This window comes from Perissodus microlepis, chromosome 9, assembly GCF_051167445.1.
Source record: "Perissodus microlepis isolate ML-2025 ecotype Zambia chromosome 9, ASM5116744v1, whole genome shotgun sequence".
Lineage (NCBI taxonomy): Eukaryota > Metazoa > Chordata > Actinopteri > Cichliformes > Cichlidae > Perissodus > Perissodus microlepis.
In genome coordinates this window covers 29,054,919-29,337,688 of record NC_140469.1, presented here as the reverse complement: position 1 = coordinate 29,337,688, position 282,770 = coordinate 29,054,919, and the positions used below count along the sequence as shown (strand labels likewise).

Here is a 282,770-nt window from a genome sequence, read left to right as displayed (position 1 = left end):
AGGTTCTGGGTTTGATTCCAGGATCTTTTTGTGTTTGCATGCTCTCTCTAAGTACTCTGGCTGCCTCCCACAGTCCATAGACATGCACGTGAGGTCAACTGGAGATTATAAATTGACTGTAGGAGGGAATGTGAGCGTGAATGGTTGGATGGAAGGTTGTTGAAGCAGTGGAGACTTTTAAAAACTCAAACAATGGCTTCTTGAAATGAAAAGAAGATGTTAAACAACTTAATCGAGTAGCACACAAGTTGGTCTTTTTGTTTTTGATGTCACAGTTAAGAAGCTACAGAGTAGTGACATCATCAGGGTTGTGGGCCGGACTGACTTAGACACAAACTAAATAGAAACAACACACACTCTTTATTGTATATATGCAGCTTTTCCCACATAAAATGTACTTTGCAGGCCGCACAGGTACATTTTAGGGTTTACTATTGGACGATCCCAAATCTCTTATTCTGAAAATTCAGCCACTGCAAACCAGTTTGCCGTTTAAACATCACTGTTTGACAGACTGACTGCAGCTGAGGATTGAAGTCTTTGTTCTGCAGCAGACGTGCTTCAGTCAAACCAGACGCTGCAGCAGGTGGAGAACCATGCAGCTCATCGAGACTGCAGGACAGAGACATGTACAGAATAACTGGTTTTGTAGGTTTTTCAGTTCTACTTTTAGAACATCGGTGTCTGCAGGCTAAATTGTGCCCATCTGCGGTTTCGATTGAACCCCCCCCCTCGCCTTTGTTTCGACCATCAGTAACTTTGCGTAGGTGAGTGAAATGGTTTCAGTGTTCGAACAATAACTGCAAGAGGCAAAGAAAGATTAGAAACTCTCTGAATTTACTTTCGAAATTCGAGTGCAGTGGTTACAAATAGTTTTATTTCCTGGTTTTGTTTTTCTTATTATTTTTACCTGCACTCCCGACTCTGATAAGATGTTTGACATGACTGTGATAAACCTTTTTACTAAACATGTTGCTCAAATTTGCAAATCAGAATCAAAATCTTTATTGTCATTGTCACGAAATTAAAAATGTTCCCCGACCATTGCATCATCCCTAACAATATCAAAATATAAATAAAACAATAAAATTCAATAATAAAATAAATAGAATACTTAAAGTGCTAATAAGAGGTATCAACAAACATTCACATACATTCCCACATACATGCATCAGTCAGCGCATAGAAGAGTGGCGTGATTGGCATTTCTTTTTTGTAGCAGTATTCAGACGTGTTATTGCAGTTGGATAAAATCTGTGTTTGAGTCTATTAGTCCTTACACTAATTGCTCTGTACTGTCTGCCTGAGGGCAACAGTTCAAACAGGATGTGAAGTATCTTTTATGATGTTTTGGGCCTTTTTAAGGCAGCAGGTCTTGTGTAGATCTTCCAGTGTGGGGAGAGGCCAGCCGGTGATCTTTTGGGCAGTGTTAATGATCCTTTGGAGTGCTTTCCTCTGAGCCACTGTGCAGCTAGCGTACCAGATGCATATGCAATAGGTTAGAACACTCTCAATGGTGGCTCTGTAGAAGGACACCAGCAGTCTCTGTGTTTATTCCTCCTGAGAAATCTCAGGAAGTCTCTGTTGGGCCTTTTTCAGCAGCTCGGAGGTGTTCGCACTCCAGGAAAGGTTCTCCTCTGTGTTGACTCCCAGGAAGCTTGTCACCTTTTCTACACAGAATTATCCAAACATGGCATCGATCGGTGGGACACTGAGCTGCTGCAACTACGTGCGCAGCCATCTTGCAAAACCTGTTTGCAGTTCTGAAAGGGCAAGTACAGAGCAAATCTGTAAGATTTTTCTTTCATGACTGAAATCTCGTGGTGCCAGTAAAATTGTGAATGTAACCCTTGCTTAGATTCGAAACAGTTTAATTAAACTCTCTATGCATACTGCATGCATTTAAACAGTAAAGCAGGCTCCTGTTTCCACCACTAATTGCATGATTTTAGCTCTGACATTACTGTAGCTCTCTGCTTCTGCCTCTCCCGAGTCCCCTGCTGCTTCTGGGCCTCGGCTCTCTGTTGATGGTAAATTACATGTCTTTATGTCGAGTACAGGGCAGGATGGGCTGGGTGTACTGTGGTCAGAGTCTGTGGAGCTATTATTACCCATCACTGGGTGGGTGTCTCTGACTTTACCCATAATCATCCCTCACTAATCAGTGGGTCACCTCGCTGGCAGGGTAATTTGCAACACAACAGGCTCAACCGTCTGCACGAGCTGCAAAATTTGTCTTTAAAACTTCAAATCTGCAGACACAACATAAAACCCACACTGAGAGGTTAAACTCCGCCTGCTTGGTCTTTTTATTCTTTTCTTTTTTTACAGTAGATCATCACACAAACACTTCTACCCTTTCTTACAGAGAGTCATGAAAATGAAAGTGAAAGAAAGGAATTGTTTAGGGTCACATAGAAAGAGATCTGAGGGCTGCTTTTGGAGAAACGAAGCTCACATCCTGACTGTGGAGGGCTTCTAGTTTACTCCTTTGATCAGTTCATCTCTTCAAAAACATAAACACTGTGTCTTTGAGACTTTATGATTCCCTCAGGATCGCTTTGCTGTTTGTATAGTAAGAGGATGTAATGATGTTTAGGCTGAAGAAGAGGAACATTTCACACAACCAAAGCCTGTCTGAGTGGTCACATGGACAGACGTGACCTGGATAATTATGGCGAACAACTTCCTGTTTCATAGGGGGAGTGTTTGAGATCAGAACGAATGAAGATCCTATTAACTTTTCTTCTGTAAACTCTTGTCATTGTTTTGTGTTTTTTCTTGTAAAAACGCACGACAGCACCGTGGACACCCAGAAGCAAGTCTTAATCATGATGTTGGCAATTTAGGTCCTGTTAAATCCTCCCAATTCTTTTGATCTTTGGGCTGAAGGAAGGACAATACTCGGTGCATAAATGCTCAATCAACAATCTTTTATTCCATACAATTCAACACTTTATGAGCATAAACCATGGGGAGACATGCATGAAGAGGGTCACAGCAAATCTCAAACTGGTGGAGGGTTACTCTAACTCTTATAGCCTCTAGTGGCCCCCACCTAGTCGTAAAAACATAAACATTCACATTCTTTCTAACTCCTGGCGAGCCTGACTTATGGCCTTGGCTCCCTATTTTGTCTGCCTTCAACAACGGTGGGGTTGTAGTCTCCCGTGGAGTGTGCTCTCTGTCTCCTCTACTATCAGAAAAAGCAAGGTCCTGACTCTCTGAAAACAGTATTTCTTATAACTCAGCAGTATAATGCATCATAAACAATATCATTCATTCACACTGAATCAGCAGTTTAATGTAATAGTTATCACCTTCTTCTAATTCAGGAGAATACTACAAACTAAAACTACATAATGATTTCACAATCTTTAATTAGGGGTATAACATGGCATAAGATCATATTATAATCTCACAGTCCATTCACTCGATTCTGAGAGGAGATGCGCCAACATGGGGGGTCATAAGTCATGTGTGCTGCAAGCACCGGTCACAGACCTGGATAAATGGGAACGCTGCGTGAGGAAGGGCATCTGTGCTAAATGAGACATGCAGATCCACCCACTGTGGGTGTGACAGCAGGCTTAAGCACTTTTACCTTTAGCTCCATTCACTCCCATTCATTTGGGACTATCTCACAAGCGCCCCCTGCTGTGCTCTTGTCTGAATGGCAGCTAGTTTCTGTACAAAGTTAACAGGAAGTGCACGCTCAATCATCCGGTTAAGTAAATCCCAAAAAGTTGATTCTGTTCATCTGGACGTAGCAATCAGTGGGAGAAACGTTTCAGTGGGCTGTTTTCAGTCATTGTGCAAAGGTAATGTTTATAAGGTTGGAAGCCGGCAGTCAGCTGAGACTGAAGAAGTCACTCGGACGAGTGACAAAATGTTCCTCCCATAAAAACGCTACGTCCAGATGTACAGAATCAACTTTTTGGAATTAACAGGAAGTGGACTTGTTCTCCTGGACGGCATCTGGATCCATTCAGGAGCAAGTTTTTTAAAAAACTGAAAAGTTTGTTAAAGTTTTTCTTTGAGAGGAAGAAAAACGTCTTGACTTCTTTTCATCTCCACAATAACTTCTTAACCCCAGAGTTTCAGTCAGGAGCATCAATTGTTTGGTTTAGTGCAGCAGGTATAAATATATGCAAATAAGCCTTTCACCTTTTTTAAATCACCTTAAATGATTTTATTTTCCTTTCACCACAAATCAAATCCTCCTTCCTCTGCCCTTTCTTTCCTCATTCCATCAGCTCATGCTCCTTTCCTTTATCTCATTTGTTTAGTGTTCTTACGATCATTGGTTTTTTTCCTCTCTCCACTCTTCTAGAAACTGATCCAAGTAAAGACACCACCTCCTTTCCTCTCTCCTCCCTCCCTCCCTCCCCCTCTCTCAGCAGTCCCTCCTCCTTTCAGTTGTCCTCACACTGCATTTGATCTCCTACCTTCCTCACAGCGAGTCTCCTTGGCTTGATCGTTGTCTCTGCGTCACTGTGGTTGTGGGAAGGATGCTGTCCTGCAAGCTCCTGGCTCTGCTGGGGCTCCTTGTGCTCTGCAAAGGTAAGAAAAGTCCAGTTTTCCGACAGAGCAAAAGCTTAAACCTGATTTATGCTCAGCTTTATCTTCAAGATAAAGTTAAAAATAATTGTGTCTGTTTCTCTAAATAAACAGAAACAGACATTCTGAGTGTTTGTGGAGTGAGAAAGAGTTTATTGAAGTGTGAGGAACAGAAGTGAACACCGACTCTGCTCCAGTGAGGAGTTTCTGTCTGGTGGTGTGTGTGTGTGTGTGTGTGTGTGTGTGTGTGTGTGTGTGTGCGTGTGTGTGTGTGTGTGCGTGTGCGCGCCAGCTGTAATCACCTGTTGTGTTCCGGGTGGGGTGGGTGCTGATTGGATGAGTGCTTTTTTATAGCAGTCTGATCCAATTGAGGGCAGTGTTGCGCTCAGGTGTGGAGAGCTGCTCACACAGGGAGTCAAACCCCCAACTCATAACACACACACTGATCTGGACTGTATATAAAAGATGGACACAGTCAGCGGAGCTAGCTGTAATAAATCTATATGAATGAACTGTTTTCTGTTTGGCTTTATTAGCCTCTCACATGATTGTGGAGTCTTTACAATGTTCTTTCAGTTGATTGAGGTTTGCGGACATTCATCTATGCACAGCTCTCTTTAGGACCTCTTTAGCACTTTTATTCTGTCCTCTTTCAGCCACTCTGTTGTAGATGTGCTGCTGTGCTGGCGATCATTGCTCTGTTGCATGACCCAGTTTCAGCCAAGCTTTGACTGTCAGACAGATGGCTGGTATGAGGCGCTTGTGATGATTGGTTTTCTCCAAATGTGGTGCTGTGCATTATGGTCAAACATCTCCAGTTTTGCAAACCTAAGCTGCACTGTCACGTTCTTTTTAGAGAGAAGAGCCTTTCTCCTGGCAACTCCTTCAAAAATTTCTATACTTGATCAGTCTGTTCTAATTGTGCTGTCATGAAGTCTAACATTTAGCACGCTAACTGAGTCTGAGATGACTTCGTGCAGGCTTTTTGCAGCACAAACACTGTGCAGAGGTCCAGTTTAGTGACTCAAGTCAGCAAAGGTGAGGCTTAGCAAACAGTTAACAGGTAAAGCTTCCGGCGTAAAGACACCTGTCAATCCAGGTGCCCCTAATTCCAGTATCCAGATGGGTGTATTATAAGATTCACCCCATGTGCAGGTGATGGAAGGAACTGAAACCTGGTTTTCTACAAGGCTGTGAACATGATTATTGCTGTTGTAAATTGGGGAACTGTTGCCAAAAACTGCAATGCTTCTAATGTCCACCAGAGGCTGGCTCCAAAACACGAGTCAAGCCCCACAAACTCCCACGTTAAAAATATCCTGTTTGGGCAGATTGTAGAGACCTCTGGGATTGCAAAAACTGTAAAGGTGCAGCCCAGATTGACTCACAAGTATTCACTTATTTCTCCTAATTTAATTAAAAACGCTCTCCTGGGTTTCTTAAGCCTGTCTGTATAGCTGACAACATGCAGGCTACAGACACTTTAAACAAGCTAACGAGACTCCCTGCTATCTGAGATTAATCAGCACAGAGCTAAAGAGGCTAAACTAACACCCAGCGGAAAAACAGACCTGATCCGAGTGTTTACAGGCGCACTGAACTGTAAACTAATCTAATGACCTTTGACCTGGTCATGAGAACATTCTCTCACAGCCGGGTGCTTAAAAAAAAAAAAAAGTGGCTAACAACAGCCACATTTACACTCTGTTGTTTTATTTTTTATGGTAGTTGTCATTTCTGCTGCTATCTTTTTGACTCTTGTTTAGTTTCTTTGTGTCACATTGAGCTGCCTGCATGGGTCAATAAATGCTTCTTATATTTGTAGGTGATAAATATCAGTCATTGCATCAGTCCAGTGACAGAAAATATGTCAAGAAATTAGCAATACACAAGCTAGGGCAAGCAAGACAACACTTGCCATCAGGTGTGGGTTTAAAGTGGACATTATGCTCCTTTTTAGCTTTACTAGAATAGAATAGAATAGAATAGAATAGAATAGAATACATTTTATTGTCAATATGCACATGTACGATGAGATTTAGAGCATCTCCTACCCAGCGCAGACGTGGGAAAAGAGAGGGGCGGTAAGGTGCACAGTTCTGCGGCACTATATACATATGAACAGTCCCAATTCAAAAAAGATAAAATATACAAATATATCTACAATAGTACTGCAAAATTCAGAGATCAAAATAATCCTTATTTATCTCATACTGGACCTGAGTGTAGCCCCTCAATTCATCCTGTGTCTGTCTGAAACAAGGAATGTATTCCGTCCCTCACTGTGATTGGAAGCCCCTTTTAATCAGAAGGTTCAAGCATCAGATGGGTGGGGCTTCTGTGCCTAAGGCTGTCCCCTCTGTGTGAAGCAGTACATTTAGACTGGGGATTATTTGTATAAATTAAATAAGGAAAAACATAACAGGCCATCTTTAAACTCAACAAAAGAAGTACTACAGAGACTGTCTACACTTTGTTAGTGCCTTTTTTGAATTAATAAATCCTATATTTTGTCACTGGCTGCATAAATCAGCTCATTTATATAACTACAAAGCTGACTAGCTAGCTTCAGCATGTAGCTAATGTTAATTTAAGACATAGACCACAACACAACATTAATCATTGGTTTTAGCAAGCAGTTTGAGATGTTTTTTATTTTATGGTTTATTTGTAGAGGGACGAGTGTGTGAAATGAAACAACACTGCTGATGACAGTACAGGGAGTGCAGAATTATTAGGCAAGTTGTATTTTTGAGGAATAATTTTATTATTGAACAACAACCATGTTCTCAATGAACCCAAAAAACTCATTAATATCAAAGCTGAATGTTTTTGGAAGTAGTTTTTAGTTTGTTTTCAGTTTTAGCTATTTTAGGGGGATATCTGTGTGTGCAGGTGACTATTACTGTGCATAATTATTAGGCAACTCAACAAAAAACAAATATATACCCATTTCAATTATTTATTTTTACCAGTAAAACCAATATAACATCTCCACATTCACAAATATACATTTCTGACATTCAAAAACAAAACAAAAACAAATCAGCGACCAATATAGCCACCTTTCTTTGCAAGGACACTCAAAAGCCTGCCATCCATGGATTCTGTCAGTGTTTTGATCTGTTCACCATCAACATTGCGTGCAGCAGCAACCACAGCCTCCCAGACACTGTTCAGAGAGGTGTACTGTTTTCCCTCCTTGTAAATCTCACATTTGATGATGGACCACAGGTTCTCAATGGGGTTCAGATCAGGTGAACAAGGAGGCCATGTCATTAGTTTTCCTTCTTTTATACCCTTTCTTGCCAGCCACGCTGTGGAGTACTTGGACGCGTGTGATGGAGCATTGTCCTGCATGAAAATCATGTTTTTCTTGAAGGATGCAGACTTCTTCCTGTACCACTGCTTGAAGAAGGTGTCTTCCAGAAACTGGCAGTAGGACTGGGAGTTGAGCTTGACTCCATCCTCAACCCGAAAAGGCCCAACAAGCTCATCTTTGACGATACCAGCCCAAACCAGTACTCCGCCTCCACCTTGCTGGCGTCTGAGTCGGACTGGAGCTCTCTGCCCTTTACCAATCCAGCCACGGGCCCATCCATCTGGCCCATCAAGACTCACTCTCATTTCATCAGTCCATAAAACCTTAGAAAAATCAGTCTTGAGATATTTCTTGGCCCAGTCTTAACGTTTCAGCTTGTGTGTCTTGTTCAGTGGTGGTCGTCTTTCAGCCTTTCTTACCTTGGCCATGTCTCTGAGTATTGCACACCTTGTGCTCTTGGGCACTCCAGTGATGTTGCAGCTCTGAAATATGGCCAAACTGGTGGCAAGTGGCATGTTGGCAGCTGCACGCTTGACTTTTCTCAGTTCATGGGCAGTTATTTTGCGCCTTGGTTTTTCCACACGCTTCTTGCGACCCTGTTGACTATTTTGAATGAAACACTTGATTGTTCGATGATCACGCTTCAGAAGCTTTGCAATTTTGAGACTGCTGCATCCCTCTGCAAGATATCTCACTATTTTTGACTTTTCTGAGCCTGTCAAGTCCTTCTTTTGACCCATTTTGCCAAAGGAAAGGACGTTGCCTAATAATTATGCACACCTGATATAGGGTGTTGATGTCATTAGACCACACCCCTTCTCATTACAGAGATGCACATCACCTAATATGCTTAATTGGTAGTAGGCTTTCGAGCCTATACAGCTTGGAGTAAGACAACATGCATGAAGAGGATGATGTGGACAAAATACTCATTTGCCTAATAATTCTGCACTCCCTGTATTTTGGCTTAAGCTAGTTAGCTTAAGCTAACTAACTAAATCTTACTTTTAATTAATTAATTAACTCTAACTAGCAAACCTGTCGGTAGATAGGCTATTATCTGAATTCAAAACCAATTATTACATAATAACATAAAATGAGTCATTAATAGTCTTTATTTTTCATTTAACACAATCCAAAGTAATGTGAAAAAGCTAAAAAATGAAATGCCTTTCAAACCGCTGCAGTTTCACAGTTTTTGAACCTGTTGCTGTCCGTCTGTGGATTGTGCCTCTAATGTCAGCCTGAATCCATGATTCAGTTTATGAATCATCCAGGATGACGACACTGGCTGTCTGCTTGAAGCTGTTATTTAGCTAAAAATATTAGCCTTTAATATTGTCATCATAAATAAAGAAGTGGTATTCCTGTAGAGCTGCGGTCTACAGCAGTCAGACTGATTGTTGGGGCTCATTAGTATCATTGACTCTTTACCTTGAAATTTTTTAGTGCCTTAGCTTTAAAATGATATAAAAATCTACTAAACTGAAATGGATGAAACAAATATTCCCACTGTAGCCTGTAGAAACTTTGGACCCGTTTTTCATTTTAATTCTACATAAAACCTGAATTCATCTGTAAAAGTTGAGTTTGCAATACGAATTCCTGATCTTCCATGTTGTGACTCCAGGCCAGGAGGAAAGTAAAGCAGGCGAATCTTGTGATAACTTCACCGACCTCGACCTGACCCACTGCTTCGTGGGAACCACCCTGTACGTGCGACTCCTGCTCTACACTCGCTCCAACCTCGACTGTGGCCGCGAACTGAACCACCACCACCTGTCCTCCCAGCCGCTCTTCAGCCTCTCCCGTCCCACCGCCTTTGTCATCCATGGCTACCGGCCCACCGGCGCGCCCCCTATCTGGATCAACCACATAGTCCACCTGCTAGCAGAGCAGGAAGACATGAACATCATCGTGGTGGACTGGAACAAAGGGGCAGCCAACCTCAACTACTTCACTGCTGTGAGTTACACCAGAGAGGCCGCTCTCAACCTGACGGGCTTCATCATGACGATGGAGGTGAGACAGACCTTCAGCCCAGACCTTTATTTTCCCTTCCTGTAATCATCCTGCAGTCTATTGTTGAATCAATAGACCAATAGAAGCAGCATCACTCATAGGTTTGAGATTTGAACGTCCACTTTAGCTTCACGGTTCTCACCATCTAGGATTATTAGAGCCAGTAGTGGCCATGGTTCAAGTTGTTTCTAGTAGTCTCAGTTGGCAAAGTGTACCAATGCAATGCAACGACACAAAACAGAATAGATAAAACTTCAAACTTTGGACAGATTGTTCATTCAACTAATGTGTTATTTATCAGAAACATACATTAAAATGCTCTAAATGGCACCAAATCCATTTCTCTACCCAAGAAGTCCGGCTCAAAGCCTAGAATTACCAGTTCAGCCAGTCTACAGATGTTTTTAAATGACAAGTATTAAATATTTCCCAGGTTACAGGTCCTTCAAGTACTTAAGAATGGATCTAAATTTTGGTGCTTTTGGTATTTCCGCCACTTTGCGGGCACATTAAATTTTAGTAAAGAGAAAGAGATTAGAAGACATGTCTGTGAAAATCAGCAGTTCTGTCATGCCCTTTATTATCCTGTATATTTAAAAAGTCTTTATGACAGAGTTATACCTCACCTGTAACGCTGAGCTTTTGTGCCCACAGGCTGAAGGAGCCTCTCTGAGCTCAGTTCACCTGATCGGCGTCAGTCTGGGAGCTCACCTGGCTGGTTTTGTGGGAGCAAACCTGAAGGGGAAGATTGGCCGTATCACAGGTAAAATAAAGTACTCAGAGCGGTGCAGTATGTGAGTAAATGTACTTCATTATCATGTATTTATGTCAGGTGTTCTTAACCTTTCAGTTTAATGAAAGCAGCGCTGTGGAGTGAGCAGATGGAAAACTACAAAAGCACTCACATGCTTCCTTGCTTCTTTCCTTCCTCCCTTATTTCCTTCCTCTTCTCCAGGTCTGGACCCTGCTGGACCGATGTTCACCAGGGCCACGCCGGAGGAGAGGCTGGACCCTTCGGACGCCATGTTTGTGGACGTCCTTCACACTGACATGAACTGTAAGCATCTAACGTAGAATTAATAATAATTTAAATAGTGATTTAATATCATTTTAATATTGACCCTTATTACTTTGATCATTTACACACAAAGAAAGCAACTGGAAAATAAATAGCTTTTGGTTGTCATGGTGTGAGGAACAAAAAACAAAATCTGTTAATTTACAAACACTAGTGTTGCCTGTGAGGTCACAGCAGCTCTTATAGGATCTTCTATTAATCAGTCCCAGATCCCTAAAAACGTTTTTACGTTATTAGCTGGTAAATCATTCAAATCTCTTTCCTTCTTTTTCAATAAATCCTTTTATTTATAGATGAATACATATATTTACTGATCATAAACTCATTCAGACTTATATATTTAATTATATTTTACTTATTTGTATTAATATGCTTTTACATAAACTAAAAGCATGAATATTATTATGAATTATTATTGTTATTTGGAAATATTCCACAGTTTTATTAATAAAAAAAGGGTTGGCATTAGAAGTAGAGATAATTCTGTTTATAAACATTGTTTTTTTCTTAAATTATTAGTAGCAAGTTATATAAATATAGTTATATAACTGAATGAAAATGTTAACATAATTTTAATTAATTCTAGTTATTATTTAACACATCTTACCTTTTTATTAAAAATATAAATATTATTATAAATGTTTTTAATTATGAACATTCAAAATTTTCAGCCATACAAAAATATATAATAAAAAAGTTGATATTAGAAAAAGTTTAATTAACTTTTTAAAATTTAAATCATTATATAGTTATAAAGGTATAACTATTAATAAATTAAAATGATTAATACTGTTATTTTATCACTAAAAAGGTTATCATGGTTTTTAAATGTATAAATAAACTAAACTTAAAATTTAAAACAGAATAAAGTAAAATAAAAAGCTTAACTGAACCCTTTTATCTAAACTCTGGAGTCAGATTTAGAGAACATCTCCCCTCTCACTACAGTTTCAACCATGAATATATAAATATGTATATTTAGAGTTTGTGCGAGTCGATGAGAAAGACGAAAGAAGCAAACACCTGTGAGATGAACCTAGAAAGTATTTATTAAAAAGCAATAAACCTTTGTGACCTCATGTAAGAGTACCGGTGTTACACGCTGTGCTCTCTGTGCGCAGCCTTTGGACTGAGAGGAGCTCATGGCCATATTGACTTCTACGCCAACGGAGGCGCCGACCAGCCGGGGTGTCCCAAAACCATCTTTTCAGGTGAGCCCACACACAAACTAGGGAGACACACACACACATTAAATAACACACATGTGCTGAGCGCAGTGTGATCTCTGTCCTCCAGGTAAATCTTACTTTGTGTGTGACCATCAGCGCTCCGTCTTCCTGTTCCTGTGCGCTCTGAACCGAACCTGCACCCTCACCGGTTACCCCTGCTCGTCCTACAGCGACTTCCTGGACGCCCGCTGTCTGCAGTGCGAGACCTTTAAACCGGCCTCCTGCCCCGTACTCGGTGGGTGCTGACACTGAATGACCTTGAGAGGGAAACGATTAAGAAAATAATCAAACTCCTGCTACATAATGTTTACAAAAGCTGTTCTTCCCCTGCAGATAAATACTCTGCAATTAATCCCGTTAATCCAGAACTTGTCTTAAGTGAGCAAGTTTTCCATCGTCTCAATCAGGAAAGTTCATCTGAGTTTAAATTTGCTCTACGGGCGATTCTGCACGCATTTCAAGGAATCTAAATTTAAGTGATGCTTCAGAGAAAACAGAATTAGATCTCGGCTGCAGACTAATAGACTGTATATAAAAGATGGAGCCACCATTGTGACGACACCTATTGGTTCTGAAGCTTTAAACAGCGCAGATTTAAAGAAGCCTGTTCACAGAAATTAGCTGCAGGTCTGCTGGGGTGCATCAGGGGGCGCTGATGAGCTAGTCGTCAGTGATAACCTGCTACTTAGCGACCAGTAACTCACAGAAAGTGTTCATATTTGTTTCATTAAAATGCTGGACATCTATCAGGCACCTGATCTTAACACCTGTACGGTTTCACCTGCAGGTTATGACGTCAGCCCGTGGAGGGAGGCTCTGCAGCAGCTCGGACAGACCAAAGTCTTCTTCAGCACCACCGGCGCGCTGCCCTACAAGAGTAAGTATGACACACGAACCTCAGAAAAATTCACGTCTCAGGTGAAGCAGACTTTGAAAAGAATGGAATTTCGCTGTAGGATGCGTTCAACGCCCCTAATACTGAGAGCGACGTCCTCCTATAGTGAGTCGCAGCTGCAGCACAGACTTACCCTGGTGGTTATTTTGAAGCTGCTAACTAAATGAAAAGAAAGGCATAACCTCAAGCCAGGGACGTCCTAAAATGTGATTAATTTGTCCCAAAAACAAGGTTTAAAATGGTCTTGCCACACAGTTTTTGTTTCTTTTGCACGGGTCAGAGTAGACTCTTTTGGGCCTTTAAATTTCACATAAATAAATGCACTTCCTGTCTGTTTGCCACACAAGCAGAACTTGATCAACCAAACTTAGGCCCTGAAGGTTCGTATCTACATCAGGTATTATTACGTTATTGTGTTCCCTAGCAACCACCAATCAGCAGGCTAAACTGGCTCAGTCATAGTGTTAATGCACCTGTAACCTTAGGAAAGCATTGTATCATTTTAATATATTTAATAATATATTGACAAAACTTTCATTACGCATGATGTATCATGTTGCCTAGCAACCACCTATAGCCAGACTAAAAGCACAGCACTGTAGCATGTGCTGGTTCAGTAAATGTCCCAAATGGTTTGATTTCAGCAGTAAAAACAGGACTTGACATTAAATTATAATGTAATTATTTTATTAAGAGTTTAAATTTGCATCAACAAGAATGATTATTATGATTTTGTACTCTGACTATCAGAACTTGAAAGAACAATTTCAAAAAGCCAAAATAAATCACTCTATATCATAATATTTACGTGAGCACAGAGTTAAGGATTAGAGGTTAGGACTTGGACATCAGAGAGTTAAAGAAGGATTTGGACTCTGTGGATGCTGATCCCACTGTGGGACCCCACCTACAATATGTGCTTGGACTTTTTTAAGAAAAAATATTTTAGGACCTTTTAACAGAAAGGAGTGATGATTGAGTGTTTTGTTGGATTTTAACGCTGTGTGTGTCCCGTGTGTGTCAGAGCTGATGTACAGAGTGGACATGGTGACATGGAACCAGTACCTGCGCTGGGGGGTCGTCTACATCCGGCTGCACAGCGGCAGGAACGTCACAGAGGCCCGAATAGACCAGTGAGTCTTTCTGCTGTTTCACACAGACTGGATTTATGAAAAGCAGGAAAAATGGTTGATTTTAAATTTTAATTCTGAGTCAATGAAAACTTTAATGACATATATATATATATATATATATATATATATATATATATCTGCGCACAGTAAGCTGCTCCGGTTTGAGCAGTACACCTCCACGCGGCTGCTGGCCCAGTTCGATGAGGATCTGCAGCACATCCAGAAGATCTCCCTACGAATCAACACCGGCAACGTCATCGGCCCTCGCTACAAAATCCGGCTGCTGCGAATCCGCTTCACGCCACTGGAGCTTCCTGAGAGGTCGGTGGATCTAGTTTTAGTGTTTCTGAATAGGAACCAGTCTTAGACGATAAACTGTCTCAAAATCTATGTGGAGGTGTCTCTCTCTCTCAGTCTGACCTGTGACATCCTAAAAGGAAACAAAACTAAACTGTTGTTCTCCAAAGCCTACGCCTCTAAGGAGATGTACGCCTCTAAGGAGACGTAGGCTTTAAGAAGACGTAGCCTCTAAGGAGACGTACGGCTCTAAGGAGACGTACAGCTTTAGGTGCTTTTTTTATTAGTCTTAATGATAATTTAATTATAACCTACATGCTTCACTTCATTTATCCAGTGTGCTGCTTTTTGCCCACTTTATTCCAACCTTTTCTCAGTGAATTAAAGTTGCAGACACTATCACACTGTTGGGGGATTTTCTACAACCTGGCAACTAAAAAAGTTATTCCAAGTATAAATTATGTGACTATTAAAGCACTAATGTGCAGGAATTATAAATAAATACCTGTATCTGTGTTTATGTAACCATAACTGTGAGCTTATTTGGTCGTATTTAACAGGCTGAATTTACGCATTTCTTACATTAAAAAAATAAGTCACCATTGAAAGGGTTGAAATTAGAGATGGCACGATACCACTTTTTTATGTCCGATACCGATACCGATATCATAAATTTGGATATCTGCCGATACCGATATGAATCCAATATAGTGTGTTTTTTAATCAATAAAACTGTTTTTTTTTAATATCTTGCTGCTTTTTGTATAAGTTCATACTCAAGTTAAAAAAAAACAAACACTAAAGCTATTCTGTTATACCTGTATGCAAAAAATGCACTGCACCCAAAATATTTCATAGTTCAACAATACTGATCAATCTAATAAACTTAAACCTGCTCCATCCTCCCTATTCTGGTATTTTAAAGAGTACTTAGCAGAAATATTAAGCAACCTAACTAATAGGGTTCTAAAACTCCCAGCAAAAAAAAAAAAAAAAAAAAAAATAGGGAACAACCCCCCCACCCTCCACCTCATGATGCTTAATTGACATAATCAACTATAATTTGATGCAGTGTGAAAAAAAAAATACACAGAAATCAGTTATTTTTCAAGAATTAAATGGATTCAACATCTTTCTTCAACAAAATTGCAGACTGCACAGATGGTACCTTCCCAATGGAAAAAGTACTATAGCTTACTAGGGTATATTAGACTTAATAGTTACTATATACAGTAATGGACTTCTATACATTTTACATCAGATTAAAACTTTGGGTGTAAGATTTGGATAATTATTTATTAAAAGCTAGACATTTTAAATGAGAATAAGAAAGAAAAGTATGTCTTTGTGCCCCCTTTTCCCTGTTCATGCCCTATCGGCCCCCCTGGCTAAACTTTGCTAGATCCGCCCCTGCACAGTTACCAGCCGTCAGCTGCGTAGAAAAGGATCCTGTTGTAGAAAGTAATATTAAATAAATTCTAACAACAGCTTATCAAGCTTAAACGTGCTGCCGTTGTTTATCCGCTGGTTTCCTCTTTCTGGCGCGAAGTGAGCAATAAACAAACAAGAGAGACTTGCGACAGAAAAGCCGATCAGCTGATCATTGATCAGTTTCACTATTGAAGTAGCAGCAGGAGAGAGAGAGAGAGAGAGAAGAGGCAGCCGCTCCATATATCGGTTGTTAAGCTTAACGCGGGAATGCTTTACAAACATTCAGAGATGAACTTACACACTTGCTTTACTTCTCTCTGGGATTGCTAGCAAGGCTACAAATACACACAGCTGCTCTATCACGTGACCCGTACTGCTGCATGTGCTACAGTTATGGGCCGAGTTACGCCATGTCGCAAGTTTTGCTAGGTGCTTTTTTGATATTTAATGGATCGGATTAAATTTTTTTATTTTTCTCCGATATCCGATCCAGTAATTTACGTCAGTATCGGACCGATACCGATACGTAATATCGGATCGGTCAATCTCTAGTTGAAATAAAACATAATATTTGCACATTTTAAAAATTTGTTTTGTTAGACAATTTCCAGTTTGCTCTTTCACAAACGAACAAATCTTTTAACATCACTGGGCTCTGCTAGAGTAGCTTTGCATGAGTCACAGTTCAAAATAATCCTCCTTTATATTAGACTCTCTCTTAGTCACTCCCCATTTTAAGCCAACTTTCTTCTGATTGGCTCCCCCTCATAAACATATGTTAGACTTTGTCATAGTCATTGTGTCAACCTTTTATTTGAATATTTGTAATATATATATATATATGTATATATATATATGTGTGTGTGTATATATATATATATATATATATATTATATATAAATATATATATATATATATATATATATATATATATATATATATATATATATATATAATAGCATAACGTATTTAACTTTTTAAAATTTACATCTTGAAACTGTGAAATAACCATATTAGTGACATCCCCTCTTTATGACACAAGCGCATAAAAAAAAAAACTGGGATTACCTGTAAATACACCGACATTATTTGACACTTTGGCCATGTTTGATATTGCACTGGAACAGGAGACGAAGGAAAAGCAGAATAAGTCCACTTCAAAGGCTACAGTTTGTATTAACAGATACATTTTTTTCTCCTTCAGGCCTTTGATGTGTCGCTTCGACATCATCATGGAGGAGAACATAGAGGTGGCATTTCGGCCTCTGCCCTGCGGCTCCCGCCTCTGACTTTAACACAGCCTAATTCCCTCTTTGGAAACCCATCGGACTCACCTGTAATCCTATTAGAGGACCCTCGGGCGTCCTCTGGGTGCTACAGGCTCTCCCATCCCACCAGGCGGACCTGCAGGGGCCCCCACAGGAGAGCTGCCAGCCTCCTCGCCGTGCTGTGGATTACTCCTGGTTTTAACAACCAGGAGGATGAAAGCTAATTAAAGTTATGTTAAGCTACAAGAAAACTGAGATTTTTAACAAGATTCTGGAAGAAGCTGAGCTTAATCGGTCTGCGTTCACGTTGGGTTTATCTAGGCACAAACGCGAAACCAACAACTGCGCGACAAACAAGGCAAGAAGGCACTCTCCGTGTTTGTGGCTCGCGAGGGAAGTCAGCCAAAGTTGAGGAAAAGATTCCTTCACCTGAACTCAACCAACTTCAACTGATTCCTTCGCTAGAGCCCTTTTTATTGTCAGCAAGCAATCATTCATGAATATGCAATTACAAATACACAGGACATTCTTAAACAGGCATATCTGAACAACATCAGTGTCTGTATTCTGTGTGTGTGGGTGCGTATAGGTGCATGTGTGTGTGTGTGTTTCCAGCCATACTATACATAGACATACGACCTTACAATGAACTTAAACTGTGTGTATGAGGTAGGCAGAAAAGCAGAAGTAAGCGTCTTGCTAAACTATAAAAACAGGAACTTGCAATAGGTCATATCTTAAATACACACGTAAAGGTGTGAAGTCTTGCACATCAAGAAACAGAACAGTCTGGTATCAACAGCTATAATGGAATTACAACGTCGAGGCTGCTTCCTCTCATCTCATGGTACACAAGTGCACACAGAGTCTTATCAGACCTAATAAGGATATGACTTTGATCAGCATGCAAACGATTATATATTTCTAAGCACAAATGACAACATAAAAAACATCTCACTCTTACAGTTCACCTGCTGTGAAACTCACACTGTCCACAAGGAAATGCAGAATGTATCTGTGTGTTTGAAGACGACACATTTGCAGAAAGAAAAAAATTTAGATTACTTCTTCATATTTTTCTAAATGTTGCGAGTTTGTCACTGACATCGAGTGGCAGGGACAGAATTTACAAAGGAGCTTTTAAACAGTATAATGCCATAAAATCTGGATTCATGGAAAGAAGCTTTCCTGCGGCACTCTCAGGTGGCGTGATTACCTGTAATATGTTTTCATCGTTGCTTCTAAGCTTTCTGATATCCTGAGTTCATGATCACGTGGTTCTCTGCCTAAAACTGCCCAAAGAACATCTCCCCCTTAAAGCATGAACCATGAAATAATTTCCACACATAATTATGTCATTTGCCACAATTCAAAATCATTTTTGTAATTTATTGACTAAAAATTAATTGTGTATTTATTTATTTAGGTTTTCAGGGGGGGATCCCACTGATGATGTAGAAAACTCCCAAAACTGTGAGTGAGTGCTGAGGCGTTAAACCCACTGAAGAGCGTTCACTGAGCCATGTGGACTGGTGAAATCTTGCACTAAACGCTGCTCTCTGGTGACCTGTTTTGCTTCTCCTTCTTCCTCGTTGCCTTTCTACCAGCAGCTCTCGAGCGTTTCTGTCTGAGCTCCTCACAGACCCCCTCCTGCTGCACACGTAAAGCGAGTGCTGTAAAAAGATCCGTTTGGAGACGGATTATCTCTTCGCTGCTGCCTGAACTGTGACGCTGCCATGACCTTTGCTCACAGCGAAGCTAAGCCGCACAGTTTGTTGTGGCGCCGGAGCTCAGGGTCATGTGATATGCGACTGTAGACGTGTATATACAGTTAAAGTAGTTGGTAACGTAGAAGAGCATTGAGCAGGTTTTACTTTAACCTCAGTAAATGTTTCAGCGCTAAAACCTCAGCTCTACTTTTTTATGTATTCTCACATTGTTTGAAATAAATAACTTGTTATACATCAAAGACCAGATGTATTTGCATTGACTGTCTTTTTGAACCTGTAAATGAAATTAAGTCTGCGTAACCACGGCAACTTCCACACCACACTGGTCCCAAGTTAAAGCTAATTATCACTGATAATGAAACTCAGACTTCATATTACGTTCGTCCAAATTCTCGAGCCAACGCTCATTTCTTTACATTTCAGCAGGAAAATAGATGATTTATTGAAACGTAAATCTATTTGGAAATATAGTCCATGTACATATGTACATATACCAATTATAACAAGCCTGAAACTCAGTGTTTGGTATGACCACAGCCTGAACGCTCTCAGGTATTTCTTTAAGTAGTGTTCAGGAACAGTTCTCCGGGCTAATGAAGAACATTCAAAGCTCTTCTTTGGATGTTTCTGTTTTTGTTCTTGTGATAATGTTGAGGTCTGGACACTGGGGAGGCTGATCCATGACTGACAGTGCTCTGTGTTTGGGGTCACGCTTAAAAATGAAGACTTTACCAATCAGATGCTTTCCAGATGGTCTCGCAGGATGGATCAAAATCTGACAGGCACTTTTCTGCATCGATTATGACGTGATCACCAACGCTGCTGGCTGAAACTGAGCCACAAATATGAACCTCACAGTGTTTCACAGATGGCTGCAGCTCCTGACCTCCAAACATACTGCCGGTGACTTAAATTTTTAAATTTGGACTCATCACTCAGAGCTTTGCTGGATTTTTCCTACATTTAAAGGACATGAGTGTAGACATCTGCTGTACAGCTTTGTTCCGTTTTTGCTCTTTTGCCTCCGCTTGTTCAGTTTCTTTATTTATTTTGTTTGAGTTTGAAACTAGCAGCTGTTTGTTAATCAATCTTTGGCTTAAAAAAATACATTTAAGGAAAGAAATCCAAACAAACGAAGTTTTTGTGACAGGCTGCTAGAAGCAAAGATATCATTTAAAATTGGTTCTTTGCTGTCTGTTACATGTCGACACAACACTGACATATTTTTCAGGATTTCTGTGTTTGCCGATTTTACTAAACCTCATTTTTCATGGATGCCAGAACACGTGTGAAGAGAAAAAACTGATTTATTTGGACCATTTTCTTCTAACCCTCGGTGGGTCTTTGACTGGGAGCTGAGGAGCGTTTGTCCCTAAGTGTGGTTAATGATGTCACACTGGCTGAGCACACAGGTTCACTTTAAGCACAGTTTAACTCGTTTTTCCTTCTCAACAAGTTTGAACGCTTTCAAAAACTCCCAACGACTCAAATGTGTTTTTCTGCGTACGGGTTCCCTCAGAAATCAAATGTAACTTTTAAAATCAAGCGACAGACACGATTTAAAAACAAACGTTTTATTTGTTCAGCACCGCTCAGCGAGCAGCGTGAACTGTGTACACAGAACAAGGACAAAGAACAAAACCTGTCACCAAAACACAGAAATGTTCATTACAAACAGACTTTCAGGGACGGGTAAAAACGAGCCTGTTCGTGAGGAAACTCTCAGACTTTCACCAACAACACGAAGACATTTTGAAATGGTTTAAAATCAAATTATGAGGGAGAAGAAGCAAAATAACAGGTGCAAACACAGACCAGCGCTGCACGAATCAGCATTTCACATTTTTCTACTTCATCTCTCAGTCTGCTGCGTCCGTCGCAAAAACACCGCCACAGCAGAGGCCTCTTCACATCCGACATGTTACCATGGACGCAGGTCGGCCCGAGAACGGCTGGTTTTATAAATGCCAACGGAAACCACTCGAGGAGCCCGGTCACCAGTTTGGACCTGTGGAGGTGGGGACAAAGAGATGAGGTCAGACAAAAAAAGGAAAGAAACTCCAGGCTAACAGGGGGGTGAAGAATAAACAAAAAAAACAAGGATTTAACTGGTCGAACTGGAAAGAGACGAGGCGAGAAGACTGGATTGGACGAGATCCAGGAAGCTGATCTGTGTGGGCGGGTGAGGAAACCACCTTTGATTAAAATGTGTCAGCAGGGTAAAGTTCAGAGGGAATATCCCACTAACCGAGCGCCTTAGACAGGCAGGGAGAAGGGGAGGAGCTTAAGGTCCGTTACACAACGGGGACAAACCAAATAAAGCCGACTAAATGTGTCACAGCCAGCCTCAGATAGCAGCGAGCCGCGGCTGTGACGTCTGCCTTTCAGCAGCTTTGCAACCAGCTCCAGGTGGAGGCAGTCAGAATAAAGACAGAGGTGGGGTTAAAGAGGGAGGAGCTTCTGCTGGTGACAGCAACACGAGCACACATGCTGTACGGAAGGAAAAAGGTGATCTTTTTAAAAGAAAACTTTTTTCTCTTATATGTTTTTAACATGAGAGCTGGTGAGTGGTTTTGGTTAAAAACAACAATATTTATTCACCACAGAAATGACCATCAGTGTCAGACGACCTTAAGCCCTGAGAATATGAGCAGTGAGGAGGATCAGTCACTTGTCACTTTTCATTTCTTTTAGCCATCTTGTTAAATTTACCTGCAGAGCTGTTGCGGAAGTTCTGTTTCTGAAAGCCGAAGCGACTGTTCCCGTGTTGGGCGCCTGCGTTCAGCCTGTTCAGAGCTCCTCTCCTCGGTCCCTGTGGAGCAGAAAAAGACCCAAGTCACTGGCTGTGACCCAGTTCAGGGACGGCGTCCTTCAAGGGACGATTACATGAAACTTTTATAGCTTGTGAATTTTCTTTTTAGTCATATAAGACAAACACAGTGGCGCCAATATATTAAAAGAACAATTTTGTGTCTTGTATATACAATACCTCCATATAGACACTGTAAAAATTGTCTTTGAGATGGAGATTTGAAATTATATGAAACAGAAATATGCGCCCTGAATCTTTACTGAAGCTCTGTATTTGAAACAGGGACACATTTCACTGCTCTAAGGTTTTAGTTATCCCTTTAAGACCTAACACAGAACCAAGTCCGCCAGAGCTTATATTATATTTTTACATGCTGTGGAGCCATTTGTGGGAGCATTTCAAGTTGCTATACATCAATACAACCATTATACCCCAAATTATAATAATATGTCTGCATTAAGTGCATTGTAATTACATAAATTGCAAAAAAGTGCAATAAACTACAAAAAAAATTTAAGTCATTTTTGTTTTTTAACATATATTTCTAGTTAGAGAAATTTAAGAGGCTTATCCCTCAAAACTGTAAATACAAAAAAGTTGCACAAAATAGTTTCCCACCACAGGAAATTTATGGTTTTATTTTTGAAATACACCAATTTTTATATACTGCAGGAAAAACGAAAATAAATATTATGATGCAAATTTGCAAAAAAACAGCATATGCATCAAAATAAACTATTTCCAGCAGTGCAATATGAGTTCTAAGCATCCCAGAAACGACACAGAAAAAACCCTGAAGGTAAAAAAAACTACATTTCCACGAAAATGACGTCACTTCCGGTTTCAGGCAGGTAATGGCAGACATGCGATAGTTTGCGCTGATGTCTGTTCCGACGTAGGAAGTGTTATGAACAGCTGATCGGATCGGCAAAGCGTGTTTCTGGAATATTATGTTTTTGTTGCTGCAAGCGCTTTTTATGCAGTTTTTGCAAAGCTATATGTGGAAGGAAACCCTGACCTAGGACAAGCTGATGGCATAAGATGTAAGTACAACTCCTCCGGTTTCATATGCAAAAACCATTATTGCGCTAGCTTACGTGGTTGCAGTGCTACCGGGATTTAAAAATAGTTGCGCAAAACGGAGCGTGCCCGCTCCGACCGGCTTTAAAGGGTTAAACATATCAGCTAATCATGTTTTTACAGACCTGTGGTCTCCCAGCTTAAGATACTTAACATGGCAAAAAAAAAATAAAAAAAAAATCAGTAAATGTAAAAAAAATAAATAAAATACAAAACTAAATTCATTTCATCCCTTCCTTTGCTTTTTAAAGCCCTTCTGGTGGAAAGTATAAGGATCTCTAAGCAACTTGAGCAGCACATCGTAAGCTAGACCGTCCCATTTAACAGCCTCAGACTTCAAGCGTTCAAAGGATGAAGTCCCTGGATTGGGACACGCCCACTTTGACCTTTTCAGGAAGTCATCACCAAACGTGTCACATGACTAAGCCAGGTGAGACTCGCTGTAACCCGGCTCTTAATGCTCACCGTGCTTCCATCTCGTCTCCTGTGGTCCATATGAGGCATCTTGTCACTGTATCCCATTACTGACTCACTGACAAAAAAACCAAAAACAACACATTTTAAAACTATTTAATCAGTTAGTGACAAGAATAAAATAAACTTTACTTCAGTTTTTTAAAACTGTGAAGGATATTGTGCTTGACTGTACTCAAGTGTCCTAAAGACATTGAAGCCTGGATGGCCCTCAACCTTTAACATTACGATAAAAACACTGAGCTGATGGAGTTTGGCGTTCACCACCACCACAAATACGTTCCTTGGCCTGGGACATCAGGCCGACTAACACAAACCTTTTTAAATCTCTTTCTCCACATCTTCTCTTTGGCTTTTGACGTGTTGATTTTATTGTATTCTATTTATTTTTGGTCTTTTTCGTTGCTGTTTTTATGTGTTTACTCCTCTGTACAGCATGTTGGCCCACGGTGGTTGTTTTAAAGTGCAGCTGGTACAGTATGACAGTTATATTAACACAACAGTGAGTCAAATGTCAATGTGCAGAAAACATCTGGAGGCAAACAAACATCTTTTTAATACATGCGTCGACTCTTATTTCAGACACCAGGTGCAGCCTGCTAAAGGTGGAGCTATCCATTATCATCCCACTGAGCCACTGATGAAAAAGAATAAAAGCCCTACTGCAGGTCAGGTCACATGACATGACCACAGGTAAAACACCTTGAATACCAAAAATCAGCTTAATAAATAAAGCCTGGCTCACTGGGAGCTCACTTCCTGTTTGACTTCTTCACATGTTTTCTTTGTCTCATGCTGTTTGTGACAAACTGAGGTCATTTTATTTTGAAGAGTTCTTTGAGTGACTCAAAGACATTCAACTCCAAGCTAAACAAATCCATTTTACTCTTTGTTAAAACGGGACCATTTTTATGCTCTTACAGGCTACAACAGCAACGTTGTAATATAATTATGCCAATAAAAATTTAAAACCAAGTTCAGAGTGTAAACAACAGAAACTCAGTGCAGTGGGCTGCAGCGTGAAATCAGAGCTACTGGTGGAGCTTGGACCATGTTTTTACAACATTATCTTATGAGTTATTGATTCGTGGAGCTCAGATCCAAAGAAATGTTTACTGACTTCACTCACATTTGTTTATTTTTGTTTTTTGCCATAATTTGGGGGTGCAGGGATGTTTCCCCATAAGCAGACTGTACTTTGACCTGCTGCACAGATGTTTAATCAACCTAAAAAGTACATGCGCATGCCATCCATCATGTGACTAGAGGACAAAAACCAACAACTAACATCATGATGTCCATTCAGCTCTCCAGTAATGATCTCACTCCTTGCTACGCTCGTGACCAGAGTCCTCTTTGTGCTCTGGAGGGTCCACGTAACAAGGACTACCTCCTTGCACCTAATCTAAGAAAGATTGCCCTTCTGATGATTGCACATGAATATATTCTGCCAAAAACAGCATCTACAGAAACATTGTCAAGTGATTGATAAGAAGACTTAGGTTAAAACCCACCTGCATGCACCCAGGGGGCGCTGTGACATAGTGCTCCCAGCTATTGTAACTTTAACCCCTTCCAGTTTCTCCTGTCGCCTCCTTTCCAGGTCGTGCCTCAGGTCACCCGGACCTCGCACCGGCTGCAGCCTCACGCCCTGAGGTCAATTTACCAAAGGATTAATGAATCAGTCATAACCAGAGCTCCCAATAGTCTCTAGTATCGAGTGCATTTCTTTATTTCTCTTTTCTTTTTTTACCTGTGTTGGTCTCGAGAAGAACAGAGGCTTGTCGTCACTGAGCAGCGAGTTCATATCCAAACTGAAACCTCTGCAGACAAGAAGGAGAAAGCCAAGAGAAAAGATTTTAGAGTCATTTTTAAGGCGTCTGTAAAAAAAAAAAGAAGATATTTCTTATAATTTATGTAATACTTTCACCATCACTTTACTTCGGCAGGTAAAACAAACTTCATGCCTGTCCACCTACTGGTTTGACTCGAATCCCTCGTCTGACGTCAGCTCCTCCATCTCTTCTTCAGAAAAACTGCCTTCTTGTGGAGCTGAGAAGCGCTGATTCAGGGTGATCCCATCCCCTCTGAAATACTGCTCTGTAAATGCAGACCACACACTTAAAACACACCAATTGTACGACTATTTGTACTTCTTAGCTCACTTTTCTTCTATATGATTACACGCACATCAATGCTGCTCGATGCCTTTTATTTATATTTTATTCTTTTTTTTTAATCCTTTTTTTTGTAATTTTACTCTGTCCAAAAGAACAACAGAATCCCGTTACTCTTATTTTGAAAGTTTAGTTGCTGCTAACCAGCAAGTCCTGCTAATGTCTAAGAAGACAAAGTAAGCTCCCAGTAGAGCTGCATTTCATCCCAGAGTCAGACTGGTTCGGCTCCGGAGATCTGACGTGAGCTGGGCGGTTTACTTTAACCAGACCCTGCACCACATGGAGAACTGTTTCATGTACTGGTAGCCTAACCTGGCTGATGCTGCAGAGCAATGCAAAGACCACCTGTGGGTGCCTAAGACTGTGTAGCCTCCAACTAGTTTTAGGAGGAAGACAAGGAGTGCAATAACCTCACCTACCAAAATCTATTGCCACAAACACTGTGCCGCACATCCTTGGACCTAGTTTTTGTTGTTTTGTCAGAAAATATCAGCAGGCCCCGTGTGCAACATGCAGTACTAACCTTTGACAAGGTGTACGAGTGTGATAATCTCCTGGGCAAACGTCCCAGTGTGCATGGCGGTCTCCTGATATGTGCCGGAGTGCTCCAGCATGGGCAGGAAGTCCAGACGCTGGCGACCAACATTGACCAGATCTAAAGAGAGCTGCCTGTCTGAGGAATAACACAGCGGGCTGCAGGACGAGGAAGAAAAGAGGGAGATTGATACCAACACAATGAATAAACACATGATAAATGATCCTTGTGGCCAGGAAATCTGCGTTTGTTTAGCATGGCTTAATTCACTGAAAATTAGCTTTAATGCCATTTTAATATTTAGTTTCTACAATATGTTTACATCCTTATTTAATGCAAGATGGATCTTAAATGTACACTCCTTTCTGTACCAATCACACTTAAGTAAAAAAGTCGTTACCTTACCCAGTAAACTTACCTTTAACGAGTCCCACAAATCACAATGCTTACAGTAACTAGAGCCTTTTATTTGGTTGAATAAAAAGGAAGGTTTTCACCCTTAAGCGCACAGAGAATCACACCAATTTTATTCATTTTAATGGATATTTAAAAAGGCTTAAAGGAGAAGCCAGAGAAGCCCAATATACGCTTTTATTTTTTTATTTATTTTTATATAACTGGCAGGTGAGTTAAAGCTTGGGGCGAAAGTTCACACTTCTTTTCTCGTACGAAACCTTCGACTCTTAGTTCATATATCTGATCCGCTTGTCTGCTGGATTCTCCAGTCCTGTCACGGTTCAAGAGGAACGACACAGAAATGTCCGATTGTTCACAATCTTTAAATTCGTATCCTCCTCCTGACGATTACTTCTTTTAGAAGCTTCCTTTTCAAAGCACTGTCGAAGGACGATGCTGATTAACCTCTTGGTAACAGATGTGATTGAAGGTTTCCAGTTATCCAGATTAGTGATCTTTCTGTATATGGAGTCCATTTTTCCTTTCAACAATAGTGATTACTGATGTCTTCTTCTGAAACCATTGACAAGGCCAATAATTCTCTGCTGTCACCACTGAAGATTATGTTCCTGGATTTATTTTCTCTTCTTAAACTAAGGACAATTTCACTTCAGTTTTCGTCAGAATAAATCATCCTTTTATGTTTGCTGCTTTGAAATGCTCCAGCTCCTAATTTATTCAGGTTTATAGCTTCGTCGCCATCTTTTCAAAGCGTTAATGAAGGTGCATTTTCCCCAGTTATCTTCTGTGATGATGATGATGGTGAATCCTTTATTTTAGCTGGTTGATGATATTCACGTCATTAGTCTCCTCCTCAAAAAGCCTGTAACTAATGTTTAGGCCGTGAAGTTGAACTCTTTTCATGATCCATCAGACTCCAGTGGCTCGCTGCACAAAACAGGGACTTGCTTGTGCCTGCCTTTACTTGGACGATTCCTTGCATCTGGATCCTCGGCACGCTTTCCAATAAGATTGTGCGTATACCAACATGAAATGGCCAAAACTCACTCGCAGCATGCACTTTCTGAGCAGGACTCCATTCACTGTCTCTCCTTCTTCCCATAACTGATTGGTGCACACAGGTTTCTCATTGATTTCTAAATGTCATCTCTGGTATGTGGCCCAACAGTGGCTGCCAAGTCTTCTCGTCTTCCTGCAAAATGTCTCATTTTATGGCTTCCCAACATTTTCTCCATGGCAGAGCCTTCAGATCATCATCTTCTTCTTTTGCTTGCTGTAGTGAACTTCCTGTCTGGCATTCAGACAACAAGGTGTGTGGTTTATCACAGCGCATATCAGAGTTTCCATGTTTACTTTTAGTAGTACCATCAGTTACTGCCAGCTTTGCTCAACTTCCCTTTCAAAACAAGAGAAAGAACAGATATTTCCTCTTCCAGTAGCAACAGCATTAGTCCAGATGTCACTGACTGTGTCCTGAAATGCACATACGAGGAAAATCCTAAATTCACTGAGGATCATTTTTCATTTCCAAGCAGCTCCAAAAGAAAGAAGAAGCAAAAACTCTCTTTATGTTATCATCACACCGAAGACACCATATTACCAAGTGATGACGGAGTGAGAGGTGGTGTTTGGAGGGTGCACATCACTCTTTTTTTGATTTTAGAAAACATGGTTCAATGTAGGTTTCAGTAGCAAACTCTTCTTTAGACTTTATAGTCTGACACGGTCTGAGATCCTCCTGAAAAACATGTTTGATTGCCAGCGCCCACAGGAGTTGCATCTGCTGATCGAATCCTGTCAGTACTATGTCTTGTATCCCACATTCAGCTTTCAAAGTCCATCAATCAGTAAAAACCAACAATGTTGTAGATTTAAGGTAAATATGCCTCTTAAAGCAGTTTCAAATCAAACATCATCCAGAGTTGGGGGTAGAAATTGCACCTTTCCATCCTCAAAAGGGATAAATTAGGATTCAGTCATCTTCATTACCAAATAACAGGTCCTTTGGATTCATCTACACAATTTAACTCAACGCATTAAAAAAATAAATCAAGTGCAAAATTGACTCCTTTATTTGTGCGACTGGAACTTGAATTCAATGAAACAAGTTTGTTGCAAATTTTCTTCCAGGTGAATTCTGAAAAGCACAAATGAAGACTCCGCATCAGCACCATGCTTCCTAAAATAAAGGCCATATTCGGTTCGGGACTAACATCATCATGGAGTTGGAAGTTCCTTTTGTTTTCCTTGAGGTGTCCTGCAGTCCACAAGTATTCATGAGAGTGACTTCCACTTTAAATGAACATGGACTCCTTGGAGAAACTTCTATGAAGCATCCCAGCCGTATGAGGTAACGGCACATATGATTGGGTAGACCCTTTAATTCCCCATAAGGGAACACATTTCCAGTACTGGTTTTGAATCTGCCAGTATTCAGATCAATTTCATCCAAAATCAATTTTAATATCAGATGACATGAAATTATTTGTGCTTTTTTCAGCGCCAGTCTTCAAACTCCATGTAGCAGCTTCATAGGTTTTTTTTCTTCTTCACAAGATCATGAAAAGAAAGTGTGAACTTTCACCCCTCACCCTTGATAAGATTAAAAAAATACTCTACCTGTTCTGGTTTATGGGCCGACTCATGTCCACCTTGATGGTTAGCGTTTCCTCTGTTAAAACCGTCATATTATTGGCTTTCTGATTGCTCCATCCCTGCTGCCTCAAATGGGGCATTTTAGGGTCCAAATCCCTCCCTGGGGGCCGTTCCAGACTTCTAGGCCTTTCCTGGTCCCACTGTTGAAGTTTGTCTTTTTCTGCCCAGTTGGGCTCATCTTCAGTGTCATCGTCATAATCTTCCCTAACGGGGTGGAACCCTTGTCTCTGCTCTTCGCGAGGAAGATCTTGGTATCCCTGGGAGGCCTGCTGTAAGCGTGGGTGATTTCTTGGTTGTCCTGGCCGTCCGCTTTGATTTGGGTTGTACCTCCTTCTTGCTGGCTGAGTGGCACCTCTCCCCCTGTGATTCATGGGGCCACCTTGAACACCATATCTTGCTGCATTTGACCTGTCCTGAAGCACAGGGCTTCTCCTAGTTTCATAATAGTTTGATTCCCCCGAATTACCTTGATAACGGTGTTCTCGTGGATCTTCCTGATCATCCAACCTGGTTCCCGTCTTCCTAAAAAGCTCCTCGGAGGAGCCCCCTGGACGGGGCTTCCTCTGTCGATCAAACTCAGGCTTGAGATCCCTGTGGTCATCAAACCTTTCCCATCGTGGCAGCTTTCTATTGTCTCGGATGCCATGATCGTGTTCAATGACAAGTGGCCCCGAGTACCGACCGTCTCCGTGGGGGAGGTTTCCCCGAGTGTCTTCACCAAACTCATGTCTGGTTCCTTCCATTGAGTAACCCTTTTCCCCAAAGTCCTTCTCATTCCTGGACCTGTGGTGGCATAAGAGGAGGCGGTTCAACATCTTCACTTTTAAATTCAGACTGGAAATAATCAAACCTAAATGAATCATTAATGTATTATCACTGATAACACAAATAATGAAAAGAGGTCAAAATAAGACAAAAAGAACTTTACATTTCTCAGAAAGAAGGTAAGAAACTATAAGCCATGCAATATTTAACACTAGAGTAGTGCATTAGTGAAATTAAGGCATGAAGATGAACAGTGAGGAAATTTGCGCTACAGAAAATTAGAAGATAGGAATCTTCTACGTTCTTCATTTCCCGATAGTGCTGCAAAGCATTTTGCTTAAAATTTACCCAGGATGATTGACGTCATCCATTTCTCTTCGTTGTCTTTTAAAAGGGAGGCCCCTCTCATGATGTGGGTTCTCCCTTTGTCTGCTTCTATTAGGACCTTGAGTGAATCTCCTTCCTCTTTCCCCATCTCCTCCAACTCTTTGGTCGTCAGACCTCAAACTGGAACTGAGGTCTGTGAACCTCCACCGATCCCTGACCTGCTCCTCTCTCTTCCAGCCCATCCCCGAATCCCTCTGGTCTGAATTAGACCTCGGTGTCGGTGGCAACCTTTCCCTCGTGAACCTCGGAGGCGACCGACTCCTGTTTTCAAAATTCTGGAATTCCTCTCTAAACCCTTCTCTTCTCCTATCTCCATCAAATCCTCCATCTCTCACTGGGGGAAACCTCCATTCTTCATAGCGTACATCATGGCGGGGTGATAACCTCCTGTGGTGAAACTCCTCCCGGTCTTTGTAAGGCTGACGTTCAAATCGATGGTCATCTGTGAATGGAGGGGCTCTCCTCTGCCCTTCTGGATACATGTCTTCACTGAAGTTCTCCCTGATTTCTTCAGAACCTTTCCGAAAGCGTTCCCTTCTGTCCATAGAAATCCCATCCAGATCTCCACTTGGTCTGTGTGGATCAAAGCCAGGTTCCTCCAATGGCAACCTCCTGAAAAAGTGAACATGGAAAAAAAAATATATATATCATTTTAGAAACAGATAGCACCGGAATTAATACATCAGCATCTAGAAAATAATTTTAAATCAATTTTTGTGAAGCATAACTTCACTTGGAAGTACAATCTAGAACACTAGCAAGATAGTGTAAGAAAATAAGCAAATAAGTACAGTGGAACCCTGGCTTACGAATGCCCGCGTAACGAAATAGATGAAATAGAAATTTTTTTTTTTTTTAATTAAATCCCATGTCATGTACATGTACACGTACGTGTGTATGCATACATATGCTTTCTTCAACCTCCGCCACCTCCTCCTCCACCAAGAACTTCATCTTCAGCCAGCATCGCCTCACTCAAAAGGCAATGGAAAAAGGTGCTTCGACTTACGAAAATTTTGACTTACGAAAGACCCTCTGGAACAAATTAATTTCGTAAGTCGGGGTTCCACTGTATATTCAAAACAATAAGGACTGCAATTACCAGTTTTAAAAAATCTGATTAATTTCTAAAAATAATGATGTAATGAAAAACAACAATATACCAGTAAAAATGACAAGAACAGTAACTTAAAATCAATAAAATTAGTAGAAATTGAACACTTGTGAGTTTAGCTGTGTTGGAGTACACCCAATAACAGATGATAGCGTGTCAGAACTATTTAAATTATAAAATATAAAACTGTCTGAGAAATATTAAGGTTTCACACCATACAGGACATTAAAATCAACTTTTCAAATTTTAAAACCAATTTTAAGGCTAATTGGAAGCCAAAATAATGACCTCAGTGCAGCTGTGACATGGTCAGATTTTTTTTCTTCTAAGAACTCTGCCAGATAAAGTTGGTTACGGTGCTTTGCAATGTTCCCGTGAACAGAGCATTGCAGTAGTCCCGATTCGAAATATTGAGGCAAGGAACAAAACCAACACTGGCCCAGAAGAGTTCAGTCAAACGATGATTTATTGAGCACATGCCTGGGAAGATGTACACTGCAACACATCAGCATAGATCTTCCTCTAAGAATACACTTGAGAATACTTTTATAATGTCAGGGTTAACGCACCTTCATGCGTCAAATGAACATCAAATGCAACAATTTTAGATATCTTAAATATCTAAAAACAGACAAAGACGTTCCTCTTTCTATCACACCTTCCATACATGGCAATTAGTTTCAGGCCCAGATGGTCTCTGTGGGCTTGTCCTTTTCTTGACCTGTCTTCTGTCACTTGTTACCAGTCAAGCTCAAATGCAGTTAGAAGCTAAATGAATTCCTGGCCTTCGGCCTGGCCTATGTTTAAATCATATATGTCTGTAAGCGTGAATGCTGTTTTAACCTTCTGTTGCTCCAAGTCACTTACACAATAGATTGTGAAGACATCGCGCTCACAAAGCTTGAAACCTTAAATAGACTGAGCATCAATTCTTCACGAGCACAACATAAAATGTGTATACAATGATTATAGCTGCACCTGTACTAAAAAGGTTAATATGATGCCAGTAGCTTTAATAAACAGTTTAATGCAATGTTAATGATAAAGGATATATTGTAGCAGTCAAATAATTTCTGTATCTCCACACAGTCAAGTGGGAAAAAAAGTACAGGTCAGATTTTCATCGACCTTATGCAACAGAAAGCTCCAAACCTTTTCAATACTTTTAGATGATAGAAAACAGAACAACAGCACAGTTAGAGCCGACTTTGAAAAATAAGGTCAGCAACTGAAATTTCCACTCTCAGCTTCAGCACCAGTGATCGCATCAGTTTGTCTTGTGCGTACACAAGGGTGGAGACAGGTAAACATAACTGTGCCTCTTGACAAGTTAAACAGCAGTGGTCCTAAAAATGACCCCGTGGGAACACCAGACGATATAAAATATTCCCCAAGTAACCAAACACTACAGTCACACGCTAGAATGGATGTATAATAAAAGTACAGTTAGTGCAGCGTATTTACCTGTAATGTGGTGATCGAGACCGTGGTATTGACATTTTGTCAACCTTAAAGGAAAGAACAGCATTTTATTACAACATCAAGAGTGCCGGGAAAACACCCAATTTTACAGTCAACTCTGCAGCAGGTGCTCAAGAGGACAAAACTCAGCCTTTCAACAATCGTTTCTGCAAGAAAGCTTGAACCGGGCTTAAACTTCACTGCAGGCATAATTTAAAAAAGTTCAAAGAAACGTGGTTATTAAAATAATGGACACATACGCTTACAACAACCTAATAAGGTTCAGCAAAAACATCGCACTGGTGTAGAACAACTGGACAGAGGTGGGCCGACCCCTGACACTTTCCACCATAGTATGTATACTCTGTTTCTAATATACAGATATGAGCCAAACTATTTTAAAATCGTGTAACTCAGGAAACACTAGCTCAGCAAAATAGATTTGACAAAGTTATTAAAAGTCTAACTGCTACCACAGCTATATAAAAATAAGATCTTTTAACGTTACTCTGCATAAGCTAAACAAGCTTAAGTTAACATTAGTAGGGCTCCCATCTTAAATATTATAATCATGCATTAACTACTCCCATCAAAAATAAAGTTAACCAGTATCCACTGCATTAATCGATTACTCATACAAACCATCTGTAATGTAGGTTTTCAGACTGGATAAATGCCTGCAGGTCTCACATGACACCAACCTGAATATTTTCTACAAACTAAGACATTTAATTAACTCACTGATCACCAGGAACATCAGGGTCAGCGGTGCTTTAAGGGGCAATACCGATAAATCGAACACCGCCCCTTCTTCTTTAATGTTACACAAACCACAGCTCTGTTTCCGTATGAGGAGCTTTTTGCTTTAAAGAGCATCAAAAACAGCATCTTGCATTCATCACACATGTTTCCTAAACTAAACAAGGATAACGCTGGTTAGCAGCTAATGCTACGCAGTTCTCTTACCTTTGACCGCGACGCGCGACAGGCCAACCAACGGCTAACAACGCTAGCTAAAACAAGGATAAACGCACCAAAATACGACCAAATAACAGATTACAAACCGAGATTACAATCCTATCTGACGCTAAATTTAACCAAACGCCAGCTGCGTGCTACTCTTTCCGTTAAACACTGTAAATAAAGAGACTGTGTGGACTTTTGCTCCCAAAGATCCGCCAAAAAAACCTGAGCTCAACACTTCCGCCACGGGCCTTTCAAAATAAGACGGTTTAAAGCCTCTTAAAAATATGTGCTAAATATCAGCCACACCGTTACAGTTTCAACTTTAATGAAAACCATTTTACCATATTTACGATAGAGATACTTTATTTATTTATTTATTGTAGCTGGAATATTTTATTATTGTAATTAAAAATCAAATTAAAGTGAAGAAATAATCAATAATAGTTTAAATAAGTCGTTTCTTGTAGTTTAGGAAAATAAAACAAAATATCAACAGACTAAAACAAATAATAATAGCTTTGTTGAAATTAATATTTTGTTATGTTATGTAATTTTATTTTCTAATTTTGTATTAAAAGTTATACTTATTTTACTTTATTGCATTTATTTTTGATAAACATGGACACAACTATGTTTATCACTGTTTACAACAGTCTGCAAATGTATGTGAAGGGAGAAGACTGGCTGCTGGACTTTTATGAGGGGAATGTTTTCCATTCCCTCTTTAGTCTGTGTTTTAGTTGTGGCAGATTCTCAAACACAAACGTACTCAGAGAGCGCAAATCTCCGAAGGGCAAGGGCTATACTAAACTTTGATGTTCTATGATGTTTTTAATATAATACAGTGACATTATGGCATCATTGTGATGCCCTGGGGTGTTTTTGTATAGTTTTGTACAGCTCTCTTTATGCCCTTTTCATATGATATTGATTTTTTTTTTCAAGGTTAACTTTGATTCAGGTTTTTACAATGAAGGTCAAGGTCAAAAGCTTCGCCAACCTGGGTACTCATGTCCACCAAAGCCTACTATATTGTTGTGAACTGATCAGACAATAGAAAACTGTGGGTAATATAAGGTTGTTACTGATTTTCATATTTGCCGTGACCTTGACCCGATTTTCATCCAAACTAAATCCCTTCGAGCTGTTTTTGGTACCTACCTTCACACAAACTTTAGATTGCTAACAACAGACAAATGAAACAGATTATATATCAAAACGATGAGGTCAGGCAGGAATCTCTGCAGAATATGATGTTTGCAGATGACGTTGTAAGAGTAGGGAGCAGGCGGAAGTCAGCCTGGAAAGTCAGTCGAATAAAGTCAGCCAACCATCCAAAGCAGCTAACAGTGCACAAGATGGGTGAAGAAGAGAGTGCGGGCAAGGTGGAGTGGCTGGAGACGAGCTTCAGGGGTGATTTGTGACAGAATCATAGCAGCAAGAGTGAATGGAAAGGTTTAGGATGGTGGTGAGACCTGCTGTGATGTTTGGCTTGGAGACAAAGTGGGGGAGGCCAACCTGGAGATGTTATGATTTTTCAGAGGGACAGCTCAGGCCGGAGACAAAGTCAGAGAGATGAGGCTGAGAAGGTTTGAACATGTGCAGAGGATGGAGAGTGAAGATAGTGGATAGCTGGAACTGACAGGCAGGAGGAAAAGAGGATGACCACAGAGAGGATTCATGGATGTATTGATGGGTTGTGTGACCCCAAAAGGAGCAGCTAAAAGATGAAGATTGTGTGCCAATAAAATCAGAATCAGAATCAGAATACTTTATTAATCCCGAAGGAAATTAGGGTTACAGCAGGCAGCACGCTAATGGCACATGCGCACTTACAAAGGAACCTTCTGACCAACTTTACACAAACATCACATTGGGGAGACATGTCAGAAAGGTAGGCTGATAGGAAAAAAACAACAAAAATACATAACATGAGGTAAGAGAGGGAGAAAAAAAACTCCACTCAGACTGAGCTCCTAGTGGGAGAACAGTTTGATAACAGAAAAAACACCTCAGCACAAAAAGCACATGACTATCAATACACCATAGAAACACAAGACAAGCAACAGGGGCGGGTAAAGGGTAGGAGAGAGCCGCTGTAGACAGCGCATCCGGTCCTGCAGCGTGTCTGCGCTGGTCCAGTCGACTGCCATCTTCCCCGGTAGGGCACAAGCGTCGAAGGCATTTGGAAAAGGAGGGGGGATCAGTGTGTGCATATCAGTGTGTGTGTGTGTGTGTCCAGAGTTCAGCTGAGACAGTGTCCTTTGCCCTGCCAGGCTAAGTAAACAGTCTTCCAGCCAACCCAGGTGGCCTTGCATGGAATGGGGGGAACAGTCTAAACACAGTCGTTATCAGGGTGTTTTGTTCAGCTCCAGCCTTGAGGCCGCAGCTGGCGTTAATGAAAATCATTAACCTTTCCCTTTAGTTAAAAGCTTTGCAGATTTGATAGTTTTTGTGGTTCTGATGCTGCTATAATCCAGAAGTCAGTGGTTTAAAAATCTCCATCAAAATCATTTTCATGCTGAAGGCTGAAAACCCCAACAGGAAGTTTGAATCTGTTTTAACCTCCTACGATCTGGTGTCCACATATGTGGACATGACATTTTGGGTTGCCAAACCAAAATACTAAATTTTGCTCTACAAGGACCTGATATCCACTTACAAGGACACTGCCACTGTTCTATCGAAACTTAAAGCGAATGTCCTCGTATGTGGATCTCATTTTTCTCAGAAACAAAAATCAGGTAAAAAAGAAAAAAATTCTTTTACATTCATCAGGTCCCAATCAGCCCAAACAGCAAAAATGCATGCTGTGAAAGAGCTCGGGTCTTAGGAGGTTAAATAATGCAGAAGCTGATTCTGGGGTCAGGAACAAAATCAAAAAAAGATAATCCATCCAGTTTTTGCAGGTGATTTTTAATTTCAGTGCAGCATCAAGTCAACACACAGTGAGATATAATGATAAAGAAAAGCGTCTGCGTTAAGCCCTACACTAGATCGTTTTCATATGAAGGTCAAAGACTAAACATCTCAAACATGTCCCTTACTTCCTTAATGATTCAGTTTTCCATTCACTAGTTTATTTATCCGGCTCACTGACACGAATGGCTTGATGAAGTTTATTGTTCGTTTTCAGCAGTTTTCCATGCACCACATTTACAATGATATATTCCACCAAGCTGCAGTGTCACAGAGTTTAAGTAAGATTAGAATAAACATTATATCCTTTATGTCTACTTCATACACGAGGGGACCCGGGGGACCCTCTGACGACGCGTTTCAGCACAATCTGGAGGAGCGGTGAGCAAACGTGGAGGGAGGGAAGCTGATGATAAAAATCAATGCGCTGGAGGTCGTTGGGGTGACGGGGAAATGCTTTTCTCCCCTCTGTGTGGTGCTTTGGAGAAGCAGAAGAGGCCTCGGTTCCCACAACAAGAAACCAAACCACCACCTCTGTAGTGTGTCTGCACAGGCTTACACTGCAATGCATGCCAAAATAATAAATGATCTTATTTATCCAGTAAAAAAAACAAAAGAAATGTACAACTGTTCATGACACCAAGGATGTGTCTTCTGCAACATTTGTGGAAATTTAGGTGGTTTGTTTTTGTATGAAGACGATCTATGTTGTAATAAATGGTACTGAAGATTATACCAGTATCTTCTCTTATAAGGACCTAAAAACCTAAACCATAAATACATACATACATACATTAAATCAACAATAAAAAAAAGATAAAATTAACAATAAAGATTTAAGGAACTTGGAAAGAAAGCAATTACCTTGACTTAAAGGCTAAAGCTTTTCTGTAGCTCAAATTCCTTAAAATGTCCATAAATATGAGTTTGGTTATTGAGTTTGTTACCTGTTGATATGAACACTAACATTTCTGGACAGTGGTTAACCTTTACTTTCAGGTAATCTCCTGTTGTGTGTGAGCTAAAGGGCAAAAACGCCTCCTCAGGGAGTGTTTGTGGTTCTCGTCCTCCTTGTGGAAACGGGCCTTTAAAATCAGCTGAAAGTGGACGTGCCTGAGGGTGACGGGGAGGATGCTGACTGCACAGAGGTTTAAGGCCTCAGAGGTGATGAGCTGCGAGGTGGTGAAAGCTGTTCTGAATCGGTGAGGTATATTTGACTCGGGGAAGTGGGCTGGAGATTTAAGCGTCTTCAGAGCGGTGTAACAAACATACAGCTACTGTAAGTGCACACTATAAACTGCAGCTTGCGTGGTTACAGTCAGTGCCAGACAAATACACAACACGCTGTCTCAATATCCCCCCACCCGCACATTAAATTACAAGACATGTAGCATTTTCCCCCCAGAAGGGCCGCATTTTTTCCTCGTGTTTGATTGTTGCTAGTCCTCAAATCGGTCCATCGGTCCAGTGATGAGCGGCAGAGAAACAACAGCTAAAGGCTACGGGTCGACAGCGGGTTCATCGTTTCAGTTTCTGATGGTTTCTCCTGCGTCAGGATGGAAGGAAATCTACAGCAGAGCAGGTCAGAGGTGGGATAAACACACGGGAACCCACAACCACGGCCATAAAACAGCTCGGCAAGCTGAGGATGCTACACACAGATTCACACAACAGCATCAGTCTCACGGCTCTCCTCCAGATCATCTGCTACAGAGCCGCTTCCTGTCCCCACCGTGACCGCCTCAAACATCTATTTACAACGGTTTCAAGAGCAGAGATGACAGATTAAAGCGGGCAAGTTATGTTTGGCGGCAGTGCAGCTGGGAAATACTGGATTCAGGCGTGGAGGGGAAGTAGCTCCAAGTTTTACAGCACAAAGTTTGAATTTGTTTGGGTTTTAGACGAATAAACTGTGACCTAAACTTCACTCTGTAACATAATATTCACATATATATAAATATATCACATTACCTGCATGATTAGGTCAAACTGTGTTGTGTTTCTCAGAGCTGTAATTGCCCACCTGCACTGCCCTAAAATGTGGCCGGAAGCTTAACAGTGATGCGTGTGTGTGGTTTGGTAATACAGATGAGAAATCAGGTGTTCAGCAGTCGTTTCCTGTGGAGATGATGACTGTTGTTCTGGTCTCTTGGTCTGTTTCTCCTGGCTCCTGTTTTTAGCTGCCGGCCTCCTGAAAAAGGTCCTAAAAGAGAGATAAGAGACATTTAAGAACTTCAGTATGGCAAATAACACATGCAAACAAATACTTTATGTATATATATTTATATTTATATTTATATTGTTTTTTCCTGTCCGTAAGTAAAGTTTTGGGTTCAACATAACCAAAAGCCGGATTCTTTTAGTTCAACAAGCACATATTAAACCCAACACTTTAAAACAAATCCATGTTATTTTCATACAGAAGAAAGCAGGCGTGCTTAGAGGGCCGAAAGCACGGCAGGACAATGGTGTGTTTCACTGTATTTAAAAGCATGAGATTCAGGTCCTGCAGTGTCTTCTTAGCTCAAAAGTTTGATTACATAACAGAAGCGTAATCACTCATATCATGGTTTCTTGTGCTTTTCGTACAGTCCTTTTTCCTGTACTGTTATCACAATTGCATAAAAAGTGTGTAAGAGACCTTTATTAAAACGTCTAATCAACACATTTAAATGTCAGTCTCATCCACCACCTGTTCATCTTACAACAGAGACAAAACTGTTTAATTAAGAACAAAAACTGAAGCTGTTTGTCTGCAGATAAACTGCTGGTTTAATCTGTCATATTTTTACATTTGTCAGATTTCTTGTAAACTTTGCTGCAGGCTGACAGCAGCCATCCTCTCTGTCTGTTTAGCAGAGACACCTGCAGCATGCAGGGAGGAGCCTGAAGGCTCAAAGTCAACTAGAACCACTTTACAGCACTAAATAATTATTTTGTATTTGTATAAAAAACATGTTATGTTTATGTTATGAATGGATGACTTCTAAATATAACAGCACTTGTGTACACGGTCCAGATGTTTACAGGCCTCTGTATTAGCCTTCATATCTTCTGATTGGCTGCTCCTCATAAGCAGGTGGCTTCTTAACCTGGGATGACTATATTAGAAATAATCCTCTCTATGGCATCATATCGTCTAAAACTGAGTATTTGCCTTTTTATTGGATGGAGTAGAGCAGTGAAGACAGACAGAACAGTGGGGACAGAGAGAAGTGAAAGGGCCATATGTCGGGGGGTCTCTGTTACCTGGCTACTGGATGTCCAGCTTGCTCGGGCCGACGCTGTGGATGAGCTGGGACGACTCGGAGGCGGCGCTGTACCCGTGAATCAGCAGGTTCTTGTTGAGGTCTCCGACCCCGCTTCCAGCCTGCATTTTGGTGTAAGGCTGTACCTCTGCAGCCTGCTGCTGCCCTCGCCCCGGGGCATCATCGTCCATCAGGTGCCCCAGCGGGCAGCCGTCTGTTCCCTCGGTGACCGGCGAGAACTCGTGCGCGCTCGCTTGCTCATCCCTGGACACTGGACTGATGGAGACAGATGGAGAGCTTAAAGGAACAACGATGACAGAGACACAACATTTAGTTTATTAGAGCGTCTCGACAGGCAGCGTCAGTATTTAATGAGCAGTATTTGATCTCACAAACATCAGGCTCGGCTGTGGACATGAAGAATGAAGCCTTTAACCAGACGTGAGATGAGAAGACGATGAATGGATTACAGAGTAAATGAAAAAGTGATCAGCAGGGCTAAACTGTTCTGGATAAATGTAGAGGCCTGGGGGAAGCCTACAAATAGGAAATAAAATAGGACCTAAGACTGAACCTTGCTGTACATCAGAGGTAATGTGAGCTATAGATGGTTTATGATTGCTTAGGTTGTAATGAAAAGGGATTAATAAAACTCCAGTGGCTCGCTCTCAACCACAGAGTGCTGAATGAGAGCTGACCTGACACTAAATTGAGTGAACGCTGGCTTCTGTCAGGCAAAGAAAAGAATTTTAGTTAATATAACTTAAAGTAAGGAAATATGACATACTGCCAAACTGGCTCACTTTGAACTAAAGCATTATGATGTCTTCTGCTCCCACGTTTTAAATCCCAGCACTTGAGTCCTGTTTTTTCCTCTGGTTCGTGGTTTTGAGTTGTAAGCGTTCTCAGTTGTTGGGGTGTCAGAAACCTTTGAGATGCAGACAGCTGACTAAATGAGATGAGGAGGAAGGAACAGGTCACGTTTGGGGAGACCTACCTCACATCCATGGACTGGACCCCATCTGACAGCTCGTCCACACTGCTCTTCTCCAGGGGTCCCAGCATGATGACGGGGGCTTCAGCGGGAGTTGCGGCGTCCTCCTCCAGGGCGACAGCAGCTTCACCTCGCACCTCGATTGCTGCCAACATACACAGGAAGTCTTTACTCAAGGTTATAAAAGAGGTGCTAAAGGTTTGATCCCGGCTTTGGATATCACAGTTCAGCGTTCCTGAAAATGAATCCTGAGAAATGCTTTATAGTTGCAGTAAATTTCGCACCCTTTTTCAGATGTTCGACCTCTATCAGTGGTGACAAGCATCCGGATGAAACAGTAGAGACTCCAAACCTCCACCAAGGCTGAAAGTTTCCCAAATACATAGTTTACACTTCTTAAAAGGAGAAAACTGTCCTAATTTACAGACTTTCAAAGGATCTCTTTATTTCCACATTTTCAAAAATTCAAGACCAAACTTCAGACACAAATATTCATCAGACGTTAACATATAAACTCTTCAAACAATGACACAAGTAACCGGATTAAAAGTCTGACTGGAATAAAAATGCTTCATGTAAACACACCAGTTGGAAGATTCTGATCCGATCACGTTACTGTGGATAAAAATCTCTTTCCGATCGAGTTACACTGATCATTAATTAATGTCCACTTAAACACTTCTTTTGATTTTCGGGGTGAAACTATCCAAACTGCACGTCTGTTACGTCAAACGATGACGTCAGTGAGAAGGTAGGTCCATTGGAAAACGAAATACGACAAAGTCAGAAATGTGAGAAATCACAGCAAGGTGAGGATAAAAGCAGAAATCCAGAGATCCAAATCACAACTCCTACTTTTCCAGAAAACTCGACAATTCTGTGCATGTCAAAAATGATTTACTCTGTTCAGACGCTGGATGCACGTAAATGCACGTCATGATCACATTACCTTATTCAGGGTGATTATCTTGCTTCATAATTATTTGTGGGAAGCGGCTTTAACCACTAAGAGTAGGAGGTTTAACCACCTCAAGCCAACAGCGTTCCTGAAACTATGATCAACAAAGGCTTCATTAATTAAACTTCACTGCAAACCTCACAGCCCGCCGGCCCTCAAACACCCCGAGCTGAGCCGAGGCTTCCTGGATATTTGTGATTTTATTACAGGTTTTGTTTTAGGCATGAGCCACAGAGCTCTGCGTCCTCCCTCCCCAGTGACTGCAGATAGAAATGAGCCAGCAGCTAAATCTAGTACAAGACACTGTAGTTTCTTATGACTTCGATATTTCTGTGCATGGTTAAAAATATCAAACAAACAAACAAAATCATTCCTGTTAAAAAAGCAGTTTTACACACTCAGTCAACTGTTACTGCAAAGCATTTTTACACACATAATGATGCTTTGGTGTTCAGCTTCCTCTACTTAAATATTTCCTGATACATTAATAGTTTCTCCTTCAGTTCAGAACCACCGGTTATGTTTAAAGTATTTAAAAGATGTTCATAAAACCAGGTGGAACTCCCTGCCGGCGAGGCCAGTGAAAGGAGTGTAAAAATGTTCCTTATAAATGTTTTATATCAAAATCTTTCTGCTTCAGTGTAAAGCTGCAGTGATTACAGAGTGATTCACTTCAGCTGTGCAAATGAAGGCGTCGGCACGCAAGTTCGTTCAGGTCAGAGAGTTCAGCGAGCGCTGCAGTTTTTCCCCCCAGCGTTGGCTATTTATCCCACCTCCGCCCATCAGGAGGTGCTGTTCCCCCACCTGTGTAACACTGCTGAGTCACACTGCAGCTGCCAGTTATCACATCCAATTTCACAGAGAGGCCTGATCGTGGTGGAGAAATTAGATTTTTAAAAACGCTTCCCATCCAAAGGACGACAGGTAAAAGGACTCTGGCGTGGAAAATTAAGTCATTAGTTTTGTAGTGTGTGTGTCTGTGTGTGTCTGTGTGTGTGTTACATCAATTTACCTGGAGCAGCAGATGGAGGCTCCACTTCACTCTTCCTTGTTCTTTTCATAATCTCCTCAATTCTCTGCAGAAGCAGACACACGGCTGGTGTTAACAGAGAGAAATAAAAGACGATCACATCAAACTTTTCGAGTTTATGTTGTGTCATGATAATCCATCTGCTCGTAAAAGTGTCTGAAAACGGTGCAAAAAGGGAACAAATAGAAATCCAAGAATAAACAAAGAGCCTGAGCTCCGTTCAACACATCCTGGATAATTTTCCTTATGTGGCTTCATTTCATCTGACATCTGTAAGCAGTCACATGAAGGTCGTTTCAGAGTCTGACAGTTTACAGTAAATTCATAGGCGACAGTTTTTGTTGTTTCTCTGCGACAAAGTGAAGAACAAGCAAACATAAAAACAGAATTAAACAAAGCCTTAGACTCTGATTTAAGATCCACAAAATGTTGCTGTGTTTCAGGAACGTGTATTAATGCCTACAGAAGAATGAAGTTGTTTCAAAATCGCAGCCAACAGGAAAAAAAGGAATGACGTTGCCTCATGAGATAAAGATTTTATCTGATTTTATCATTTCTCTTCCAGGAATGATGATCCATTGTGCTGAGAACTGATTGGGGAGGGCTGGTTCTCTGGTATACGTTACCGTGGTGATGTACCCCAGTGAAACTGAACAATATTCAGAAACTTCAAATGACTCAGGGCGAAATAACTGCTGGTGAGGTGAAGTGAGCAGAACTGCGATAACGTTCAGGTGAGTGACTGAAGAGACCAGAGAGAGTGTGAGTGTACCAATGTCTGCAAGCAACCAGCAGCTTCAAAGTTATGTGTGACGAGTGAATCTCTTGCCATTGTATACGCAGCTTTAAAAGTGAATCATCGTCACATCCTTGAAAACCCCAAACCTTAAACCTTCAGTTGCCCCGCTAAGCCTCAAATCCTGCCTGGTAGCACAGGGAAAGAGGGGGCAGCACATCAGGGGAACAGCAACCAAATTTAAACATATCATAAGAATAAAAAACTGTCTGAAGCCAACTACGTCATATCTGAGTCTCCTGAAACTGTCTGGATCCCACGTGAGAAAACATCTTAAAAGGTGAATTTTCTGAGATCTAGTCTGTGATTAGTCTGTGGAGATGTTCGGTACCTTCTTCCTCTGCTGTCTCTCCTGCTCCTCCTGGATGTGCAGCAGCTCTCTCGCCTGCCTCTTCCTCTCAGCCTCCCTCTGAGCTCGCAGGAAGGCCTCCTCCCTCTGAAAAACACACAGCCAATCACATTCTCGCTATTCTTCAGTTTACAGTGTGTAAACATGAGTTACCTGAAAACATACAAGAGTCGAACCGGAGACCCGCCCCCTTTGCTTCTCTAACACTGTCATGGCCGGTCTTACCTACAAGCTGTCGATCTGCACTGATATCATCATTAATCACTCTTTATAATTACTGTAATAATAAATCAGGGTTTAACCACTGCACCTGCAACCGAACAGGTAAGAGGTAGAAAATAAAGATATGGTAGTACAGCTTGTGTGTCCGCTCTTTGCATAATTCACCAGCTTCTTCTTTTAATACAGTTTTAATAGTTTTCATTCAGCTGGCATTCATAAATCAGAGATTGGGGCTTTTATCGCCAAAGCTTTACTTGATTAAGTTTTTTTCTCAGTAGTTGGAGTTTGAAAGTTGAAATTTGGAGATAATAAACTCCAATTTTGACTTATTGATATAATAAAAAAGCTCTTTCAGTGGCAGAAACAGACTTCTGTACTTTACCATCTGGAAAAGGGACTATAAACAAACATAACAGAAAAAAGCATTTTATAATGAAATTATTATGGCATTAAATAAACTGCAGTAATAATAAAAAAAAATGGTTTTATTCACATTTTTTAAATTTACTTTATTTGTTTAATTATTTACTTTTTATTTTTGCACTTCTTTCATTTTTATTTATTTATTTAATCTTTTAATTTTTTTGTCTTATTTAATCCGGTTTCTAGTTGTATTTATTTATTTTTAATAGTTTTTATGTTATTTCCGTATTTCTTCTGACATTTTTTTCTGCTTCTGTGTCCGTATGGCATGAAGCTTTCACCTACATGTTAACATTCATTTATAATATTAAATCAATACACATGACACCCATAACTAAAAGAAAGCTAAACACACTCAGAGACATAAATCCTTCTTTTACAGTAAACTGAGTCCTAACGTAAATGTATTCAGACCAGGGTAAGGATAGCAACGTGGGACACTTTAATGTAAGTACATCAATAAAAACACAAATGCATGGGCCAAAATGATCTGTGAACATTGTTAACAATTATTCATTTGAGCTGAAACTATGCAAACACTGAGCAGCATCACCTTCGTAACAATAAAACACATCATAGGTCATTTCATTCACACGGACCTCTCTGTCCAGCTGATCCTGCATGTCCTTCCATCTCTGCTCCTTCTGCCGTCTCTCCTCCTCCTCCCGTCTCACCTTCTCCTCCTCCCGCCTCACCCTCTCCTCCTCGGCCTGTCGTGCCGCCCTCTCCTGCCGCTCTCTGGCCTCCTGCTGCCTCCTTTGCTCCTCCTCGGCCCTCAGCCTGCAGAAAACCACAAAGTCTGAACTTCACAGGGCGCCACAGACGAGACAAAGATAATCATCTCTGACAATTTCTATTTTTAATGCATTGTTAATATTGCTAATTCAGTATACACAGCAAACAGTCAAAGTAATCAAATCAATGACTTTTTTTACTCAGTCTTAGCTCTGAATAACTCCAGCTACAAAAGTGCAGTATAAGTACATAACTAGTCCCTATAAACAGGACAAAAAACACCATAAATCTCCTGTTTATAAATTGAGGCTTTTGGATATTCTCCAATTTGTTCCATCTACAACAATCCCTGTAAACTTTGCATTTAACAAACTATTTTGTGTTTTGGGGATTTAAAAAAATAATTTTCCTCATCAGAACTGGAGCAAAATGCTGTATTTTGGACAGTATTGACTGCTATGATGGAACTATGAGTGAAACTCGATCTAATGTCCATTAAATGTTCAGCGATTGTAAGAAAAATTAAGAATCATAATGTCTAACGTTTCACATGTTCACATGTTCAGATAGAAAAAGAACAAACCAGAAACATCTGGGTCCAGTGAACAGCTGTGTACGAGGAGCACTCACCTCTCCTCCTCCTGCCGCTGTCTCTCCTCCTGCTCCTTCTGTATTCGGGCCAGACGGCGTCTCTCTGCCAGCAGTCTGGATGCCTCCTCGGCGTCTGTGGTCCCACCCACGCTCCTTCCTGTGGGCGTGCCCGGAGACTCTGTTGGGGAGGATGGAGAGACACAAAAAACCATAACAAAAAACTGTTTAAAAGATTTCAAAAAGCCTTTAAACAACATTACAGCTTCATAAATGTTCAGCTAAGGGGACCATCTCACCAGAGCACTGCAGGTAAGACCTGCTGATACATGTACAGATACAGAAAGGAAAGCCAGGAGCATCTTCAGTTGTGTTTTCACTCGATGTGCACTCTGCAGATTCTGTGGCGAGGTTCTGTTTGACATGTTGAATTAAACCTTCTTGTTTTGCTCTTTTCTTCAACATTTAGAGTTTATCATTCGCCTGAATTATGCTGAACATGACCAAAGGAGATTTCTCCTTCACCGGGAGGATATTTTGACCACTATCACCGTCCCCTGAATTCAATCGGCATCAATAAAAAACTGATAGCTTAGTTAAGGCGGCATGTGTAAAGTTACTGCTGCACGTATGTCTTCACCTGCATTGAGTTCTCTGCTGGTGGATTTGGGGATCTTCTTCTCCGATGTCTCAGATTTGGTAGATTTTCTCTCCAGGGTGCTGTGACCTTTGACCTCGTCGGTGCCGGGGGTGGTGGCTCTCTGCCGGAGAGGGGAGGGCGGGTACTGACCAGGGGAGCAGGGAGACTGGGCGCGACTCCTGCTGGACCTCACCCTGAAGCAACCAACAGAGTCACATCAAGTCACCTGTGCTTCAGGTGAAGTGTGCGTGTTCATGTTCAGACATCAGAGGACAGAAAACTGGCATGTGACTATATTTGGGACAAAATGCCCATCCCGTGGTTAGATTTAGGCTGAGCGTATGTAAACACACAGAGCGTGTGTGTGTGTGTGTGTGTGTGTGTACCGTTTCGGTGTGGCAGGGCCCTTGCTGTTGGCCCTGAAGGAAGAACTGCGGCTTGGTGTGTTTGCTGACTCCCCCTAAAAGTCAGATTTAACAAATATTACTGGCTGTATAAACACATGATAATCAGAACATCAGGACTTCGTGAAGCTCTTGTTATAGCCGTGTAACTGGAGACCCATCAGTGAGGATGAGTCAGGATGAAGCTTCATCATGCTGGATGCAGCTTACTCACATCAGTAACGACTACAACATCAATTTGTGAACGACGTGAGCAGTCGTTTTCCTGCCTCATTAAAACTGAGTCCTTCCTTCCTGTCCGAAGCATCAGTGCAGAACGACGGAGGATCCTCTTACATGCTCGTTAGCTGGAATAAAACTTTATGAATCTCAAACAGTTACTAAACAGTTCTGACTGCATAGATGTTTGTTAACATCCAAATGAATTCATTACTGAAAGCTTTACTGGCTTTTTGACCGGTGTGGCCCAGTTTAGTAACTTGCACATCTTTAATCCTGCAGCTACATCCTGAAACTAGTCAGTACCGAGCAGGAACCCCGTCTGAGGCTGAAATAATGAGGTGGAATGAAAAACTATCAGTTCATCTAATGTTTTCTTGAGGCTGGCTCTGACAGAGAGTCCCCACACACTCAGAATTCACAAATTTACAGCAGAAATAAAGACATTTAGAGTTTGGTATGACTGCATGGGGGGATTTTTCTGTACCTCATGTTAAGGTTTAAAGTTTGGGGCTTGGCCCCACTGTCTGACACGCATGGCAACACAAGTGCAGAAGCTCCCAGCTGTATACTAATCTTCATCTTAGCTCCATGTGTATGCACTTCCTTTTTTAGCAGTTTTACCCTGAGAGGCTTAAGACATCACCAGTGTCAACTCTAATTATAACTCTAATCCTAAAGATAAAAAGAACAGCTTTAAATATGTAGTACTTTACAAACAGAGTTCACACACTGCTGCAGAAAAAAGTGTGACAACAACAAATTCAAACAGAGGTGCAGACATTAGGCTAAATGACAAAACAGAACAAAACTAAAGAGAAGTTCAGATGCACAAAAACACAAAACCCCACCTGTAAACATATTAAATTCTTTTATAACACAAGGAAAAATAAGAAGAATCCAAGATAGTGTTTTAAATAAAATAGTGTTTTATTGGTCTGTTATTTAGCACAAGATTTCTGTGTCCCTGCATCGCGCCATAATCATTCCACCCTATTGTTCACATATGACTTCTGGCTCTAAGAAAAACACAACATGGTCAAAATGTTAACACGACCAGAGTCCAAACACCACGTTTCATACAGGTAATACCTGTTACCTGGCTACAGTGCTGACACTCAGACTGCAGGACGAATACACAGTCCTGAAGTTATTAACCTCTTACAAAGAAACCAGAGACTTACAAAAACAACGGCAAGTGATTCACCCAGCAAACACATCACACAGAATCCACAGCTCTGAGAGAGTGAAGGTTCATGAGTCCAGATCTACATATTCATCAGATTACCACACAGCACAACAGTTGCTATTGTGCCCTTTTAGCTCCAAAGACCTCGCTTACAAAGAGGTATGTGGTGTTATATGTTAGTGTGTGTGTGTGTGTGTGTGTGTGTGTGTGTGTGTGTGTGTGTGTGTGTGTGTGTGTGTGTGTGTGTGTGTGTGTGTGTGTGTGTGTGTGTGTCTGACCGTGGGTGTTTTGGCTCTGGATGTTTCTTCGGGGAACCCAGCGATGCTTCTGCGGTTGGAGGAACTCCTGGTTAGTTTGTGGTTGTTGGATGAAGCTGTTCGATGGGACACAAAAGACACTGACGGGTCAAAGACGGACACACAGAAATAACACGTGAAATACGTTTACAACATACAGACAGAGACACAGATGGAGGGAAATGAGACGCTCGGTTAGGAAGACACGTTGTGCAAACAAATGAGAAACAGTTTCTGCTTTTTCTGCTGACTCTAACCCAGAGAGGCTCACTGCGCTTCCAGATAGAAAAAAACAGCATTAACTTTTTGTCCCTTAAAAACACAAGTAAAATATTTTTAATGTGTCAAAGCAGGCGGATTAGTTATGACCACTAACTCAAACTCAAACTAACCATGGAGAAAAGTTTAGTCAAGTAAAATCAGTGTTCATGCAGGATTTGGTTGTAAATGTCATTTTGTGTGTTTTTCTGCCCTTAAAGTAAGAATTTAATAAATTAAAAAGGAAAAATAAATAAATAAAATTTAAAATTATGCAAGTAACACGACAGATTTCACAAAATTAATGTTCACCAATGCTTTAAAATCCCAATATCGTGACAACAGCAAGGCTAAAGCAGAGGTCCACACATAAAACAAGCTGCTAAAGTCAAATAATTTAAAAACATGCGTGCAGGTAAATAAAAAGGCAAATATTTGTATTTTTTATTTATTTTTATTTATTTATTACTTAGTTTTTAATGAAGGCTTCACATATTTTTTAGAAAATGTGTATTTTCATGATTAAAAAGCTGGTCTTTTTAACACATGATGATTGATGTAAATGAATGTTTTTCTTCATGACTTTCAGACAATGTCGGGAAAATGCAGCTGGGATATTGTCTCGAGGTGGAAATCATGCACCTGAGATGTGTTCATATTTAGGCGAGGGGTGATGGAGGACGCCTACAGTTACCTGCAGGATCCTAACATGCATGGATAAAGGAGCTGGAGGGTTAAAGAGTACATAATGTCTTTTCCAACGTCAAACTCAAGGTGCTGCAGAGTCGCTGAGATTTGTTTCTGAGGCGACTTTCATTTCGTCATCGTTTTCCCAGATCTCACAGGATTTATGCACCCAGCTGCATGTTGCATGGTTAGAAAGGGTCTAAACCTTCTCCTCCACCCCAATAAAACACAGACTCCAGCCGTGTGGAGGTGAGCCAGGAACAAGGGCTTGTATCTGCCTACTTAACTCTTTCATCATTTGCCAATCAACAACCTAAATGTCTCAGGAAGTTAATTCTGCTCACGTGGACGTAGTGTTTTCAGAAACATTTGATCACTCACCACAGATTGAAGACTGAACAGAACCAACTTTAAGGGTTTTCTTTACTTGGATGATTGAGCATGAATCAAGTTGGCTATTTGCTAACATCCAAATATTTGAGACAATATGGTGCTAGAAATAATTCTGACAGGATCGGTCCCACAAAGCGACTGCTGCCACCCCCTGTGTGAAAACCAGCTGTGCAGGCTGATCAACTCAACACTGGCACCTGTGAAAAAACCTGAACAAGCTCAGAAAGACGAGATGGAGGTAACGACTAAGAAAGCAAAGACTGATCTACAAAGAAGATGATTCAGGTGAGGGAGCAGATGCTTGTACAGGATGTGTCCTGCAGCTGAGGAGGAGCACAGGGAGACAAACAGCAGAGGAATAACTGCACTTTGCCTTTTCTTTGAAGCCTTATGCATCAAACTTGATGTTCTACCCAAGTTTATTAGATCCATGCTGCAGAGTGCTGTTACCTATAAAGCAGGAGTACTGTCTGTTTGGTCTACAGAGCTGAAAGAACTCTTATCTGCGTGACTTCTTCACACTTTTACTTTTACATGTATTTGTTTTAATCTGAAACACTGGAAACAAAGAGTTAAGCCTGAATCCTGCTCTCCAGTTTGGTACTCGGGACCTGAAGGTGATTTTTAGTTTAAGGTTCATAAATCAGATGTTGAAGTCTCACCTCTGTCCGGTGAGTGAAGAGCAGCTGAAGAGTTGGAGAGCTGTTTGTTGATTGGCTGATCAGTTGGTGGAGACAGGAAGTCAACCGCTGAAGTAACACAAAAACAAAAAAGCGAATCATTTAAACGCACACACACACCACAGCGACTTAAACAGCTGCTGCTCGGTGTAAAACTGTCCAGTGAACGTCCGATCCCAGCACAAACACCCCTCACACGACAAACACAAATCTGCCGGCTCACGCAGAAAATAATCCCACTGATCGATGAGCCGTGCAGGGCGCTGAATGAATTAACCTTGGTGATGTAAGACAGAAACGAAACAGCAGCAGAGACGCACACACACACACAAGGAAGTGCTTTATCATGAAATGGAGGATGATGATAGCGAAGCAGCGACTGCAGAGCCATAAAGCTGTGAGGTGAACGTTTCAGAGACGAGAAACGCGACCGGACAAAACCAGGACTTAAAAACTCAGTTTGGGATCAAAGACTTGATCTGCTTTCTGGGATTTTCTGGGATTTTCTGGGATAGCGATTACATTTTAGGAGTAAAGGATTATTTTCTTTCCAAATAATCCAAGTTTGCATGATTTTTTTATTCACTTTTATCTTTAGGAGAGTGTGTTGTTAACCTGTTTAACATAAAACATGTTGATTTTAGCGAGCTACTATAAGTAAGTAACAAAAATAATAAAATATTTACTATCAGTAAGTTCATTCATAATCTTCAAAAAACGATTTAAAAAAAAACGTTACCTCACAGTCACTCAGACTTCATGTCACAGTTTTTGTTTTATTTTTTCATATTCCTAAAATATTTGTTATGTTTAGTCTTTGTTGCCTCATTAGTTTAACCAATTTTACTGTTTTACTGTTTCTTCTAGTTAATTATACCCTAAAATATCTTGTAATTGTTTTAACTAAATGCTACAAATGTTTCAATTAATGTAATTAACTTAAATACTTTTACTTTGATCTGATGAAGTCACAGAGAAAATATTTATTGATAAACAGAAAGCAATGAGCCACAGTTATCGTTTATATTTGTGTGTTTTTCCAGCTTAGTGTTGTTAGGATTTAAAATGATTAAATGAAGCTGTTTTTTAGGATTTTTATGTACTCATTGCATGTGCTCATAAACGAGTCGGCGCTCTGTGTTTTTGAGGGTCGAAACGTCATTCAGCGTTATGACTGAATTGAAATATTGAATTGACGTAGAAGCGCAGAGGGTCTTTACTGCATGCTTACACATCACAGCAGATAACAGTCAGGAGGATATTTTCTGGGCCAAAGTCCAAACAGAATGTCCCGAATGTAGATAATAAATAGAATCAGTATCAGTAATAATCAAGGCAGGGAGGTGTTTCTGTCTCTGTCCTTCCAGGAAAGGAGCAGATAAGAGGGACTTGAACGAAGAGGAGACTCGAAGGGACACAACAAGACGGCCTGTTGGTTCTGAAAGAAGATAGTCATAATAATAATGTGTTATTGTTGGGGTATAAAACTGTGGCCCGATTCAAAGTCATCCTTTCTGTGATGCAAACCGATGGTTTACATCGAGGTCTGTAACTTGTAATATCAACTGCCGAATCTTTTTAAATGACAAATATTTCTTTGATTGAAACTGTCCACGACAGTGTCCTGACTACACTCTGATTCATTTACTTCGTTTCTCCTGCATTTATTCTACAGGAAATTACTACCAAACAACACAGGAAAGGTCTTTTTTTGTTTTTAGGGGTTTTGTTTTTGCCTTTCGTGTTTTGTGCAAAAGTGCACCAGCAGGTCAGGCCGAGTGCAAAACACCATGGAGGTTACTTCAGTTGGTGATATGGGACAGTAATGATCGCATGGTGTCTGTGTGTGAGAGCGTGTGAGGTCTAATAAGTTTCACAGATAGCTGCAGGGTGAAGTCTGCTATGATTTATGGTGTGTGTGTGTGTGTGTGTGTGTGTGTGTGTGTGTGTGTGTGTGTGTAGTAACAGGGTGTTTCATAGACAAAATTCCCTGCTGAGAAAAATACGTATGCATCGCTAAACAAGGCCTTGGGCCAGGAAGACAGGAAGAGGAGCAGCCCTTTGTTGTGGGGGTGGGAGAGCATGTGTGTTGCATACGCAGTTATGTGTGGTGGGGCTTTCAAACCAGATGCTCTAAGAGGAAATATGACGGCACTGTTGATGAAGATGGGTGGAGAACACCGGCAGCTGACACAAATAACACACACTGAGTGGGTCGGAGGTCACGCATTTGATTGGTTTTAACTCTTTCCGATCAGCGCTGTCACCACTGTGTGAAGGTCAAAGCTCTTGTAAACGTTAAAAAACATTTAGAGCTCTACAGAGATTTTTTTCTGAGTAAAGATTTCACACATGAAGTTTTTGGGAACATTTTTAGCTTTAAAATGTCTGTAAAAACCTTTGAATAGTTAAAGCACAATGTTATCCTTTGATGAGCAGATTCAGCAGTGGAGGCTGTTGTATGGCCAGATAATAAATGATAATGTAGTTACCTGTACATGTAGTAAATATAACCATACATTACACACCTAAACTCTATGCACGTTGAGCTTTAATAAAAAGGTTCTTTTGTTATCATTTTTTATTTAAATTGAATATATTGACTTGTTTCTTTCAGCCTTTCTTTATGCTTCTGCATAGATTCTCCTTTTCTGTGCCACATGTGGACTGAAATATGACTCCCTTTGGAGTGACTGTCTATGGAGTCAGTCCCAACAGACTCCCATGTTAACATTTACAACTTTTACTCAGAAAATAAATGTGTTTACAGCCTGCATAAAAAACTGTGCCTCTGGATAGTTTCCTACTTCATAACAGCAACAGATATTTTTACAATTTACTTATTTGAATTTTTTTAAGGACAAAGTTAGGCTTGTGCTGCTTTGACTGAAAGTTGGATGGCGAGGAAGGCGAATGCAGCTGGAGCTGTCTGCCAGGCTTCACCTCAGTTAACTGGAGTAACTCATGTGGACCAATAGTATTGATTACTGTGCAGTTAATTGTACTAACACATTGTCTGTGCTCCAGTTTTGGTGTGCCAACATACTGCACATGCTGCTACATTTACGGCAGAGGAAACCTGTGCAAACTTTTTTACTGCAACTTTGTTTACAAATATTCAGATTTATATTCCAATTTATCGCTGGTGGAGCGCGTTTTATTAGGTCCTCTAAGAACAGTCGTGACAAAAATCAGTGCAAACATTTTTAAAAGGGTTGAAATATAATACACACGACTATCACACACTTCAGGATGACGCTACAGCCACAAAGACGGCTACGAACATGCAAACAGAGGATCGACTGCAGGTGGCGGTGGGTGGGTGGGTGTGGCACACATAGTCATGTGGTCTGTACCGTTACGGGACTGGCTGGCACTGGAAGCAGCAGGAAGCTCATTGGGCTGAGCGGAGCCAATGGCATGGCAGGGTGGGGTCTTAGGGTTACCTGGGCAGCAGGTGAAGCAGAGCGGAGAAAGCAAAGCATTACATACTCACACACACACACACCTGTTTCAGGGACACATGACAGGCATACAAACAGAAAACAACAACCAAGCTCGGTGCACGCACACACGCTGGGTTAAAGTGAAAGAGGCATCAAAATCTGTTCAAAAACATTTTAAAGGCAAACAAGCCAACAAGAGGGAGAGTGAAACACAACAAAGCTGTGAACCGAATACGTGCAAAAAAAAGTGTCACTGCCCTCTCAGGGAAGATCTAAGATCCTGTTTTCATCATGTGGAGGTTCAAGCAACATCTGCTGTAAGAGAACTGTTTAAACTACCATGTTCAGCATGTAGGCAGATCTACAGGTTCTGAACAATGACGCTGGACATTTTTGTAGTTTTGATTCTTTACACCACTACAGAGGATTTGAAATCAAACAGTGAACATGTGTTATTAGAGTATTGGATTCACACACAGTCTCCCATTTTCAGTAACTTAACTGACTGACAACCAGCTGTCAGAGGGAACATGGCCGGCTGAGGCCTGGTTCCTCATTATTTTATGACAAATTCAGCAGATAAAAGAACTGGAGTGTGCCGGTAGCTGTTCACTGAAACTGTCACTGTGACATCCAAAGACATGTCAGTGCAAGCGAAGGAGGCCGTCATTAGGCTGACAGGCCAAAATAAACTCTCTCCGATCAGGCACAACATTATGACTTGTATAATATTGTGTCCAGCTGTTTGCTACAGAAACAGCAAACAGATACAATGTGTTGTGTGTTCTGACACATTTCTATCAGGAATGACCTTTTTTGGAATTTCAGCTCTAACAGCTCATCTGTTGGATCGGAGCAGAGCCGGCCTTTGTTCTTCATGTGACCCTGTCGCTGGTTCATCACTGTTCCCTTCTTGGACCACTTGATGCACTAATGATTTTTTTTGCTCAAATGCTTTTGCTTTTTCCTGCTTCTAACACATAAACTTTGAGGACAAACGTAATTTGTTATACGATGTGTTAGCAGTGCTACGATGAACAGATAATCTTCATTATGGCACTAACAGGTGTCATGATGAAGAAACAATCAGAAATGTGATTTCTTTCATATGACCGTGGTCATGACTATTAAGACTGATCGGTGTATAAAAGAAAAAAAAACCTTTCGTAGTGGCCAAATCAATAATCTGGTTCATTCTCAAAAACAAGGAAGACACTGGTGAGCTCAGGAACATCAAAAGGCCTGAAAGACCACAGAAGACAACTAAAGTGGACGATCACAGAATTCATGTAAAAGAGAGTTCATAAAAAGATGCAAACCATTTGAAAACAAGAAGAAAACATCTAAAAGAGTTCTGAAAGAAAATCTTTGGGCAGATGAAACCAAGATTAACCAGGACCAGGACGACTGGAAGAGGCAAGCAGCTCATGGTCTGAAGCATAACACATCACCTGTCAAACATGGTGCAGGCAATGTTTTGACATGTGTATGTATGGCTGCCAGTGGAAGTGGGTCACTAGTATTTATTGATGATGTGACTGCTGATAGAAGCAGCGGGACGAGTTGTGAAGCGTACAGGGTTATACTCTCCTCAGATTCAGGCAAATGCTGCAAAACTGATCAGAGCTTCACAAGGCCCCGTGGGATTAAAGATGAACGCCTGCATTTCAATCACATGTTGGCTGTGGGATTTAAACTCCACTGTGGTGGTGTACAGACGCAACATTAAAAAGGAAAGTGCCATTGTCCAAAAACGAATACACAGATATACTGCTGGGTCCCTTTGAATGCTCCTGTATTAACATCACCCGGTGCCAGTTCGGATCAATAACCGTAATCTCGGTGCTTATTTTTAAATTATTCCCCCAAGTCTTGGCAACAAGAGGAGAAAAAAATCCTTTGAAAATGGACACACATAAAAGAAATCCTAATATTTTTTTCACAGGGTTCTGTATCTGCTGTGATCCCGGTTGGGTAAAAATCTGCAGCAGCTGCTATCACGGCCTGAACACCTTGTTCGAATAAAGTAGCAGCTCATTTTGGAGCTCAGAACCAGAGGAAAATACGCAGCACACAAACACACACACAAAAACACACACTTTGCGTCTTTGGGTGAGTGTCTGTCCTTTAATCGAGCTGTAAGATGAGCTGGTGCCGTTTCTGCTGCAGTGAGCGTTCTGCCGGGCCCCACAGATCCCAGAGCAGCGCCTCTTCCCCAGTCAGCCGGGCCGGAGCCAGAGGAGCTGCCTGGTGGACCCGATCCCGGCTCAGCTGGTGGGTACTGTGAATAATTGATGGCGTTATGAATGCACCACAGCATAGAGCCAGGCTCGGGCCGACAAGAAGACAGAAAACATCTCAGAAAAGAGTGACGGTGAAGAAAAGAGATAAAATACGAGTGATGGAAGTTGGCTCAGTGAACAGCCCTGTGTCGCACTTTGTTTATGTGTGTGGCCTTGTTGCGTTCAAGGTCTTCTGAGAATTAGTCCTGCATCCCAGCTCGGAAATAAAACACACAAACATAAAAATAAACCGGCACCTGTAGCACGTTTAAACAGCAGTTTACAGGCACAGCTTGACCCCGTCTGATCAGGCTGAAGCTTTATGAACTCACTCTGAGTCTCTCTAAAGCCTGAAGGGGTTTGGAGACAAAGCGTTCCTGCATTGCAGCCTCCCCACCCTTTTCCTCCACTGCCCCGCTGTGTTTTCTCCTTCTCCTTCTCTATATCCTCACTTCACCTGCTCTTTGTCCTCTGCTTTTACGTCTCCACCCTTTATTCCCACAGCTACCCCCCCTTCTCCTCCTGACCTCCAGACCTCCTCCTCCTGAAACATCTCTCCACTTCTCCATCACTACCAACCCCCCCGAGTTCTAGAAATCAAACCCACCCTCCAATGACATCATCATCATTTCTGTTGGTACTCACCCTCCACTCCATCAGGCGGTCCTCCCCATGTCCACCGTTTAGGCCTGTTATCCAGGTGCTCCCGGGCTTCTCCTCCACCTCCACCTCCTCCTCCTCGTCTTTCAGGGCCCCCGGCTCTTCGGCGTACCATGGCCTCCAGCCTCTCCTGCTCGTTACGTTCAGAAACAGGGAAGAAGAGAGATTCTCTTACCGAGCCATCGCTACGGCGACGGATGCCGGGCGATGCACTCGGAGATGGCTGCGCCATGGTTACCGCATGCAGCAGCAGCGGCAGCGGCAGCGGCCTCGCCCCTCTTCGCGCTCGTCTGTTCACTGTCTGCTGGTGGTCACCAGCCCTCGCTCGCCCGTCTGCCACTCAGTGATACAGCAGCTCTGTTCGCTCTCTCTCCTCCGTCTGCCGCTCCCTCTCTCCCTCTCCCCCACCTCGCAGTTCAATTCACTCCTCCCTCTCTCTCTCCCTCTCTCTCTATGTCGATCACCCACTCCCTCTCTAATGACTGAGTCTGTTTCTGAAGCACTTTAGTCAGACGGGAGGAGGCAAAATGCAGCCCGTCACCACCCCCACCACATACATACACATGCATGAACACACACGTTTACACAGGGGACCATGCCTGCACACACACACACACACAGATGGTGGGTGGATCGGAGATTGATACTGGTTGCATTTCTTTCATCCTTTTGCCTTCCTCTACCTTTTCCTCTGGACTGCATGCATGCTGCAGTGTGACAAAAAACATTCCTAGAAAATAAAAATACACACTCGGCACTGGGGAGTGACTGGCAGACACAGATTAGTAAACCATGACTGGGTACAATTATTAATCTTACATCATGTTCACAGTTTGAGGAAAACAATAAAAATCTTTCATGGATTTGGGCCTATATGAACTCACAGAGACATTTCTGTTAAAGAAATGTTATGGCGAGACAGCTGTTATTCATTCCTAATGATTTACATTCTTAATGTCTACATGCTGGAGTCACGGTGAGGTCCTTGTTCTATTATCTGTGGGAAGGATTTTGCATCAGATCACAGAGTGAGAGCCCATTCAGCACAATTTTAACTTATCACACATTGACACACCAAAATAAAATACTATAAATTGCTACATGCAACCTAATTCTGTTTTGCAACACTGTCCTTGAGCAAGAGAGAAACCTAAGCTACTGGGAAAACAGACAAAGACCCTGGATGCAAACCTCCTGCCCTCTGCTGTGAGCCACTGTGCTGCTGTTACTATAGAGGACCTCGCTCCTTTGTTCCAGAGCATCATTATTACTTAGTGAATGTCTGATTGCCCTATTGTGCTTACAGCTGTAGATGCACTGTATGCACATGCAGAGTATTTCACATGCAAAATACATACAAATACGAATGTGAAAATATTTCTCCCTAAAACAACACCTTGTGGCCTCAAGTGACGCCTCAAAAATCCAACCATTCAGGTGGATGTTCAGCCAAGAAAAGACTTCATAAAATTTGGATTCTTGCATTATAAAAACGCGCCAACAGCAGATTATTTAAATAAACCACACAGTTAAAATAAAAACACCCCGTCAGCATCTGCAACGCCCAGATCTGAGACGCACGGGACAAATCCAAACTACTCTGCGCTGCATGCAAACGTGACATGTTGACATTTCCAAAGTTCACCTCACTCGACAACAGCTCGAGGCTGGTTCTTATTTTATCGGCGCTTCTCACTCTTTGTTAGCCGGCATCCCAGCCACAAAAAAAGACAAAGTTTGTTGGCTCTGTCGTTTGAAAAAGAGATATATTGACAATTATTTTGAGATGTTCAATATAAGAGCGTTGAAGGTCAGTTCAGAGGTCGAGCAAAGTGCAGCGTTTATTTAAGCTGATAGGTTCACTAGAAAAGTCAAACAGCACAAGGGCTTTATATACAGACAAGCAGATGCAGTTAATACGCACAGGTAAAATATGTCTGTGAAGGTTCTCAGTCATCCAGGTCACCGTAGTCAAAGGAGCTTGCAAAGAAAAGCGTCTGGACTTCTTTAAGTTGCTTGAAGACGTTTCACCTCTCATCTGAGAAGCTTCTTCAGTTCTGAAGTTCAGAAGAAGCTTCTCGGATGAGAGGTGAAACGTCTTCAAGCAACTTAAAGAAGTCCAGACGCTTTTCTTTGCAAGTTCCTTTGACGCACAGGTAAAGATAATCAGGGCGAACGGACAATAATGAAGGAGGAAATAATACCAATGGAAGACATCCAAGAAAGTCAACCTTCAAAGTAAAACAGGAAATAAACAAAAGACCACTAACACTAGAGACACAAAACTACAGCCACAAAAAGAAATAACATAATAGTTGACTGGCGCAAAAACTCAATAAACAAAAACCAGAACAACTAAAGCTCTGCATTACAAACAGCCCTACAAACCTCAATAACACAACACCAGAAAATAAGTCAGAAAATCAGAGATCCCACATCGAAGCACACGTGAGACTTCAGAATTCAAATATATATAAAACACATTTATATAAATCTAAATGTTTTAAGGGGCAAAATAAGGAGTCAATTACCTGAAAAGTAAAATCCAGGGAATAAATTCATGGAACCAAAATTAAAGTCCTCACTGGTGTATTAAAAACACTTAATTAGGGTTCATTTTTAGATTCATGACTTTGTCGGGTTTCCTAATGTCATTAAGTGACGGACACTTATTTCTATTTTGACATTCATATTTGATGAATATAAACATGTAGGATGTCAAATAAAGGTGCCAGGCACCTTAAAGAAATCAGACACATTTGTGAATCTAAAATGAGCTGTTATTATATTCAGATATATTAAAGCAGTAAATTGAAGCCTTTTAAGATTAAAGAATATTTCAGGTTCAGGTAGATTTGTAAAGGCCCCTTTGTTTTATTTTGATCTTTGCTGTTTTTCATATTTAAACTGTTTATTTGTTAAAAAAATAAATGTTAAATGTTTGCAAATTTGTTGGGTTGTCCGATTGTCCTTCTTTAGAAAACAGACTTTTATTTGAAACTATTTATATTTATGTAAAAATGTAAGACCAGAATTAAAGCATTTTCCATTTAGTGATGTTCTCATTGCCTTACGGGGTAAATATTATCATCCCTGCATTTATTTTTATGTGTATTTATTATTTGTTTATTCATATTATACCTGTTTGTACACTGAGCTGTTTCTGTGTTTGTTGCAGAGGGTAAAAAGTGAGCCGTCTGCTTTTTATGTGGCTCAGCTTTCTGGTCATACTGGATTTCCAATCATCGACCATTAAGGTGGCCCATGCAGAGTAACTGCCCAGCACAGAGCTGAAACACTGCTTCAATGTACTGTCTGTATATGGAGTGGGTGAAAATGCCCCACCTCAGCACTATGGGGGTGGGGTGAAGGTGTATGCACAGTCACGCACAAAACTGCAGGAGGAGGGAGAGGCTGCGGGGGAGGGGGAGTCAGGATTTAAAGGGAGACAGCAGAATGTGATGAAGGTGAGGGAGGGAGTGAAGATGTGGGAAGAGAGTGGGGCAGGAAGATCAAAGATAGAGAGGAGGGCTGGGATGGATGAGCAGCCTGCAGGTCCCCTCATAACTGACTCCTGATGAGTACTTTTACTAGAGTGCAATTTGCTTTATTTATCAGCGGCAGAGCAGTGTGTTGATTGAGATGATTTACAAGGCAAACGTGCCAGAGTTAGTCATAATGGACTCGTTTACCTCTGCAGTGCTGAATGTGAAATGAGCCTGTCTGATGAGATGAAAGGATTCAACACAAACCGTTCATGAGACAAATAAAACAAAGAGTCGAGTGCTGCAGGTGAGCTGTCAACAAGACATGGTCAGTAATTAATAACACTACTCAAATTAATAGTGCTTACATATTTAGACAAAAATGAACCAGGTTCAGTTTTTATCTCCAAAATAACCTCAGACTAATATTAAATCCATTCTGCATATTTTATTCTTGGGCTTTATTAGAGTAGCTTTGCATGATTCTCAGTTCAAAATAATCTGTTTTTATGTTATACTGAGCCTTTGTGCAGCCCCTCAGTTTATCCTCTGTCTGAAACAATCCAATTTAGCTGCTTCCACTATGAAAACGCTACGTCCACATGAACAGAATCAGCTTTTTGGGATGATTGGCTGCCTCTCATAAACAGAAGGTTTGACCATATTAGGGGTACCAGCTCACTATCACCTCACAGCGACACTTGTACAAACACTGACCTCCGTATTTCAAACCCTGGTCATGATGGTTATGTTTAAGTGTAACAAAACCTTCCTCTGCTTTGGTTTCTGGGAGGTGCTGCTTCACACCACACAGAGTGAAGCAGGTCCCGGCGACATACTCAAACGGGGAGGCATGATCAAATGATGGAGGTCAGCCGTGACAACACACCCACTGTAGCATCCCTCCCCACCACACACATCTAACATGGTGGAAAACTCCCGAGCAGCGTGCACATGACATCACATGAGAAACCTCAATGTACACACACACATTAAATTTGATTTGTACAAGGCCAATTAATAAATCTGAGGCGTTATAAAGAGTTAACTGCAGAGACAAACACTAAACTAATAAGTCTGCAAAAAAAAAAGATTTAAAATCCTTTTTAAAGGATTCTATTATCTCTAGTTTTAAAACCACTAAACTCCAATGCAGAGCTGGAAAAACTGAAATTCATCAACAGACGATAAAAAAAACAACTATTCCGATGACTACTCATTAAAACGTTATTGCTTCTAAAAGGTGAGAGACTTTAAAACTTCTTTTTGGAATAGGAAACATTTTAAAATCCAGGTGATTCTGACTGGTATTTTCTCCTCGTTTAATTCCTGGTTTATAGATTCACCTAAAAAGCACAAGAGCCCCAGTTCGATCCTGGGAGGAGACAAATCCCTGTGGGGTTTGTGTCAGGAAGGGCGTGAAACCTCAGCCAAATTGAACATACGAGGCTACCCGCTGTTGTGACTCCTTGTGAATAAAGGAGCCATTGAAAGCAGTTTTTATTTTTGTTTCATAGACAAAACTATTTATTGACTGGTTCAGAAAGGCCCGCAGTAGCCTCTAACACGAGCCTCGTGGAACCAAAGCTCAGTAGCACACTGCACCACAGAACATGGAGGAACTTATCTGCTTTAAAAACTGACAAATGATTAGTTAGCTAATGAATTTATGGAACTGCAAAGGATTACTGTTATATTTTTATAATGGATTCATTGTTTTTCATCTATCAGTGCTAAACGATGATCAAAAATCTTCTTGAATGTGGTTTAGGGGTCCTGGTGGTCTCTACTTCCTGGTACAATAAATATAAATTTAAAAAATGCATCCCGCGCTGTGACTACAAGCTATTTCGTTTTAAGTACTTTGCTTTATTTTAGTTTGGATCCTGTATTAACTCTCTCCTGTCATGTGAACCGCTTCGATCCTGCAGCTTTGCTCTCCGGTTCAAAGGTGAAATATGTGCTTGTCACAGCATCGACTGTCTGTTCCAGTAAACGACACACGATACGCTGGAGGTGATGTCATCATCCCGTGAGCCCAGCTGATCATTATATCATTAAGTTATGCATATGAGGCGGAAGACACGAGGTGGAGGAGGAGGTGGAGGCTGTTAGCAGTCAAAGAGAGCCTCCACATCAATAGAGATAATAATCCCCCTCCTCCTCCTCCTCTTCTCTCCTCTCTCTGTGCACCACCTGTTAACCCTATGTGTGCTGGTTAGCTTTCCAACAACCGCCAGAAATGTATGCTCTCGATCAAACTGACAGATACGAAACAGACGATCATTTATTCAGCAGTGTAATAACATGAGTCAGTGGTTTTAGGCAGAGTGATGCCCACTCATGACTCACGCAGAGTGAGATGAGGTGTTTCACTGCTTCTGAAGAAGAAGAAGTAAAAACAGAAAGAGCTCGTCTCAGCAGCTCAGCAGGATCCCACACCACAGCTACATCATCATATCTGCTGCACATCCGTCTGTGAATCTGAGTCATTTCACAGGATTATGATTTAAAGAAATAGTCCAGCAAAGGAGACAATTACTGCCTTTGTCTCCAGTGTAGTAGGAATGGTCATATATGAGATCGCAGAAATGCTGAATGACTTATGGATTATTTTTTAATATATACTTTTCCCTTGTTGTTACCAGCGCCTGCTAAGCTGTAATGTGCTACTTCTGATAGAAGGTGGCAGTAATGTGCCTCTGAGCTGTTTGCCAGCTTTTATTAAGCAGCACAAAGAAAAATTGCTTCGACAGAGAACTTCTAACAAAGAAGAGCTCTCCTCTTCCACACAGAGTCCAGAATGAGTGGGGCTCTGTGGAGCTGTAGAAACAACGTAAACTTTGCAGCGTAAACATTTTTCTTTTGGAAAATTTAATCCGGTTTTTAATAAAAGTTGCTCAATAAATAGTTCCAATTGTTGATTTTAATGAAACAACACTCTGTAAGTGCTCCACATGTCACTGCTTGATTTCAGGCTAACAGTCAGCCTCACTGTAAGAGAGCTGTTTTTTTCAGCGTGATGCGGTATATGTGACACATTTAACTCTATTCACTGTATTTATTCTTACAAACGCCCCCAGCTGAAGTGCAGACAATTTCTGTACAGTAGGATTAACAGGAACTGGAATTCCTCCCTTGTAGCGACACTGGTCCCACTACCTACCAGGTCTCAGGCCAGTAAAGTGTGTGGCATGATGAGATCAGATGCTTCTGTACAAACAAGAAACATGCAAAGCCAAAGTTGACTACAGCCCTCAAAAAGTCTTGTGTGGAACATCTTAAAAAAAGTGAGTGAGAATGACGTCCAGTGTGTTTAGAGAGGTTTGAGGAAAGACACAATCTAACAAGCCCAGTTAATTGATGAAAATCTAACTATAATTTTATTTGAAATATTCATTCTTCTTCATTCACATCACTTCTTCACTTCCTGCCACCATCGACTCGCTTCAGTTTGCTTACCGGACTAATCGTTCCACAGACGATGCCATATCTCACCTGCTCCACACATCCCTGAGTCACCTGGACACTGGCAGAGGGAATTATGTTAGGATGCTGTTCGTGGACTACAGTTCAGCATTCAACACAATAATTCCCTCTAAGCTTTTCACCAAGTTGACGGATCTAGGACTCAGCTCATCACTGTGTCAGTGGATCCTCAACTTCCTCACAGACAGACCCCAATCAGTGAGGGTGGGAAAACAAGTCTCCCCCTCCATCTCACTCAGCACTGGAGCGCCTCAGGGCTGTGTTTTAAGCCCCCTGCTGTACTCGCTGTACACTTATGACTCTGTAGCCACATCAGACACCACCTCCATTGTCAAGTTTGCTGATGACACTGTTGTTGAGGGCCTGATCTCCGACAACATCGAGACGGCCTACCTGGAGGAGATTAGGAACCTGGAGACCTGGTGCCAGGAGAATAACCTCCTCCTAAACATCAGCAAGACTAAGGAGCTGATCGTGGACTTCACTACAAAGCAGGCGAGGAATTACAAACCCCTCATCATCAGTGGCACGCCAGTGGAGAGAGTGGACAGTTTCCGATACCTGGGTGTCCACATCACTCAGGACCTGTCATGGTCCTGTCACATCAACACCCTGGTTAAGAAAGCCCGTCAGCGTCTCTTCTTCCTCAGAAGACTTAGACACTTCCATCTGCCACTGAAGGTGCTCAAGAACTTCTACTCCTGCACCATCGAGAGCGTCCTGACGGCAAACATCTGCACCTGGTTTGGGAACAGCACCAAGCAGGACAGACGAGATCTGCAAAGAGTGGTGCGCTCGGCTGAACGCATCATTCAATCAGAGCTCCCTGACCTGCTGTCCATCTACACCAAGCAGTGCAAGACCAAAGCTAGGAAGATCATGATGGACCTCTCCCATCCCAACAATGGACTCTTCTCACTGTTGAGGTCTGGGAAGCGCTTCCGCTCCCTTAAGGCCAAAACAGAGAGAATGAGGAGGAGCTTCTTCCCCCAGGCTATTCGGGCCCTGAACCAGGTGTAGGACTGGACTCTCCCACACATCACATCACCACACGCACTCTGGTTTTTCTTTATGCACACTTCCTATAATTTATAATCTTTATAATCTCTTTCTGCTATTTGCACATTTTTTACTGTAAATTTCTAAGTTAATTTGTACATTTTTGTAGTAACCTGTAAATTGTAAATACTGTAAAACTTTTTTCTGTCATTTAATGGTCGGGCATTGCACAGCTACAAGCATTTCACCCCCATGTCATACTGTGTATGGTTGTGTGTGTGTGACAAATAAAATTTGAATTTGAATTTCTTGTATTATAGGAGTGTTTTCCCCACATGTGCTAAAAATGTGGTAGAATAAGCTGTGGGACAGGGAAGCGCCCACAGCCAACTGAGGATACAAAAACAGCGCCAGTATTGTGACAATATGATGTAGTGTGATAATTACAGAGGACAGTGAAAATGTGAACTGGACTTAGAAAGAAATTAACTAAACAATCTTCAGTCCATTACTGATCTCTGCTACAGGCGAATCAGTTTGAAACATGAGTTGATGTTGGCGTAAGTTTAATTCAATGAAGACGCCTCTGAGGGCTCAGCGTACGAGGTCAGAAGACGGCCTCCAGAGAAAGATGTAAAAAAATCAGCTGTGCTGCAGACTGGAGATGCCCAAGAAGATAATCATGAAACGCAGAGTGGCCGGACTAAAATCACAGAAGAGAGCTCTTCATACAAGAAGTAAGAATTTTAATTTTGACTTTCAGGTCACGCAGTGGCCGCTAAATATTGGAACTTCAATCACAGTTCAGCTGAACCTGAATATTAATGCATCGCTCCTCTACACATAACACCACAGATGACTGCTTTCTGTTATATCTTATTATATCTCATATCCTGGTTTGTTTTTTGGTTGCTGATTTTTTCTGCCAATAACATGAGGAGAGGATTTCAATATCCCAAACCTGGAGATGGTGCCCTGCTCAGGAAAACAATAATGTCCAGTAACTTTAAGTCTGCAGACAACCAGCCAGCTAAACTTTTCATGTTTCAGCTGAATGCACACAACTGGTCTGCTGGCAGAAAGTCTTTAGAGCTTCTGCATTAATTACTCAGTACTTTCCTAAGCTCTGGTTCAGCCTGACAGCACAGCTGGAAACACACTGACTCGATTATGGATCGACACGGTTAATAATTCAGTGTTGGAGAGCAGCGAGCTCACAGACAGAAAAGGAAAAAGAGTGATCAGTGGTGGGAAACAGAGAAAGCCTGTCTTTCCAATAACTGTCCTGTGATCAGGTTTCTGAAGAGGGGAGATGAAGGAGGAGACAGTCTGAGGGGAGCACAGCTCAGATTTTATTTCATTGAGAAGCATAAAGTCTGTGTGACCTGGGCTGGATGATAATCCAGTTTTATTGTGCTGACCTTCTTGATGATTGATTACATTATTGTCTCGATGCTGTCTAAATTAATTATTTCATACTAATGACCTTTTAAAAACTTACAAAAGAGTATTTTTCTAGCTTAATGCTGCCAATATCAGATACACGCTGTGTGGCTAAGGTACAGCTAACTGGCTAACTACCCTCATGATAATAGCTATTACTATAGAAATTAAATGTTAGTTATATATGTTTGTTTGTTCTAGATTTATTGATGGATAAAATTATCTGACACTACAAAGAATTTAGCATCATATTGAAGTAATTAGGCAAGCTAGCTAGCTAGCATTCCTACTGAGGTATGAGGGCTTTTCTTGCTAGTTCATACTTCGCAAGTTCATTTGAGAGTCTGAACCTCCAAGGTGGGAGGACACAGTTAGTATTTCCCCTCAAATACAATTTTAACCCTTAATTTCATTTACTGGCCTGTGCATATGATATGCATAATAACAGAGTTCTTTAGAAAACAGATTATTAAAAATATATATTTTAAGCATAAATAAAACACTGAAATAAACCAAAGATCACCCCATAGAGAAGACCTAAGTGAATCATACCCTGCATTTAATGTCTACCGAGTAGGGAAAAGGGTGTGCCTGGAGTCAGGCAGTCGGAGCTCATGTTACCTGCCGAGAGCACCCGGCTCCCACAGATCATTTTTAAAACTGCTGCTAGCTGGCGAGGCAAGAGGCTGGTTGTTAAACTAGGGATGGACATCTCCTTTTGTACTAATAGGCAATATCTTGATAAAACACATATTTGAGGTTAACCACAACTACATTCTCGACTAAAAACATCTTAAAGGTTCATTTTGTGTCACAGAAACATTAATATATTCAAAATGTAAGAGTTTGGCCCTACTTTTGATTTCCGTTCCAAATGCATTCAGGTGGTGACACACAAGTCACCACCTGAAGCATCCTTGATGGGTGGAGCAGAAACACAGTGGACATTTAACTGGAACTGTACTTGTATGTTACACAAGTCAGAGAGAACACAAGTATGCATGTTGAGAAACAGCCATGAAATGTTAGCAAGCAAGTTACAGCAGTTTTTAGCTAACCTGGTTGTTAGTTGGCAACCAGGTACCAGACCAGCCCCAAGGGGTTTGAATGAATTAGCTGTGCGTTTCCCCTTTAGCTCACTAGTACTGCTTGCAGTTTAGCTGTGTTAGCAGGTTTTTTTAAAGACTGCACAAAGTCAGATTTTTCTCCAAACCACACTATTCGCCCATGAATTGACTCGCCTCTTGTGTTAACTGTATTTTTCCTTGACAGTCTGCAATGCAAACAAATTACCTGAAACCCAAAGCAGCAGAGAGCTAGCGAAGCTCATCTTTCTTTCCCAATAACCCTGTCATTAGCTAAACCCTATCTGAAGCCACATATGCTTCAGAGCCTTGGTGGGTCTCTACTCTTCTCATGTTATCTGAAAGCATGGTTATGGTCCGTTCCATTTGAAGTTCAAAGACAGAAATTTTTGAATTCCTAGTCAGAATTTTAAAGTCAGATTTCCAAGTCAGAGCAGGTCACCAGCCCCCACCTAACAATGAAGACAGTGGTAGAAAACTTTATTTGTAAGTGGCTTAAAAAGCCAAATGCAGAGAACAGACCAGACCCTGTGCAGGAACGTGCAGAAGCTTTGATTTTAAGCACAAAAACCAAGCCTCACACTGTTTAGCTAGTGAATTCTACCTTTCTAAAGAGCAAAGCAAATCCAGTTTTTTCGACTTTACCACTGGAACCCGCTTATCTTGGGATGACATCGTTCTAACATCGGGCTTCCCAGTTACATGGAACAACGCATTAGTGTGTTGTGACCTCTGACCTTTTCCGCCTCTTGCTGTTTTCGTCTCTTCTCCACGGCCGCCACCTTGCGCTGCTGCTCCTTCCTCCTCTGCTCCTCCATCTTCCTCCCTCTCTCCTCTGCGCAGCGTTCCAGTTGCTGTTGAACGCGACGCTCTTTATCCTGCAGCACCTCCGACAGCTCTGCGCACACACCGGGGTATTTGTTATTTGCTTATTTAGAAACTCAGCTTCTACTGTTTCCTCCACAACATTTTAAGGGAAATAATGCACTTCTTGATCCACTATACAGCACACTGCGTATCACAGGAAACCCTCCAACAATCTGTGCGCGTTTGCCAGTGACAGATGAAGCAGACAGACCACACTCAGCTACACCAGCTGGACAATCGCTCATACCTCGAATTTTCTCTCCGTCGTTGCTTTGCTCTTTTGCTAAATGCAGCTGGGAGCCTGTAAAAGGAAAAATTAAGTGATTAGTTTGGCCGCCTGCAGGTTCTACATATGTTTGATATCTTTCATGTTTTATCATGCTGCTTTAGCTCCACCCCTACATGTAATCACATTCACTTTGTTTGGAATTTTAACCACACAAAAACACAATCTGAAAAACAGTTAAGACAAACACGGGAATGACTCAAAAATAATACTAACGTTTATTAAAGATTCAGATTCAGGCATTCAGTTTGCAACTATCTATGTTTCAGTGTCTAACCGGACGCTGACTCTGGATGGCATTTCCTTAGACTTCCAATAAGATTATGAAGAATCATCAGTCATTTTTTAACCAGGATATGTCCTTCAGCAAACACATACTAAATAAATAAGTGTACAGAAGCTTGTTGTCAAAATTTCAGGTTGCTATCTTAAAATTTTCACTCAGTAACTCTTATCTTCAGGTTATTTTCCCAAGTTGAGTTATCTTCTCAGATGTTTTCGTTAGTAAGCAGAAATCCTGAAATAATAACCCAACGTTTTGACTTCTGAGGGGCAAAAGAACCTTTTTGTTTTATTCCAGGGGCAGAAACAAGCTTCCACGAATATGACTGTGTCATTAACTTTTGTTTAATCTCTCTTGCAGGTTTTTGTTTTGCAAAGTCATTCACTTCCTATGCTTGATTTTATCAGAACAGAGTTCTTCCTTCCTGCAGTCACCAAGTGCTGCTCATAGGGGATGCTGTGATTGTGCAGTTTGTTTTCAGCTCACTAAATAAAGCCCCTGGAGATGACTGTTGTTTTGAAGTGGCGCTCTATAAATAGAACTGTCACCTTCTTCTTTATTAAAATACTGGGAGTATGTAAAAGGCTATGATGAGATTACACATTTACCTGGAGGGCTCCTGTGATTGGATGGTGATCGAGAAGGAGATGCGTGCCTGTTGGCGAGCAGTGTTGGCGCAGGAGGAGGGACCAGCGCTGTGTTTCGGGAGAGAAGAGTCAGACATGATTCACACTTGGCCGAGAAGCAAAATAAAGCTAAAAATGTAAAACCAGAGCGGCAAACGTGACCACTCTGTTTGTCAATACGGAAGAGCAGGGATTAGGAAAGCTATCAGTCACAGGGCATCCAGATGCAATACATTTTCTGTCAGTCACTGCTTCGCCTCTGGGGGTCAGATGTCAGAGCAAGACCCCTGAGTGTAACCTCCGGCCTTCTTCCTGCTCCTTTTTTTCCCTCTTAATCTGTCAAACTGACAGACTGAAAGCAGCCAAAGGGCAACTATCCACCGCGCTCTGTGCATTCAATGGTTTTTTAAAAAAACAAACAGTGGTCTTAACATACAGGCATTAGATATGCAAATACATGCAAACATGAGCCAAAAGTCCCCTCTCCCACACTCTGTCTCCAGTGTACATTACATCACATGCAGAAATCTGCTGTTTTTTTAAGAGGATGATCGAGGACTGTGGATGGTTAAAGAGCTGACAGCCCATAAAGAGGGATGGGTGGAATCAATATAAGGTAGGATAGCAAACATAATCAGTTAGAATATTTATGATGGCCTATCATAAAATATACTTCCGAAGACGTCATTTGATGTGTATCACTCACGTAGACCTCTATATATGAAATGCAACAACATATTTGTACAACGCAACATACAAAACCATGCCTAAACATAAGAAACATTACACATCGAAAATTTATTTCCAGATGCACATATCTAAAGTAATTCTTCAGTATATGCGGATGTAACGCATGACTCTTTAAAGGTCTTTAAATGAAAATGCAGCGTGAATCAGTCCTATCCAGGTTAATGGTTGTGGGTTAATGTTTGTCCATGGGCGTTTCTGAGCGTAGGAAGATTACCCAGCCAATACTACACATTTAATATAAGATTCATAAATAGGAGCGTATATTTTTCTCACCTGTCATGTCAGCTGGACCTGGAGCCACCTGGGTCATCGAGTGTTTTCCAGTAGAGGGACGTGACAAGAGCCAGAAAGACGTTAAAGCCGCGGTACCCCACACAGGAGAGCGCCGGTCCGACACAGTGACTCAGGAGGAGTCTAGGAGGATGCTAGGAGTATGGAGGCACAGGGAGGGGAGGGGAGCAAGAGTGGATTTCTATTCGATGCTATAAAACGTAATCTTCATGTCAGTCCTCGTATATACTTCTCTCAGATAAACAAGAACCGATACCGCCAATGTAGCCATATTTAAAGCTTCAAATACAAGGGTAGCTTCAACGAAAGGTCGGGACTACTTCATAAAATAAAAATAAAAATACTGGAATGAAAGAAAAAGATTAAACATTGCTCTTTGTGATACTATAAAAGTATCTAACGTGTAGTAAAAAAATAATATTACATTTTTCCAGCTTTTTGGTTTAAAACAGAAACACGAACCTGTGACCGCTTTACATTTGGCTAATTTACATATTAATGCGCCCACTCGCACTGTTATGCGTCGCTTAGCAACCAGGTAGCGGCACTGTCGCTTGCCCAGAACTATAAAAGCACCTTGGCGGAAGAATAAATCACTGAAAAAAGCAGCTTTACAACATGTTTATGTCACTTACTTTCATTTTTGTAACTTTTCAGATTAAATCCGTTTGTCGTCACAAAAGGACACTCTCTTCCTCACGTGGCAGTAAAACTAGCTGAAATTGGCTCGTGACAGGCCGCACGTGCCGGTCCCAGCGATGCAGTTACGTCATACATAATGGCAAACCGTGAGGATGGCTGCTGTAAATGTGGGTCAGTGCTGCTGTTTTCAGATCAAAAACACACACACGCTTACTGTGTCGCCTCAGATGGCAGCGCTATAAATAACAACAATGAGGTTTTTAAATAAATCACAAAGAAAAAGTAAACGTGTGGACCACAGCCTCTCAGGCACAGATGTTTTTGTGTGATAATTGCAGAAATTCAACGAACTAAACCAGCCGATGTCTTAAAAACGGTCAAAATCCGCTTCGGTGTGCATTCAAATTATATCATATTACATAAACCCAATAATGTGGTAAAAATGGACATTTATGAAAAACCTGCAGGACACAAGACACAAACACACACAGTATAAATACAGTATAAACAGATACCAAGGGTTCTGATGTGATTAGGTATTGTTTATGCAAGCGCTATAAGCTGGAACTATAACTACTGGTGTTATAACTCACTTATAAGACAAATATTTGCTCAGCTTTTAGGTTGAAAGGCGAAAAAAAATCTTAGGTTTGTAATGACCTCTTAAAGATACATTTACAACTACAGATGTGCTGCAATAGCTCAGAAACATTTTATATACAATGTTGCAGTTCTCTGTCATAAATAAGTTTAACATTTCTGCTTACGTCCATATCTTGATAAACTCTGGATACATATTTTAATTAGACAGACAGCATATCTTACTTTGTTAGGTATGACAGAAAAGCCTGCATTACTGAGCTTCTTTCCTTGGTCTTTGTTCTCCCCAACATAAACATTTAAGAGTAGAAATAATATGAAATAAGAACTTAAATAAGGGACAGAAGGACTGGTCAACTTTAAATAAAACCATTTGGAGACAAAGAGCAGGCACACTGTGAGCCTGAGGCTGAAGGATTCACCACAGCAGGTCGTCACTTCCTGCACAGCCTCTCCACACTGTAAGGACAAAAATACCAGTTTTTGTTCCCTGCAGCCCTGAATGTTCTCAGCTTAAAATGCCCAAGAGCACAAAGTCAGTTTATCTGTCCTGCTGCCACCATCAGACCGGCACAGGAAGTGCGTTAGGCGCCCAAAAACCACGATGCCAGGTCAGTGGAGTTAAGATCTTTATTGGAAACCCAGCCTTCAAACATCATAGTACATTTTAATTTTTTATTAATTCAGTTACAACAGCAACAGGCCCCACGTCAGCTAGAGCAGTGGTTCCCAAACTGAGGTGCTGGGCCTCCTCGGGGACTGCGAGGAGGGGAAATAGATATATGCTGCAGATATAAATCACTGATTTTTCTACAGGTTCTATGCGATGATAAATGGCTGTGCTGTGAGGTTTTACTGGTTTAACTGGTGGGGATGTCTGCAAGGGGAACGTTTGGGAACCGCTGGTCTAGCGACCGGAATTGCGAGCAGCAAAGAGTTCAAAAAGAGGACAAAGAAACAACAACAGAAAGACAAATGAGGGAAGTAAACAGAGAAATACATCTGAGTCTTCTTTTGATTTTAGGGGAGCAGGATTGCCTTCATTCAGCCTGGGTTTAAACTAAAAATATGAGCTTATGTGAGCAGGCAGGGCGTAAAGGAAAGGGAGCAAAAAGCCACCGTGGAGGTCAACGCATTCTTTCTGCCATCAACAAACAACGATAAACGATCAAGGAGGAAAAACACAAACTAGTTAATGTTTTTATTGGTGAATCCAGAGATTCTGTACTCGTTTGTAAATTCCACAGTGTGAAATGAATATAAATACATTTTTAAAAGATGACATGCACTAGGTGTGAGATATTTTGCAGTCATGAGACAATGAGTGTGTTTTCTGTGCAGCTGTGTGTAAAATTAAGGAGGGAAAAAAATCAAAACTGAGATGGCAGATTTGCCTTTTTCTGTTGCAGCTGGAAGCAAAAGGTAAAAATCTAGAAATGCTCCAGATGTTCACCTTACACGTATGATGCAGTCGATCAGCTCAGATTCTCCACAAAGGTGGGAAAAGCAAACTGTCGGCGTCATCATCATCTTCATAATCATCATCCTCAGTGGTCTCCGTCTGATAACTGAGACAGTCTCTAAAGCAGCGTCTTGTCTAATAAATCAAAGTACTGATGGTGATCTCCCCCCGTGTGAAATGCACTTAAAGTTCTCCAAACAACAAAGATGTCTACTGATGATAAACAAGCTGGATTAAACATACTGTATATTAATAAACTGTATTGGACTGGCATAGGCTGATCTTAATAAAAATAATTATTTTCGGTGCGCTGTGTTCGGCTCGAAAGATCCCAATCGGAGCATCTCTAACGAAATCCCACCTTCTCCCTCCAGTGGCAGGATTTTAGATCTGCAAAGAGGAAGAGGAAACATTTGAGTTTGTTCTGCACAATCTGATCCCAGCGTGCACGCAGTTGTTTAGTTATCCACCATATTTAGACCAAACAAACTACTTCTACAGTTTATATCATGTTGGGGGTTAAAGTGCAACCAAAGATGGTGAGGATCATCAAATATCTATAAAATCTCTCAAATGCATTAATCTAAAACGCATTTGAAAGAAGCCAATATAAGGCTGTTAGAAGGTGCAAGACTCCAAAGTCACTTAAAAACAAGTTTACGCCCAGGCTCGCTCAGCTAAACTGTCTCGTCAGAACCATCCTCACATCTCTTTTTTTCCCTGTTTTTGTTTTAAATCAGAAATGAACTTAAATACGACCAATTATGATTTATAAGCTTTTTGTCTATAAAATGCAATAAAATGTGACCACCACAACTTTTTTGATGACACAAGCTCCAAGACCAAACTTGTTTAAGAGCAAGCAAAGCAGGAAACCTCTAAGTTAATGCAGCAGCTTTGTTGTTGTTTTAAGAGCAGAGGTGCAGCTAAAGCTTTATTCTCAAATTCTCTCCTCACTGATAACTGCTTCACCTGTGATGTGCTTCTGACACCTCGACATCCACTTTTCTCCTTTAAAAACATCCCGACTTTCAGTTAACTCTCACAGGAGACGCAGGTTTTATCATGTCGGGATCAGAAATGACTTTCATTGTGAACCAGTTTACCAAATACTGATATTTGCTGATCATTTTTGGCTCCACTGTGTCTCAGAAAATAAGGTCACTGGTGGAGATTTAGAACTAAAAAAAGAAAGTAAAATTATGCTGCTAGTTCTTTATATTTAATTCAAGGTGTTGTACTGGCTTCAAGACTACATTTGGGATTATAATCCACTCCTGTGAAGAATTAAATTCAGGTACTTACAATATATAAAAAAATATTGTTCAATTACGCCAACTTACATCATCAATGTCCTCATCATCATCTGCAATGTCATCGAACTGAATCTCATCGTCGTCTCCCGGTCCAAATGTGTCTGTCTCGTTGATTTTGGCTGCAGATGAAACAGAAAATGCATCAGAAAAATCTCACGAGTACTCACGCCGACCCCAGAGTGAATCTAATCACGCCACAGGGTCGGACTGTGCAGTTATAGATGCTCTGAATGCTCTCCATCACCATCAGGGAGCAGTTTGGAAATGAGACTGTCACCACTTCTCCACCTTGCACGTGATTTATTAGTGGAGAAACCTTGAACTGTTATTTTGAAAGTTCATGCATGGCTAACCGGGTAGCCCTAACTCTTCCTCTACTGTTTTCCTGCAGTTGGTCGGGTCATCACCACGGTGCTGCTACTTTGCTCAGTCCCAAAATTCAGTATGTTTGTAATGTGCAATGAGGCCCTCTGCTGATCAAAACCTGCAACTATTTTCCACCTTGGATTTGCAAGAAAACAGAATACTACTTCACCTACAGGTCTGACACAATGTTTGTGGAAGTTCATGGAAGTAAAACAGACACCAGACAAACAGCTGCAGTAACATTAACACAGCAAGTTTTTAAAAAACTGCCTCATTAATGCGACACGTGCAGCGTAACTCACCGTGCTCTGGCAGCTCTCCGTACGCTTTCAAACTGCGAGCCTCGTCTGCGTTGTACTTAAGGATGACGTCAGCTTTGTTGTCCTGGAACAGAAGTTGGGGTTGAAGTTTGTGTTACTGATCGCAGTAACTTGAGAATTTTTAACTAAGCCCCCCTACAGAGCCCCGTAAGTAGGACTCTCCATGTAAACACAACTGTGAGCAGTTTTCTGTTATTTCTGGCCATCATAAACATCAACATCTCTACTGATAAAACACAAATAAGTTAAGGAAAAGTAATTCAGGCTGTTAAAGCTTCACGGTGCCCTCTCAGTGACTGACAACACAGTATTAGTGGTCTGATCTGAAGCCTGTGTGAGCGACCAACACACCTGATAATCCCTCAGCCCGACCAGGATGATGTCCGACGTGTTAATCCAGACCTGGAGGAAAACAAAACAAAGCAGGGATGAGTCGCACAGGGTCACGCTGCACTTTGTGACCCGTGCACACGCTGACGGCGGCTGCCTGAGAAAATGCTGACGCGGCGTCACACCACAGAGTTTCCTCTGTGTGTGATGGTGGGAGAAGGCGACAGAAGGTGCTCGGGTCATTCCTACCTTTTTCCGGAGTTTTCCTCTGATGTGGCAAAGCCGCTTGGTTCCATCGAAGCACATCGCCTCCAGACGTCCGTTCCCCAACATTTTAATCACCTGAGCGTATTCTGAGACACACAAGAGAGCAAAGGAAGCTTAAATCAACCCGTGATATACTCGCCTGTAATAAAGGGCTCGTACACTGTTCAGAATAGAAGGAATAAAGCATTATGAATCTATTTTAGCTGCCTTGGTGCAAATGAAAGTGACAGATTCACTGGATGAGACAACAACAAGACAACCCCCACAAAGGGAATAGCAGGTGGTGCCCACAGACTGCTCGCTCTTCCTCTCTTCTGACTGATTTTTCTCTAGTTTTGCTTTTTGTTAGTGTACTGATGGTTGCCCGTGCAGTCCAGATCTTTCAGGATCTCCATGCCTGCGGTCACAGGAAAGTTTGCCGAGTCTCCCAGCAGAGTGCCAAGATTTGGAGTGGACACCAGCAGGAGGAGAGCTAGACAAAGCTGCAGATAACAGCAGCCGAGCAGCAGGAACAGTATGTGCTGCTTTGCAGGTCACTCGTGTGCATGTTTCTGAACAAACTGTTCACACTGAGCACATGTGACAGATGTGACAGTCTGAAGCCTGAAACACATTCCAGAATGACTGCTTTGTCTGCGATCCTATCCTGGTGCTTTGGGTTCTTCCTGGTACAGAACAGTTCTTGAATGATGAAGGCAGAACTGACCCACACCTTCCCCACAGCTGAATCAGAACCTCTGAAGTGTTCTGTACCCATGCTTCCAAATAGCACCAGACTGTCCAGGAGGTCCCTGATTCTCTGATCCAGGTCTGGTAGGATCAGTGACACATGCACCGAGGCTGTTAGGAGTGGATCCAGCCATAAATATTTGTGAATGGCATAATGACACAAGATAGATCATCCAGTGATTGCAATGTTTAACTTTAAATTTTAATTTGTTTTTAAACCTGCTCCTCAGAAGGTTGTTACATCTGGATTTGAGCAGTGCATTTTTGAGCAGCTCCAGCTGTATCCTGACACTTCTAAGCTGAAGATCCTGCTCTGCATTTGGCAGCATTGAACACTGCGGTCTGACTGCAGGCTTGTTTGTTGAGCCAGTAAACCCCTCAGTCATCCAGCGCTCTAAACATCACTGCTCTTAAATCCTTTCCTTCTGCTAAAAGGGAGTTTTTCCTTCCCACTGTCACCAAATGTTTGTTTATAGTAGGTCATGTAAAAGTTGGGGTTTCTTTCTAATGCTGTGGGGTCTTTACCTTAAAGCGCCTTGAGGCAACTGTTGGTGTGAATTGGTGCTATACAAACAAAATTAAATTGATATGAATTAAATGACACCTGCCAGCTGGGGAGCTGGTGTGTTTTGACTGTCTACTCATCAACTACAGCTGATATTTTAAATCCTCACAGCTTAACGACACATTTTTTAAGCAAATATTTGATTTACCATCAAATAATTGTCACATATGCAAGCACAGGACTGTGAAAACTTCAAGCATTTTTTTGTTTGGATAAAACTGATTAGATTAGATTGAAAGATTACATTTCAATCTTAGAGATCTAAGTAGTTCTAACATGAACGATGAGCTATGACACTCTTACAGTTCTTAAAACTGTGCCCAACTTACAACAATCGGGATTTTTTTTTCCTCCTTAAATTTATTTTTGTCTTTTTGTATTCATCCTGTTACTTTCTAAACGTTTAGATGATATTCAGGTTTCCCAAAGCATTTAGGTATTTTTTTATATCATGTCTTCATTTTGATTTCAAGTTATTGAGATCATTTTTTATTTGCAGGTGCTAAAAAAAGGAAAAAGAGAGAGAGACATAATATAGTGAAACATAGCCCTGTGTAACTGTTTTACAGCTGATACAGTAAACTAACACTAGAACAAACTTTTATTATTACTATTTAAATAACTCTTTTCTTCTTCATACACTGACCACTATACTTTTAGTATTTGACGTGTTTGTTTTAGGGAGGCACTTTTTATTCTGTTTTATTGAATTTACCGAGCTCACTCTACAGACCCAACTTATCCAATAATATGCAGCTTTTTAAACAGCATTTTGTTCCATTCATTTAAAAGGTTTAATTATTTTTTTTACCTTTATTACATTTTATTTTGTAATTTACTCATCACTCTCCTTTGTGTAACTCAATTTTATTTTCCCATAAGAAGAAATACTGTATTTTAACTGAGACATACTTTAAAACCTTAATAGTTCACTCTTCATCCCACTCACATCAAACACACTAAATTACTGTTTGTTAAGGACATGCAGTGATACTTAATCCTAGACCTTATGAATAAGTTTATACTTCGTCCTACTCCTTTTTGAACATGTAAATTCAGTGCTATAATGTTGTCAGTGTTTTGTTTACCTGACAATTTTCTGTAAGGCACTCCTTTCTGTGAACAGCATTATATTGTGCAAGCAATACTTGCATACTTGCTTAGCTCGGAGGTGAAGGCAACTCTTCTAACCCACAAACAGAATAAACTGAACCCACACTTACCCTGTCCATCCTCCTTGAACACCAGCTCCCTCTTCTCAGACTCATTTTCGTTCTTTCCACGTCGCCGATTTTTACCTCCTTTACCTGTAAACAGAAACAAGCAGAAATACATTAGTGGTTTGTGTCAATTTCACTGTTTTGTTTTTTTAAACGTACATATAAATAATTTTGGCGCCATAAGCAATCAACCAACAACACCAATACTAAGATTTCATGAGATTGGCTTGAGTGGAGTTAAATTTAATCAAGCTTAAGGCAGCTTTTTGTTTAGCAACAGAACAAAAATGACTAGAAACACCAGAAACTTCTGCTAAACAAGACAACACTGACACCTTGTTTTAAGTACATGTGAATGGTTCAATTTCAGTTATCCAAACTGGCTTTTTATCGTGGTACACAGCAGAGATGGCATTAATTTCAACGCCTGTGTGAGCTTCTCTCTGAAAGGGGAACCGGACAGAAACAGGAGCTAACCTTTATGTTAAGGGTCGTAACATCGTCCAAACGCTACAATACCATCTGGAGAATAGTTTAGAACCCAGTATAAAGACACTCTGGTGTTTTAAAAGGCTGAATATTGGTGAAAATTGGAGGCGGATATTACGGGCCAGCCCGGGTGGGGTAGGTGGGGTAACTAGGTAGAAGCTAGCTGGTTAGCTGTAATAGTTAGCAGCGGACTACACCAGTAATCAGGTTAGCTCAATCGTTAACGGAGAAGGAGAACTTTATTAGATTTCTCCTAAATTCACAGTTACCCCGCATAGAACCAAACAGAGCGGGTAAACATCACGTATACCACGCTAACGGTCGTGTAAACGAGGTTCCGCGGGGCTAACTAGCAGCAGCCGGTCGGTGTCACGTTTTCGCTGCGTGTGTCCGCGGCGGGCTCCGACACAATCAACTGAAACACGTCGCTAACGAACGGCTTCCCGCTAACCTTACCTTTATTTTTGGGCATATTCTTTCACGCCTCGGTCACGGTAGTTCCGCTCGGTAGAAATGACCAGCTGTTAAACAATAACTGTTCACGAGAAGTGAGCGAATGCAGAGAAAGCACAGATCTGACGAGATGCTAGCTACTCAGCGTCGAATCACTCATCAGAAGTGCGCATGCGCAGACCAGGACATTCAAAACCTCAGTACTTTATTGGAACAGGGCATTGTTACAGAGACAAAGCTCTTCTTTCAGTAAAGAAGCAACAGTGACGAAATTAACCTCTAATAAATGTAAAAGTACCGTAGTAGTAGTAATTCTTATTGCTTATGTTCAATTTTTACATTATTATCATACAGTTAAAAAAACATTTTTATTGTGGCTGTTTTATTTTCTTCAGCTATTAATGTATTGATTTATATTCACATTCTTACGTTTTATTTTATTTTATAAAAACATTATTTCAATATTTTCTTACATGTACCTTAACCTGTGGAGCTTCTTCACGAATTAGATTATGATTTTTTTAAATGATATTTTATTCAATTTTATTGTATTTTATTTCCAATCTTCTTTTAGTTTTTTATTGATTTTTTTATGTTGAGGGCTATTCTGTTGTTTCCTTTACTCATTTTTATTCCATTTTAATGTAATTTTTAAATTTACCCCGAGCTCCTTACTAAATTACAAATGTCTATTTTTTTATATTTATTATTATTATTATTATTATTATTATGACATTTTAACTTATTAAGCTCATTTTATGTGACTTTATTTATTAGTTTACACGTAACTGAGTCCCTTCTGGGGTATCTTGTATCTTATCGTACAGTATCGTCTGTTGTACAGTATTTTACTGAACTGTTTTTCGCTGACTGCTGGTACTTTTAAAGTACACCCAGGGCTCCAGGGGGCGCTCTGTCATGTGTTTTCAGCTCGTTAGTTTGTCCTGAAAGAAAACACACGTCTTTTTGTGTGTTTTCTTTTTGTGGCTCAGCTAGCTTTCTGCAGGAAATCTGACCATCTGCATCGATTAAAGGTGAACGATTAGCTGTATCTGAACATTTGTGCATGCAGTTCAACTCTTTTCCTTTAATGTTAAAGAGCCAACTAGTTCATAGTGGAGAAATCTGAACCTCAGAGCTGCCCCTATTTACTGATTAGCTGTTCGTTGCTAAGCTAATGGTTGTGATGGCTGACTTCGGCAGCAGGGTCGTGCTGAATGTTGACTCTATTCTTGCTGTTATTTAAAAGAATAAACAGAAAAGACTTTAGCAGAAAAATAGGTCGTGGCGGATTATTTATTAGAGAAAAAATGTTTCGTTAAAATGTGAAGTGTCGCTGCTCACGTCTCACTTCTACTTAAAACAGAACATTTTGAATGGAAGTCTTGTTATAACAGGAATGATCAAAATAAACATTTAAACGTGCACTTATAAAAAAGGAATACAAAATTATAATGAAAAATTATAATATTAGCTAATATAATCTACATGTATGTGAAAATTAAAATATTATAATAGAAAAAATGGTCTTAATGGCAATTGCATGAATTATGGGCAAGAGCTGTGCAGTTACATAAATAAACAGTAAAATGCTTACAGTTATACCGGAAGTATTTTACTGTAATCACAAATGATTATTTGACATAATAAACACAATTACAGATTTTGTAAATAATACAAGTAGTTATTGTACTATATATAATAATATAATAATTGTATTATGAACAATAATTTTCTTGTTTATTGTCTATTTATATGTTAATGCATACCTGCATCAATGAATGAGTAGCATACAAGCATGTACAGATAAAAACTACGAACAAATACCTGGACATGTAATATTAATATTCATTAATCATTAGTTAATAATATGTTTCCTGCTGAGTCTGAGTGGAACTGCTTTTACTCAAATTCAGCTCCATCACCGTGCAGACCTACATCTTTCAGCTGCTCCATCCCACCCTATCCCTGGGATCTTCCTTTGTGTCACCAACTGCCTGCATGTCCTCCTCCACTACATCCATGATTCTTCTCAGAGGTCTTCCTCTTTTCCTCCTCCCTTGCAGCTCCATCTTCAACATCCTTTCTCCTCCTTTGCACATGTCCAAACCACCTCAGGCTCGTGTCTCTAACTTCTTCTCCTTCTGATCTTTTTATTTCTAAGTCTTTCCATCCTGGTCACTCCAAACAAAAATAAAACTTGGATAATATTTAGTATTTATGAATAAATGTTAAGTGTTTAACATTGGACTTTGGTGGGCTGCCCAGAGGGATGAAGAAAGTTTACCTATAAACCCCGAGTCAGAGATGAGGGGTGTCACAAGGGCAGTTATCGACTTTCTCTGCTAAACCAGACTTTGTCCTTGAGGCTCTGAGTGCGCTCTCATAAAAAGGGGCCTTTCACACATTATAGGAGTATTCTTCCACACAAAATGATGTTATGAGTCCAGCATGTTCCAAGCTAGCACACCACTCAGGTGTGTTTTGAGATTTATTTTTATTGTTTTATCAATTTCAGACAGCATCTCAGTCAGTTCACTATCACATATTCCCATATGCTCTTATTTTGAAAGTTGATTCACTATTGACAAACTTGCATCGGCCCTTCCTGTCTCCCGTTTTTCCAACAATAGGCTGATCAGAGTGCTTTTGCTGTGACTGCCAGACTCTGATCCTGTGGTCAGACTGACTTTGACTTCACCGTCTTGGGTGATGTTAGTCCTTGTTCTGCTCTTTGAGATGGAGCTGCTCTCTAACCAGGATGTGATGCAGGTGGAGGATTGTTTCATGAGCTGCCACGCCGAGCAGAACGAGGACGCCAGTCACAAACCAATATTTACTGTCAGGAAATACTGTGTATATGGTATTGATTTATTGATATATCTAAGAAAGACTTTTTATGCCTTCATTCTGTAGTATTTTATCTGTTTGCTGCGGGAAGTTATAATGTAATACATTTTTCTCCTTTCAGACGGCTTCCAAGCAGTCGACCGTTCAAAGCGGAGGTGCAGGAAAAGCATCATCATCCTCGGTCATGGCCGGAAACAAAAACTGGGATGGCGCCGGCGGGATGGACCAGATAACAGTCGTGAGAATAGACGACACTCACATCGCTGAAGAGGAGTCGCACGTCGACGGGAAGGTGTTCTACGAGGTGGAGTGCTCGCTGCCTGCGGAGGACGAGGTCGTGGGAGAGGATGACGATGACGGCGTCTACGTCATCGAGTATTCAAACCCTGAAGAGGAGGGGGAGAGTTACCAGTTCACGATGTCCGTAGATCGGTCGCTCCCAGCAAAAGAGCCGATTGTTAAAACTCCGGTGGTCAGCGAGAACCCCGGAGCTCTTCTGCCGTCCAGACCGGCGAGGTTGCGACCTCAGGTGAGCCAGAAGAGGAGGTTGGTAACCGAGGAAGAGGAGATCAAAAGCGAAGAGTTCACGGTGAGCAATAAGAGCGTGCTGGCGCTGGGAGAGGATTACAGCGACGTGATGGAGATGAACTCGGGCTCAGGTAAGAAACTGGTGTGCACGATGTGCCCGCCGCCCGGCAAGTTTTTCAAGAGGGCGTCTGGGCTGGCGGTGCATTTAAAGCAGATGCACCACATGGAGGGGAAGAAGACGTTCTTCTGCACCTCCTGCCAGCAGTCGCTCCGCACTCAGATCGAGCTGGACGCGCACACGAGGCGCCACGCCAACCAGGACGCCGTGTTCGTCTGCCGCCTCTGCGCAGCCGAGGAGGAAGCCGGCACGGAGGAGAAGAAGGGGTTCAAAGGGTCCAGGTGGGGCCTGAAGAAGCACCTGGAGAAGGAGCATCCAGGTGTTATCCCGCGCTGTGACATCTGCAACAAAGGCTTCAAGACGCTCGTGTCGTACCTCGCCGACCAGTTCCGGCACGTCGGGGTGTCGCCATACTACTGCGCCAAGTGTCAGATCTACGAAATGACTGAGCGCGGTCTGAGCGTGCACATCAGAAACCACAACAAGAAGAAGATGACTGAGCAGAAGGCTAATGAAAGCCGCCTGCAGACTTTTGAAGTCTCCGCCGGTGCTGATAACTCGGCGACAGACGACTCCGACTTCTGACGCTCCAGACTCACCGTTTAGCTTCGTGTTCGAGTGAAGCGGCTCACAGACGTCAGGGTCAAATCCCACATTTTATGCATCTGAACTGAACTTTGGGCAAAAAAACGTTTCCCCTAACAGTTAGAAAACCTTTTTTGTGTGTGTGTGCAGTTAATGACCAAACATGTTACTGTTTAAGTAGAAGTGTCTAAGAATTATTTGAATTCCCGTCCTTTATTTTCAATTAGGGATAATCGTAGTTGATGAAACGGGACAAAAAACTTGTCTCAAAGAAAAACGTCCAGAAAACGGTCAGAATCAGCACAGGCGTCCATATAACTACTGTGTGTGTATTTAAAAGACATTTCAGTAACCATCTTTTTTAAATGTTGCTGATATCTGTGGCGCACACACACAGTCAGATTAGTCTTCTTACCTTGCAGGTTAACCCGTAATGGTCACAGCTGTGATTCCATCAGACGTGACTTCCAGGGTCGCCTCAAGTCTGTTTTTAAAAGAAAGTTAAGCAGCACAGAGCAGGCGATTAGGTCAGGAAGTCAGAGACAGCAACAGCATAAAGAATTTGATACATTTTCAAAAAAAAGATCCTTTGAAGACTAAACTCTTGTTTCTGAAACACTCCCGCTGTGAAAGGTGGATCAAAACTTCACCAAAGAGAAGCAGCCGCTGTGTTTCAGGGTTAAGTTTACGTGCCCGCGCTCGTTTTCTCAAACAAGGTGCTTCCCTGCACGAATAGCAGGACTGTACTTATGATGGCCCCCTACAACCAGCAGGTAACTACTACTGTACATCAATAAAATGAATATATCTAAACTGGGATGCCTCCAGGGGTCTCCTAGGTGACGTGTTTCAGACTGGGTAAAAGTCAGCTAGAAAAAAGGGCAAACGGTCCAAGTTTGAGACATCAGAGCAGGTTACAGCCAATCTGGTGCAGTTTTCTAAAAATTGCACTCTTGGACTAAAACTGAATTTTCCAAACATAAATGCAGTCGCTCGAAGGAGGCGTTATTACAGAAACTTTCCAGGTGTAACTCCCATTTCATGAAGTGTTACAGAAAAATATAACCGACACAAACAGACCCAAGCTTTCAGTCACATCACATGATCTTTTTTTACAGGTGCTAAAATAAAAGGATCAAACACTCTGGACCAGCAAACAAAGGAAACACCCCAAACACTAAGACATTTAAGCTGTTTGTGGAGTGGAAATGCCAAAAGTTTGAACCTTTCACTTCACTTGGTGTGCGTTATTTTTATATATTACTGGTCAGCTGACCTCAAGAAGTTACGACAGAAGACAGATTCAAAGCTGTTCATTTGCCTTTTTCGTTGAGTATGTGTTATACCTTTTGTGAAGGAGCTTTCCAAGGTGGTAAAAGCTACAAATATTTAAAAAGACCCAAAAAACTTTAAAATACACATAACTTTGTGTAACAGGAATACAGATAATTATCATTACACGGTCCCTCTATACTCAATGTAGGACTCTTTTAGTGGACTCTGGCCACACATTGGAAACCAATGAAATGTTACAGTCTTAACTGCGTTTGTGAAGTTTGTACTGAAATATGCATCAACGCTAAATCAAGCATAAAACTCTTTTCGAGGCTAAAATGTGGCTTTTAAAGAGCCGGCCGTGTGTAATTAAAGTGCCACAGAGCTCACTCGTTTCAGGAGCCGAAACCTTTCAAATGTTGTTTTAAACTCATCCTGTCATAACTGTACTTTTTATGTTACAGGAGGTGAAAATCATTCGAATATGAACTGAGTTTGCTGCATAAACACTGAAAGGAGATGCAACGAGCTGTGTTATGAAGCGTTTTAGTTTTTCTTCTTTTTAATTGAAATGCAGTGTTTGCAATCGCAGGTTTGCTGTGTTAATTTTTTGCTTTTTTGTTCTTTGCTGTGGTGATTTCATTTTTTTCCTGCAACATTGCATTAAAGGGAAATGCCACTGATTCTTAGCGCTGCTGTTTTCTGTTCACATTTTTACTCTGGAAAGTGAGTGTGGATGAGTTTTTATACTGAAGGGGGTTTACAAGGTGCTTCATGTGTCAGTTTTTTTATTTTGCAAGTTTTTAAAAACATTTCTTTAATAAAAAAAATTAATTGAGAGCAACAAGCAGACAAAAAGCCAACAAACAACAAATCTCATCTCAGTTGAGATAAGCTAAATATTGCATCTTTCACAATAAAACGCTCCTGAGGTTCACGTTCTGTGAAGTCTGACTCTTTCACAAAGTTCAAAACTTTTTCCTGTATTTTCTGTCTCAAATTATTTTTTATTCAAATGACAGGTGTAGTGTAAACATACATTTATGCTTTGCACTTAAATGCTGTAAAAACTACAAAGATAAATATAAAGTAGACATTTGGCTGCATTCCCATAAATAAGGTTGTTTCCCATTTTAAAAACAGCTTTATTTTTTAACAGCCTGTTTACGGAGGCCTCGTGTGACGCCTGGAGCTTTTTTTATGCAGGAGTCTTCCCGCTCGACTGGCTCACTCCTCCATCACCTCAGCAAACAGGACTAGCTGCCTCTGCTACTGGTCAAGCACTCTTCTGATGCAAGCTGTGTTTCTAACTTTAGTTTGTAGCACCATGTTGATGAAAGACGACAGGAGACAAGCTGTTGGCATCCCCACAGCAGGTGAAGCCAAAGCGGGCAGCTTTTGAAATACTTTTTCTCCTTTCGGTTAGATGTTAATCGGGTAGAGCTCATAATATTTTCCTCCATCCAGCAGCTGCTCGTGACTTTTTGTGCACATTTTTACAGCAATAATAATGCATGTTATCAAAAATGGCTTTAAATCTAATGAAAACATATTTATCTTGCAGCCAAACCCAACTACAGCAACCAGATGTTCTTTCTTTACTGATGATGTGGTTTTTTAAACATCCATGCACATTTTTCTGCTGTTGTTATGTGTAGTCCCATTGGGAGCACTATTAATCTGAATTTGATCGTCTAGAAAAATGTATTTGTGGATGAGGGTTATTGAGTCTGGGCTGTCTCATGTATTTTAACATTTTTGTATTGAAGGCACAAACGAGCATCAAGAAACAAGGACACAAAACAGGTTGTCAGAGGTAATACAATAAAACACAGTCAGTAGGTGACTATGTGGTAACGGTTATTTTAACATCAGTGAAAGACAAAACAACAACAATATCAACAAAAAAGATGCATGTTTACTCCCTTTTTTCCATCTGTAAGTCAAATTTTCAGGTTATTATCTAAATTGAAATTACAGTTCAGGTTGGGCTCAGACTCGAAACACTGAGAAAATTATAAACTGACAACAAAAACACTTTGAACTCGAACCGTAAACTGAAATTATGACTTACTGATGTGGAAAACGAGTTTCTTCAGTGGCAGGAACAAGCTTCCACACAACCCAGCTTTTGGCATTTATAACAGGTGGGCCCTGTTAAATACTGCAGCACTGTGAGCACATTTCTGCTACTACGCTTACTGTTTTCTTTCTTATTATGTTTACATTTGACTCTTATTGCAAAAATAAATTTACTCTGGTGGGAGAGTGCAGATAACTTTGTACTTTAACTGTAAAAAAACACTGAAAGTGAAAGTACAGATGCAGTGGCCTGTGGCCGTTCGTTGTGTCTCTCTCTGCTTTCTGTCTGTCTTCACTATTCAATAAAGGCAAAAATGGCAAATAATTTAAAAGTACAGATACTGGTGTTTCTGATAAAGTGATACTGGTGTTTGTAAACATTGTGTATTGTAGTGCTCTGTAGAGTTTACAGCACCACAGGACAGTCCACCTTAACGGAGCTGAGACAGGTGACCTGGTTATGTCAGTTTTGAACCACGCTACATACAAGATGTGTGACGGGCTGATTTGGTATTTTAAGTTTATTTTAGTTTGTTATCCCAGCCAAGTCACCTGACATAAGATAAGATAAGATAACCTTTATTAGTCCCACGCGCGGGAAATTTGTTTAAGGTTAAAGGTTCTGTCAGATCAGATTTTTGTTTTTAAAAGGCCGCAGACCATGAAATAAGTAAACATTTATCAGCCATCATTATCATTGAGCTAAATGCAAACAACAGCAACAAACACGTTCTATAAAATCACATCTCTAATCATCGCATCATCTGTCTACTGTCACCCAGTCGTCCTGAGACCTGCAGCTGTTACTGGGCGGGATTTGAATGATGCCACCAATCAGGAAGAGAGTGAGTCACTAAGGCACCGGAGTTACTGGGCGGGATTTGTGCAGCTAATAGTTTATTGACAAATATAGTCATATATGTTGGTGGGATATAGGCCATGATAAACAGTGTTCAGGGACCCCGCCCCTCCCTGAGCCTGGTTCTGCTGGAGGTTTCTTTCTGTTAAAAGTAAGTGTTTCTTCCCACTGTTACCAAAGCGCTTGCTCATAGGGGGTCATATGATTGTTGGGGTTTTCTCTGTTCTCTTTGTATTATTGTAGGGTCTTTACCTTACAATATAAAACACCATGAGGCAACTGTTGTTGCGATTTGGTGTTATATAAATAAAATTGATTTGAATATTCTTTTGAAGAAATGTACAAACGGTGGATTTGATCCCAGACTGGATTTCCAAAGAGTGTTAACGGAGGAGCTTTAGAAAGGATCCCAGTGTATCGCAGCCTGTGTAGAAGGTTTGGTTTCTGAAAACGGTGCAGTCCACTCTGCAGCGCTGACAATCATCTACACTTCCTCTCACTCTTCTGTCAGTCGCTGCTGGATGAATGTCTACGTCCCAACAATATGGCCACAATCAGAGCGTCTCTGCACACGAGGACATACGTTCACTTACGCATCGGTGACTCCCACCTGAAAAGAGAAACAATTGAGGTGATAAGTTAGTGTTTACAGAGACTCACGCAGTCAGCTGTCAGTCACTGATGCAGCACATGAGCAGCATAGCAGCTTCCTCAGCTCTCATGTTTCCTTAAGCATGCTGAGTTCAAAGACTTGCATGCTTGTATTACAGAGGGGTTGCTACCTTACAACATAAAATGCCTTGAGGCGACTGATGTTATGATTTGATGCGACATAAATAAATTTGAATTCAATGGATTCAAGTCTTTTTTCTCAGCAGATTTCACTCAAGACAAATTTAATGTTGAATATTTAGAAAAGTGCCCTGAAGGCTATAGAATCTATAAAGGGGAGATCATGAGGAGGGGACTTCTATGACAGGCTGATTGGTGAGGCTGAAGCAGATTAATAACAACCTCCTACTGACCTGAACGTCTCCAGTCTGTAGTCTGGATTCTTCTGAAGATAAATCAGTGCTGTCACGTCATAACCCTTCAAGTAGTTGTTGCTCATGTCCAGCTCTCTCAAATGGGAGGGGTTCAACTTCAACGCTAAGACCAGAGGATGGCAGCTGTCCCTCGTCAATCTGCATTCCCACAGTCTGAATAAAAAATAAAACAGGTTTAGAAAAACAAACTCCCGCTTCACAAAGTTAGGTGTTTGATAATAATGTGTTCAGAGAAGAAGAAAATTTAACATAGAGAAGTTTAGAAAACTGCAACGCAAAAACAAAATAAAGGCAAATAGATGCAGTGATTCAAACTGAGGAAGTGGAAAAGAAAAATGTTGACTGACTTTAGAATCTCCAGCCTACAGTCTGGACTGCCCAGAAAATCACACAGGTAGTGCACACCATCATCCTTCAGCTTGTTGTTTCCAGACAGGTCCAGCTCCCTCAGATGGGAGGGGTTGGACTTGAGAGCTGAGACCAGAAAACTACAACTGTGGGATGACAATCTGCAGATCCTCAACCTAAATGAAAAATAAAGAGCACCTAAATAACATATTTTACAATCAAATCGTATTTTAGGTTTTAAGTGTGTTAACATTTCCTAATCCTGCAAACCACCATCAACTGAAAAGCAGGAAACCAGAATAGAATAAAACTCTGACCTCAGAGCCTCCAGTCGACAATCTGGACTCTCCAGAAAATTACAAAGCAGCTCCACTCCTGAATCCTGCAGCTTATTGTCATTCAGGTCGAGCTCTCTCAGATGGGAGGGGTTGGACATGAGCGCACAGACCAGAGAATCACAGTTGGTCTCTGACAACCTGCATGAACTCAAACTGGACACAGAACAAAACAGTTTAAGCTCCTAGTTGAGAACATTTAGTGTTCACAATCTCAAACCTTTTATTAAACAGGCCTGAGAGTCAAACTATGTTATTGATGAGCTTGGATTTGGCTCGATCTTCAGCAGGAAAAGACGGGTTCAGACTCTTTGTAGATTCAAATATTCTATAGTCATTAGTGTTAGTCATAAACATATTGAGATATTAGATATTAAATTATATGTTTGTGAAAATCTGATCACTGAACACTTGGGGGAAGAATTATTATTATTTTTTGAATTTAAAGTATGAACTGACTTCAGACTCTCTAGTTTACAGTTGTGACTTTTGAGTCCACCAGTCAGCAGGTTCATTCCTGGGTCTTTCAGGTAGTTTTCACTCAGGTCCAGATGTACCAGGTGGGAGGGTCTGGACTTCAGGGCTGAGGCCACGACTTCACAGTGAGTATCTGAGAGCTCACAGCCAGGGAGTCTGTCACACACATTAATACACATACAACAAAATGTGTTACAATACATTTATAGACCCCATACAGTCCGCAGTCTGCTACACATCAGATTCCCCAAAGATATCGAGAGGCCATCTTTTTCAGGAAAATGTTATTGTCCACTGCGTTTAATGTGACTTTGGGCTTCTTCAAATTCATGGGCTGCATCCTCCTGAGGCCGCATTTGTTGGCCGATTGCATCACAGCGATGTGACGAAGGCTGTCTGAAGTCGTAGACTCCGACAAATGAGGCCGACAAATCCGTCCTCCTTTTCCCCAGATTTGAAGGATGGGTTGGGTGTATCCTTTGTGGTCCACCATATCCCAGAATTCATAGTGCGGCCCAGCCAATTCCAATTTCCAACAATGGCGGCAGCTACTAAGTTTTATTATTAGTCTTTCTGGGTCACAAAATAAACTTTTAAGATATTTTCAGGTGAGAATGTAGCTGTGTAAACTTCAAATATCTGCTCAGTTTTTTAAGATATCACATATTTGTAAAAGTGCTCCGACGTTTTCTGAGACGTCTGTTACCCACCAGCTCGATAGCTAGCCGGGGTTCAAGGCTCACTAGAGCTGGCGAGAACAGCAAACTCGTTTTCAAACCCAGCGCGGTCTTTCGCTACTCAGGTTAAACATAAGTCACTTAGATAGTTTAAAAATGTTATTGTTTGGCTTTTTTCAGTGTTTTATTTGTTCGTGAGTTAATTGGTCTGGCTGAGATTAAAGTTCGCTCACTTCTGGCCTACCCGGCCTTCGAAGGACCCAGTCCACGTAGACTGCGAAGGCCGGGTCCTCAGGAGGATGCAGCCCATGAATTTGGACACGGCTTTTGACCACTTTTTATGGAGTTGAACTTACTGAACATACTGCCGTTAGTTTCACATCGGTACCAAATGATACACTGGTAGAGTCAAATACTACGTTTGACTCCAAAAGAAATTTCCACCTGGACTTACCGAGCCTTTCTGCAGTTCCTCACAGCTGGGATCAATCTCAGTCGTCCCTCCAGTGATGTCTTGTACCTCTTCAAGTCAAGCTCCTCCAGAACGTCCTCTGACATCTGCAGCATGTAGGCCAGAGCTGAGCAGTGGATCTCAGAGAGCTCCTTCTCTGATCTGTTCTCTGACCTCAGGAACTCTTGGATCTCCTGAGATACCGAGAGGTCGTTCATCTCTATCAGGCAGTGGAAGATGTTGATGCTTCTGTCGGGGGCGATTTTTGTTTTCTTCTCCTTGAGGCTGTTAACGGTTCTCTGGATGATTTCTGGAGTGATCTCTGCCTTGCCCAGCAGACTTCCTAAGATTTTCTGGTTGGATTCCAGAGTGAGGCCATGAAGGAAGCGAACAAACAGATCCAAGTGGCCATTTTTACTTTTGAGGGACTTGTCCATGACTCTGCTGAGAAAGACATCCAGAGATGTGTCACTGTTTGTGTTGTCCCACTTTGTCCCCGGGAATTGCTTCAACACCTCTATGTCCTTGTTGGTGTAACAGTGAAACATGTAGACGGCAGCCAGAAACTCCTGAATGCTCAGATGAACAAAACAGTAGACTGGTTTCTCGAAGATCACACACTCTCTTTTGAAGATTTCTGTACAAACCCCTGAATACACCAAGGCCTCATCGGGATCCAGACCACACTCCTCCAGATCTTCTTGGTAGAACATGATGCGTCCTTTCTCCAAATGTTCGTATGCCAGCCTTCCCAGCTTCAGAAGAACCTCCCGATCAGCCTCTGCTACCTCCTGTGCCATCTCTTGTGCCTCATGATATTTGTGCTTCTTTCTCTTCATCTGAACTAGAAGGAAGTGTGAGTACATATCCGTCAGGGTCTTGGGCAGCTCTTCCCTCTGCTCTGTAGTCAACATGTCTTCAAGGACTGTAGCGGTGATCCAGCAGAAGACTGGGATTCTACACATGATGTGGAGGCTCCTAGATGACTTGATGTGGGAGATGACTCTACTGGACCGTTCTTCATCACTCAGTCTCTTCCTGAAGTACTCCTCCTTCTGCTCATCCGTGAATCCACGTACTTCTGTGACCCTGTCGACACATCTAGAAGGGATCAGATTGGCTGCTGCAGGTCTGGAAGTTATCCAGATGAGAGCCGAGCGAAGCAGATTCCCCTCGATGAGGTTTGTCAGCAGCTCACAGACTGATGACTTCCGTGTGACGTCTGATATAACCTTTGTTATGGTGAAATCCAGTGAAAGTCTGCTTTCATCCAGGCCATCAAAGATGAGCAAAAGTTTACAGAGATCCAGGTTCTCCGCTGTGACCTTCTCTAATGTTGGATGGAAAACGTGGAGCAGCTCCAGAAGACTGTACTGCTTATCGCTGATCAGGTTCAGCTCTCTGAATGAGAGCAGAACCACCACATTAATGTCTTGGTTTTCCAAGCCCTCTGCCCAGTCCAGAGTGAACTTCTGAACCGAGAAGGTCTTCCCAACTCCAGCGATGCCATTTGTCAGAACGACTCGGATATCTGTTTGTTGGTCAGGTAAGGCTTTAAAGATCTCGTGGCACTTGATTGGAGTGTCCTCGAGGGTGATCTTGGAAGGTGTCTCAAGCTGCCTCACCTCATGCTGCGTGTTCACATCTTCAGGCCGCCCCTCCGTTATGTAGAGCTCAGTGTAGATCCTGTTGAGGAGGGTTCCTTCGGTTTCATGAGTTCCTTCAGTCACACGTTCACATTTCCTCTTCAGTATGAGCTTATGATCATCTAAAACCTTCTGCAAACCACCATCAACTGAAAAGAAGGAAAACACAATATAAGAAAACTCTTAAATGTCTGAACAAGAAGATAAACTCCAGTTTTCAGAAATGAATCTACCAGCAAATAGATGTTCAGTCTTACTTGGTATCAAGCTGCTCTGACAGGCTGCCTGGACTCCAGCTGTGGTTCCTGAGTGGTGCCAGGAGGGCAGCTTTGATGAAGCAGACCAGTCCCTGCATGAAGTGAAGCACTGTCTGCAGAAGTGTCATAAATATCAAAGTTTAATGACATGCTGGCTTACAGAAAAATATCATTATTGAATCATATTTAAATACAACACCTCTGTTGTATTTCTGCTTCAACAGAATCACACATGTAAATGAGGTAATGATTAGTAAAGTCATCCATGTGCCCTAATGCTAATACCCTCACCGACAGCTTTATGTTATTGGTTTTGATTTGGCAGGATTATTGAAAGAAAATCAAAAACTATTGTACAGTCTGACCAATCACTGACGCTATGGTCCCTGCTACAGAGCAGAGGAACCCTCTGGCTTTTTATCAGTGCACCGGAGCACAGCTACAATAGTGCATCTGTGCATGGGTAACTTCCACATCTGTTAAAGCACCATTAATGCTGGATAGTAGCTTTTAGGACAATATATGCTGCAGCTGAGACAACAAGTTTTTAAAAAGGCCAAACTACAGTTTGTATACCGACAGGACGACTAAGCTTTAGCAAAAGACTAGTAGACCAAACTAAAAAGTCAGAATGTATCAGGAGAAAAGTTACATTCAGGACTTTATGTCTTGGAGACATAAGTGAATTGCATCCTGCTTCGTGTATACAATTACAATGAAAATAATGTTTTCACAGGACCTTTGAAAATCTATGTACACCCTTACTGCTTCCATAGGGATTAGGAGGGTACGTATCATCCAGGGGCTTCCAAACAAATGCACTTCATTGAATAATCAAATGTGAATCTCTATAAAAGTAAAAGCTTAGACAGTTTGCTAATACGATTGGACAATGGACAAATAAATGTCAACAGCTCTGTGTTGTAATTAACATTAACAACTATTTAGACAAGAAGCGGTCTCTTACTCTGTGTGTGAGGGTCCGGGTTGATTCCTTAAGTCTGGAGGGGCATCTCTGGATATGTCACTCTTCATAGACAGCCAGTCAGATACTGAAGATGCCACTCTGTGTCTGTGCTGCCCACCTCTGGAAACACAAAGATAATAAACTGGAACCTTCCTGATTTTTATATTAGATGCACACAGAACTGCAAGAACTCCTTCATTCATGAGTTTATGTTGATGCTCGTTAAACAAGTTCATCACTGAAGCTTTGCTGTGTTCATAGGAATGCATTCTTAGTTTTCTTCCTGCTTCAACATGAGTAACCTTCACCTCTGTTTACAGCACAAACTGAGTCTTACTCTGTGTGTGAGGGTCCAGGTTGATTCCTTAAGTCTGGAGGGGCTTCTATGGAAATGTCACTCATCATGGACAACCAGTCGGATCCTGGAGACGCCGCTCTCTGTCTGTGCACAAATGTAGAATAATCTTATTGTGTCAGAATCAGATTAAAAGGACTAAAGCAGCGGTCCCCAACCCCCGGGCCACGGACCGGTACCAGTCCGTGAGTCATTTGGTACCGGGCTGCGAGAGTTGAGGCTCGGGTGTGAAATTTATGGTTTTCAGTGTTTTTATCGTCATTTTTTTATCGTTTTTATGGGTAACTTGGTTTCCCTGGGTCTTTTCCCGTGTCTTATGAAAAAATCTTCGGTTTTTTTGGTACCAGTACTGGTTTCATTTTGTTGCATTTATCCGTGACACCTTAAAGGCCGGTCCGTGAAAATATTGTCGACATAAACATGCCTCACTGCACAGGTCTCAGAGAGATCATTTTTAAGACAGGTAGGATCTCAGGCACGATAAAAAAATTTCTGTAACTCCAATAAAATGTTCTAGCCTATGCAATAAAATACAGGGATCCATAGTGTCAAAGGCAGCACGTAGATCATTAAAGTAATAAAAGTAAAGTGCGATCATTGTCTGCATTCACCAACAGATCGTTTACCACTTTGATTAAGGCCGTTTCTGTGGAGTGATTTGGTCTAAAAACAGACTGAAATGGCTCAAACAGATTGTTTGTTGACAGATGCTCAGCAGGCTGCTTAAAAACAACTTTTTCAAAGACCTTAGGCAAAAAAAGGTGTGAGGTGGGTCTATAGCTCGCACAGACAGCTCTAAAACTGTGTAAAATATAAATCAGCTCAATCCCCTTTACACTACAGTACAAAGACAACATCCTCAAACTGGTAAATAACTCCTCATTTTGAATTTTATCTCAGTTTGGGCGCTGACCAGATGTGTCTGCAGCCACGTGAACAGAAAAACAGGAGAAAGAAGGTTTTTATTTCAAGTGAGCATCTGATTAAACGTATGTGTAGTTTCTCAGTCATCCAGGTCATGGTAGTTTAGGAGCTTGAAGAGAAGGCAACAGGACTTCTTTAAGTTTTTTTATGGAGATGTTTCACTTCTGATCCAAGAGGCTTCTTCAGTTCTGCAGCATATGCAGTTTTTTAAGGGTTTATAAGGTGTAAAGTATCAGGTCTACTACAGATCCCAGAAAACTTCCAGTGTATGTGAGGAAAACTCCTCATTTACATGAACAAATGTAATCTATCAGACAGATATAACTCAAATATAATATATATATATATATCTAATATAATCAATAAAAAGTTTCCTGGAATAGAGAGATATATGTGAACTAATAGTTCTGCTTTAAAAAACATTTTTTGCTCTGAAAGCTGACCATCAGGTCTGTTCTCAGAAGAAGTGGTCTCTTACTCTGTGTGTGAGGGTCCGGGTTGATTCCTTAAGTCTGGAGGGGCATCTCTGGATATGTCACTCTTCATAGACAGCCAGTCAGATACTGAAGATGCCACTCTGTGTCTGTGCTGCCCACCTCTGGAAACACAAAGATAATAAACTGGAACCTTCCTGATTTTTATATTAGATGCACACAGAACTGCAAGAACTCCTTCATTCATGAGTTTATGTTGATGCTCGTTAAACAAGTTCATCGCTGAAGCTTTGCTGTGTTCATAGGAATGCATTCTTAGTTTTCTTCCTGCTTCAACATGAGTAACCTTCACCTCTGTTTACAGCACAAACTGAGTCTTACTCTGTGTGTGAGGGTCCAGGTTGATTCCTTAAGTCTGGAGGGGCTTCTATGGAAATGTCACTCATCATGGACAACCAGTCGGATCCTGGAGACGCCGTTCTCTGTCTGTGCACAAATGTAGAATAATCTTATTGTGTCAGAATCAGATTAAAAGGACTAAAGCAGCGGTCCCCAACCCCCGGGCCACGGACCGGTACCAGTCCGTGAGTCATTTGGTACCGGGCTGCGAGAGTTGAGGCTCGGGTGTGAAATTTATGGTTTTCAGTGTTTTTATCGTCATTTTTTATCGTTTTTATGGGTAACTTGGTTTCCCTGGGTCTTTTCCCGTGTCTTATGAAAAAATCTTCGGTTTTTTTGGTACCAGTACTGGTTTCATTTTGTTGCATTTATCCGTGACACCTTAAAGGCCGGTCCGTGAAAATATTGTCGACATAAACATGCCTCACTGCACAGGTCTCAGAGAGATCATTTTTAAGACAGGTAGGATCTCAGGCACGATAAAAAAATTTCTGTAACTCCAATAAAATGTTCTAGCCTATGCAATAAAATACAGGGATCCATAGTGTCAAAGGCAGCACGTAGATCATTAAAGTAATAAAAGTAAAGTGCGATCATTGTCTGCATTCACCAACAGATCGTTTACCACTTTGATTAAGGCCGTTTCTGTGGAGTGATTTGGTCTAAAAACAGACTGAAATGGCTCAAACAGATTGTTTGTTGACAGATGCTCAGCAGGCTGCTTAAAAACAACTTTTTCAAAGACCTTAGGCAAAAAAAGGTGTGAGGTGGGTCTATAGCTCGCACAGACAGCTCTAAAACTGTGTAAAATATAAATCAGCTCAATCCCCTTTACACTACAGTACAAAGACAACATCCTCAAACTGGTAAATAACTCCTCATTTTGAATTTTATCTCAGTTTGGGCGCTGACCAGATGTGTCTGCAGCCACGTGAACAGAAAAACAGGAGAAAGAAGGTTTTTATTTCAAGTGAGCATCTGATTAAACGTATGTGTAGTTTCTCAGTCATCCAGGTCATGGTAGTTTAGGAGCTTGAAGAGAAGGCAACAGGACTTCTTTAAGTTTTTTTATGGAGATGTTTCACTTCTGATCCAAGAGGCTTCTTCAGTTCTGCAGCATATGCAGTTTTTTAAGGGTTTATAAGGTGTAAAGTATCAGGTCTACTACAGATCCCAGAAAACCTCCAGTGTATGTGAGGAAAACTCCTCATTTACATGAACAAATGTAATCTATCAGACAGATATAACTCAAATATAATATATATATATATATCTAATATAATCAATAAAAAGTTTCCTGGAATAGAGAGATATATGTGAACTAATAGTTCTGCTTTAAAAAACATTTTTTGCTCTGAAAGCTGACCATCAGGTCTGTTCTCAGAAGAAGTGGTCTCTTACTCTGTGTGTGAGGGTCCGGGTTGATTCCTTAAGTCTGGAGGGGCATCTCTGGATATGTCACTCTTCATGGAGAAATAATCGGATCCTGGAGACGCCGCTCTCTGTCTGTGCACAAATGTAGAATAAATCACAAATTGCTCTTATTGTGTCAGAATCAGATTAACTGGATTAAAGTTCAGGATTTCTTTAATGCAACTCGAATGTTGATTTAATAATTCATAACTAATCAATAATAGAGCCTTACATCTGAACTAATAGTTCTGCTTAAGAAAGCGTTGTTCTTCAATCTGAAAGTTAACCATCAGGTCTGTTCTCAGAAGAAGTGGTCTCTTACTTTGTGTGTGAGGGTCCGGGTTTATTACTGAAGTTTAGAGGGTCTTTCCTGGAGGAGTCACTCTTCATAGACAAACAGTCGGATCCTGGAGACTCTGCTCTGTGTCTGTGCTGCCCACCTCTGGAAACACAAAGATAATAAACTGGAACCTTCCTGTTTTTTATTAGATGCACATAGAACTGCAAGAACTCCTTTATTCATGAGTTTATGTTGATGCTCGTTAAACAAGTTTCTCTTTTTAGTCTATTAAACGTCATCACTGAAGCTTTGCTGTGTTCATAGGAATGCATTCTTAGTTTTCTTCCTGCTTCAACATGAGTAACCTTCACCTCTGTTTACAGCACAAACCGAGTCTTACTCTGTGTGTGAGGGTCCAGGTTGATTCCTTAAGTCTGGAGGGGCTTCTATGGAAATGTCACTCATCATGGACAACCAGTCGGATCCTGGAGACGCCGCTCTCTGTCTGTGCACAAATGTAGAATAATCTTATTGTGTCAGAATCAGATTAAAAGGACTAAAGCAGCGGTCCCCAACCCCCGGGCCACGGACCGGTACCAGTCCGTGAGTCATTTGGTACCGGGCTGCGAGAGTTGAGGCTCGGGTGTGAAATTTATGGTTTTCAGTGTTTTTATCGTCATTTTTTATCGTTTTTATGGGTAACTTGGTTTCCCTGGGTCTTTTCCCGTGTCTTATGAAAAAATCTTCGGTTTTTTTGGTACCAGTACTGGTTTCATTTTGTTGCATTTATCCGTGACACCTTAAAGGCCGGTCCGTGAAAATATTGTCGACATAAACATGCCTCACTGCACAGGTCTCAGAGAGATCATTTTTAAGACAGGTAGGATCTCAGGCACGATAAAAAAATTTCTGTAACTCCAATAAAATGTTCTAGCCTATGCAATAAAATACAGGGATCCATAGTGTCAAAGGCAGCACGTAGATCATTAAAGTAATAAAAGTAAAGTGCGATCATTGTCTGCATTCACCAACAGATCGTTTACCACTTTGATTAAGGCCGTTTCTGTGGAGTGATTTGGTCTAAAAACAGACTGAAATGGCTCAAACAGATTGTTTGTTGACAGATGCTCAGCAGGCTGCTTAAAAACAACTTTTTCAAAGACCTTAGGCAAAAAAAGGTGTGAGGTGGGTCTATAGCTCGCACAGACAGCTCTAAAACTGTGTAAAATATAAATCAGCTCAATCCCCTTTACACTACAGTACAAAGACAACATCCTCAAACTGGTAAATAACTCCTCATTTTGAATTTTATCTCAGTTTGGGCGCTGACCAGATGTGTCTGCAGCCACGTGAACAGAAAAACAGGAGAAAGAAGGTTTTTATTTCAAGTGAGCATCTGATTAAACGTATGTGTAGTTTCTCAGTCATCCAGGTCATGGTAGTTTAGGAGCTTGAAGAGAAGGCAACAGGACTTCTTTAAGTTTTTTTATGGAGATGTTTCACTTCTGATCCAAGAGGCTTCTTCAGTTCTGCAGCATATGCAGTTTTTTAAGGGTTTATAAGGTGTAAAGTATCAGGTCTACTACAGATCCCAGAAAACTTCCAGTGTATGTGAGGAAAACTCCTCATTTACATGAACAAATGTAATCTATCAGACAGATATAACTCAAATATAATATATATATATATATCTAATATAATCAATAAAAAGTTTCCTGGAATAGAGAGATATATGTGAACTAATAGTTCTGCTTTAAAAAACATTTTTTGCTCTGAAAGCTGACCATCAGGTCTGTTCTCAGAAGAAGTGGTCTCTTACTCTGTGTGTGAGGGTCCGGGTTGATTCCTTAAGTCTGGAGGGGCATCTCTGGATATGTCACTCTTCATAGACAGCCAGTCAGATACTGAAGATGCCACTCTGTGTCTGTGCTGCCCACCTCTGGAAACACAAAGATAATAAACTGGAACCTTCCTGATTTTTATATTAGATGCACACAGAACTGCAAGAACTCCTTCATTCATGAGTTTATGTTGATGCTCGTTAAACAAGTTCATCACTGAAGCTTTGCTGTGTTCATAGGAATGCATTCTTAGTTTTCTTCCTGCTTCAACATGAGTAACCTTCACCTCTGTTTACAGCACAAACTGAGTCTTACTCTGTGTGTGAGGGTCCAGGTTGATTCCTTAAGTCTGGAGGGGCTTCTATGGAAATGTCACTCATCATGGACAACCAGTCGGATCCTGGAGACGCCGTTCTCTGTCTGTGCACAAATGTAGAATAATCTTATTGTGTCAGAATCAGATTAAAAGGACTAAAGCAGCGGTCCCCAACCCCCGGGCCACGGACCGGTACCAGTCCGTGAGTCATTTGGTACCGGGCTGCGAGAGTTGAGGCTCGGGTGTGAAATTTATGGTTTTCAGTGTTTTTATCGTCATTTTTTATCGTTTTTATGGGTAACTTGGTTTCCCTGGGTCTTTTCCCGTGTCTTATGAAAAAATCTTCGGTTTTTTTGGTACCAGTACTGGTTTCATTTTGTTGCATTTATCCGTGACACCTTAAAGGCCGGTCCGTGAAAATATTGTCGACATAAACATGCCTCACTGCACAGGTCTCAGAGAGATCATTTTTAAGACAGGTAGGATCTCAGGCACGATAAAAAAATTTCTGTAACTCCAATAAAATGTTCTAGCCTATGCAATAAAATACAGGGATCCATAGTGTCAAAGGCAGCACGTAGATCATTAAAGTAATAAAAGTAAAGTGCGATCATTGTCTGCATTCACCAACAGATCGTTTACCACTTTGATTAAGGCCGTTTCTGTGGAGTGATTTGGTCTAAAAACAGACTGAAATGGCTCAAACAGATTGTTTGTTGACAGATGCTCAGCAGGCTGCTTAAAAACAACATTTTCAAAGACCTTAGGCAAAAAAAGGTGTGAGGTGGGTCTATAGCTCGCACAGACAGCTCTAAAACTGTGTAAAATATAAATCAGCTCAATCCCCTTTACACTACAGTACAAAGACAACATCCTCAAACTGGTAAATAACTCCTCATTTTGAATTTTATCTCAGTTTGGGCGCTGACCAGATGTGTCTGCAGCCATGTGAACAGAAAAACAGGAGAAAGAAGGTTTTTATTTCAAGTGAGCATCTGATTAAACGTATGTGTAGTTTCTCAGTCATCCAGGTCATGGTAGTTTAGGAGCTTGAAGAGAAGGCAACAGGACTTCTTTAAGTTTTTTTATGGAGATGTTTCACTTCTGATCCAAGAGGCTTCTTCAGTTCTGCAGCATATGCAGTTTTTTAAGGGTTTATAAGGTGTAAAGTATCAGGTCTACTACAGATCCCAGAAAACCTCCAGTGTATGTGAGGAAAACTCCTCATTTACATGAACAAATGTAATCTATCAGACAGATATAACTCAAATATAATATATATATATATATCTAATATAATCAATAAAAAGTTTCCTGGAATAGAGAGATATATGTGAACTAATAGTTCTGCTTTAAAAAACATTTTTTGCTCTGAAAGCTGACCATCAGGTCTGTTCTCAGAAGAAGTGGTCTCTTACTCTGTGTGTGAGGGTCCGGGTTGATTCCTTAAGTCTGGAGGGGCATCTCTGGATATGTCACTCTTCATGGAGAAATAATCGGATCCTGGAGACGCCGCTCTCTGTCTGTGCACAAATGTAGAATAAATCACAAATTGCTCTTATTGTGTCAGAATCAGATTAACTGGATTAAAGTTCAGGATTTCTTTAATGCAACTCGAATGTTGATTTAATAATTCATAACTAATCAATAATAGAGCCTTACATCTGAACTAATAGTTCTGCTTAAGAAAGCGTTGTTCTTCAATCTGAAAGTTAACCATCAGGTCTGTTCTCAGAAGAAGTGGTCTCTTACTTTGTGTGTGAGGGTCCGGGTTTATTACTGAAGTTTAGAGGGTCTTTCCTAGAGGAGTCACTCTTCATAGACAAACAGTCGGATCCTGGAGACTCTGCTCTGTGTCTGTGCTGCCTACCTCTGGAAACACAAAGATAATAAACTGGAACCTTCCTGTTTTTTATTAGATGCACATAGAACTGCAAGAACTCCTTTATTCATGAGTTTATGTTGATGCTCGTTAAACAAGTTTCTCTTTTTAGTCTATTAAACGTCATCACTGAAGCTTTGCTGTGTTCATAGGAATGCATTCTTAGTTTTCAACATGAGTAACCTTCACCTCTGTTTACAGCACAAACCGAGTCTTACTCTGTGTGTGAGGGTCCAGGTTGATTCCTTAAGTCTGGAGGGGCTTCTATGGAAATGTCACTCCTCATGGACAAACAGTCGGATCCTGGAGACGCCGTTCTCTGTCTGTGCACAAATGTAGAATAAATCAAAAATTGTAAAATGTAAATTTAAAAAAGTGGAATGACTTACAAATCTCTCTCATTTTCTTTTTAAATTCATAGTAGAACACAGTAGAAGGATAAACATGGCCCTGTGGCAACTTAGAGACATGTTGCTGCTGTCAAGAATTAAAAAAAATTAGTTAAGAATTAGCTCATTTTTTTTAAAGATTGTAGCTTTCTTCAGTTTAAACATCTGATGTGTTTTATATAATTTGTTGTGAACAGTCGGTGATCTATGGAGGGCCTCGAGTGTCAGTCAAAGAATTTCATTTTAATCTGTTCAAACTGACCTAAAGTGATTTCCACGTCTCCTCATCACGCTACTTGGACCTGAGTTAATGTTTAAATGGATCAAGTTTAAGGCTGAGCTGCAGTGTAAAGTTCAAAGGACTCTAACATGCAGATGTTACATTAACGACAGCGCAGAGCAGCGGTGCAGCATTTCTCTCTTGGCTGATATTCAGCATCCGTGCTGGTTTCTGCTCTTATATGATATATATAATCAGCCGCTCCTCTGGTAATGTCTCTGACCGGAGCGGGCAGTCAGTCGATCCACTCTGGGGGAAATGATGGCAAACACCACCTTTCGTGTGAGCCTGAATTAAAGGGGTGCAACCAGAATTTCTTTCATACTGGTGGCCATATGGGGGCAACCAAAATATTAGGGTGGCACACTTAACACAGAATTTGCAGTTTTAATATGCTGTTGTCAAATTTAGGTTAATTGAAAAATATGGAAAAAAAGAGAGGCAGAAAATAATTTTGTGCAAAGTTAATTTCCTGCTGTTGAAGTCGATGCCAATGCCCCTTCCGGGTGCAGCAGCATGAGCATTGGGCAAAAACCGGGTCTTACTTTAGATCCCAGGCTCCGGGGTGATCGCTGACAGCCCAAGGATGATGTTTGGGGTGGTTTCTCTTCAGAGGCCGGCAGCTTCGGTCCTCTTCTTCCGCCAAATCACTCATGTTCCCTCAGTCTGAGAGTGAAAGAAGGACACGTGTCAGTTTCGGGAGTGAAACAGCTTTTTGAATCCTCCGCCTGATGAAAAGCTCCGTCTTTGTTTCCCTGCTTCACCCACGGAGACACTCTGACAGCAGAATAATGATCATTATGCTGAGATCACCCTGCTTCGCTCCTTCTGCTCCTCTGTCGGCTCCAAAATGGAGTCCAGCACTTTCACTTTCACTTCTCCCCCCCCCCCCGTGGAGCTGCTCCTCCTCTCTCCAGTTTCTGGAAATGACTACATCTGCCAATTTAATACCTCAAACATGAATATTTAATAACAATCCTCCAAAATCGGACTAATAACATGAAATATGAGGAGGGACTCTCAGCTTAGCAGTGGTTTAGGGAAACTCAGAGCACAGTGTGAGCAGGGAGGGGGATTGATTTAAACATGGTGTAGTTATTAATGCAATCTGAGGTGATGGAGATGTTGATCTGGTATCGTTTTGGTTCTGTGGGCAGGTGCCGAGTCTGTAGCAGCTCTGACATCTGCAGGCGGATGCTGCTTTAACTACGGACCCGTTGATCTACCACCATCAGCACCATCGTCATCACACACTACAGAAACCTCACACTGGACTTCAGGCACCTTGGCTTCTCCTTTCCTCTTCCAGGCTCCAGATAAGGGGTGTCAAACATAAGGCCCAGGGGCCAGAATCAGCCTGGTAAAGACCCCGGTAGAGCCCAGTGGACAGCTTTGGAAAATGTGAAGGATGGTGTAAAGTTTTGGAGTTTCAAATGTAGTGTATAAGCTTATTTTAACACTTCCCCCATGGCCATGCTTACTACGCATAGTAATTTAGTAGCAGATAAACAATTAAATGACATAAAAGTTCCATTTGTTCACTTTCTACTAAAGAAATTTCAGTTTAAAATAAGTTAAAACAAATAATAATAAACCCTTGTTAACAAATACTTCCTGTTTTATAACTACAGTACTATACTTAGAGTCCGAGCACCACATTTTTATTCTATTTAAACATATATTTCTTACAGTTTAATCCCAAAGAGTCGTGCTGACAGATTTGTTCACCATGCAGAGAAACTGATGCGTACCGCTGAGACTGGACGTCTTATGTTAAGATAAAGACTCACAGAAAGAAGAGTTTCACTGGTCGGCCCCACAGTGTTAGAAGTTTGACATCCCTGCTCTGGGAGCTTCATCCTACTAATGATACGCAAAATTCACTTTCATCTGAAGACAGGACTTTGGACCTCCGAGCAACAGTTGAGTTCTTGGCTCATGAGCGGTTTGACATCAGGACTGCGACAGCTGTGCATGGTGGCGATGTCGTCCTCAGTCCACTCCATCTGAAGCTCTCCAAAGTCTTTGAGCTGTAAGGTGGGCAGAACGATCCGGACATCCACGGTATCGACACCACACACACTGGAATCGGCATCAGAGCCATACTTTGCTTCTGTCCTCTAAGTCCAGCATGTAGCCCCCTGAATTGTGTTAAATAAAGTAAAAAACATTCCTCAAACGTGCACTATTATTATCCTGCAGCACATTGAACCAACAGGAGCTGACACAGCTGCTTCAAAGGCACATTTACATTCCAGGTCTGCAATAAACTAACAGGCGCTTTTTGCTGTGCTAAAGTAAAAATCACACTGATTTAATGGTCATTAAAATGTGTTCCCAGGCATTAGCTGCCAGCTGTGTGTGGATGCAGACCTGCCTGCTTGGTTTGGTGGAGATGCCACTTCCTGCTCTCTGCAGTATCATTTTTAGGTTATTATGCTTTCACATTTAAATTCAAGTGTCCAGAGTCTCTGGTGTCAGTTGTAACAATGTGAAAGTGAGAACATTTTTTTTAGAAAGAAATGAGGTAACAGCTTCAGGGAGATCAAAGCACGACACTCTTTGACTGATTATTGTTTTTATTGTTTTTAATAGAAAGTCCAGCTCTCGCCGCAGGTACAAAAACTGAGAGCTGGCGTAGCAGCAGGGCTGACTGCGTCTCCGACAGGATCAAATCAGAGAAGGAGAGGAAGAGGAGCGAGGATGAAGAGAGAAGAAAGAAAGCTATACCTCTGGTCATAAAGGGGGAAAACAAAATCAGCGTTTCATGTTTCATCATCCCAGAGCTGTACATGGATAGACGAGGAAGAGATCAACACTTACATATATATATATATTCAATAATTATATATAAAACATAAAGAAAATCTGCATTTTATCCCTTTTTCTCACAGACACCCAGACGACCACAGAGAGGAAGCAGTTTCTAATCATTGACCCGCAGAAGCAAGAAGCTCAGTGGCTGTGGAAGATCATCTCCACCAGGAAAAGATGAACAAAAACTGGCCACGATTTCAAAAAATGTTCCCGACGGAGTAAAAAATGTTAAAAATATCAGAAATTAATTCAGAGATAAAAGTCTTAAAATGTCATAACAGAGATGAAAAGTTCATTTCAAAGATTTGTGTTTGAGTTTAAAATAAGCTTTTTAATGAAAAATGACTTTTTAATGTAAGATGAATACAAATGTGTATTTTAAAAACAACTTCTCTTATAATTTGATTTGTTTTTTGGGAATGTGTCATTTTAGCTCAAAGCTGTTTAAATCTCAACTAGAAAAATGGAATTTGGCTTTAAATTGAACTTTTTATTGACTTTTTCCACTTTTGTTTTTCAAAATCTGACTTTACCTTTTAATATTTCACATTTTAATCTCACATTTAATCTCTAAAATGTTATGTTGAAACTTTGTCTCACTATTATTTTTTATAAAATCTGGACTCCTTACATCATAATTTCATCTTTAACACGTGACTCGTTTAAAAGCTTTTTAATGTCACATTCCAGCATTTTGATCTAAAAACATAATTAGGGACAGTTTACTTCTAAATTTCCAGTTTCTATTTTAAAACTGGACTTTTTCTCATAATTTAGAATTTTTTAATTGGAACCTCAATCTGAACATAAATGATTTACACCATTAAGCGACTTAAACATGATTTTGTTTTTCTTCTGCTGGTGGAAAACGAGCTCGCACAGTCTGAGTCCGGCGCTTTTTGCTTTAGGTGACGATCGCTTGTTTGCAGCAGAGGCGCACGCAGAGAGGGCGGAGCGTAACGGCCCTGAATGCCGAACACTGCGGACACGAGGAAGCTTCGGAGGAATTTAACAGGCCGTAACAACGTCTGGCAGCGACGTCGGTGCTCGTATCGATCCAGGATGTAAAATCAGCGAGCTGTGATGATGATGAAGGACTTGAAGTCCAATATTGACACAATTAATCAGATATTTGTTCTTGGAAGTGTTTCATTAGGGCCTAACCCCAAAGACCTTCAGTTTAACGAGATATTAAATGTTGAAAAGATGGACATGTTTGTATTTTAGTGGCTAGAACTGATTCTTTTCACAAAGATCGTCCACAAGTTTCAGTGAACTGACCCTTTCACTGATTTCTCCACCACTGGACCTCCGACTGCACGCCCAACGTGGTTTGCCGGTAGTTTCGACTCCTGCTGGAATGTTTTTAAAAGTGTTTTTTTTTTTCTCAGATTTTTAAAGGGTTCGCTGACACAAAACAGGAAACGCACCAGACGCCAGCTCACCTGGCAGAAACAGCGCCACAGCAGTCGAGACAGAAGAGTTTGACTTAAAAAAACACGTCGAAAAGTAAATGTAAGACTTTAAATCATAAAATAAACATCAGCAAAGATGAAAACAAGGATTCAGGTTTTGGAGTTGTTTCCATATCAGGTCTGATAAACACCTCTCTGTGCCTCGCTCGCCTTCTTCCACTCACACTTGTGTGCTTTGTTTTTAATATTTGTATGTACACCCCCTCCTCCTGGACGTATAAAAATGCATTATCTTGATTCATAGAAACCTGAGTTGCTCGACATGTTCTGTATTTACAGTTCTGCTGCACGTAAGGAGGAGATCAGCCGGCTCATACAGACGTCGCGTGACCATCGGTGGAGGCGAGAAACGCCTTTTTCCCCTGTCAGCCTCATTTACAGGCAACACATCATTTTAGTTTGTGTTTGTGAAGGAAGAAGGAGAAAACTCAGAGTTAAAGCTGCTTCTGTGGCCTCTTCTTCTGCTTTAAATTTACTGGCACATCCTAAAACTGCACAAGAGAAGCCAGAGAGGAGCTTTAAATCAGAGGTGCTCGGCCCTGCTCCACAAACACCTAATTTTACTGATGTTTCAGGGTTTTATCAGCAGCTCATTTGTTAGTAAGCTCTCTGATCACGCTCAAAGTTCAGATAAAGTTAATTATTTGGATATTTTACATTTTTATTTAAGCTTTAGTGCTAAAATTTGAAATCCCAGCTGCTGATAGGCTCAAGCTTTGCCTCCAGTCTCCTGAGGAGGAGGAGTGAGCACTGCCCTTCACCACATTAAGATCTTTAAAAACCAGATTAAAGAGTAAAATAACAGGACAATAGTGTTAAATATCAGACCAGAGTGTCCAGGAGACGTTATACTGATGACAAACTACTCTGGGAGGAGTGTTTCAGAAGCACAGCCCTTCTGTGACCACCAGGGGGCAGCAAAAGCTCAACATGTGCAGCTTAAAATTGATGCTGGACAAAAAAAAATACTGTTACAAAGACAGAGTGGGCTCTTTCTGCTGCAAGTGTTGTTTCCACACTTGCATCACTCTTCCGTGATTTCCTGGATCTCTGTTTGTTCAAAGAATAAATCCGATCATGTTTTTCTTGCTGTCAACAAATCCCAACAAACAGTGATTCTAGTATCTTATCATGGGATTTATTGGCAGTAAGAAAAAATATCAGGAGGTGTCGTTACGTTTGCTGACTGGATGATTGAACGAGCCCACCGTCAAACACTCTGCTTTGTTGTTGCACATTAAAGATAAAATACTGGATAGCAGGTTTCTCTTTGTCCAACAAAAACAACACAGGCTGCAGACGGTAAATAAAATCGATTTCATTCACTTTTCTTAAAGAAATGGCAAATTTATGAGAAAAGCGTTTGTGCCACTGTGTGTGACGTGATTACAGAGCATGGATATGCATTATGTTTTCGTCTGGGGCCACACGGAGCCAATAAAAGTGAAAATTTAATGAAATTTTTGTTTTTCAAAATGTGGAATTTTTTCAGATTAACTGGCGAGGTGTTTTCTTTTTTTCTGGTAAATTTGCCATTTTTTTCTTACTAATCTTCACATTTTCTTCCCTCATAAAATTATTTATTTATTTTTCTAATGAATTTGCAAAACTCTTTTTCAGGTAAAACTGGAATTCTTCCCATCAACATTTGCTGTTTCATTTCTCTTAATTTTGTCATTTTCTACTCATAAATTTAGGACTTTAAGCTAAAAAGACTTTTGCTCTGTAATTTTTGACCTTCAGTGACCCCAACACGCTGCTTTAGCTTTTTGGATTTTAAAATCATTTTGAGGCTGAGGCTGCTCCGCCCGTCGGGCTGAATGTTTATCGTGATTCCCACCATCTGTCCTTTTCTGCAGACGCCGTCGTCTCTCAGGCTACTTGAGGTTTAAATGCAGGATCTACAGCTACGCAGAACCATGACCACAGTATGATAACAAAGACTCTAGCTCTTTAAATGCATACCTTACATTACTTTGTTCCTATGATTTCCTCCGTCTGGAGTAAATAAATACAGTACTTTTATCATCCTGACGCGCACTCGCCCTCTGGGTCTGCGAGCTAGCGCTGATTGTCCAAAGCAAAAAGAGAAGAGAAACGTAGGGCTCGCCCTTTAAGGTTTTTTTGACAGCTGAGTCCGGCTGCTGAACAGTGATGCTAAAGCTGAGACTCTACGGTAAGACAGCAGAAGAGATCCAATCAGAAGAGCCCGCAGAGGTGAAGGAGAGATCGAGGAGGGAGGGGGGCGGCCTCTGTGCTCCTATTTGGCGTTAGCGGTTCCCAGGTCCATCAGTAGTCTGTCCCGCCGGACCGAAGTGAGGGAGAGGGAAGGTCCGGCGGAGGTCAGATCGAGGTCAGAGTTGACGGGAGGAGGAAGAAAAGAAGGAGGCGGAGGAGAAAGAGGAGGTCACAGAGCGGTGGAAGTGATCTTCTTCAACCCCCGCCGCTGGGCCAGAGTGGAGCAGCCCACAGGCTCTAGGACCGGGGGGACATTCCTGTTAAGGGCAGAGTAGGTGGCCGCCATCGCACCCTGTAGGAGGAGCCAGAATACAAATCGATTAATCAATCAACCACTGACGGATGATGGAGATGGATGGATGGATGGATGGATGGATGGATGGATGGATGGATGGAAGGATGGATGGAAGGATGGATGGATGGATGGATGGATGGATGGATGGATGGATGGAAGGATGGATGGAAGGATGGATGGATGGATGGATGGATGGATGGAAGGATGGATGGAAGGATGGATGGATGGATGGAAGGATGGATGGAAGGATGGATGGATGGATGGAAGGATGGATGGATGGATGGATGGATGGATGGAAGGATGGATGGAAGGATGGTTACCTTGACGAGGAGTGGTGTGTCCTGTCTGTTGAGGGTGTATTTGGGTAGCTGGTCTCTGTGCGTCACCCATGGGTGTCTGAGGACCTGCCCCGCTGTCAGCCGCTGGTGGGGGTCGACGTGCAGCATCTTAGACACCAGGTCCTAAAGGGTCAGAGGTTACAAATGAACTCTGGGTCACCATGGCGATCACAGAGAGACAGTGAGCGGCTCACTTCAATCGGAGCTACTTTTCTGTGTGTTTGTTAGGAAACAGTCCCCACCTTAGCTTCAGTTGAGACAGAGTTCCAGTATCCTCCGCTGAGAGAGAACTTCCCGCTGCCGATCCGAGCCAAAATTTCCTCCGGGGTGTCCTCTGGACCGTTAGCAAATGGAGTGAAACTGGAAGGACAGAGCAAAGGGGATGATATGCAGAAAGTGTAAGACCTGCAAACATCTAGAACAGGCACCAAAACTATGAATTTCACACAGACAGTGTAAACACATCAATTATTTCAATGTGAGATCATCACTCGTTGCCTTGATGACATTTGTTTCATAAGGAATTTCATTTTGCCTTCTCAGTGAGTCCTTTCAGATTGACTCGAGAGCTTTCATGAACACCGCGTCTCATCAGGAAATACCACCAGCTCACCATCAACCAGCTGTGGTTAGCAAACCGCCTGATAACCATGAACCATCATTGTTGGCGTTTCTTTTACTTTTTGTAACAAAGAAACATCTTTGACAAACTGATGTCAGGTAAAGAAAAAGTATGAAGTTTCGATGTTAAATTCAGTTTCTTAGAAGCGAAGAGTAAAGTCTCTGTTACCCTGTTAGCATCGTGTAGAGCAGGACTCCGAGACTCCAGATGTCACAGGCTGCGTCATAACCCTGCTTCTTCAACACCTGCCAGGAACAGAAAACACCAGCTTCAAGCAAAAGTAACTTCTTGCCTTCTCCTTTCTCTGCAACAAAAAGAGCGTCAACACCCTCCAAATGATCAAGATTACAGCTCTCACACATATATTTATATTCCCTACACTTGGCAGCTGTATAATCAGGGCTGTCTGAACATGCTTTGTCTTTGAAGGACTGTTTGGTTCAGGCTTAGTTACACAGCGATGACGCACAGGTGCAAACAGGTGCAAACAGGTGCAAACAGGTGCAAACAGGTGCAAACAGGTGCAGACAGCAAAAGAATCACTGTTAAGTGTTTATATGGAGAGTCGTGTAAAAAAAAAAGGAAGAAGCCGTCAAAAGAATCTATTTGATCTCATTAAAAAGCAATTTTATGGAGCAGGAAGCTAGCTAATAAATATTTTATACATTGTGGATCTTGCATGTTGTCATGTGACGTCCAGACTTCCTGAACCACAAAACAACCTGAGTATTTTGGATTCAGTGCATCTTCTTCTGCTCGTTTAATCTGACGACCTTCTTGATGCTAAATTATGAAGCATTTGAGTTTTTGTTAAAGGGCGCCTCCGTGATGACATGGTGAATTTCGCTGTTTCGCTACAGCAGAAGACGTTTAACCAAACCTGTGACGAGAGTCCAGGTGCCTACATGCCAATACTGACTGAGAGCATTTGCATTGTCCATCAGTATTTTGATGACTGAATGTCAGTATTTCAGCTTTAATCGCAAAACTCTGATACTGTAACAGCTCTAAGAGAAACAATAGACTGGCTGGTGTTGTGCACCTGTGATTATTCCACAGGTAAACAGCATCAGGGTTAGTTTGCATGTACCAGCAGATAAGTTGATAAATATTTAGAGATCTTTCAGTTGAACAGCGTCAGCAGAAACAGTCGATAGTCTTTGAACACTTGTTCAGTTTTTAAAGGACAACAGCTGACTGTGAGGAAGACGCAGGAGTGTCAAAACATTAGTCTGTTCACACAACTGAAGGCTGTGAATTAATCAGCGTGCTCCGGTCCCTTCTGTCCTCGGAAAGTTTGCTGTCCTCGAGCTGAGGGGCACCTGACGGAGCTGCACTTTGATGGGAGACTTTTGACTTTTCTTTTGTTCAACGTTTGTTTTAAATGTGTTAAATAACCACAGAAGCATCAGACAAAATATGGGAAGGAATTCTGAACCTCACGAAAGTGAAAGTTTAAGTAAAAAGACGCTAAAATGGCAAATCTGTGGTGTAATGTCCTACAGACCACGCACGATGATGACAGGAAATAAAGCAAAATGGTGAAAAAATAAAGGAAGGAGGAACCCCGACGTACCTCGGGGGCGACGAAGTTGGCGGTGTAACACGGCGTCATGAGCAGGCCGTTCTCCGCTCTCAGCTGCTTGGCGAAGCCAAAGTCGCAGATCCTGATGGACTCGGCGTTCCCGCTCTCGTCCACATACAGGATGTTACTGGGCTTCAGGTCTCTGTGCACCACCTGTAAACCCAGCAGGGCGACAGAGTCACGGAGGTCGACTACAGCAGGTTTTTTCTCTCTTCACCTCAAACGCATGTCTGCTGGATCGGAGCTGTTATACAAATTTGACTAAACCTACTGAAGACATGGACAGAAAGAGCTTTGCTACCACATCAAAGGATTAGTAACCATTTATTATTTTACTGCCATTCTTTATTTGTACTTTTTGATTGTTGCATGATGTAAAAATGGGCTTATTTCATATTTAAATCAGTTTCTTCTGTCAGTATTCGTTTGTTGTGGAGTGGACACTGCACGCTCGCATGTTAGCAGCTTGTCACAGCCTGCTTTATCCTCCTTTTTAGCTCTAACGGGGCTTTAATTTACTGGATTAACATCATTTTGTATTAAATGAGAGTTAAAGTGACCAAGTCTCAACTCATAAAGAACATTTTTAATTTGACACAGCGGAGAGGCTCTAATCTATCACAGCTGAACACCAGCACATCTCCACAGAAAGACGAGCTCGAACATTTTGTGTCCATCTCTTTGTTTTACCGCTGCTCTTAAAGGCCTCTGGAGAAACGCACCCCTTGCACATGCAGGTACTCCACGGTCTTGGTGATGGTGTAGAGAACAGCGCTGGCTTCCCGCTCAGAGAAAAACTTCTGACGGAGGATTTTGTCCAGCAGCTCGCCTCCCTTCATCAGCTCCGTCACCAGGAACACCGACCGGCCGTCGTCATACACCTACGACACGAAAATAAACCGACTCACACGTAAATCAGCAGCGATTTAGTCACAGAAATCGCCTGTGAATTTATTTATTCAGCTCTTAAAATTAAAAGCAAAAACAAATATGCGGAACTAGACGTTTATAAGTGCCTCCAACACCTGCTGCAGAATCACCGGCATGCAGGTGATTCACTGCGGTCTCTAAGCTCGTTTCAAGTGGAAAACCATCAATTTAGATGAAACCATCATTAGTTACTGGATCAAATGCAAGCGGGGGCATTTTCACCCAGCAGCAGCATCATCAGGACGATATTTTTAACTCTAATTAGCAGTGAGTCACAGAAAAAATGAAATCATTAGCATCACAGCATGCAAATTATTATTTTTGTTTGTCCGACAGCAACTTGGAAAAGCTCGCCGGATATTCAGGTCGAGCCCAGAGGTGGGAAAGTGACCCTGGATGAGTCACGCGGCAGCTTCACTCCATGGTAACAAAGACTGAGGGTGATTTTCACAATAAGAGTTTAACGTTAAACTCTTGTACTTAACCTGTGCAAATTTAACCAAAATATTCACCACCAGGGGGCAGCTTGTCGTAACAGGTTACAGGTGACTCACTGCTCCACCTTCTGGTACAAACTGGCATTGCATGAAATTACAGCCCAGCCTAGATTCATTACAGGTGTTTCTTCACATCTGCTGTTTGCGTAAAGAAATCCTGCACGGCTTCAAACTATTCTTGAACACAGGAGGACACACTGAGCACCTTTAAATCATCGTTGGTGTCACGATAACAACAACACTGATGCTTTGTGTTCCTATAACTGATGTGATGCTTAATATCAAATGTTGGTGTAGACGTGGTTCTTTAAGTATGAAACAATATATTTATAAATATGTCAGGATACCTTTGGGCTTGATGGGGGAGCTGCACTTGTTAAATAACGTTAAATAAGAAAATAACCATGAGACTGAAGAGCCTGGTTAAGTTTAGCAGCAGATTTAGAGCAATTAAAAACTCTGGGAGTGACTCACGTCTTTGAGGGTGATGATGTTGGGGTGCTGCCCGTATCTCAGCAGGATCTCCACCTCCTCCGTCGGGTCTCTCTTGGACTTGTTGATAATCTGCCACAGAGACAGTGCTTTGAATATAAAGTGTTTTTATTGAAAGTTTTTTAAAGTTTAAGATCTTTTAAATCCCACACGCTGACACAAACTTTCAGCAGGATTGTGGAGTCCTGTGAAAAACTGAGGACGCCTGCACTGAGGAAAGGAAATAAGAGAGGAAGCAGCAGGCAGGTGCTCGATCATCAGCAATATAAAAGCAGGAACTTTGGCAGTTGTCAGGCTGGCTTTTCTACACCAGTCAGATCAACATCAAATTGGATCATGCAACAGTACGATGATCCCAGGCACAGCAGCAGGGTGTCCAGACAGCTGTGCATACACGAATGTCTGCAAAGCTCAATGAACTGAAGCAGTGCTGCAGAGAAGAGTGGGCTACGTTCCTCCACAGCCATGTTTTCTGTCATACAGAAAAATGTGCTTCAAGTTATTGCTGCTAAAGGTTTTACAAGCCACTGAATTATGGAGTGTACTTAGTTTTTTACAGGACTGGATGACAACAGTTTCTACTTAGATAATGCATCACTTATCATGGCATTAAATCAGAAAAACAGTGTCAATTATGTTAATTTATTCACATTTTTGACAAATATGCACATTATCACCAACAGCAACAGTATTTGAATATCCTGAAATGTCTCCAAACCAGCAGCACAACAAAATCTGAAGCCAACTTTTAGTTTGGAGCTGAGATCTGTTACGTCCTCGTAATTTACTGTCGTTTTTCAAACGAGCAGCGTTTGTATAATTACCGTATATTTTAAGCTGTTTCAAACTAATTTACGCCTTAAATGTCAAAAATACCGACACAGTAAACTGTGAGCGTCAGAGACGGCAAACGGAACGAAACTAAAATAGCTAAAAGCTCAACCACGTTCACATGGTCATAGAAATATGAAGAATCGATAAATATCTGCACATCTGTGATAGAAATCATCTTTCAGAACTTTTCGGTACATCATCAGCTTCTTTCCAGAAACCTTCCAAACCTGCCGATACTCTGCGTGTATTAAAAACACAAAAGCAGATGTTGAGCTGCTGTGCGCGTTCACCTTCACTGCGTACTCCATGCCGGTTCCTTTGTGTACGCAGCGCTTGCAGATGGAGTAGGAGCCGACTCCGATGTCCTCTTTGATCTCGTAGGCGTCTGCGAACTGGGACGTGCTTCTGTGAAGTTGCTGCACATGAAAAAAATGGAAACAGATGTGAGTCCTCATAACTAACGACTCAGGCCTGATTTAGACTTCTGCCCCACGTCGGCGGCGGCACTCGTGCTCGTGCTGTGCGTTAAGCGTTAATTACAAACAGTTTCACCCCCAGGAACCTGCTCACATTAGTGAGTCCTTACACTGATGCTATGATAATTCTTCCTTATATTAGATGATTATTGTTATTTTGAGGTGAAAAACAGACTAATTACAAGAGATGTGAGAGTGCAGAGATGTGGCGTCCGGATGCGTTTCTCAGGAGATTTTGGAAAATGTTCTTGTTTCATTTAAAGCACTTAAAAAACGACTCATCCATGACTTAATCTACTGCCGGTGATAAAGGTACGAGGTACTTCTATAGAAAGAAAACTACATAATCTGCTTTCTGCCAGAAAGGAAGGAGGTGCAGGAGTGAAACCCCGGGAAAGCAAATGTGTGAATGAAATTTTCCAGGGTGGAGTGTGAAGACAGCCCCCCGCGTGCTGTGCTCTTCGCCTCCGTCCACTGAGGGTTAGCCCAGTTAACTGGATTATTTCTGCCTCTGAGGCGTTTGCCTGTACCTGTACAATAGCATTGGGTAGTGGCTGCGTCTCCTCCTCCGTTATGGCCACAAAGCTGAACCCTCTGAACAGCTGATGGGCGTTGGCGCTCGGCGGGACCCCCGGCGAGTCTGGTTCACACAGAGAAACAGCTGTTAATACGGCAATGCAGTTCAGCTCTGCACAGTGTGAAGGGCAGGAGGGGGAGGTAGAGTGACAGCCTGTACCTCTGGGTGTTTTAGCTGTGAACTCTGGATCAAAATAGAAAGTGTCGTCAGGTCGCCCCGCTGCTGGCTTGAAAGGAGGGTGGATTTCTCTGCGGTACAGCTTCTGCAGCGAGAGGAAATATGAGGAACATCAGAAGGACAAGGAAACACGCTGAAAGACAGAATCATAACCAAAGACGACTCTGTCATCATTAAAGCAGATAAAGCTTTTTCAATAAAGGAGAAACTGACATTCCAGTCGATGGTGCTGAAGAAATGATGCCTCTTGATCTCCTCCACTCCGTCCGGCCCAGCTCCTAAAACAAACACCGCACCAACAGTGAGCCCGATGCTGCCGTAATCACATTTTCACAGGCTGCATGAGACCCGCTGAGACTTTGTTTGGAGCTAATCTCCACAGAAAAACACAAACACCATAAAGGGCTGAATGTTACGCTGTGTGAATTACACAGCTGTAACAGATGCAGGTGTTACATGCAGTAAATATGAACCTGTGGCTTCCGGGGGCCCTGGGGTTGTGTTTGGTGCCACCAGCGGTGAAGGCAGCTCGAAACATTAAACATTCCCACCTGCCGAGCATGTGACACGTGTAGCACGGCATGTCGAGAGCCTCAAAAGTCACGGCTCAATCGCTGGATTGTAATTATTCATTAAGCATTAGTAAGCATCTTAATCAGCCAATCACATGGCAACAACTAAACAGTGCATTTATGCATGCAGACACGGTCGAGACACCTGCTGAAGCTCAAACTGGGCTCAGAACAGGGCTGTGATGTAACTGACAAAAAGCTGGAGGTGCTCAGATTTTATTTATGAGTGACGAGGATGGACGGGATTAGAAATGAGGCTGAGAAAACTGCAGGGGGGATTGGCTGTTCCAAATCTGAAATATCATTTCTGCTCAGATGAGACCCCTGACTGTATGGGTGCGGGATTTATCTGAAACTCAGTGGCTAAACATCGAGAAGACAATGTGCGAAAGATCATTGGAATCCCTGCTTTTTTCTAACATTTCAATTAAAAATTTGCATATGGGGGAATGGACAAGGGTCACACTAAAGATTTGGCGTAGAATCAAACAATCATGTGGTCTTCCAAAAGAAATTTCAATGTTATCAAGCCTCTCCTCCCTGCAGGGTTTTTCTCCTATTGTGGAAGACCCTGGCTTCAGAGCATGGTCAAATAGCGGGCTTTATAAACTTTGTCATGTTGTGAGGAATGGGCACCTGAGCTCATTTGAACAGTTGAGAGGTCAGTTTCGGCTTCCTTCTTCTGACTTTTTTAGGTTTCTGCAGCCAAGAAGCTTTTTGACAAAACATAAAGAATGGAGGCAAGTTTTGGAGCCCTCACCCATTGAGGAAATATTTCTAAAAATATTTCAAAGTAATTCCTCCCCAAAATTAATCAGTAATTTTTATAACGCATTTATGAGTTTCAATACAAATGCAACTTTGGATATTAAGGCAAGGTGGGAAGCTGAGACTGGCACTCAAATTTCAGAGGACACCTGGGAAGAGGTGTTCGGCGAAGCCCATCTTGTGACTAATTCTGGGCTGTGGAGAGAATTTAAATGGAAGGTGGTCATGAGATATTTTAGAACCCCAGAGATAATGGCCAAAATGAAGCCTACAAATCCTGACACCTGTTGGCGAAATTGTGGTACTTATTTAGGAACCCACTCACATATATTCTGGTCGTGCCCAAAACTCTGCTCATTTTGGAATGACATATTTAAAGTTCTCAACACAGTTTTCCAACAACCATTAACAAAAGACCAACAGCTAGCCATTTTAGGAGTCTTACCAAATGGTTTTGCGGGAAACAATAAAAAGTATCTCTTAAGAATCTTGCTTACAGCAGCACTAAAGTGTATCACTATTAAATGGCTGAATCTTGACCCACCTTCATATAATATGTGGCTTGATAAAGTGAGAGAAATTTACCAGATGGAGGAAATAACATCTGCTCTGCGGATTCAGAGAGAGTTGTTTACTGAGCGTTGGCGACCCATACATGCTTTACTGTTTCAATAATTTAGCATAGGTCTGTTTCGTTTTGTTCATTTATGGCTAGATTTGTCACGTTATTTAATATTACATACAGTTTTTGTTTTGTTTTCTTTTTGTTTTTGTTGTTGTCTGTTTGTTTGCTTGCTTGGGTTTTGTTTTGCTTTCCAGTTTTGTTTTGTGCTTCCTAATTGCAGTTCTTATTTTGATCTACATTTCTGCATTGCGGTTTCTGCAACTGTCCTACTTGTGAACATTGACAAGTACAAGTTGCAATGTTGTAAATTATAATAAAAATTGAGTTTAAAAAAAAAAATAAATAAATAAATGAGGCTGAGGTGGTTTGGATGTGTGACGAGGAGGGGCAGCGAATATACTGGACAGAGACGGAGGGCAGGCAAAGAGGGTGACACAGGGTGCCAGGTCAGGGTCACATGGGGTGATTAAACATGTAGACTTGTAACTGAAAATCTGTTGGAAGTATCTCCAGGATTACAGAGAGGTCAAAACTGAGAACTCCCATTTTTGTCATTATTTAATCTCACTGGGTGCTTTAATAAATAAACTTTAGAAGAATATTATTTAACACCCTCTCAACGTGCCTCGTGTGTGCAGGTTTTACCTAATCTGTTGCCGGGGTTTCGCTTGAAAAGGTTCCTGAGGAGACTCTGAGCTTCGGAGCTGAGAAACTGCGGCATTCCCAGCTTGGCCCTGCGATGGACACAGAGAAAGGCAGCAGGGAGGATGAAACGGAGAGAGAAACATATCGAATGCTCTGTATTGTGTACCCAGCATCTGAAAGACTAGACAGAAACATGTCGATGTCACGCAGGAAGCACACTCAGCACTCTGCAGAGTCTGCTCAGCAGTTTTCCCCCCGGGCGGATACCGAGAGTCAAAAGAGAGCGAGAGAGGAAGAAGGAGGGGTTAATATTTCCTTTAATTCTCACCGACTGCAACATGATTATTTTCTCTCTTTTATGAAGAGCTATCAGCACATTCTGAGATGATCTCAGTCCATCCAGTCCTCATCCTCCTCTTCCTCCTGAGTGCTGCACTCTGTCTCCTCTAATAAAAATCCTCCCCTGGGCTGACTCGCCTTGTACTTTCTCTCTCTCTGTCTCTCCGTCTCTTCTCGGATGTACAGGGAGCTCAAATAAAAGCTGCAGGGTGGGGATCGGATAGGAGTGTAAGGTGTCTTACTTGAGGATCATGGTCATCGTCTCTTTCCGGTCTTTTCCTTGAAACGGCAGCGTTCCCGTCAGCATCTCAAACTGTGAGAAAGAACAGGACACCATCGCGCTCAGAGGTTTATTAATTAATGAGTTTTTAGGACAGATCTGATATAACAATGTGCAATATGATCAGAAAACAGGAAGCTTAAGATACTTTTATACTTAATAGTCCTCAAGTTCTGTTGACATTTTACTGATAAAACATCCAGCATACGGCTCTAAATAAATAATAACCACTGAAAATCAGTTTGATTATGTGCGCCTGTGTCTATTCGTTAATCTAAAAGTCATGCCCTCCTCTTTGTCTCATGGTCTGTTCCTGTGAACGCAGCACATGTTTTCTCACCTCTTTGGCCTCAGGATCAGCAAAAAACTCACTTTCTGCATCCAGTACATATACAGTTAGGTCCATGTTGTATTTGGACACTAACACAAGTTTTTTTACCTGTTTATTGAAACTTACAGTTTTATTGCGGACATGAGTATAATGTTTAGACTCAACTTTCATTTGAGAGTATCCACATTCAAACTGGATGAAGGTTTAGGAGTTTCAACTCCTTAACATGTGCCACCCTGTTTTTAAAGGGGCCAAAAGTAATTGGACACTTCACTCAAAGGCTATTTCATGGGCAGGTGTGGGCAATTCCTTCGTCATGTCATTTCAATTAAACAGATAAAAGGCCTGGAGTTGATTTGAGGTGTGGTGCTTGCATTTGGAAGATTTTGCTATGAACAGACAACATGTGGCCAAGTCATCCTTAAGCTGCGAAGGCAGAAAAAACTCATCCGAGAAATTGCTACAATATCAAAATCTACAGAGAAAGAAAGCACTGGTGAACTCGACAACGCAAAAAGAGCTGGTGGTGGGCAGTGGTGGATGATCGCAGAATTGTTTCCATGGTGAAGAGAAACCCCTTCAGCAGCCAACCAAGTGAACGACACTCTCTACAGGTGCAAGCCACTCACAACCTCAAGAACAGAAAAGCCAGATTGTACCTTCTACTAGCATACCACATCATCTGCACTGTGAAGGCTCTGACTTGCATGGCCGCCAGTGTCACTGCGACACTGGTGTTCATTGATGATGTGACACAGGACAGAAGAGGCATACTGTCTGCTCACATCCAGGAAACCCAGCATCTGGTGATGTCCATGAGTCCAACACTTCAGGCTGTCATTACCAGCAAAGGGTTTTCAACCAAGTATTAGAAATGAACATTTTGTTTTCAGTTCTTTAACTAGTCCATTTACTTTTGAGCGCTGAAATGGAATTGCATTATAAATTCTTTAATATATTATAAATAAAATCTTTTTCTTCAACCCGCTGAATTAAAGCTGGAAGTCTGAACTTTAACTGATTCGTTTAATTTAAAATTCATTGTGGTAAAGTACAGAACCAAAGTTAGAAAAAAATCGTCTCTTTACAAATATCTGGAAATATCAACGTATCTACCCGACCGAGCTTTATAATGGCATATAATAAATAAATGACAACTACAGATGTAAAGAAGAGAAACATCCTTCAGCCATCTTATGAGTGTTGTGGTGTACAGTTTGTCCACCAGGGGGCACTCTGCAGCTTCCCTGCCACAAACTACAACCATCTGACCTCCCGGGATCAAACTTGCTCGTTGGCTTGTTAAAGCTGTGAACTATTGTCCGATATATCACTATAGTAAATCTTAAATATCTTATCGGTTCTAAAGTTGCTGTGTTTTATACTTAAGCTGCGTGTGGTAACCGAAAGAAAAGAAGCAGCAGAAACAAGCTTCCTCTGTGGGGTGTCTGGGCTAGAGACTGGCTGAGGAGCTCAGACATCCAGACGGAGGGAGGGAGGACGTCGCTACTCCTTCATGTCAAAAGGACCCAGCTGAGGTGGTTTGTACATCTGATAAGGATGCCTTCTGGACGCCTTCCTTTTGAGGTTTTTCAAGCTTCCTAACTAAAAGGAGGCCCCAAAGCAGACCCAGACATGCCAGAGAGAACAAATCTCTCAGCTGGCTTCGGAAAGCCTCAGTGTCCCTCTGAGAAGAGCTGGGGAAGGAGGCCAGGGAGCAGGAGCTTCACTGCTGTAACTGATAAGTGGCAGAAAACAGATGGGTGGATGTTTACCTCCTCATACATATCGAGGCGTTTGAGCTGTACTAACGCAGCAAATTTAAATGTAATTTGTGACTTTTTGTGCAACAATGTTTACGTGGGAACCATGGAGGACAAAGCTTAGTTAAAAATGTTATCAGCTTGCAAACAGCTCCAAATAATTTGAGCTGCCAGGAGAAAACCTCATTACAGCTCACCTGAGACCGCAGGACTGCTGATATGACACAATGAGTGCGATAAGATTTATTGCAATCGGATTATTTGGGACTCTCACCATGAGAACGCCGTACGACCACCAGTCGGCGCTGTGCGTGTGTCCTCGCCTGTTCACCACCTCTGGAGCCATGTACTCCACCGTGCCGCAGAAGGAGTAGGCCTTGTTCTCGTGGTCTATCGACTCCTTGCTGAGGCCGAAGTCTGAGCACACAAACGCACACACATGTAAAAAGATGAGTGCCAGCTTTGCATGATAAAAACAGAGAAAGCAGCAGTAAGTATCTGAACACAGCAGCAGGGGTACATGTGAGGAAACAAAAAAAGGTGTAAGGTTACGCACCGGTCAGCTTGATGTGTCCCTCCTCATCGAGCAGGATGCTGAAACAACAGAAGACTGTTTCAAATGCTGCATTAGTGTGATTGTGCACTTACAGCCTTCATGTCATGAGTGAGCTTTCACAGGCAAGATTCTGGAGACCAGACTTAAAGATTTGTGGGGCAGACAGCAGCTCCCCATAATGGCACGTCATTAAATTATAGCATGGAGGCTTGTTTGAAAGCAGGGACGTCAAACTCACTTTACATCGTGGGCACACACACAGCCTGCTCTGGACTTAAGTGGGTCGGACCAGTGAAACGCCCCTTCATGTCCGTGTAAAGAAGTTTAATTACACAACTTCCAACATTATGCCTCAGTTTTTCTACCTGAGAAACCTGCCAGCACGACACTTTGGGCTGAAATTGTAAGAAAGAACGTGTACCCTGCAGAGAAGGTAACTCTGATTTAACAGTTTTTCTTCTTTGTTTCAGAGTTACAGCCATGTAAAGAGGCAAGCCTGCCAAACTATGGTACATAAAGGGTTAATGACTCTGGTATGACTGGCCATGGGGGTGGCGGTCGTTATCAGCAGGAAAAGCTGTAAAACTTATGAAACTACAGTTCAAAGTCCAACATTTATGCCCCACGTTCACATTTTCTAAAGCCGTCCACTGGGCCGCACTGGAGTCTTTGTTGGGCCGATTCTGGTCCCCGGGCCTTATGTTTGACACCCCTGGTTAAAGGACTATTCCTGCTAACTTTGCACTTTCCCTGACCTCTGCTGTGATGGTTCACCTTCATCGCCTCTCTGTTAGACTTCTGTAGCTCTGACGGTCCAGCTCCACTCTCTCTGACTCACAGGTTCAAAGCTCAGCTGCCCGACAAAGTAAACACAAGACGTCGCTGCAGTCTGAGCTCAACTGCACTGCCATTTAAAAGTTTTACTACTTGTGTTTAAAGCCCTGTGTCAGGATCTCCAGCTCTCTGCGATCAGCTCACAGCCCCTAACCTGAAGACCAAAGGTGAGCAGGCGTTTCTGTTATTGCCTCCAAATAACAGAACAGCTGACAGCCTTAAAATCGATTCTGTTGCATTTCTCTGCCTCCACAGACGGGGCCAACTCCAGTTGTTTTAAATGTGCTGTTTAAATAAAACAGAGTTGACTTGAACGTAAACACAGACATTAGTGGCCTGGAAAAGCCATTTTGCTAACTGCATTAGGGATCTCCACGAGGGAAACCTGGCAGCTGACCTAATCGTCCTGCCGGGATGCACGCTGCTTTGTTTACATGCACGAGGCTCTGTGTGTGTGTGTGTGTGTGTGCATACTTCTCAGGTTTGAGGTCTCTGTAAATGATGCCGAGCCCGTGGAGGTGATCGAGGGCCAGAGCGAGCTCCGCCAGGTAGAACTTCACGTCTTCCTCTGTGAACATTACCTGAAACACAGGTGTGTTTATTTAATCACTGCAGGTCCAGATTTGACCATGTAGCCTTAAACAGCAGTAGTCATGCTGTAAGTGCAGGACAAATGAAAAGCCTGAGTCTTTTCTTCTTTAGCTTGCTTTTTTAAATTTCTTATTCGGACTTTTTAGGGTTTAGTTTATTCTATCATATGTGTATCTATCGGCTCCAGCACACATTCAACCCCGATTTGAATAGTTGGTTAAGAAAATGGATGGATGGGCTTATTTTTCAGCAGCTGACAGCTCAGCTCATACGGGTGCAGGACCACCATGCACCCGGCGGTATTTATGAGAGAGACGGCAGCAGGCTTGATTTCACCCACATGGAGCATCACTGATTTAAATAGTAATTAGAAATGCTGGGCACTTTCTATACCCGCTGTTTGTGTTGGTTTAAACTCTGAACTGCTGTTACCTCCTTAGAGAGACGAGTGAAGAGGTCGCCTCCTCGGAGAAAATCCAGGATCAGGTAGAGCTTCCCCTCCGTCTGAAATGCTGGAGGGCGAAAGCAAACCGAGTTAGTATTTAATTGGAGCTCAAAGACGAGCTCCGATTGGCCGGTGACTCCTCTTCACAGAGCTCTGCTATTGGCTGACTCACCGTAGTGCAGTTTGACGATGAAGGGATGGTTGACCTCCACCAGGATGTCTCTCTCCATCTTCGTCCTGACCCGGTCACGCACTGGAAACGCACACAGAGCAGAAAACACAGAATCAGCAGATTAATCACGGCCTCCGTTTCTGTTTTGGCTGCAAAGGAGTAACTGGGTCACGGAGGAGAGTGAAGGAAAATATGCAGCAAGAAAGAGAAAAATAAGAAAGGGAAAGAGAAATGAGTAAGAAAGAAGAGGATGCTAAACAAAGGAGCATGCTGTGCTTTATTGGAGCAGCAGATGGCGTCTGACTTGAGTCAAAGCTCATTTAAAGAATTTATTTCGGTTCTCTCTCTCTCAGCACATTAGCTTCCTAAATTAATTTTTAAATGGAGCTAAATGAACTTAGAAATGAATACAATGATAAAAAGTGCTGAGCGTTAACGTTTCTGGTAATGTGTTTAAGTGACTTTTCAAGGCACAACTTCTACTTTGAAGGCAAGAGTTGTCTGCAGCTCTCTGAAGGAGTTTTTCCTTCCCACTGTCACCAGGTGCTTGATTGTTGGAGTTTTCTCTGCACTGTTATATTGTGTTTCTCTTATAATACAAAGCACCTCGTGGAGACTGTTGTTGTGATTTGATGCTATATAAATAAACTTTAGCTGAATCTTCCATACAAAGTACAGACTGTGCCGATCTGCCAGCAACCAAAGCAAACTTTGCAACCAATCCCGTGTTTCAGCAACTGGTCGTCACCAATCGGTCTCCAGGCGTAACCAGCCAGCTACAAGAACTGTTTTGATATCTAAGCATATTTGTTCCCTTCATTACATCTGTGCGGGAGTGAATTTACTCATTGCTCTAAAATGCAGTGAATGCAACCTGCCGGGCGACCTGCTCATTTGTGTGTTTTTATTTTGATGGAGCCGCACTTCCCCGGAGGCGGGAGCGCCGACTGGAAGTAGCTCCGTTCTGAGTTTTCTCCACACCGGCGATTAATCAACACACCAGCTGCCGTGAATTATTACTGTCTGACGCCGATGTATTTAACGCTGTGACCAGGCTTCAGTCAGCGCTGGATCATTAGACTCGTTAGTACAGTTTAGATGGTGTGTTGTTTCTAATTTCGGAAAGCTTCTCACTCCTTTTTGTCTTTCGCACCAGGAAGTGGAGAGGAAAACACGGGAGCTGAATCACGAGCGGGGAATGAATGCACGGAGTGTCGCCTGCCTTCACATCGCCAAACTGCACTTTCGGGAGCCGGGAGAATTCACCACGGGGAGCCGCGGCCAAAGGACTCCACGCTGAACTGTTATTATTTTGCACTGTAAATAAATTCACTGTCTCTTTGCAAGTGGAGATCTGCGTTCAAGTCCGCTCCATCCACACTCCATGACACTTTTATTGCCTTTTGGAGCATTTTGAGACAAAAAGGTGGGCGTGGCCATCTTTTATATACAAACACAGTCTGTGGTTGGGTTGCTGGTTTTAGTGTTTAATGGCTCTGCTCTTCAGTTTTCTACCTTTCAGTGTGGCTTTCTTCAACACCTTCATGGCGTACAGCTGACCAGCGTCCGGTCCTGTGATCTTCCTCACCAGAAACACCTACACACACACACACACACACACAGAAATAATAATAAATCATCGTTACTGATTAAATGTAAGTGCTGGATGTCATTATGCACACTGTGAGTGTCGTTTGTTTCTGTGTGAGGATGAGAGTTTGTTTGGGTTGCTCCCATTATCCAGGTCACACTCATGAAGATTAACATAAACACACACACACACTCGGAGCACAAGCAGGAGGCTAATTGCTCTTTCATAAAGACGATGATACTGAGTGCGAGAGTGAAGGGCCCTCAGCCTGCCATCACCATAGCAACTCACTCTCAAACACTGGCACGAGGGAAACGTTACAGGAGAATTGAGTGGAAGTAAAACTGACACTTTACCCCCCCGCCCCCGCCCACACACACATTGATAGGTCCATGAAAACACACACATACGCACCTTTCCAAACGAGCCCTGTCCCAGGACTTTGCGCAGCTCGAACTGCCGAGGGTCGGCCTTTTCCGACCCTTCCTTCACGTGGTGAGTGATGCTGATCTCCTTAATCGGGACGTCATCCTGAAACACACACACGGATTGAAGTTCGGTATAATTACTAAGGTCTGAAGAGGTCAGAGGTCAGTAATTCTTGGCTGTAATTCAAACAGCTCTAAAAATACTCAATTTCTACCAAATAGCAGCCAAAAAGCTGCAAAATGAAAACTGCAGTTCCTCTAGTGGCCACTTGAGGCTCCAAACCTGAGTCAGTCTCCATAGGCTCCCATGTTGAAATGTCCTAATTTAGAGCAGAAATAAACATGTTTACAGTCGGATAGATTAACTGTTTTGGTCTCGATGAGTTTATTTATAACTCAACTATCTGGACACTGGCGTTGGAGCTGAGGCTATTTTGACTGCCGGGCATCCCAGCAGAGGCAGCTTTAGGGGACGCTTGTCTGCTCTGCATCACCTCCAGCTAATCGAGGTCAATAAGCCGGGCCTTTCAACTGTTTGGTGCCTTTTGGAGCATTTTTAAAGCATCATCTGACATATGATATGGATTACTGTGCTTTACAGGCCATCCGAGATGTTTATCTTCCAGTTTTGGTAAGTGAAGTTCAGCTATTTTAATAGCTTGTTCCGTAGCACGCTTCAGGTTATTGATGGATGTGCAGACCGACGTCCATAAACTTTTCTGGCAGCGGAAAAAGTCCTGAAGTAAACATCCATTAATACACGGAGGTGACTTTGCATTTATCCTCTACTCAAAATTCAGCCATTACAGGAGGCAGGAGATCAATTTCTGCACCCACTTTAGCTTTAATAGACCATGATGCATTGCAGCCGCTGAGATACAGCACAGAGTGCAGCCTGAGTAAGTTTGTTTTTGTGTGAAAATCATGAAGAAGGCTTATTCTGGTTTTAATTTTCACAATAAAAGCCTCAGACGTGTAAACAGTGTGACTGAATATAACAGCTTTTAATATTAAATAAATGCAAATCTTTTGCTCATATATTTGTACTAAACAGAAAAACAAAAACGCAGAATCCTCACTGCATTCACAGGAATTAGGAGGGTGAGTAGGAGCCAGGTGCTGCTAATCAAATGCATTGAATAACTGATCACCATCACTGTGAGCAGCTCTATGAAAGCAGGAGTTTGCAGGTGTGAAGCATTCAGATATATTTTGAGAAGCCACAGTTGCTGCCCATCTGGCTGCTAAGGGAAGCCTGCTAACAATCTGAAGTCCGTCACTCTACAGTGAGAAGAGCAAAACATTCAAAACACGCTGCAATCTGGGAGCGGACGTCCCAGCAAATTCACCCCAAGGACGAGATCATGCAATACTCGTCAGACTCTACAGATCTCAGTTAAGTGTTAAAGTTCATCCCAGCAGAAAGGCTCCCGTCTCTGCAAAGAACATGGCAGCACAGCTGAGGTTTGCAAAGCTGCATCTGAAGAAATCAAAAGACTTGTGGAACAAAGTGGTTTGGACAGACGAGAACAAACACATCATACCAGCTGTCAGCACAGCGGTGGAGGGCTGATGGTTTGGGCTTGTTCTGCAGACACTGAGTTGACCGTGAACTCCACTGAACTCTATTCTGGAGTCAAATGTGAGGCCACGTGTCTCACAGCTAAAGCTTGAGGAGAATGAGGACAGCAGCAAATCTACGGCAGCAGGGCCCAGTCAAAGTCCAGACCTCAACCCGACTGAAACGCTGCGGTGGGACTTTAAGACAGCTGTGAATAAACAAGTGTTCACAAACTTCACTGAACTGTGGGCCAAAATTCCTCCACAACAATGTGTGAGGTTGACAAAGTCACACAGAAAATGATTACTTCAAGTTGTTGCCACTAAAGGCGGTTCAACTGTGGGGTGTGCTCAGTTTTCACACACCACTCTTTTTAATTAAACATTTAAATAACTTTACAAGCTGTTAACGACCAGATGATGTTTTTGTATTATGTCCTGATACATGAAACCTGAGATTTGAAAGAGGATGCACTTCCTCTTTCTCATGACTGCATATGCGAACCACTTGTGGTAATGTGCTCGATCGCCTCCATAACAGCCTCTTTCAAACCCCGTCTGAGCCAATTTTCTACACTTTACTTACTTCTGATCAAACACTGATATCCTGAGAGCCCGCCGCCTGTCCCTGGTTCATTCAAACACATCCAGGAAACACCCCTGTGCAGCAGCACCGATCAGGCACTGACAGACCTCATGTCTCTGCTACACTGACACGTATCAGTGAAACAAGTTCTGACTTGTTTTTTCTGAGTTTTATTTTGAAAGGATTTCTGGGAAAAGAAGGGTCGGGGGATTAAAAAACACAACAGCTCCCATCAGAGTTCCCTTTCGTCCCGGCTCCTTCACATCTCCCTGAATCACAGAACAGGTTGAGCAGGCTTCCTGAGTGTTCGTCATCCTCGCAGCAGGACATCACAACACACACGCAGACACACAGTTGTCGTGGAGCCACCCCCGATACCTGCTTCCCGCTGTAGCTGGCTGACTAACGTTGCCTCACTGCATGTCTGTTTGTGCTCAGCGCCATCATCCATCCTTCAGCCTTCGTCTCCTCCTGAAGAGCCCGCCCTTCCTCGGGATACTCATCCAGTAAACCGGACAACAGGTAAACAATCCCACCCCGCATTTCCAACCTCTTTCCACTTTCCCATCATCCTCCCTGCTCTGCTCTGTGCTTCATCCTCTTTATTTCCACCCACCTCCTCCTGCTCCTCATACCTGCAGCTCCCAGGTGGGTGACCTGCTCGCTGCGGGGTGTCCCAGTGCATTATGGATCCTGTAGTCCCGGCTGCGGATCAGGCTCTGTGGTGCTAACATTGCTCCCGAGCATCGACTGGAGCTTCTGCTCGTCCCTGACACTTCCTCCTCTGCCTCTCCCTCTCTGCGCCTACCTCTCTCTCCCTCTGAGAAATCCTCGCCTCGCTCCCTCCCTACTTTCCTCCCTCGTTCCCTCTGATTCTCTCGCCTTTTCTATCTTTATTTGAACCATTCTCACCTCTCCTCCCCGGATCGCACCTCTCCTTCTCTCCTCTCTGCCTCTTTCTCATTGGAAAGTCACACGCTGGAGTCGGGAGGGACGTGTAATAGATGTGGAAAAAGTAATCAGATACTCTACTTGAGTAAAAGTACCATATAAGATGTATTACACTGAGGACTTTAGAGATCTCTTCAGTGCCTGAAATGTCTCCAAGACAAGTAATGAAACGTAACAAGTACTAAAGCTGTGAGCCTCAGCTTGGATATTTTTCTATGAATAAAATGTATTTAAAATGCTTCTTTCAAACATATCAAAGGTTCAATAATCAAAGAGGACATGGGCCTGGACAGCAGCACATAAAGCTATGGAGTGACTCCTTAAATGATCCATAAAAACACAAGTTACTGCCTCATGTAAAGCCCGACTCTTTGCCAGGCTTAATCTTTCAGTTTTCTCCCTGGACAGCGCTCGTACAGGCAGCAACCTTCACGCTCGCCATCACCCGTGAGTCACTTAAACACCGCTTTTCATGGCTAATCCTCGTTAGTCAGAGGCTCTCGCCGTCTGTTTTTCAACACGTGGTTGTGTAAACAGTGAATCTTTTTGAGGACGACCAGCACGCCTTCCAGCGCTGCTATTTAAACTCTTCCTGCACACAGAAACTCTTCTTTAGCTCTTATTTAACAGGAAGCTGTGGTTCACTGTGCACTCGCCTTTATTTACACTGACATTATTTTATTTGCATAACTTTATGGCTCAAACTTGGTATGAGGCATAAAATCACAGCTGATTAGCACAGTTACATTTTATGGTCAAATACACACATTTGGATACAATCACCACCCAAAGTGTTTTTTCTTGACCCTAAACAAGCAGCTGTGAGAGAAACAGGATGTGAATTACTCCAACCTGCCTGCTGATCCACTCATTACCTTTCAGCATCCCAACTTTCCTTTACTTCTATCACTGCTTCAAAGCTGGACTCACTCCCTGCCTGACTGTGGCTTTAGCTCAGCTCACGTCTTCTTTCTTACTTTCATATTTCCAGTTTAATCACAATTAAACTTCCAGTTTCCTAAAAGTATAAGTAAGTATCTTTTTTTATCATAACCATGTCTGTCATATGTGAGCATCGTTACTTTCAACTTCAAAATATCCTTTGAAATAACTTCTTTTTAATATTTTTATCAACGCAACAAAGGTTGTTAGTTTTACTAAAATGTTGTTACATTAGCTGCCTCTATATCAGACTGTAAAAAACTGTTTTCCTTAAAGTGGGCTTTTATTTACTCACACATAAAATATATTTTGGTTTATGAAATATAACTATATTAACTATATTTTAACTATACAAGGACCAGTCGTGCTTATATAAGGGTGATTATTCTGAAACAGGAAAAAAAAGAGAAAACCTGAGTTTAACAGCTAGTTCAGAGTCAAATATTATTCAGCTCTTCGCGCTAACATCACAGCGCTCTATGTAAATGAGACCAAACATCCAGACTGAGGCTGAGAGCTGCAAACAGCTGATAAATGCATAAAAACAATTTGGACACTGCTGACTGATGAAAATAGACGGAGAAAAACTGACGGGTTTCGCATTGTTGACGTTTTGAATATACGTGTGTGTGTGTGTCTGTGTGTGTGTGTGTGAGTCAGAACGCAGATGGAGGATCAGAGCTGCAGCGACAGGATGCTCATGTAGCACCTCTTAATCACAGGATTAAAACTGCAAACCCTGCACCTGTGCACCAAGCACACACACACACACAAATATAAATAACACACAGGTATACGCACACCTGCATGCCCCCACACATGTCAAATGCTTCTTTTACCTGTTATTATCCTTATATTTACTTCTTATATATAAAAACACACTGATGGTGTTTCCAACTTCCCTCTGCTGTTACGGTTCATTTCTGCGCGCACACACGCACACACGCACACACACACACACACAGACACACACACACGCACACACACACACACACACACAGACACACACACACGCACGCACACACACACACACAAGCAGCTAAACAACCCAACTTTCTTCTGATTGGCCCTTCACAATCCAGGTGCATGAACGACAGGTGGGTGGGGCTTCTGACCACCACAGACATTAAACTGGCACAAAAACATGCATTAAAGATTTTTTGTAACTATCCTCTGCAGAATTTAGCTAAAACTTCCACCACCAGGGGGCAGTGTTTTACCTGTCGCTGTTCTTTTTGTGGTTTTTCCAGCTTCCCGACAATGCTTTACCTTTTTTCCAGACCATCATTCAAAATAAGAATGTTTAAAACTTTAACACTAAATAAAGGTTATGGTGACTCGCTGCAACCTCTTATGGAACAAACTGGTATTACACTAAAGTACGACTTCGCCTACTTCAGTTTCAGTTTCAGACAGGAATACTACCTCGTTTTCTGTTTTGTTTTTTAACACTCACAGGATTACAGAGCTGGGCAATATTTGGATTTTATCCTCAATAATCACTTTTGGTTTCCCAGGTTATGAATGCATTTACTCTTCTGCATTTTGCTGTTACAGTGTAATAAATTAAGTGCATTTCCTTTTCCCTAAAAGTTCAAACTCATATGGTGTTTAGGTCAAGCCAAGATTACGGTGGCCCCGAGAGGTCAAATGCACTGCAGCCTAAATAAACACGAGCAAATGCACACAAAACACACCAGACGTGATTAGGGAAGACAATAACATGACCCAACAGCTGTGGAAGCAACAGAAACCAAACTATTCAAAGGATTGTTTTTAGAAAAGAAGCAGAGGATTTGTTGGTACGGTGAGGGAGAAACAAAATAATGTAATTTGTGTTTTAATTGCACGATTCATGTGTTTTGTGAGCTTCTGTAACGTTTTCCTTTTTACTGGTGATTTCTTAGGTTGCAGTGTTTGACCTCTCAGGGCCACCGTACAAGAGGACTAAAAGAAACTCTTCAGTCTACAAAGTTCATCTAGAGGAGGAAACACTCAAAGTTGTCACAAAGTCCACCATCTATTGCCTGTCAGCTTAGCTTTTCTGTTGCTTACTTCATCGGCGCTGCACCGGCTCTCCAAGGGACTCAAGTCTGCTGCACCCAGCCCATCAGACTTCCTGTGGTGCAGGCATTAGCAGGGATTAGAGGATGGACTTTTATTGTAAAAAACACAAACAAGTGCCTCCCTCCCTACCATATGAACTTGTGTCCTTTTTTATTTATAAGCTAATTTTTCTTTTAAATTCTATTTAAAGTTAAAGAAACACAAAGAATTCATCCCTGAGCATCAGTGTGGAGCTCTACCGTAACATCCTGAGCCATCCAAGGTAGAAGATTTAGAGGAAACGAGCTAAACTGGGCCATCTTGTATCAGCACAGACACGAGAGGGAACAGTTTGGCTCTCTGTCCTCCACCCTGGAGCACATCGTCGGGGCCGAGTGGGATTTCCAGTGGCTAGAAGTTAAATCAGGAAAGGTTTTTGATTTTTTACAGCGTAACACTTTGTGTTAGAATATGTGAGTCTATATCAAGATTGCTTTAAATTGTTTACCAGCATTTTCAAAGTGCATTAAAGTGAAAACTGTTATTTGTCAAGACAATTTGTAGAAAAACTCAAATGTCAGAGAGGAGATCCTGACTTTCTGCCCTGATGAAATGCCACTCGGTCTAGCTCGGTGAATTGCAGCTGTTTTCTAGGCCACAGGAGACCTTATAAAACCATTTTACATGCATGTGTTAATTGGCAGTTTGGCATTTTAACTTTAAAGTCAACACTCACAAGCACAACAAACCAAGTAAAACACTCTGCTGTTAACGTCAACAAATCAGAGTCTGTTGTCTCCTCTTGCCACTTTGTCCTTTCTTTATATTCATTAGGAAGCTTTTGAGTTAACGTCAGGTGTCCTTCCTGACCTCTGACCTCCTTCTGTGCTTGTTTCGGGCAATGAGCTCTACAGAAAACACCACGTGACAAACCTGAACCTGACAACCACAGCACGGTCTAAAGAAACGTTTTCTAAAATCTTAAAAAAATCATTTCAGGATTTAAAAGTTCCCTCATCCAGTCGTCCAGAAATATCCGCCGTGATGCGTTTACTGACACGCTTGAGTACCAAACCAAACAAACAGAAGCTCCTGTAAACAGGTTTGAGAAGCACAGCTGGCCACGACGCAGCGGAGCAGCTTCACATCATCTGTCTGCCGTCTGATCTAATTAAGAGGCCAGATTGAGTCGGTGTGATGCTGTTACACACTTCTGCAGCAGCAGACCTCGCCGGCGGACACATTACAGCCGCCAGATTAGATTAACATAAACTGAGCGCATGTTTCCAACCTCTGCTCCAACCGGGAAATCAACTCGAGCCGTACGTGCGACTGGCTTCAGGGAGACTTCCTCGTGCATTATGAATTAAAGTGTGCCACGCTTGCTGATGCTGCAGATCACGGGGTCAGACATGACTGAGACGGGGACGCAGGTGACGTGTTTTTTGTAGCAAACAGAGCCTGCAATATTTTGTTATATTGTTATATTTTGTGCAGCTTTAGGAAAACTAAGAAAATGTCTTGGCCAGATTTTCACTCTCCTCAATTTTCCCTTCACTGTAAAATTAAGCAATCTGTGTTTGTCCGTCAGTCTGCTCTTCACCTCTTGGCCACACCTCTTAATCTTTGAATTGAGCTGTTTTCAGTCCCGGTGCCGCCCGTGTATAAAGTCAAACACCTCAGCGCGCAGTCTGAGTTTGTGAACATTTGAATGAGCTGTTCTTACAAACTCACTGAATTCAACTGTAACAGGATGCCACTGTTGCAACAAGTTTGTGAAATCTCTTCCTTCCTAAATATTGCACGATTAACCGTAAGATGTTGTTATTGCAAAGGCGAAGCACTTATAATTCTGACAGAAATTCTGAGAGAAAAAGTGACACTGACTTTTACCCGTAGCCGTCACCAGCGCTCTGCTGAGTCAGTGACTGCAGAGTCCAAACCTCCTCTGACATTAACATCGGCACAAAAACTGTGCGCCAGGAGCTTCGTGGTATGGGTTTGCATGACTCATGCAGGTGTACTGTAGTGCTGTATACTGTACATGGAGAGTTTATTGCTGGATAGTCAAGTAAGCAAAGTTTCAAGTTTGAGGTCATTTAGATCAGCGGTTTATGTTGACAATATTTTCACAGACTGGCCTTTAAGGTGTCGCGGATAAATACAACAAAATAAAACCAGTACGGTACCAAAAAAAAAAAGATTGATTCATAACACACAGGAAAAGACCCAGGGAAACCGAACTAATGATAGAAACAATTAAAAAAATAATAAAAACCGATAAAAACCCTGAAAACCATAAATTTCACACCCGAGCCTCAACTCTCGCGGCTCAGCACCAAACGACTCACGGACCAGTACCGGTCGTGGCTCAGGGGTTGGGCACCGCTGATTTACATGAGTCCCTCTCATATTACAATCATTCATTTATTACTCATAAGGAAAACTGTGGTATGAACTGCACTGTGTCTCCTGAAGGTACTTACAGTTAGTTTTTATGTCTTTATTATTAAGAATTTGTTACTATGTATTATATCTTACTTCACTTGGTAACAACCTTGATGCTTGACTAGCTTTGGACCAGGAAATCTGCTGATCCTGGCGCCTCTTTTATATTGTGTATATGTAGTTTCATGGGATGCTTGATGCTTCAGTTTACAACCTAGCTTTCTCTTCTTCTATATGAAATATACTTTCTGTCTTCTGCACTGACTCCTTCACTTATTTATTTACTGAGGATTTTACCAAAGCCAAAAACTGCAGTTCCTCTACTGTCCACTTGAGGCAGTCTCCAAAAATTGATGCTAAATGTCCAACTTTACGGTAGAGACATCCTGCTAAAAACAAACCCAGCTTTGGCCTCTACGGCTAATTTCATCCTTTCAGAACTGTGCTGGGTTAAACTCTTCCAAACATGTTTTTTACTTCAATATTTGATATAATACACGTTGCTGTGCAGTCAGTTGTAGCACCAGCTTGTTGAAGAAGAACTGTTCCACGCTGTTGTCCAAAAAACATGACAAAAACAACCCCGGGACATTTTATGTACAGTCTTTGATGTTGCTCATAATTCATTAAGACTGAAACACATCAGTAAGCTAAAGTTTCACTCTCAAAACTGAGTCGTTGTTCTTTTTGATTACATAACCTGGACACAAACATAGCTCCATACCAACGTTCAGTCACGCGTGAAACAGAAATACATTCAATTGACATACTGTCTAAAAATAGCATCATAGTCGACCTTTGCAGGGGCAGACACTGTTGAACAGAGTTACGCTGATTTATAGAAATGTATTCATTAGATCGACGACACTCTGACATGTTGTTGTGGAACAAAGACCTTTGAAGCTGATGGTAGGACACGTCAGATTTTGAGAGGACGTAACCCGACTCCCCTGAAGCCTTAACAGCCCCCAACACAGACACACACACATACAGATACACAATGAATTAATTATTCTTGCCTAACTGTAAGTATATGTATAACAAATACACTTCAGTCTCGATTTTAAGGTCATCAAATTAACATTTTCTTCAGAATGAACAGTAAATCTGAACTGTGTGCCATCTGGTTTCAGAAATATCACCACACCACCAGCTGATTTCACAAACACGCACACCCACGCCGAGCTGAGACTCAGTCCTTTTGGTACCTGAGCTCAGAAAAGCAGGAAAACTCAAAATAAACCTCAGTTTCCACCAATTTAGAGCCAAATATCCTCTGAAATCAAAGCTGTCAGCGCTGTGAAGACCCCTTCAAATGCATTGGAATTGCTGCAGTATTTACTTCCTTGTCTTATTTATCACCTGCTGATGAGCACATTTTTACTGCCAGGAGGATGTAAGACGACTATTTTATGCCCCGCATGCAGAGTAACTCACAGCCAGACTGGACAGCTTCGGTCCACAGCAGTCTAAAACCGTCCCTCCAGGTTTCTCCCAGCGGACACCGTTCTGGTTCGGTCTCAGGAGTTGTCGGAGCGACTTTAGCCGACTCCTCAGTGCTCTGATGAGGCCGACGAGAGCGCTCACGCATGCCGGCTTGGCCTCGGCGGTGGCGGCGGCGCACTGTGTCATCACAAGCTGAACTGAACCGAGGAGCCGGGAGCTGCAGCAGCGATAACTTTGGACTCAGGCGGACAAACTAGTGTGTGTCTGTGAGTCAGTGTGAGGGGATACCCGGAGGAAGAGGAGGAAAAGGAGGGGAGGAGGAGAGATCCAAATCCAGAAGGGAACTGGGATCCCCCCTCCCGCCCCACTTCTCTCCAGTCCTCAACCAACACGCAGCTGTAACCTTCCACCCAGTGTTTCCACCAGGTGTCCTGGAGATCCCCACTCCCTCACATAACTCTCCGACCCACCACTAAATACCACAAGGAAGAAAACTCCCACATCTATTTTCACACTCAGGCGTTCAGGGAAACATCCCACATGCAGCTTTCACTTAAAAATATCAATGAGTGCGATCTTTAAAGTGTCAGCTGAACATGCTGGAGTGTAAATATTTCATTTAAGACACAGATTCATTCATCTACATGTTTATTCCAGGAAGGTTGTTGCAAATACACAAGAAGAAGAAATCTATCAGAAAGAAATAATGTTCAGGGCTTTTCCCGCAAAGATACTTCTGATAAATAGACACACACCCAAAGGCCCATTCAGAGGCTGGAAACAGCCCGAAGCTGTTAATGTGCATACTGGTGATGTTATTGAAGTGAAACAATTCAGTCTAATTATTACCAAACTATAACAGAAGTGCTTTTTAACAGCTATTTATAGACTGTTTTAATAAGGTTGGGTTTGTGAATAAAGTGACATGAGCAAAACACTGAAGTTCAAAATTCTAATCAGGGGCACGTTTAAGCCTGACAACACTGTGGAATCTTTTCTGTACAATTTCCAGGTTAAACAACATCATTCCTTGAAAAGTTGTGCAACAGTGTGCAACTGCCTTTTAGGTATGTTTCTTCCCAAAGGAGAGGCGTGGCAGAACTGATTCCCTGTCAGCAGCTTTGTACGCTGAATATTTTTAATGCCTCTATTTGTGTTTAGCATACCTGTGGCTCCTTTATCTATGACACATAAAAAAGTTCAGATGTCATTAATTATGGCTCCTTTCTGTCACGAAGTATCTGCCTCGAGGCCTCTACAGCTGCAGATCTTCCTGCTCCAGCTCTCTTAGCCATAGTTTGCTGCACAACATCACAATCTAATGATTACAAGGGGAACATTTTTAGATAATTAAATGTTAAATAATGCTAAAAAGCATACGTATACAGAATTTAACTACACTTTCCTTAAAAAAACAAAAACAAAACAAAACTGTGTAAATGCAGGAATAAAGGCCTGGAGTCAAAAATGAGAAGAATCAGTGACTTGAAGCTGCGACAGTATGTTCGAGTTACATAACCTGGTGTTTAACACGTCAGCGCATGTTACCAGAAAACTGTTTTGATCCAGATGTGTGCTGAGAAATGTGACGAGATGTTACAGCGATGAAGACCTTAACAGCTGTGAATATGTGGTGGAAAGACACCTCTATGAGACAAAGGATACTTCAGCAATTTTTAATACAGCATCGAGTCGGTTTAAGTTCTGGGATATTGAAATTAATCTCATGTGTACTAGAAGGACAACAGTGAAACAACCCCCAAAAGCAACACCTGGTTTATTCTGTAGGGCTGTTTTTTTCTGGCTAGGGTCAGTGTCACTACTGGTAGCATGAGGTGATACCATACAGAGGTAACAAATCCCCATCACACATCCCACACTGAAGGTTTGGTGTGTCTCCCAGGACAGTCTCACTGCTGTGAGGGGTGAGCCTGGCGTCGTCTAATGGGCCTTGTGTTCACTCCATGGCACCACTGGGCCTGAGCACATGTGACACGTGTGAAAGGGTCTGGAGAACTAATGGAGATCGTTATACTTCTACAGGCCAGGCATCGGCACTTTGGAGCCTCCTTGGATCCTCTGTCACACTGGTCTGGTGCAGTGGGTCCTGGGTTCCTCCTGGTGCACAATAACGCTCCAGGAGGATGAAATTACAGCAAAGTGGACAAACCTAAATGTTTTCACTTTGAATTCAACCCTCTGTAGGCTGATCGCTTTCATTTCCATCAAACAATGTGGCATCCTTTCATTCCTAACACATTACCCAGTTCATATCAGCAGAAACTGATTTCATTCCAGTTGAGATCTGTGTATGACTGTATTAGGCTGTAAACCTACAGTATCTAGCGTCTTTATTATGCTGATACAATAGCTCGTATTCAGCCAGCGCCAATATGCACATTTTCCTCATTTTCACAACTCTGTTCATTTGTGCACAGATTCAATCGGCACACCAGTGCTGAAGGTAAACAATAAAGACGCAGTGATGCAGGCTTCATGGCGATTCAAGTCAGAATTATAATAATCAAGATAAAATCAGGTGCAAATGCACAAAGTGCTCGTCGGTGGTCAGAATGCGACTTACAGGATCGAACAGCTGATACAGATAGCACACCGATACAAGCACGTCCTTTTCTATGCATTTGCCCCTTTGACCTAACAGTCACACACACAAGCTGATGGACGCACTGAGGTCAACTCGGGGTATCTTGCCCTAGACTAGAAGAACTGAGACCCCCGACCTTCAGATTAGTAGTCGACTCACTCTGGCTCCTGAGCCACAGTCACCCCTGCTTTGAAAGGAGGGCGACGTGTGAAAAATATAGAAAGTATTCACATTTTAGGAGTTTTCTAAAGTTCTGTGTGTCACAAATATTACTGCTCAAACATATTTTAAAAATATCTTGTATTTAGATGCGTGGTCCGCCTCTTGCTCATGCAACAACCACACTGTGACACAGACGTGCATGCATAAAGTCAGGAGCTGACGCAGAGGCGACAGTGACGCAAATCAAACATCCACAAAACCCACAGCCAACCCGGTTCAGCTCCAGCACAGACACAATGTGGACACTTCCCACCAAACATCCTCCACCTGTCGCAAACACCCCGCCCCCACTCGCGCAGACACAATGTGCACAATGCGAGCGTCACCCACTGAAAGGACGGATGACATTTCTTCGATTACCTCCACCTGTTGTCACCTCTCAGGCCCGTGCGCTCGTTTCCGCACAGACAGAAACCAGCGAGGCAAAAATCAAAGCAGACTGGGCTGAAAGAGTACCTGCATCAATACTAACACTCTGTCAACAGGATGCATGAACTAATAAACTTGTAGCAGCAGCAGGAAGTTCGGATACACCAACCAAACACTATGTGCCCAGCACCAACAGCAGACATGAGCAGATGGAGCTAAATAGTCAGATACTTCTGTCCAAGGATGACTAAACAAAAACCAGTGCAATCACTTTAGTGCGTCACTATAGTAGATTTGTCTTTTATATTGTAAATCTGTGTTACAAAAGCTTTAACATAGTGGTGGAGCAAATGATGAGCACTCCTTTAAGCTGCAGGTAACTCTGAAAAGAAAAAGGAGAAAAATTGATGAAAACATCACTTTTCATAAGGTTTAAACTGCACACACAGCGAGTTTCATGTTGGCATTTCAGGGGGGAAATACAGACTGTGAGAAAAACAAACTGCTCATCGGTGATGGGACATTTCAGCTCATTCGACTGCTCACTGCCCCGAGTGGGGCAGCAGCTCGCTGGCTCCGGGCCAACTCTGCGTTAGCCATAAAACAACAGGAAGAACACAAAATCTGATAAATCGCGTTTTATGATGCTGAAATGATCAGAGAGGAAATAACAACTGTCTACATGTGCACTTTTCCCCTGGTCTCCACTTGTTTTAGGCTATAAGTTGTTGTGATGGATCCAACACACTGATTTGAGCTTTAAACTTGGGGAAAAATGTTCAGAAAGATCAGAAAATAAATAAATCGAGTTAAAAACTCACAGGCTGGGGAGAGAGGGGTGAATGATTGAGCCTGAACTTCTGAAGGTAAATAGCATCATGTCAGAAGTCTTTTAAGCCATTTTTAATCACAAAAATAAAAGTTTTCACCAGTGGTAGGCCAAATATATACATAAGCTCGTCTAACAATTGTAGCCTGTGTCAAAATAATGACTCACAAACACAAAACTCCCCGATGATCAGACCCAAGCGGCGGGAAGGAAGGAAAGCGGGGATGCAACGCACATTTGAAAGTTTCAGCTCTGTTTGTTTAAGAAATAACTGATTGAGGCTTTTGGACAATTTCACATGACTGCCGCCCAACACGAACGATCAGCCAGACACATTTTTGTCACAGACGTGAAACTGGTTCAGTTTTCCCACGACACCGATACTCAAAGCTGATGACATTTAAAGAAATTGTGCTGAACAAAACCAGATTTTTGCTTTCGACGGCGGCACTTTGAGCAGCTTTGGTTGCAGTTTCTCAGCTCTGAAAATTTCACCTGCTTATTTACTTACTTAACAAGTTGTGAAAATAATAAAAATTGCAAATTTTTGATCAGCCTGTGCAGTTCAAGGGCCTGAAACTTCATTCATAATAGTATGAAGGTTGCACTGCTTCATCCGATAAATGAAAGCTACTGCAGAGGAAATGAGCCATTCTGATGGGGTCGGGGAAACGTTTCCCAGCTTTAGCTGATTTAATGGGAAAAACTTCATATATGTCAACAATGTTTTACCTTAACTTCTATTAGCAGGTCCCCGTTTCTCAGTTTCAGAAGCACGCGGGTTATTTTAGGCGCCTTTTGTCAACTTTTTATTTACATGCACTGCAGAGTTTGGCCTGGAAAAGGAGCTGGAAATCTTGGCTGTGTCTGAGTTTACTTTAACGGCGGACAGCGAGTGTCAGACAGCGAGAGGAAATGAGAGGAAACATATCCAGCGTCACATGCATATCCCTTATTAACTGCACTAATAAAAATAGATGCAAGTGGGACTCGAGTAATAATGCCAACCAGGCTGTTGTTATGTATTCCTTCTGTGTGTGTGTGTGTGTGTGTGTGTGTGTGTGTGTGTGTGTGTGTGTGAGTGTGAGAGAAGCTGCTTTAAATTCCTGTTGAACTAAAGCTTTTTCCACTGTTGCTCTCAGCGTGAGTAGCAGTGGGTAAAAGCATCAGCTAAACGCCTCAAATGTCAAAGTAGACGTATGTGTGTGTGTGTGTGTGTGTGTGTGTGTGTGTGTATGTGTGTGTGTGTAAAGCCTCTCTCCATGGCAGCAGCTATCATGGATTGAGCGAGCGGGATTCCATTCCAGACAATCTGTGCCCTCTAAGCCCGTTACGCAATCAAATTAACAGGCCGGATGGCCACCACGCGCACACACAAGCACACAAAGAGACACACACGTTTGGGATTTGTCAGGTTAGAGGCATCAAGTGCATTTCCGTCGGCCTTGCATCGAGTGACACACACGGACACACACACGCGAACACAGAGGCTCAGATCTGAGAGGCACCTGTCAAAGAGATCAAAGCGCGGGTTCAGCGGAAAAGCAGAAAAGTTTAATGCAATCAAACGCTGCCTTTTAAAGCTCTGTCTCTGCGCGAGAGCTGAATATGAGACTTTATGAGCTTTGCAGTAAGTTTGGACGGCTGCACGAGGACAGCGACAGCCACCCGCAGGAGATCTGAAAGAAAAGAGCTCCACCTACAGAAACAGAAAACCCAGAGCAGGACGCCACGGTGTGGGACTCAGAGGCACAGCAGGACGATGCTTTCTATTAAAGTTTGAATCTGTGCGTTTAATCATGAAGCCAGTTTATTAAGAGAGTTCAAGGACCAAAACCTTAAAATGACTCTAACCTGTTGGGAGTGACCAACTGCAGATGATCTGCTGTCCTGTAATGACTTGGACCATCGATGTTTTTCTGTTTAAAGGGGGCCTGTTATTCTCGGATTGCATTAGAGTAGCTTTGCATGAATTAGAGCTCAAAATAATCCTTGTTTATCTTATACTTTGCAGAACTTCAGTCCATCCTATCCAACCTGTTCATGTCTGAAGTAAATCTTTCTTCTGATTGGCTGTCCCTAGAAAAAAGAAGCTTTGACTGTCCTTACCATATAAGGACAGACACTCCCACTGAGGAGCCACAAGGGGAAAACCCATCTGAAGCACACACACGCTGACCTCATTATGAGCACTGATCACTGGAACAATAAAGTTCAAACCGAGCGTGTCAGAGGTCAGAGGAGATTGGGCGAGCTGCTTCGAGCTGACAGGAAGGTCTGACAGTAACTGAAATATCCACCCATTACAACCAAAGCATGCAGAAGAGCATCTCTGAACAGAACACACATCCAACCTTGAAAAAGATGAGCTACAGCAGCAGAAGACCACATCAGGCCACTCCTGTCACCTAAGAACAGGAAACTGAGGTATCGGTGGTTCAGGCTGCTGCTGCTGGTGTAATGCGTCGGGATATTTTCTTGGCAGTAATGTTTAAACACCACAGCCCACCTGAGCACGTTACAAAGCTGAAATCACCTCAAACTGCTTTTGTGAACGTGACAGAATTCAGAAGAGCTCAGAATTCAACCCTTACTGTAAACTTGTAACGCTATGACGATGGTGTGCTGTACACAATATGAGCTTTACAGTATAATACTGTTATTTTAGTGTAATCTCCATAAACAACTCAGAATTTAACATTTAGAAATGAACGATTAGAGCTTATAAACTTAAATTCTCTTGAATTTTTGCCTTTGCTAAAGAAAGAAATACTGTATTCCACTGTATCCAATGTACTTTTCATTTCACCAAGAATTTATCTTATTTTATGGTGGTAGTGCGGGTGGAAAGGGACAAATCTGAAAGCAGAAAGCAACAAGAGAAAAAACAGAAACATAAATGCTTAATCTGCGAGACGGCGGATCAAAAAAAAGAAAAAAAGAAAAAGACACGAGTAAGAAATGAGAGAGGGAGGGTAAAAGATGGAGGAGAGAGGCGGATATGATCTGCAGCAGAGGCCGAACTCTATAGTAGAGCGAGAGCATTAAGAATAGATGAGGAGGAGCTGAGGGAGGACATCATCATTAATTCAAGAGCTGGCAAGACAAGATCCTCAATCACGGCACATCAGACGCGCTCGGGCTCAGATTTTCATTCTGTTGGTAACTGATCTACCGAGAAGCACGCGGAGAGAGAGGCGGCTGGGAGGATGTGATTCTGGAGGCTGAGATGATGTAGAGCACAGAAACTCTCCTCACGGGCTCATCAGTCACAATATCCTTTGTAAAGTGAAAGGTAATGAAAGAGAAAAGTCCACCACGCGTCCCGAGGTGCTGTTTTCACACGTGCACCACAGCCTTTCTAGACATTACTCATCAAAGACTCGGTGGGCTGTAATGTGCTGGTACAGGTGCCTGAAGTCACAGAAAACAGGTCGTCACACACATGCAAACAACAAGACTCAAATGGACAAACAGCTTTCCACTGTTAATAGCGTTTAATGGCTTCTGGCGTTATAATGAGTTACATTTAAAAAAGTCCGTCCGGTCAGACACTGGGTGTCTCTGTTTTGTTTTGGCTGTGGTAAGCTTTGTCCTGCAGGAGCTGATTGGAGGGTGATTATCTGGATCAGCGGAGCTCGTGCTCAGCTGTAAAAGCTCTGACCCTCCTGCAGCCTCTCTCTGAGTCTCCGACCGGCCCTGCGACTTCCTCCTGTCCTCCACGCACGCCGTCAGCCGAGCAAACAGCCGATAAATGCGCATTCTTTTAACTTAATTATGTTTTTGTAAATACATTGCTGTTTTCTACGCTGCCAGCGCACGTCGTCTTCAGTCATTGTCACAAGTTTTCCGTGTTTTTTTCCTCCTGTCATCTCCTCTTAAAAACACGAGAATGAAACAAACTAAAACTAAACTTAAAAAAACAAACAAAAAATATAAAAATTTAGAAGAAAGACAAGTTTTCAACTCTGGTATGACTGACTGTCTGACACATATTGATCCATTTTCCTATAAATTCTGACCGCTCGCTAAACAAAAATCAATCAGACGAAACCCTAATTGACGAAGCTCGTCAAAACGGGGCGAGAGACACTGAGTGACAGTGGGATGGACACAGAGAGAGAGATGTGGACAAAGGAAGGGGGACAGCTCGCAGACAGAAAACTTTGTCGCCATGCCAACCATGTTACCATGGTGATATGTCCATACGACACACACACACCTCGCTGTGATCTGTTGGACAGCAGACCCACTGTCTGTGCACTTGTCCGTCCTCCTTTCATTCGGTCGCTCTCCCCTCTCATTAGAGGAAATCAAAGCGCTTCATCTGATGCCAACAAACACACACACACACACACACACACACACACACACACACACACACACACACACACACTCACAAACACACACTGCAGTACAGCAAAAACTGGTGAATTACTTTTTTCCTTCCATGTGAGAGACTCATCGCTCACATAAATCCTGCAGTCAGAGATAAATACTCATCAATAATCAATCAAAGCAGCCGGCAAGTGTTACGACTCAGTTTCAGCTGTTCAGCTCACATCCATCCACGTCTGGTCGCTAATTACACACCACTAAATCGCTCATTGTTGGTGCGGCCGGCCTCACAGTCCAGCATTGTTCAGGCTCTGAGGCTGACATATTCAGCCAACAGAGGAAAACCTAAAGAGCATCACAAAAGCTTAGCATTGTGTTACTGACCCGCTGGGGTTTGCATTCACCCGTTCACACTGCTTTTATTTTATGCGCTTTAAGCTGCAGCCTCGAGGAGCCGGGATCAAACGGCGGATCTCCACCTCCTGAGCCACATCTGCCGAGAGCAGATCGCTCATGTCTGAATAACTTTACTCGAACTTTAAGTCAAAATATGCAGAGTTAAGATGAGTCATGAAAGGAAACGGCAGAAATAGCTGACGCTTCCTTACAGTGAGAATATTTTTTTCTGCTGCCAAAGCAAAGCTGCACGTTTGCTCACAACCCCCCACTAAACCTGACACACACACACACACTCACACACACACAATGACTTCAAAAACAATGAAAACACACCGAGACTACGAGGACACCAAAGACACTGTGAATCACGAGAAATGTAACAAACGCAGACAGCCAGCTAACGACAATCTGTACCAACAGTCTGTATGTCTGCATGGTGTGTGTGTGTGTGTGTGTGTGTGTGTGTGTGTGTGTGTGTGTGTGTGTGTGTGTGTGTGTACCTGGTACTGCCTGCTTCTAACGTTAAATAAAAGTGTCTTCATCCCGCTTGTCTCCTGTCACCACGCTGCCGCTCAAACTCACTAACTGGACAAACTTGCTACAGCGCACAGCACTGATGGACACACACACACACACACTCCCTCTCTCTCACACACACACAGACAGAGGAAGGCCCTCCAGCTGTTCGTCCTGGTGATTAAAGCATGTCCTGTCATTGTTTCCCTGGTAACATCTGCACAGGAAGGCACACATCTGTCCTTGGAGCACCCCGCCCCAACAAACTTTACATCACGCCCTCAGAGTCTGCGTCTGTCTGCAGCGTCATGTGATGAATACTGTTTATATTACAGTGTGATTTCCCACAGGTCACTGAACGCATCGTCTGAATACATCTAAAATGATGAAGCTGGAAACCTCTGCAGAGTCCAAAATATTAGAAAGGAAAGGAGGGAAGGAAACAGAGGAAAGGAGGGCAAATGACAGGAGAGGCCAGGAGGACAAGAACAGGAATAAAAGAGGAAGTGAGGAAAGGAAACAGACCAGAGCCAAGGATATAAGAAAAGGAAATAGAAGAGATTAAGAAAAGACAAAGAAAAAATGAAATAAAAGACAAGACAGGAGAGAAATTAAAAAGGAAAGAGGAGAGGAAATGAGAAATGATGAGGTGAAATTAACGAGGAGATAAAAAAGGAAAGTACCTATAAAGGTGAAGAGGACAAAGGAACGATAAAGAGATGATGAAACAAGAAAAACTGACTGGAAAGGAGCAGTAAGAAAAGGAAGTAAGGAAAGGACATGACAGAAGAGAGGACACGAGGAAAGGAAATAAGAGAGAAAGGACAAGCAGGAGAGGAGTTTGTTTAAAATAAAACATAACAAGGAAAGGAAAGAAAAGCAGACGGCATTTGTGATTCTGAGAGCAGGAAGTGTGTGACATGAAATTCCACAGGAAGAGGAGGATGATGATGAAGGCTCAGAGGGGGAGGAAGAGGAGGAGGCGGGTAGCTTTGAGTCTCTGTGTCAAATTCCAGCTAGGGTCAGTCAGACATCTGAGAGCATCTTCCTCTCGTCCACCTCCTCCTCTCCTCCTCAGTAATATTAATAAAACAATAAATGAGCAAAAACAACCTCCTCTTCCTCGCTCATCATCCAAAATCCCCCTCAGATATTTCCGCATGAGCCACAGAGACCTTTTTTACGTGGTTACATGATCACAGATGGGAGGTTTTTTAGCTTTTGTCTTAAAAAATATTTGTTTTTTACTTATTTTAGTCGATATTTTGCTTAAACATTGTCACTAATAATAGTTTTGTTTTACATCCAAAGCACGAACGAAATATAATAAATATACAACATTATGAGCTGTTTCCACGAGTCAGAATCCCAACACTGCTCGCTGTACAACGTTATAACCTGAGGTTTTCTGGGTGAAATTACCTCTCACAGATAAAGCGTTTAATCAGGAACCTGCAGACTGAACAATAACTGCTGGCTGCAGGCCCTTTCATCACTGCGTGTGCTGCGTCGCCACTCATCACCGACAACAACAACAACAACAGGAAGCTGATTTTAAATTAAAGAAAGCAATCAGCACGCAGACTTATCGGCCCGTCATCGCGGCAATCTGCAGTCCTATTTTTGTGTCCACTGAATTTCTAAAGGAAGAAAATGAAAAACAATCAAGCAAAACGAAAACTGTTTCCTGAAGGAAACGATGCTCGGGGCGGATTCTACTTTACAATAACTGTGAAATTAAATTTACACGTTTCTAATGTGTTTAATTTGCTACTTTGAAGAACCCGTCCATAAAAACAACCAGCAATCAGACACAGGTGTGGCAGTGTTCAGGGGGGAGGAGCTAAAACAGCACCACCACTCAGTGTGAGACAAAGGAGGATTATTTTGAACTGCAGCTCGTGCTAAGCTTCTGTAATAGTCCAGGAATAAAAACATCACTTTGGATGTTTTTAAGTCAGGATGGACATTTTTTCCTGAAAGACTAATAAATGAATCAAAACAATAACTGATAGTTTAACAGGTAATTATCGGCCCTACAGGGTTGTTTTCCTCACTTATAAAATAAATAGCAAGGTCAAAGCATGTAGAGTCATTGATACACTGCTAGGTTGACAGAGAGTGAAGGTCAAAGGTCACAAGGCCAGGTTTTGTGTGTGTGTGTGGTTTGTTTGTGTGTGATAAATCTGTTCCTGGAGAGAGCGAGTAACCACTGCGCTCAGGAAAAGCGGCGCCGCGTTACACAGATTACATCACCACCCTGTGACCTCACAATGGCTAGACCCACAATGCCTCGTTCACAAAACAGACACACACACACACACACACACAAGAGTGACCCTGCCTATTACCACAAAGGAATTCACAGAGTGATCCCGACAGAAACTAAACAGAGAGAAAAAGCTTTATAACTCTTCCTATCAATCAATATCTCCTCTCTTTCGCGCTTTCTGTATCCATCAATATCCACTTTAGCCAGCGTGGGAGGGGCAGAGGTTTCCATTTTAGGTGTTCAGACCCGCAACACACACACACACACTTCCTGCCTCCCTCCCAAATACATGCACACTCACAGTGATGACCACAGATGAGAACAAATAGCCTCTAAGTGCTGAACCCAAACACATAAATAGATTTCAGAGAAGAAGAACAAACAGCCCCAAATCTGAGGACAACTTTCCAGTCTAGACAATACACACACACACACACACACACACACACACACACACACACACACACACACACACACACAGTGTCTGTTGTTTTTTGTTGCAAGTCTGAAGGTTGTGACCGTCTAAATTGTAATTGGATGAGCTGTTTCCAAAGAATGTTGTCTCATACACACAACACATGGACACACAAACACACACACACACACACCTGAGCGCACTCAGTAAAATGCCTTGTGTTTGTGTGTGTGTGTGTGGGCGTTTAAAAGACGCCAGAGAAAGTCAGTCCAGATGGCCAGAGAAGATTAAACACCATCTGCCATGAGCGCTTCGTACACAGTCAACACACACACACACACACACACACACACACACACACACACACACACACACACACACGCACGCACACACACACGCACACACCACTGAGGGTGATTTATAGAATCTGAAACATGACTTCTCTAATAAGGAGCTTCATCACATTTTTTACACTTGTGGTAAAGACCTCGTTCTCAGGGAATAATGAATAATTCACTCCTCCTCCGGCGATCCGTCAGGAGAAACAGGTCGGAAAGAGGAAATAAAGCTCCACATGTTATGTCGGGATTCGTTAGCTGCAGCGCCTGAGCATTCAGCGGCAACTTCAGACCGCATTAACCTTGACGTAACAATGCAGAGACTGTACACAAAAGATGGCAGATCTGGCACGTCTGCCATTGTGTTGTTTTGAAGCGGTCCTTTTTGGCTACCATGATGACCGAGCTGATTTATTTCTAAGTGTCTCTGATGATGAAGTAGTGACACGAACGACGCCACAGAAGCCTTCTTGATTTCATAATGAACCTCTTTCACAGCAGCTGTACACGCTTATTTTAACCATTTTTACATGTAAAACCGCCGCTCAGAAAGACCATCAGACTTCCTGTCAGTGGCTACAATGATGCTTCACAGTCCACAGCTCGTCATGTCGGTTACCTGCGTAACCAATGTTGCCTCATTTCTGGACAGTAACAGGGAAGGTGACCTAAAAAAAACGTGTGTTTTGACATTAATTTATGCAAACCTCTTCTATAAAACTATGACTATGAGCAGGCAGTTTACTAGAAGCCTACCTGATTTCTTGCTTTTGATGTGATTCATGCCAACCAGAAAACCAGCACTTCCTCCAGATGTTCATCTCATCCTCGCCCACTGAGCTGAAGTCGAAAAGACGACTCAGACATGCTCAAACACCCTCGTCTGCAGCTCAGGCAGATTCTTAATGACTTTTAAGGCTTCAAACTAGAACCAGACACATACAGCTCATACCATAATATCCTCTCTATTCGCTTAGATTTCATCTTTCTTTTCCCAAAACATTACAACTGAGAAATAGACACTTGTCTTCCGTTCGAAACAGTGTCGTCACAGCAGCTGTGACTCCTGTTTACGAAGCTGTCTGCAGCACATGTAGCAGAGCAGCCACACAGCAAGATACACTGCTGCACATTTAAATAATGACCTCATCATCTAGCCTTCACAGATTTACCATTCATGCAAGTGCATATAAAAGCCTGTGCTTTCCTACAGTGTTGTGGCATTATAACGACCTCAAATATAGGGATCAATAGTGTAGTGGTTTAGACATTAACCTAATACAATTACACCTCCATCCAGCTCCATCCTGTCTACTCTCCTGTACAGTGCAGAAAGTTGGAAAGGCTGGTTATCGAGAGAGCAGACGGAGTAACCAACGAGTCGGACAGACACCCCTCTGAGATTCCAGACAGCTTTGCACTCTTGGCCACCGGCCACTGGCTTTGAAACCCCTTAAGACACCATAATCCATCAATATGCACCGTGCACTACAACTCGACGGTGTAAGAGAAATGGGAAAGCAAGGTGAGTGCAAGAGCTGATGGAGGGAAACATTCAAGACAGGCAGGAGGTGGGGAGCAAAGCTCAGGTACTCGTTTATTACAAATCAATTAAATAACATACAAGTAGGGCTGGGCGATATGGCTTAAAATCCATATCGCGGTATAATTTGAAGCATGTGCGGTAACGATATATATCACGATATATTCTTTTCTTCTGTATAACGTATTTTACACACTATAAGGCACACTTAAAATCCTTTAATTTTCTCAAAATTCATCCAGGCATCCATGAAAACAGAATTTATTAAATTCAACAGAGTTAGAAGTTAGCAGGAAGTTAGCTCGCTAGTTTCCACCTAAACATGACATAGCATGTTCTGACTGAGAGATCAATAAAAAAAATTAAAACATACCGCTTTGCTATCACTTCCAACATAAATGAAGACAGGAAACTAAACAGCAGTGACGTTTGTAGGGTTACTGTAGTTAAGCTAGCTGGTATATAATGATGTGCTACGTGATCGCTAGCAAAACAGCTACGTTAGCATAACATTAGCACAGTGAAGCTGAAGGATGAATGCTAACTTTTTTTCCACTCGAGAAAAGTTAATGTGAGGGTTTCTGGTGGTCAGGGACAAATGCAATCGCATGGCAGGATGCTATAAACAGACCAAACTTCAGTCAGGAGAACAACTGAGATAATCCATCTGCAATACAAGGTTAGTTATTAATATACTGCAACAACATGGGAACAGAACAGCTGCGAGAGAATTCAGCATTAATGAATCAATGGTAGGGAAGTGGAGGGAGCGCAGTAATTTGCAGATGATATTGTTTGCAGCCGCTGCAATGCTTTCGACCAAAACAGGCGCAGTTGATGACACCATCAACATGCACTATTGCGGTAGAGCGGTATAGTCAAAATCTCTACAGTTGGCCAAATTTATATCGTTTCTACCGTATACCGTTTCTACCGCCCACCCCTACATACAAGAATCGCCTTTTTCGATCAAATTCTCCAAAGTGTGTTTGATAATCACGATACTGGCCAAATTAATTGTAGCTCAGCTCCGAAAATGACTTCTGGTCATGCAGTAACCTAAACAGCCAAAAACAAGGAGCAAAATCGTGATGAATGTTGAGCAGCACGTACACCTGACTGACCTGTAAAACCTGTAAAACCTGTAAAAACATCACTGCTCCCCAATGAACAGAATCATGATCAAGCAATCATTCATTTAATCAGCAACAAGGTGTTTCTACCGGTAATTGTTCGCAGATACCGGACATATTTTATTTTGCCACCCATACAAACACCAGGACAAACATCCACAGACGTCACTCTACACATCCACAGGGGGCGCTGTTTAAGGCCATTCAGCCTTCCCATAGATCCTACAAATCTGCAAGCTACTTTGAAACCCACCTCTGGACTTTTCTCATTAACCCTCTGAAACTAATCACACATTAGCTTTCACTGGCTGTTCTCTCCGGGACACACGTGCTCACTAAACACTACCAATCGCTCGGTTAATCAATAACAGGACGCTGTTCTGGGAAACTGATGGGCTGATTTTCCCTGAACATATTAATCCTGTTATAATAGCCTGAGTCATAAAAGCTTTCAAACTGTTTTCAGCAGCTTCATGAGAGTATCCTTTTGCTATCACTTCCTGTTCTTTGTGCTCATCTTCATCCCTGTTTTGGGAATTTTATGTCACAGTTTGGTCACTTAATCCTTTTTGTGGTCATTATTTCTATCATATTAGGCACTCATTTAGACTTAGGATATTTTGTTTTACATTTTTCCATAATCTCACAACACTTTGCTGTCAATTTACGTCTTATGTTACTCATTTTGCATCTTTCTAATTATCAGCTCCTCTTTTCTTTATGGCTGGTTTTCATCTCCTTATTTTAGCATTTCTTTGGAGTTTGCTTTGTGTCACTTTTACGTTAAATCGCACCTCTCTGCAGATGTTTTGTTTTTAAAAGTGGGCCACAGGAAGGAGAAGGTGCTATCATAAGTTTGGCATTGCCTCAATCGATTCTCAGAGGATGACGGAACAGATCTCAGCTCTGCAAGGCTGCACACCTGCGCATTTATGAAATATTTAAGAAGTCCCATTTAAAGCATTTAGAGCGACGCAGTCAGCCAGAGAAATCAGCTGGGAGAGCAAAACCGAGCGAGGCACAAAACCCGCGGCGCAGCAGGTCACACAAACTAAGAAGCTGGTGCACGTGTGTGTTCAACATGGTGCTCCCACAGCGAACAAGTGACCTCATCCTGATGAGACATGATACTGTGTCTGACACACACACACACACACACACACACACACACACACACACACACACACACACAGCTGAACAGCAGCGGCAGATGGCAGCAGATGTTAGTTGGTCCCTCAGAGAGCAATGATGTTCCTTCTGCTGTCTGGAAACTCTTTTCTGCCTCACTGGGGGCCTTAGCGAGTGTGTGTGTGTGTGTGTGTGTGTGTGTGTACGGATTCTTACTATCTTGGTGGGGACCAAAATCTGACATTTGCTATACTGGTGGGGACCAACAGCCCTCGTGGGGACCAAAGTCCAGGTCCCCATGGGGTTGAAGGCATTTTTCACACTCAAAATGTTACAGTTAGGTTTAGGGTTAGGCATTCATTTTTCATCATCATCATCATCATCGTTTATTTATATAGCACTTTAAAAACACACAAGGCTGACCAAAGTGCTGAACAATAGAAACATAATAGATACCATAAGAATAATAAATACGATAAAGTAATAAACATAGCGAAAACAATAAAATATAAGTAAATACAAGTCAGTCAACCACTGAGTCAAAAGCCAGTGAATAAAAATGTGTTTTCTGGATTTAAAAACCAGCACTGATGTCGATTGTCTAATAATGTACCATTTTTGATGGTTAGAGTAAGCAGCTAAGGAAAGCATTATGTCAATGGGATGTCCCCACAAAGACAGCAAACCAGGCGTGTGTGTGTGCTACTGACTCAACAATGAACGATGATGTCAGTGTGTCAACTGAATGTGTGTTTCTTGCAGTCACACCTGAGCTCATGATAATGTGTGTATGTGTTATCGACTCAATGGATGTAACAGCGCTGTGATGGAGGTGTTTCAGGATCTGAGCGAGTGTGTCTGTGAATGAGAGCTGAGGTGTGTGTGTGTGTGTGTGTGTGTGTGAGTGTGTGTGTTTTCAGTGATTCCTTTTAGTCTGTTTTTTATTGGCTCTTACTGGCTCATAGGGGTAGTTGGGCGGTTGTCTGCACATGCGAGTGCACATATAAGCCAATCCAATGAGTCTCTGTCACTTTAGATAACAAACCACAGCAGTTCCTCTCATTTCCTGCCAAACGATAAACAAAAATATCTGCTATATTTGAGGAAATGAAATCCTACTTTGCAAAGCTGCTGGTGAATTTCCTTTTGGCTCGTGGTCAAACATCACTGACTGCTGTTGGCACTACAGGTCGACCCATTAATGGACATAGGAAGTACAACTTAAAGAGTTTTTAAAAAAGCAGCAGTGATTCTGCATGTGAGGTTTTTACGTCTCTGAAATGTTTGAAATTAAATTCAGTGTTCCCTATCCACTCTTCACGATAGCCTCGAGCCTTTTCAGGAGTTCAGGATGGAAATTATAAAGCAAGCTTTTGAAGTTAGCTGACTCACGAAGATTCACCAAGTCTCAGCAAAGATCTGCACCAAAGCGTCTGCTGACATGTTGTGATGAAATCTGACCACAGTGACACAGACTAAACCCAAACACACTTCCTGTGTGTTTAACTTCAACTATTTTGCTGTTGTTGGATTATTTTGTGCCTCGCAGGCGTTTAATCATTTATGAACAGATATCTTTCTAATAATTTTGCCTCTCTTATAGTTGCTTAATATCGTTTGTGTCACATGTTAGTTATCTCTGAGCTCTGTTCATGTTGACTTGCCTCCATGGTTGCTTCCCATCGTTTTGTTTCACATTTTGATTGTTTGTGTCCCTCTGTGGTCCTTTGACTGTTTCTCGTGATCACTGAGATCTCTTTCTAATCACTTTGCTCCTCTTTATAGTTGCTCAATATTGTTTTGTGACTGTTTTGGGCCATTGTTTTGTCATTTTGGTATTTTTATGATCACTGAGCTCTCTTTTTATTCATTTTGCATGTCTTCATGTCTGCTTTCCAAAGCTTTGAGTCTGGTGTGTATCATATTTTTAACATTTGGGAGAGCAAACCGATCATTCTCATCATTCTTTCTCATTTGTATTCATTTTGCATGTCTTCATTATTGCTGTCCATGATTTTGGGACTGTTTTGGCCTCTCTGTAGTATACCTCCATGGTTATTGAGCTCCCTTCCTGATCATTTCCTTCTTTTTGTCCTTTTCTGTCACATTTTGGCCATTCTAGGTCAGGCTTTGGTCATTTTGGTCTTTATATGATCACTGAGGTTGCTTTTTCATCATTCTGAATTCCTTTTTTTGGCTGTTTTCTATCGTTTTATATTCGTTTTGTATAATTTTCTCACATTTTGCATCTTGTATTTTCTGCATTTTTGCTTCTTTTGGTTCCCTCTGCCATAATTTTTGTCCCATATCAAAGTTTTAGTTTCAGTTTTTAGTTGTTTTATTAGTAAGTTCTCTTTTTAAACTTTAGGTTTCAGGTTTTTTTTATTTACTACAATCAGCCTGGCTCGTGTAGTGTCTCAGTAACACGCACACCCTGTTTCATCCTCCATTTGGACGACCGGTGAATAAAATTTACAGAACGTCATGTTTTATTCAGTAAGACCTGATACCAGTGACTGAGGCCATTAACTGACCAAAGTGCTTATTGAGGTGATAAACCAAGTGAGAAGTGTGGTCATTTCTCCCAGACTTACTCACAGCCTGGTCTGAAGCTCTGTGGTCTGACCGTTGCAGAACTTGTTTGCTTTACCGTCCCTTGTGTCAGTGAAGGTCCTCACAAGTGTAGCGGTGTGTGAATTTGTGTCATTCGCACACTCTAAGACTTTGAGCAACGTGACACAGAGAGAAAGCTGCCTCATTACCCCGATTTAACCTGACACACACTCTCACACACTCGCTTCACACTGAGTGGAACAGTCTAAGTCACTCATTAACAGCTATGTAATATATTCACACTCACACACACACAGACCTGCAGACACACACTCACACAATGTGACGCTGGTGATGTTTTCACATCCAGCTTCTTGCTGCAGAGCTCGTGTGTGTCTTTGTGTGAGTGCTGCCGACTCTGTGCAGTGAGGTAATGAGTGCTCAGCTCCTACCAGAGAGTCGATCCATAAGCCATCTCCTCTGCATTTAAAAAATCAATACGTGCAGCTGCCCTCCCTGCTGCTGCTCAAACACACTCGCAGACAGGTCCGTGAGCTCTGTGCAGGACCACACGGCTCCTGAAACGTCTGAGGAGCCAGTTCTGCTTTTGTAGCTTATGAGAACCAGCCCACATTTCATAAAACAACCACAACATCTAATCCTTTAAATTGTGTTTCTGCACCTGTGCTTATTTTTGTTTACAGGGCACCGCTCTTTTTTCCCCATCACACCAGTCCCAAGTGAAGTGAAGGCTCACCAACATTTAAAGGTACAAAAAGCCATTCAGAGGCTCGAGGACTCACACAAGACAGCAGTCACTGAAAAACAGGACACAGAAACTTTCTTTGGGATGGTTCTTCATTATTTTGCACTAATTCAGCGATGTTGTGATTCTCTTTGAGGTCTGTTTGTGATCTTTTGTGTCTGCTGACAAATGCTTTGCATCATTTTCTGCTACTTTGCATGTATTTTGCAAATGTTTTACACCTATTAGGGGTGATTTTCCTTCTTCCTGTGAGTATTTTATGCATTTTTCTGGTGATTTTCCATCAATTTCCACTCTTGAGGTAATTTTTGTGTCTTTTTGATGACTTTGTTTCACTTTTTTATTATTTGGGGGCTGCTTTTTCCTCGTTTTGTACCAATTTCAGGTTGTTTCTTTTGCTTGTTTTGCACATTTCACTTTCCAACATTGCACTCATTTCCAATAATTTTACATGTTTTCAATCATTTTACACCCATCAGTGTTCTAATTGTCTCAATGTTGCAGTAATTCTGCATTTCTATTGGTTTTGTGTCTCTTCTAGACTCAGTTGTACTTCATTGTGGTCGTTTCGTATCTTAGAACTGAGCTCAGATCGCTCAGGTCCACTAGGCCTGTTTAGTAATCCGTGCATGACCACATGCATTTCAAAATACCCTGTATTTACAGTGATTTTCTCCAAAACAGGGTCAAATGAAAGTCAGCATGTGTGAGTAGAGGATAAAAGTGGGCCACAGGAAGAAGAAGGTGGAATCGCCTGAAGAGAAAATATCCTCTAATCCCAAAACAACTCCTGAAATGTGAAGAGCATCACAAATAAATGATGATAACGATCAGTGCCAAGGATGTGAGGGAGGATTTTTTCTTCCTGCTTTGAGATGACTCATGATTTTAATAGTGAGCTACATTCTGCTTCACTTTCATACCAGCAATTATCCTGCAGGAGTAGGCGTCAGTTTTCTCAAACAGAGGCTAAATCAAAAACTCTGCTTTGTGTGAATGTAACTGAAACTTTTGCACACGAGGTCGCACACAAATCGATGTAAAAGTGACCAGAAGAGCTGTTTAAGCGTCGATACGAGGAGGTCAAACTCATGGCTGCACGCGTGAGTGCCTTCAGAGCATTTTGAGTGCAGAGAGCTCGGCGTGTTTACAGTGAAGCCGACGAAATGCCAGGAAAGACTAACAGAAAGCTCCAAACACAGTCTGCAGCCTCTCTGATGTGAGCAGAAAACACAGGACAGGAGGTGGACTCACCGTGCAGACAGACATCGAATCGTCCTCGCCCACCGAGTCCTCGGGATCATGATGTGCATCCTGTAATCAAACACACACAAAGGTCAGGCGTTAACACACACACACGCACAGAGGCTCAGCAGTGACATGCTAATTAGCAGCTGCTCTCTGTGTGATCCTGGCAGGCGACGTCACCTCTTCACGCTCAGACATGCTCACCTGAAAAACTGGTAACAGCTCGAGTTCCTCTGAGACAGCGAGTACTGAGGCACACTTATCTGTACAGAAACATTCAAGGTCCAGTTTGATGGGCTGCAGACCCCGGGGACTTCAGGTGGACGTAAACAGGAAGCTGACATTCGTTGATTGTTTTCATTGATTTTCCAGTGCTGTCAATTTTCTCTATTTTTTTTTTCTTGCAATTTTATTTGAATTTATTTTGTAGTTTTGCTCATTTTTTATTTCATTTTTATATTAAATTTATTTCTTTATTTCTAATTATTTAGCATTTTATTTATTAAATACAGATATTCTATTTCTGCATTTCTTTTAGAATAAACTTTTTTTTACCGATTCTTTTTTAAGTTTTTTTAAAAAAAAAGTTAAGTAATTATCATTTTACTTTATAAATGTTATTTTTTGTCATTTTTTAATGTTAATTTGGATTTTTCGTGCTATTTTTAATTGTTATTCCAGTTTTATTTATTTATCTATATATTTTCTGCCTTTCCTTTTATTTTTTGTTTTATTTTCAAATTTTATACTTTTTTTTATTATTTATCACCACATTCATTTTCCTTTATTTTCTTATTTAGACATTTGCAGTTAATTTTAACTGTAAACATTTTTATTTTTGCATTTTAATATTTTAGTTATTTTTTTCTAACTAAAAAACTGCGTATATATTTTATAAACATATGCAAAATATCCACCTCACCACTGAAACCTGTGACAGATGAACCATAATGACAAGCTTATCAGAGCTGTAACGTTCTGCTGGGAAACCTGATCCCTGACATTTACGTGGATGTTACGAAACACTATCCATCACAGCACAATGGGCATCACCACAACCCAAAAACTGTCACGGGCTCCTCGAAGAACGGCAAAGAGCCCAAGGCGCTGACCCAACCTCCAAACTCCCAAAATCCCAATCCAATCAAACCTGATCCACAAGGTCCTGACCCGGAAACACAAAGGACCCAAAGGATCCTGGTCTGCGCCCCCGAGGTCAGAGGTGCTTTGGCAGCACGAAGCACAGAGACGCCCAATATGAGGCAGGTGGCTTTAATGTATAAAATCTGGGCCTATTCTGATCATTTCTGGGATCATATTTCTGTTCTCAGATACTACAAGAGTAGCGTTGCATGATTCACTTTTTGAAAGATTTACCACTGCAAGAGTACAAATACGACAGAAGACGAAGAAAGCAGAACGCGTCCCCTTTAAATCAGATATAAGGTAAATCAGGTGCATAAAGACATTAATAATTCTTTTACATCAAGGACTTTTGCTGCCTACGTTCAATTCTTTCCATTCAGAGGTGAAGCAAGCCGCTCACTGAGTAGGCGTCTTTTATTCTGAAAAGCTCTCATCATCATCACCTCCCTCCCGCTCATTCGCTGTGATGTTGGGATCAAACTAGAGTTCAGGTTAAAATGAGATACGGGAACAAAAAAGAAGAAAAAGAAGGGCCCAGACGGTCTGAACGTAAGATTTATCAGCAGGGCCGACAGACTCGGACGGCTTCCGTACCTCATCTGCTCGGCCGAAAGGGAAAACAAAAACAACAGATCTGAATTAGCATTACGTAACGCAGATTAACAGCCTGTCTGCTTCCCTGCTCGAACAACAGCTGTGATTCAGACACTGATAGCACTGATACTACTGCGTGACCAAAAAAGCATAATAACAATAAAAGCGATTACGATTATTTACTCTGCCGGTGAGAGCAACTCGGCGAGCAATTACTGGCCTGTAATCTGCACAACCGGATAAAAGGTGAAGAGGAGGGTGGTGGGGAGGGCGAGGAGAGAGCAAAGGCAGCGGACAGAGAGAGAGCGATGGATTACGAAGAGAAAGAGGAAACAGGATTAAGAGAAAACAAGGTGGCTGCAGAGGAAGCAGTGGAATGGCTCAGTCTTGTAGACCATGAATAAAAAGTGTGCAGCGTTTGTTTTTGTGGGGACGATTTTGGTCAATTTTCACCATTAAAAACACACAGAATCAACCTTTACACTGTAAACGCAGTAAAGGTCCTCACTCTTTTAAATGACATCATGGTTGCTGCGAAGATGCTGACCAGTCGGGTTTGGTATCAGTCTGTGACTGAACGGGTCAAGATGGCAATTATGTGCAACCTGCTTGTTAACTGGGATAAACTGTTGAAAACTACAAATCCCTACATCATTACTTGGAAGTCTTCACCAATCTGCGATCAGTCCAAGTCAGATCACGATTTATTGGTTCCCTCTGACGGGGCATCCTGTGCAATCACCTTGTTATTGAAAGTGGTGTCCCAGAGGTTGAGGATGCTGCCCTGTCGTCACTGCAGCTACTTGCAAACAGTCAGCGAATGCAAAAAAGGTCAATGCAATTTTTCTGTGTCGCCAGGAGTTTGCTGTGCTATTTTAACTCTGTGTGACTAAAGTGTGACTCTAGTAGCTTAGAGCTGTCAAGCCAACAATGATTATCTGGCTCTGATAAAATAACAGCGCAGACAACCGTCCTCGTAACCTGATCCTTATCCTTATAAGTATATTTAACCTTTCCTTTTTACAGTTTTTTTTCTGACTGTCATGTGACTTTTCTTTCCTAAATGCACTGCATACTCAGAGTTGTGTAATCTACCCCTCTTAAGTTGATGCTAATTTATTTTAAGGCTACAATTTTGCATTTTTTTAAGTTAAGACAACTTACATAATTTTATAGTTCAGCAATTCCTGCATGAAGTGTAAACCTACGAATGTGATGACTCTCAGGCAGGTTTTGGATTGATGACAATCATATTTTCTTCAAAGATTCCCAACCTTCATTTGCAAAGGACTTCAGAAACGAAATGGCACAATGAATCTATAAATACGAACTGTTCCTGCGTGGTTAGATTTGACTGAGTTATGACTCAGAAAAAAACATGAGTCACAAATTGTGGAAAGTGGGTGCAAAGTTTTTGTCTTGTTTTTTAATCTTCATTTATCCAGGAAGTGAAACTCTTGAGATTAAGTACTGATTTTGCAAGAGTGTCCTGGGTCGGGATGGGAAGCATGTCTTTCCATGGAAATTCAATGCAAGCATGGTGGGAACATGTAAACTCGAGACACAAACAGAAGAGTCCTGCCAATGTTTCAGTCCTTGCCTTGAGAAAGCAGCGCTAACCACCCAGCCCGCTGCACAACTCAGTGCTAACATTACAGAAAAGAATCGATGCGTCGACAGGTTGCTGCAGTTTTTACAACCGCAAAGATCTCATCCATCCAAACAGTCCTTTACTGGTCTCTTACGACTGCTTAACACTTCAAATTACATAATAAGAAAGCCTAAGAAGGTACAAAATAATGTTGGGAAAGTGTTACTTTAAAAGTGTTCTTTGACAATATAATAAAATAATACTCTCTAACTTCGGTGCATTGTCATATCTACATATTTAAATTGTGTTAAAGTATCCATGCAAATTGCACAAAACTCTCCATGTGGTTATTTTGGAGCTATACAGCAAAGCTGTCACATTATTAGAAGTTTGTAACTTACCAAATTATCACATGCAACACTGGTATTATGTAAGATCTGTGCAAATAATACGCCTGCCTGATTTATGACAGAACCATTAAAACTTTACAGGGAGTTTGTGCTCGCCGTTGTCGCCCTCGCAAAGTGCAGCAAGGGCCAAAACTCATATTGGCTTGTCGTCCATTTCTTACATTTTGTATTTTGGTGAACACAGCGAAGCCAACACAGCCGAGTTGGAGAAGCAGCCATTATTTCTCAGTGGACGAGCTCAAAGATTCCCAGATTACTGAGACAGAGATGCTGCAACAGCTCGGAAAGATGAGACATTCGGGAGAAAACTCCACGATTGCTTCAATTCATGCTTTGACTTCTCTAATCGTTCTCTAGAAGTGTCTTTTTTTAGGAAAAGATTTGAGTGAGTCCAGCACGCCTCAAGAGCACGTCAAAGCTGGCGTAACAGAGGCTTTTGGAGCATTTTTAAATCAACGTGGAAACTTATACAGGGATTTTCCTACATATAAAAACATGTTGGAATCTCCCAAAGAGGCCGTGGACTTCCCCCGAAAGGAAAATCAGCAGTTATGTAATAATATGTTTTTTATCAGGTTTTTTATTTGGCAACTTATAATCAAATGGCTAATCACACTTAAATGTGTTATCACACCTACGAAAGTCCATTCAGAGCCAGGAAAAACCCTGATTAGTCTGTGGAAAGCAACTGCTTGCTGGTGTCATGTCTAAAATAAAAATGTAAAGTAGCTGCTTGTCACGTGACTTCTCAAAGAAAGGTATTTTACTACAATTTAAGCCTGTAAAATATTTAAAAAAAAATCCAAAACAAAACTATATCAATTACCTCGACCCCTACGATCAAGAAGAAAAAACTATTAAGTCACAGCTACCCAGAGTCCTGTCCATTTTGGACAACCTAAAGTGATGCCTGATGACACCAGCAGCATAAATATAGCTGCATCTAAATAAAAACTCCCATCATCATCTAAAGTATTTTGGAAAGGCTCGACACTGTGACGACTGCTGTTCACGAGTAAAACAAAAACATTCTGAGTCTTGTTCTGACTCCAACCAGACCTGTTACATCAGGAGCATCAACAACCAGAACACGTTCTCAGAAGGAAAGGCGTATTTTACTGCAATTAAAGTTTGATTTGTACATGTTGTCTCGACCTCTTCCTGTAAAAGCACGATGAAAGCTGTTAAATGTTCTGCTCCACGGGGTCTCATTCCCCCCCAACTATGTGGTGAAGCAGGAAATCCAGATAGTGGGAGTTCCTGACGGTATCAGAAGTTCTTTTGGGATGATTTCCTGAGGGAAAGTGATAAAGATGAGCTTTGACCCCTCACATCTAGGAAATTTCCTGGAAGCTACAGTTAATAAAGAGCGGCATGTTGCAGTCGAAGGATCACTACAAGAGCTCAGTTCCTGTTTTTAGGAAGGAAAAGGAAGTCGAAATTAAAAGCATTCAAAGGCTTTTAGACTCCACTGTCTCCTTTTATTAATCTATAGATCGATTAGGTATCAGGATGATGACATCTGAGCACAGAACTCTGCAGCCACACCTGGTATTAATAATCGTTAAAGTTAGAGTCGAGCTGCTGGCAACGCGGGGCATCCTAGGTCGAGGGAAGTGATGCTGCTGAGGTGGAGCTCGTCTGTGGTTTTCTGTTAAGGGAGAGGTTTGGTTTTTTGTGAGACTATATTCAAACAACACCCAGAAACCATGTGGACTTTGAACTCTTCAAACCGGCCTTCTTATCTCAGCTAGTGCGTAAGAGGCGGGAGGACGAATGATTTATAACCATTAGTCAAATCAGACTTTCCTGTGAAATCGCCTGTGTTACTGCTAAGCAACAACAGAGTCCGAACCAGAACTTTTAGGCCAAAAAGAATGACCATCACTTTGAACCGAGACAGCTCGTTTATCAGCCTTCATATGTGGCGTGGCTGTCTAAAAAGCTTTCTAATGTGACCAACATTTCAGTCTTTAAATGTTAACGTTGCCTTATAGAACTTTTAATCACTGATGCATTTAAGAAAGCTGAATGAAATTTTTTTTTGAAGTCTCAAACTTGCACCAGGTTTCTGGTTTAACTACCTGCAGTAATTTAAAAAGGCTGAGTCTACAGAAACTAATCAGATACTTTGAGCATTTAGAAACGTTTCAAACACGAGAAATATGCTTAAAATATTTCAAAGATTTGATTTAGCGGTATTGACTGGGTTAACGCTTTGTCAGCGTTCAGATGCTACGCAAATAATCTGTGGCGCTTTCTGCAAAAAACAACTTGCAGTCATTGTAAACCTGTTAGAAATGACTGTGCTTCAAGCTTCAAACAGGACGTTGCTGGATCAAACATAACTGCTTATAATTTGATTTTACTCAAACCGGCCTACTCCACCTCACAATCGCTCAGCTTTATAAATAAAGGTTATGGCATGGAGTTAAACATTCCCATTCCCTGGGGAGTTTCCTGGCCATGGATGGAAAACATTAATGTCCCTTCTTAGGTTATCAGTCTGCCTTGGGACACAGTGATCCATCATGTGGACATTTTATTGTGGTCAATCCTCAAAAAGCAGAAGTCCACAAACCTTTATCAGCTTGGCGCTCTGGTGACACAGGAATGGATCCCATCAATCAGAAGTGGCCCAGCAGAAATAAAAACACTGACGGCTGCCTAAGCCTCCTAGGAGACGCACCTATGGGATAAATGTGAAAATCCTAGGAGACTTCCTTCTTAAATTATTGCATTCACAAGCGGTTACAGAGCTCCAGTGGCGCAATCGGTCAGCGCGCGGTACTTATAGGACAGTAACCTGCAGAGTGATGCCGAGGTTGTGAGTTCGAGCCTCACCTGGAGCAAAAACTTATAACAGGCAACAGAGTTTTATTCATGCAATTTGTATTTTATCTATTTGTACATATTAACAGGCTTCTGCGTGTGGACAGCAGAGAAAGAATTTTAATGTACAGAGAAATGCCTTTTCCTTGCACACATGACAATAATCTTGAATTTTAAGCACACTTGACCTCTGACCTTGACATCAAGTTCACCAGGATTCAAATTCTTAGATTTTTAGCAGACGTATAAATTTGAAAATCCTACATCATCTCGTTCTCAACTTATTGTTATCCTCACCATCCACCCACATGCCCCATGACAATGGCAAACTCCCATCATTCTTTTAAGGCTGAAGGGGAAAAACTGAAAAAACAAAATGCACGAAACACTAAATCTGCACGAATGCCAAAACTTCTGGTCATGGCTGTGATGCAAAAACATTTTAAAAGCTTATTTTATTGCTGCTGTATCAAAAAACGCAGTGTTATTGTGATGGAAATGCAAAGCTGTAGTACTAAATAACCATAAATAGCCCACTACAGGGTAGTTTCCCTTTAACACTGCAGCTGTCTCTGTTGGCAGTGCAAGTTTCCAACCCTGGACCACTGTGGCATACTGTGCCCTTGTCCCCTCATAGAGGTGGGAACAGTAAAAATGCAGTGTGGCCACTAATCGTGCCCGAGCATGAAACTGCAGCGCTTCCTCAACAACAGCTGCCGCCCTTAAAATTACTGCTGAGGAATTGAGAAATCTATGAGGGGCATGAGAGGACAGCATGTTGTCGCTTCCAAAAACGGACCCAAACAACAAAAGTCTTAAAACTGTGAACTTGGTCCTGCTCTGAAAGAGTGATCTTCAAACATGTGAGGAGAGAAGAGCTGCGATTAAGTGAAACCTACTCGAGGGACGGTGCAAGGCAACTGTACAAGGGTGTAAATGTACCCGAAGGTGGGATTTTATCTGCCTGGAATCGACTCCACCCCAAAGAAAAGCCCGGTGGGTGTTTCTGGAGAAAAGCATGTTCTCCAGAAACACCCACCGTGCTTTTCCCCATCCTCCGTCATCTTTGTGAAACTCTCACACTCCACCCATACTGAACCCTTACACCTCAAAGCTCTGCAAACTGAAAAGATTGTCGTGGAATTTCCTCCACCGTCACCTGACCTCCATCCCGCTGAACCTTTACGGAGGCACTTCAAGGCAGAGAAAGCCAAACATTCCTGGCGTGCCAGCCTGCTCTTTGGAGCGTTGTCAAAACTTGTGGAGTCGGCACAGCTCGACTTCTGCTCTCAGTAAAGCAAAAAGCAGGGAAAGAGAAGTTTATTCAAATGGTTAAACTGATGTTATCACTTGTTACTTGCGGTCCGATGAAGTCTACCGTAACTCTCCGATAACGACAAAACCAAATCTAGGCAAATCTTTCTCATGGCGGATGCACTGCTTTGTGATCTCGCCTTCTAACAACACCCAGGCCTGTGAGGCAGGTGGATGAGGACCAATCAGGGAGGTATATTTGGATGATCAGGGACTCCGCTCATTTGTACCACAACCCAAACTCACCATAACGACATGGATTGACTTCAACTCTGAAAACGATGTGTCAGTTATTACCAGATGTCACTGTTAGCAGGTTTCATTACAAGTTTTATTTTTGTTACAGCTTTGCTGCTGTGTTTTCTTTTTATTTATTCATGTGTATTTGTGCTAGACTGCAGATACTTATTACAAATAGTTTGGAATACAGAATGTGTAAAACTGAGACAATCAGGCATTAAACGAACACAAAAATGTCATTTTCTATTAAAACAAACATCTTCTCGATTTATTTTTGTACCTGTTTGTTACCTTATGGTTAAATTAGAGGTTAGTTTCCCTGCAAAACATCAAAATGCCCTCTGTGCTGCCAGAATGAAATTAATTCCACCTCAAATCTTGCACTTAACAGATGGAAGAAGTGAGTGTTTCTAATACTGGTATTTATCTGCTGTAACTGAATCTTCAGGAGATGATCGAATTAAAGTGAAACTGGATATCTGTGCCGATGTCGAGTCCCATCACAGGGAGCAGCAGAGCCTGCAGACATCCAAGAATAACCAGGATTTTGTTTCTGGAGAGACACTGGCTTTGTCACATAATCGATCTGAACGTCTGGCATAAAAGAACAAAATGTTAAGATGTATCCCAGAGTCTGAGGAGAGGCTTTAAATGCTGGTAGCATTTAAGACAAAGAAACGTGCACATTTACTGGAAAAATAACTTAGGTAAGTATTTGTTTATTTAAAAAAGTGCAGATTAAACAGGACATATCAAAGCAAGCCTCACTTGGAGATGATGAGCTTGACTACCTCTAACGAACGTGTTCTGCTTGCTGAAACATCCTGGTATGTCAGGCTTGGGTGGGGACATAAAGTAAACATGACGGTTTGTCGGGATGCTTCATATGCTCACGAAATGCTCACGGAGCACCTCGGTGTTGAGGCTTTATAAGATACTCTGAAGGAATCTGGGAGAGTTTATTTTTTAGATGCCAAAGAACTGCTAAATACAAACGTCCATTCTTTGGACTTCGTGGGGGGGCTTTCAGGAGAATCCTGAATGGTCGAGGCTCTTTAGAGCTGTGGGAGGTTTTTCTTGCTCTAGAGTCAACCACGACAATACGTTTGACCACAGTCTGCATTGACGACACCAACCTGTCTGCTCGGTGCTCGTGGTGCGGTAGTGAAACTTGAAAAAGCGTGACACGAGCTAAAAATGGAGAATATTTGCTTTTTAAGGTTAAAGCTGCACATTTTAAAACATGTCGGTGAACGCTCACTTTTCTGGTTGGTGTTGGTGGCTGGTGTCTAGGTCAGTGTGACTGAGGCCTAAGCTAGAGTTATGCTACGTAATTCAAATGACCAAAGCTAATAAAAGGCAATCTGAAAGAAAACATCCGATCATATAAAAAATAAATAAAGTTTTTCACAGGTCTCTCTACAGTCCCGTGAAAATGTAAGCACACTCTTGCTTCTTCTATAGGATTTAAGGGGTTTGGCATCAAACCAGGTGCATTTAATTAAATAACAGCTACATCTCAGACTCGACGGGCCTCAGTTAAAGGTTAAACGTTCAAGTTCACGACAGCAGAATTAGAAAAACACTGAACAACTATGCTAAAGCTCTATCTGAAGAAACCACAAGAATCTTTAGCAGATGAGACTAAAACACAACATACCAGCACAAACACCTCATACCAACTCCTCAGCACGGCGGTGGAGGTGTGAACATTTTGGCTTGTTCTGCAGCCACAGGCCCTGGGCACCTCACAGTCATCATCATCTGTCTGACAGATAAAGCTCAGCTGAAACAGAAGCTACTCAGCTTGGGTTCCAATGGAGCTGAAAACCTAACGTCAACGAACTGCATCCCACTGATTGGCCAGGGAGTGACATCATTGGATGAGTCACAAGAATCACACCTTCTGTTTTTGAAACCCGGCAACGAGAGAAACACTCCCAAACCAACACTTTGGTCCGACGACGAGGTGCAGATGTTTACCATCGAGCAGCTGGTACACCATCGCCTTGACGTCCTCCATTGTTGTGTTGTGTTTGTGTTGCATACTTCTGGGCTGCGTTGCTGTAACTACCTCATCCACACTGGGGTTGTACTTAATCGGAATAGAAAACAATGGAAACCGGGTACAGCAGAGTTGACTCGAGTTGTGCCCACCAGGGTAGGTGGAAGTGGAAAAGGGGCATAAGTGAGCTGTGCATAGAAAATATCAGCAAATTTAAATAAACTGAAGCAACGCTGTAAAGACGAGAGGGCCAAAGTACCTCCCCAACAACATGAGCGACAGCTAAATCACCTTTACTCCTTATTGCTGATAAAGTTGGTTCTGAAAGATACTGAATCATCTTGAGTTTATCTGCATGTGAGCTGGACATCAGGTGAAGACCGCTGATCAGAAACAACCTGCCAACGAGGCATTTAGTGACACCAGCACTGATTATCGGCGAGTTAGGGTGGCAGACAGTCACTACAGCCGTGACAGAGCGTTATTTTTGGTGAAGGTCGCGGCAGGTTAGTGTGTGAAAGCTCTTGGAGTCGTTTTTATTTGCCTGATTTATTTGTTGTTGCTTAACAAATAAAAACTACGGATTCAAACCGGCTGCTCTAAAGAAAGCTTTTGTCTCCTGAACCTGAGATACAAGTCTGAAACAAAACCAGCTTCTGTGTGAGAGTGTGTACGAGTGTGTGAGAGTGTGTGAGAGTGTGTACGAGTGTGTGAGAGTGTGTACGAGTGTGTGAGAGTGTGTGAGAGTGTGTGAGAGTGTGTGAGAGTGTGTACGAGTGTGTGAGAGTGTGTACGAGTGTGTACGAGTGTGTGAGAGTGTGTGAGAGTGTGTGAGAGTGTGTGAGAGTGTGGTTTTTTCCAGTTCTTCCTTCCTACAAGTTTCTGAATCTTGATAAAGAGCAGAGGGCGGTGTCACTGTGGCTGCATGATTCAGGAAGAGCTTACGTGTGTGTGTGTGTGTGTCCCCACTTCCTGTATGAGGTGTCACAAGGGCTGCATGGAGAAATGTGTGTGTGTGTCACTCTGTAGGCAGATCGTGAGTAATAAACCCTCACACACAGAAATTACTGAGTCACTGCAGTCAGCGCCTCTTTTTCTGTCTCGCCACCTAACAAGCTCTCACCTGCCCCTGGTATTCCCCCCTCGGCATCTTTACACACCACTGTCAGACCGACAGGATCGTTCTGCTGCCGCTTTGCTCAATAACGCCCGACCTTTGACCCCGGTGTTACACCTCTCAGCCTTTTGGCATGCGGAGAAGCGCCTGTAAGAGCTTTTTCTAGGCCACCACGACAACAAAAGACGCAGATAAAAGCGTGAGAGGTGAAGCTGAGTGGATGCTTCACTTGGATCGGTGCCCTGAAGACAAACATCTTTCAGCGCGCGCACACAAAGAGCGGAGCACGTCTGCAGTCGTCGCCGAAATGCAGAAACTAGCATGCGTGCACTTGTGTGTGTGCGGCTGCAGTGATGAAACAGCACTCACACAGTTTCTTACAACACGCAGAAATGCTTCAGAAGAGCTGCACAGAAACAGAAGCTATTCATTTAACATCCCTCAGGGATCATTTTCATTATTGATTAATTGTAATTACGCTAATAAATTAAGGAATCCATATGTGTCTGATTTACTTCACATTGACTGTTTCTGGAGAACATGTAAAAACGCACAACGTTAAACAACAGTTAGTGTCCATTATTAACGACGGGGTCAGCCATCAGCATCGTCAATGACAACAGCAGGGCTCTGCAGAGATGGTCGCCTCCTGTCAGCGTGGGTCTAACAGACGCCCCAGTCACACAGGCCTAGAGACTGATGGTGATGTGACCTGTACAGTTATTGTGTCCTTAAGAAAGTTTGCATAACATTAAAATGATTGTACTACCATTAAAACCCATCTTTTAACTATGTTTATTGTATAGTTTGTTTCTTTTATGGCGAATCAATTACACTCAAAGTGTTTATGTAGCGAGGTGGAGAGACACTTCTTATGAGAAGCTCAGGAAAACAACAATTCCAGAAATAATCATGATGTCATGTGTGTACGAAAAACACAGTAGGACTATTTTCTTCTTAAATGTCAGGCTGTCTGTCCCAGAAAATCACAACACTCCGACTTGTCTGCAAACACTCACCAACTACCTGCTGAGCCGCGTGAAACCATGAAAAGTGCAACACAGAGACCAACGTTGTGCCTTTTGAAATGAGTCATTGAAATGTGGTAAGCCACAACTTTTACTTTCAACATTAACGTTCTCTGTTTCCTGTTCACTGCTGCCTGAGTGCTTGCAGACAAGTCTGCGTCATCCATGCAAACAACAGGTAACTGCATCGATCTGCAAGCAGCGAAATAAATACAAGAAGGTTTTTGGTGCAGGTTCCTCTTATGACATGTTGCTGTTAGCTGTTTAGATATTAGCTGTTTGCCAGGATCAACTTTTATAACTGCCAATAAATAAGAAATTAAAACTAAAGAAGAGATGGAAGAAACACCCTTCAACCATGAGTGTTGATGTTTCACAGTCAGTGCACAAGGGGGAACTCTGAAGCTTCCCTGTCTGCAACATGTTATTGCAACTTATTATTATTATCGCATCAACTTTAAAAGCTGGTTGGGCTCTACAGTGCATTAGTGACCAATCAACTCACAAGGAGGTTGCAGCACAGTCTTTGCAACCTATTCCACCTAAAGACAGACAGAAACTTCTGGCAACCAGTTGGAGAAAAAGAGGGGTCTCCAACTCTGAGTCTGAGGTGTAAAATTAAAGAATGAACTTACATTTAGTAAATTTTCAGCTCGTTTAAACAGCTTATCAAGTAGTTTTAGTTGACTGTTAGTTTTTCAGCTTGAACTTCTTTAATTTAATTATAATTTCAGGGTTTTTTTTATTTAGCTGAGCTCACATTTACATGGACACTCTTTTTACTGCAGAAGTACCCCTGGGGTAATTGCAGGCCTACTCCTGGTAGAGAATCAATAGGGCCTTTATGTTATTTGTATTAGAGGAAAACTTGATACCTATACTGAATGATATTGGATTTTTATGTAGGTTTTAAATCTGATTTAGAGTCACTGTAATGTTCCTGCTGACACCATTGAACCAATACGGTGACAAAAGCTCTTTTATGGCATTTGTGGGACCAAATAGTGATTTTACCCTCTCATGCTTGTGCCTAAAAACACCTTCAATCTCACACTAACACAGCTATGACACTCCTGTAGCAACATTATTGGGTTTTTTCAATCTCGTCTAACTACTCCTGCAGAGTTTTTTATGAAATCTGTGTGGTTTATAATCACACATCGCTTCATGTGTTTCGGTGCTTTTAAGGATCCTTAACTGCACCCCGCGGTTTACTGAGAGATTCATATAAATGAATGAAATATTTGGAGCAGTACTTCTATATTGTACCATATTACACAGTTTTTCTTGGGTTTTTAATCTATTTTGCGGTCAAAGTAAAGTCCTTATAGGAGGTTAAGATTTGGTTGCCGCTGGTTTAGCACTCAAACATGACATTAACTACTGCACCTCTACAGCTGCATATTCTGACACTGGACTAATAGTTAAGGCAATGAGCAGGAGCTGTAACAGCTTTAGTATTTGAAATAAAGCCTTGCATGTCCACAGACTGATCTTAGGAGACTTGGCATGGTTGTTAAAATAGAGGGGGAGTTGTTGGAGCTCTGTGCTGCTTTAAATCTCATTTAAAATAGAGTTTGTGTAATAATACAATCTGATTTGCCTTCATATTTGTGTACTTTCTGACGTTTTAAACCTCTCAATGAAACACCAGCTTTATAGTTCTTCTGTGCCCACTGTACACTGTGCTGGTGTAATATTTCTGCACAGAATATTACTTCGTGTTTGTGTCTTCAGACTTACATGAACTGATTTCCTTTTAGAGTTTTATGGTATTTAAAATCCAATTTAGGGTCCTAATAGTGTCCTTGTAGTCACTCAGCAGTACTAATACAGTCTAATTTCATATGCTTGTCTCTTACCACACTTTCAGTCTCTTTTAACTGACACTGACGTGCGTCCATGACAGGTTTCTTTTAGTTTATTGTTTTAGTCATTCCAAAATATTCTAGCACATGCTCAGGGTTTCCTGTTGCACAAATGTGACATGTCTGGAGGGTGTGCACCACGTTCAGGTGTTTAGAGTAAACACATCTTAATCTACGTCGTGTTTTAATGCAGCTAACTTCATCTTTTTGGAGCTTTATAATGTTTTCAACCAAATTTTAGGGACAAATTGACGCCCCTATAGTCACTGGTGCTGTCAACCATAATGCAATGTAATTTTTCACATTTTTGTCCTTTATGACATTTAAAACACCAGAAACAGCTTATAGCGATGTTGTGGTACTTTATAGTATTTCCGTGCCCTGTAGTACCACTGTAATACTCGTGCATAAAGTATTAGTACATATTTGCGCCTTCGGGTCATCGCTTGATACTTTATGTTGTTTTATTCCAGCTAATTTAGTCCTGCTGAAGTTTTCTAGGGTAAAAATTATGTCTGTGTTATAGTTTAGCTGCTAAGAAGAATGACTTTAACTTAAAAAATCTAATTACCCTGAAAGGTGCCTTAATATTTTTGCAATTTATGATATTTTAAACCACTTGATTTAACACTGGATCATACCCAGGGCATTCCTGCAAAAAATTTTGTGCTTATTTGGGAGCTTATACAACACTTTGGTGGACTTCTGCGCCCCCTGAACTGGTGTAAAATCTCTGCAATAAAAATGACTTTATGTTTGTGTCTTCAGAGGGAAATAAACAGATGTTCCCAGAGTTTACGGTCCAATTTAGGGTCATAAAAATAATTATCCCTGCAGTCACTTCGCAGCTGCTGTAAATATAAATGCAATGTAATTTCGTGTTTTCGTCCTTGATGACATTGTCAGCTTACTGTTTGAGCACTTCATCGTGACTCTGTCGTTGCCAGCACATGTTCAGCGCTTCTTGAAGCACAGATTTCCCTGCAGAGTGGTCTCACGGTAGTTTGTGCTGTGTTTGGGAGCAGCTGCCTCTGCCTGACAGAGACTTAAAGGCGCTTTTCTTTGTGCTGTGTTTTTTGTTTTTACCCCCTAAAAGCTGCTGCTGTGACTGCAGCCCCCAGTCAGCTGTCAGTCAGTGTGACAGCAGGACAAACCAAAGTGTGCTCACCTCTCCAGCCGTCCTCCCCAGCGGCATCTTCTGCCAGGGGTCCGCCAGCTGAGCCAGAGGCATCTTCTTCTGCCCCTACTTTTCTTTCTTCTTCTGTTATTCCTCTTTTCTGCTGCTCGTACCTCCCTCGCTCCGGACGCTTTCTCTCCTGTTTCTCCTCGCTCTTATTCTTTAAAGAAAATGTTTGAAGGTAGTAGTCCACTTTCAGCGTCGGCAGGAACCGAACCGACCGACCAACCGACCGAACGGAGCCGAGCGAACAAGGGCTAATTCCGGATCTGCCGCGGCGCTGAGACCGCCCCTTCCTCCGGAGAGACGAAGAGGAGGAGGAGGGGGAGGAGGACGCCCTTTTTCGGAAACTGATTGACTTATCTCCGTTTCTCTCTACCTCCACCTCTCCCTCTCTCACTTCCGTTCTTTCCCAATATGGCGGCCGGTGTCGGCTTACCTGTCCGTCAGAGCGCTGCGTCACAACTACGTCACGACGACAGGCGGCATTCTCACTTAGGTAATAAAAGAGTGAACGAGCACGTATCTGAACTTATGAATAAACAGTCTGCGATTCATCACTCAGGCGGTGTTGTTTTGTTAATGATTATTTTTACCGATAAAGCCTAACAGTGTGGCGCCAAAGTGCCTCACACAATCACACAAAGTATGTAAAACGACCTTAAACGACCTGTAAATTAAGCCACGTGAACCCAAAACACGAAGCAGTAGCATAAAATACAAAATATTACCCCCCAAAATATGCAAAATTACTTTAAATTGTCGAACAAGGAGCTACATGACCACAAAACATAAAAAGTAGCACAAAATACAAAAAGTATCCCAAAGATATTCGAAATGACCACAAACTATCCAAAATAAGCCACGTAACCCCATAAAAACCCATCAAAGTACACAAAATACAAATAAAAAAACCTGCAAAATGATGACAATCCAACAATAATATGGCAAATTGCACCAAAAGATGTAAAATAAAGCAGCCAAATGTAAACAAAATAACCACAAACCTACTCTAAATGACAACAAAAGTCAAATATGCAAAATCAGTAAACACATACAAAGTGATACACCAGCAGCCGCAAAATGACTACAAAATGTCCAAAACAGTCACAAATGACCCAGACATGAAACAAATTACCATAAAAATATACAACATCTGCACAAAACCACCCTCAGAAATACTGAGACCACAAAAACCTGCTAAATGTCCACAAACAGCCCACAGCCCTATAGTTATTCCAACTATACTGTAGTGAACCACAAAATAAATAAACCACTAAAAAAAGCTCCAGGACAACATAAATGTGTGAAAACCTATGAAATGCCAAGTTACCAGAAAAAATTACAAATGAACACTGACCAAAACTATGCAGTGACCATAAACCACTCGAAATATACATATAATATAATATATTCTCACAAAAACGAGAAACACGAGCACAGAAAGGAAAATGACTTCTGAAGTACACAAAACGAGATCAAAAACTACACAATAACCAAAAACAAACAACACAAAGAACCTCATGAACGTACTCCTGGATGCACCGCATCGTTTCCTTAAAGCTGTGCGTCGCTACAAAATCCAGTTTTGAATACTTTTGTCATTTTTTCTGTTTTCTTCTGTGACAACTTTTCAGTGGTTTAAATTTACAGCATTTAATGTTTGTCGGAGTCGAGCATGAATTTCGTTCATAAAGCTTTAATAAAGCGACAATAGAAGGAATAAAAAAGTCCAGACATGTTCATTTTTATATTATGAAGCTGACAATAAACCAGCATAAAGCCGGGGGACAATTTTACTCTAATTAAAATGAAAATAAATAAATAAATAAATCTTTAGTTTTGAGCAGGTTTTCAGCCCGATAGTGACATCTAGTGGTTGAGGATGGAACAACTGAACACAGCTCATGGATTTCCTTTAGTTTCATCAACTATTGAGTCATATTTGAAGCATTACTTTGTAACCACATTTGACAGCTGAGCAATAAAATATGATTCAAACACAAACACGTTTCCACTTTGCTTTAAAGTCGTTTTATTTCACAACATTCAGTTTCCACCATTCAGACAGGTAAATAAGAAAGCTTTATATCTGTACAGGCTCAGATACAGTAAACTTTAAAGAACACAGAGGAAAGATCTTATAACAGACTCCTTTAAATTCATAAAGTGCCCAGAAAGTCTCAAATGTAGTGCATCCAGTTGCCAGCTTCAGTTTCCCCACACAAGTCCAGATGTTTGTCTCGTCAGTAGTCGAGTCAAGCAGCTCGATTATTATTATTTATTCATCTTTCAAAAGGGGCAGAAAAGGTCATTTTACTGTTTGGTTGGAAAAACCAACCATATCTATGAAAAACAAAACAAAAACCTATTCCTAAAAGATCCTGCAGACCTCAGTGTGCAGATAGTGAGAGGCCCTAAAGCATTGAGAGACTAAAGTCTTGCTTTCATCTTCAGCTTATAAACACATTTTTAGAGCCATTTTATGGTTACATACATTAATATTGTGTCCTTATCCTGGACACTGAACCTGCTTCAGATGAGGACTGCTCTGGAATGAAGCTCAGGCTGCGACTCCTCATTAAAAACAGTTACTACCAGAAAAATCCATCACATTTGCATTTCCCAAGTTTAAAGTCACACTTCTGAGGGAATATCTACACAAGTTTGGAACATTTAAAAGTCTCCTAAGGGTTTAAAATGCAGGATAAACATAGAGAAGGTTTCTAACGGACACGTTTCCATGTCAGATGTTGGGATTTGTGCGTTTACAGTGCAGCATGTACAGCATTATCCTGTCCAACACCTCTGGCTCCACCACGAATAATATCTCAGTTATACAGTAAACTATAAATAACACTGACAGGTTTCAAGGAAAAACTTCAAAGTCCCGTGAAGGTGCTGAGACCTAAAGTCAAGGGGGAAGGTGCTGAATGTGTGAGCGATAAAGGTTGAGTGTGTGGTCTGAGTCTAGCTGACAGACTTGAGCTTGGACCAGGGGTTTGTCCCGCGCACCTCCAGCAGCGGGTTGTTGGAGAAGATGTGGTTGCATAACTCCTCCAGCGGCGGCTCCGGGTCCGAGGTGGCGAACTGAGTCGCCTCCTCCACCTGCTTACGGATCTCGATGTCGATTTCCTGACGGGAGAGAAATCAGGTGCTGTAATCCCTGCAGCTGCCAACATTTAAAACGGTTTGAAGCTGTGAATGTATCACTGCTGTCTGGACGCTCTCACCTTGAACTCCTCTACAGACGCCATGTTGTGGCTGAGCATGCGCTCCTTCAGCATGGAGATGGGGTCGCTCTTACTGCGGACCTCCTGAATCTCCTCGCGGGTACGGTAGCTGCAGGAGGTCAAACCAAATTACTCAGAAAAATCACAACTCTCCCAGGGTCCGGTAAATCCAGACTTAGAAAGGTAACTCACCTGACACCTGGGTCACTCATGCTGTGTCCATGGTAACGGTAGGTCTGCAGCTCCATTATGATGGGACCCTGAAACACAAAGTGCTGCTTCACATCGATGCTCTGAAACATTGGAGCCTTTTAGAGATCCTACAGGAAACTCTCCACCACGAGAACCCTTCAAAATTAAAGCCTGTGGGTGTCCATGGACTTCTACCTTCACATGTATGAATAACTGAGTGCAGCACAGAGATTGTTATTTAATTTTTATTTAATTTAATTTTTTTTTTAAATCTAAACCCTCACCTTTCCAGCTCTGCAGTGATCTGCAGCAAACTGTGCAGCCTCTCTGACGCACAGGACATCCATCCCATCCACCTGCAGGAGAGCAGAGAGAAACCTGACCATTGGCACACCTCTAAGCACAGAGAAGCGACCCCTGCAGCGACCCCTGCAGCGACCCCTGCAGCGACCCCTGCAGCGACCCCTGCGTTCCAGTGTGTTTGTACGCAGTATCATACATGAGCATCAGACAGCTGTATGCATGCTCACACCTGCAACTGCCAGGACAGACTCTCAGCCTCTTCCTGTTATAGTCTGGGTCCAAACGGGCAGCGGCAGTGTACAGTCATCAGACACACTGCAGCCGCTGCCCAGGACCGGCACATTTACCCGCCATGTTTAACCTCGCCCTGCAGCTTTAATGTGTTAGTGTCTCACTCTGAGTCCAGGTATGAAGTCTCCCCTCTTGTAGTAGTCGGTGCTGGCTGCAGCTCTCTCCACTGATGTCCCCATGCCGTACTTGTTGTTCTCGCAGATGAAGATGCACGGCAGCTTCCACAGAGCGGCCATGTTGTAAGACTCAAAGAGCTGGCCCTGATTGGATCAGAGAGGAGTCACAAAGTGCTTTACAGAGGTATTAAAAGCACACAGCTGAACCACGTAAACAACGCAGAACTGCAGCCTCTCCAGCTCACTTTGAGACAGTCATGAGTTTAGTGATATTTCTTAAATGGATAAAAGAGAGTGAGGGTGAGATCACCCTTTCCTTATTCCAACTCCAACCTACAAGGACATATTTATTTATTTATTAATTTTTTAAAAATCTTACCTGATTGGCTGCTCCGTCTCCATAGAGCGTAACGCACACCTGGTTGTTGCCTTGGTACTGGCAGGCGAGAGCGATGCCTGCTCCCAAAGGTACCTGCACAGTTCACAGGTGAGTTACTGAAACTGTAACGAGTGTTTAACTATGGAGACGTGCAGGTGTGAGAGGCTTTTTAAATGTGCTCACCTGTGCGCCCACGATGCCGTTGCCTCCATAGAAATGTGGAGCGTACATGTGCATCGAGCCCCCTTTCCCTTTGGCCACGCCCCCTCTACGACCTGAGGAGCACAAATAAAAGTGAAGATGAGACTAAGATCCACTTCAGACGTGCACATGTTCAGACTGTAATACCTTCCTCTCGCTCTCACCTGTGAGCTCGGCGAGGATCTCTTTAAGAGAGACGCCGCGGGTGTACGTGTACCCGTGGGCGCGGTACGCAGTGATCAGGTGGTCCGAGGGGTTGATGGCGGCCTCGATGCCTGCAGCACACGCTTCCTGCAGGAGAAACCACATGTTCTGCATCTCACCACACACAAACTGATGTTTGTTTTGGTTTTGTCTAAATGTTCTTGCATGCACTGAGATTTGGATGCAATATAAATGAATTGTGTTCCTGGCCTGTAGGCGCTGATACCTGTCCGTCGTACAGGTGACAGAAGCCTCTGATGATCTTCTGCTTGTAGAGCTGGTCAGCTTTGAGCTCCATGCGCCTCACCGTCTGCATGGTGCGGTAATACTGCAGGCCCTGCTCCCTCGTCAGCTCTGCCTTCACCGGGGGGCCCTCCTCCAGGCGGTGCAGGTCGCATTTCTACACCAAAAACAAAAACACCAGAAACTGAAGAAAACCAAACCAAAGATTTTACATTTCTGGTCCACAATTGAGTGAAGTTTTAATTAACTACACAAATCCAGACCTGAACCAAAGATTAGCACATTTATTAATTTACTGCTGAATCCGTCAACAGTGCTGAACCTCCTGTAGTCTTTCAGGCCAGAATACAGATCCCTGAGTGGACTCGTGCTGATGATCATGACACTGAAACTATTGCTGATGTGATTTGATTCAGAGTTTGACAGCAGAATCAACTTTACAAATATAGCCATGATATTTTATCTGAAAGGACAGTTTGTGCATTAACCCTGATAAGTTTCATCTGGCCATCTTTATGTTACGTTCTTCTGAGCTACATTCAGTATCGACTAAGATGTTTAACAGATTGCAGTTTTATGGGGGTAAAAATTCCCTTCCTTCAGTCTGCGATTGCCATTAGTGATTCTCGTTTGTGCCCACCTTGATGTCAAAGGTCGCCTGGGGTGTGAAGTCAGCGAAGGAGCGGGAGACAACAACTCTGGCTCCCTGGAACACAAACACAATCAACAAACAGTGTTTCCATCACTGCAGCATCACAACACGACTTAAAGCGGTCACAGGTCTTCCACACTGAGCAGCGCGACGGCTGCCCTCCTCATCAGAGCAGGGGGAGGAGCGAGGCGGGGTTAGTGGGATCAGGTGGTTCACACACACACACACACACACACACTAACCTTCAGTAATCTGTGACACTGTGGAGGTCAGTAACAGGGAGGGAGAACAAACCCAGTCCAATAATGCACTGTGGTTTTTACTGAACAGGCCCTTCAACAGTCTGATAGACTCCTCTTTTGTCCTGCACCACGTGTGCACCGATGGACAGAGTTAATTAATAAAGGTAATTTAGTTCTTCAATAAGACCCTTAGAGGCATTTCTATGGTCTGATATTTTACAGACAAAACAATTACTCAAAGCTGTGCTCAGCTGCAGCCCTGCAAGCTGCAGACTTGCACATAACCATTGCTGCTTTTACTGTACACAGATCAGTCATGTTAACGTGCACAGTCACCTCTTCAGGTGAATGAAGAGGTGAAATATTTTGGTGAGGTTGCCCACGGGGAAAAAAAAATAAATAAATAAAAATAAAAAATTGGCAGCAGACCTGGTGCGGACGGGCCCAACGAGGAGCGCCAGTTTGTCCGGGATCATTTTAGCTCATGAAAGTATAATGTGCACGTAGGATTTAACACTTAAAGACCAAGAGAAAGAAATAGTTCTGATAAATCCATTAAAATGATAAATTTAAGTTTTCTAGGTAATTTTCTGACTTTTATAATCAAATGATCAAAGATATGGGACAGATTTATAGATCAGGAGGAGTTAGTAGAAGCCCTTGTTTGACAATTAACCCATAAAACAGTTACCCAATGGTCCCAGAGCCATTTAAAAACAAAGGAAAACACACTTCCCACAATTTATGGAATCATTTTGACTGGGAATGCACCAGTTATGAAATTCTGGAAACGTAACCATGTTTAAAATAAGAAACAGCTGATCAATTTTTTTTTTCCACCTCATTTTTGGGATCAAAGAAATCTCCCTGCTTTGCACTGCTCTGAGTGCAGCATTAACGAGACATGTCGGTGCATATAGGGTCATTTGTTCTTAATTCATACATATCCATCCATGCAGCAGCTCTGGTTAGGTTCCCCGGCCCTGTTAGTGAGCAGGCAGCAGACATGGAGGAAGCTTCACAAGTCCTTACTGGTCTGTCAGCACAGCTGCTAACTAACAGCGCAGACGCTGCTCTAGTACTGACTGCTGTTGGAGGCGGTTTAGGTGGAAGCCGCTGGGTCTGTGCAGAGGCGGGCGCCGCCGGCGATGTTAGATCAACAAACTCTGACAGGTCAGTCAGTAGCTGGGGAACAAAAGGAGCCAACCAATCAGACCAGAGCACAGAGCACGCCCAGTGGAGCTCTACAGGTGAGAGAGGAGCTGTAGCTAGACAGAGAGAGACATGACAGGTGGAGTCTAAAAAGATGACACACAGAGGGGACACAGACTGAAACCAGCCCAACGTGTTCACACAACACCTCGTATTTCACACAAGCACAACATCTGTAATCCCAGATTAATCACTTCAGCACCAGTAAAGCCATTTATGTAGATTAGAGGCTTTATAGCTGTTTTTTTAATCATTGTTAATGAATATCTTTGCAGCTTAAGAACAAATAAGAACATTTTATGAAACTGATTTTAAAATATGTTATTTTGCCTTTTTAAATGAACATTATCACGTATTACTTTGTTTATAATTTTACTCATTTTCTCTCTTCATTTAATTGATGCATTACTGTTCTTACAAGTCATTTTAATTTTATCATTTCAGGATTGATTTTTATTTTATTATTAATTTAATGTTATTAACAAACAACATTAATGATAAATGAACCCTGACATTTGTTATTTTGGCAGGTTTAAGATCATTTTTGTTTGTTTTTTTCGTAATGACTCAAAGTTGATTCACGGCTACCCAAATCTGGGGGAAGTGATACCTGTTTATTTAGGTGCTGAAAATTCAGCTTAATGTTGTACCAGTGTGAAATTAATGTTTTAGGAAATAAACAGCAAACAAATGTGGAATGAACGTGTTAAATGAAAAAAGACTCAAAGACTATAAAGAACTACAAACACTCCACACCAATGAGGAGAATCATTGCAAACACTACAGCGATTCTTTTAGCTGCACTTCAGTTAGCTCCCTGGGAACCACCACCACCACAGCAGAACGGAGCCTGCAGACAAACATCAGCAGCTGCTTACCTCAGACACTGTTTGGGCTCCCTAGGGTTCAGCCAACGGGGAGAGGTGGGAGAGGAGGGAGAGGGAGAGAAGCGAAAAATGAATGGGGAGTCTTTGAGTGAGTTTGTGTGTGAATAAAAACAGCAGGGAGGCCGGAGGGTAGGAGTGAGCACCAGCGGAAAAGGGAACTGGATTCCCACAGGCAAGCGTGAGACTCGACTGAGGCATTTTCAGCTTTTTCTTCATCTCATTCTGGATGATATGATTAGTAAAGCAGTGCCTGTAGGAAGCTTCTGTAAATGATGCACCACAACAAACACGGGACATGCTGCTGCCAGTCCTACTGACCCACAGGGAGGCGCTGATGTGTTTTAAACTGACCCAGCATCTCTTGATTGGCCCGATTTTGAACCACGAAGGAAGTCTAGCATCCTGTTTACATCTCATGTCATCTAAAAGTTTATATTTGAGCATGGGAAACTAAACGAAGTGTACTATGAAGCCATAGTAATGGCTTCTTTAGCCCATCATATATATAAAATTTTAAAGCATGTAACTGTGTCTACTTTCTCAAAACGTGCGCCATGCTCAAACGTTTTAGAGACAAACACTGGAGGTAGCACACCTGAGAGCAAAGTGAGAGGTTTACATTTGCATGATGCACTCACAGAAGCCCCTATACTGCATTTCAAATATGTTCCTAATATTTCGTTCGCCCGCCTTCCGTGTTTAAGCGCCCATGCTGGTCGGTATTGATCACATCAGCGCCTGCGTGGCAGTACAAGCTCTCCGTGCTGTGTGAGGAAGGCAGACCACCAATAACATATTCAGGGTTAGAGAGAGGTAAAGAGCTAGCACCCCGACTGTAGCCATGTCACTGCATTCATGCATGCTTCCTTCCAGTCAGCCAATCACATGAGAGCATGAATAACCCATTCTTTCACCGCAACATGCAAACTGCAAATAAGAACTCAAACCAGCCACCAGTGCTAATGTTAGCTCCCGCTAACAAGGTCAGCCCCCCTCCAAGCTAAACAGTACAAAGCGAGCTAATGGTTAGCGCGGACCGGCCCCGGCACACAACGTGGCCTCCGTGTCCACACCAACCCCCGAAAACTCACCGCATTCCTGCCGGTCATCCTGCACAGTGCGTTAGAGATAATGGCTAACATGGTTTTCATGCTACACACACGGAGACGACCGGAGCCCGGAGAGGATTAACGAAGGATGCTCCGTGTTAGCAGAAAACGGCGCCGACTCCCACAGTCCCACACAACATTGGTTCCGCTCAGTATTTATAGCTAGACGACAACTAGAGAGGCATGTTTACACCCCACTATTACGCTTAATCGCTAATCATTGTAATTTATTTTAACAAGTTAAACGTTAGTAATTAATTTTAAACTCTGGCTCGACCTGTAGCCTCCACTCAACGATAGATTAAATAAATAGTTCATTATTTTATTTTTTTGTTTGGGAAATTATTTTTTAATAACAGAGATTATTTTGAAAGCCAAAAATTTGGTTATTTTTCTTGCTTTGACCCTGTTCTGAGGTTTCCTTAGCTGTGCACTTTATAGATCATAGATGACAAACAGAAAATAAAAGTCATCAAAAAGCTAGCATTGGTTGTGTGGTGTGGTTATCTTTACCGGTAAGTAACATACATCAGGCCATTGTCACAAACATTATTTACTGCAAACCGAGAGGTTAAACATGTCAAAATAAGAAGCGCTGCTGTGTGTTAACAAGGCAAAGCTGCTGGTTTCTCATATTTACGTGGCAAAATTAACCAGTGATCGAGCGTCAGCTGTACAGAATGAAATAAAAACAAACACACAGGAACAACTGTAACACCGAGATAAATAAAACTTTTTTATTGCATTCGAGTAAATACACCAGTTAAGGCCAGATAATTGACACCCTTGTTCTTTTTGCAGCAGCATCAGAATAAAGTTTTTTTTAAAAAAAAAAAAAAAACATAGCTGTTTGTGCGTGTAAGCAACAGTGAGATATAAAAATGTAATATGCTGTATTGTAACACCGAGGAGTCAGAAGTGAATGAGGTTATGATGAGAAGGGTTGGAGTGTTTACCTCATTTTCTACAGTGGAGAGGCTGTAACACTGACTCGTACAACTGGGAAAAATGATAAGAGTATAAAATAGAGAAACATGGGGGGGGAAAGCATCTTCTGCTGTAGTGCGCCAAACACACCAATTTGTAAACCTCCAGATCGACTGAAGCAACAAGATTCAAACAAAGTGCCTGTGGGATGTTTAAAATTCAGAAACCGTGATATAAAAACATGTCAGAACCGCATTCATTCATTATTCTCATCAACACTGAAACACTTGGAGCTCGGCATTTGGATGCTGAAAGGCTTCAGCAGGTCGTGAGTTTGACGTCTCAGCACGCCACGGTTTGGTCAAAGTGTCTCTTTCCGTCCAGGTACAGCATCGACTCTGTCAGACACACAAAACATCCACATCAGTACACACAGCTGTTCTCCTTCCTTTCAGTTTGATCTTTGAATACAGAACAAGTCAGAGGATAAACATCATGTTTTCTCTGAAAGCTGGCAGTTTCACCTGCTTGTAGGATGACCAGGTGTTTCATCTGATGTGAAACTCAGCAGCATTTTTAACTCTATGTGCAGGATTTTTTTTTTAAAGTTTGGCTTTTATTCAGTGGCTGTGGAGGAGCTAACATCATGAGTCACCTGTAGATTAACCTGCCAGCATACGCTGCACCCAGTGAGTAATAAAATTGCAACAGGTTGTCATGGAAACCTGAAAAAAAGCTGAAAACGCTGCTAAAACATCTACTATTCCTAGTTTTTAAAACGTGACGCAGTAAATGTCTCAGTAGAAAAGAGTGAGTCAAAGCGAGAAGTGCCGATCAACGAACGCGTGATCATAACAACCAGCAGCTAAATTAACATTTAACAACCTTTTTAATAGTTGATTTCTTTCGGCACTGAACATGGAAGTTTATTTGATTTATTTTGAAAGGAACTTACTGACATGTATATAAATCAGATTTATTTTTTTAACTGTTTCCTGTCTGCACCGGCTCACCTCCATAAGTCTTGGGCATGATGTTGGGGACGTCGCGGTCTGAAGTGAAGGTGAAGTGGAAGATGTTGGTGGTGTTGTGCTGTCGGGTCAGCGGGTCAAACACCTCGCTGTGAACTCTGACCTGGATGTACGTCCCCTGAGTGTAACACACCTGAAAAACAAAGACACAAACAGCCGAAGCACAAAAAAGACATAAAAACGTCATTTATCCTGTTCATGTATTTATTGTCCTTATTTTTTGTCTCGTGTCTCCTGTTCCAGTGGTGGATGCTCATATTAAGGGTGGACAGAGAAACGTGTTGCTTAATTCTTGTTTAGCCAATCAGAGGAAAGTTTGATTAAAGGAGGCGGGGCTAAAAAGGCCAGTTTTAGAGACAGGATTCACTGAGAGGCTGCTCCAAGGTGTCAGAAAAATCAGGATTATTTTGAACTTTGAATCATCCAAAGCTTCTCTAGCAAAGTCCAAGTATAAGAATATGGAGCAGTAGAGGTGACCTCCAATAATTCAGTTCAAAACATCTTTATTCTTGGTCTAATCACTATGGAAGCCCGTTTCCGCCACTAAAAAAAAAAAAAAAAGGATCCATAACTCAAAATTTCGAGTTATTTTCTCGAAATTCCGAGTTACTTTCTCGAAATTTCGAGTTACTTTCTCGAAATTTCGACATATTAACTCGAAATTTCGATTTATTAACTCAAAATTTTGAGAAAAGTAAATCGAAATTTCGAGTTAGCGCTGCCAATCAGTAATCTACGTGAATGACGTCATTTCCTTGTTACCCGGAAGCTGAAGCCCTCAGCTACAAATGCTATAGCTAAGCTACCGGTATTACATCCAGTCGTGAATGCACAGATTGCTGAGTGTTTTCAGCCTGACTTCACAAATGATGAAATCCCTGTGTTATTAGCTGAATCACATGGTGTTACTATCAGCAAACGTACTCGCGAAAGCGCCAATTTGTTGGGATCCGTTTTTGAGTGCGCGTTCCTCTGCGCCATATGCTTCCGGGTAACAAGAAAGCAACCTCATTCACCTATATTTTTGATTGGCAGAGCTAACTCGAAATTTTGAGAAAAGTAACTCGAAATTTTGAGTTATATTTCTCGAAATTTCGAGTTACTTTTCTCGAAATTTGGAGTTAATAAGTCGAAATTTCGAGTTATGGATACTAGCTTTTTTGTTTTTATTTAGTGGCGGAAACGGGCTTCCATAAATCTCAGTCACAAAAACACATGTAAAAAAAACCATCTAGTTCCTATGATATAATTTTTTACAAAAAGTGCTGTAGGTGTAAAAAGTTAGCAAATAAAACATCAACTTGCATTCCTCTTAAAGGACAATCACTTTACTTTAGCTCCATTTTTGTCTCCATCAGCTCCAAGTGAAATATTTAACTTTTTTAATCTAACTCCTCCCTTTTTTTCCATTGGCTGGCCTCTAACTAACTCTGAAAACCATACAGGTAGTCCACCTATAAAGAAGACGCTCTGACCTGCGATGAGAGCATCAGCAAAGATCCAATCTCCACAGGTTTCTGGAAGAGGATATCATCGACAGCCACCAGACTCGGCCGACAACCCCTGCAACACACGGCAAGGAGCAACAACATTTACAGCAGTTATTTTTTAATGTTTCTTTAACCCTTTAAAGTCACCCTTAGTCTAAATCTCTCACCCGTAGGAGCAGGCGTTGGCCCAGCCGAGCTCGTAAGCTTTCCTCATCAGAAAACCTCCAAATATCCTGTTAAAGATGTTCCTCTCCTGGTCAACACAAACACAGAAACAGGTTTTTTAAGTTTTCCAGCTGAAATAATTTAGGGTTTAAACTGGGAACATAAATGAAACTGGAAACCACAAAAGATCCATTTTCCCCATGTAAACGTAGCTGCTGGTATTTAGGAAAAAAGGAAACACAACTCAAGGAAATATCCAAGTAAAGAGTTCATATATCAAATCAAAATTTATTTATATAGCACATATTAAAACAACAGTGTTGACCATAGTGCTTCACAGTCAGTAAAACCATGAGACAATTAAAACAAACAATAAAAGAGGACAACAAACAATAGGTAACAACGCAACAAGCTAGACCAGCCAACTAGACAGAATCAAAATATATATATACAAGGTGTGATTACAAAAAGCTTTAGGAATCTCCCCTTCAAGACCATCTCCTCTGGTCTACACAGCTTCCAGCATGGCTCCTTAAAAGTCGTGTTTCTGAGTCCTGAGCTTTGCACTGTACGCTCTTTATTTTCTCCACAAACTTCAAACCTCAAACTTCTGTTGATCAAAATAAGCCGTCTTTCATGTGGAGGAACATCGCTGATGTAGAGAGTCGAGTCTCCGGCTATGACAGAGCAGCACATCGGGTGGACTCGGATTGTCTTGCTTTGGTACAAACAGCTCCAGAGGCTCCAGTTAAATCTCCAGGGAAGACTTAAAAGGCTGAATTCAAGTTAAAGGTGCACGAGAAGATGATCTTCAATGGGAAAGTGATCAGAAATACATTACGTAAACTGGCTTTTCAATCACACCTTGCATATATTCACAGCCTAAAATGAACCTCAGTGTAGAAATAAATTCTCCTTCTTATTATTTATCCGTCCTCTCACCTGAGGATGGCAGATCTCCAGTCCTTTCAGTTTGGTATCTTCCATCCACACTGAGTTTGGGGGCAGAATTCTGCTGCGGAAACTGACTGTGCTGCAAAAGCAGAAACATCCACAGAGATTTAACAGAGTGTATCTTAATATATGAAGCAAATATAACATCCTCATGATATCCTGTGATGTTTCAGTCGTACTTGGTGTCCAGGGTGTTGAGGAAAAGGCCGTGAACGACCGTCCTCTCCTCTTGTGTGGGAGCGACCTTCAGCAGCGACGCAGTGCTCAGCTCCACACGGCGGGATTTGTTAGCTGGAGGAGAGTGAGCGTAAAGATCAGCGTGCAAAGACTAAGCTCTTCATAAAAGCTGCGATTGTTTCATCGGCTCTCACCTTCGCCTTCCTGCAAGAGTCGTTCTTCCTCTGGTCCTTCAGGCGTCAGTGGATTTACAAACGCTGCCCTGAAAAGGGAAAAGAAGCAGAAACACAGAGTATTAAATAAGTATGAGAGAAACACATCGTGAGTTTACCGTGCCACTTTTAGGACTGAGAAGCAAAGCTCTGTGCAAAAATAAATCTGCACAGGAAATGGGAAATAAAATGATTTCCGTGCACATAATTAGTCCTCAATGAAAACACTTTCTCGATGCAGAGAGCCAAAACAAACAAATGTAATAATGCAAAATCTCCTGAGGCAGCACACGAGCAGAGGACAGAATCCAGATATACAGTGCTGGCCTGGGCAGAGAGCCCCTCATAGTTATTAATCATAACTCTTAAATCTCTGTGAGGTAAGATACTCAGAGAGTCGATCAGATCTATGTCACTTGGACCCTAACAGCCTCTGTAACATGGAAACTATAACGCTACTTTCAGGGTAACTCTGATCCTATTAACCCCGAAAATGTGTTTCGTAGGCAAATAAAATGACTTTTGGTTCTGTTGATCACAACTATGTCAGATTTTTCAAAAAAAAAAAAAAGGGGGCCCTGGGATACATCTAGAAATGGGATTCTCTAAACTCTTGTTTTTTCAAAATAAAAGCACTGGAACTGTACAGGATGCTGTAATACCTCTTGTTTCCTGGGTCTCGGGCCACCATGACGAATGTAGCATCCAGAACAGAGGCGTACGCTCCGTCACGGTACTGCAGGAGCGACAAACACTTGGTTTTAATTTACACCACCAGCAAGCATAAACAGGGTTAAGACTCTTCATTTAATTACTCTCTTTGTATATATTGCATATACTCGAGTAAGCAGGTTAGGCGAGCCCACCTGTGACATGTGGATCTTGGCTTCAATGGATGACTTCCCCACCCACGTCACATGACCTGTGAACTTGATGTCGCAGTCGGGGTAGATGACGTGCTGCCTCATGTCTGACCAAGCGCGCGCACACACACACAAAGATATTAGTGGTAAACAAAACAAAGTGGTTTATCGTACCCTGTACCTGAGAGACTCTTACCGATTTTGTCCACCAGGGCGGTGACAATAGACAGAGGAGACCTCTTTAGTTCTGAGTTGTAGGTGTGAGAGTAAGAGATGAGGACTGAGGAAGAAAGAAGAGGAGAAATTACAGTTAGGTCCATAAATATTTGGACAGAGAAAACCTTTTTCTAATTTTGATTCTCTACATTACCACAGTGAATTTGAAATGACCCACATGCAGACTTTCAGCTTTAATTCAGTGGGTTGAATCCTTTCATTTCGGTGGACAAGTTAAATAACTCAAAACAAAACGTTAATTTCTAATACTTAGTTGAAAACCCTGTGCTGGTGATCACAGCCTGAAGTATTGAACTCATGGTCATCTTCAGATGCTGGTTTCCTCCTGGTTAATGCTCTGCCAGGCCTTTACTTGTTGGTTTGTGGGTCTTTCTGTCCAAAGCTTAATCTTCAACAACTGAAATACATGATCAGCTGGGTTAAGATCAGGCGACTGACTGGTCCATTCAGGAGTGGGTTGCTTTAGCTATATGTTTGGGGTCATTGTCCATCTGTATTATGAAACGCCGCCCAATCGGTTTGACTGCGTTCAGCTGGGCTTGAGCAGACAGTACGTCTCTGAACACATCAGCATTGATTCGGCCCCTTCTGTCCTGTCCAGCCCAATCTAGCCTCCCTATTCTTGAGGATTATGACTGGCTTTCGCTTTGCAGTGAACCCTGAGTATTTACTTTCACACCCGCTTCTCTTTATGGTAGATTTGGTAGACCTCCTGGAGAGTATCGTTCACTTCGATGGCTGTCGTGAAGGGGTTTCTCTTCACCATAAAATGATTCTGCGATCACCCACCACTGTGGTCTTCTGTGGACGTCCAGGTCTTTTGGCATTGCTGAGTTCAGCAGTGCTTTCTTTCTTTCACAGGATGTACCAAACTGTAGATTTTAACACTCCTAACACTCCTGTAACAATTTCATCCAGTTTGAATGTGGATACCCTCAAATAAAAGCTGAGAGTCTACACTTCCTGTCCATATTTCAGCGCCCAAGTTTAAATGAACCTAACTGTGTAATTAGTGCTTGAATGAGTGAAGTTCCCCATCATCTAATCTGCTGTGTACCTGCTAAACTGTCCAAGTCCTCCAGGATTCTGCCAAACCTGAAATGAGACAGAAAACAGTTAGCTTAAGACAGGGGTCTTTTTGGAGCCTGCCTCCAGTGGCCATTAGGGGAAGTGCAGCTTTTGGCTCTGGAGGTTCTTGCTTATCCAATACAAAGAATGTAACTGAACCCGTCACCATTCACATGGCGGAGACATGGATTTATCAGACTGTCATGTAGCTCTTAGATTTTCCTTTCATGGTAAATGTACTGTTGGTCTGCCGATTCACTCACTTCACTGTCTCCACTTTCTGCGTGTTTACCTGACGGTGTTGTGGTAGGTCAGATACTTCTCCCTGAGCTGTGGCTCAGAGCCCAGGGGCAGGTGGACCTCCAGGTAGCTGTCCTTCATCCTCTTGGCAGGAAGTTCGTTCTGAGATTTGGCCAACATGGATGAGAGTGAGACACGCTCCGCCATGGCCTGCTGATGGTCGCTGCAGACGAGAACGAGACCGCATCACTAAATATAACATGTTAAAAATAGACTCCCTGGATTTGTTCATGTAAATATATTTCATTGGCATTATTATTATTGATTATACGATAGTTTTTGTCCCACTTTCTCACCACTTTTTTTAGATTTATCTTTTAAAATATTTATTAAGCAAAAAAAGCAATAAAAAGTCCTGTAATTACAGTAACAGCAAAAATGTGTCATCTAACTGCTGATAAATAAGCTCAGTCAGCTTTATTTTTAGGACTTCAGTTAGAAATACTGAAGGTGAGGGTTGGATTTAGGTGTGTGGAAGCTAAAAGCTTTAACAATTGTGTACTGAAAAGTGAACAGCAGTAATCTAACAGAGAGGAAATGAACACATTATTTAGTTGTTTTCCTCAAAATTCCTCCAGATAAAAATGACCGGCCTTTTTTCCCCAAAGTGTCTTAACCAGAAAAAAGACGATTCTTCAGCAGATTTAATAGACTGATAAAATTACAGGAGTAACATGAGACGAGAGAGGAATGATATGGGAGTCATATATATGTGTGTCATCTGCAATACAATAACATCTGATGCTGAGGATTTTTTAAAATAATTATTCAAGTGAGTGTTGGCACGTAAATATAAAATCCCTGGGGTCCGAGAGCAGAACCCTGTGGAACCTCTAACAGTACTAAAGCTGTCTGACAAAGCTGAACGACCGAAGGTAACAACAGAACAAACCTAAATCTCAAGTATCCAGCCAGACAGTTTTTCACAAAGCAAATGAACAAACTCTGCTCAAAAGTAACTCTGTGATAGCAAAATGACCAAAAATATATTTTTTGATAATCTTGCCAAAACGTAACTATCAAAGCACAATTTATTACTGCATTCAAAGGCTGCTGACTGAATGGCGGCTTTTAACATTTGCTGAGAAATTATTAACGATGCTGTGATTTTTAAGGAGAGGCCACTACTGATTCTTTTACAGGCAGAGAATCACAAACAGATTTGTTTCACCAGAAATGGATTCATACTAAGATTTAAAGTAAATCTATTATATTTTCTTACTTTCTATCATATATACACTGTTACAACAGCTGATGTTTATATTAACCACAACGTTTGTAAAATGAGGTCAGTCTGTGTGTAAAAACGCATGTTTTTGACAGTTTTTTTCTACTGTTGGGTCTGTATGATGTCACAGAGAGAGGATGACAATAATATACTCATCTAAGGCATTAAGCCGTAGGTGGCTTAAAGGGGGAGGAGCTAAAACAGCTCATTTCAGACAGCATGAGGTAAATAAAGATGATTTTGAACTGTGAATCATGCCAGTTACCTCCAGTTTGTGGAAGCTCCCACGATTTCTCTCAGCCTGTTTCGCACTGAAAACAGAAGACGAACCAGATGTATGAAAGATCTGAACACTGGAGTTTCGAGGCTGCCATTAAATATAGCACATTTTTTTTACAATGTGATCTGAGACTTGCAGCTCAGCAACGTCTGAACAGCAAGAAAACATAAAACTGAAACTGAGTGCCACAGAGGGAAGAAGACGAGAGATTTCCTGCTACAGGAAGGTTTGTTTCTGCCAGAGGAGACGTCTTTGAACATAAAATGCATATCTATGAAAAGGCTGAACAGCAGAAGCTGAAACGATATGCACTTCAGTTAGCAGACAGTGGGGGGGAAACATGCAGGGAGGAGTTAAAATGTAATTAGATTAAATTAGAAGATAATTAATAAGCTCATCAGTTCAGATAGTTGTGATTCATCTTGGTTTACCAACACGCACCATTTGACACATGAAACTGTGGATTTCCTGTGGAGAAACACAAAGGATTAAACACACAGGGCTCAGAGGAGGACGGACTCATGAGGAGACCAGAATAAACTCAAATGTACAAAGTGAAAACACTTCTGTCCTGAATACAGCAGAGACTTTGTTCCACTAAGGATACAGCAGGTCCTATTTAGGGCCTTGCATTGTTTATTATTATCATTTACACAAGTAAATCACACTTAACATGCTTGAAAACCGGTGAAAATATTCATGGCGTCGCAGCACTATGTCTCATCAACCTTTATGAAACCAGGTACACAAATCCAACATCCCAGGATGCACAACAAAGCTTCTCTGAGAAAACCTTAAAGAAACTCAAGCTTTTTATCTTTAAAGGTTTTCCAGGCCTTGAGGCAGATTTTCATTTTTACATAATTGTGTGAACCTTTGCGGTTACAAACAGCTTTTACTTTCCTCTGCGCACTTATTCCTAAATATTACTCTATTGATTTAGAATAGAATAGAATAGAATAGAATAGAAAGAAACTTGAAACAAACTCTGAATACTTGGGCCTAATACATGTTGTCCTGCTCTGTTCACAATATAATTTTAAGCTCAACTAGGTCATTAAATTTAAGTGTATTGAGCGATAAAAATAATAAATTTTGGTGACTTCAATGTAAAGACCTCCCAAATGCAGAATTGTGAAACTTTTGAGTTTGCATTGAAGGTTTGTTGTGTCATCGTAAATGTTGACGTTTCACCACAACACAAGAATTTACTTTAACTCAGATGTATAAATATCTAATCTGCCACAATCGTCAGCTGATTGCTAAGAGTCTGGAGACCTCTAAAATGGCATAACGCCACCTGGTGGCAACAGGAACTCATCATAGATGTGATAATCATCATATTACATGACATTTGCATTGTGTTGATATTAGCTTCATGTATGTAAACTGCTCCATCATAGCTCTGATTTGACATGTGTTACTTCACTCTTTGCCCTGCTGTGTTCTTGCTGTTAAATCAGGTGATGTGAAACAGGAAGTGCGTTTGCTTTCTTACCCTCGATCATGTCAGGTGCCTTTCCCTGCTTGCCCTGCTTCAACGCTCCTCCCGTGCAGAACGACCTCCTCGTGAAGGACGCGGCCGATCGCAGCAGCAGAAACCTGAAGCAAGCACGATGATGACACAGAAAAACTCCTTAAATTACCAAGTCCTGTTACAGGCACACACACCAACCCCCTCTATTTCAGGCCGGGCGTGTGAGCGGTTTAGGTCCCGAACAGCTGATCAGACGGACTGTTACCGCTCCCCCATGAGAGGAGCGTGATTCTCTGCAGCTTAGTCACATTTATAGCTCGTTAGTGCATGTCCACTTTCTGAACATCTTTTTTTAAAATGTAATCTCTATGAGATTAAAATGCAATTTTAAAAATAAGAGTACATTCAATGATCTTTATTATTGTTAGATTGGGTCACAGGACAGTTATCATGAACAGTAAAGTCAGTGAGTCTGTGTTACCTGGATTAGCAGCAATCTGTCCATTATTTTTAACAGTGCATCAATGACTGACATAACAAAAAGTTCACAACTCTTCTGACAAAGGAATTTAAAAATAACTTGATAACAATACTGATTATTTCTTTGACTCTGACCTAACCTAAAGTTCCTCTGTGTAGAAGAAACCCCGAATCTCTGTTTGGTTTCATCTGTGCCCCTCAGCTGTCGAAGGACCTGCCTGAGGGCCTTCAGCTTTCTTCATCAGTATCTTTTAAAACATTCTCTGAAGTCTTACTTATATTGTTGGTCTTTCTCAGTCGTCTTCTTACAGATTTTACATCTTTAACTTAATTCTAATCTTTTAACTAATTTTTCACTGCATTTATAACTAGGAAGTCTCACTGTTTTTTACTCTTCGTGTTACACTCAAGTCGTGTAACAGACAGCAACCTTAGAGCTGAAGAAGAAGCAGGATGAAGGTGAAGATGAGAGTCACAAAAGGGAAGGTTTGTAAAATGGTATTGAGACCTGTTATGATCTGTGGTTCTGAGACAGTGGTGCTGACAAAAACGAGGGAAAGAGGAGTTGAAGATGCTCAGATTCTCACTGGGAGTGAGCCGGATGAATGGGATTAGTTATGATTAGTAATTAGAGACACAGCTCAGGATGAGCGTTTGGACATGTGAAGATGGGGAGAAAGGATGGAAAAGAGGAAGTTAGAGGAAGTTAATGGATGTGGTGAAGGAGGACATGCAAAGAGTGACAGAGGAGGATGAAAAGAAGAACTAGCGTCTTTTTAAAATCGAACATTTTAACTGATAATGTTTCGGCCATTTCTGTTTTTATCATTATTATGTGTGTATTGTGCATGTGAAACACTTCATAGTGGTCATTTTGGCCTTATTACTTATTTATAAAGCGCATGTAGGAGAGTAAACTGCGCAGAGGTTTCTGAACTAGCCTGTGTAGCTGTCATAACTTAACTTTGGTGTTTATCCTGTGTGAGGCCTCCTGATTTGCTCTCTGTCTTTATTTCCTGCAGACACGCCCTTCGTGGAAACAGACCCCCGCCCTCTGTGGGCCTGGTTAACTAGTCACTCTTCATTTACACACCACTGAAGTCATAACAGAGAAAGGACCATCACAAATCGCTGTTTATCGCTGCTTCGCTTCGCTCGCTACACTTAGGTCACTTTTTAACAGCGCGGACGCCGCAGAGAAAGCTGTGCGCGAGCTTTGTTTTAAGTCACTAACCTCTGTGAGAGCATTTTGACCGGGATGAGCCGAGGCCTCGAGGGTCCAAACGAAGCGGGTGGGCTGAAAAGAGGGAGAGAAAAGAAGAAGAATCACAGTTTTCTCTTGAGGAGAGAAAGACAGGCTGATGACGGGGTGGCTTCCGCGGTGTCACGCAGCTCCGCCCACTGCGTGATGACGCAGCGCTCAGTATTCGTGGGCCTTGATGCCCTCAGTCCAGCCTGTGTTAAAATCTCCCAATTCTTTTAATCTTTGGGCTGAAGGAAGGACAATACTCGGTGTATAAATGCTCAATCAACAATTCTTTATTCCCATACAATGCATGAAGAGGGTCACAACAAATCTCAAAATGGTGACGGGTTACTCCGCTTCTTATAACCTCTACTGGCCCCCACCTAGTCGTAAAAGCCTAAACATTCACATTCTTTCTCTGTTACGGCGCCTAAGTTATGACCTCGGCTCCCTGTCTTTCTGCTCTCTGTAAAGGTGGGGGTATGGAATGTGGTCTGTCTCTTCTATTATCGGCACAAGGTCCTCTGCACACAACATTCTCTTCATGACTCAGCAGTATGAAATGTCAAGAAACAGTGTAACACATTCACAGCAGATCAAGGGTACAGGGTAATGCACACCTGTCTAACAAATCCAAAAGTGGTCACATTCTTTTAACCCAAAAATATAATGGAAACTAAGCTACATACACAGCACACAATCTAGAATAAAGGATATTATATGACCTACAGCAGTTAACATAATTCAACTACTTTAACTACAGATATAAGATAACATATGATAACAGAATAATTATTTGACAGGCTAACTTTACAAATTTAGACACAGTGGTGCTCACTGGGAGATTTTCCAAGTAAACTGTTAGCACTCACTATACTCACCAAACAGCCGCTTAAAAAACTTTTACATTTCTGTTTTTTATATTCCTGTTCAGCCTAAATCTGCCACTCTAATATAATTTGTCCTTCTTATTTTTTTCTTTCGAAATGTTACTCTCTCTGCCAGAACCTTGAACTTTGTATTTATTGAATTACCCATGTTTTCACTGACGTGGGTCAGTGAAACAGTAACAAACCTAACTGTACGCATGAGTAAAATATCAAAACAATCTTTGTGTACTTTTTTTTATGAATCTATAAATAATTTCATTTATTTATTAGATGAGTGGATACATGTTGTAATATGGTGTTTACCATATCATAGCGTACAAAGCACAAGGGGAAACAAGGGAAAGTGATTCTCCTTTAACCCTCCTGATATGTTTCAGGTCGGAGTGATCCATTTCAAAATTGAATATTATATTTAAAATTATTTTAAAGTATTTTTTCAACATGGAACTTATTCTGCTTGGTTTAATAAATGTAATCAACATATACAATGAAAGTAGCTAATTTCACATATTTACACGTATATTTCGCGTCACAATGTCTCTGGAGACTTCATATTTTTTCCAGAGTCATCTGATTTGATAATCGAGAGACAAGCACTGTTAGATGGGGGAGAGAGAGAGAGACAAGCTGGCAACTACCATTATTCAACACTGTACTTAAAAAATGTAAAAACACTTTTTATGACAAAAGAAAAGTCATATATCCTCATCGAACCATGATCTGTGAGCAGTAAAGAACACAACTACATCAAATAATGACTGAAAGAGTTAGTAATGGAGTTAATAATGAGATATGAACGTTCTGGTCCGTCTTCTACAAGTGAATGAACAACAACGGTAAGATATATGAGAAGAAAATAACGTATAAGAAGCGTCATAAATAAAGCAACTATAAAGAGACATGAAAACAACCACGTTATACACTGTTAGGGACATTAAATGTCTTGTATTGCATCAATTTCAGTCTAAGTTACAGTTGTGTGGGTGGGGGTGGGGGGTGGCCTTTCACCTGTGCTCAGAGGATCATTGTTCCCCCCAGTACATCAATGCTACGACTGTCTGCAAAGCATCTAACCACACCTAATCATTACACATGCTTTACTCTGCACATGAATATGTAGAGTCTGCTGGTGGTGGAAAATTCCACTTGTGTGAGCAGACAGAGGCATTATGGGAGAGACCTGAACTGAAGTCTGTACTGGAGCATTGTGAGTTGAAATTAAACCTCCTGGAGGAAAAAAGAAATGTGAAAAACTGGTGATTCCATACATGTGGTTCTTTTTTTTCCTCAAAGACCTTTAAAATTAATTAGACAAACCTTCACAACAACTGCCCAAATAGATCCCTGCTGAGTGGCTTCACTTCCTTGGAGAACAGGAATGTCTTTCTGTCAGTGTAAAGACACTCAACTAAATATTTAATCCTTGACATATCTTAAAAGAAAAGGAAGGACAATTTCAACAATATGTCTCAGTTTTCTACATCATAAATGCGTAGATCGTAGATGTATTTATGATAATGTTCTTCATTTTTTTATAGTAGAACATTTCTGTTTTAAATACTGTAAAAACAATATTTTTTCATTTAATTGTTTATCTGTTACGTAACTATTTGGTGCCAAACTGATCTGTTTTAGAAGAACGTATCATCCAAGAAAGTTTCTAGTCCTCATAACACCTGGAAATCTATGTGCTTCTTATCTTATCTCTGTGGCAAAACTGAAGTTGTTTTCTGAACTTCAGATACAGTTACAGTTAAGTTACTCTTTTGATTAAGTAACTTAAATTATAGGCTATTGTTTTTGTTTAATGTGTTAGATTTTAGCACATTGTTTGACTTTTAAAAATTAGTTAAACATTAACTAAAGAAGAAAAACACTTTCCCAGGTCCTTTTCTCCATCAAAAACATATGACAGAATAAAAACAGACCCCCACATGTGACCGTTCTTTGTACCCCGATTGGACAAAAAAGTGACCAGAGGGTGTCGCTGATTTGTCAGAAATCCGATACTTGAGTGAACCGACCAATTATACTGCAGCGCGAGCCGGCTATAAAAGCCCTGACATAAACAAAGGGGGCACAGTAGAGCGGCAGCGACCCAGCCGAGGGCCAGTCGTACTGAATGTTTTATCTCGACGAGCGCGTCCGGACCAGAGGCTGACTGTGGGGGGAAAAGCCACTGCGAGGCGAATGAAGAAACACCTAATCTTCCAATTTACATACAGAGGACTTCTGACGAAAGGGAAAAAAAGTAAAAGAAGAAAATGGAGTATAAATTACGAAAAGCTGAACCCCGAGACGTGCCTGATATATTACGACTGGTGAAGGTAGGCCTGTGGGATTAAAAAAACAAATACCGTTTTGGGGATAAACGTAATTAATTTGATATAAAACGAGCAGGAATTCAATATAGCGGTCGAAAATGAGCTAAAGGGAAGTGTTACGTGTTACAATATCCGTTAGCTGTGGAAATCCGTTAACTAGCGACACATCGGCAGGTGTGAGCTTTCCTGAGGATGTCCGAGTATGAGGTCAGAGCCGGAGGCCTCTCTTTACCGTCAGATGACTCAGAGCGGCCGGGTGTCTAAATATGGTCCGTCTGACGCGGTGTCCGTATCATGGCTGACCCCGACGCAGAAACGTTATTACAGTGGAGAAAAACAAAACAAGCTGACATCCGCAAACCCCCGAAGAGGGTACCGGTTTGATCTGGAAACTGGTGGAGCCTATATTTAGCATCAGGGCGTTTAGGAGGCCTCTTATTTAAAGTTAACGTCATTTTCAGTTTACACAATATACCGACTTTAAAGGACCTTATCGACTTTACTTGTAAACTTGGCTTTAAAAATAAATAAAATTGGCTCCTTCTTCTAGTTAATGCCACTTAACTTTTTGGCTTGTAAAGTGTAAAGCCATTTTAAATAATTGTTCCCTTACAATTGTAAAAAGAAAAGATTATTATTTTTTTCAACCTCCCTCTTTTCTGGTCCTTTTAATGACCCTAACGTCAATTCATTTCTTGTGAATTTGCTCAATCATTCACATTGAATAAAACTGAGGTGATGGAAAAGATCTAAACCTCGATGCTCACATCTTAATCACCATAATGATACTGACCAATTATTACAATGATTCTTTTGTGTTCTTCCTTAATAAATGACTTGTCGCACAATAAAATGTTTGTTAGAATACTGGATAAGCTGCAGAGCTGCAACACATTTTGCTTGTTAAAGAAACTGAGCTCAAAACAAACAGGATTATGGACTAAATAAAAATGAAACGGCATCAGGAGTGCTGTGTCGCACTACGAATGACATCATTCCATTGTTGTTCCAGGAACTTGCAAAATACGAGGAGATGGAGCACCAGGTGACACTGACTGAGAAAGGTGAGTTTAAAGTCACCTGCACATGAATAAAAGACTACCTGCTCTGTTGTGTAAATAATTAAAGGTTGTGTTTGCCTGTAGAGCTCCTTGAGGATGGCTTCGGTGACACCCCGTTTTACCATTGCATCATCACTGAGATCCAAGGAGAGAAGAGCAGTGAAGGTACGAAACTCCACGGATCCTCTTTCTGGAGCAAAAACACTTGGAGGATCGGTTTTCAGCCTGAGGCTTAAATAGTTTCCCACAGGAACCTTCAGGTTATCATGTCACCTGATAAGGAGAGTAAATGTTTCCCACCGTCTGCTGAGACACAGCGTTTCCACAGGGTGTGCATCCTGGTTTTGTAAATACAGGCCAAGAGTCAGACGCTCGCCTGCAGGTGTTAATCCCCCTGAACATGTTTATTTAATGTATGCATTGTTCTTCACAACGTAGCTTCCGTTGAGATGTACAGAGAAGTACAGTTTGTGCCTGACCTGCAGCACCTCATTACCTGAGGCACCATCTGGACACATTCCCAGTGACTGTAGCGCAGACGCTCGTAAACAGTCTGATTAGGCCAAGAAAGTTCTGGCAGATTTCCCACAAGAAGGAGGTTGAAAGTTAAAGTAGACGTTTTCCTGCATGGAGCCATTTCTAGTGTTGCATTTATTTATTTTTGCCCAACTGTCTCTTTGTTCACATCTTAAACAAGAATTTGCCTCCACAGCTTCTAAGCCTGGTGTTATTCCCAAAACATTAAACATCAGCCCTGCTTTTATTTGCTCTGCATAGTCTCAGCATATATTTTATCCACATAATCTCAAGAATGAGATGTCTGGTTTCTAACAGCCTAACATGGTGCTCTGTTTCTCCCTGCAGGTCCCAAGGTGGTGGGTTTCGCCATGTACTACTTCACGTACGACCCCTGGGTGGGCAAGCAGCTTTACCTGGAGGAGTTCTATGTGATGGATGAGTACAGAGGTAAAAACATCTCCATCTGTTTACATTCACTCCTGCTCTGCAGCTTCATTGATGGCCTGAATGTTTCCTCCTTCTGCAGGGCTGGGCATCGGTTCAGGGATCCTGCGGCACCTCAGTAATGTGAGTGTTTACAAACTAACTAGTGCATCCTGACCTTGGCTGTTCTTTTGAGCGCACCAACCTAAACTCCTCTCCGTCCTCTTCCAGCTGGCGATGAAGACGCGCTGCACCGGCATGATGTTCGTGGTGGCGGAGAACAACGAGCCGTCGGTCCAGTTCTACAAGCGCCGCGGTGCCGAGGACCTCTCTCAGGAGGAGGGCTGGAGGCTCTTCAGGTTCGACAAGGACAGCCTCGTCAAGATGGCCGCTCCATCTGAGGAATAAGAGGCCCGACCGAGCAGACGCGCCTCGGCTTTTCAGAAGAGTTCAGCTTTGAAACGCAGCATTTATCACAGTAATCTGGTGTATTTAATCTGTATGTAGTTCGTAGTCTTAGTGAGCCTTTTGTGTCTAATCTGTCACAGAGTTACTCGTCTTTATTCAAGCTTTAAATCACTTTTAGCTTTAAATAAAAAATTGCTTATCGCACACAACTGTCATTCTTCAGTGATTACATACCTGCCTTTGATTGCACTTGAATTCAGTTTCATTCACAGAATTCAAACTCAGAAATTAACAGGCCATGTGTCACCTACAGTGCAGGAGTCCACTCATGTCCTTATGTTGAATCAAAGGAAGATTCTGACGTTAAGTTTTCCTGGTTTTAAGTCACTCATCCAGTCTGTGGCGCTGACCTTTACAGAATGTCTTTCTTTTGCCACTCAGGCCACCAAACAAAGACCTACAACTCACTATTATTTAAAAAGAAACTAACTTGAGGGCTGGATCGGTGTCGTCAACACACAACTGTTACTAGCAGCCTGTCACAAACATGTTGGTTCCCCTTTTTTAAGACTGAAAAATACAAAAGCTGAATATTTGACAGGAATAAAATTGTGTATTTGCATCAACAAGGTGATTAAAGAGCTGATGGCTGAGACCTTGGGGAAGTGGCAGGCTGTAAACTACACGGCATATGAACCACATGTCCTTAAGAAATGAGGGCAAACAGGTCTGCTACAGAGATGAATCTAAAGTTTCAAATATTTGGGGAAAGCAAAACTGGCGGCTCTGTCACTGGGAGCTTAATGTCAGCCAGTAAGCGATTAATGAAATTCTGAACACAGAAAAGCACCATTGTAATCTGACCCACCGTACGATGCCATCTTGGAAAATGTGATTCACAACAGATTTACTTTTCAGCTTGACCCCTGAATGCCAGGGCACTAAAAGCATAACTGAACATGCTAGAGCACAGTCATAGCATGGCCTTCCCAGAAGCCAGACATCAACATTACTGAAGCAGCGTGGGACCAAAAGGCAGGGCAGACATTTTAATGTCCTTGAAGAAGCCCGGAGAATTATTCCTGAACAGAACTGAAAGAAAGCTGCAGGAGAGCACGACTGTGCAGCTTCTCACCCAGGTCATCGTCGTCTCACAGACCTGAGAAAAGTAAGAAAGTGGACTTCTTTAAACTTCAGTTCTAAAAACAAAAGCGTCCCGTTTGGAGGTGGTTGTTGACGATGGGTGTGGAGAAAGGCGTGGGTCATTACCATCACTGGGTATTAAGGGTGAAAACACTTGAGGTCACCTGAGGCCAGGTGTGAAGGGTTCTCGAGACTGCATCGTGGGTGGCAGCAGCGGTTTCTTTTCACGCCGTGGTGATGACACACATGATCAGAACTGAAGAAGCCTCCTGGATTAGCGGTGATTGTCTTCACAAACGTAACAAAGTCCAGCTGCCTTCTTTTTTTCAAGCTCTTAAGGCTCCCGAGGAGAGTTCAGCTGTGCTGGATGACAGCAGTCACACCAAATATTGACTTTAAAGCTCTTTAGAATGAAACTGTCTGTTCTTGCCTTGTTTACTGTATTTCACCTATGTTTGCACTTAAAGCTTTTACATACTGGTTTGCAGCTCTGCAGTTATGTTGATGCTGCTGTGGTTCTGGGAAACGTTTGCAAGGAAAACTCTGAGATTATAAAATAAATTCAGGTTTTTTGTTCTTCTTTGTGCAAGATAAAACCTGCAGTTCAAAAAGTAGTGTTTTAATGGAAATGGAGCCCCTGCAAACACAAACAGTACATACTGTTACTGAAGCCCAGTGTGTCCACACATCCTCCGTTTTCACAGTTTATCAGATGTTTTTGTGGAGCCTCGTTTGGACTCAAAGCAGTCAAAGGCTGGACTGTGAACTCAGTTTAATGGCCTGAACTCCTATGGCTTTATGTATGTTTTAATAGTTTTCTATAGCTCTTATCATAACTGGAGATTGTTCCAGAAGAAATCTCGTTGCCATAAAGATGTAGGGACATGATAACGAAACGGTGAATGATGAAAAAGCACAGTCATGTCGTAAAGTTGAACCTCGCAGACGGAAACAGACGGTTATCTGTCTGCAAAGTTACTGTTCGCCTGTCAGCACAAGTTCAGTGTCTCCTCTGATTATGGCTGCAGGTCCTGCTTCAAAGCTTCCTCTGTGCTGTTTTAACAGCTGATCTCATCAGTCTCGTTTACGTTCAATTATTAAACTATATTTCTGGTTAAGCTTTCATCAGGTGGAGGAAATGCTTCTGCAGGTCAGTGAATTTATCCGGTGACGCCTGTCAGGCCTCCAGGGCTGAATTTATGATCAAGTCCATCTAAAATCAGGTGAATCTGAGAAACTCCCACCTTTGCTTTTCATATGCATCAACATAAGGATCCTTATGTGGATAAATCCGCTGTTTTTAAAGCTTAGCTGCACAGGCGCTATGCTTCAGGGCTCATGGTCTCCTCTTTGTGGTTTGTTTTGTTTATGTTACTGAATATAACCCCACAAGATGTCTTAGCTGGCTGGATTCAGACTTGTGCTGATATCATGAGAAGTCTGGAAAACCCTCTGACATCATTTAAAACCCACTGACACAGCAGCACGCAGCCTCATTACACAGTTTTCCACAGAATGTCTGTGCGGTGAGGTCATTCAACTCCGAGGGCCGGTTTCCTCAAAGTCTCAGACTCTGGACCTTTAAAGGGAGGTTTGTTTGGGAAGCAGAGTGTAAGGAGCATAAAAGGAGAGGAAAAACCTCCCACACATTTTCTAACTTCCCCCTGAATAGTTTTGACTTCTTTTTCCATCTCAGAGTCTCTTGATTTTTCCAGCTTCACTTCCAGCCGCCTGGTTTGAGGAGAGAAAGGCGCTCCCTCATCACCGGGCGTGCTGGGCGGATTGAAACCATGCAGCTGTGTGTAATTACACTTTATGTGCTGCTGTGTGGGATTTAAAGCCCAAATCATTCAATTACACCCTGCACATAAACGCTGACTCCATCCAACAGTGCAGTGTCTGTTGCACCGCTACTCTACTGACCTTCTTCTGCACACAGTTCCTAAACACCACAGACCAACGTTTGCCCTCCAGTTTCTCATAATAAATATAATTAGTGTTATCATAGCAGTGATGCTGTGAACTACTTGTCATAAAAACTAATTTGTTAAGTTTAAGCAACAAGAACTATGCGGTTACATTAGATAAGTACAAACCCCGACTTCATTATGTGTACAGTTATGCACTTGAACTGTGCATAACTGTACAGGAAATAAGGGAACCAGAACAGGTCCTCTGTGACTATCAGCTGGAAACTGTGGATTTATGGTCTGTTGCTACGATTCCACCGGGGAAATAGATCCTCTGAAGGGTTTCAGAAGTCCTGAAATGAAACACAAAGAAGTTGTATAAATATCATAGACAGTGAAGCGCGAGGAAGTGAGAGCTGAGGTAAAACAGATCTGAAAGCTGATACGAAGCGACGAGTACAAACACAGGGCTAATTGAAACTAATAAGGGCAAGGCAGAACGAGGAAAACAAAAGTCCGTACCAAATTAAAACAGGACGTGTGAGGACGAGGGATCGTTGTGACCTGAGCCGACAGGTCATCACTCTTTGACCTTGTCTGCTTTTGTCTCTTGACACATCTAAATAGCTACTGAAGTGAATCAATCACAAACCCTGACTCTAAAGTAACACACTGACACACAAGTTTGTGCTCTCTTTACTCTGAAACAATATGAAAAAGCTAATTCAGCATTTAAAAACACACGTATACTAAACACGAGGGTTACAGGTGGAGAGGGCCAAGTTAGAAAACCTCTCAAACACATCCTCACTCGAAGCTAATGAGACTAAAACACACGTTTTCAGAGTCTTTGCACTTTAACTGACATCTGCTTTCTTTTTATTTGTCTCTGGCTTCCTTTAATCCATCTGAACACGTGACGTAGCTCTGGGTTCATGCAGGTTTCCTCTTCCTTTGTCAGAAAAAACAACACGGCACTTTCAAGAAGCCAAATCATCTGATTTCTAACAAGCATGAGCTGAAATAAAAACCCAGCAGGCCGCAGACAAACAGGAAGCGGATGTGCTGCTGTTTGTGCTTTTTCTCTTCTTCTTCCTTAATTCTTATTCAGATGTGCGTAAACAACTGAACACATCATGCAACATGTAAGCTGTACTGCAGGGTCCCCAATCCCAGTCCACGAGAGCCGGTGTCCTGCAGGTTTTAGATCTCACCCTGGGTCAACACACCTGAATCACATGATCAGTTCATTATCAGCCTCTGGAGAACTTCAAGACATGTTGAGAAGGTAATTTATCCATTTAAATCAGCTGTGATGGATCAAGGACACATCTAAAACCTGCAGGGACACCGGCCCTCGTGGACTGGGATTGGGGACCTCTGCTGTACTGGATCACGGGCGTGTTTCTCACTGTCATTACTGGCTGCACAGCTCAGTGTCCTTTAATCTCATCAGTAACAAAGCCTCTTATCAGTTGCAGTACTGTTTTCGACACTGAGGTACTTCTACTTGAGGTTTTCCTGTTTTCTTGCAGGGTGTGAGCCTCTGCATGACAGACAAATGTTTTACAGTCTGTCAGTTTCAGTTTCTTTACAGGCATCAATGTCCAAAACTTTCGTTTTCAAGGAGAAATTGGGTGAAAAACGCAACCAAATCTGGAAAAAGGAGCTTTGATCGATTTAAAGTATCTAAACTGTGAATCTGAGCCGTGAGCGGCAATCATGAGTGTTAAAATACAACAGTAATAGAAAAGTAATGAGACACAGAAGGAATCAGGGCTGGAATCTTTCGTATGCTTTAACCCAGGGGTGTCGAACTCCAGGCCTCGAGGGTCGGTGTCCTGGAGGTTTTAGATCTCACCCTGGGTCAACACACCTGAATCAAATGATTAGTTCATTAGCAGGCCTCTGGAGAACTTCAAGACATGTTCGAAGAGCTCATTTAGCCATTTAAACGAGCTGTGTTGGATCAAGGACACATCTAAAACCTCCAGGACACCGGCCCTCGAGGCCTGGAGTTCGACACCTGTGACCTGAAGCTAATTTGGCTGCAAATTTTTAGCCCCGAAAATTTCATGTAGAAACGCCTGTAGTTACGGGACTTAAAAATGCTAAAAGCATCGTGTATTTTCATGACCTGTAATTTCAAAAATATAAAAAGTACTGAGGTTAAATTTTGCATGCCTTAGTTATAAATACCAAAGTTAGCGTACCAATAAAACCCGCTTTTATTGGCTCTGTGAGAGTCTGCAGCTTCACACTTCACAGAAAGTCGAAGCTGATGTTTGCTTTTCTCATAAAACAGAAAAACATATTTCTCAAGAACTCGCGCAGCACTCTGGTCAGTAATCGTTTTGAAATAAACCCGACCTGTTTGTTTTTGAGGGTTTGTGTTGCTGGTTTTATGTAACTGCAATAACTAGAATCCACTCAAAAATACAGGATTGATTTGATGTATTACAAGTCAAATTTTGAGGGAAATATTAATTTGTTTAAAGCTTTTGCATAAAAAGAACTGCAATTGAAAGCAATTAAAGCCCCACCATCAGGCCCAAAATGATTATTTTCTGTATGAATAAATATGGAACTGCTTCAGTTTTATATTTGTCACATTTTATGGACCCGCCCAGAGCAGCAGGGCCCCAAAAGGAAACACAGAGCTGATTTTAGACAGAAATGTAAACTTTGATCCGAGGCCTTTGATTGTTCAGCATCCCTGCTAAACATGCTGATGAGTCCAGAGTCTGCAGCCTGAACTCTCAAACATCAAAGGATCAGAAACAGACGGCCGGGAAACAGGAAACTCGTCCAGTAATAGTTTCCTCCAGAGTTTAATTTTAGAGTGAGAACTCAAACATCCCATACGGTCACTGTGGGCATTAGCTGGTCTTTAACCTCCCAGCACCAACGGTGTGAGAAAGAACAACGCGGGAAAACGTCCAGGTCGTCCTCTTGGTTTTTCTGTTGTGCTTCTGTCGCTCAGGTCGGTGGAGGCGAAGCCGCTAATTTACGTGGAGCTGTAAGTGACAGCTGTTCACTTTAAGGCTCACCAGCAGCCAAACGGATAACTTATTAAAATAAAATCACCTCTGGACAGTTTCTATAAAGCAATTAAATGTACAGGTGTGGTACAGATGTGCATGGGAATCCATGAGAGGTGACTAACCTTTAGGCCCAGCCTCTAGTGGACGTTAGAGGAACTGCACCGTTCAGCACTTTGTGTTGTCTTTGTGAAAACAGTGAGATATATTTTTCTTTACTACAACATACAGGTGAGATTTAAGGATGTAATCACATAATAATAATAATTTAAATATGTATTTTTTATGAGCAACTATCAAAAGAGAAAAATAAATGCAGTTTTAGTGTTAAATGCTGGATTTAATTACACATAATATATACAGTACAATGTTAGACATGGATATTATGCAGTTCATTAATACCTGAAGATGGGTGCACACATTAACACTGCATTAAATCGGGATTATAAGAATCACAGTGTGACCTGAATACTACATCGGGGGCGACTTCATTCGTTTACATCCTCCTCCAGAGGACAGAGGCAAAGCTCTGGGATATATGCCGTCTAAGTTCACTGACATAAATAGTAAAAACTAAAGAAAGAAGTCAATCCCAGCTCTTCAAACAGTCAAAATATTCAGTTTACTTCAAAATAGGAGAAAAGAAGAAGAAAATCCTGACAGATATGAATAAAAATGTGTCTTAACGACTGATCGGACTGATCTGAATGTTGTTGTTGGCAGAGTTTAGTGGGTCTCTGTAGCAGAATGGGACGTTAAAGTACGAGGAAGTGTTTTAAAAGGTCACTGTGACCTGTTCTGTTAAACCGGAGGAGCTGAAGTCATCGAAGGAGAAAGAAGGAATGTTTACAGAGGAGGAAGAGGAGGAGGTGTCCAGTGCAATGAGCCAAACTGCTTCTGGGAAGAGGCGGAGGTGTTTTGGAAAGATTCAAAGTGAAGCTCACATGTAACGACCGTCAGCTCTGGGAGGTACACAGGTGTTAGTGGCTCGCCGTCTTCAGCTGCTCGTGTTGCTGCCCTTCGTTTGCTCTTTCTTCTCAGGCTTCACAAACACACACAAAAAAAACGTCAGGTGATCAAAACAGCAAACCGAACACATGAAAAGCATCCGCCGCAGACTCACCTCCTTTTTGCCAAACGGTGGATTTTTCCACAGAGTCTCCAGAGCGGCGCGGCCCTGCTGAGACCGGGTGTACGCCGAGTCTCGACTCACCTGCAGGAAACACGAAACACGTCAGCTAAACGCAGACGCACAGATAGAAAATGATCTCTGAAGCTGACGTTTGGTCGCTGCTGAATTTTGTTAGAATTATAAATGGTAAATGGCCTGTTTTTGTACAGCGCTTTACACTACATTCAGTCACACACTGGTGATGGCAGCTACGTTGTAGCCACAGCCGCCCTGGGAGCACTGACAGAGGCGAGGCGAGGACACTGGTGCCACCGGGCCCTCTGAAGCGTCTCGCCCAAGGACACAGCGACCGAGACTGTCCACGCCGGGGCTCGAACCGGCAACCTTCCGATTACAAGACAAACTGCCAACTCTTGAGCCACGATCGATAACAAGAATATCAAATTTAATTGTAATACGAATGATTCATTAATTTATCAATGATTTATTTCCAGGCTTCAGCCTTTACTGGACAGCAGAGTGGGCAGGCCCACACAGGAAATGGTCCGGGACTCGAGCCTCTGATGTACGCGTCACCTGCTCAGCCACGCCAGCTATGATGGTGCCCCCATCATCATCACTGAACTCAGAAAAAGAGCATTTCCTTGAATTATAAGTAAATTTCAAATAAATGATAAAAAGTGGGGATTTCAATTTAAGCTTCTGGTGTCGAGCTGAGCGTGATTCACAGTTCTGTGCTGAGTGCGTTCACACTTGTGCTCCGGTGTCTCTGCCATTAGCAGCGAAACTGAGCTCATCGTGTCGTCCTTAGAGCTGATTAATATTTAACAAATGTTACAGGCACTGCAACTCAGGAAGGAGAGAAGACTTCACATCTGATTCAGAGGCTACACCAAGGTTATTACAGTGAACTTAAACCAAAGCTAGAGGGAAACATTATTTTTAACTGAAATCAAAATAAAACCAGACTTTTTAAAAAGCAATAAAAGACTTCGTGCACAGAAAGAACCATGACGACACAAAGTATTTGCCCACTTCCTGATTTAAAAAATATATATTTGTCACACATGCACATTCAGATCAGCAAATGAATTTTAATATTAGTCAGATAAGAAAAGCTGAGTTAATACAAAAGGCAGTTTTTAAATGATAATTTTATTTATTAAGGGAAAAAAGTCATCCAATCCTACGCGGCCCTGATAACCGGTCGTATGTCTGTGAAGGTTGTCAGTCATCCAGGTCATCGTAGTCTAAGGAGCCTGGAAAGAAAAGCGTCTGAAGCTTCTCGGATGAGAAGTGAAACGTCTTCAAGCAACTTAAACAAGTCCAGACGCTTTTCTTTCCAAGCTCCTTAGACTAATAACCGGCTGTCCCACCTTCAGCTGCAAGAACTGCAGTCAGCCTCTGTGATAACTGACAGTGAGTTTGTTCACATCACTGTGGACGACCACAGTGATGTGAACAAACTTGGTCCACTCTTCTCTGCAGAATTGTGTAAATTCAACCACATTGGAGGATGTTTGAGCATAAACAGCCTGTTTAATGTCACACCAATGATCTCAGTTGGATTTCAGTCTGGACTCCAAAGCCAGTCCAAACCTTTCATTTGATTTTTGACTCTAACGTTTGATAAACAGATTAATGCTGTCATCAAGTCCAGTTTCTTTCATCTTTGACTACTTACTAAAGTGAAGCCGTTCTCTGTTTGAGAGACTTTGAGAGAGCTATCCATGCCATCTTTTGTAATAGTTTTTACTCTGGTGTCATCAGTCAGTCGACTGCAGCTGGTCACGCTGCAACCGAGACCACATATCTCCCATACTGGCATCCTTGCACTGGCTGCCAGTTAGCTTTAGAATTCATTTTAAGATTTTATTATGTGTTTTTAAGGCGTTGCATGGGTTTGCACACTCATACCTTTCTGATCTTTTGCAAGATCACTGAGGTCTGTGGATCAGATGCTCTTAGCTGTCCAAGGTCCAGATTAAAGCACAGAGGACACCGGGCCTTTGCTGTGACTGTCCGTTCACATCATTGGACACTTTCAAAACCTGTCTGAAAGCCCACTTTTACTCCATGGCTTTTAAATCAGAAGGAGTTTGTACTACTTTTATTTATCTTACTTCTTACTCAAATCTTCTAATTTTATGATTCTTTTTCTTAACTTTTATCGTGTCTCCTTATGTTTTTATTTCTTTTGATTATCTTAATTGTACAACATGTGTTGTTTTAAATATACTATATAAACTTGACTTTGTTTTTTTGAGAAATTGTGAGGTGGACTTGCTCACCGTCCTGCTGCAGAACCAAAGAGCTTCTGAGCTTCAGGGTTGGAACTGCTGGTCGGACATTCTCCTTCAGGACTTTCTGGTAGAGATCAGAATTCACGGTTTCATCAATTACAGCAAGTCGTCCAGGACCTGCAGCGGCAAAGCAGGCCCGACCCATCACACTACCACTGTGTTTGACTGTTATGGTGATGTTCTCTTCACCGAACGCTACAGGACAAAAAGCTTCAGCTTTGTCAGTCCACAGAATATTTTTGTTGGGGGTCATTCAGACGTTTCTTTTTTTTAAAACTATATTTTAGACGTTTGTGAGCCGTTCTGTTTGGTCAGCAGTGCTTCTTGTCTTGAATCTCTCCCATAGATGCCATTTCCCCCCCAGTGTCTTTCTTATCGTTGAATCATGAACTCTGACCTTAAGTGAGGCCTGCAGTTCTTTGGATGTTGTTCTGGGTTCTATTGTGACCTCATGGAGTCAGGCAGACTGGCCACTACTGGGAAGGTATGATAGCTCTCCCAGTGGTTTACTGGAATCTCAAAGCCTGAGAAATGTCTTTGTAACTGGACTGATGGCTGTCAGTGACTTTGTTTCTTAGCCGTTTCTTTAGATCGTGACATGATGTGTTGCTTTTTGAGATCTTTAGGATGTTTTTTCCTTAATAAATTAAATCATCATTTAAAAACTGCCTTTTGTTTGTTGATCTGAAGCATGTACGTGCGACAAAAAGAGTTTTTACTTCCTAACGCAGCCCCAAAGGGATCTGCATCTCCTTCCAGGATCGAACCAGGGATCGTTCACTTGCTGTGTGACGTATAAACCACTGTGGAGGGAAAATAAAAATATCCGGGTCGGTGGTTTTGATTGGTCGTGCTCCTCTTGTTTGTATTTTAATCAGCGAGACGCTGCAGCAGCTTGAAATAAGGACGTGACTTTCTGGAGACAACTTTGTGGTCGCTTTGCTTCCTGTTTAAACTTCTTCTGATCTGATACAAGCGCTGACACGGAGACTTTTTCTGCCTGGCGACACGACCTGTATCGCCGAGGAGGAAGCAGCAGACTGGCCAGCATAAAAAGTGACATGGCTGTAGTGTCAAGGGTGACATCACAGACGGCGAGCGCAACATCAATGTGGTGACATAAACAAGGCTAAAGAGCGATGTCATCCTTATTACTGGAAACAAAATTAAATTCATTGGATGCGTCCCTCAGTCCTGGTTTCCTGTTTTCATTTCTGATTTTAAAGCTCAGCATCAGGTTTTCATGAATCTGAACGTCACTGGAAACATTACAGATATCTCCTGAGTGGACTCTGACACACTTCTTTTAAGTCATGAGATCAGATGTTTTCACATCCTCACCGTGCCTCTGTTTCACTTCTGCATATGTTACAGCTGTGTGCATCTGCCCGGGTGTGCCTCTGTATCGCTCTGTCCGTTCGTGTGAAGGAAACAAAGTGATTAAAACCACCCAAGTGGAAATTAGAAACACAATTCACAGCCCGGGCTTCCTGCACGGAAACACAACCCTTTCCGAACGGGAAACGAGTCACAGATCAAACACACAACGTGTTTACGAATGATCCCTGGAAAGATTTAATCTGGGATTCGTCCGTCAGAGCTGGGCTGATAAAGTTTAGAAAGTCAGGAGGTTAATTTCCTCGGTGGAACAAATTCCAGGCAAAATTTATTTGTGGCTAAAAATTAAAATAACTGAAACAAGCAGAGGTGCTGGCAGCTGTTTCCTGACTGCATGTCAGCGCTGTGGGAAATATTAAAGAAAACTAAACCTGAGTTTGAATGTTTTTATCTGCATCAGGTGAAGCGTTCACACTGATTCAAACAAAGTAAACGCAGCAACAGTTGTTCCTCAGTGTGAAACAGTTTTTTATATTCACCAAGCAGCTCCGTAAGTTAGCAGACAGAACTAATTTCATCATATTTATCATGTTTTAACAGTACGTGGCGTGGGCAGATGTTAGCCTCTGGATACGAGGACAGTCAGAGACTTAAATCAACCGGAAAAGACCAGGCGAGGGACTCTGAGTGATCCAGGAGCAACAAGCCTCCCCTATCAGCTCTAATTAGCAGCCACATGCATCTGTGTGATCCATCTGCAGCTTCCTAATAAGTGCCGACATGTCTGGCTCCGAAAAAGCATCATGGACGAGGATAAGACGTCAGAGTTAAGGCTACAAGAAGCCAATCAGGGTGTTTATGACCATCTTTTAGATACAGTCTATGTTTTTGTCACAAACAGTCACACTCAGATACTGTTCTGCTGTGTGTTAGCACATAAACACACACCTTCAACACGGTTGCAGCCTGCTGAGGGTAAAACATGGAGGCGCTCAGGGCCATGAGGCCAACTGGGAACACCAGCCGCTTCAGCCTGGAGCCTGGGAGGGGGAGGGGGAGAGAGAGTCAGTCACCTTTTGTTCTGTTCCTCGTTACCTGTACACACTTTTTACTGGGTCACTGAATATCTCACTTCAAAGACAGAGCAGCTACTAATCCAGCGTTTACAGAGTAAATGCATGACTGTGTGTGTGTGTGTGTGTGTGTGTGTGTGTGTGTGTGTGTGTGTGTGTGTGTGTGTGTGTAAACACATAAAAATACAGTATAGATGTTCAAAGAGGAAAAGGTTTACAGGCATGACTTTATAATGCTGATCTTCTTTATGTAACTATGAGATTACGGCTGCAGGAGGTAAACATTAACTAACCGTGACCCAAAACCTTTTTTGTAAATTAAAAATAAGATCAAAGAGACACAAAATGATGCTTTGTGTCTGGGACTTTATGAATGAGCTGTATTACTTGTGTATAACACAACATTAAACGTATATTGACCATCATAACACTGATTTAGGGTTTTCAGTTTGCAGTGTGCAGGACTTTTGCTTCTGTGCTGGAAGCCCTGCAGTCTGGCTACAGGAAGCTGTTTAGCTCAAACCTGCAACATACACCCGATAGTTGGGTTTGATCACATTCACACCATAAAACCGGACCGAGACCACATCCTCCTGCAGAGGGTCTGTTTGGCTGTTTTGGTCCTCACCTGAGTGAGACCACCGTGCTTACATCTACACAAATGAACAACACCAAGGGGGAAAACGGAAAGGAGTTTGATTTAAACGAACGAAACATTTAAGTGTGGAAAAGCACGCCTACATGAACGAGGATTATTTTGTTCTCCAGCAGAGTCCACGGATAAAAATATGGAGCTGGACACGAGCAGAGGAGATCCACTTTAATAACATTTATAAGTTTGTGAGCAGCCACATAAGACACGATCTAACAGCTTTAGATTAACACGTTTCCAAGCCTCCTCTCTGAGGGCTGACGGAGATTATCCCGGGAGGGCTCCAAATGTATCAGCAGCAAGACATGGAGAAAAATGTGAAGAGACAGCACTTTGTCAAGGTCGCTTTAGACACATTTGTAAAAACCTAAACTGTAACACTCATTTTCAGTCCCTCTGACGCGATTCATCAGTGAGAAAGAGCCGATGTTCCCACGTTACCTTTGGCCAAATAAAGTCCCAGGAAGCCGGAGAAACCCACCACCGCCACACTGGAGTAGAGGTCAGGAGGAGGGTCACTGAGGAACTGGTACACATCTGAAGGACAGAGAGACGGCGCTCAAAGGTTTTTAGGGAGATTTTAAATGTAATGTTCAAACACAAACAGGCTGCCACACACGCCTTCGTTAAACAGCTGATTAAAGTGACGAGCATTTCCTCACCTGTGACTGTTGTTACTGATGTGCCGATGACGGGCTCCACCCTCTGGTACACCTGCTGAGGTCCAAAAATCATCAGGAGGACCAAAAAGAAAAGACACACAAGAGTTTGATAGTTTTGTTTTTAACAGCTATTTAACTCTTTAATTCAATTCACTTTCAGTATCAATATTTCTGTCAGGTTTTTTGGATTATTCACTGTTTTTTCCTCACTTACACACATTCACCTACAGAGCCGACGTACCTCGGCCCAGAGTTCTTCACGACATACTGTTCTGACCTTTATATCCATGTTTCCTTTTAAAATTAGATTCTTTTATCATGTTTGTCTCATTTTTTTCAGCATTGGTCTTTGTGTCATAATGTCTGGTATTTGTCAGATTGTAAGAAGTTACAAGGATCCAAGAAAAAGATACAATCCTAAACACGAGGCCCAAAGCCGCCTCAGGCTGGTTTCGGGTATATTTTTATCTCTCATAAGGGCCAAATGTGTTTCAGGATAGTTTTCGATATACTTACTGTGCATGCTGTGAATATTTCAGCTCAGAAACTAATGAAACAATGAAATATAACGAGAAAAATATTTTTACAAGTTTTAGCATTTACTCACCTCCACTTTCTCCAAAGCAGCTCGGCCAGTTTCCTGCAAAAAACAAGAGACACACATAAAGATGCTGAATTTCACTTGTTAATGGAGCGTTTTACTATTTACCAACAACTACAGAACAGAGACAAACTGCTTCTGTCTGATGGCAGGTTTGATTATTTCCTGTGTCACATGAAGAATAATGGAAGGAGAGACAAGGTTAATGAAGGATGGATGGAAGGATAGAAGAAAGGATGGATATAAGGACTGATGGAAGGAATGATGGGTGAAAGATAGCAGGATCATGGATGTGAGGAACGAAAGAAGGAATGGAAGGACAGAAGTAAGGAAGCCAGGAAGCACAGCTCGTAAGAAAGAAGGAAGGAAGGAATGATGACTGGAAGGAAGGATGGATGTCAGTAGGAAAGGAAGAACAGCAGGACAGAAAGAAAGGAGGATGGTTGGAAGGCTTAAAGGTGAGGAAGCACGGCGGTAGAAAGAAAAAAGAACAACAAGAGGACGGGAGAGAAAAAACAGAAAGAAAACCAAGAAAAAGAAAGAAGGAGATAAACGAAAGGAGAACAAAAAGCAAAGAAATTTCAAAGACAAGTTCCCAGGCGTCTCTCTGGAAGCAACCAGTTACTGGTCGTCATGTCTTTGTTGCATGTCTTCACCTCAAGGCCACAAACCTCACAGAAACAGAAATGCCGCCTCCTCTGAGGCAACACGAGCTGTTTGGATTCAGTGGGAATGTTTCTGCAACAGTGGCAGAGAGGAAGAAAAAAGAATCCCACAATGTCCTTTATTAGAAAGAAAGCCACAGGCTCGTGGAGACTGTCAAGAACAACAGGAGCACAACAGCTTAGGCCGCATGACAGCTTCTCTTCCAGAAATACATCAGCAGCACAAAAATCTATAAGAACTGATCTGCCACAGTCTGAAAGTATATAAAATCTGTACTCATAGGTCAAATATAATTTAATATATAAAGTGCTGCTTGCTTTGGACAGATGTCCATGACTAATTTTCTGTTTTTCTTGAGTTTTCCACCTGAGGTTAGGTAAACAAACCTGACACTGGCTCGTGTATGGTTCTGCCCATTTCCTCAGTGAGGCCACCCTCTGCTCCACCGGCCCGGCCTCTGGCTCTACGTACTGGGCCACCGCTGCTTCAGGGCTGGTGTACAGAGACGGCAGCTGAAACAAATACAGAGTGTGACCTTCTGAAGCTCTGCGATGTAGAAGCTGTCCCTCCAGGGTCAGCTCTGACTGATCCTGACCTCTGTGGCTGTGTGCACTACGTCATAAACATGATGTAAACAAAGTCACAGACAAAGTAAAACAAAGTCTTTAGAAAGGCTCTGTCTGGACCCACCTCCTCGATGCTCAGAGGCGGCTGGCTGCTCTTCTTCTTCCCCTCACCTGCAGCCAGCACCGAGCCGCTCAGCAGGGCCGCCAGCCCCGGAGCCGCGGCACATAGCGACACCTGGCGGCAAACAAGCATAGTAAACACACCGGTTAGACACGCAGTGATACGATGGATGACTCTGGGGTGTCAGTTACACGTATTTAACACGAATTCAGATATAATACACTAAAACACGAACACAAAAAGGAGTTTCGGTGTCTCCTCATGATTAATGGCTGTTTGTTATACGGAGGAGCTAACACAATGCTAAGGTTAGCTTTCAATTAGCCTAGCATCGTTTAACTGACTTTTCATTGTCGTTTTGTTTTTAAAACCTCAAGTTTCGACAACATAGAGACACTACTTAAAACGGGATGACTTTACATGTGACAAACGATGAACACAATGAATAAAACTCACCAATCTAGCATATGACATGCTCCTTATTGGATGACTTTCGCTTTTCTACGGCAAGCCAGAGGAGTGGCAAGGAAAGAGGCGCATGCGTAATGCTCCAGGAGCCTACGATCGACATAAACATATTAAAAATATTTTAATTAATATAGGTACAATAAAATCGAATAAAATAAAACTAAGTAAAACCAAAATAACAAAATTTAAAAGTAATAATGTAAAAAACTAAACAAAATAAAATACTAATGGGTGGGGGAATCAGGGAAACACGCATCTCAGCAGGTGCCAGCACTCGATAAGCTCACTCCACCCAAGTCTCTTGCTTTCTGTCCTTATGTGTTGAACTAAAAATATAGAACGTCTTCAAGATAAATAACAAGTGGGGGTAAAATACTAAACTTATCTCAAGGACTGATACAGGTTGAGCTTCTGGGACGCCCACTTCTCCAGTTACTTCCTAATTTTATGTTGTGACTGATATATTTTAATAATCACATTTATTTACATCCATTTTTTTCTGTCAGTCTCAGCTGTAACATTGTAAAGTAAATAAACAACTTCAGTCATAATTGTGTACATACAAATATCAGCTGATATTTGCATATTGTATGGATTTTTTATAATAATTATAATAAACCTGCATGCAGGTTTTAATTCATTTTCATTCTTCAACTGGCTTCATTAATCTGTAATGGGGGAAATGTCATGTAGACAAAGTAAACAGAGTCAGAAAAGCACAAACGCAGGTGAAAGTTGACCAATATGAACATTTATTTCTGGAAAGAAGTTACAAATCATTTCCAAAGAGTTTCTACTCAGATTATAAGATATGTTAATCTGATTTTACTTTCTTTTTCAGATACAGTCGTTGTAGCAAGGTATGCCTTTTTTTAATCCTCTACTCTGTTTTCCTACTGACAGACTGGTGGACTAAAGGATGCTGCGCTATGACTGGATGTGCCTCGAATTGGGACAGTAGTACTTTATTGGTTACAAGTTTCTTCTTCAAATGGCGACATGAGAGAAGGAGGAAGAAGAGGAAGAGCAGCGATCGGACTGCAGTGGCACATGACGTTTAAGGTATCAGCTGCAGAGTATAGGGACACGGAGGAGATGTGAAGGGAGGAGCAGTTAATGAAGAGATTCATTTTCCTGCCTCAGTTAAGACAGCAGAACCATGCACTTAAATTTAGGAGGTCCTTAAAATCACTAACAGTAGAAAGGGACCCAATTTGAATTTCAATCAATCTACGCCGTTTTATTTGCTTACAAAAAATATTTTATTCAGCTTAGAATCACTTCCTATTTTGCTTCTCATCATCCTTGCCCTTCATGCGGTGTCTCTGTGGCCCATCAGTGGGGCCTGCCCCACAGTTTGAGAAGCGCTGAGCTAAAGTAAAGAGAGCACAAGAGTTTTAAAACAGATCTGAAGCACTGAACTGTTTACAGAACTTAAAAGCAAAAAAGTTTATTTTGTGTTATTGTTTGGTCTTCAACTTCAATTTTTATAGGAGTTTGACTGGGTTAAAGTGTCCAAATCAGTTGTTAAATGACTTGTTGGTACAGAGATATGGCTGCAACGTTTAGCTGATTAAAAAAAAAAAAAAAAAAACATTAACCTCTGCAGCAAAAATGTCCTAAATCTGCTGACTCAAGCTTTTGAAATGTCAACAAAGAGATGAAATGCGACGTAAATTATCTACTGCAGGGACATGCCTCTCACCTGCTGCAGAGGCGTGTAGGTGGGGGAAGATTTTCAACCATTTGGGGATTATGTCCCCACCAAAGAAACCAAAGTGGCTTTGCAGAGACACTGTTAAAGCTGCAGCTCAGGACTCGAGAGATTTGTGGACAGCCTGACGCTGCTACAAGAAGAGGAATGCGAAGTATGACACTCTGAGAAATGCAAAGGTGCTGCAATACTTAAAGTACGCCTTAAGACTGAAAGAAAAACCTCTCAAAGCATCCGTCGATGAGCCACATGCAGAGAAGACAGACGGCCCGAGTATGAAATAAGGACAGACGATGAGGTACGACCTGAAAACAACACGACTTATGATGAAGTCTCGTCATAATAAATAATCCTACAACTGTTACTGCATAGCTCAGTGAAAAGCAATACCTGTAGAAAATAAATAACTTAAATATACAGCTAACAGACAAAACTGCATCAGTGTGTGCTCTAGCCCTTTTTCACAGTTGGCTCATGAAAACAAAAGACAAAAATAAAAACAATACAAGCACGGAGCTGGTCATCGAGCACGGCTTACTGGGCTGCAGGATTGAGGCGTCCCACTGCTGAGACGTGCAAGCTACAAAGACGGAGTTTGCATCAGCTGGGGAAGGCGAAACTTTAATGTCTGAAATGAACACACCACTGGTGCAAGTCATTTAAACACTGGCTGGTAACTGTTTGATTCTTTCACAGCTTAATGCTTTGGTTATACTGACCTCCAGTGTTTGCAGCTTACATTGAAACACAGATCTTGTCTGTAGAGATAAAATATGAAGTGTGTAAACCAACCAAAGAAACAATGAACCTGAAGCAAGAACCTCTAATACGAATAGAAGCAGATTTGAAAGAATCTTTGGGGTGCGAAGAGTAAATCAAGACATTAAATACATATATGATCAGCTGTCATGGTTTTGATTTGATCTTTTTCATTGTATATACAAAAATGTGCAATATAAGTGTGTCCTTTGTTAAGAAAATAGCTTTTTAAATTTACATTTACAACAAACGGCTAGAAAAAGTGTATTTTTGCAGCAAACCAGATTGCTAAACTCAGGAGAAAGCTAGCTGCTGAAAAAGCCATGGGTCACCTTACTAATGCTAAAGCTAAGTCTTACTGTTAAGATTTAGCTAAACTCCTGATAAGGGTAGCCATCATGGCTGCCATCTATTTTTCCCTTTGTGGTCATTGCTACCTCAATTTCATGGAATAGATTATAAACAAAAGCATAGTAACTACAAAGCTACAGTTAGAGTCTGAGTTAGCCACAGCTACTTTCGCATAAAGATCTTTTTTTATTAATTATAAATATTTAAATATAACAATATATTTTACTACTTCTGTATTTCATTATTCCTCATTGTGAGATGTGCAATCTATGGAAGCTTATTTACACCCCTGAAAAAAACCAAAAAACAAACTGCCGAATTGAACAAAGTAAAAATTTCAACTTGCAACAAAATTTCACTTCGGTATCTTGAAATTTTGTCTAAATGTCCAAATTAGACATTTTTAAGTTACCTTTAAGCAAGTCAAAAATTTTGTGATACCAAACTTGAAGATTTAAGTAATAAATATTCAGTAAGTTTTGGGATGACCAAAAATACAGATTTATATCGATTTTTATAGGATTTTCTCCCTTCAAGTTGTAGAAACAACCTTCCATAGAAATGACACAATTGAAACAAACCATGTCTCAAGCTAACACCAATTCGTTTGGCAATGCTGTAAAACAGAAAATTTACTTTTGGACTTATTTTTATGGTTCATCTTTCTTAAACTACTTTTTTCCCCCCACTGTAAGTGATAAATACATTTACAGCTTTGGAAAGAAAACCAATTAGACAGCCAAAGGCAGATGGCCATCTTCAGATAGCCAAGGCTAATCTTAGCTAAAGTTAAAACCCTGTGTTGCTGTCTGTAAATTATAAGACTAACATTTTGGTTGTTCAGTTTGATATGTTACAGAGACCATTTTAATAAGTTCATAATAAAGTTAAAGGAGCTAAACTCCTGCGAACACCAGTTAACTAAGCAGCTTTTAGTAGGTTCCATAGATGGTTAACTAGGTAGTTAGCACTGCTAAGGTTATGGGGGCTTAAACAGTAAAAAGCTAGCTGCTGTTGTAATAGCAGCTAACCTTAAAGCCTGAATAGAGATAGGTATAAATATTGTCCTATTTGTCATCTGGAAATTACCATTCATTTTAATGAGTTTAAAGATCATTTGACTGCAGCTAAACCAGTTTAGAACAGAAAGAGATAAAAGTCAGTCAAACTGTGGCTAATGCTAGTTTGCATAAATCTGAATAGATATTCTCTTATTTTTGGTATTTTCATGCAAGTTGTACTTTAAAGTGTCTTTAAAATCACCAATGATGCAACTGTAATATGCATTACAAAACAACAGTTAAATGTACTACTTAACTCAGTAGGATATAATGCTAGGTGCTGATACACCAGCTAATATTTTCAGAGCTAGCCTTAGCTAAACCGGATTGTAGTTATACCAGTAAGCTTAGCAGATCTCAACAGCATTAAGAAATTTCATGTGACCCTTAAGTCATATATTCAAATGTATTTATTTGCTAAGTGGCAGAAACTTGGCTGTAAGGGTAATAAACAAGCTATTGTTTCTCAAAGAGGTTAAAATGGAATATTGTTCAAAGACAGGGTGCACTGTCTTCATTTTAAATGTTGAGTGGGTACAATTATGTCAATTTTTATGCTTAACAAGAAACTACTTTAGAGTTTGATATTCAGCCTCAAAACTCATTTTTCATACAGCTAACAGTACTTCTGACAACGTCACTCTGGTTAATGGTTTTATAATCGTTTCTGGTCCTTTATCATCAGCATAATGCATTAAAATGTTCTTGCATGAGGTCCATTGTTTCTCAAATGTTTCAACTCTTTTAGTCAGTCTTGACTTGTCAGCCATAAAGTTAATTTCAGACACGCGTCTCCAGCATTACAGCACATTCAGCCGCTGGGAGGGAAAAATTGTGCATTTACACACAATAACAACCAATAAAGTGCAGGGAATGTAGATGAGAGCGAGTAAAGCTGTGTGAGTCCATCATCATCATCATCACTGTCAGGATACATTTACTCTCAAACTGTGAGACAGAGGAAGGAAGAGGAGGACAGTGATGCTGTGCTGGATGAACATGAGCGTAGTTTGATGATATCTGGGAGCAAAGAGCTGAATTAGGACTGAAAGCTGGAACGCACTGGAAGCGAATTTATAACAGCTGATAGCTGTTAGCAGGTTAAAGCGTCTACAGTTGTATATTTGGAGAGGCTCTAAAATGACTACACTACAGTGTATACAGTGTTACATCTTGTTTCTATACCCGACTGTATGTTTGTTGTTATATATTTATAGGGCATTTTCCAGTGTTTGATATAATCACTCACTAACAGATGGCTTCAAAAGAAATGAACCTAATTCAAGTAGGATTTGTGGTGCAGGTTTGTTCGACTGGTGCATCAGAATCGGGCGCTTCCAGTGCGTTTCTGCGGTAAGCCTGACCGGAGCGCCTAAATACAGAAGGTGAGAAGTAGAACAGGAAGCTGACCATAGTCCGAACATAAACCGGCAGAATGAAACCCTTTTTCTTTCCTCCAAACGATTACGTTTTCCTGTATTTTCTGAGAAAGCTAAAAATGTTCACGGGTGGCGTCTCACGCGCCACGCTTTGACTGCTGCTTCCTTCGTTTAGGAAGAGCAACGCTATGGCCCCAGCCATTTTCCTCACCTTAAGGTAAGTGCTGGTCTCCAGTTTAAAAGCCTGTAGTCTCCCACCTGTAAACACCCGATCCCGCCCCCCCACCCCTCAGCAGGAAACTTCAGTCTGTGACGGTGCGTTTCTATAAAAGGAGGCGTGCGGTGGAGCAGACCTCAGCTGCAGCGTCTCACGTGCTCTAGCACGTACTCTGGGAAGTGCAGACTGCACACCTGCAGACCGTCCAGTTTGCAAGGCATCCTGGGATACTCGTCCTCCTTCCACTTGTTTTCCTCTGGGTCGAATGTGAGGATGGAGTCACTGTAATGGCCGTTGTAACACAGACCGCCCAGCACCATGATCTGCCTGTCCAGCACCGCCACCCCGTGACCGCTGCGCCCGATGGGCATGGAGGCGAGGATGGTCCACTCGTCAGTCTCTGGGTTGTACACCTCCGTGGACGGGCAGCCCTGCGACTCGAAGGACGCCCGCAGGATCACGCACACGCCTCCGAACACGTACAGCTTCCCGTTGTGAGAGATCATCTTGTGGAAGCAGCGGGCGTAGTTCATTTTAGATTTGTTCTCCCAGCAGCTGGCGTGGGTGCCGGGCAGCAGCGGGCCGCGGCCAGCGCGTGTCCTGTGTGAGTCCGACCCGCCCGCGCTTCCCCCTCCGCCCCCACCTCCTGCTTCCCGGCCCGGATCGAACACGCACACCTGTTTGGAGGTGGAGGAGGAGGTGATGCCGCCCGTGATGTACAGTTTCCCGTTCAGGACGGTTCCCTCGTGGCCGTACTTGTTGACGGGGTACGGGTCCACGAACTCCCAGCGGTCCTCTGTGATGTCGTATCGCTCCGTGGAGTAGAAGGTCTCGTCTCGCGTGCGGCCCGCCACGGCATAAATAAACTTTCCAATGACGCCCACGGCGAACTCTGACCTGCGAACGACAAACAAACAACTCAGAAGAAGGTCGGCGAGGAAATCAGCTCTTCACTATGCAGCCATGACCTCGGGCTTCTCTCACCTGGGCACAGACATGTCCGCCATGCGTAGCCACGAGTTCTGTCGAGGGTCGTAGCGATACACTTTAGAGGAGGCGTGAAATTCACCGTCGGGCCCCAGCTCCTCTCCGCCCAGCAGGAAGGCGAAGTTGTTGACGATGGCCAGGCAGTCGGGTCGCAGCGGCACCTGAGGTCCCTCCAGCTCCCACCACACCTGAGACACAGTTAACCAGTTAGATCCAAACACTCCATCCCTGAACTTTAAAGGAGGATTACAGGCTCAGCGAGGCAACTCGGAGATATTCTCCCCAACAGCCGATGGGACAAGGAGCGCTCAGAAAGGGAGGCAAGATAGACGTGTCAGACAGGAAGCACACAAAAGGTACAAGCATGTAGCGAATTTCCATGTACGTAAACGAGCGGCTACCTTTGGACGCTGCAGCAGGAGGATCTTGCTGTTGACCATGCTGTGGCCAATCATTCCCCTGAACACGGCCGTCTGCGGGCGGACGGAGCGGATGCGGTTGGAGCGCGTCTCCACCAGAGGCTGCTGGTTGACATCATGAAAGTAGCTGAGAGCCTGATCGACCTCCTGCCGCAGCTGCCTGGAGTAACGGTAGAACTCTGACGTCTTCACCTGAGTGGAGGAAAGCTGTGAATTATGGGGCTGGCTGTAGGCTTAACGTTGCTACGGTGACCTGCATCGGTTAGAAAGCAGCGCTCACCTTCTCAAAGATGTTGGCCGGGGTCATGAGACAGAAGCGGATGGACTGCACGATGGTGTCCGTGTGCCTCCAGCGCCGCCGGTCGTGCCGCAGCCACGCCTGCACTGCTTCGTACAGCTCGATTTCTGGGAAGCGACTCAGAGCGTCGCTGTTCAAGTACGCCTGGATCAGACAAACAGGAGGTTTGTTGTCACTTTTAAATATTTCCCCCCAAATTTAAGCCCTGCAAACTTCCACAAACACTACAGAGACCACAAGACATCAATCCACAGCAACTAGAGAAAACAGTGCAGATAAGAAAATGCAATACAGCAGAAAACATGAAGGCATCTCTGGAGCATTTTCAACAAAATATTACTCCCAAAACAGAAAATCCATCCCATCAGTGACCTGTGCATGTGCCTGAGTCTCTGCAGGTCTAAACCTAAGATTACACGTAAGCTTTAAATTTCTATTCTATCAAATGTCACTGAGCAGCTGCTACATCTCAAAGTAATAATCTTCCTCTCCCGTCTCTTTCTTACACCTTCTCTGCCTCTCAGGGAGAACTTCTTATTCTCCACATACGTCTCTGCACCGTCAGCTCACAGAGAGGCTGTGATCACAGCTGCACACTCTGTGTTTGCTGCTTTGTTTCAGATTAACTAACACTTCAAAAGAATGAATTCAGGTTATGTTTCCACCTCCTTATTAAAGCTGGCTACATGACTTTACTGACATCTGCACGAATTAACACATAACAGGAACGAGAAGGTTTAAAAAAAGACTTAAACAGGACCGTGGAGGCTTTACTTTGGATTAGTTTGACTTTAAGGGTGAGATTTATCCACCATGAAACAGCTAAACTCTCTCGTTGATATTTACCAACAGCTGCTGCATAAAATACATTTTATGAGTACTGAGAACAACAAATGTGCCTTTAATTTGCTCATCGCTTTTTCCTGAACCCCCCGGGAAACATTTCTCTTGCAGTCTGGGCTATTTGTACCTCACAATGTATTTGCATTTTTCTTTAAAACATGCACCGGGAGTCAGACACAGCCCAGGACTGTCAATAAAACACACTCCTATTAAAGGTGTGAGGATGCCTGCACAGGAGTGCAAATTAAGAAGAGTAAACACACATTTTCAGATGAGTTTTTTAAATCAGAAAGAAGTAAAACAGTTTAGTTTAGTTCCAGAATCTTTATATAAATAAAGATTACAGTCGATCATTTTATCAGTTTAGAAACGTCTTTCTTTGTCAAACTGACTCTAAACTGTCGCTTTAATAACTATTCCTCAGACTTCATAACAAAGACAAGCGCGACATATAAGCACGTTTTGTATTTATAGTTAAAATCTGTGCTCGTTTAATCAAACCTGCAGTCTCTCGAGGCTGAGGTAGGACAGGAAGTCGGGTCGGCTCATGAGTGGGACAAAGTTTTCGAGCAGGAAGTTGTCGAGCTGCTCCTGGACGCCCTCGACGCCCACGCTGAAGTCCTCCAGGAGACGCATGACCTCGGCGCAGTTCTCAAGGCAGATCTTAGCCAGCAGGAAGGAGCAGCAGAACTCCACCGCCTCCGTCAGCTGGACGTACATGGCCGCCTGCGGGGAGAGGAAGACGCGTTCTTAAAGCGACTGCGGATTGAATTTTGAGGCTCACAAGGAGCTCCGTTGAACTGCGTGTGTGTTACCTGCAGGATCTCCTGCACCGTGGGCATGCTGAGCTCCAGCGAGCCGTAGTACATGAAGCGGAGAATGTGGCCGAACCCAGCAGCCGTCAGCCCCTTCATGTGGATCTTGTCCTGGTCCCGCTCCCTCATGTCTGCCGTGAACATGACCCGGAAGTAGTCGCTCTGGGTGGCCAGCAGCGCCTTGTGGGCCTGCAAGTGGGAGGAGCAAACCAAACGGGGTCAAAGGAGGAGAAAGGCCAAACCTAGAGTCATCCTTTAAATGGACCATTGTGTGACATGTGCTGTAGTTGCGTACCTGGAAGTGGTGCTCCTCGATCAATAGCGTGACGTCCAGCAGCAGACGCTCCTCGTACAGCGCCCTGAAGCCCGACGACACGCTCCCATCGTGCACCTGAGACAGGTACACCTCCACATCCGCCCCCGACATAACACACCTGAAGGCGCGAGCGAGCCAGAAGAGAAGCGTGAACGAGGAGAAAGGGATGAACCGTGAGGAAATAACAACCACACGAAAATCAACTGAACACACAGAGAAGAGACGTCTCTCCAAGGACACAAAGGTGCTGAAAAACAGTAAGCGAGGAGCTGGAAGGTCGTTTAAAGGGATGTTAAAAAGCTTTGCACTTCAGCCGCCGCGCACCAACTGCAACACACCAGCTGACGGAGAAGAGAGAAAACCCTTCACACGAGGCACGCTCACACGCACAACACAAACACACAGAAACTCACACGTGCTCGCCGAGAACGTAAACACACACGCAGCACACTCACCTCTGATTGGCCACGGGCATGTCAGAGGGGGTTGTCCGAGCCAATCAGAGGACAGTGCCCCTTGTGTCCAGCAGATGCTAACAAAGTCCCTTTTCTGAGCGTCAATCACCTGGACGACAAAGCCAACACAATTAAAGCGTGAACTCCTGCAAACTTCCACCAGAAACATGTGATTTACAATCATAAATCATCCGCATACTTTTAGTCTCCACACTCATTTCAGCAGTTTAGTGTTCATATACATGATCAACTCAGTGTGTTTACTCATCATGATACAAAAAAATATAAATAAAAGTTGAATGGAGGTAAAATGATGGTGGGATTAAAAGATGATTCCAGTTTATTACAGCCTGCATTTTGTTTTTTGGGGGGAAATCTTGGAGGTTATCCACCTCAGGAACAGGCTGGCATGGAAATCAGTTGTATTTAGGATTCTGTTGGTTACCTGCTGATTATCCTTCAAGATTTTGCCGTCAGACTCTGATAACTTCATGACAACAATCACGGTACGAGACCAGCACCTCCAGCTGGTGGCGTCATAAACTCTTTAGAACCACAGCTAACGGTCGCTACATTAATAATTCGCTTACTGGCCGACTAGCAAGAGCATCACCTTTTAAAGGTCTAGTAGACTAGTGATGAACACCGTGCCTGTTTCTACTTCCTCTGCTCTCAGTTTCACTACATGCGACCTCCTCACAGACAGAACAGGAGAAGAGAAATCCCTCCAAACTGATGCTGCTTTTAGCTTCTGTGCTACGTCAGCTCTCCTGCTGCTGACGCGCGGCGAAATCAAACGATACCCTGATGTAGCTTTTTGGGTCCAACTTTAGTCTAAATATGAGATTGTGTTCTTTCCCCCTATTTGAAGACACAGATGGTAAAAGCTCAGACTCTGGTGTCAGATATAAAGTTATTGTTTTCAAGAGATGAAACCAAAATAACCCCTGAATTTAAAACCACCCAGACTGTAATAAACTGGAATTTAACAACCAAAATAAAAATCTAATTAAACACCAATACTTAAGAAACAAATGAAAATGAGACGTGGAAGAGATTCAAAATATGGGAAGGACAAAGAAAACTGAAGGTTACTTTTGTAGGCGTGAGATGGAAGCTATGGGTGACAGGAATAACAGCGTGTATGGGAAAGAAACGTGGGAAATAACCCATCGAATCACTATTACTAGCGATTTAAGTTCGGTATTTCAGTTACCTACAAGTATTGTTGATTTTTCATCATCTGTACATGAAGAAGTGGAAATAAATCTGATAGAATAACTTCTATTATTTCTAAAGCATTAAAAATCACTGGTATCATAGCTAAATTTAAGGATCCAAGACTTTAACCTTTGACCCCTCGCCCTTCCCCCATCACATCCTAAAACTCAGCGGTCGAAATGAGGCAGATGGTCTGGAGGAGGGCAGAGTGGAGATAAAAATGTATATTTATGGTGGAGTTCTGCGTGTTTGACGTACCTTTTGGAGCCCGGGCGAACAATCACAGGCTTCGACGGCTGAGCGCTAAGGGGCCGCTCGCATTTCCTGTGTTTGTGCTTGCCTGGTTCTGACGGGAGACAGAAAAAGATGCTCTCAGAGACAAAGAAGGCTTAGATGAAGAGGAAGACATATACCCATCAAACAGTCCACGGTGCGTTCAGGGGCTTGTAAATCACAGCTCTCATGCACAGAAGTGCTGTAAAACACACATCCTCTGCAGTTTACATGAATATTTAATTTACTGGCTCTTTGGTAAGAGTTTCACCTGTGACAACTTAAAGGAAAATCCAACGTTAAAGTGACAAGTACTGAACAGATACATTAGTTTACGTGAGAGGTGTTTCTTCTCAACCTGCTCTCCAAGTCAGGTCTCACGTGTGCGTGCGTGTCCCAGTTTGAGATGTTTTAATTATGAAGATTGAGATTTTTTATTATATCAATGCTTTTGTGAATATGCCAAATGTCTTCCGCCTCTGAGAAATGAGGATCATGCTAAGCTACTCTAGCGGAGCTGGAAATGTGTGTTAAGGCTAAATTGTTAACGAAAGTTGAGGCTTTGTTTAAGCTTGTTTGGTACTATAGCTGATTAGTCCTGTCAGCACTGCTTTCAGTGAAAACGGGATGTAGGCAACAGAAAGCAGCTCGCTGAATCGGTCTAGCCTCGTTTTCATCTCTCTCACCCGGCTGACCTCACCTGGGTCTGCCTCCAGGTGAAAAAGAAAACATCCGCACACTTGTCACCAAAATAAGTCTCCCGCCAACGTGTTAAATCTGCACCAACACGCGGTTTAAACTGCCCTCGGTTTCCGTGTTTACTTCTTCAAACAGCAGCGGGGGGACAGCTTGCTCCGAGCCGCGACTGGAGCTCCAAAACAAAGGCTAACGCTGGCGGATAACGGTCCCCACACTCGGCTGTACTGACGGAACATGGCGGCGTACATTTGTGGAAGATAAAGGAGGAAACCGTCGCAAACTGAGCGGATATTTCGCTCCGTGTTTGGCTAAACTCGCTGTCACGACTCCGAGTTGGAGCTACAGGGGCTCCGACAGCTGCTTAGACCGGCGGAGCCGCTTTAGCTTAGCCTGAATCCAGCCGTCTCACCTCGGCGGTGCGAATCTCCGCAACCCCTCTTCGACCAGCCAGCTCTGGCTCCGTCGGACATCAAGTTGCGAGTTCGATTCCGAGATCAAGAAAGCGGGTGGCAGCGTTGCACTGCCATGTTGGCATCAGCGTCCATCTGCCAATCGCACAGACCCCCCACACGGAGCTAAATTAAACGGGTAAAAAGCCACAGCGGACCACAGGCTCTGCGGACGCCATTTTCTGCACCGGCGTCATTTCCCTTTTGGGCGGAACTGAAGGGCGTAGTGCGGCGCTGCATCAAAGATCGTGTATTTACCAAGAGGAATCACTCCAACGAGAAAGAAAAAAATCCCTAAACATAGCCGGTTTGCGATGATGGCTAACTTACTCAAACCACGCACGAAGAGAAAAAAAGCACAAAAACACTTAAAATGATTTTGTTTTTAAAGAGATGCTAAACAGCCCCAAAGTTATTGAAAATAACTACGCTACACACTTTCACATGAATAATGCACTCACATAAATGTACAAATGGTCAGTCCTCAATCACCCAGGAAAAGAATTCCCAGAAAGTTCACTTTGTTCATCTGGACGTCGTGTTTTCACTCATCAGCGTGACTTCTTCGGACTAAGCGGACTGCGGGGTTTCCTGATCTTCTAAACAGTGCATCTGCATAAGGACTGTAACTTGGTGTCAGTTTCGTCATCGTTAACATGCAAATTGTGATGACCGTTGATCAATGACCATGAGTACCATTCACGCAGAGTGGGGAATCCACTCTTTGAATGGCTTTAATCACAGCGTTTTATCTATCACACAGGAATCTGTACATACATGTGCACCGAATCTGGGCCGTAGGCGAGTTCAGAGCGTCCCTACAATAACTATATTAACAGTACTAATATTTGATCGCTTAAATAAGACTTTGTTGTTGGGGATGAAAAAGCAGATCTAATTTAATGACACAAATCAGTGATGCAGATTTAAAACACACTTTGACTAAAATGGAGAGCAGGAATGAAGACACCAGAGAGAGAGAGCAAATAGAAACAGGCGTGTCTTATAATAATTTTTTATAAGAATATATTTTTGTTATTTTCTAGTTGAGTGAGGAGGACGGAGAGAGAGGACAGAGAGGTTGTACATGACCAGGAGAAATGAGGGAGCAAATAGTGAAGTTAGCTGGAAAAACAAAAGTTATTTTTCACAGAGTAGTTTTTCATGTACTTCACTGAGGCTTTGTGTGTTTTCCAGTAGGACACTTAAAAATGCCAGCGGACATCCTAAACAGAACATATTGATATGAATGTTATTTTACAGGATTCACACTGTGTCACTCTAAACAAGGCTGAACAGGATGGCTGCCACTGCACAGATGTGACGGACTACAAATCTATTCTCCACTCCTGGAATCTGGGTACATGATGCTGAGTCTGTATAACAAAGGGAGGGATTGTGTTTCTTTTCTTTAATATAAAACAACTCTATTAGCAGTTTGCTTCGTGTACAGGTCTATGGAGTGGAAGGCTGATTTTCCAGTGTCTCTACTGAATAATGCTTCTTTATGTACTTGATGATGTTGTGGACTGCCTCTGTGTGATTAACAGACTCAATCTGCTTTGCCACAAATAGTTTACCTTCATTAATGACTTGGGTTTGAAAACTAAAGGCTCCACCGGGTGGGTCAGATTAAAATCTTTCATTATTCACTCTGAAGTATTCTTAGACACTACAATAGGTTATCTAACTAACTAACTAACTAACTTACTAACGTACTAACTAACGTGTATCCAACTGAACTGAGGTTTGTGAAAAGGGCTGATTACGTTTGCAAACAGCATATTCCATTAATAATAATTACAAGGCACTGTATACATGAAATTATGATTAGAAGCTGACACACCTAAAAATTAGAATCCTAGAATCGCCCCTGCTCTGTACTTTTCTGGAAAAAAGAAAAGTTACCATCCCAGCACGATTTTGCTTTTCTAACAATTAAAAAAACACGAAAAAGAAAACTTTAATGTAACTTTAATGTTTCATTTGAATAAATGCAAAACGACCACAAAGATGCTCAAAATTACCTAGAAAGGCCCTTTTACCTTCACCCTGGAAGTGGGTGTTCGTGGGGTCATTACCTGGTATTTTCACAGCCTAAATAATGAGTGAATTATATTTTAACCATAATTGCTATAGCCTAACTAACGTCTCCCCAAATCAGGTTTTATGGCGTTTTTTTTTAACTTAACCGAACTACTATAAAATAATAGTAATCCTACTCAGATAGACCAAACAGCCAGAACTACAAAAAGTTAGTCAGATGACGTAACTAAATCGCGACGGACCCGTCACATGGATGAACGTACACTTCTTTCTTTAAAAGAGGACTATCAATTTGGGACGCATGTCTGTTTCCTTGATGAGCAGCTGTTAATGAGATACGAACAGCAGCAGTGTGCGGTTATTAAACTGGTTTAAATTTACAGCAGAAACTGAGAGCCGCTCCGGTTGTTGCATCAGCCCTCGAGAAAGGACCCAACTACACTTTTACTTGGGCGGATCGCTTAAGTTTAAAATTATACCTGGAAGTTACCGCTAAAAAAAAAACATACCGCACATCTGCTTCTAAAGCTGTAATAAAGTCTTCCAGGCTTCCAGGCAGTAAAGTTTATTTTGTCAGAAAACATTTTAGGCGAAGAGGAGCGCAGGTTTAATCGATAGATCAGGCATTCGGCCGGGCCTCCTTATTCATTCCCTTTTCTTTCAAGATGGCGGGCGACGAGTCAGGCACAACGCTCGGTCAGCCTCACTTGGCCAAACAGGACCTCAGTACTCTGGTAAGTGTATATATATCGTGCTTGCAACAGTGTGGTTTTACGTTAGCGGCTGTCGGTGGCCCGTTGTTTCGGTAAAACGGTCACACAAGGCCGGGAGAATAGTAAAGGATGCCGGTGCTGCGACACCCGGCACATGACGCAAGGGCCCAGGCTGGGCGGAAAGCTCAGACTCGTTGCACTTCCAGCCCGAAATACAGCGTTATTTCAGCCACATTTAACACGATTCACACGTTGAAAGACTTACTTGATAGTCATAGTTATCAGCGTTATTGAATCCTGTTTATCCCGGTTTAATTTTAGTTAGCTCCACGGAGTTAGCTCCATCTTTGTTAGAATCTAGAAAATGGTTCTTAATGTTTAGTCCGGCATAAAAACACCTTTATAAGCTTATATCCTTCTTGTTAGTCCAAGCTGTAAAAAGAGACCATCACTGAGCTTGTAAAACTTTCATTCTAACTCATTGGGTTTACATTGTTATAGCTCATATTCTCACCTTTTATATAAATGGAAATTGGTACCAAAAAATGTGGGTCAAAGATACGACTTTCAGCATGTTTTTCGTGTGTTTATACTAAATAACATTAGTCTTTGTTCAACATAAGTTCTCGTTAGTTGTGACTTAACGAGATGAGAACAAAAACACTGCGTGTAGTGCTGCATGTGTCCTACAAGGGAAACAAAACCTTATTGTTTAACTGTAATCAGGGCCTGGTCCATTAAAATAGTCCTGTTTTCGTGCTCTTCACACATTGTAGTCGCCATCAAACTCTTTTGTTACCAGACACAGTCATCACCTGAAACTTTGCTTCTTTAGACACTCCTACAATAAAATTCCCAGTGATTTCTGTTATAATGTTGGTAAAGTAGAGTACTTGAGGGATTGTTGCTGTTCTGTGTTGCTTTATGAGAACAATCCCGGGTGGTTTTGTTTCCGCCTGTGAGCTGCTGCCCCTCTTTGTTCTTTGGGATTAAGCACGCCGCTCGCTCTGATGCAGTCGGTCCTGGCATGACGAGTCATTAATCTGAATTGTTCTCTTTGTCAGGACGTGTCGACCTTGACACCTCTCTCTCCGGAGATCATCAGCAGACAGGCCACCATCAATATCGGTATGGGAGACAGCTGATCGGATTCGATGTCTCTGTAGAGTTTGATAGACGTTTTGACCTCCGCCTTCTTCTCTCTTAGGCACCATCGGTCATGTGGCCCACGGAAAGTCCACAGTAGTGAAAGCTATTTCTGGCGTGCACACCGTCAGGTTCAAGAATGAGCTGGAGAGGAACATCACCATCAAGCTTGGATATGCCAATGCTAAGGTGAGGGAGTGTATTTTCTCAGATGTTTGTGTTATTTTTGCCTTTTTTTGGACCTCAGTGTTTGAGATTAAAGAGCAGTGGAAGTTTGTATGCTCAGGATTTACTCTTTCAAACGTGAGCTTCCCCGTCTACAGGCGACAAATACAAACACATTTAACTTTATTGTCAATCCAAATTGTTTCCACAGGGAACAGTGCATTTGCATAAAATGTCTGTGATAAGAGAAAGATTGTGGGTTCCAGTTTCTCCAGGTTGGGAGTGATTAAAGCCATTTACTCAAAGTCTAACACCATCTTTGAAAGAACTGCTTTGTTTTACTCAGTTAAAATGATGACATTCTGTATGAAATCGAACTTTTGGCTCATTCAGAGGCCTTTTTGTTGGTTCAGAGTTTAAGGGTTTAAGTTGGAATTGGAGTTTGACTTAATATCCCAGGATACCCACAGCGAGAGGTGCATGACCTGCTGAAACGACGGGTATAATGGGGTCCAAAGTATTGCTGATTAAACTCTGTGGACTGGTAGGATTGAAATCTGCAGACCTCTTTCTACATGTCACGGTTTTCATGCCTTAAAACGAGCCTTTGGTGGGTGAGAAAAGCCCCCGTCACATAGGCCTACATTCTGGTCTGCAGTCCTCCAGTAAGTGCTCAGATTTGGTGGTTTATAATGAGGAATACACTTTATTTTCCTTATTGACCACTGGTTGGTGGGGGGTTACCAGCTGATATCTAGGTCTGTGTGAGTAATGCTTAAACCTGATCAATGATCAGCTCAATCATGGAGTGTTAGTTTGCTTATTTGGAAAACATCTAGGTGTAAATAGTATAAATGCTAAATATGCGTAAGCAAATGACACCCTGATGAAATTTTCTGCTTTATAATTTTGCTGATTTTGGTGGTTTTCAAGGGTTTCTCTACATGTTGACACCAGGGGGCAGCGTAGAACATATGGAAGAACTGTTGGTTGTGCTGTTGTTGTTCCTTTTAGCTTTGAGCTTGAGTCACAGAGAAGAAGTCAAAACAAAGATCGTATTTGTAGTCAAGTGAAACTGAGCGCTAAACACAATAAAAACTGCCGACTGCAGCTGCTGTGTGTGCTGAATATCTCAGACTTAGCTCTGCCCCCTCCTGAATGAACGCTGGTTTACAGATGCTGATGAGGAGTTCACGTTTTTGCTTCTCTTCCACACGTCGTAGGTCTACAAGCTGGACGATCCCAGCTGTCCCCGGCCAGAGTGCTACAGGTCATGTGGCAGCAGCACTCCAGACGAGTTTCCCACAGACATCACTGGCACCAAGGGCAACTTCAAACTGGTCAGGTAAGACCGGAAAGGAACAGGCAAAGCATTTTATCATTTATGCAGAGGCTGAACCTCTGAATCCTCAAACAAAAAAACAACTTTTTGATGGCGAACTAAATGTTTTCGGGATCTTTTCTGTTCTGGAGAAGAAATTGAATGTTTGAGCACAATAGAAATAAAGTAAATGAGGGAAAATAAAGGTGACTGTTGGCTGTCTTCTTCCTCACAGACATGTGTCGTTCGTGGACTGTCCCGGTCACGACATTTTGATGGCAACTATGTTGAACGGAGCAGCCGTTATGGACGCAGCTCTCCTGCTGATTGGTGGGTCTCTGAAAACTTTGATTAAGCTGAGGTGTTATGAAAGAGTGTTTCGTCTTTATTGCACTGTCACATTTCCTCTTAATGGCTTTGTAGTGGCTCTAATCAGGTAACTTATCCTTGTTCAGATAAAGAGGAGGTGGATATAACAGACCATGCTTTTACCAGGATTAATGACATTAGAAAGTCAGCATCGTGCTCATCTCTGACTCCAAACATTAAAATTGTCTCGTTGTGTTTTTGTGTCCTCTTCAACTGCCAGCTGGGAATGAGTCGTGTCCCCAGCCCCAGACATCAGAGCATCTGGCCGCCATTGAAATCATGAAGCTGAAGCATATCCTCATCCTGCAGAACAAGATTGACCTGGTGAAGGAGAGCCAGGCTAAAGAGCAGTATGAGCAGATCCTGGCCTTCGTGCAGGGTGAGTCAGCCCTTTAAAGATTTTGTAGCCCATTTCTAGAATTTCAGGTGTGACGGTTTAGCAGTTTTACTCAACTTAGCCTGCTTGTTTTACCACTGTTGGTTCCCAGACTTTAACTTCTGGAAAGGAAATGTCACTTAAAGCACCAGGAAACACTGCAACCTTTAATATAACATGCATGTGTGGTTTTTATGATAGAATAATTAAAAAGTTAAAATGATACACCCTTGCACTCAGAATATGACCCACTGGAGCTTTGAACACTTCGATATTTAACCAGGGTTTACAGAATTTACACTGTCCAAACCCTGCATGAGTTCTGTTGTACATATATGTCAAAGATATATATTTTATAAATTAAGTTTCACTCCCATTTAAGGTTTGAAAGACCAAATGAAGGATTTATTTATTTTTGGTATGTGTGTTTGAGGGTTTTCTTTCCGTTGCTGCTTGTTGCCTCTTTTGAAACTCCCATGCCACGCAGCGCTCTGCAGCATAAACACAATTAGATGAACTCTGAAGTGAAAATGCTTTTAATGTTCCTCCTGCAGGCACAGTGGCCGAGGGCGCTCCCATCATTCCCATCTCAGCCCAGCTGAAGTACAACATCGAGGTGGTTTGTGAGTACATCGTCAAAAAGATCCCCGTGCCCATCAGAGATTTCACATCCGAGCCCAGACTCATTGGTAAGACGAGTAAAAACACAAACATTGATTCTTTTATGTAAGTGTTTAGAGTTTTGTTTTAATGTTCTGTGTGTTTTGTGTTTCAGTCATTCGATCCTTTGATGTGAACAAACCCGGCTGTGAGGTCGACGACCTGAAAGGAGGTGTGGCCGGAGGAAGTATCCTTAAGGGTGTACTCAAGGTAAGAGTGTATTTATCAGTACATTATTGGTGATTTGAAGCAGTGTGAAGTCACAAACGCCTTACTCTGCTCTGCCTTTCTCTGCGTGTCCAGGTGGGTCAGGAGATCGAGGTGCGGCCAGGTATTGTGTCCAAAGACCAGGAGGGAAAGCTGATGTGCAAACCCATCTTCTCAAAGATCGTCTCTCTGTTCGCCGAGCACAACGATCTGCAGTACGCTGCTCCCGGAGGCCTCATCGGTAAGAGGCACTCTGTGCTCTCGTGTTACCTGACTGCACTGTAAACACAGTTTTATGCTGTAAAGAGAGAAGCTGGTGATCATAGTGAGAGATGCATGTTTCAGACATTCAAAAGATTACATATGTGAGAAAACAGGGGGAAAGAGTCGAGTTTAATCTCTGGCTTCTTTTTACTTGACAGGGTTTGTTTTCATTGGGGGTTTTTTGGTAGGCAGATATGTAGGTTGAGGTTTTTTCTTTTTGTTGTATTTTAATTGGTTGGTTTTTAGATAGTACTGGTAGAGTTTGTGGTGGTTGGTTTGTTTTAATTGGTTGGTTAGGAGGTAGGCTTGTTGATTGGATGGTTGTTTTTATTGGTTTGGTAAAGGTTAGGTTGTAGAGCAGGGCGATATGACCATAAATATTCATCACGATATACATTTGAAAATTTGCGATAACGATATAATTGACGATATAATTGACACTAGACAAAATACTTTACAACTCCACAACTTTATTAGTACAAAAACAAAAAAAACATCAATGTATTTTCACTTAAACAAGCAGCTGTTTTAAGTGCATTAAAGTTATATAAAAATGTAACAGTGCAAATGCAAATTCCTGTCTGACAGTTTAACTAAAAGGCATTTCCAGTGGAAACTGGCCGACATATCCTCAGCATAACCATGTATAATATCCACAAAACTTAAAAAGAGGTTAAACACACACAATACGGTAATATTATGTTTAAGCACAGTACGTATCACTCCATGAGGCTCCTGCCTACGACAGCCGTAATGCTCCGACAATCCATCAAGCGGTGCGGCTTCGTAGCTTAGCAAAGTCGTACTGAAACATTTGACAGATTTTTGAGTGCTGTGTACATAAAATCATTTCGAGGTCAGTAAACGCAACCAGAATTCATACATAAGGCGCACGGGATTATAAGGGGCTCTGTCGGTTTTCAGAAAAATCAAAGGATTGATTTTAAGTGTGCCGTATTTTCCAAACAACACGGTAACAACGACGGCCCGCTAGCATGCTCTACCAAAAATAGTGCTTTGTTGTGTGTCTGACGGACGAAAGCTAAACCAGTTCCACCACTGAAGCTGCAGCATTTTTACAAACCAGTTCTGGTTCATCTGTTTCATTCAACGATCTGCTTTCGCTCTTCTCATTCTGCATCGCTGCCATGTGCGTATGTAAACAAAGGCACTGCGCATGCGCGTTTTACCCACATTCTATCGCCATATTTCATTTTCTTATGGTTGCCCAACATTACACCGGTATCACCGTGAACGGTATGATATGGCCCAGCCCTACTAGGTTGTTTTGGTTGGTTGGAAATTGCTTGGTTTTCTTTTGGGTTTGGAGGGTTAGAGTTGGGTTGGGTTTTAGTCGGTTGGTTATTAGAGGTAGTATTAGTTAGGTTTGGGTTGTTTTGGTTGGTGGGTAGATGGGTTGATTTCCTATCTTTTGGTGTTGGTTAGTTAGGTCTGTTTATTTTATTAAACCTCTTAAAAAGACTGCAGTACTGCAAATACAGATTATTAAAATCACAACAGCTTTTATAAATAAAAGCCAGAGTACACACACATGCAAGCTGCAATACTACAAGATAAAAGATAACAAATATAAAAAACTGAATTTAAGAAACGGCGGTCCTGCATCTGTTCTTACTACCAGAGAGTCAAAGGAGCCTCCTGCTGATAAACTCTCTCGAGCTGTTTGACCGGTGGGTTGTAACGGAGATTTCAGAGCCAAACTGTCCTGTTTGGCTTCCTGGTGTCACCGGCTGTGATGCTGCACCAAAAGGTGGCCGCAACAAAAACTGCTGTATTTTGTTTTTTTTAAAGAAATGTTTCCTCAGGAAGTAGAGTTATATCTATTCTTTACTGTAAACAGCCTTGGTGCTACATCACCAGTCCAGGTGAACACCCAGGTATTTGTAGCTCCTCACCGCCTTCACTTACTCTCCCCGCATGGAAACGGTGTTAAGCTTTGACCTGGTCCTCCCAAAACTTACCACCATCCCCTTCATCATGTTTGTGAGTTGGTCACTACAGCACCAAGCCAAATGGTGGAGAAGTCATGAGTAAACTATGTGTTTTGTGCAGGTGTGGGTACTAAGATCGACCCGACGCTGTGCCGAGCAGATCGTATGGTCGGTCAGGTGCTAGGCGCCGTTGGAGCGCTCCCGGAGATCTTCACTGAGCTCGAGATCTCCTATTTCCTGCTCAGGAGGCTGCTTGGAGTCCGCACGGAGGGAGACAAGAAGGCTGCTAAGGTGAACAATGCCTTGTGGGAAAGGGAGAAAAGATGTGTGAGCTTCTCAGACTTTGGTATTAACAGCCTGACTGTCTTCCTGACCTGCAGGTTCAGAAACTGTCCAAGAACGAGGTGCTGATGGTAAACATCGGCTCGCTGTCGACAGGCGGCCGTGTCAGTGCGGTCAAAGCTGATCTGGCCAAAATCGTGCTGACTAACCCGGTGTGCACAGAGGTCGGAGAGAAGATCGCTCTGAGCAGACGTGTGGAGAAACACTGGCGGTAAGAGTGAGGGCGGAGATGCGTGTGGTGTTTGCGCAGATGTTTCTGGCTGCAGTGTCAGAAACACGCCTCCTGATGTGTAACTCTCTCTCTCTGTCTTCCTTGCAGTCTGATTGGTTGGGGACAAATCAGGAGAGGCGTGACCATCACACCCACAGTGGACGACGACTGAGACTAGCAAACGCATGGCCATCACACCCTTCTCTTCTTTTCTGTTTTTTTTTTATTTTTATTTGTTCCCCACACGGAGGAGGGAGGGGAAGTGAACACGGACATATCGGCGGTTTGAAGACGCTTCCTCGCTCTGCTCCTCTTCCTCTGCAGCGACACGCAAAAGTCGAGCTCTGAACTTCTGCTTCCTGCTGGAGATGAAGGAGGACCCAGGAAGGGAGGAGGCGCTTCAGACTGTCGTAACAAAACTCCAGAAACCAGTTTGGAGATGATCTGTACTAACCTCAGATTACAGGTGGAATAAAATCAATTTGGAAGGAACCAAGGTCGTCTTTGAGCATCATTCTTGCTGTTACAGGGAAACTCAGAGATGAAATTACTTAGTGGATAAGTTTTAATTTTGACCAAATTGTAATAAAATAAAAAAAATGCTTTTTTTTTCTTTTTAAAGATTTTTGATTGTCCCCCTTTTCTTTGTTTTATGTGATAATAAAATTAAAAACTTTGTGTCATCCCAGAGAGCTTACAAATTTAAAACAACAACAAACTATTAAAAGTAGACACTGGTCTATTCATTGTATGAATGGCTGTTAGAGGTCCGAATTAAATTTAAAAATAAAACGTCGTTTTGCCCTTTGAAATTGCCGTCAGGGGTTGAAAATACCCCCGAGGTCAAAAAGCGTTGAAAAACGTGTGGGAGTAAGTTTAAAAGCCATACAAACTATGCAGAATTAAATATGAACAGTTTCTTAATGCTTTGAACCATTAATCGCACTGATGAATTGCGGGGATTTGTTCAACTGTATAGAAATCCTAAAATCTTAATCATTGTCAAGCGAGTTCTGAACGGTTCGACCTCCCGCCTCAGTGCAGATGCTACAGATCGTTAGAATTGCTTAAATTACCCTTTAAAACCTAACAGTAGTATATTCCATACAATGATGAATTACTTTTATATAATTAGGAGGCGATGTGCAATGCCGTATTGAGGCAATGCATCGTGGGACGCTCAGACCTCGCCTAAGAATCTTTTAAGTTTTAAAGATTTTTTTTTTAAGGTTAGCAGTAGTTCAGTGATACTTTTCTGCACACGTCGTGTTGCAGGTCAAAAAAAGTCTGTTTATGGTTAATTCGGCTTTAATAATTCTTCTAAACGACTACTTTTTTTTTAATGTTACCACATTATAAAAGCTGGGTTTATATAAGGTTTATATTCCCAAAGATGCGGGTAATATAAACGGATCAGAAATGACATCATTCCAGTTACAAGTTTACCAAGTATAATTAGGACATTTTGATCAAATTATAACGCAAACACCTAGCAAAAGATGGATATCAGCATATACGAATATATTAACATACACCTCTATGACCCAGTATTGATTTATTTTCAGTAGCTTTTGAAGTAGTTTTTGAACTTGAACAAACTCCCTTTTAAAATTTTAAATGTTTATATTTTTGTATTGTATGCTTTTATTTTCAAAATATTCTCAAACTGACCTCCACGGTCTTATAACTGTGTATAAATATTTGCATTTTAATGGCTTCTATGGCAACAATTTACTGAAGGTGGTGTCGCGCTTCCGGGTTGATCCACCTGACGAGCACGGGACGTGACGTCACGCAGGTGGCAGTCTCCGTCTCAGCTCAGAGAGGACTAGAAGGAGTGATTGAGGAAAACGACGAATTCTTGGACTTTATGGATCCTGCGGGGGTGATTCAGACTCGGTGCAGAGTTTAGGGAGAGTCGTTTGTTTGTTTGTTTTTTCTTGTTATGTTTTTCTCCAAACTGACCGTCAGCGAGTCGCGACTGACTCATAAAAACACACCCGATATATATCTATATCTATATCTATATCTTCAATAGTTTGTTTGTGTTTTGTCTTCAGATTATGGAGTCTGCAGGTAAGAGGACTTCTGCTGTTCAGTACATCAACAATTAAACTACAAACCCTGATTTTTACCCTGAAAGCTTATAATTCTTCCTCTGAATCCATCTTTTATTGCTGCTGATTCAAAAACCTAAACTAGCTTGAAAATAAAGCAGCGTTGGAGGTTTTTCATGGCTCTAATTTCACTGCAGGGTTATTTTTATATGCTAAAGTTTTAAGCATTGACTAGTTTAACAGGACCTGTAATACAGGAAGGTATAGCTAATTACCAAAAGGTTAATGTTTAATCTCAGTACTCTGACCATTTCAGGCCATTTGCGACCTTTTTCTAAGCAGTATAATAAATAGTAACACCTTGTTTCAACACTATGTTAGGCAGGTGCTTTCCCAGGATTATTGTTACGAGTTGGAGGCAGCATGTTTGTTTTAAATTAGCTGTTCAAGCGACAATGACAATAAAGATATTCATTCATGTATTCTTTTAAATAGTGAGCTCTGTGCTCCACTACACACGCACTGCATGAAAATTGTCTGCAGTTTTTGTATCGATTAACTGTTTTAGTGTAGAAACAAGTAGCAGTGGTAGATTCTGTACTAAGTCAAAGTCATAATCCTTAAGCTCTACTACAAAAAAATTCAGCATCAAATTAAACTTGCATATCTAAAGTAAAACCAGCGGATATCCAGATCCTCTGTGGGGACTCCTAAAGGAGCAAATAAGACAGCAACTGAAAACTTAGTGAAGAGGCTCATATACGCGAGTAGTGCATTCAAACACTTGCGCACACCTGCACTACACTGCATACTTTCAGTATGCCTGTTTTTACTTGTTCTTACTTCTTCTTTAAGTTGGACCTATTCTGCTTCCAGCACAATTTTTTATTCCACTATACTAGAGTAGTTTGGCATGACTGGCAGCTCAAAATAACCCTTCTTTAGCCTTTACTGGGCTTTGGTGAACCGCATCAGTTCATTGGCTATCTATAACAAAACCAATTAAACCCCTCCCCCTTCAAGCCAGCTTACTTCTGATTGGCTCCTGCTCGTAAGCTGGAAATGGGTGAAGCTTCTGTATCTGCATATCTCCTCTCTATTACATCATACAGAGAGAGAGTTGAAAAAACTGAGTGTTTTTGGATCAGTGTGAAGACTGAACTTTTGGCCCTCAGGTGTTACTTTACACACACCGACCTCTTTATCAGCAGGTTTAACACAGGAACAGGATACATGTGACAGAAAATAAGGAAGAACAGAATAAGTCTCTACTTTCTGACCCTGCAAGTCATAAATAGATATTTTCACATTAATTATAATTTAATAAACCTGTAAATATGCACATAGGAATCAAAACCACTGTAATGATGATGATTTCTCTTCGTTTTTAATTGGTAATTTAATTTGGTATCTGAAGAGGCAGTTCAGTGTTTTTATAGGGACAGGTATGTAGCTTGAACCAGTCCATACACCACAGGATTTATAGCTAACCCCATCCATCGCTCATCCCTTAAATAATCTCAGATGTCAAACTGTGACTTTTGACGAGACTCAACTTTTCTCTCCTCCTATCATTGATTAGATGGTCAGCGGGGGCGGGACGGCAGTGGCAGCAGGTGGAAAGGTTCCCCACTTGATGTGATCATGAGTCAGATCCGCAGGAAGCGCACGGCCTCAGACAGGAAGCCGTTAGGACGCTTCCTGTCGTGGACCTCGGACCGGCCGGGGATCCCCGAGGACGGAGAATCGGAGATGAAAGAGGACAGAGGACCGAACTCAGGTTTGTACTGTTCAAAGCAGCACGAGATTTTAACTTAGATTTTTTTTTTTAATGGGTGTTTAGTTCAAGGTTACACTGAGGGCCCCAGGAGTCTGGGGCAGCTGTAGGTCAAAAGGTAGAGCAGGACATCTACTCATCAAAAGGTTGGTGGTTTGAGCCCTGACTGCTCCGGTCTGCATGCCAAATATCCTCGGGATAGATGCTAACCCCAAGCTGCTCTCCGATTGCATCCATTGGAGTGTAAATGTCAGATAGAAAGCCTTTACGTGAAGAAAAAAATGACGCACTTTAATTGCTCAACTAGAAAAGCTGTATAAGAACCAGTCTGTTTAGGAGAAGCAACCATTCTGTATTCACAGTACTGCAGTCTTTTTAAGAGAAAGTGACTTAAAAGATCATTTAAAAGAGAGAAAAATCCTAGTATTTCAAACATGTCCTAGTTTTTAGAGAGGAAAGCGTAAAGAGGTTGCTTTATTTTTTAAAAAAAGGTGCATAAAATCAGAGGTTCAGAAACAAAATACAGAGCTCAAGAAAATAGAGTTTACTGTGGAAAATCAGTTTACAGTGACATGCTAAGCCCTGTGGGTGTGTATCGTGTGTTTCAGGCTTTGCAGCGTCAGCAGAGAGTGAGCGGGACGTCGGCTGGGGTCGAGTGTGTGTTTTCCTGAAGAGACTCGGGAAGAAAGCCGACAGCGGGAGCCTCAGTTTGGCTCACTGTGATCTGACGGCTACAGACCTGCTGGAGCTTGGTACAAAAACGCACATACCTGTCACACAAGACAGACATGGTATCTGTCAGATAACTGCATTAAAAATACTCCCAAAGGCACAAACACAACGGAGCCCAGCAGACAGTTAGTTGATGCAGCTTCATTTCAAGAGGCGGAGCATCTAAAATTAAGTCTGAATAAAGTAATGTGACTTCGTTGTAAGGCGTCAGCTGGCAGAAAGGCAGACAGATGTTTTTCTTGCTGTTTCTTCTCAGCAACGTTGCTGCAGTTCCTCCCCCAGGTGGGAGAGATGGACATCTCCTGGAACGAGTTGATCGGTGGATCCCTGACGGCTCTGACGTCTCATCTGCAACACGTGGGCGAGGTCAGGACGCTGAGGCTCTGCAGCTGCAGGCTAAATAGCGAAGACGTCGTTGCTCTTGGTGGGATCTTCAGTGCAGACACTCTGCTTTATTTATTCTTATTTATAGCTATAACAGAACAATCTCTTTATGCAATCAAGTTATTTTTGCTTGATTTCCTTCCTCACTACAGCTCCCATGAGGCTTTGCTGAATGGTTCACACTCTTGCCTTGACAGAAAAACTTTTGTCTCATCACATGTCGTTGGATTTTTCCGTGTTTTGTGCAGGTGAAGCTCTCAGCTACATCCCTGCTCTGGAAGTTCTTGATTTGTCCTGGAACAGCGGCGTTGGGGGCGGTGGTCTGCAAGGCCTGCTGGGGAACCTTCACCCATCACTGAGGGAGCTCCACCTGGTGGCCTGTCAGCTCACTGCGGCCGATGCTACAGTGCTGGGTAGTAACTTCAAATCTATGGAGCATATTTTGAGCTCCATAGTTTTATTCCTCAAGTAGAATAGAATAGAGTAGCTTTTCATGATTTATATTCAAAATAATCCTTCTTTATCTTATATTGGGCTGTGCTTCACCCCTACAGTTCATCCACTGTGCATAAGCCCTCAGTTTTACAGCTTTGATCATTCATTTTGATTTACTGGCTCACAGAGAAATTTCAAACTAGCTCACAGAAAAAAATTCTGTCTTGAGAGGATAGCTTTAGCTAATTTATCTGAACTCTGTTTACTTTATGAGGTAACGATGACCATATAAGGAATATCCTCTCTCTGTGAGATGATAAAGACTCAAGGGTAAAAAGACTGAATCTGAGTGTCTAAAGCGGGCTGAAGATTAGTTTGCCTACACCGACCTCATTATTAGTTAGATGTATAGTATAGTTATATTATAGAAGAGAACATAAGGAGCAGCAGTTTGGATCCATTTTAACAGGGCTGTCAGTTGGTGTTTTATTATGTTCTTGTCTGTTTTTTTGCTGTCTCTTCGTTGATACATTTGTATGGATGAGGTTTTCCTGTTCATAAATCTCTCAGGAGGAATGGTGGCTGCTCTGCCCAGACTCTGTGTGCTGGACGTCTCTTGTAATGCTCAGCTCACACAGGAAGTGGACACTGGTGGCTTCAGGGAATTGGTCAGCTCTCTCTCTCACGCCACCTCCCTCACCACGCTTCGACTGCAGGCCTGCGGTCTAACGCCTGACAGCCTTGATGCTCTCGGTACAAAGATCTCTGGATTTTTCCTTTTTATTGCTACTTTTGTTTTATGTCCCACCAGACTCTCGGAGGGGTAAATAAAAAAAACACACCTCTGGTTGTCCTGCAGGTGGTTCACTCCGTTGCCTCCCCTCTGTGGGAGAGCTGGACCTGTCCTGTAACAAACTTCTAGCTGGTGGACTGAGCCGCCTCACCTTTCACCTGGCTCACGTCACACACCTGGAGAGACTCGACCTCCACCTGTGTTGCCTCACGCGAGATGATCTAGAGGCTCTGAGTGAGTTGCTACCAATCTCACACGCCGGACACTAATCGCATGCACGCTGCAGCAGTCATGTGACTCGTTGTTTTTCAGTCCAGGTGCTGCCCTCTCTCACTGCACTGACGGAGCTTGATGTGTCATCCAATAAGGAAGTGGGAGGTGTGGTCCACCTGCTGGTCTCCGCCCTCCCTGTGACACAAATGAGGCGGCTGCCATTCAACAGCTGCTACCTGAGCAACGAGTCCTTCACTGCTCTGGGTAACACACACACACACACACACACACACACTTGTTTATTTATAGAAGTTTTCCTTCAAGTCATTCTCCCCGAATACCTCTTCCACCCTCTAGCCTGAAATGGTGAAAACTTTGTGTTTATGCATCAGCCCTGGCGGTGCCCTCTCTGTGCACGGTGGATATTTCCTGGTGTAAAGTGGTTGGCGGTCACTTGGCGCTCCTGCTGGATGCTCTGCAGCCATCAGTCGTCAGCGAGCTCCGTCTTTGCAGCTGCGAGCTCACCACTGATGACATGCAACATCTGGGTAACTAACACACAATGACATTATACTTTTTCTTTTTTGGTCTGTAGTGGATCATTAGGCTACATAAATGTATATAAAGACAAGTAAAGCCTGAAGGAAATTGATATTTCTTTCATTTATTTCATGCTGCCAGCATCTGTAGCTGTCGTATAAAACAAAACAATGTTCGGTGTTATTTTTGTCTCCATCAGAAACATTGTGAACAAAACAGTAAAGTGAACAGGCATAAAGTGATCAGTTATCAATGGGTCCTCTTCCTCTGTGCAGCTGCCGTGTGCAGACGGGGCTGTCTCTCCTCACTCCGTGCACTGGATCTGTCCTACAACAGCTTGGTGGGAGACAACGGTTGGTGCAGTCTGTTTGCAGCAGGAGGTCTGGGCTCTCTGGAAGACGTGGATGTCAGTTTGCGACCTTCAACCTCTGCTCCGTGCTCAGCCTGGCTGCCCGCTCTGCTCCGAGCTCTGCCTCAAATGCCGGCGCTGGCTCGACTGGCCATGCAGAGGTGGACAGCTGACTGTCAGGAGAGAGAGCAGCTGAGGTACTGTCTGAAGAAGAGGAGCATCCTGCTGGAATGGGATCCAGATTTACAAGACACATCATCAGCATGTAAAGGGAACAGTCAGGAGAGCCTAGAAGAGAGTCAGCCTGAGGAGCAGGGAGCAGAAAGCCTGAGTTATCTGATCTCAAATTAAAAATCATCACAGAGAGATTTCAAAAGAGCACTAGGGAAGAAAAACGCAATCAGGTCTGAAAAACCTTCTGACTACAAGTAAATTTGTCCAAACATTTGTACAATGTGACCAGCTGGGACGGGTCCTCTGGGACTGACCTTGAGTTTTACAATGTTGAAGTCTTTGTTAGGTGTTTACGGTATCGTTTAATACTCTTCTTTTGTTCTTGAGCATGTTTGGAGTCTTTATTCCGTGGGGTTTATCCCTGTGTCTGTTTCCCTGTTGAGTTCGATATTCACACCGGACATGTCCCATTTTATTTTGGCGGTCAACTGTCAGAAACATTTCATGTTTAGTTTTACGTCCCTCTCCTCTCTCATTGTCATTGATCATCTTCACCTGTTTTGTTGGCTTTCTGTGTTTAAATGGTGGTGTCTTCTGTTTATGAAGGACAGTGGAAGTAATTTGCTTTTTAATCTCATGAACTTTATCATTCTGCACTTGGACTTTGTAATTCTGCAGTCAGACAACAGCCTAAATAAAGATTCACCTTTGTTACATCTCCCACTCGTTTTCAATTGTGCAAAAACTGCGTTCAGCCATTACAAAAATACTTAAAAGACTTTGTTGCTACAATTTTTCAACAATTCATGATGAACATTCATGCCACAACAACTCAGCTGACAGACGGTTTGATGCTTTTCGTTGCAGTTTGATTACAATCGGGACATCAGAACAGAATCAGAGACACTGATTAGATACAATGTAGCTTTCTTCAACACAATGCTCAGGCTCTGGAACCAGTTTCCCAGATAGGGTCTGTGCAGCGGGGACTGGTTTGTGGCGCAGCTGCAGGGGAGGCTGACAGACTGCAGCTCCATCAGTTCATCACGCCTCCCCTGCATAAGACGTGTCAGGACCTGAGGTGGTTGTTGTGTGTGGGGTTGCAGCTGAAAAGCAACCGAGTATTGTACGAACGAGCAACCGGATAAAGAACTGTTAGAAAGAGCGAACTATGTGGTCGTGTAGGGGATTCGCTTGTCACAGTCTGAGACTTTCCACACTCTAAAAAACAAAACAAAAAAAAACAGAGCGTCCTCCTGTAACCATGGTTACGGGAGTTTGTTGCAAGAAGTGTTGTGAATCTCGCTGAGACAGGGAACCACTGAGAGCCTCAGATGAACCAATCAGTCAGATCGCTGTCTCCACTTCTCCTCCTCCTCCTTCGTCCCCTTTGTTTTTTAAGTACCTCATATTGTTAGGATTCTTTAGCTAGTTAGCCATCACATTCGCTAGTTAGCATCACATTAGCAAACTGCTTCGGAGCACAGCTGCCGGAGTCGCGGGTTTTGTTGAATCAGGCGTTGGACCTGCTGGAGGAATGCTCTGCGATGATGGTGGAAAACAGCCGCCATTCAACCCATTTGAGAGCTTCAAAGAACTGGCTGCAGGTATGATTGAAAGTTTGACAACACCGACTTCAACGCCGGCGCTGAAGCTAAAACACTGTTGATGCGTCTGTGATTTATTAGTGATCGCTCACGTGTGTGCACGTGCATGTAGGTGAACGCTCGCGGCATGACGTCACACAGCTCAGTTCCTTTCTGCTTTGATGTCATAGTACGTGCCTTTGATCTTGCAGCACGTGACCTCCACTCGAGTCCTTAAATAGGGGTGAAACAGCGGGACGTTGCATTTTGAGTTGTCGTGCGTTAAATGTACAGACCGCGATCTTCCCTTTCTGAAAGCTTTCTGAAAACGGATTTTCAAAGTAATTGTAGCGAAACTAAGTCATTGACAAGGACAGAGTTCTTAAATATACCCCCTCTCGCTATATCACTAAACAATTTTCAAAGCTATCTTTAACTAAGACAGAGCAAAGAGACGCATATTGAAAAACAATGACCAATCAAGCAGGTAGGAGTGATCCGGGAATCCTAATAGACGAGGAAGAAAACAGAAATGTACACAGAATTTGTTTGGGAATCTGTATGGAAAAACTGGTTAAGCGAGCGGTAAGAAAATCAGGCAGAGTCATCAGTGGGGAAGAAATTGAAACCATCTACAAGAATCTTACCAATAGAATCTGGGCTATAGTCAAGGATAAATGTGAGGAAATTCCCTTAAACCACATCCAAAAATGCCACAAGATGATTTTCAAAGCCCTCTGCAAAGAGTTTAAACATGCAGAATTAGTTCTGCTACTCTTGGACTTAACTCAACCAGCTGCAGGCGACGTGATCGCTGAAGTTTTCATAGAGGAAGCAGCCAAACTATCCAAGAGACCATGTTGCATAAGTCGATTTTTCTCATTTGTAGGTCGACTTTTTCGCTCCTTTCTGTGCTGCATGCAGAGTTCCAACACAGATGACTGCGACGTGGGAGAACAAACCATTGTGTTTCAGAGCCTGAAAGAGCCTGAAAACAAGCCTGAAAACGAGAAAAGAAATAGTAGTCATGCGACTTTGTGTTCTTGCTGTAACTTTAAGAACTGCTCTGTCAAGGTTAATATCAAATTGCTTTAAAGGCAGTACTGATGACTAAATTGTCATCTAGATTTTTTTCAAATACCTCTTTTAAAATCTTAAAGCAGTCTGGCCTCAGAGTTAACATCTGAGGTATATTTTATTTTAAAACTATTTCATTCGACTTTAATTAGACTGAGAAATATTCTTCATCGTGTCTCCTCGTATTATCGTTACCATCACCCCCCACCGGCCGAGGCAGATGGCCGTCCCTTCTGAGCCTGGTTCTGCCGGAGGTTTCTGCCTGTTACAGGTAGTTTTTCCTCCCCACTGTCGCCAAGTGCTTGCTCATAAGGGATTATTAATTAATTGGGGTTTTCTTGCTGCTACTGTAGGGTCTCTATCTTACAGTATAAAGCAACCTGAGGAGACGGTTGTGATTTGATGCTATATTACAAATATTAAATTCAGCTGAATCTTAAAAACATGTAATATAGCATCACATCACCATCAAATCAAGAACTGAAAAATAAAACAAAATAAAAAACCAAACCTACATTGAAAACTGTTTGTGATTTGTCCTGTGCTTTCAAAATATATTGTCAAATATGAAAAGCTGCATTTATATGCTCTGGTCATTATTGCTGGTATTTTAATGTAAGCAAACACAAGGAACATACACCGATGTGTAAGTGCTACAGATCAGCGGTCCCCAACCCCCGGGCCTCGGACCGGTACCGGTCCGTGAGTCGTTTGGTACCGGGCCGCGAGAGTAGAGTCTCAGGTGTGAAATGTATGGTTTTCAGGGTTTTTATCGGTTTTCAGCGTTAGTAGTAGTAGTAGTTTTATTTTGTTGTATTTATCCGCGACACCTTAAAGGACCGGCCTTTAAGGTGTCGCGGAAAACATTGTCAGGCATAAACCGGTCCGTGGCGCAAAAAAGGTTGGAGACCGCTGCTACAGATGAAGATGCAAAGAAACCATGAAATAATTAATGAAATAGTGAAGTTTATGAATAAAATAAACAACTGTAGCACCGTCTCAGTCTCGTCGAATCGCCCCTCTGCCTCTTCCATTCTAGCATCAACTCTTCTTAACCCTCGTCTAATATGTGCATATTGTTTGTTGTTGTGTTTCCTAAAGTCACGAAGCTCTTTCGGGATGTTCAGGAGGCTGGGCTCGTCTGCATCCATGCCCTCTGTGGCTAACCTTAGCTCGGGAGAGTAGCTCCTATCCACGTGGCTTTTCTCTGTCTGCTCTTCTGTCTGAGTTGTGCCTCTCAAACTTCTTGTGACTACCCCCGTTTCCATATTTAAAAGCAATCTCACCTATTATCAGAAAGATTACCGTATCTTATTATAAGAGAAATTTCTCCCACTTCCTGGTGTCTGGAGTCTCTAAAGTAAGCAAATGTGGTAAAGGGTGTGGGTGATTCTGGGATTGATGCAGGAGGGCGACAGAAATAAAAAGTAAAATATTAAATTTTTGCTGTTATTGACTTTGCTTTACAATATCAAACACTGAGCCAGATGCACAATAGTCATGTACATCACACGTAAACACATTAATGTAAAAAAACACAGAGGTTAGGCCATCAAAGTGTGTGTAAAAGAAGTGTTTATGTCTGTCTTGCAGTTTCTGTTCCTGTCCGAGGTTTGCAGTGGAGAGCTCAGACCACACAGGACCGCCTCACCCTCAGAACATCTCCACCACCCTGCCCACTGTTAAGATGATTGTCGAGGTCAGACTCTTAATTTGTCTGTTAAACCGATGCGGTTTCTCTTTCAGTCAGACCTCCAAGGTTCAAGCTCTCGCTCCCAGCTAATTCCAGACTCGTATGGCTCTGGCTGACTTCTGATCTCCTCTGGGGAAAAAAGGGAGCTTAATTTCTTCTTCTGTCTTTCTCTTTCTAATTGTGCAGGTGAGTCACTCGGCGTGTGTGATGACCACCGCCGTCATCTGTAAGCTGCTGCGCTCCAAAGAGGCCATGGCCACGGTGGACATCAGGAACTGGCCCCCAGTGCTGGACACCGGTACAGCGTTTCATTCATATCCGCACAGGGAAATCACGCTACTTTAATTTAACATAAATGCAGGTCGTGCACAGCCGCCTCACAATGCAGTCTGAGTAGTTCTGGTTGCAGATATAAACCTAAATAATGCACATTAAATGAAATCCTCTGCTGTGATGAAACCTGCCTTTACAGCTCCATCACTCTGTGATTTATCGAAAAATAAAAACTTGCTGTAGCTGCAAGTCTGTGGAGGTCCCCACCACTGCTTTAGAGAATCAAAGCACCAGGAAGTGGGAATAATTTCTCCTATAATAAGGATTTTTAGGTCCCTGATAACAAAAATGAGCAGATTTTATCCAGTTTGGTAACGTTTACATCACTAGAGAAGAAAATATAGCCACATTATTATAATTATTAAAAACTAGAGATATGAAATATCCAGATTTTAGAGACCCAGAGAGGTGAAGAGCAAAGCAGCAAACAGAGAAAGCTTTGTAAAGTAAACAGTTTTAGCTTCATCCTTTTTTAATCCTTTAATCTTGACCTGCTGTCACCAACCTGCGCTCTGTGCAAGGCTGTCTGTGTGCAGAAACAACATCACATCAGAGGGTCTGCTGTTGTTGGCTCAGGCTGTGAAATCCAGCTCGACTCTGACTCACATGTACATCTGGGGAAACCACCTGGAGGAGCCCGTATGCCAGGTACACCCCTCAGATGTCTGTTTCCTAATGCGGGCTGAAGTCCTGTTGCCGATCCTGACGGTCTGGGGCCTGCCAGTCAAAAAGTCATGTAGCCAGTCACAGAGGGTGGGGTGCAGGCCGAGTGTTGCCAGCTTGTGAGTGAGTTTGTGTGGGATGACAGTATTGAAGGTGGAGCTGTAAGTTCAGTTGAAATATAAGTACTTTATAATTAAAGTAACACACAAATCTTCAAAGACTTAATCAATCACAACATTAAACTCACCCTGTTTTTGTAGAGAAGGTGTTCAGGCTTTTTCATTATCTCCTGAAACCAGCTGCATTGGATCTTCATCCTTTTTCACTCAGTGAAGTCTTTCCTTTTGTTGCCATTCCTCTGCACTGGAAAAAAAAAAAAAAAATTATATTCATTAATAATGAATATAATATTCATTATATTCATTATATTATTAATATAATAATATTATATTCATTAATAATTAGAAAGCATTTAAACATTCTGGTCGTAGACTTTTACATTCTTAGTTACGCTTGGTGTCATAATCATCACGATCAATACATGACAGGGGAGGCTCTGAGGTAGGCGGGGCTGTCTCTGGTGATGTCACCATGAAAGGCGGGACCAGCGTCTGACACTCGGTGACTTTAAACTATAAATTGACAGAATAAACATTGAATCTGGGATGCAGGGCCTCCCTGCTACTGCAGATAAGGGGGCGGTCTGCTTGCCTCCACCCCAGAGAGAAGGGTTACATCTCCAGGGTCTGGGGCCCTGAGGCCTCTGGGCCTGGGGCTCGGTCCTCTCTGGCACAGCTGGCTGTCGGCAGAGCCCACGGGCACGTTACTGCAACCCACTCTGGCCTCTGCTCCATGGCTGCTGGGTGACCCCTCGTTTGGGCCTCTCCTCAGCTCTTCCCAGGAGGGTGGCACAGTTACCCCCCGGTGGTCCTACTTGGGTCTGGCCTGGATCTCCTCCATGCCCGCTCCATGCCCTGGGGGACGGGGCTATGGCTCCCCACACTCCCTAGCAGATCATTATGTGGAGAAACCTTTGGAATACATGCGTGCTGATGCACACAGGTGTACACACGGGTGTTCACAGACACAAACTACACCTTTCTTGGCTGCTACCTCAAAGCACATTGTGCGCTGTCAATCTTACATGCTGCACAATAACATTTAATATTTAGTATCTACTGTTATCTACTGTTAGCTAGTTTATTGTGATGGTGTTGTATTTATTATGTTGCTCTTTTTTGTTTGTTTTCTCTTCTGTTTTGTTTCTTCTCCATACAGGTGATCCAGGTGTTTTGTTTGTTTTTCTTTTTTTCTTCCTCTCTTTCTCACCGTCTCCTTTCCCCTCTATTTCTCTCCCTCTCTTTCTTTCATTCTTTCTTTCTCCCTGTCCTATCCTCCAGTCATGCCTGTCCCGTCTGTAACAACCGAAAATAAAATAAAATAAATCAATAATTATAAAGGTCAATCAAATGGACCAATATGGCAAGGCCATGATGATCCACTTAGTAAAGTAAATCCGCTAGGCATCTTTCTTGGCCTTCAGACAACAATTCTGACGGCTAAAGATCCAAACGGGACAGGCAAAAAAAACAACCCCCCCAAAAAAAGAATAAACATTGAATGAAAAATGCAAAAGCAGAACTTCCTGTTCAGACAAAAAGTACTGAGATTTCCACAGTACAAAACAAATAACTATCACAGTAAATTTAGTGCAGTGTGGATGATTTATGCTGTATTGCCGGGCACAAGTGTCCAGAAACTGTGATATGGAAGGCTGTTGAGGTTCATTTGTGATCCTCTTTTTCATCTGTTATTGGTCACGGGTCAGCAGTCTTGGCCCAATCTGCCAGCTTACCCAGGGGAACGCGAAGGCGTTCTCATGCTAGCCAATAGATGTAATCCCTCCTGCGAGTCTGTTCTGGGCCTCCTACTGGTAGGACATGCCCAAAACACTCGTCCCAGCAGAAGCCTTTGTCAGATGCTTGAACCAAAGAACTGGTTCCTTTGAATGTGGCAGAGCAGTAACTCGAATTCACTCTGGTCGATCAAGCTGCTCACCCTACCTTTAAGAAAGAGCCCAGTTACCCATCAGAGGAAACTCATTTTCATTGTTTTATATGTGATGTCATTGTTTTGGTCAGTACCCAGCGCTTGTAACCATAAGTGAAGGTAGGAACATAGATCAGACACTGTCCCAGTATACCCTGGAGGTTGCCACCTGATGAAGCTGACACGAAGCCTGCAAAAAGGCAACCACAGTGGAGACCCTCAACAACCTGGTATCGCTAGAATGTGTCCATAAAAACCAGAAACAGAATCTATGACAAAGAAAGAAGAGGTCCGACTTCTCTCCGGCTGTACAGGGACCTCATACTCCCCAAGGACCCCGACAGGATCACCATGTACACATGAATAGGACCCTATCCCTACTTTTATGGCAGAACTGCATTGAACGAGTAACCTGACATGTTTCTAATGGACATGTAGAGTAGAGGGTTAAGAATCTTTTGCTGTGAATGACTTCAGCACTCTTTAAGGCTTTTTAAGCATCAACAGAAACTCTGCTCAAACAGATTTATTAAAATATAAAATATTGCTTGCTGAGAAAGATCACACAACACATTGAACATTTCTCTTCTGCAACAAGCATGTCTGTTTATGGATGTAATTATTTCAGGAGGTGTAGTAGAAGTCAATGTCTTAAAATATTAGAAATGATTGCCACTAATTGTGTTTGTGATGAACAAACAAAATACTTTCATAAACTTAAATCTTTGCAGTTTAAATAAGCTTTTAGTTGTCCATGATGTGCGGTGGAATCAGGGCTTGCAGCAGTCTTTGTAGGCACATCTGTACCATTACAGTCGATGTTGTAAACTGGTTTCCTCAAACTCTGGAAGACCTCAGCGAGGAACACGTGACCATCCACCTCATAGGGGCTTACATCTGTCTGTTCTGGATGCAGCCGGCCGCTGGATATCAGCTCCTTGAAGGCCTGAAGCAGGGAGGGAGCGTCTATCTGTTAGAGGGGTGATGGGATGTTAGAGGAGAAGATGAAACAGACATCTGAGGGGTGTACCTGGCATACGGGCTCCTCCAGGTGGTTTCCCCAGATGTACATGTGAGTCAGAGTCGAGCTGGATTTCACAGCCTGAGCCAACAACAGCAGACCCTCTGATGTGATGTTGTTTCTGCACACAGACAGCCTTGCACAGAGCGCAGGTTGGTGACAGCAGGTCAAGATTAAAGGATTAAAAAAGGATGAAGCTAAAACTGTTTACTTTACAAAGCTTTCTCTGTTTGCTGCTTTGCTCTTCACCTCTCTGGGCCTCTAAAATCTGAATATTTCATATCTGTAGTTTTTTCATAATCTTACGCTCTTCAGAATACTTAACCTTTTTTCTGTTTTCCTCAGTCCGAAAAATATATTGAAGCACAAACATTCAAAGATATTTGAACCCTTTGAATCATTACGTTCATGGATCTTTTCTTCTCTTCACATTCAAATTCTTAAAGTTGTGCAAAAATCAGGTCAGTTTAACTTTGTCCTCGTCTGTCCTTGTTAGATGTTGAAAAATCTCTAAGTAATAAAAATTGATAGTTTTTCTTCAGAGATCCTAAATCCATGAAAGTCACTTTAAAAAAGACCCTATATAGTCCTTCTGTGTAAACTTTGTCTCAATGTAAAAAACAAACAATCAGGCTTCTGGTTTCTAAAGTCATTAAAATGTCATTAAAATAAGCAGAAAACATGATTCTGTCTCTGCTGCAAACCTCCATGTGTATCAAAACTGGGCAACCTCTTTACCAAAAGAGTGTGGTTGATTCTGGGGTTGATGCAGGACTCACTCTTTGAGGGTGCTGCGCGGACAGGTGATGGCTTTGCTCAGGTACCCAGCTCCACCATCTCCAATCTGATTGGATGACAGATCTAAAATCTCCAGGGCCCTGTTCTGCTTCAGCATCATGGCGAGATGAAACGCACCGTCACGGGTCACACGGTTGCTACAGAAATCCAAGAAAGACAAATGTATGGTATGAAGAGGAGGAAATGTGCCCTCTGCTGGCTGCTCGACTCGTTTCCTACCTGCACAGGTCCAGGTAGCGCAGGCTGTGGTTCCGCCCCAGGCCTTCAGTGAGCTGCTCTATCCCAGTGTCGGTCATCCCCATCCTCCCCAGGTGGAGCTCCATCAGGCTGCTATTCACTGCCAGCATCTTAGAGCAGTGCACTGCCCACTCCTCCTGAGACACAAAGAGCTGGCTCAGATCAGTCTGCCTCCCACTGAGTTTTATACCTGGTGTGTGTTTGTACCTGATGGCTGAAGAGCAGCGGGCGGCTGATATTGACAGAGCAAAGAGCCTTGTTTTTCTTCAGCATGATGACGAGCGCTATAATACTGCTGGTGTCCTGTAGGGATCGAGAAAACTCTCAGAAACAGAATGATGTCAGCACCAAACCTTTTTAAAAACTGAAGCCCATCTACCAGGTCACAGTCGGCCACTTCCAGTTCCTGCAGCGTGCAGTTCTCCTGCAGCATGCTGGCCAGTTCCAAACCTCCTCCTCTCCCGATCTTGTTACCTGACAGCCTGAGAGAGAGCAGGGTGCTGTTACCCTGCAGAGAGAACGACAGGCGGGGACGTGGCTTCCACATTAGAAACGTTGGAGCCACATTAAAAGGAATGAAAATCCAACTGTAAATGAATTCTGCTAAAATCTAAAAGGATCTCATGAGTGAAGAGGAGTCTGGCCAGGATCGAGCTCATTTTAGTTCATGGGGGGTGGGGGTTTAAGCACCTAATTCCTAAGGGAAGAGTAAGAATAAACAGTTTATATGAGAACATATTAAGTGTTAAACCTGCAGGCTGCTGGCGAGGACTTGAGCTCCATTGGCCTGGATGTCGTTAAACATTAAATCCAAACAACTCAGAGATGATTTCCCCTCCTGCTCAGAGAAAACAAACACGAAATACATCAACCATGAAACATTTTACTTACAGAAAATGATCCACCCATTGCATTTTGTTACCTACTTGCAGGAGCTTAGCAAGGTGTTCAACTCCTTCATTTGTTATGTTGTTGTACCTCAGATCAAGACCTGGTCACTCACACACACACACACACACACACACACACACACACACACACACACACACACACACGTAGTTAAAGACAGTTAAACACACCTTGTCTGAATCAGTTGACGTGAATCCGCCAGCTCACCTGTAACACACTTGTTATGTCGGAGACATTTACAGAGAGCGAGGACGTCGTCGTCACTGAGTCTCTGAACCTGTCTGACATTTCCTGGAAGTTTTAGGGTGAACTTCCTGCCACACAGACAAGTTTTCCACGCCAGCAGAGAATCAATGTTTATATGGAAAATGCATTGGAAAAAACACACATCTTTAAAACAGGGTTGTCACACTCAGTTTAGTTAACCAGCCATGTGAGGCCCAAATAGATCTCTAAAAATCTGATATTTGAAATCTATAAATCTCTCTCTCTCTCTCTCTCTATATATATATATATATATATAATTTTCACAACAGGTAACTGGTCAAAATTTTTTTTAACCACGTGGTTATTTTCATACTGGGTGTGCTTAGAATAGAATAGAATAGAATAGAATAGAATGCCTTTATTGTCACTATACAGTTGTACAATGAGATACAGAGCATCTCCTACTCAGTGTAAACATGCTGGGGGGGGGGTACAGTTCTGCAGCGCTATGTACATATGGACAGTATTAACATAGGGAAAAACATATATATAATGTACAATATACAAGCCGTAAGTAATATGTAATAAATAGTGTTATGTATATACAGTTGAGTTATTGCACATAGAATTGGTATAAATAGTGTTATGTATAACATATGTATAACAACATGTATATATGTTAGTATGAAATATGAAACACTTCATGGGGATCAAGTGGTAATAAAATAATTCTAAAAAGTGCCAAGTGAGTGAGTGAATTTTCTAAGAGATTTAAATGTGTTTAAGTCCACAGTAGTATTAATCGGTAACGTTAACCCACTAAAATCTTCACTTTTGGTGCCCTAAAGTTACATTGGAGTTTAAAGTGTAAACGCTTACCCCGTTAACGGCGTCTTCTTCAATGACTGTGAAACGTACGGATTCACTTTTACCTTTCTCTCAGCGCACACGGCTTTACAAAGCTCTGACATGCTTTGGGCCGCCATCACTAGATACTGTTTGAGTCGCTATGGCAACACGAGGGACGGCAGCCACGGAGGTACAAACAAGTAATGGGAGGGAAATGTTAACGTAAGGTGGATTTTTGATAGAACATGAACGTTAATATATTAAAGAAATACAATAAATGAACGTGTAGGTTTGCGTCTCAGTAAACAATTACAGTATGTAATAAAAAAAAGATTATGGGTGAATGTGAGTGGAATTAAAAGAAAAAAACTTCAGCTTTTGAGTTTAAAATCATAAAAATAATAGAAAATCAAAAGAAAAAGTGGCTAATTAACAAGAAATAAACATTCTAAGAGAAAAGAATATTTCCAATTTATTAGTTTCAATTTTAAATTCAGGAGAACACAAATTCAAGTTTAAGAGAAAACGTTTTAAGAAGAAATATCAATGGCAAAACATTTAATTACAGCTTTTATCTTTATGATCAGTTAGTGAAATGTAAAAGAAAATAAATTGTTTTAGGAAACAAAATGGATGCATTTACAAGAACACAAATTAATAAAAGTCAATAGTCAAAAAGAATTGAAACAAATTTTGAGCTTTAGTCTATTTTTTGTATTTTAAAATATGAAATATATTGCGATAAAACTTTAAAAAATTAATTCTTTAAAGGATTGTCCTCAGTTTGTCTTTAAGTCAGTGTTCTGTGGTTTTTAAGAAGCTACATGAAATATTTTAAAATCATCACTGAATATAATGTATAATCTAAATTATTTGCATTATTTTGCTAGACAGTATTTTTGAGCAATTCCAGTTATTTCCTCACTCCTAAAATACTTTTAATTGATCGGACACTTGTGTTATTTATATATTACCAATCATAAGTATTACATTTATTTATGACAAGAAACTGCAGTTCCTTAAATAGTATCCACTGAGTTCTAGACACTTTGCTCAGTAACTGTGTTTTATTGCAATGTGGATGCTTTCAGAACATACTGATTAGATTATAAATCAAATTACATCCTCTAAACAGGTGGTTCTGCTTGAGAAAAACAACAAAAACATCTGCAGTGACATAAAGAACAAAAAAGGAAAAATGTCATAATAAACTGACAAACAGCAGTCTGATTGTCCCTTTTTTGTCGGTCTTTATTTTCCTGCTGCTGTTGTACATTTTTCATACAGTAGTGAACTTGTATATGTAATTCACAAATTTGTACAAGTAATGCAAACATTTTACCTAAAACAAAAAAACCAAATGAAATAAACAAACAGCTACGGTCATGTTAATAGAAATGCATTTTTCACTCTTTCACACTTAAACAACTGATTTACTTAAAAAAGAAAAAAGAAGAATAAAAAGAGCCTCTATTACATCAATGAAGCCACCATTATCACATGTCACTGCAGGGTGGAACATTTATTGCTTGATAAATAAAGATGTTACATCTTATGATACCAAAGCTCCTATTCACTACGCTAACTATTAAAACGGAGTTGTACTGTATCAGAGTTATTCTTTACAAGCGTTACTCCATCAAACAAAAGGAAGCTGTATTAGAAAAAACAAACAAACAAACAAACAAAAAACTGCAGCCACGACATCCACATCTGAGAAAATGTTGTGTGAGGTTAGAGGACTTTAAAGGTACTTTTTGTAAAAAAAGAAAAAGAAACAAAAAGTGTAATGCAAACATTCACCACCAGGAGGTGGTGTTTCACCAGGAAGCACAGTTATCCGCCCCAAACAGCGCCACCTTCTTCTGTGTAAGTTTAAAATGATCTGATCAGACCTCTAGCTTATCTAAAGTTTCTGTTCGCTTTATAAAAACACTACACAGTCTCTTTTAGCTACCAAACAAGCCAGGTCAGTGTGACAGAGAGGACACTATACTGACTCACTGCTCCACCTTGTGGTCCAAAGTGGTATTACAGGAGTACGGCTCAGCCTTGCTTTAGCTGACATCTCTGCCACAAAATACAAAGATGTTGATTTCCATCCGTCTGTGTATCCAGATCACGGTTGTGGGGTCTGCAGTCTAAGGAGACCTTCCTCTTCCAGCCACTTAATCCAGCAGACAGTCCTGAAACACCTCGCTAAAGGAGGAAGCTGAACTACCTAAACTGACTCCTCCTACCCTGAGCTAATCGCCCTCTCTCTAATGGAGATCCCAGAAATCCATAGGAGGAAACTCCTTTTTTCATTGCTGCTTATACCCTTGAACTCATTCTTCTGGTCAGATATACAACAATTCACGCTCACAGTAACCCAACACGCTCGTCTTTGGACTTGTAAATCATCTTCACACAACGGGCTGTTTTTACAAAAAGCACCTTTAAGCGGTTTGAAGCAGGTCAGTCGCTGTGAATCAAAGCTTCACTTTCTACAGTAGAAGAAAATGTAGAATCAGTTTATTTTTTCACACACTTCACCATTAAGCTGGGAAGTGAAACGAGGAACTTGGATCAGAACGTTAGACATCTGAACAACGGTAAATTGTACAGATCTGCTGATTGGGCTTTTCCCCCCTCCCTTCCCTCCTGATTCTGACATCTGCTGATTGAAAAGACAGCACAAGTAATCAAACTGGTTATCTTCATGTGTACAGCTGGTTAATGCTGGGAGAAAACTGGTTACATCTGGTAAACCCAAACAGTGGATTTTACAGGAAGAATGTAGTTTAACTGTGACTCCAACGAACAGTTAGCAGGTCATTCAAAGAAGTGAAACAGGTTTAAGCACAACAGCATGAAATCATCAGTGCTGATCATGATGTCACTGCTGAACACAAAGAGAGAATCTTATTGGGATTCTTCAGGTTATAATAATTTGATTCTGCCTTTTATTGCTGCTCGTTCCTCCTCTCTGCCAAGGAAACAAAAATCTTCATTAGAAAAATAACTGATCTGTTTTTAGCCTCTTTCAGATCTCCATCACACTCCTTTTTTTCTCAAGCTCAAGACTGGCGTCACACAACAGTATCGGCCACTGACACGGTTAAACTGCATTTTGTTTGCCATATGACCTGTGTTCTCTTTGAGGAGCTGTAAATCGTCCTGCTGGATCATGAATTTCATTTCACTTCTACTAAAAATATGGGCATTTTTAAAAGGATGACTGGGTCAGGTTTTATTCTTATAGTTTTGACCAGTAAACCAACTCAACTGAAGCCACGCTGCTTCTTTAAGGGTTTATGTTTTGGGAGGAGGAGGGGGGGTTGGAAACCACATCACATGTTTCTAGTTTCAGCCTCTGAAATGCAGAACTTGGTGCTTTTCTACATTTTAAGTTACAGAGAGCTGAAAGTCTTTGGGTTTTGGGAAGTATGGAAGACAAAAAAGACTTCTGAGGATTCTGCTTGAGACTTTTTTGGCAAATAATAGTCACATAATGCGATTAATTTATCTAAAAAGTCTGAAAACGCTCCCATCACTGTCTGTCCTAATGGATTTAACTGAATGTGGCGACATAAAGTTTGGATTATATTTTGCCGTCCGTCGTCCAAAATATTTTGTCTAACCTTGATGTTAGTTTCTAACTCGACTGCTCGCATTTCCTGTTTGTACCACAGGTTGAAATGATGGTCAAAACTATGAAAATAAAGCCCGAGTTGGACCAAATTGTCTTTGTATTGTAGATTATCTTTACAAATGTTGATTTTTTATCCTGAACATGAGCACTGACTTTATGCCAATCAGCGAGTGACTGTTTAAAACTGAAGTTTAGTTCTGATCAGTGTTACTCAGGCCTCACTGCTGGGGGGGCATGTTGTCCATGTTGTCCACCGTCTTGATGATGACAATCTGCTCCAGCGTCTGTGCGGGCGAAGGCGGCGGCCGCAGCTGCTCTACCAGCGCGTGCAGCGTGTCCGAGTTGATGGTCTGCTCCTGATCGGCGTCGAAGGTCACCTGCTCTGTGGTGGTGAGAGGGGTGTGCGTGGGCTCCGCCTTGAAGTCCTGGATGATGGCGGCGGCGTCCGTGACGCTGTCAGCGGTCACGCTGGTGGCGGTCGTGGTTGCAGCAGAGTCAGTGGTGGCGACGTCGGAGGCAGCCGCGGCGGGGTCGGTGGCTTTGGGGTTGGGAGTGGCCGGTTCAGGGTTGGCCGGCTCGCCCTCGGGGATGGAGCCCAAACCTTTGCTCTCCTGGGAGAGCTTGCTCTGGACGAAGGCCACGGGATGGCTGGTGGACAGCAGGACCACTGCTCAAACACACAAAACCCAGTCAGACAGTCACTGCTGAGCAGCCAGAAGACAACATGGAAACAACACCGTTTTACTGCCTGTTCTTTAAAAGGCCCCCAAAGCAGAATTGGGAGCTTTGCTGTTGTGCCTTTAAGGCAGCAGCAGCACTGCACACTTGTTAAAGGCAGATCCAACACTCCCATGTTAAGCTTGATTTATAGTCCTGGCTCACAACACTCTTTGACTTTGAGCTTGTGCTCTGGTGTGTCTGCTTTACTTTGCCATCACCAGTGGACTGGACTTTGAGTTAATAAATCTGGAACACCCACTTAAAAAAACAAAAAACAAAAACAAACTTGTACACAGACAGTCTGTTGTCACAGATGTTGTATCTACACTGGCAGATTATCAACTATTGCTCATTTTCAATCAATAATACTACTCCATTTTCACTGGGATCACAGCTCGACCTCAAACTCTCCACTGACTCTACATACTGAAGTCTGCCACATTGGTTTAAAGATGGAGAATAACCCCACATATCTGAAGCGTACAGGCACAGAGATGTAAAATCTCCAGAAACTAGCGCCTTTAATGTGTTGACTTGGTCAGCAACCCCCCGCCCCCCAAAAAAGACACTGAATTCACTTCCTCTATTAGGCACTTCCTCTGTTGCCAGAGAGGAAGTTGCTGCTGCTGGTCTAAGTGGTGCCTCTGCTGGTAGCCTGCACACTGCAGACAATGGGATGCTTACATGCTGCAGCATCCTGCTTTATTGCACAGGACATGGAAACTTCAAAAAGCTAATGCGAACCAGGATACTGATGCACATGTAAACACAGAGATGGGCTTCCAGCCTCAGGGCTGAATCATGCAGTGACACTGAGGGGTGTTTTTTCTGACTGAAGCTGCAAAAAGATCAACACGTCCCAAAACACTTTCAGGGTTCTTAATCAATTAAACTTTAACAGCACTTTAAGACACAGTGGATTTTAATAAACAGGCTGACAGCTCACCGGCTCGGGCTCTCTCCTTGTGTTGCCGCACTTCGTCGGCATGAGCTTTGTCCTGGTGTTTGATCATGTTCTTCACGCTGGCAAATCTGTTTCCACAGAGCAAGCACTGCACGCCGCTGTTCCCCTCTGCAAACACCACGAGAACACATTTAAATACCGCAGCCAATCGGTTTCTGGCTCTCTGTTTATACCCTGATTGGTCAGAAACTGTGTGGAGCTGAGAGCTTGCTCTTTATAACTCACTTCATTAGTTCTTCCACACCCGTTTGAGGCACATTTTTAAAATAGTTTCATTATGTCAATAAAGCACATTTTAGGTTATGAGCTCTCCTGAAAGACAGCCGCAGTTAGCAGTAGGATCCTGGTGTGATACTGGTGACTTTCAGTCCCATCTAACCACTCTTTAAATGTTTGGCGTAACAAACAAAGCTTTAAACTCACCTGGGTGAAGTCGCCGCATGTGTTTCTTCAGTTCAGATGATGTGACAAATTTGGCGTCGCATTTAGGCTGCGAACATTTGTACGGAGTCTCGCCTGAAACGCACAGAAATACAGAAAAATGTCTGTAAAGTCTATTTGCCCAGTGCGGCAGGAAACCAGAGCAGCGCATCCTTTCATTTGCACATCTCTCACCAGTGTGTTTACGTGTGTGGGCAATGAGAGAGGAAGACACAGAGAAGGACATGCCACACAGGTCGCACTGGTACGGTTTCTCCCCAGTGTGTCGTCGCTTGTGGTACGTCAGTGTGCTGGACTGAGCGAACGCCTGGCCGCAGATGTCACAGACGTACGGTTTCTCCCCGCTGTGCAGTCTGTGGGAAACGTGTTAAAATTTTACTTTATTTATAGAGCAACAACTCAAAACAACAAGTGCTTAAAAAAGTCACAGGTGAGAACCAAATAATCACCTACACACGTGTGCCACCCAGCAACCACATTTTTCTTCAGTGGCCCTCAGACCAGCAGAACTGTTACTATAGAAACTACTGGGTAGTTTAACCTACAATAGGTTAATGTTATTAGTTCTGCCACTCGTAAACACCCTCGTGTGTGCGAGAGCAAAATAAAGATCTTTAACTAGCTCCTCGGTGGAAGCAGACCAGCAGCTGAATCGTTACGTCAGTCATATGTAATAAAAGGTGGGTTGCATGCAGATACGCAGGCTCTTGGCCCTCCTGGCCTCAGCTCCTTCCACACTGACGTACCTGATGTGTATTTTATAATTGGACGAGGTAGCAAATTTGAAGCCGCAGCGCTCACAGGTGTACGGCTTCTCCTCGCCGTGGTGCATTCGGCGGTGAGCGACCAGCTGGCACTTCTGAGCGAAACACTTGTCACAATCGGCACAATTGAACGGCTTCTCGCCTGCAACAGAGAAGCAAGGAGGATGCTTGTTATACGTGTGTTACATTATCACTGCCAGCTGATGGGTTAAAAGGTTTTCCACTTCTCTGGTGACAGACACCGGTCTTCACATCCATGTTGCACATACTTTCATTTTAACTCAAAGGTTTGCTGAGTGATACGATGCATTTCTGTTCCAAACTTAGACTCATGCTTGTGCTCAACATCCTATGTTTGTCTTCCTGCTTCCGGAGCTTGTTTTTGCAGCTCAGGAAGCAGAAAGTATGGGACAGCTCTGTGACACAGAGGGAGGATTCTGCTGCAGAGGACGTGCAAACGTCTTACGCATTTAAATGTCACAGAAAAGCACCGGAGCGCCAGTTTGACATGTTTAATACGTGTAAGAAACTTTTCTTCTGTTTATCAAGCTGATTTCAACCAAAGTTTGCACTGAAATTATGAATAAAACCAGCACACAGGCATCCACACTCGAAGTCAGGTGACAGGAAATTACAGAGAATTGATTAGAAACAATGCAGTAGGGTTACAGACTGTATATAAATGATGGAAGAAGTCCTGTTTTTAAAACAATAAACATGACTCTGTTGGAAGTAAGACTACAAAGTAGCATCTGAGCCCAGAAACTCATCAGGAGATGTTTCGACTGTAAAGGCCTGAACGGTTCAAAAGTTTTTTCTTTTAAATGTTTAATGGTGTCTGAAAGCAGTGACTGAGGTTTTGTTTTATTTTGCAAAAAAAACCAAAACCAAAAACCGTTTGCTGATTAGGGGTTAAAGTTAATGAGATTCAAATCAAATCAAAGTAACCGAAGTTTGATTCTGACTAAGAACCTTGCAGGTGGATTTTCTTGTCTTTACACACTTAATTATAAATGAAAAGGTGTGTAGCAGCCTCACATCTTCACAAACCCGGTAACAAAAACACGTGACACTCAGTGCTGAGCTCACCCGTGTGTATGCGCAGGTGTGTTTTCAGCTGCGTGGCCTGCCTGAAGGTTTTGGAGCAGAAGATGCAGGCGAACGGCTTCAGCCCCTTGTGGATCTTCTCGTGGCGGCGCAGGCTGCTCACGTCTTTAAACAGTTTGTTGCACTCTGTGCACGACAGCGACATCTCGCCCAGAGCCAACGCATCCATCTCCCCGATCTCGCCCTCTTCCACTCCCTCCCCCGCCTCCTCCTCCTCTGTGCCTCCGCCAATGCTGTCATCCCCCGCCTCCTCCTCCTCCTCCTCATCGGTCTGTCCCCTGTTTCGGCCCCTGCCTCTCCCGCGGCCTCTCCCTCTTCCGCGGCCTCGCCCTCTCCTCCCCTCTCCGGTGCTCAGCCTCGGCCTCTTCATCCCAGGTTCCTCCTCATCTTCTTCCCCCTGTGAGGGGCTCCAGTCTGCTGAGGTGTCTCCAAAGTCCTTCACGCTCGTATCAGAGTCATCCAAATAGAGTTCTTGACTTTTTAAGCTCCCTCTTCCTCTTCCTCTTCCTCTCCCCCTGCCCCTGCCTCTCCCTCGCCCTCTCCCTCTGTAGCTGTAGATTTTGGGCGTGCCGTCAGCCGAGCTGCTCGCCTCCATCTGCTCGTCGCCAAAACTTTTAGGCTTTCTACCTCTCTTCCTGCCCCCTACTCTCCCGGTGCTCCTCGGCGTGCTTGGGGTGTACTCTTCATCGTCTTCCACAAACATATCTCTGCCCTCATCATCCTGCTCTCTGCTGCCCTTACCTTCCTCCTGCCATTCCCCCGCAACAGAGACTATGGATAGTGGGACTGGGGAGTTGGGGCTGCTTGGGGAGGCGGGGCTGGGAGGCGAGAGACCCGTCTCTTTATCTGCCTCCGACTGTGACGTTTCGCCGAGCTCAGACCAGTGAGGGAACTCCTCCAGATATTTCGTGGCCTCGGTCATTCCTAAGAAGATGGCAGCTCGCCGTACGGCCGCTTGTCGGGTGCTGGAACCAGAAAGAAAAACATTTTACTCAAAGTACCAACTCAAAATTCAGTTCACAAGTGTCCCACGCCTATGACCTTCTCATAATCTAACATCATGTGGACTGACTGCAGCATTAACCAATGAAATCACGCTAAAAACATATCCTTAGAAACTAAAGTGGCTGCTTGTGCAGTATGTCACTAAAATGTTGGAGAAGTTGATCACTCCAGAGAATAATCAGTGGGCAACTCCAGGCCTCAAGGGCCGGTGTCCTGCAGGTTTTAGATCTCACTCAGGGTCAACACCCCTGAGTCAAATGATTAGTTCATTATCAGAGCTCTAAAGAACCTTAAGACATGTTGAGAAGGTCATTTAAATCAGCTGTGTGGGATCAAGGACGCATCTAAAACCTGCAGGACACCGGCCCTCCAGGCCTGGAGTCGTCTCCCCCCCCCCCCCCCCCCCGTTGTACATAAACCTAAAACACTCGCCTTGTGAGTTATTGCTTGTTGTTGTTATGGCAACAGCACCACCCAACAGAGCTAGCCAAATGTCAGGTATGAATACCTTAAAGGGGCGTCTGCAGAACAAGTATCTAACAATGCCATGGCAACCAGTGACCACAAAAAGTCAGTCTGGAGTGAAAAATTGGTCAATTTAGAGGCAACTGGTTGAAACAATAACTGATGAGAGTGAGTACGGACACCTGACATGGGACAAGGCGATAATGCAGCAGAGTGCTACTCAGCAACGAGAGCCTGAAACAGCAACAAACTGATGACGAACGGATCGCTTCCTGTGCGGATGCCCCTCACTGGAGTCCACTTATCACCAACATCATCAAACAACTGGCTCAAGGCAAAACTCAAAGTCAGTGCTGCGCTTAATCAAGCAGTCTGGCTGTACAAGCAGGTGAGCTAACGTTAGCTAACACATATGGTCAAAAGGAGTGACTGCAGGAAAAAACTACAGTCAACATTAGCAGACAACATTAACCAAACTAAGATCTCTGCTCAAATTACCAAACTGCAAACGTCTCACTTAGCAAAACTCTCCTAGCTAACAAAGCAACATCCTGTCTTGAAGAAGCTACTTTCAGTCCTTGATTCAAAAGAGATCTCCACAGCGTGTAGCACCACACGTTTGATTTTGCAGACCTTTCATAAATATTTTTGTGTGTCCTCCTGAGATCTTTGGCTTGTTGGCGAACAGGTAAACCACCATACTACGAAGCCGCCATCTTGATTTGCAGCGATGAAGAAGCCTTCAACGCCACAAAACAACCAAGAACTTATTCACGCAGCTAGCAGGCTAACTGTATCTTGTGTGCCAACTTTAACCCTGTACTGTCTGAAAAACTATTTAGCTAGCTTTCTTAATTAAAAAAACCAAAACCTTAATGAGCTAATGTGAGCCACAACAACAACTAATAATAAGCACATTTTAGCCATCAGTAAATCACGTAGAGGCACAAAGCAAAGATGTCTCACTAACATTTACTTTCCATAACGTGTATGTATCTGACGGTGGCTTCATCACATCCAAGTCTACTTTGCTGTCATTCTGTTCATGTGTTGTACACTCGGGTTGTTGGGTATACAGATGTAGAACTGTACAGGATGACCCTGCGTAAATGCTATCCGTGTTTTGGCTGATGCTAGCTTCTAAACCCTCACGCTTACCTGCTGAGGTTCATGTGTCCCGTGTAGACGAACTCCAGGAGCTTCTCCAGCGAGTACCGGCTGACCTTGTCGGGGTCCAAAGTCGTGATCTCTTCCCCCTTTTCAGCATGGGAGGAGAAATACTCACTGAACGCAGCGAGGATGTTACGGTGAGCCCTGAACTCCACGTCCTTCACCATTATGGTGATGTCACACAGAAAGTCCATCTCCCGCTGCTGGTGCAGGCGCTGCAGGAGCAGCTTCCCATGGTTGAAGACATGCGCCATCACTGCTGCTGGAAAACAGGCGAGGGGATCCTCATCACTAACGCATTAGCAACGGGAAAATACAACTTTGCATGAAGGGAGACGTTTCTCCTGTGTTTGAGCCACGGAGCTCCAGGAGCGATGTAAACAAATTACTGCAGCTACAACACTTTTATCCAGAGTTTTTTTCCGCACAGTCCACCAAAAATAGCTTTAACCGAGTCCAAGGAAAATAACCTGTTTTTATATAATATAACAGATTTTTTCAAAAACTAACTTTGGTAATTGAGGCATTTTTACTAAATTATTATAAACACTCAAAATGGACTAAACTTGTGGAGTCAACCACGAAAAGCCCAATTATTTTATAGCTTTACATGAAGCGAGCCTTGTTACGGTGGGTGTGGCTTCTGTGTCTTAAATACCCATCAAACAGGCCAAAGCGGGGAAAAAGCTGTTGCTTGTAAATGCAATCAATGTTGTTTGAATTATTAGACCTTAGAGCAGGGGTAGGCAACTCCAGGCCTCGAGTGCCGGTGTCCTGCAGGCTTTAGATCTGTCCTTGATCAAACACAGCTGATTCAAATGGCTAAATTACCTCCTCAACATGTCTTGAAGTTCTCCAGGGGGCTGGTAATGAACTAATCATTTGATTCAGGTGTGTTGACCCAGGGTGAGATCTAAAACCTGCAGGACACCGGCACTCGAGGCCTGGCGTTGCCTACCCCTGCCTTAGAGATTGACTGAATAGTATTTACTACCTGTTTGAGGCCTTGAATTATTCTCATACACCTGAGAACATCAAGGGACGACTTCAGTAAGGCTAGATGTTATATTAGCTCATCCATTCGTAGCATACAGGAAAAAAAAGCTAGACCATGAGACCGGACAGTGTGCGCACCGCGGATGACGTCAGTGAGGAGGATGTGCGGAAGTGCTTCAGGAAGGTGAACGCACGCAAAGCTACTGGTCCGGACGGGATTCCCGGCCGCGTCCTCAAGTCATGCGCGGCTCAGCTGGCTGGAGTGTTTACACACATCTTCAACCTTTCCCTCTCTCTGTCTGTAGTCCCAGCCTGCTTCAAAATGGCCACCATCGTCCCTGTACCCAAATCCTCATTGAACGACTGGCGACCTGTAGCCCTGACCCCCATCGTGAGCAAATGCTTCGAGAAGCTGATCAGGGACTTCGTTTGCTGTGCACTACCCGACTCACTGGACCCTCTACAGTTCGCATACCGCCACAACAGGTCCACTGATGATGCCATAGCCCTGACACTACATACTGCCCTGTCACACCTGGAGAAGAGACACACGTATGTGAGAATGCTGTTTGTAGATTACAGCTCAGCATTCAATACCATCGTTCCCTCGAAGCTGGACAGGAAACTGCAGGATCTAGGACTGAGCAGCTCCCTCTGCAGCTGGATCCTTAACTTCCTGTCTGACAGACGCCAAGTGGTCAGACTGGGCAGCATCACCTCATCCCCCATCACACTGAACACTGGTGCTCCACAGGGGTGTGTACTGAGCCCTCTCCTGTACTCACTCTACACCTACGACTGCACGGCCACTAACAACTCCAACATCATTGTGAAGTTTGCGGACGACACTACAGTGGTGGGTATTATCACCAACGGTGATGAGACGGCCTACAGGAAGGAGGTCAGCGCCCTGACCCACTGGTGTCAAGACAACCATCTCACCCTCAACGTCGCAAAGACAAAGGAGCTGATAGTGGACTTCCGGAGGTGCAGAGAAGTACACACCCCCATCACCATCAACGGCGCTGCTGTGGAGAGAGTGAGCAGCTTCCGCTTCCTTGATGTGCATCTGGCTGAGGATCTTACGTGGTCAGTACACACAAACAAAACAGTGAAGAAGGCGCAGCAGCGCCTCTTCTTTCTCAGGAGACTGAAAAGATTCAGCATGAGCCCCCGCATCCTCAGGACCTTCTATCGCTGTGCCATTGAGAGCATCCTCATTGGATGCTTCACCACCTGGTATGGCTACAGCACCGCCTACAACCGCAAAGCTCTCCAGAGAGTAGTGCGGTGTTCTGAACGGATAATCGGAGGTGAGCTTCCCTCCCTCCAGGACATCTACAGGAAGCGGTGCCTGAGGAAAGCGGGGAGGATCATCAAGGACTCCAGTCACCCCAGCCATAAACTGTTCAGACTACTTCCATCAGGAAGGAGGTTCTGCAGCATCCGGTCCCGAACCAGCAGACTGAGAGACAGCTTTTTCCATCAGGCCGTCAGACTGCTGAACACGTCATAGACACCTCACCTTCACTACTGGAACTTCAACATTATGCACTCCATACTGTACATTAATGCCACTTGTTTTGCACATGTCAACTATCAACCTCTGTATATTTTATTGTTTACTCTATTTAATTTGTTTATATATATATATATATATATATATATATATATATATATATATATATATATATATATATATACACACACACACACACACACACACACACACACACACACACACACGTAGTATACACATTCAGTAATATGCATACACTCTTATATTGTACATATATTTGTTCATATAACTCTCAGATTTAGCCATTCTTATATTTTTCTTGTTCTTACGTTATTGTACTTTGCACACCTCTGTTGCTTGTGAAGCTCGCACACAAGAATTTCTCTCACATGTACTGTACCAGTGTACCTGCACATGTGATGTGACAATAAAAGGGATTTGATTTGAAAACTGATGGATTGCAGATAAACCTGAGGTTACCTCACTAACTGAATCCAGCTTCATATGACAGACATCTGCTAACAGAGCCACAGGTGTAACTTTGACACCACAAGATTTATTTCAACAATTTTACATATTAGCTCCTCTGATCAGTAATAATCAGCACTGTTCCTGAGATAAATCAGACTAACCAAATTCTACCTGAGAGTTTCTTTTATATAAGGAACATGTCTACATTGTAACAAAAAAGCAGTCTCCTTGGCTGAACTGGAGAAAATTAATCAGTGTTTTTTAGATTACAGTAATGTCCTGTTTACTGGCTTAGATAAATCTGAGCTATACAACAACAACAAAAATAAATAATTAAATAAAAAAACAAAAACCGATGACCAGACTATTAACAAGTTCTATTAAGCAAGTTCTTTCTATTTTATACTCTTTACAGAAGCTCCCAGTAAACTTTATGATTCAATTTAATGTTAAATTTCAATTATATAGTAATGTATTTATTCCTAGTTTTTTGTGTACAGTATTTTGTGACTGCTTGTCTGTGAAAAGCACTTTTATAAATAAGCTTTAATTTAATATCTACCTGTGTGAGGTATCACAAAGAGCCACAAACACCTCATAAACGTAATAAACCTTCCCTGCAGGTTTATATTAATGACTCACCTGCTGGAAATCCAGTGTACTGTTTCTAATATTTTTAATAATTGCACAAAATTTAAATCATATCACAAAAAACGTCAATGCACATAAAATCACAGATTTCTCGTGGATTTCTAAAACTTGATAACAGAGTGAAAACTTACTGTGAGTAGTGTGTCAGAGCTGCTGAAGAGTCACAGCTTCGCCTCCTCTTTGCTCTCGGTTTGTAGATTTCTCTCCTGTTAATGACAAAGAGTGTGAGAACGAACCGCGGTGCATATTAATTGTCTAATTAACAGCTCAAAATCCAAACACGGACTTGTGGACGTCTAACATAAATTATAAAAGCTTGTGAACAGGTATAATGATCTGAATCTACAGCCTTGGCAGGTAAGATGAAGAAGCAGTTTTGGAAAATAAAAGCTCCCGCCCGCTTCCTGAGCAGGCCTCGGGCTGTGGCTAAGGCTAACAGCGGTGTCGCCGTTGGGTTCAATTTACTCCTGCTCGCCGTTTAGGTCTCTTCGCAGACTTATCTGCACTTTGGGTGTAGTAGAAGCCTCCAAACAGGAGAGCAAGGCCCACGGGTGTTTAACCACAGCGGATCATTCACGAAGCAGAAGCTAACTGTTTTCGTAGTGGTAAAAAGCGCGCAAAACATTGTGCTCTTATTTCGAAGGTTTGTACCGGCGGTGCCGACGTAAGCGGCCACAAAAAGCTGCACATGCTTATTTTAGCGACAGCTAATGCACATACGTCTCGAGCTGCAATAAACAAATTGCGTAAATGCGCAATTTTACCCCACAACAAAGTAAATAAAAGCAGAAAAGTACCTTCTAATATCCGCGATCTTCAGCCATAATCCACGTGACAACGAAGTTCTCGCGAGACGACAATATTGATCAAAGAGAAACTGGGTTCGGTCAAGATGGACACCGTCGCTCCCTGACAAAGGACGACAGTTGGGGAGGGTTACTATCGTTAATACGGAATTACAGTAATAGCAAAAAATAAAATAATTCATTTCATTTAATCTATAGAATACGAAATATACACATACGAAGCCAATAAAAAATGTTGCCTAGAAAATAAGAAAATAATTTAAGCAACACTGATTTTGAAATGTTCAAAAGTGCTGTTGTTGGCTGATATTTATAAATAGCATAGCTGTACTACCAAGTAGACTGTATCTGTAGGCTATTTATCTGTCAACAGTCATGCACATGTATTTTTATATTTCATATTATATCATTACTATTATGTCGTAGTAATAGCAATAATAATATGCAATGATAATATATAATAATATATTCGACTTTTTCCTGCTTTACTTACAACATGAGCAAGACATTATTTTGTGTGCAGCCTATTTATGACTCAACTATATGTACATTCAAGCGTAAAATATAGTTTTTATGATGTTTTCATTTTGGATTTTAAATATAAGTTCAGATGTGTACAGCCCAAAGAGGGAAACATTTTAATCTAAAAAGTCGACCAAGGAACACACGAGGAAATAACCATAAATAAATAACAGTAATTCAAACTCATTAAATACTGAACAAAAACTTTATTAAATGGAAAAAGTGAACACACCAACATCTGACTAACTTTAGATTTTTTCATATAAAATATGTCTAAAATAATCCATGTTTCTGTAATGGACTTCCACTATATCTAGTAGATATAGTGGAAATTTTTAAGTTCAGACACTGTGTGACTGATTTAAGTGTTCGTCAGAGAGATGTCCTGCGGAAAGAAACTGCACAGATGTCTGCTTGTTTTGGTGTACAGTGCTCTGTAGCGCCTACCGGAGGGAAGAGTTGGAACAGGTTGTGTCCAGGTTGTGATGGGTCTGCAGTGATGTTGTCTGGTAGTTTCTTTGCTCTGGCTTTGTACAAATTGTGAATCGAGGGTAAGTCGGGAGCAATGGTTCTTCTGCAGTCCCGACTGTCTGTTGTTGTCTGCTCTTTTTCTGTTTGCTGGCTGATCCAAACCGTACGCCGATGGATGAGCAGAGAACAGACTGGATTATTGCAGAGTAGAACTGGATCAACATCTCCTGAGCTGCAGCAGGAAGTGAATCCTCTGCTGGGCCTTTTGATGATAGTGTCCATACTGGTGGGCACTTCAGGTTGCTATCTGGAAACTTTGACAGATGGGTCTTCTAAGGTGTCATCATTTGTGTAGAGGGAGAAGACTTATTGCAGCGTAACTAAGGGAATCCTTCCTTATGCTGCTGGGAGGCTGCTGGGAGATTCCCATGATGCACTGGGTGTTTCTCCTTCAGTCACCTTTCTTGCTATGTGTTAATAGACCTCTCTGCAGTGAATCATACTTGTTATTAATCTCTGTCTCTCTTCCACAGCATGTCTTTTGTCCTGTCTTCCTTCTCTCACCCCAACTGGTCGCAGCAGATGGCCCCGCCCCTCCCTGAGTCTGGTCCTGCTCGAGGTTTCTTCCTGTTAAAAGTGAGTTTTTCCTTCCCACTATCACCAAAGCGATTGCTCGTAGGGGGTCATATGATTGTTGGGGTTTTCTCGGTTTTCTTTGTATTATTGTAGGGCCTTTACAATATAAAGCATTTTAAAGGCAACTCTTGTTGTGATTTGTTGCTGTAGAAATAACAACGAATTAAACTGAATAGAAGAGACGAGGAGGGAGGACACAGTCCTGAAATGTGATCAGACGGAGGCTGGGACAATGAGCCGAGTGAGTTTGGAGCGGAGGACTCCAGGACATGTAACAGTGCAGTCGAGGTGTTGCAGTGTTGAGGTGCACTCCTATGTTGACACCATCATCCACTGAACTGTTTGACCAGTAGGTAAACTAAAGGAGTGGAGCAGGGGACATGTGATGTCTTGCAGGTAGGTCAACATCTATCTCTCAAAGGATTTCATGACTACAGACGTGAGGGGCACAGGCCTGTAGTCATTAACCCAGTGATAGAGGGTTCCTTGGGGACTGGGATAATTGTGGATTGTTTGAAACAGCAGGGGACTTCACACAGCTCCAGGGATCTGTCGAAGATCAGTGTGAAGATGGGAGGCAGCTGATCAGCACAGCCTGGTAACATCATGATCTTCTGTCTCCTGAAGAGTTGCCTCACATCTTTTTCACACAAGGTTGGGTGTGGGTGGGTGTGGACTTGGCTATGTCTTGTGGCTGGAGAGGCTGAAGGGTGTGAAATAATAAGAGTAATAAATAAAAACAATATGATATTTCGTTTTATACAAGTGTTTGGCACTATTTAGTGTTTAGCTTGCACTCACGTTTATTCAAGAAATCAGTCATTTCAGAAATGACTGAATTTATAGTTTAGGAAATAATCAAACTGATGTTACTGATGCTACAGTCTTACTTCAGATTTCCTCTTAATCACATTTGGAGGCCTTGAAAAAAACTGCTTGTGATCCAATTAAAATAATAATTTCTACAATTTTCTAAAATGTAGAAATTGCTGTTTTCCTTATTTCTTTTTGATCCAAGTTCTTTCTTCTTTTCTTTATCATTCATAACATAAACTGTTGGTCTAAACAAACAAACAAAAAAACGATTAATCATAATTAATGAGAATTCTTATTCTAGCCTGAAGCAATATGTCCCAAACTGGCAAGTGTGGACTGTATTAAATGTGGAGAAGTGCTTTCCCCACGAGTCTGACCTCAAACATGATTGTTTTTGGCAGCAAATATTTTCAGATAGATTTTCAAATGATCTTTTTATGTGTGTGGGTTCTTCAGCAGCAGCTAAAGCTAAAGATCCATATCTTCACACATCTCTAAAGCACAATAACTTTGTGTATAAACCTCACAGAGCAACAGTTGAGGCAGACACATGTAGTAAAATACAAATATTAAATGCGTTCATTTAAATGACATCAGAGGACAGTGAATAAATATTTTTAAAGTTAAAGCTCTGATAAATTATTTTAAAATGTCTCATGGCTCTGATTCCTGATGTTCATGCACAGAAAAAATGAAATAGAGGAAGTTTGGATTATAGTTTATATTTTTATTGATAATAACAAAGCTACAGTAGCACTTCCGACCTTTTTGCACTGCATTAAAATGCCCCCACACCAGGGGGCGCTGCAGGCTCAACTACAGTAGGGTGAAAGGAGCTTGCAAGCTCCTTTGACTACGATGACCTGGATGACTGAGAACCTTCACAGACATACAGTAGGGTGATTTGAACTCAAAACGTTTTATTTTTGTTATAACGTTATTTATTTACGTATTTATTAATTTATGTATTTATTGTGACAACAATAATAAAGCTTATACAAATGGATTTAATATAAATGCAGTAGTCATGTAGTTAAGAAAGAAAGACAGAAACATTGTTTTATGGTCTTGATGTTTTCGTACTGGCGACAGTTACACCCATAAACCGTTTGAAAGCACCATTTGATGAAGACATTTTATAGCAATACAGCTGAGTTTTACTGCATTATTATTTATTGCTTGCTGGCACACAAACTTCCTCTCATGGCTGTCCACATGAGGCCACATCATGGTTAGTGATGAAAGTTCATTAGAAGTTTATGTGCCGCTTAAATGTGCCAAAAAGCGGACTCGGTAAAAACACGATGTCTGAGCAATAAAAAAGAAAAAGATTTTTTTTTTAATGTTTATGAAAACGCCTAAAAATCTTTCCATTCAAAGATGGAGAGGTGGATCAATGATTCCTCGGATGTTTTTCTATACAAGAAGATAAATATATCAAAAATGGTGCACACTTTGAAACAGGGCTCACATCCTGTTTCTTTGTATTTTCTTCACTTCGTTGTAAAACACATGCAGTGGATATAATGCATCTCTCTGTTTCTTTAACCGCTTATCCACCTTTCGATCATAGAGCGAGCTGGAGCCTTTCCCAGCTGTCACACTCCGGACAGGTCACCAGTCCATCGCACACTCACACCCACGCTCACGGTTTAGAAACATTTAACCTGGCACGCATGTCTCTGGATTGAGGGAGGAAGTCCGGAGAGAATCCACGCAGGGACAGGCAGAAAATGCAAACCATGCAGAAAGGCCCCGGCTCGCCAGGATGTTCCAAAGAAAAACCTCCTCACTGTGAGAGGACAGTGTTAACCTCTGAACGGCTGCACCCTGTGCACTGATATAATGCACCAGATCTAAAGCACTGTCAGCGATTACTCTTTCTTTATGCTATCAGAAATGTGCATCTTTTAAAATGTAAAAAATAATTCCGACTGACACATCAAAAAGCTATTTTCCTTTTACTTCAGTCCAAAATGGGTGAGGGATAGAAGCGAGGGCTGAGGTTGTCACACAGTTAAATACCAAACCTATAAAACATCCACTTTCAGTAACGACACACTCAATCATTCAACTCGTAAAAAAGAGAGAAAATAAAATTGTTCCTCAGTTAGCTTCTAAATATTCAGTCAAGGACTTTTTTAAAAGTTATTTTTGTGTGTACTTTGTCTCTGTACTGCACCACGATGGTCCTGTGTGGCCATTTTTGTTACTCAGCTGGGGCTGCTGGGGCTCAGGAGGTAGAGCGGCTTGTCCACTAATTGGAAGGTCAGCTTTATCCCCTGACGCCTGGAAGGTAGATGGTTGAATGAAGCTTACACTATGAAAGTGCTTTGAGTGCTCAAATAGAGTAGTGTTAAGTACCAGTCCACTGGTGGACAGTCTACCAGTCCACCAGCCCGTGTTGGAAGGCCTGATGGAACCACTGTACTAAATCAATATCGTAGTAATTTATGCTTATCACATGTTATCTATACAGACCACATACATGTTAACATTAAGTGTGCGCTAAAGACGCGGGTCTGAGTCCATACTGTGTGTCATTCTCCTTTAAGAGCGTAGCCACATTTTTACGACACACGTTTAATGTAAATGTTGGAGGATTACAGATAAACATTCCTTCCACCTCATGCAGGATCTGCAGGATCTGCAGGAACGTTCGGCTTCCCTGGAATGTGACATCACCTGCATCGCCCGCACCACCTGCGTCCGTGAGCCGTGTGCTCTGTCTGCAGGGGGTCGCTAACATCTGTGATAAGTGATGCTGAAAAAAGACACTGAAGCAGGAAGTTGTTGAATGATAAGCTCTGCAGAGATCTTTCTCTGTCTTGTGTCATTCATGTAAAACAGGACAGACACAATAACAGAAACAGCTTGGTGTAACATTTTATACTTTCTACTACTTTCTTTCTGCAGTTATCTGACAGCTGTTGCCACTTTTTAGTTAAAAACACATAAAGAACATAAACAAACATAAACACATAAAGAACATAAACAAACATAAACAAATAAAGAACCCACAAACACACAGATATGAGCTGTACTCTTTTCTTTTTTATCAATTCAACATGCCATCATGCTATTCCAATTCAACCCCAACGCAAAAATCTTTTCAGTTTTCAGTTTTCAGTTGCATACATGCAGGTTAGCACACGGTCAGCATTGCAATGAAATGTATTTGACGAGCAGAAGTCAGTCACTAAGCAGAATGGTACAGTAGAAAAGAAAATAGTAAAGAGCAAAATATGAATAAAATATAGTAAAAGAAATCAATATACAAGTGTTTGATATCCAATCAACAACAACATGTGAAAACTGTAAGCAGACGTGCTGCAGCAGCAGACGACCACAGTGGGTGCCACTCCTGTCAGCTGAGAACAGGAGCTGAGGCTGCAGTTCACACGGGTTCACCAAACGTTCACAGCAGAGGGCTGGAAAATGTCTCCTGGATTGATGAGTCTCAAGTTCTGCTGCAAGTCCAGATTTTAGGGTCAGAATTTGGTGCATGAAAGCATGAATCCATCATTTCTTGTATCAGCAGTTCAGACTTTTGGAGGTGTAATGGTGTGGGATTCTTTTCTTGGCACTCTTTGGGCCCTTCCTGCATCTTTTTGAGTCTATGCCAAGTTCAGGGACTTCTGAGGGAAAACGATTCCTTTCCTGTCGTAGGAGCTGTGGTGTACAGGCTGTGATCAGCTGAGCTGCGCAGCTGCTTCTGCTCCCTTCCTTGATCATTGTGGATTTAGCCAACTGAATTCAATATGAGCAGAAGTGACACGAGCTATCACAGCTGCTGCCTGCAGATAGTAGAAAGCTAGTTTAAAGACAGAAATCAGTGAGTGAATGAGCATCATCACATTAAGTTTCATTTGATGTCTGCTTCTACTGAGCATGATCCGCACAGCTGCTCTGCACCAGCCCAACATAGTGCATTACCGTAAACTATATCACAGTACTGCACAGTAACCAGCTTATCCTGCACTAAACTCACCAGTTTTTAATGCAACCTTTGAATACCACAAAGTTAATATACCTGTATTTGTCACGGTCCTGGGTCATTTTGACCCAGCATTTTCACTTCTTATATTCCTTTGTATTATGGTTTGTATTCTGATCCTTTTGTCATGCTTTGTTTATTAGTATTATTCTATGTTTCAGTTATTCTTTGTGAGGGATTAGTTCTTAGGTTCTTAGGTTGTGTCTCTCGTTTAGTATAAGTTCAGTTCAGTGTCAAGTCTGTGTCTGTTTCTTGTTTCCCGTTTTATTGTGAAAGGTTGTGCCTCATCTCAGTGTGTCTAGCTTTGCTCCCCGTGTCTCGTTAGCCTGAACCCTCCCAGCTGTGTCCCCCTCCTGTTTTCCATTCCCTGATTACTCCCCTGTGTATATAAGCCCTGTAGTCAAAGGAGCTTGCAAAGAAAAGTGTCTGGACTTTTTTAAGTTGCTTGAAGATGTTTCACTGCTCATCTGAGAAGCTTCTTCAGTTCTAAGGTCAAATGGTGGGGAGTCCCAGATATAAACCTAGTGGGAGTATCCCCCCACAGAGGGACAAAAGGACCCCCTGATGATCCTCTAATCGCCTGAGCCAAGGTGTGAAACTGGGTGTGGGTCCCAATCAGCCAGAGTTTCGGGTGTGTTCATTGTGAAACCTGGCCCCACCTTATCATGCAAATTCCTGAGGTCAGATGGCCCAGGATGTGAGTGGGCGTTAAGGCGTCTGGGGAGGGATCTCAAAACTGGATTATAGATGGCAGACAGTGTCGTAAACCACCGCCTCTGTTCAAAGATGGTCGCTCACAGTGGACATAAATGGCTTCTTTCACTCCTCTTTCAAACCATCTGTCCTCTCTGTCCAAAATGTGACCATTGGCATCCTCGAAAGAGTGTCCTTTATCCTTTAGATGCAGATGGACTGCTGAGTCTTGTCCTGTGGAGGTGGCTCTTCTATGTTGTGCCATGCGCTTGTGAAGTTGCTGTTTGGTCTCACCAGTGTAGAGGTCTGGGCATTGCTCGCTTCAGTGCAGCGAGCTGGATGACTGAGAACCTTCAGACATATAAGCCCTGTGTTTTCCTGTGTTCCCTGTTGCGTCGTACCCTCAACTAGCTGTGTGTTCTGCTTCCGTGTTTCTAGTGTTTAGTCTCCTGCTCCAGTTTAGTATTTCTTTTCCAGTGTTTCAGTCCTCGGTTCCTCTGTTCAGACTAGTGATGGGCAGATGAAGCTTCATGAAGCACTGAAGCTTTTCATCCAATTGGTTCACCCCAGCGCAAAGCGTCTTGAAGCTTCATTTGCTCTAGTAGGACACCTACTGGACGTAAAAATATTAGTTGGCATGAATTTGAAGAGTGTGGCATTTTGCACACAGCCTCCAACAAAAGGAGTGTGTAAAACATCTATATTGTAGTGATGGCAGCATACTGTGTATATTTATACTGGCAGTATGGAAAATGATTATTTGGAAATGCTTAAAATGGAAACGATCATTTACTGTGAGGTGTGGTTGGGGTGTGGACAGCTACACACTGAGGCTTTGAGCCTCAGTCCTGCCTGTTCACATTTTATTCTGTAAAAACTAGATTTTCACTGCTTTTATGACCTTTTTAGTGGGGAGAACATAGCTAGGATTTAATGATTTAACAACTCTTTTAAATCCTTTGTCCTCCACAATGCTAAATGGCTGGGAGTCCTCAATCACCATGCTAACCAGGTCTTCATCTATTGGAGATTGTTCTCTTGAGGAGAGCTCACCTGGTCTTGCTCAACAATCGGTGTTCCCCTTATTCTCATGCAAAGCTCTGTAGTGCCTAAGCATGGATGAGGTGTTGTTGTTATATCCCAGCTCCCTGGCACATAGCAAACACTTCACCTTGTACAAAAGTAAAGCCGCTTAACATCAATTGTATTGCACCATCAGTATTATGAAAATACATCTTCTGTAGAAATTTACATGCCTTGTTGGGAGGAATAAAATCAAAATGTTCCCACACAGGGGAGGACATCCTCCTCTTCTTAGCCGGCTCCATTCTCTCCTGACTTTCTCTCCTCACTCTCATAAACCTCCAAACTGTCTCCAAACTCTCACTAACCACAACTCTCCATCAAACACCCACATTTCGAATGAAGTCTGAGGGGTTTATATCGCTGTCATAGCTCGCGGCAAAGTTCGAACCACTTCCTGAACCAGTCACGTGGTACAGCCGAGTTCTGCATTTTGGGTCCGTCACTCCTGCTTGCCTGCCTGCCATACAGCCAACCATGACAATATTTGCTTTGCAAGACGTTTCACAATATGAACGTTCATGTAAGCAATAGATCGAATGTAAGGAAAAAAAACAACTCTAAAAAAAGTGGGGATATTAAAATGAATGAGGATATTACATGCAAACTTTACATTTCTAGTTAATCAGACGTCACTGAGCAGTCCTTACCTTTGAATAAAATCTTCTTCCTCTTCCTCTCCTGTCCTTCCTTTCTTACATCATTCTCTATCTCTATTTTGACTTAAATATGAATATGAAAGATAGAAATTGTAAACTCTTCAGTTAAAAAAGGTCCTCAAGATCACCATGCTAGGTTAGGAAAAGTCATGCATGAGAGATATTACACTTTACAATAGTCACAATAGTCCAGGAGGAGATAGCATCCTGTTTTATGTGTTACTGTTGCCTCCAGTTTATGTTCAAATTAGTTTGATGTCCAGGAGGTGAACAGTGATATGAAATAAGGTGTTGTCCTCATGTCCTCATTTTTGACCAGGACATGTCCTTCAAAGCACATATTAAACAAATATGTAAGACTGCTTTCTTCCATTTGCGCAACATCTCTAAAATTAGAAATATCCTGTCTCAGAGTGACGCTGAAAAACTAGTTCATGCATTTATTACTTCCAGGCTGGACGACTGTAATTCATTATTATCAGGATGTCCAAAAAACTCACTGAAAAGCCTTCAGCTAATCCAAAATGCTGCAGCAAGAGTGCTGACAGGGACTAGAAAGAGAGAGCATATTTCTCCTGTTTTGGCTTCCCTTCATTGGCTTCCTGTTAAATCCAGAATTGAATTCAAAATCCTGCTCCTCACATACAAGGTCTTAAATAATCAGGCCCCATCTTATCTTAATGACCTTGTAGTACCATATCACCCTATTAGAGCACTTCGCTCTCGCTCTGCAGGCCTACTTGTTGTTCCTAGAGTATTTAAAAGTAGAATGGGAGGCAGAGCCTTCAGTTTTCAGGCCCCTCTTCTGTGGAACCAGCTTCCAGTTTGGATTTGGGAGACAGACACTATCTCTACTTTTAAGATTAGGCTTCAAACTTTCCTTTTTGCTAAAGCATATAGTTAGGGCTGGACCAGGTGACCCTGAATCCTCCCTTAGTTATGCTGCAATAGACGTAGGCTGCCGGGGGATTCCCAAGATGCATTGAGTTTTTCCTTTCCAGTCACCTTTCTCACTCACTATGTATTAATAGACCTCTCTGCATTGAATCATATCTGTTATTAACCTCTGTCTCTCTTCCACAGCATGTCTTTTATCCTGTCTTCCTTCTCTCACCCCAACCGGTCGCAGCAGATGGCCCCGCCCCTCCCTGAGCCTGGTTCTGCTGGAGGTTTCTTCCTGTTAAAAGGGAGTTTTTCCTTCCCACTGTCGCCAAAGTGCTTGCTCATAGGGGGTCATATGATTGTTGGGTTTTTCTCTGTATCTATGAAGCGCCTTGAGGCGACTTTTGTTGTGATTTGGCGCTATATAAATAAAATTGAATTGAATTGAATTGAAAATAACTCTCCTCAAATTGATCGTCAGAAAAATAAAGACTCAAGCAAAGCACACATGCCTAAAAGTTCTACTCAAGTGAACAATAAAGTAATTGACAAAATATTTATGAGAGGCAAAAGGAAAAGAAGAAACTGCTCGTGGTAGAGAATAAACGTCTTTCCAGTAACAAGATACATTCAGGCTGTCTTAGAGATAATGATCTTCCTTTAATGTGAATGTTAATGCAGTTAGAAAATGATAGTTGCCTAGCAGGTGAGTGTCCATTTGGCATAATCAATTTCCTCAAATGGAGGAATGAATAAGTTATAATTATTGATCTCTACGTGCAGCAGATAGACGAGTCGGTCAGTCTCATTTTGATCTGACTGACGCTTCTCTCTCAACAATTCAGTTCAAAGTTTTCTTGTATCATCACTGCAAAGCACTCAAAATGTATTTATCGGCTACACACGATGTACAGTGGAGGTAAGTGTGCCTAGAAGGTAACCAACTTAAATGACAGCATGAGTAGGAAAATGTAATTTGCATTATTTGACGGGTTATCAGTCCCTGCAGTTGCGGTGTTTGAGTTGCAAATGCGAACGAGGGACTCGAGTGAGGCTGGACACGAAAGAGAAATATTTCAGCAGCTGGTCCAGAAATCATGACACTGTCCGGTAAATAAACACACCACAGGCTCGCTATGAAGGAAGAATCCAATGTGGTTTAATTCACTGTGTGTTTGCATGAGCCTGTGCATAACAGGCCCCGGTGTTTGCACAGCACAGCAAATAAACGCCTTCAGGTCAATGTGTGTGTTATTAATGAGCACACAGAGGGAGAGTTTGAATGTGAGATAGCTTAGGGTTTATAGTGCAGCCATAACAGTGGCTTTGTGTGAGACAGGAGGCTGCTGATGTGGAGCCATGTGGCAGGTCTGTCCACAGACCGCAGGGCTGGAACCAGGATTTTATAGACGCAGAGGCTGGGAATCCTGCATGCAGCGGGAAGAGGAAGCAGTGTTTGAATATTACAGTGCAAATAGATACACGCCTATTGTTTCCAGGGTTTGTTGTTATGGAGATCAGATTTGGATCTAAGACCAACTTGCAGAGTCTTCTAATAAATAAGGATCTGAGGAATTTCTTTTCAGGGGGAGCCTGGCATCTTTTCAGAAGGGACAAGACTACCTCCCTACACACAGAAACGAGATCATGTAACAGCATTTCTTGCAGTCTGGAGCATAAACAGAAGAGGCAGGAAGCACAATAAAACACACCTGCCATCAATTATCCTGATCCAAGCACAGCACCAGAGCCACTGGCTCACTGCAACCCTACTCTCAAACCAGTGCAAATGAATCCAAAGAGATGTAGAGGTGAGCTTTCACCAAACTCCTCTATTACTAAGAAATACGCAGGCATCAACTGGACAAACTGTCTGACACAGGCTGGAAAACCAGTTTAGAAATCAGAGGAAAGAAAAAATGGGCACACAAGGACCGGCAAAGGAAAGTTAAGACAACGGCCCCAGTCAGTAGTCGAGAAATCACCTCCTGGGTCTCCTCCTAATCGCTTTAGCTCACATCATGAGGTCAAGGACAGACTCCTCTTACACCAGGCTCCTCAATCATCCGAGCTCTAAATCAGCACTGGTGTTAATCTTACATTGTTATATTTCAGAGAGTAGCAAAAGGATGTTTTGGATGAAAGTGTAATGTTAGTTAGAGTCAGGGTTAGGACCGTACCACACAGACCTCAGAAGGTTAAGAATGTGATGGAGGGTTGAAGCTGCGTGCAGTTTTTTTTTCCTGTCACATGGTCATTGTTTTTCAAGCTGGGCAACTTTTCTTCTTCAGAGCAAAGAGCTGCAAAGGTTCAAGTGTGGTTTTGCAGAGGAAACCACTCAACTACATCAAAGCAGAGACAGAAAATATCCTGATCAGAAGCTGTGCAGCCTGCATTTGAGATACATGAATTTGAATTATTGTCATGTGCATAAATAATAGAATTAAAGAATGTTACCAACTTGGCTCAAAAAGAGGAGGCTACACAGAGGAGACTTAGCTTGCTCAGTTAATGCAAAGTGGCTTGCAGCTTGAGGTCCTTATGCTCTTTTCTGTGACTGAAGCAATGTCACACCTTTATGCCAAAACTTAATTATGATGACCCCCCCCCGGAAATATGAGGTCGATAGATGAAATCTATTTTAGCCAGACTGTGATATATATTAAAACAGCTTAGAAAGGGATACAAATGGAAAACAACTGTACAGTGGGTACAGTTGTTGTGAGTTCTTGCTGTGTTATTTCATGCAGTTCATAATACAAAGCACCACTGAAAAATATAAATTCACAACCAAATTGGTCAAACCAAATATGAGATTGACTTTA

General features: G+C 42.1%; 16 protein-coding genes, 2 long non-coding RNA genes and 1 other non-coding gene across 42 annotated transcripts; 8 read left to right on the top strand and 11 right to left on the bottom strand.

Annotated features, from left to right (window-relative positions):
- The first annotated feature begins 4,454 nt into the window (after window positions 1-4,454).
- lipib (lipase, member Ib) lies at window positions 4,455-19,381 on the top strand. Its single transcript, XM_084940109.1, has 10 exons — window positions 4,455-4,563; window positions 9,513-9,904; window positions 10,559-10,667; window positions 10,860-10,961; window positions 12,104-12,193; window positions 12,279-12,446; window positions 12,999-13,088; window positions 14,131-14,239; window positions 14,387-14,560; window positions 17,172-19,381. The coding sequence occupies exons 1-10, from the start codon at window positions 4,512-4,514 to the stop codon at window positions 17,254-17,256; spliced, it is 1,371 nt and encodes a 456-aa protein (XP_084796235.1). The 5' UTR covers window positions 4,455-4,511; the 3' UTR covers window positions 17,257-19,381.
- A 1,142-nt stretch (window positions 19,382-20,523) lies between these two features.
- On the bottom strand, window positions 20,524-34,062 carry LOC146380746 (uncharacterized). The gene is made up of 11 exons (XM_084940026.1): window positions 33,809-34,062; window positions 32,846-32,889; window positions 30,229-30,879; window positions 29,080-29,898; window positions 26,032-26,201; window positions 25,311-25,431; window positions 25,085-25,154; window positions 24,846-24,982; window positions 23,323-23,389; window positions 21,678-21,777; window positions 20,524-20,973 (listed from the first exon to the last, which is right to left on the bottom strand). Exons 2-11 carry the CDS (start codon window positions 32,878-32,880, stop codon window positions 20,960-20,962), a joined length of 2,184 nt encoding a protein of 727 aa, XP_084796152.1. The 5' UTR covers window positions 32,881-32,889; window positions 33,809-34,062; the 3' UTR covers window positions 20,524-20,959.
- A 2,641-nt stretch (window positions 34,063-36,703) lies between these two features.
- map7d2b (MAP7 domain containing 2b) lies at window positions 36,704-70,983 on the bottom strand. Of its 5 annotated transcripts, none has more exons than XM_084940035.1 (17): window positions 70,811-70,983; window positions 69,770-69,856; window positions 68,840-68,893; window positions 68,463-68,623; window positions 57,210-57,354; window positions 54,193-54,282; window positions 50,819-50,905; window positions 48,801-48,895; window positions 47,097-47,170; window positions 46,711-46,904; window positions 46,113-46,251; window positions 45,347-45,527; window positions 44,085-44,189; window positions 42,940-43,003; window positions 40,973-41,114; window positions 39,977-40,272; window positions 36,704-38,930 (listed from the first exon to the last, which is right to left on the bottom strand). In XM_084940035.1, the coding sequence occupies exons 1-16, from the start codon at window positions 70,845-70,847 to the stop codon at window positions 39,981-39,983; spliced, it is 1,947 nt and encodes a 648-aa protein (XP_084796161.1). In that variant the 5' UTR covers window positions 70,848-70,983; the 3' UTR covers window positions 36,704-38,930; window positions 39,977-39,980. The 5 variants fall into 5 exon arrangements, with proteins under 5 accessions (XP_084796161.1, XP_084796159.1, XP_084796160.1 ...); XM_084940033.1 differs by having other exon boundaries at window positions 48,801-48,919; window positions 70,811-70,979; XM_084940034.1 differs by having other exon boundaries at window positions 39,977-40,251; window positions 48,801-48,919; window positions 70,811-70,979.
- A 1,703-nt stretch (window positions 70,984-72,686) lies between these two features.
- eif1axb (eukaryotic translation initiation factor 1A X-linked b) lies at window positions 72,687-79,767 on the bottom strand. The gene is made up of 7 exons (XM_084940192.1): window positions 79,591-79,767; window positions 78,649-78,732; window positions 76,114-76,217; window positions 75,886-75,936; window positions 75,517-75,598; window positions 74,876-74,967; window positions 72,687-73,922 (listed from the first exon to the last, which is right to left on the bottom strand). The coding sequence occupies exons 1-7, from the start codon at window positions 79,604-79,606 to the stop codon at window positions 73,917-73,919; spliced, it is 435 nt and encodes a 144-aa protein (XP_084796318.1). The 5' UTR covers window positions 79,607-79,767; the 3' UTR covers window positions 72,687-73,916.
- Window positions 79,768-80,521: 754 nt separating this feature from the next.
- LOC146380743 (uncharacterized) lies at window positions 80,522-85,626 on the top strand. Its single transcript, XM_084940164.1, has 2 exons — window positions 80,522-80,621; window positions 82,559-85,626. Exon 2 carries the CDS (start codon window positions 82,622-82,624, stop codon window positions 83,666-83,668), a length of 1,047 nt encoding a protein of 348 aa, XP_084796290.1. The 5' UTR covers window positions 80,522-80,621; window positions 82,559-82,621; the 3' UTR covers window positions 83,669-85,626.
- An 89-nt stretch (window positions 85,627-85,715) lies between these two features.
- LOC146380742 (NACHT, LRR and PYD domains-containing protein 12-like) lies at window positions 85,716-103,481 on the bottom strand. Its single transcript, XM_084939989.1, has 20 exons — window positions 103,147-103,481; window positions 102,151-102,255; window positions 101,803-101,922; window positions 101,469-101,573; window positions 100,050-100,154; window positions 99,713-99,832; window positions 98,294-98,398; window positions 97,936-98,055; window positions 97,602-97,706; window positions 96,183-96,287; window positions 95,846-95,965; window positions 94,426-94,530; window positions 94,089-94,208; window positions 93,122-93,234; window positions 91,222-93,013; window positions 90,073-90,246; window positions 89,596-89,769; window positions 89,278-89,454; window positions 88,910-89,083; window positions 85,716-88,494 (listed from the first exon to the last, which is right to left on the bottom strand). The coding sequence occupies exons 1-20, from the start codon at window positions 103,254-103,256 to the stop codon at window positions 88,470-88,472; spliced, it is 4,074 nt and encodes a 1,357-aa protein (XP_084796115.1). The 5' UTR covers window positions 103,257-103,481; the 3' UTR covers window positions 85,716-88,469.
- A 1,681-nt stretch (window positions 103,482-105,162) lies between these two features.
- rps6ka3b (ribosomal protein S6 kinase A3b) lies at window positions 105,163-172,278 on the bottom strand. 5 transcript variants are annotated; one of them, XM_084940021.1, is made up of 22 exons: window positions 171,861-172,278; window positions 156,554-156,613; window positions 125,881-125,997; window positions 125,391-125,472; window positions 123,876-123,956; window positions 123,691-123,770; window positions 123,142-123,248; window positions 121,834-121,871; window positions 121,552-121,694; window positions 119,146-119,216; window positions 118,565-118,653; window positions 116,168-116,232; window positions 115,937-116,039; window positions 115,731-115,840; window positions 115,015-115,140; window positions 113,873-113,962; window positions 112,694-112,852; window positions 111,963-112,124; window positions 110,555-110,631; window positions 110,007-110,124; window positions 109,747-109,887; window positions 105,163-109,423 (listed from the first exon to the last, which is right to left on the bottom strand). In XM_084940021.1, the coding sequence occupies exons 1-22, from the start codon at window positions 171,921-171,923 to the stop codon at window positions 109,301-109,303; spliced, it is 2,205 nt and encodes a 734-aa protein (XP_084796147.1). In that variant the 5' UTR covers window positions 171,924-172,278; the 3' UTR covers window positions 105,163-109,300. The 5 variants fall into 5 exon arrangements, with proteins under 5 accessions (XP_084796147.1, XP_084796150.1, XP_084796148.1 ...); XM_084940024.1 differs by lacking the exons at window positions 156,554-156,613; window positions 171,861-172,278 and adding an exon at window positions 145,136-145,712; XM_084940022.1 differs by lacking the exons at window positions 156,554-156,613; window positions 171,861-172,278 and adding an exon at window positions 128,676-128,933.
- LOC146380741 (uncharacterized) lies at window positions 128,482-134,685 on the top strand. The gene is made up of 2 exons (XR_014801375.1): window positions 128,482-128,562; window positions 131,841-134,685. It is a non-coding gene; the product is annotated as an uncharacterized LOC146380741 (long non-coding RNA).
- trnai-uau (transfer RNA isoleucine (anticodon UAU)) lies at window positions 163,047-163,140 on the top strand. The gene is made up of 2 exons: window positions 163,047-163,084; window positions 163,105-163,140. It is a non-coding gene; the product is annotated as a tRNA-Ile (tRNA).
- A 1,609-nt stretch (window positions 172,279-173,887) lies between the features above and the next one.
- On the bottom strand, window positions 173,888-181,263 carry pdha1b (pyruvate dehydrogenase E1 subunit alpha 1b). 3 transcript variants are annotated; one of them, XM_084940140.1, is made up of 13 exons: window positions 181,116-181,263; window positions 180,016-180,036; window positions 178,958-179,110; window positions 177,672-177,737; window positions 177,015-177,188; window positions 176,749-176,875; window positions 176,567-176,658; window positions 176,384-176,476; window positions 175,993-176,148; window positions 175,579-175,650; window positions 175,295-175,362; window positions 175,103-175,211; window positions 173,888-175,004 (listed from the first exon to the last, which is right to left on the bottom strand). In XM_084940140.1, the coding sequence occupies exons 1-13, from the start codon at window positions 181,173-181,175 to the stop codon at window positions 174,840-174,842; spliced, it is 1,356 nt and encodes a 451-aa protein (XP_084796266.1). In that variant the 5' UTR covers window positions 181,176-181,263; the 3' UTR covers window positions 173,888-174,839. The 3 variants fall into 3 exon arrangements, with proteins under 3 accessions (XP_084796266.1, XP_084796264.1, XP_084796265.1); XM_084940138.1 differs by lacking the exon at window positions 178,958-179,110 and having other exon boundaries at window positions 181,116-181,261; XM_084940139.1 differs by lacking the exons at window positions 178,958-179,110; window positions 180,016-180,036 and having other exon boundaries at window positions 181,116-181,261.
- A 593-nt stretch (window positions 181,264-181,856) lies between these two features.
- Window positions 181,857-193,431, bottom strand: acot9.1 (acyl-CoA thioesterase 9, tandem duplicate 1). 2 transcript variants are annotated; one of them, XM_084940118.1, is made up of 16 exons: window positions 193,257-193,431; window positions 191,564-191,667; window positions 190,507-190,533; window positions 190,051-190,096; window positions 188,550-188,720; window positions 188,247-188,284; window positions 187,149-187,232; window positions 186,956-187,059; window positions 186,752-186,825; window positions 186,072-186,139; window positions 185,880-185,991; window positions 185,689-185,779; window positions 184,749-184,834; window positions 184,567-184,654; window positions 183,074-183,224; window positions 181,857-182,458 (listed from the first exon to the last, which is right to left on the bottom strand). In XM_084940118.1, the coding sequence occupies exons 1-16, from the start codon at window positions 193,268-193,270 to the stop codon at window positions 182,403-182,405; spliced, it is 1,314 nt and encodes a 437-aa protein (XP_084796244.1). In that variant the 5' UTR covers window positions 193,271-193,431; the 3' UTR covers window positions 181,857-182,402. The 2 variants fall into 2 exon arrangements, with proteins under 2 accessions (XP_084796244.1, XP_084796246.1); XM_084940120.1 differs by lacking the exon at window positions 190,507-190,533.
- Window positions 193,432-196,223: 2,792 nt separating this feature from the next.
- Window positions 196,224-199,102, top strand: LOC146380736 (diamine acetyltransferase 1-like). Its single transcript, XM_084940189.1, has 6 exons — window positions 196,224-196,485; window positions 197,495-197,546; window positions 197,628-197,708; window positions 198,408-198,509; window positions 198,589-198,629; window positions 198,717-199,102. The coding sequence occupies exons 1-6, from the start codon at window positions 196,423-196,425 to the stop codon at window positions 198,891-198,893; spliced, it is 516 nt and encodes a 171-aa protein (XP_084796315.1). The 5' UTR covers window positions 196,224-196,422; the 3' UTR covers window positions 198,894-199,102.
- A 6,204-nt stretch (window positions 199,103-205,306) lies between these two features.
- apoob (apolipoprotein O, b) lies at window positions 205,307-217,573 on the bottom strand. Of its 2 annotated transcripts, none has more exons than XM_084940184.1 (9): window positions 216,790-217,573; window positions 214,105-214,215; window positions 213,801-213,926; window positions 212,755-212,787; window positions 212,148-212,202; window positions 211,927-212,022; window positions 210,709-210,800; window positions 206,111-206,200; window positions 205,307-206,029 (listed from the first exon to the last, which is right to left on the bottom strand). In XM_084940184.1, exons 1-9 carry the CDS (start codon window positions 216,940-216,942, stop codon window positions 205,985-205,987), a joined length of 801 nt encoding a protein of 266 aa, XP_084796310.1. In that variant the 5' UTR covers window positions 216,943-217,573; the 3' UTR covers window positions 205,307-205,984. The 2 variants fall into 2 exon arrangements, with proteins under 2 accessions (XP_084796310.1, XP_084796309.1); XM_084940183.1 differs by lacking the exon at window positions 216,790-217,573 and adding an exon at window positions 214,558-214,659.
- A 140-nt stretch (window positions 217,574-217,713) lies between these two features.
- On the bottom strand, window positions 217,714-227,034 carry klhl15 (kelch-like family member 15). Of its 2 annotated transcripts, XM_084940032.1 has the most exons (10): window positions 226,786-226,806; window positions 225,663-225,750; window positions 224,184-224,292; window positions 223,708-223,846; window positions 223,413-223,601; window positions 223,099-223,323; window positions 221,737-221,898; window positions 221,439-221,648; window positions 221,035-221,225; window positions 217,714-220,947 (listed from the first exon to the last, which is right to left on the bottom strand). In XM_084940032.1, exons 3-10 carry the CDS (start codon window positions 224,201-224,203, stop codon window positions 220,188-220,190), a joined length of 1,896 nt encoding a protein of 631 aa, XP_084796158.1. In that variant the 5' UTR covers window positions 224,204-224,292; window positions 225,663-225,750; window positions 226,786-226,806; the 3' UTR covers window positions 217,714-220,187. The 2 variants fall into 2 exon arrangements, with proteins under 2 accessions (XP_084796158.1, XP_084796157.1); XM_084940031.1 differs by lacking the exon at window positions 224,184-224,292 and having other exon boundaries at window positions 226,786-227,034.
- Window positions 227,035-229,494: 2,460 nt separating this feature from the next.
- Window positions 229,495-237,089, top strand: eif2s3 (eukaryotic translation initiation factor 2, subunit 3 gamma). The gene is made up of 12 exons (XM_084940100.1): window positions 229,495-229,605; window positions 230,649-230,712; window positions 230,792-230,919; window positions 232,119-232,240; window positions 232,452-232,546; window positions 232,806-232,964; window positions 233,516-233,650; window positions 233,737-233,831; window positions 233,925-234,069; window positions 236,166-236,335; window positions 236,425-236,597; window positions 236,706-237,089. Exons 1-12 carry the CDS (start codon window positions 229,537-229,539, stop codon window positions 236,767-236,769), a joined length of 1,419 nt encoding a protein of 472 aa, XP_084796226.1. The 5' UTR covers window positions 229,495-229,536; the 3' UTR covers window positions 236,770-237,089.
- Window positions 237,090-238,391: 1,302 nt separating this feature from the next.
- Window positions 238,392-244,769, top strand: lrrc31 (leucine rich repeat containing 31). 5 transcript variants are annotated; one of them, XM_084940061.1, is made up of 10 exons: window positions 238,392-238,673; window positions 240,237-240,434; window positions 241,040-241,183; window positions 241,420-241,587; window positions 241,796-241,960; window positions 242,553-242,735; window positions 242,842-243,009; window positions 243,088-243,252; window positions 243,381-243,536; window positions 243,804-244,769. In XM_084940061.1, exons 1-10 carry the CDS (start codon window positions 238,661-238,663, stop codon window positions 244,226-244,228), a joined length of 1,785 nt encoding a protein of 594 aa, XP_084796187.1. In that variant the 5' UTR covers window positions 238,392-238,660; the 3' UTR covers window positions 244,229-244,769. The 5 variants fall into 5 exon arrangements, with proteins under 5 accessions (XP_084796187.1, XP_084796190.1, XP_084796191.1 ...); XM_084940064.1 differs by lacking the exon at window positions 243,804-244,769 and having other exon boundaries at window positions 243,381-243,544; XM_084940065.1 differs by lacking the exon at window positions 243,804-244,769 and having other exon boundaries at window positions 243,346-243,458.
- Window positions 244,770-249,351: 4,582 nt separating this feature from the next.
- Window positions 249,352-255,718, bottom strand: lrrc34 (leucine rich repeat containing 34). 4 transcript variants are annotated; one of them, XR_014801354.1, is made up of 12 exons: window positions 255,504-255,718; window positions 254,625-254,731; window positions 254,435-254,499; window positions 254,260-254,346; window positions 253,888-254,016; window positions 253,716-253,811; window positions 253,491-253,645; window positions 253,253-253,408; window positions 252,483-252,609; window positions 252,260-252,398; window positions 249,651-249,766; window positions 249,352-249,562 (listed from the first exon to the last, which is right to left on the bottom strand). XR_014801354.1 is itself a non-coding variant. In XM_084940134.1 (11 exons), exons 1-11 carry the CDS (start codon window positions 255,608-255,610, stop codon window positions 249,726-249,728), a joined length of 1,209 nt encoding a protein of 402 aa, XP_084796260.1. In that variant the 5' UTR covers window positions 255,611-255,718; the 3' UTR covers window positions 249,629-249,725. The 4 variants fall into 4 exon arrangements, 3 of the variants coding, with proteins under 3 accessions (XP_084796260.1, XP_084796261.1, XP_084796259.1); XM_084940134.1 differs by lacking the exon at window positions 249,352-249,562 and having other exon boundaries at window positions 249,629-249,766; XM_084940135.1 differs by lacking the exons at window positions 249,352-249,562; window positions 249,651-249,766 and having other exon boundaries at window positions 251,685-252,422.
- A 928-nt stretch (window positions 255,719-256,646) lies between these two features.
- mynn (myoneurin) lies at window positions 256,647-270,263 on the bottom strand. 4 transcript variants are annotated; one of them, XM_084940016.1, is made up of 9 exons: window positions 270,178-270,263; window positions 269,512-269,586; window positions 265,732-266,005; window positions 263,086-264,068; window positions 261,979-262,138; window positions 261,407-261,585; window positions 261,215-261,307; window positions 260,774-260,899; window positions 256,647-259,774 (listed from the first exon to the last, which is right to left on the bottom strand). In XM_084940016.1, the coding sequence occupies exons 3-9, from the start codon at window positions 265,995-265,997 to the stop codon at window positions 259,326-259,328; spliced, it is 2,256 nt and encodes a 751-aa protein (XP_084796142.1). In that variant the 5' UTR covers window positions 265,998-266,005; window positions 269,512-269,586; window positions 270,178-270,263; the 3' UTR covers window positions 256,647-259,325. The 4 variants fall into 4 exon arrangements, with proteins under 4 accessions (XP_084796142.1, XP_084796144.1, XP_084796143.1 ...); XM_084940018.1 differs by having other exon boundaries at window positions 265,732-266,002; XM_084940017.1 differs by lacking the exon at window positions 270,178-270,263 and adding an exon at window positions 269,846-270,153.
- Window positions 269,553-280,226, top strand: LOC146380729 (uncharacterized). Its single transcript, XR_014801378.1, has 3 exons — window positions 269,553-269,737; window positions 271,713-271,815; window positions 271,966-280,226. It is a non-coding gene; the product is annotated as an uncharacterized LOC146380729 (long non-coding RNA).
- Window positions 280,227-282,770: the final 2,544 nt, after the last annotated feature.

What these genes read in the sequence shown, in the direction of transcription:
- lipib (XM_084940109.1), top strand. Translation starts at nt 4,512, where the DNA reads ATGCTGTCCTGCAAGCTCCTGGCTCTGCTGGGGCTCCTTGTGCTCTGC. An exon ending in GCTCCTTGTGCTCTGCAAAG is followed by an intron (nt 4,564 to 9,512) that starts GTAAGAAAAGTC and finishes TTGTGACTCCAG; the next exon opens with GCCAGGAGGAAAGTAAAGCA. An exon ending in GAAGATTGGCCGTATCACAG is followed by an intron (nt 10,668 to 10,859) that starts GTAAAATAAAGT and finishes CCTCTTCTCCAG; the next exon opens with GTCTGGACCCTGCTGGACCG.
- LOC146380746 (XM_084940026.1), bottom strand. Translation starts at nt 32,880, where the DNA reads ATGTCAATACCACGGTCTCGATCACCACATTACAG. An exon ending in GATGACGTCAATCATCCTGG is followed by an intron (nt 29,899 to 30,228) that starts GTAAATTTTAAG and finishes ATGCCACCACAG; the next exon opens with GTCCAGGAATGAGAAGGACT. An exon ending in CGCCCCCTGGGTGCATGCAG is followed by an intron (nt 23,390 to 24,845) that starts GTGGGTTTTAAC and finishes TTTTTTTGTCAG; the next exon opens with TGAGTCAGTAATGGGATACA.
- map7d2b (XM_084940033.1), bottom strand. Translation starts at nt 70,847, where the DNA reads ATGACCCAGGTGGCTCCAGGTCCAGCTGACATGACAG. An exon ending in AGGTCCAGCTGACATGACAG is followed by an intron (nt 69,857 to 70,810) that starts GTGAGAAAAATA and finishes CCCGAAACACAG; the next exon opens with CGCTGGTCCCTCCTCCTGCG. An exon ending in TGCCAGCCAGTCCCGTAACG is followed by an intron (nt 50,906 to 54,192) that starts GTACAGACCACA and finishes GTGTTACTTCAG; the next exon opens with CGGTTGACTTCCTGTCTCCA.
- eif1axb (XM_084940192.1), bottom strand. An exon ending in GTTCAAGGAGGATGGACAGG is followed by an intron (nt 76,218 to 78,648) that starts GTAAGTGTGGGT and finishes TGTGTGTCTCAG; the next exon opens with AATACGCTCAGGTGATTAAA. An exon ending in GAGGAAAACTCCGGAAAAAG is followed by an intron (nt 75,937 to 76,113) that starts GTAGGAATGACC and finishes GTTTTCCTCCAG; the next exon opens with GTCTGGATTAACACGTCGGA.
- LOC146380743 (XM_084940164.1), top strand. Translation starts at nt 82,622, where the DNA reads ATGGCCGGAAACAAAAACTGGGATGGCGCCGGCGGGATGGACCAGATA.
- LOC146380742 (XM_084939989.1), bottom strand. Translation starts at nt 103,256, where the DNA reads ATGAGTGATTTGGCGGAAGAAGAGGACCGAAGCTGCCGGCCTCTGAAG. An exon ending in TGTAGGCTGGAGATTCTAAA is followed by an intron (nt 89,084 to 89,277) that starts GTCAGTCAACAT and finishes TTTTTTATTCAG; the next exon opens with ACTGTGGGAATGCAGATTGA. An exon ending in TACAGACTGGAGACGTTCAG is followed by an intron (nt 88,495 to 88,909) that starts GTCAGTAGGAGG and finishes TTCTCTTTTCAG; the next exon opens with GTGGGAGTCACCGATGCGTA.
- rps6ka3b (XM_084940021.1), bottom strand. Translation starts at nt 171,923, where the DNA reads ATGCCTCTGGCTCAGCTGGCGGACCCCTGGCAGAAGATGCCGCTGGGG. An exon ending in TACCCAATGCTATTGTACAG is followed by an intron (nt 115,141 to 115,730) that starts GTACAGGCAAAC and finishes TTTCATGTGCAG; the next exon opens with CAACTTCACAGAAGCACGTC. An exon ending in CTCTACACGATGCTAACAGG is followed by an intron (nt 110,125 to 110,554) that starts GTAACAGAGACT and finishes CTGTCCTTCCAG; the next exon opens with TTTCACTCCATTTGCTAACG.
- pdha1b (XM_084940140.1), bottom strand. Translation starts at nt 181,175, where the DNA reads ATGAAAACCATGTTAGCCATTATCTCTAACGCACTGTGCAGGATGACC. An exon ending in GAGACGGAGCAGCCAATCAG is followed by an intron (nt 176,149 to 176,383) that starts GTAAGATTTTTA and finishes TGATCCAATCAG; the next exon opens with GGCCAGCTCTTTGAGTCTTA. An exon ending in ATCACTGCAGAGCTGGAAAG is followed by an intron (nt 175,363 to 175,578) that starts GTGAGGGTTTAG and finishes TTTGTGTTTCAG; the next exon opens with GGTCCCATCATAATGGAGCT.
- acot9.1 (XM_084940118.1), bottom strand. An exon ending in GGCACCTGACATGATCGAGG is followed by an intron (nt 190,534 to 191,563) that starts GTAAGAAAGCAA and finishes GTTTCTCCACAG; the next exon opens with GAAATCCACAGTTTCATGTG. An exon ending in GCCAACGCCTGCTCCTACGG is followed by an intron (nt 184,655 to 184,748) that starts GTGAGAGATTTA and finishes CGTGTGTTGCAG; the next exon opens with GGGTTGTCGGCCGAGTCTGG.
- LOC146380736 (XM_084940189.1), top strand. Translation starts at nt 196,423, where the DNA reads ATGGAGTATAAATTACGAAAAGCTGAACCCCGAGACGTGCCTGATATA. An exon ending in ATATATTACGACTGGTGAAG is followed by an intron (nt 196,486 to 197,494) that starts GTAGGCCTGTGG and finishes TTGTTGTTCCAG; the next exon opens with GAACTTGCAAAATACGAGGA. An exon ending in AGGAGAGAAGAGCAGTGAAG is followed by an intron (nt 197,709 to 198,407) that starts GTACGAAACTCC and finishes TTCTCCCTGCAG; the next exon opens with GTCCCAAGGTGGTGGGTTTC.
- apoob (XM_084940184.1), bottom strand. Translation starts at nt 216,942, where the DNA reads ATGACTTGCACCAGTGGTGTGTTCATTTCAGACATTAAAGTTTCGCCT. An exon ending in CGCCTCTGAGCATCGAGGAG is followed by an intron (nt 213,927 to 214,104) that starts GTGGGTCCAGAC and finishes TATTTGTTTCAG; the next exon opens with CTGCCGTCTCTGTACACCAG. An exon ending in AGGCTGCAACCGTGTTGAAG is followed by an intron (nt 206,201 to 210,708) that starts GTGTGTGTTTAT and finishes TGTTTCCTGCAG; the next exon opens with GTGAGTCGAGACTCGGCGTA.
- klhl15 (XM_084940031.1), bottom strand. Translation starts at nt 226,846, where the DNA reads ATGTCCGACGGAGCCAGAGCTGGCTGGTCGAAGAGGGGTTGCGGAGAT. An exon ending in CGGCCAACATCTTTGAGAAG is followed by an intron (nt 221,649 to 221,736) that starts GTGAGCGCTGCT and finishes TCCTCCACTCAG; the next exon opens with GTGAAGACGTCAGAGTTCTA. An exon ending in GCGGACATGTCTGTGCCCAG is followed by an intron (nt 220,948 to 221,034) that starts GTGAGAGAAGCC and finishes TGTCGTTCGCAG; the next exon opens with GTCAGAGTTCGCCGTGGGCG.
- eif2s3 (XM_084940100.1), top strand. Translation starts at nt 229,537, where the DNA reads ATGGCGGGCGACGAGTCAGGCACAACGCTCGGTCAGCCTCACTTGGCC. An exon ending in GATCCTGGCCTTCGTGCAGG is followed by an intron (nt 232,965 to 233,515) that starts GTGAGTCAGCCC and finishes TTCCTCCTGCAG; the next exon opens with GCACAGTGGCCGAGGGCGCT. An exon ending in GAGACAAGAAGGCTGCTAAG is followed by an intron (nt 236,336 to 236,424) that starts GTGAACAATGCC and finishes CCTGACCTGCAG; the next exon opens with GTTCAGAAACTGTCCAAGAA.
- lrrc31 (XM_084940061.1), top strand. An exon ending in CGAAGACGTCGTTGCTCTTG is followed by an intron (nt 241,588 to 241,795) that starts GTGGGATCTTCA and finishes TGTTTTGTGCAG; the next exon opens with GTGAAGCTCTCAGCTACATC. An exon ending in AGATGATCTAGAGGCTCTGA is followed by an intron (nt 243,010 to 243,087) that starts GTGAGTTGCTAC and finishes GTTGTTTTTCAG; the next exon opens with TCCAGGTGCTGCCCTCTCTC.
- lrrc34 (XM_084940135.1), bottom strand. Translation starts at nt 255,610, where the DNA reads ATGGCGGCCCAAAGCATGTCAGAGCTTTGTAAAGCCGTGTGCGCTGAG. An exon ending in ACCTTGCTAAGCTCCTGCAA is followed by an intron (nt 254,347 to 254,434) that starts GTAGGTAACAAA and finishes TTCTCTGAGCAG; the next exon opens with GAGGGGAAATCATCTCTGAG. An exon ending in CGCTGCTCTTCAGCCATCAG is followed by an intron (nt 253,646 to 253,715) that starts GTACAAACACAC and finishes TTTGTGTCTCAG; the next exon opens with GAGGAGTGGGCAGTGCACTG.
- mynn (XM_084940016.1), bottom strand. Translation starts at nt 265,997, where the DNA reads ATGGCGCATGTCTTCAACCATGGGAAGCTGCTCCTGCAGCGCCTGCAC. An exon ending in GGACACATGAACCTCAGCAG is followed by an intron (nt 264,069 to 265,731) that starts GTAAGCGTGAGG and finishes TTCTGGTTCCAG; the next exon opens with CACCCGACAAGCGGCCGTAC. An exon ending in CAAGGAGAGAGCCCGAGCCG is followed by an intron (nt 259,775 to 260,773) that starts GTGAGCTGTCAG and finishes GTGTTTGAGCAG; the next exon opens with TGGTCCTGCTGTCCACCAGC.